The sequence below is a fragment of the Eublepharis macularius genome, chromosome 12 (assembly GCF_028583425.1).
Source record: "Eublepharis macularius isolate TG4126 chromosome 12, MPM_Emac_v1.0, whole genome shotgun sequence".
Lineage (NCBI taxonomy): Eukaryota > Metazoa > Chordata > Lepidosauria > Squamata > Eublepharidae > Eublepharis > Eublepharis macularius.
This window is the reverse complement of record NC_072801.1, coordinates 77,438,217-77,714,644: the sequence shown is the minus strand read 5'-3', so window position 1 is coordinate 77,714,644 and position 276,428 is coordinate 77,438,217. Positions and strand designations below refer to the sequence as shown.

At 48.3% G+C, this 276,428-nt stretch overlaps 13 protein-coding genes and 1 long non-coding RNA gene across 25 annotated transcripts; 10 read left to right on the top strand and 4 right to left on the bottom strand.

Moving 5' to 3' along the window:
* The first annotated feature begins 35,894 nt into the window (after positions 1-35,894).
* LOC129339995 (cell surface glycoprotein MUC18-like) lies at positions 35,895-49,576 on the top strand. Its single transcript, XM_054994540.1, has 8 exons — positions 35,895-35,949; positions 38,470-38,508; positions 40,124-40,444; positions 41,822-42,118; positions 43,859-44,155; positions 46,931-47,305; positions 48,761-48,856; positions 49,539-49,576. The coding sequence occupies exons 1-8, from the start codon at positions 35,916-35,918 to the stop codon at positions 49,562-49,564; spliced, it is 1,485 nt and encodes a 494-aa protein (XP_054850515.1). The 5' UTR covers positions 35,895-35,915; the 3' UTR covers positions 49,565-49,576.
* Positions 49,577-50,516: 940 nt separating this feature from the next.
* Positions 50,517-53,247, top strand: LOC129340494 (uncharacterized). Its single transcript, XR_008598019.1, has 3 exons — positions 50,517-50,597; positions 52,534-52,691; positions 52,983-53,247. It is a non-coding gene; the product is annotated as an uncharacterized LOC129340494 (long non-coding RNA).
* Positions 53,248-56,372: 3,125 nt separating this feature from the next.
* On the top strand, positions 56,373-61,644 carry CIDEB (cell death inducing DFFA like effector b). The gene is made up of 5 exons (XM_054992649.1): positions 56,373-56,527; positions 56,965-57,109; positions 58,915-59,064; positions 60,622-60,812; positions 61,212-61,644. Exons 1-5 carry the CDS (start codon positions 56,487-56,489, stop codon positions 61,348-61,350), a joined length of 666 nt encoding a protein of 221 aa, XP_054848624.1. The 5' UTR covers positions 56,373-56,486; the 3' UTR covers positions 61,351-61,644.
* Positions 61,645-62,374: 730 nt separating this feature from the next.
* On the bottom strand, positions 62,375-72,472 carry NOP9 (NOP9 nucleolar protein). Of its 5 annotated transcripts, XM_054992648.1 has the most exons (11): positions 72,261-72,389; positions 70,349-70,585; positions 69,065-69,472; positions 68,193-68,318; positions 67,029-67,170; positions 66,074-66,263; positions 65,082-65,222; positions 64,850-64,978; positions 63,621-63,851; positions 63,178-63,283; positions 62,375-62,762 (listed from the first exon to the last, which is right to left on the bottom strand). In XM_054992648.1, exons 2-11 carry the CDS (start codon positions 70,551-70,553, stop codon positions 62,605-62,607), a joined length of 1,836 nt encoding a protein of 611 aa, XP_054848623.1. In that variant the 5' UTR covers positions 70,554-70,585; positions 72,261-72,389; the 3' UTR covers positions 62,375-62,604. The 5 variants fall into 5 exon arrangements, with proteins under 5 accessions (XP_054848623.1, XP_054848619.1, XP_054848618.1 ...); XM_054992644.1 differs by lacking the exon at positions 72,261-72,389 and adding an exon at positions 72,397-72,472 and having other exon boundaries at positions 62,670-63,283; XM_054992643.1 differs by having other exon boundaries at positions 62,670-63,283.
* Positions 72,473-78,724: 6,252 nt separating this feature from the next.
* Positions 78,725-101,032, top strand: RABGGTA (Rab geranylgeranyltransferase subunit alpha). Its single transcript, XM_054995490.1, has 17 exons — positions 78,725-78,832; positions 80,622-80,679; positions 80,863-80,973; positions 81,513-81,634; positions 81,760-81,947; positions 83,900-84,097; positions 90,458-90,541; positions 91,591-91,673; positions 91,757-91,858; positions 93,163-93,268; positions 93,356-93,407; positions 97,485-97,573; positions 99,002-99,090; positions 99,404-99,520; positions 100,212-100,325; positions 100,545-100,632; positions 100,785-101,032. Exons 2-17 carry the CDS (start codon positions 80,677-80,679, stop codon positions 100,931-100,933), a joined length of 1,695 nt encoding a protein of 564 aa, XP_054851465.1. The 5' UTR covers positions 78,725-78,832; positions 80,622-80,676; the 3' UTR covers positions 100,934-101,032.
* A 14,171-nt stretch (positions 101,033-115,203) lies between these two features.
* TGM1 (transglutaminase 1) lies at positions 115,204-161,107 on the top strand. Its single transcript, XM_054995001.1, has 15 exons — positions 115,204-115,286; positions 129,275-129,496; positions 130,650-130,841; positions 141,691-141,942; positions 144,241-144,359; positions 146,863-146,970; positions 149,790-149,964; positions 151,077-151,215; positions 151,335-151,438; positions 154,855-154,943; positions 155,514-155,667; positions 155,864-156,145; positions 157,957-158,117; positions 158,649-158,785; positions 159,512-161,107. Exons 2-15 carry the CDS (start codon positions 129,280-129,282, stop codon positions 159,912-159,914), a joined length of 2,532 nt encoding a protein of 843 aa, XP_054850976.1. The 5' UTR covers positions 115,204-115,286; positions 129,275-129,279; the 3' UTR covers positions 159,915-161,107.
* Positions 161,108-164,295: 3,188 nt separating this feature from the next.
* TINF2 (TERF1 interacting nuclear factor 2) lies at positions 164,296-169,997 on the top strand. Of its 3 annotated transcripts, none has more exons than XM_054994897.1 (11): positions 164,296-164,508; positions 164,987-165,202; positions 165,337-165,438; positions 165,809-165,910; positions 166,129-166,239; positions 167,548-167,644; positions 167,729-167,885; positions 167,968-168,020; positions 169,311-169,372; positions 169,689-169,765; positions 169,861-169,997. In XM_054994897.1, the coding sequence occupies exons 2-11, from the start codon at positions 164,990-164,992 to the stop codon at positions 169,871-169,873; spliced, it is 987 nt and encodes a 328-aa protein (XP_054850872.1). In that variant the 5' UTR covers positions 164,296-164,508; positions 164,987-164,989; the 3' UTR covers positions 169,874-169,997. The 3 variants fall into 3 exon arrangements, with proteins under 3 accessions (XP_054850872.1, XP_054850873.1, XP_054850871.1); XM_054994898.1 differs by having other exon boundaries at positions 164,296-164,512; positions 169,692-169,765; XM_054994896.1 differs by having other exon boundaries at positions 164,296-164,512.
* Positions 169,998-170,079: 82 nt separating this feature from the next.
* On the bottom strand, positions 170,080-177,151 carry GMPR2 (guanosine monophosphate reductase 2). 3 transcript variants are annotated; one of them, XM_054994900.1, is made up of 12 exons: positions 177,029-177,118; positions 175,627-175,707; positions 175,241-175,336; positions 174,969-175,136; positions 174,361-174,744; positions 173,763-173,846; positions 173,426-173,599; positions 172,974-173,055; positions 172,427-172,533; positions 171,865-171,907; positions 171,578-171,737; positions 170,080-170,572 (listed from the first exon to the last, which is right to left on the bottom strand). In XM_054994900.1, exons 5-12 carry the CDS (start codon positions 174,403-174,405, stop codon positions 170,377-170,379), a joined length of 891 nt encoding a protein of 296 aa, XP_054850875.1. In that variant the 5' UTR covers positions 174,406-174,744; positions 174,969-175,136; positions 175,241-175,336; positions 175,627-175,707; positions 177,029-177,118; the 3' UTR covers positions 170,080-170,376. The 3 variants fall into 3 exon arrangements, with proteins under 3 accessions (XP_054850875.1, XP_054850874.1, XP_054850876.1); XM_054994899.1 differs by lacking the exon at positions 174,969-175,136; XM_054994901.1 differs by lacking the exons at positions 174,969-175,136; positions 175,627-175,707 and having other exon boundaries at positions 177,029-177,151.
* Positions 177,152-177,695: 544 nt separating this feature from the next.
* NEDD8 (NEDD8 ubiquitin like modifier) lies at positions 177,696-185,005 on the top strand. Its single transcript, XM_054993281.1, has 4 exons — positions 177,696-177,901; positions 182,050-182,097; positions 182,385-182,467; positions 184,552-185,005. Exons 1-4 carry the CDS (start codon positions 177,884-177,886, stop codon positions 184,640-184,642), a joined length of 240 nt encoding a protein of 79 aa, XP_054849256.1. The 5' UTR covers positions 177,696-177,883; the 3' UTR covers positions 184,643-185,005.
* Positions 185,006-186,425: 1,420 nt separating this feature from the next.
* Positions 186,426-190,939, top strand: MDP1 (magnesium dependent phosphatase 1). Its single transcript, XM_054993280.1, has 6 exons — positions 186,426-186,509; positions 187,779-187,839; positions 188,136-188,246; positions 189,291-189,398; positions 190,298-190,383; positions 190,822-190,939. The coding sequence occupies exons 1-6, from the start codon at positions 186,473-186,475 to the stop codon at positions 190,899-190,901; spliced, it is 483 nt and encodes a 160-aa protein (XP_054849255.1). The 5' UTR covers positions 186,426-186,472; the 3' UTR covers positions 190,902-190,939.
* Positions 190,940-193,135: 2,196 nt separating this feature from the next.
* On the top strand, positions 193,136-225,116 carry TM9SF1 (transmembrane 9 superfamily member 1). The gene is made up of 12 exons (XM_054994539.1): positions 193,136-193,253; positions 194,003-194,152; positions 196,830-197,007; positions 197,460-197,574; positions 197,702-197,825; positions 198,964-199,030; positions 203,018-203,072; positions 204,668-204,879; positions 218,779-219,106; positions 219,473-220,286; positions 223,125-223,398; positions 224,330-225,116. The coding sequence occupies exons 1-12, from the start codon at positions 193,223-193,225 to the stop codon at positions 224,721-224,723; spliced, it is 2,742 nt and encodes a 913-aa protein (XP_054850514.1). The 5' UTR covers positions 193,136-193,222; the 3' UTR covers positions 224,724-225,116.
* TSSK4 (testis specific serine kinase 4) lies at positions 204,673-214,059 on the bottom strand. The gene is made up of 4 exons (XM_054992821.1): positions 213,853-214,059; positions 210,266-210,480; positions 207,691-208,054; positions 204,673-204,963 (listed from the first exon to the last, which is right to left on the bottom strand). Exons 1-4 carry the CDS (start codon positions 214,057-214,059, stop codon positions 204,673-204,675), a joined length of 1,077 nt encoding a protein of 358 aa, XP_054848796.1.
* Positions 225,117-232,467: 7,351 nt separating the features above from the next.
* On the top strand, positions 232,468-260,848 carry IPO4 (importin 4). Of its 4 annotated transcripts, none has more exons than XR_008598004.1 (31): positions 232,468-232,758; positions 234,364-234,450; positions 237,000-237,079; positions 237,546-237,587; positions 238,803-238,932; positions 239,052-239,231; positions 239,878-239,943; positions 240,614-240,715; positions 241,668-241,751; positions 241,847-242,008; positions 242,247-242,300; positions 242,396-242,505; positions 242,994-243,102; positions 243,981-244,110; positions 244,880-244,993; positions 246,132-246,245; positions 246,747-246,870; positions 248,028-248,139; positions 249,006-249,124; positions 250,417-250,494; positions 251,039-251,096; positions 251,734-251,839; positions 252,011-252,204; positions 252,712-252,768; positions 254,034-254,159; positions 255,095-255,303; positions 256,099-256,231; positions 257,680-257,784; positions 258,399-258,468; positions 259,084-259,907; positions 259,939-260,848. XR_008598004.1 is itself a non-coding variant. In XM_054994887.1 (30 exons), exons 1-30 carry the CDS (start codon positions 232,690-232,692, stop codon positions 259,212-259,214), a joined length of 3,255 nt encoding a protein of 1,084 aa, XP_054850862.1. In that variant the 5' UTR covers positions 232,468-232,689; the 3' UTR covers positions 259,215-260,848. The 4 variants fall into 4 exon arrangements, 2 of the variants coding, with proteins under 2 accessions (XP_054850862.1, XP_054850863.1); XR_008598005.1 differs by lacking the exon at positions 232,468-232,758 and adding an exon at positions 234,639-234,721 and having other exon boundaries at positions 234,416-234,450; XM_054994887.1 differs by having other exon boundaries at positions 259,084-260,848.
* A 1,139-nt stretch (positions 260,849-261,987) lies between these two features.
* REC8 (REC8 meiotic recombination protein) lies at positions 261,988-269,131 on the bottom strand. Its single transcript, XM_054994538.1, has 10 exons — positions 269,113-269,131; positions 268,330-268,421; positions 268,047-268,196; positions 267,159-267,225; positions 266,174-266,322; positions 264,176-264,224; positions 263,810-263,870; positions 263,604-263,714; positions 262,727-262,833; positions 261,988-262,079 (listed from the first exon to the last, which is right to left on the bottom strand). Exons 1-10 carry the CDS (start codon positions 269,129-269,131, stop codon positions 261,988-261,990), a joined length of 897 nt encoding a protein of 298 aa, XP_054850513.1.
* Positions 269,132-276,428: the final 7,297 nt, after the last annotated feature.

The window sequence follows — 276,428 nt, the reverse complement described above, 5'->3', positions numbered from 1 at the left end:
TCATTTCTGTAACTTGGATTGCATTAAGGATTTTGTTATGGTTGCTGAGAATGATTAAACTTCAGGTTAATCTTAGCTTGATAGTAAAAAGGCTATGTATGCAAACCTCAATGCGTTCTTCACCGGTCTCTGCATGCAGTTAAACTTATACAGAAATCTAATTCATTTATTTGATAGCCACCCTGGTATGTTCTGGATGGGGAGAACATACCATTCTCTGCTCATATTCATAGAGCAGATATTCCAGAATCCATACTTTGGCCCCATAATTTACTATCAATCAGGCACGCAATTAGTATAGTAATACTTCCTATGACACTGCGGATATATTCCTGGAAGCAGAGCGTTATGTGAAATGGTGCTATCGTGGTTTAATTAGAACATGAGTCATTTCATGTCTAATGGGCTCTCCTTTTGTGGGATCCTCTAGATCCGCCTCCTCGCCCAGTACTGAAAGTGGATCCTCCCTCTGGAGAGGTGAAAGAAGGGAATCACCTGGTCATCACGTGCTTGACCAACAGGAGCAACACTGAGAAAAAGTTCCACTTCTCTAAGGACAGCATAGAGATCATCTCCACCCATGATGGGTTTGTTTGGAGCGCCAAAGAATCTGGAGACGCTTCCATGGATGGCTTTGTGACCATCCCACAGGCCACGCTCTACCATACTGGGGGATTTGCTTGCAAGTATGAGGAAAAAATGAGCAGCCGCTGGGTCAGCTCCCCCTGGAGCCAGAAGGTGAACATCACAGGTGGGTGATATTTGGGTGGTGGGATGGTTAAAGCCCCAACAGTGAAGGGGGCAGGGGAATAAGAGAACCCAACAGATCAGTAACCCTCTTTTCTTCCTCAACATATAACAGCTCCTTTCTTTCCAAAGGGGAAGAAAAATCCTCTATGGTAAACCGGACACAGTTGCAAGAGGTGCATTTCCCACCGGGGGGGGGGTGTCTGATGGTTGTTCCCCAGCTCTCGTCTTCCCAAATTTGTCCAGAAAGGTCTTCTGTCCTGGCCTCCTTTCCAGAGGTAATGCAAATACTGATTAGCTGAGAATATGCCTTTGAATGGTTATTCAAAGAGCAGTCAAGGATTTTTACAGCTTATTGTTTGGCTTTAAAAGCTAAGCTTTCTTTTCAAAATGGCAAGTTAAAAATACCCAAATGATCCAACGCCCTGCTTCTTCTTCTCTCTTCAGTTGGGGCACAAGATCCATCTACACCTCTGGGTTATTATGCAGCCTGGGCTATTCCACTTCTGATTCTCATAGCCCCATTCATTTACTACTGCTGGAGATGGGAAAAAGGTAGGTTGAGGAGGAGACTTGAGGCATTTCCGTCCATTAAACAGGAAGAGGTTAGCTTTCTTTATATGAGTGACAAGAGAGTGCTAGTGAGCAAAACAGAATGCATTTTCACACAGATCTCTCTTTATATTTCTTTCCACTTGGAAGCATCAAAAGGTCAGCGAGAATTGGAGCCCACAGAAACCAACGAGGAAATAGATTCCAGCCACCTGGGAACACTGGAGCCCCAGGCAGCAGCCTTGCAGGGGGGACAGGTAACTGTCAATACCATCAGCTGAAGATTTCAGCCTGTAGCTGTTTGAGCTTGAAGAATGCCACTTTTACTACATATTTAAATTAACCATCTTGGGCTTCCACCAAGGTACCTCAGAGATTGAAGTATGAAATCCATCCCCCCCACACACAAAAACCCTGTAATTATGGAATTAAAATAAGTTTATAACTTGTTACTATAATATCAGATGATGGCAACTTGTTTGGATGGCTTTAAATAAGCAGATTAGACATATTTGTGGAAATAATAATAACAACAACAACAACATTCAGTTTATATACTGCCCTTCAGGATGACTTAACACCCACTCAGAGCAGTTTACAAAGTATGCTATTATTATCCCCACAACAAAACATCCTGTGAGGTGGGTGGGGCTGAGAGAGCTGTGACTGACCCAAGGACTGACCCAAGGCTTCAAGTGGAAGACGAGGGAATCAAACCCGGTTCTCCAGATTAGAGTCCTGCTGCTCTTAACCACGACACCAAACTGGCTCTCAGAAAGGTGTTCTGAGCTGGAGATCAACAAAACGGACATCTTCCTCCATCATGGGACCTTCTCTGAGACCACTGGCTGGCCGCCCTTACAAAGCAGATGCTGAACTGGATGAACTTTTGATTGGATCCAGCAGGGCTTCTGAGAGTTCCGGTCCTTATAATTTTGAGGGTTCACTATGGAAGTTCAACCAGTTGATGCTTGTAAATGTGCTCTTACCTGAGGAGGAAAGACCTCCTCAAGGGTCTCCTGCCTTAATGCCTGAGCCACTTCACCCTCCCTCTTCCTCTGATTTTCCCAGGGCTCAGGAATCACCTACGCAGCCGTCAGATTCTGCTCTGTTGAGACCTCCTGGAAACCAATGATGGCGAATGGACTCGAGCCAGAGGAAGATGAAGGGATGCTGTACAGCAAAGTCCGCTTTCAACCCACCAATAGAGCAGCAAATAAAATAGTAAAATAGAAAATTGCCCACCACCAGCAGGCACCTGGGATCCCGATGACTAGAAGTCAATTTTATTCATGACACAGAAGGAGCTGAACCGGCATCTTCTCTAGAACCTGCAGCCTGAAGGGAATGTTTTATGTTGTTTCATACTAAGACCAGCCCTGGCTGTCTGAAGTGCAAACGACAGTGGGCATGCTGGAAGTAATTTGGCATATTCTGTAATCCTAATTGCACTGTTCATTGGATGTCTTACGCTGGCTGATTAGATTGTTTTACATTCTGTATTCTATCTGGAGCCTCTGCAAGAAATACAAGATAAAAATAAAGTAAATAAGTCTGAAAATGTAGCAGAAATTGCACCTCCATTACTATGGGCCCCTGTTTAGTACCAAGAAACGCTCCCCCTTTCTGTATCCTCTTCCAACAGACCTATTCCCAAAGAGATGATGAAGAAGACCTCGACTACCTCCTTTAATACTGATGAAATTACATTATGTCCTAGAGAAACAGGAGCCTTGACTTCTGCGGGGGGGGGGGAGACCAAACCAATTAACGTGGTTTAAAACCGATACACATTGAAATAAATAAATAAAATATCGGCATCCAGCATTTGAGCTGTGGTCTTACGAGGCAACTTCTAGATATTTAGATATTTACATTCCGCTTTCCCCCCCAAAGGGGACCCAAGACACAACATTGATCTCCCTCCTCTATTTTAGCCTCACAATAGTCAAAACCCTGTAGTGCAAACTGAGCTGATAAAATTCTCAACATCATGTATCCATAAATATTCATCCATGCAGCAGTACAACATGAAATGGTGGCCTTCATTGGGCCCAAAGGCAGATCACAAACTTTGCAGAATAAATTAATTAAATTAATAAACACTGCCTTAAACCAAAATACCGTACTTTTACCTAACTAGCAATTCTCACTGCAGTACATAAGATCAAAATCCCAGTAGCACCCATAAGACTAACAGAATTTGTGAGAGAGTATGAGCTTTCATGAGTCACAGCTCGCTTCTTCAGATACAGCTAGAATGTGAGTCCGTCTGTCCTTATACCTTGGAGAGTGGCGTGATTTCAGATGCCGAATGACAATAGCAGGTAAATGACAAAAGCTGGTGAATGACAATAGCAGGTGTGATTGGATTTGGTGTGGCGAAATCAGCACTGGTAATGAGACAGGAAGCCTCGGTCTCAATTCAATCCAGGCGGATGCATTGTCTTGAGCTTCGTTATCAGTTGCAATTCAGCAGTCTGCAATACAAATTCATCCAAAGGTCTGTGTCAACACTGGTCCTTATCCTGGCACCTGAAGCGCTCTGTGATCACCTTTCGGAAAGGTGATTCACAGGAAGGAACTACCCACAAAAGAAAAGGGCTGTCTAGAATGGGCCCAATAATGCTGCCAAGAACAACTTCCCAAGCTCTGTCCAAATAACAGACATTCTCATATTGATACTGCAAACCTTTACTTTGAAAGTCCCCCCCACACACACACACAACTTCTGGGAAGGACCGTGGCTCATCGGCAGAGCACTTGGTATACTTGCAGAAGGTCCGAAGATCTAAGAACATAAGAGAAGCCATGTTGGATCAGGCCAATGGCCCATCCAGCCCAACACTCTGTGTCACACAATCAGGTGTCCTCAGGAGGTCTGCCAGTGGGGAAGGGACACTAGGAGCCCTCCCACTAATTGCTCCCCCAAACACCAAGAATACAGCGCATCACTGCCCTAGACAGAGAATTCCATCTATACCTTGTGGCTAATAACCACTGGTGGACCTCTGCTCCATATGTTTATCCAGTCCCCTCTTGAAGCTGTCTGTGCTTGAAGCTGCCACCACCTCCTGTGGCAGTGAATTCCATGAGTTAATCACTCTTTGGGTGAAGAAGTACTTCCTTTTATCTGTTCTAACCCAACTGCTCAGCAATTTCATTGAGTGCCCACGAGTTCTTGTATCTGTTCCTCTTTCTGCAGTTAAAGGATCTCACATTACAACACTCAGGAAAGATCCTTTTCTACCAGAGGGCCCCTGCCAATCACAGCAGACCGTTCAAGGTTGAGTTGGTATAAGGAAGCTTGGTATATTCACCAGAGTATTAAGGATACACCTTTATTCTCTTAGAGAAACAGTCCAACCTCCATATCCCCATTGGAGCAAACCAGGATACATCACATGAGCCTGCCATGATTGGATGTTTGAAAGAAGGACACAGAACTACATGTTGGAAGAGGAGGACTCAGCACTGTCCCTTTCCTCAGGTTTCAGAGGGGGACAAACCAAAGAGTTAGAGAGAGAGAGAGGTCAGGGCATTCTGTTTGCTGTTTACTGTTCTAACTGTCTTTTGATATGTAGATTGCTATTCTCAGGATTTCCTCATCCTTCTCTTCCTGGCATTGTTCCAGGCAACACCTCTCTCCTTCTCTCCAGATGGAACTGGACAGATTTTCAGATTCTAACTCAATAAAAGGTTGTCCTGTGACAGATCATGCCTTGGGCAACGTGGCGCTTATTGGCATCGGTGATGGGTGGCACCACTTACCTCTTCCAGCCCCGTGAAAAACGTTCCAGCCGTGCAAGATCAGAATAATGGCTTAGGTTGCAATGGGCTTTGGAAACTTGACTTGTTTACCAACTCGGGGGCACCTGATTTCTTTCTGGCTCTGCGTTCTCACCTCCAGGCCCACGTTGCTGCTCTTTGGTTTTGCAAATAGGCTTTGGTTACTGACAGGACGGGAGCAGGCACAGCTAAGCCGGATGGGGTTAGCTGCCCTTTGCAGCTTCAAATAAGGCATCTGGTTTCGCCAAGGCCCAAGAGGTGCACTGTGTGCTTGGTCGGTGGGGAGGCTGATGTTGTACTTCCTGGATTGCTGTTGTGAGATGACAAAGCTTGGTAGGTCCACTTCTTCACCCCACTCAGGCACAAAAGCAGGACGGCTGTGCAGCCGAGAACCCAGCTGGGACCTTCAAGGATCCAGCATGGATCTCATGACTTTGTTCCTAGGTAAGGAACCTGTGCCCATTCCAGGAAATGAACTCCCCACCCGTCTTTTGCAACCACATCTGCTCCTAATTCTCATGGTCTTTCTCGTCTGGTCTTTTCTTCCAGTCTCCTTCCAGATCTTCCAGTTGCGTGCTTCCATTGAAGGTAAAGTGGACTTCTCTTTTGCTGAAATGCTATAGATTTGGATTGGGTTTCTAGAGGGGGCAGCTAGGCATGGCACCGTAAAACAACTCCTGTGCATTTAAAAGGTATGTAAGAGGCAGTGATGGAACCAATGAAGATTTCCTTTGCGTGGAGATGCAGAGACAGGAAAATCTTCACTGGCAGGATTCTTGCTTATTATTTGGTGGCTGAAGGGGAAGGAGCCTGGCCTCAAAGAAGCCAGCAATCCTAGAAGCCGCAGGCACATTGCTTCCTGATTCCCTCTGTGGATCAAGCTTTTAGGCAAGATCTGTTCCGTTTCTTGGATGTGCTTATTTTTTGTCCCAACACATCTCAGGTTTGAACTTTAAAGAGATTTTGTGATCATGTTATGACTGTACGTTGTACGAAAAACTGCTAGACTGGACTAGATAATCTGCCTGCTGTTCAGGGTTTGTGGGTGATATTCTATCAGAAACGCTTTTTTCCAATGCGCTTTTCTACCTGAAACTCATTTCTGATCATGGCCAGACCAGCAACAGTTTGTATTCCTCTATCCTTCCCTCCCAGCTCCAAAGCTGATGGTGTCACCCAAAAGTCCGTATTACATGACTGGACAGTCTGCTACTCTGACATGCTCAGTGTCTAAACCTGGCAGAGGAAAGACATTCACCTTCTTCAAGGACAAAATACAGCTGAGCTCTTCACAGCAGCCGACATGGGCCCCCAGTGAAAGTTACCACATGTCGCAGCTAAATTTCTCCAACACTGGGGAGTACAGCTGTAAATATCGGACGTCCACTCATTCCGGGGAGAGCAATCCTGTGCTGATCACCGTGCTGGGTGAGTCCATGTGCTTCAACGCCATCTTAAGTAATTCTTTCCCTTTCTTGCTAGCTGCCAGTTTTGTTTTCAGAATGTTTTTTCCACGTGTGGAAATGTGGCAGAAGAATGGCTCAAGACAAGAGCCCTGCTGGATTGGAACAACAATCCATCCAATTCATCATTTTTTTCTTTGATTGCTTTCACACACGTTGGATAATGCACTTACCATGCACTTTTGATGCACTTTAACAAGCGTTGCAAGTGGATTTTCCTGTTTCACATTGCCGCTCCTGCAGCCTATTTTTACTTTCTTGAATCCAGTAACTCCAGAAGGGCATTTACTTTAGCTAGAAGTTCGACTCTACCCTCTGCCATTCTGGAAGGAGAGTTTAAAGCTGTCCCTTACTCTCTTAGGCTTTGCTCCTGTCCCCTAAGAGAAATTGACTCAATGGAGCACATCTTCTTTAACTGCCCAAGTCATAGTAAAATTAGAGCGGAAACCATCAGTCCATTAGTAGAAAGATTTGCTGGAAGTTCAAACAAAATCAAACTTGATTATCTTTTGTCTAATCGGAAACATCAGACAACACGTCAAGTAGCAAGATTATGTGCCCAGGTCTACAAGCAACACAAATCACGTAAGGCAGACTAAATGTATTTTAACCTTTTAAACGACTAATTTATGATGATCTAATTTTTTACTCTTATATTTATTCATTGTTCTTCCCCTGTATCCAGTCTCAACTGTTTTTAAACTGATTTGCAAATGGTTTTATACAGGGTTTTTTTCTGGGAAAAGAGGTGGTGGAACTCAGTGGGTTGCCCACAGAGAAAATGGTCACATGGCTGGTGGCCCCGCCCCCTGATCTCCAGACAGAGGGAAGTCTAGATTTCCCTCTGTCTGGAGATCAGGGGGCGGGCCCACCGGCCATGTGACCATTTTCAAGAGGTTCCGGAGCTCCGTTCCCCCGCGTTCCAGCTGAAAAAAGCCCTGGTTTTATATGTACTGGTCGCAGACTGTAATAATAAACTTGACTTGACTTGACATTATCCATTGTATGTGAAAGCAGCCTTTGTTGGCCAAGCCTGATGAAATTGGGAAGAACCCAAGCACTTCTAGCCACTTCCCGTCCCCCCTCCAGCCTTAAGATCTGTGGTCCCAAGACTGGTGCTTTCAGATGTGTTTCCTGGTTCCCACTTGCTTCTTCCAAAAAGCAAAGAGTCTGCCCTGGCTCTTCTCCTCTTCCCTGGAGTAGGAAGTATTTTAGGAGAACATGGGAGGCCTCATCATTGTTACTATGGGCAGCACATTCCTCAAAGGAGGTTGCTTGCTTGGTCTGAAAACTCCTAATATTTTGTAGAACCCTCTCCTCCCCCCAATGTTTTCTGATTGAAACCAACCCCATGGCAGCCATTTTCTCATCTTTCCCCCTGTGGCAGCCATTTTGTTTTGTTCTCAAAAAGTGCTTCCAGGTTCAGGAAAGTCGCTGACCCTTATTTAGAAGAAACCTGCTAAAGGACCCCGTGAGCAGCAATTTCAAGGGACTTGTGGAGGCCAGCAAAGCATTGACCAAGACCGTCTAGATCTAGTCCTTCTACTGTAACCCAGGCGTCTGGCCCAGGGAAGCACCTTAACAGCCTGGCAGAAAATAATTTCAGTTTTGTAGAGTCGGAGACAGGTGCTTTTAAAATGTTTAGACAGCACCACAATTTGATTTCCTGCCAAGACCCAGAAATGACGTCAAGGGCTGGCATTTTTTCTACCTCAAGGGCCTCTTACAAGAAAAGCACTGCCGGTAGAATATCTGAAGCAGGGAAGGCCATTGGCCAAACTTTTTGCAAATGTCACACACATGGACTGCTTGGAGATAGTAAAGATTGTATGCACATTCCTCTGAAATACCTATTTAAATGAGCCTTATACAGATATATGTTACTACAGACAGAAAAGGAAGAAGAGGTATCCTTTCAATGGAACCAGAAGTGGTTTCCTCAGCCCTGTCCAAAAACTTGTATCAGTCTGAATCAATATAACTGTTGTTGTGGCCTTCCTCCAGAACATGGGGCCATGTTGTCCGGTGAGGTGCTGAGGGTTCTTCGTCTGAGGGTTCTGAACCCCATTCAGAACTTTGGATGTAAGGATTATGGGGAAAGAGCACATGTGGGTATTCTTGTCCAAATCTATGGCATAGAGCTGCTGTAGCACAGTGGTTAAGTGATTTGGTTGTGAATCAGCACTCTACTGGTTCGAATCCCACTACTGCCATGAGCTTAGGAGGTGGCCTTGGGTAAGCCATTCAGCCCCAGCTCCCCAGCTGTTTTGTGGGGATAATAACAGTAACTTGTCCACGCTCTGGGTGAGGTACCAATCTGTCTAGAAGAGTGGTATATAAGTGCAGTTGTTGTTGTTGTTGTTGTTATATACCATAGGCATCTTTGAGGTGGAGAGATAGTCAACAAAGACTTCCCTTCCCTGACCCCATCTCTTCTACTACTACTCTTTGCTTCTCAGAACGACCTCGCCTTCCGTTTTTCTCCATGTCCCCAAAGCAAGAGGTTTATTCAAGTGGGGAATTTGTAAACCTCACATGCTCGTTTTCTGACAGACGGCATGTGTCAAAAATCCTGTTGCATCAGAACAACAAAACGAAGAAGGAAAAAAAAACCAACAGCACACCAGAGAACAAAGGAAACCTGGAATTCCTTAAGCCCTCATCCTCTCCCTTCACACACTGCCTGCGCCTGTTTCCACAAGATGGCGGAAATTATTCCTGCAGATACTGGATTGTGGAATCTAGGTGGGAGATCCCATCTCCACTCAGCAACACCATCAGTATTTCTGTGACAGGTAAGGCCTTCTCTTTCCATGTTGTTTCTTAGAGTCATCTCCTGTCAAATGTAATTCTGGGAACATTTTGCAATTGGACAAGTGTTCTATTGACTCCTGCCACTACACGAAATTAGGTACAGCTTCCATACTTTATTTGTTTGGCATGTTGCAGATTCTCAGTAAGTGCAGCTGTTGCTTTGCTTTACTGTGTTGTATTTTCTTGTTCTATATGTTAACCGTGCTCTTGGAGAGGTGGTGTTTTGGAGACAATTTATCTCATTATTTTTGCAGGTAAGATAATACTTAATGCATTGTATTATTGTTTTATAACATTGCTTGCTACCTTCAACATGTTTCATGGAAAGGTGGGAAAAATATTTTAATATTTTAAATGAACAGAGAATAATAAATAATGTAGTTCTGCTGGAAAGAAAAGTGAGCCTGGGAGGTTGAGCCGAGTTTAAGGACTTTAACCTAACTCGGGAGCGAATACCTAAGCCAAATGAAAAATACGGTCAGATATTTAGGATGCTCGGACTCCTTCTTTCTTTCATTATTTACCTGTACATTTCAAAGTGAGAGGAAAGGGAAAGAAAACAAGGAATGGTGGGAACAGATACACTCCCAGCCTGATTTTATATTTATTATGCTTTTGGATAGGCTGTGTTTCGGTGACAATCTCTTTGTTTTCGTAGGTAAGATTATATTTAGTGTTCTGCATTATTCTTTAACAACATTGTTTGAGACCTCGAGCAGGTTTCATGGAAAAGTGGGATAGAAAGAATTTAAATAAACTGATGATAGTAATTAACATACCTTGACTTGGATAGCCCAGGTGAGCCCAATCTCGCCAGCTCTTGGAAGTTAGGTAAGGTCTGCCTTAGTTAATAATTGGATGGGAGACCTCCAACGAAGATCAGGGCTGCAGAGGGAGACAATGGCAAACCAACTCTGTTAGTCTCTTGCCATGAAAAATCCACCAGGGGTCACCATAAGTCAGCTGTGACTTGACGGCAATCTCAACCACACCACAATAATTAATGTAGGACCGTCAGAAGGGAAAATGGGACAGGAAGGCTGAGCTTTGTTTCAGGCAACTGGCCTGACTCAGGGGCAAATATCCTAGCCCAATGAAAAAGATGAAAAGGATGCTCAGACTCCTCCGTTCATTTGTTATGAACTAATCTATTTCAAAGGCAGAGGAGAGGGAAACATAACAAGGAATGGTAGGAAGACAAATACTCCTAACCTGGTTTTAGGAGGAAATTATGAGACATGGTATTATAAATTGAAAGAGGATAAGTAAGAAGGAGGATGCTAAAAATTGAGAACAAAGCTCTTCATCCTACAAGTCTCCACGTTGCCTAAAACAACCGTTGAATTTCAGACGCTGAACCATTTAGGCATTCCATGTGCCCCATGTAACCGCCTTTTCGTTGTGTGTGATCCTCCAGATCCGCTTCCTCACCCGGTACTGAAAGTGGATCCTCCCTCTGGAGAGGTGAACGAAGGGAATCGCCTGCACATCACTTGCTTGACCACCAGGAACAACACTCAGAAAAGGTTCCATTTCTCCAGGGATGGTGTGGAGATGACCTCCATCCAGGAAGGGTTGCTTTGGAGCTCCAGAGAACCTGGGGATGCCTCGCCAGAGGCCTCTGTGACCCTCCTCCAGGCCAAGCCCAGCCAGACTGGGGGATTTGCTTGCAGATATGAGGAAAAGAGAAGCAGCCGCTGGATCACCTCTCCCTGGAGCCAGGAGGTGAACATCACAGGTGAGCAATGTTGGATGGGGGCAGAACCTAGTAGTTGGAAAGTCCCTTTAGTAAAGAGAGAACCTTGGCGGGGGGGGGGGGAGGTACGCCTTATGCTGAGTCAGTCTCCAGTCTGCTCCAGCTGAAGAGCGCATAAGAAATTGCTGCAGAGGGGAGATTAGTCTTTTGGAAACAAGGGGGATTTTCTCCTCTCTAAGCCTTTGTGGGGAAGGCAACATGATATATAGCCCGATATCAGATCTCAGAAGCTTTGCAGGGTCAGTGCTTGGATGGGTGACCGTCATGGAAGACTCTGCAGAAGGAGGCACTGACACACTCCCTCCGCTTCTCCCTTGCCTTGAAAACTGCAGTGGGGGCCGCCAAAAGTCAGTTGTGACTTGATGGCACTTTACACACATGCAAGCTTTTCTGTATGTTGTTTGAACTCTAAGAAGGTACGGTCGGGTGTGCCACAGGAGGAAGCTGGTAAAATCATCTATTTTTCCTCCACAAGTCTGGCCTTGATAAAATTCTGGAGATGATACAAGATGTCTTTTATTCCAGAATTTAGGCTGTGCATTCAGATCATTATACGAATGTCCATTATTCACTTCAAGAACCTTTAGAACATTATTTGCGTCAGGTGTGCCTGCCTGCGTACATGCCATGTATATGTTATGTGCTACCTGTTAATGCTCTGAGACTAGGGCTTTTTTTCAGCTGGAATGTGGTGGAACAGAGTTCCGGAACCTCTTGACAATGGTCACATGCCTGGTGGCCCCGCCCCCTGATCACCACACAGAGGGGAGGGGAGGGGCCATCAGCCATGTGACCATTTTCTCCAAGGGCAACCCACTGAGTTCCACCACCTCTTTTTCCAGAAAAAAAAATGCCCTGTCTGAGACGATGGAGAATCCTGAGTACCGTTCAATGCCTGTTATTTGAGAGCTCAGAGTGTTCTCTATGCTTTGAAGTTAAACCCTTCACTTTTATAGCAAACGCCCTTAGGGCCAGCTGCACCTCACCTGAATGATGTCTCCCCTGGGAACAGGGATGGTTTCATACTCTGTAGATGTCGTCTAAACTGTGGTACTTTTTGTCTCTGGTCTTCGCGCCAGAATTCTAACGGGTCCCTAACCTGAGGGTGGGACATTACACTGTATCTGACTATACTTTCCCTTAACACGTCACTTCTGCCAATTCCGCTGTCTGAGCACCTTGAACCTGATGGATCCCTAATAAAAGTTACTTCACCCAAATCACCTGTGTGTGTGCTGTGGAGAACTTGGGGATCTATTTGCCAAGGACTGACATTTTCCTTTGTTTTCCAGTGTTGCTAACTGGGCAGTATTTCTTTAAAAAAAATCAAATCAGTAATAAAAAGTGCCACCTTTCAAAATGCTGTTTTATATTTTAGTTTATAAGCTTCTACCCCCTTCCCTCCCTCAACCCTCCTTGGCTCATGAAGTGTTTCTGTCATGAAATGTACGTGTGGGATTAATACATTTCAAAAAAATAAAAACATGGACCTGGGAAAAAGTCATAAATCCAGAGGAGTTAGCCATGTTAGTCTGTAGTAGCAAAACAGTAAAAAGTCCAGTAGTACCTTTAAGACTAACCAACTATTGTAGCATAAACTTTCGAGAACCACAGCTCTCTTCATCAGATGCGTGACTCGAAAGCTGACAATGCATCTGACAAAGAGAGCTGTGGTTCTCGAAAGCTTATGCTATAATAAAGTTGGTTAGTCTTAAAGGTGCTACTGGACTCTACTATTTTGAAAAAAAACGCTACCTTAAGTAGAGATATTCCTTTCTTATTTCATAGAACCCAATGGGTCTAAGAGGACAACGTATCTCTGTTTAGGGTGACGCTGGAAGTCTCTGTTTTCACACACCCCGTTGTCTTTTCTCTCCTCAGTCTTGGCACAATCTCCAAAGGCACCCCTGGAATTGGCTGCCTTGGCTGTTCTCCTTCCAGTCCTCATCTCCCTGCTTCTTCTCTACTGCAGGAGGAAAAAGAAGGGTAGGTGAGAGTGCTTGGGAGCCCTGCTAACAGGATACAGGAAAGTTCGTTTTCTTCTTAAAATAGTGAGTGTTGCCAAATAGTAACATAACAATTTTGTCTCCTTGCCGCCTTCCTTTATTCATGTTCTTTTCCACTATGGAAGCAACAAAATGTCAGCAAAAATTGGAGCCAACTGAAAGGAAGGAAGAAACAGATTTGGACTACTTTGGAATAATAGATCCCCAAGTACAGGAGGAAAAGGTAACTGCAAGTAAGATTCATATGCAATTTTCAGCCTGTAGCTGTCTGAACTTGGAGGATCCCATTTTTACTATGTATTTAAACCCATTTAACCATTTTGGCTTCCTCCAAGAAACTTTGGAGATTTTAGTATGGATTCCCCCCCTCAAAAAGAAAAACCCTGTAAGAATGGATTTGGAAGTGATCAAGTGGCGCGCAGGTGAATGGCAGGTGAACAGGGAGGAATACACGTGAGTCTGTTCACTTGCCATTCAAGTGTTATTCGTCACTTGTAGCTTGGCTTTAAGACTAACCAACTTTATTGTATTGTAAGCTTTCAAGAGCTGGCAAAGAGAGCTGTTAAAGCAGCATATGTTAGGCAAGTTAGTGGTGAAGTCTCTGGTCCCTAACTCGTTAGTGAAGAATCTCTTTGAGATCATCTCCCTACAATACAGCCCTCCTATCTGAGTAAAAAGCCCTCGTCAGTAATACAGTTTTGCATCCTTTGCAGAAAGGCAGGAGGGTGGGGGCTCCCTGTGACTTCCTCAGACAGCCCATTCTGTATGGCAAGAGCCACCCCAGAGAATGCACGTGTACGGGCTGCTGTTGATTTCGCCCTTGTGCATGATGGCACCTGCAGGAGACCCTGTTCCGATGAGCGAAGCTGCCTGCTCAGAGACAATTGGCTGGCTGCCATTACAAACCAAATGTTAAGCTGGATGCACTCTAGGTGGGACCCAGCAGGGCCTTCTGAGAATGCCAGCCGTTATAATTTTGAGAATTCACCATGGGAGCTAAACCCATTGATGCTTGTAAATGTGCTGTCGGCTGAGGGGGAAAGGCCTGGTTAAGGGTTTCATGCTTCAATGCCTGAGGCACTTCACCCTCCCTATTCCTCTGATTTTCCCAGGGCTCAGGACTCACCTATGCAGCTGTCAGATTCTGCTCTGCTGGGACTCCTCGGAAACCAGTGACAGCGAATGGACTCGAGCCGGCAGAAGAGGCAGGGGTGCTGTACAGCAAAGTCCGCTTTCAACCCACCAACAGAGCAGCAAAATAAAGAGAGACCGGAGCAAAATTCCTTTGAGGGTAGGGTTACGTGGAGTAAAGGATGCAGTATCCCAAGACTGAAATGGACACACACACCTTTGGCTGGCGGCGAATTAAGCCTATTGGTTTGTTTAGCTTGTAATTCTGAACAGATTGTGCTGGAATCAATAGAGGTTGTTTTCAATAGATATGACTTTAAAGTAATTTCAATGTGATGGCTGATTTAGAATGAAAATTTCAAACTTTCCAGTGGGGAGAACACAGCATATCCCTCTGCAAGAGTGGGGGAAACATTTTTAAATGTGTTGAAAGTTGTTTTATAAAACACGCTGGTACCATCTTTTTGGTCATTGCACTCGTGTGGAAAAATGCCCAGAAATTTAAGAACAAAAAGCAACTTTGGTATTGCTTTCTGATTCTTACATCCATGTCCTTATAGGGGAAAACTAGCATGCAAACAAAATACATTGAAATTGCTGATTAATCGGTCACAAAATGCCAGCGAAGTCTGTGTAGCTTCTAATGAAAATATCCAAAGTGAGGGCATAAAAATGGCACAATATATTTTTACAGGTTTGATTCACGCATTTGGGGAAGGCAGCTCAAGACACAGGCATTCCTGTTGTACTGATACAGCTGAAAATTCAATAGCATCTGAAATTGTTTCCTTTTATAAATCCTCTGCATTGTTTAATAGTAATAACAGCAATCCCCAGGATTGGCAAGCACTGCAAATTTATGCTCACAACCTGAGTTCGATCCTGGCGGAAGTCAGGTTCAGGTAGCTGGCTCAAGGTTGACTCAGCCTTCCATCCTTACGAGGTCGGTAAAATGAGTACCCAGTTGACTGGGGAAGGCAATGGCAAACCATCCCGTAAAAAGTCTGAAAAGAAAACATCGTGATGCAACGCCCCCCCATGGGTCAGTGATGACTCGGTGCTTGCACAGGGGACTACCTTTACCTTTTTATATCTATTTATTTGCTAATGGACCATTTCCAAACAAACTGGGAAGAAACCAATGTTGAGAATCTGGGTTTGCAACAAAGCCCACTGTTGTTCAGTTCAGATAATGGTTTAACACAAAAGTGAAAATAAATTATCTCACCATGCATGAAGGGTGGGAGGAAGGAACATGAAATCCTAAAGTTTCCCCCCTCCCTTCATGCTTGGAAAGAAGGGAAGCATAGTTTTCTTGCTGAGCAAAACAACCGTGAAAATGGCTAGTTCCACCTTAGGAATGAATAATAATAACTGAACTTACATAACGCTCTTCTAGACAGATTAGTGCCCCACTCAGAGTTGTGACCAAGGAATGAAATAGAAAATAAAATGGCTGATTATCAGCATGCCTCCGTATTAGTTTATGGAATGGCCGCATTTGGGATTTAGCTCTGGTCACCGCATCGCAAAAAGGACAGTGTAGAACTGGAAAAGATATAGAAGAGGGCTGTGAGAACACTATGACTTTAAACGGGCAGTGCCACACATTCCAGAGGGCTTTACAAGAAGGAGCGGCGAGATCTGGCTGGGATAACAAGTTACTTGTTCTCTAATATTGCATGCTAAATTATGTAAATAGTTTAATAAAAGTTCATCTTAATGTGGTACTGCATTCTGAATCCAGAAAGTTAATCATAAAGAATGTTACAGGGGCATCCAAGATGATCTGGGGACTGGAGCTCCTTTCTGATTAGGAATGGCTGAAGCATCTGGGGCTTTTCACTTTAGAGAAAAGACAGGACCGATTGATGAGAGTGTGTGTGTGGAGGAGAAAATGGAGAGGAACTTTGGCCAAATCCACACGTCTCAAGTTTTCGGCTTTTCCCCCGCCCATTATTCGCTTCTCAGAGGGCTGTTCACATACTCTTACCTCAATCCCGCCATTCTCTTGCATCTTTCGTGTTGCGCCTCAGACGAATTTGTCATGCGTTCAAACGCTTCTCTTGCGTGGTTCTCACCGTGAATGTGGACAAATAGAAGCGTTCGCCCCCTTCAAACCACCCCACTTCCGTGTTCGCAGCCTTTCCGGAACACCATCCCTCTTTGCTGTGCAATTATCAAGCTTTTCCACTCTCTCCGCAGCATGCCTGCCTGCCCAACCTTTCCCTTTTTTTTTTTTTTAAAAAGGGGACTTTCCCAGCATTGTTGCACAATCCCAGCCATAAATCTTAATCGGGGTGCTCCAAAATCCCCGCAGAGACATCAAGGGGTGGCGTCATTTCCATTTCCATGTCATTTTTAGGATGCCAAACAGTCGGAAATATTGGTGGCTGTTAAAAATTTTTAAAAATTAACTGTTGAAATTACCATTATAGCAGAAATCTAACATTCTAACATTACATTCAAGCATCAAATAATTAGTTTGGATCACCCCCACTTTAAATGTCAGTTCAAATTAGCCCACCAGAATAATGGTCCAATGGATTTCAAAGAAGAAGGCATAGAATAACATTAACCAATCACAGGCATCATAGAGGTGTGGCCTCAACATAGCAATTTAGCAAAAGAACGCTATAGCGGAAATCTGATGAAAAAATGGGCGGGGGGGAATGAACGTGATGTCGTCATCGGCGATGTCAGATCTAAACCCGCCCCGTATTGCGCTATTCTACCAGGGATGTGGACGAAATGTAGCGCGAGGCAGCGGCAGTAAGAGAAGGGATGTGAACACAGACTGGGACATTGCGGGATAGAATCCAGCGCAATTAATGCACATGGAAAGCGGAAGGTAGGGAAGTGTGGATTCGGCCTTTTTCTCCCCCTCCCATTATACTAGAACTCAGGGGCAGACCTTGGAGCTGAATGGTAGTGGGTTTCGGAGAGATAAAAGCACTATTTCACACAAAACAGAATTAGCTTGTGAAATTTACTGATGTAAGATTTAGTAATAAGAGTCAAAGTCCTGTAGAATGGAGTTCAGGAATGGAGTTATCAGCGACTAGCTTGTTTCACACCAGCCTCTCTTTGTCACACTCCCTGTCCCCCCTCCTTTCGCAAAGTATTTAAAAAGGCGTAATAGATTTACACTGCTCTGCATCAAAGGAAGTGAGTTCTGACTCATGAAACCCCAAGCTGATATAAATTTTGTTAAACTGTTGGCCTTCCATGGGACTAGCAGAATTGGTTTAATTTGCATAATCAATTCAGGCCCTTCAATCAAGCCAGAATTTTCTGCGCTAAAATGAGCTCTTATGGTGGCAAAGACAAAGTGTACAGCTTGCACGCATTTCGCCGCCTTCTAGATTTGCACTGGCCAGCCCAGCTTCAGAAGAATCTGCATGTTGCTGCAAAGTTCCCTCTGAACTCTTCACACCTTCCCTGGGGCTTCCATGATGCGCAACACAGCAGCAACACATAGATGTTCTTCCTCCCTGTGTGGCTGGCAAGGAGGAAGAGGTCTGGCCTTCATAAAACCACAGTGTCGTGGCTGCTGCTGCTTCTCATCTCAGCACGGAGCAAACTGGCCACGTCTCTTTCTGCTTCGGGCGGAAGGCGCCTTCTGCCCTCCTCTTTGGTTATATTTAGATTTGTACATCTTTGAGGGCGTTTATGATGTGCTTCTATGAGCTTTTTTGTGTCTGGATTTTTGTGTGTCTTTCACTAGCTGGTTTTTAATAGTTATTAATTTTAAGGATTTCATGTTTTTATGATTTTATCTTGTTTTATTTTGTGAGCCTGGCATTGTATTGTTCATATTTTGTGAGCTGTCTCAAGCCAGTTATCAGGAGACATATTATATCAGTTCTCTAAATAACTGTTTTAAATAAAACCCATCATGGCTTCCTCCAAGAAATCCATAGGAATGGTATATGGGCATGTACAGTTCAAAACATGTGGTGGCCACCCCTTTCAATGGCTTTAAACCAAAAGATTATCTATACAGTTGTCAAATGCCGCTCTGCTGGGACATTTTCAGTACCAGTGAGGGAGAGAATGGAGTAGAGCCAATGGAAGAGAAGACAGCGTGTCATAAAGTGCCATTCAGTTTCATCCCAGCTAAAGAGCAGCCAAAATAAATAAACAGCAGAGATGAAGCAGAAAGAAACTGCAGGGCTGTGTGTAGCAGATCTCTGTATGTATTTGGGCTGAGATCCCAAGCAAGTTCCATAAAAGTCAATAGGACATGGTTATAATAAAAGAGACTGCATTTTTAACATTTTACTTTAATGCTAAGCAGAAGACGAAGCAAATGCATCCTTAAAACGGCTGTTCATTCCTAAAAGAAAAAAAACCTTTTCTCCCCCAACATGCGGCTGGATTCACTTGCTCAAGTCATCCACAGCTATTTGCTTGCAACAAATCCAAACTACACCTGTCTGTTTCTGGCACATGGCAGACTGGATTGCAGAACTTGAGCCATTAGATAGGCAGATGGTCCGTCCTTTGGGCAGATGGTTAGGCTAGCATAGAGATTGCCTTTAAGCCCCTTCCTGCTCTGTGATTCTGTATGCCATGATATTTTTTGCTTATTTATGTCAGTTTGGTGTAGTGGTTAAGAGCGCAGGACTCTAATCTGGGGAGCCAGGTTTGATTCCCCACTCCTCCACTTGAAGCCAGCTGGGTGACCTTGGGCTAGTCACGGCTCTCTGGGAGCTTTCTCAGCCCCACCCACCTCACAGGGTGTTTTGTTGTGGGGATAATAATAGCACACTTTGTAAACCACTCTGAGTGGGCATTAAGTTGTCCTGAAGGGTGGTATATAAATCGAATGTTGTTGTTGTTAGAAATATGCTTTCCTTGGGAGAAACTGCACCTTTGCAGAAGGGCAAATAGTAACATTCCACAGCATGCAAACCAGCGTGATTTCCTTCTGAGTTCCAAGTTCCCTGAGAGCTAGATCATAAATATACATTAAATATGACCAGATTTTTACTCTCTGTCCAACTATTTTCAACATTCATTCATTCCCTCGCTAATCTCTTGCTTTGTGGTTTTCTCTTCTCCACTTATTCATTTCTCTACAGCTCAAAGTCCAAACGATGCCCCTGCTATGGCCTAGAATATTTTGCAAATGACTGGAGGCAGGAAAAGGGAACCTGCTGCTCAAGGCGACTGCTTCATATTAAGGCTGGCTATTGCCCTTTGAGATACAAATGACACTGGAGCGAAAGAAACATTAATAACAATGTCTGCATTGCCCTCTGTTCTTGGTATCTGACGAAAGGAGCTTTGACTCTCGAAAGCTTGTACCCCAAACATCTTGTTGGTCTTTAAGGTGCCGCTGGACTCATACCTTGCGCTGTTCTTCTGCTTCTTTCTCTCTTCCATCCATGTCCACAAATGCTTCCAGAGCATGACCTCCAAAAGAAGCAGAAAAGAACCACCTCCTAGAAAGGACTCGTTTTCTCCTTTTCTACTGGTACTTTTCTACTGATGAGAAAGACTGCGCTATTGATAGCAAAGAAACATCCAACCACTGCCAGGTGCCACATAGAGGCAGAAGCACATTCTGAAAGAAAAACCAAGAAAAATTCCTCAGAAAGTGTTGGGGTTTCCATACATACAGTGGCGTAGCATGGGGGGGCAAGGGGGGCAGCCGCCCCAGGCACAAAATTCTGAGGGGGCGCCACAACCACAGCCCCCCCACCGGGAGCGCTCTTCGCCCCCTCTCGCTTCCCTTACCTCTTTGCCGCTACCACCCACACCGCTGCTGTCAGCTTGGTGCCCAGCAGCAGCGTGGACTGCTGGCTGCAGTGAAGTGATAAGGGGTGGTGAGCAGGGTGTGCCCTGCGCAATGACATCACTTCCCAGAAGTGACATCATTGTGCAGGGCGGGAGTGCACACGCACAGAGCCAGGGGTGCTACCTCCTGCCCCGGGTGCCCCTAGCCCACACTAAACCGCTGCATACATACCCACTGCCTGCGCCAGGGTTTCTGGCGCCTGCAGCTACGCACACACCCTCGGACTGTGTGATGCAGTAAAGCTGGGGCTATTGGCCAGTGCGTGGTTGGGGCGGCATGAGGAGGCTGCCCACGCTCTGCACGCCACCCCAGGCTGCCTGCCGTCCCTGGCCCATGGCTGCTGCGGCCGCCCAGGGGCCTGTGGTGGCAGCGGCGGCAGGGGGCTGGCCAGCAGCAGCAGCGCGGGCCAAGCACGCCAGCTCCGTGGCGCGTGCCTCTGCCCCTGGCCCCCCTCTGGCCCCGCAGGCCCTGCCTCAATGGTGGCGCCGGGCCTGTACATACCACTACTTCTGCATGGAATTTGGGGTGCTATTCTTCCGAATTGTACTCTGGCAGTCAGCAATGAATCGGTTCAACTGATGAGCTGGGCTAGGGACATTAATTTCACAGCAGCAAGTGAAGCCCTAGCGGCCCTTAGTGGCTCCTACCCCCGAAGAGCTGGTAGCTCCGCTGTGGGGGAGAGGAAACTGGAATTTGAATAGATGATATATGCTGCCTACAGCTTCCAGTTAACTGTGGGACATTTATTCATCCTTGAAGTAAAGTATTATTTTGAAACATAGACAAGTCTTGCCAGGCTGGGAGAATCTTGGTGTTTCAGCATTTTGCTGTATTCAGACCAGGGCCGATTCCAGATGACTAACCTTAAGGCGCTTCATGCTGTCCTCTTCCGGATCGCGACGGGGAAAATGCGAAAAATCGCGTTTCATCGCGCGAGTTTTGCGCGATGACGCGCAAAACTCGTGCGAGGAAACGCGATTTTTCGCATTTTCCCCGTCGCGATTCGGAAGAGGATGGCATGAAGCGCCTTAAGGTTAGTCATCTGGAATCGGCCCAGGTGTGAGGAGTTAGCTGTTGGACAGTGAGAGTTTCTTCTTTTATTATCTCAATTCTTCATTATGGTATGCAAAAAGCGGAGCTGTACCAGTTTTGGGTTGCCTCCTCCAACAAAAGCTGTTAAACAGCTAAAGACTGATGAATTCGACTTTCTGACAGAGGATGTGAGAAAGCTTGTTGCGGCCATTTTAAGGAAAATACGCTGCGCTGGAAACAGAAGCATCTTTCTGGTCTTCAGATAGCCCTGTATCGCTGGGTGAAGCCTCCCTGTTTGATCAGGAGTCCGTTCAGGACAGTTTGGGGGAAATGAAAAAGCTGAAGAGGGGATTTTTAATTGGAGAAATAAGGGGAAATGAGGCAAACTCGAATCTCCAGTGCTGTGGCCCTGATCCATAGCACACCTCCTTTCTGTAGGCGTACGTTACATTCAATGATGTCCCATTTTCCAAGTAGTGTGCAGTTTGGCCCTGATTTTCACTTATTCAGTATCACTTTGGGCATGAACCCCGGAGAACCAAAGCACAAGATTATGCTTTGCATGAGCACTGAAACTTTAAGGTCTAGAAACTTGCTTTCATGCAAAAACGGAGTAAGAAATCCCACATTTTATGCTGTTCTAGAGTTTAAATTCTGCATGGAATTCAGAATACTAGCCTAAGGTTACATCACCCAGTTACTGTCCTAACCTCAGGGTGCAAGCAGGGTGGGCCTTATGCTTAGGTTAAGATGAAGTAGACTGTAACAACACACTGCTACAAATAGTTGTTGTGGTTATACCCATAGGTAGTGTGCCATTTCTGTTTTCTGCCTCGGATACTGTCCTTGTTGGAGGTCCGGGAGAATCAGTAGTACTTGTTAGGGTTTCATTGGTGTGAGCAGCCAGGACAGCAGTGGAGGGCACTGGCATCGTGACAACTGGGAGAACTGCAGAGAGAACCACAGAATGCCAAGGTTGGAAAGGATCGCTGAGTGGATCTCCCTCCTACTTCACAATCTCTCTCTCTAATCATCACATTCAGCTGGACTGTCTTGAAGAAACCTCTGATACCATGGGCCTTTTCACACTGCTTACCTTGACTCGCAATGATGCGGAACATCGCGCTAAAAACGCGGAACATCCTCAGTCATTCACTTGCATTTTTCTCCTAAACGGAATAACTGCAGAGTCCCCCTCAGTGTGGCTGAAGAACATTCTGTGTAGGGGTGTGCACCCCAAAAAAAAATCTGGTTCTGGATTTCAGGGATGCCAAAAATATCAGGGATCCCTGAAATCTGGGAAAGATTCTCAAATCCAGCTTGGACATACTAGAGAATCCAAGATTTATTCAGTCATTATTCCTTGTGGGGAAAAATATCCTGCGGCTATCTTGGGGCTGGGGGGGAATTTTTCAAGCAAACTTTTCTGGATATCCTACTCCTGACTGTTCTCTAAAGACCACCCAAGTTTCGGGAAGATTGGACCCAGGGGTCCAATCTATGGGGCCCTGAAGAAGGTGCCACTTTCCATTGTTTCCTATGGTGGAAACATTCCCAAACAGGCTCTCAGGCCTGTTTGGGAGACACAAATTACTCACATTCTTTTCATTTGCCCTTCCAATAAGCCAGTATCAATAAAGAAGGCCTCACCTGCCACAGCAATGTTGATGACTCTGCTTTTCGGGGATGAGATCTCCCGCCCAGATTCCAGAGCTTGGTGCATGCAGGAGTACTTTCCACCATCTTGTGGCGACAGCCTCAAGACATATGTGATGCTTTCCGGAGAGGAGGGGAGCTGGATAACTTGCAGTTGTTGGAGGTCCTTGAAAAACATGATCTTTGACACATGATGAACGTCACGAGCCAAGCATGTGAAGTTGATGAATTCTCCACTTGTGTAGACCTCTCGCTTTGGGGACACAAAGAAGAGAGGAGGACGAGGACGCTCTGAGAAACAAAGCAAAAGAACATGGAGAAAGATTGGGGGGGGGGGTCAGGGAAAGCAAATCGCTGTCCACTCAACCGTTGAGCATCTCTGTCTGCCAGGACCTCAGATCATACCCAGAGGGATCTTCCCTCTCCCCAGGTGGCTCTAGGACAGCAGGACTGGAGTCCCTTTATGCATTGTATGTTGTTTTTTAAATTAATAAAAAGTTTAAAAAATAAAAATAATAATAAAAAAAGGATTGGAGTCCTGACACCTGAAGAAGGGGGCTTTGATTCTTGAAAACTTACACCCTGAAAATCTTCTTGGTCTCTAAGGTGCCGCTGGACTCAAATGCTGCTGTTCTACTGCAGATCAACACGGGCTACGCACCTAAAACTTAGTTCTTAGGGAATCTCATCACCTCTCCAAACTACAATTCCCAGAATTCAATCAGTGTATAACTGCTAGATGCTTACAGTGCAGTTATAGTCAAATAATCCTAAACAAGGGTAAGTGTTCATGCTCTGTCTGAGGGCCAAGCTACAAGTGATTTCCCCCAAACCCTCCGAATCTGTTCAGGCAAGAGCGCCATTTGGGAGCGAGTTTGATAAGACCAAGCAGTGCAGTGAAAGCCGGAAGCTGCTGCAGACCCGAAACAGCCGCTCAGTGCGAGATACTTGTTGGTGACAGACAGGAACACGTGCCACCGCAGCCACATGCATGCAGGCACAGCACTGGCAGGACACGTGCGCAACTCCGGGAAGGGACACAAGCGGGCAGAAATAGACATGATTCCTGGCACTCCCCCAGATTCCCCCCAACCCCCCGAGAACTAAAATCTGTATGATTTCTTATGAAGAAGCTACCACCATCAAAGTGGTTTTGGTTTACATTTCTAGGGAACCACATGCTTCATGGAACTGGGCACTGAACCCCAAAAATCCCAACTCCCAGCTTCGCTTATGGCAGCACACTCCCCTGGGTAAGGAAGGCCTTGTGAGAGCAGGACCACAAGTGACGCCTGACACAGATTGGACACTAGTCAGCTTCCCTCAAGTTTTGATGGGAAATGTAGGCATCCTGGTCTTGCAGCTTGGCTCTCCGACTGCTGTCCAATGGACTTTTCAACTGTCACTTGTCCAACATTCTGCCAAGCTGCCTACATTTCCCATCAAAACTTGAGGGAAGCTGGCAAGTGTCCAACCTGTGCCTTTTGTCACTTGTAGTTCTGAGTATGTCTGTATGTGGGTAAATACAAGCTGAACATTTTGTGTTTCAAGTTTCCTACTAATAGCAGGAGATCTCCTGTCCTCAGCTCTCATTGCCTGCCGCAGCTCAGCTGTGGGGCGGGAGGAAATTTCCTGAAGAAATGAGCGGGGGCTCAATTGGTGTTCCCAAATCGACGACGTTCCTTCTGGCACTACCTGGAACTGATATCATCATACCAGGTGACTGATGTATTGTTAATTTGGTTTGTTTGTTAGATGATTTTTGTTTTTATTTTTTATGTATTCTTTATTGTTTATTGCTCACATAAATAAAAACAATTAAACAGCATTTGCACAGACCTCTATGAATAAACCATAGAGTTTGGGGCAAATGCTAGAGCACCATCCTCAACTTGTTGTCAGTTCCAGGTCACAACAGGCAAGGTCATTATCCCAGTGACGTTGAGCCCCTGCCCCCCAACAGTAAGTCCCAACTTCTCCCATCTCCCACTGGTTGCCAAGCAGTGCCTACCATTCCTCACCAATGATGGAGATCATTACATGATTGTTACTTGGTGCAGACTGAAGCCGTTCTCTTGAACTGTTTTCATCAGAGTAAATGCAGAGAAATGTATTCGTTGGTTCCAGATGTGCCGTGGACACCTCCCAGGTGTCTTTCTTCTGTTGTATCTGCAGGGCCCATTGGCCATCTGGCTTCATTTTATAGAACAGAAACTCTGCTGCCCTCTGCCTTTCCGGTGGGGAGCAGGTCAATCGAATGCTCTCTCCTCGGACAAAGATGCTGGATGGAGGGAACAAGGACAGCCTTGGGGCTGGCGGAACTGCAGTCACGGGTGCTGCCTGGGTCCCTGAGGAAGGAAAGGAGATGCCAGCTCAGCTTGCCCTTCAATAGCCTGTTTCTTATTGTCTGCTCCCAGAACTAAGTCTTTGCAGCAGCCAGTGGTATACCTTGCGCTTGACACTATTTCCTATAATGTTGGGCTTCGCTTGGTGGCTGCTGGACTCTCTTTGGAACTAAGGATGTGCCTTTGGGTATTAATGAGTCAAATGATGAAACAAAAAGGACACTTTGTTAAGGATATAAGTGTACTGAAAAACAAAGAAAATTTAACACTCTGAAATCTTTGCATCTATCCCTTTCTCTGTCATGGGGCCGTCTGGCTTAGAGATCTTGGAGATCAGAGGGTGCAAAAAAGGGTAACTGCAGTTTCGCAACCAGCAGAGTTCACAGATCTTGCCACTGGAAAGGAGTCTTGTTTTCAAGGTGTTTCCTTCAATTGCTTTGCTGATTTATGGGCTGGGGGACTGAAAACAATTAGCCATGTTAGGCTGTTGTAGCAAAATAAAAAAAGAAGTCCAGTGACAACTTAAAATCAGAAAGAGTCCAGTAGCACCTTTAAGACTAACCAATTTTATTGTAGCATAAGCTTTCGAGAATCAAGTTCTCTTCGTCAGATGCATGATACAGTTTTGTATCATGCATCTGATACAGTTTTGTATCATGCATCTGACGAAGAGAACTTGATTCTCGAAAGCTTATGCTACAATAAAATTGGTTAGTCTTAAAGGTGCTACTGGACTCTTTCTGATTTTGCTACTACAGACTAACACGGCTAACTCCTCTGGAACTTAAAATCAGTTATTTCAATGTGAGCTTTCATGAGTCACCATTCACCTTGTCCAATAAACTGGGAAATCAAACTCAGAATCTTTCATATGTGGCAGCTTACAATGGGGAGGGAGAGGTTTAAATCAGAGGGTTAATTCTATCATGAATCTTTCAAGTGTAGATGAACCACGTAGGGGGAAAGGAGGTAGATTTGTGGACTAGGGAAGGGCATTCATGTTGTGTAAGCCATGACTTCAGTTTGCTTGAAATATCCTGTTCTCTCGCGTTGTGCCTGCTAGGTAGTAGAGCAAAACTTTTGCCTACACACCCTGGACACTATGCAAGGCAGCATAACTGTCAGCAGTAGGAAAAGACACAAGTGCATCCGCAAAAGACAGCACTTCAGGTAGTAGGCCAGCCAGAAGCAAACATTTTGCTTGCCTGCCTCTTTAGATGCCAGATAGGCACCATAAACATGTGCTGTTGTGCTGCAGTCAGTAGCACTGAAAAAGTACCCAGCAGCGATAAACCGGATGGGCCACAAAAAAATCATGTTGATTAAACTGATTGATAATGGAGATGGGTATGAACCGGGAAAATGCCGAACCGTGTGGTTCGTGGTTCATCACGTTTTCATGAACCACGAATTTTCACGAACTTGCCCCGGTTCATGAACCGGTTCGTTTGGTTCGTGGCAGCAGAAGGTCTGCAGAAAGCCCACCCCCCCCCCCCCCGTTGCTTAGGAAATTGCTTTTCTTTTTGGGTGTGTGTGTGTGTGTGTGTGGAGATTGTCTGTCTCTTTCAAAGTGCATCTGCAAGAGAAATACGCTCCAGGCTAGGCAGGAGAAGAGTTTGTGGACAAAAAGGTAGAACTCTCATTCTTCTCAAGCTTTCTTCTTGTATTCATTTCCAGTGGCTTTCCAGCAGTAATCCTGGAAAGAATGAGAGAGGGTGATCATGAATATACCTAAGATGAATGATTTTTTAAAAAAATTTAAATGGACAATTTTGTTGCATGCCCCGTTCCACATCAATCTCCTTTCCAGTTCTACCTTTTTGTCCCCAAACTCTTCTCCTGCCTAGCCTGGAGTGTATTTCTCTAGCAGATGCACTTTGAAAGAGGCAGACAATTCCCCCACCCCCACCCCACCCCACCCCAAAGAAAAGCATATCCTGGCACTTATATGGCATTTCCTAACAGATCCCATTGTTTATATGCATACCTTCAGTCATTTCCCACCTAATGTTGGGGGTGGAAGTTGCATTAATGTTCTTATTACCTGCAACAAGCACCATCCTGGAAAGAACTGAGAATGAGGCTGAAAGAGAACAGAAGATGCTTAAGGAAAAAGAATAAGAAAAAGAACGAAAATCTACCCCAGGACAGTTTCGCTTTTCATAATCTGGCTCCCTAAATTTACAGAAAGAAGGAAGGAGAAAGTCTTGCTCACAAATTATGCAGTGCTACGAAAACCAGCAAAGCCTCTTTGGATGAAATAAAAATGGGGGGGGGGGGATGTGTAAAAAAAGAGGGGCACAATTAGGCCAAACTCTCAAAAGCTCATGCCCCAGAAATCCAGTTGATCTTTAAAGTTCTACCAGACCTGAATCTTGTTCTTCTACTACAGACCAACACGGCTTCTCACCTGAAACTATCTTCCTGGAAAACGTTGTGGTTTGTGTGCAAGTCCGGAAGTGAATGCAAAGGGCAAATAGTTTGTGGGAAGGCCTACCACTAAAATGCTCAATCACAAAATTTAGGGGCCAGTTGGGAAGGAAAGGGTGTCTTAGGAAGCTCCAGGAAAAGGAGAAGCAGCCTTACCCCACAGCAGAGAGAGACGGTCAAATTGCTCCATGCTTCGCAGGCTGACTCTAGAAGTGGCCCCAGCCGTGTGGTGATGCTGTGAGGCTGACTCTCTGACCACACTGGGAGGAAGTGCACATCTAGAGGTGTGTCGGGTGCCATGGTGGAGCCATTGGGGTTGGGAAAGACAAAGCCCACCCTCTAGAGCTGCCATTTCCTCCAGCAGAATTATCTCTGTAATATGGAGATCAGTTGCAATTCTGGGAGATCTCCAGGCTCAACCTTGAGGTTGGCAACCCTACCCCCAATCCAACCCAAATGTCACAGGAAAGCAAATCAAGTGTGTGGCTTACCTCAGCTCAGCTCCCCTAATTTTGCCCCCCAATTTTGCCCCCATCCGCAGAACCTGGCTCTACTTTTCCTCACTTCCTCACTAACGCTCCAGTTGCCTTCCCCTCGAGGAGGCCTGCAGCTTCTGCCAATTTTACTGGGGCCTGACATCTGCCATAATTTGGGAGTGGGAGAGTCCTTTCTTTCAGGCTTCAAAGAAAAAGGGTGCACAAATAAACTGTTCTGCTTGAAAACAAATTTCCTTGTATTTTTTCCCTAATCTGCCTTCCTGCCTGGCAACGTGCTTTGATTTTTCCTGTCAATTTCCATTTTAGAACAAAATGTCTGTACTGGGTGCAGGGGGGGGCGTTCCTTTCCCCCTGCATTCATCAGAGGAGGTGTTCTGTTTTTATTTCCTTTATTGTGATCTCTTTTAGCTGCTTTCCCTATTTTTAGCTTCAGGATCAAGGGAAGGAGAGAAAGAAAAAGAAAATTTTCACTGTGTTCTGTGTGCTTAGGACACATTGTACAAATCCTCCTTCACCGGGAACATAACGCTCTGCTCTTCCTCTGTCATTCCCATTTCAGAAAACAGTGCAGGTGGAAGAGGTGGGGGGAGTCTTATTTTCATTTTGAGCGCATCTTATAAAACTCATACAGAATGGGTGTGGGTGGGATGGGGTGTAGTGACTAACATTCTGATTTCTATGTATGAAATACATAATACAGAATTAAGTCCCTCTGAATTCAGTACGGCTTACCTCCAAGCAGGGCTGCCAACCTTCAAGTGGTGGTTGGAAATCTCCCAAAATTACAACTGATCTCCAGGCCTTAGAGATCAGTTCCCTTGGAGAAAAATGGCTGCTTTGCAGAATGGACTGTATGGCATTATGCCTTGCTGATGTCCTGTCCCTCCAGAAACCCTGCTTTTTCCAGGCTCCACCCCTAAAATCTCCAGAAATTTCCCAACCTGGAGCTGGCAAGCCTACCTCCAAGTGACAGCCAACACTTGTGCTGTGGTATTGTGGTATTGGCAGGAAATGAGATTCAGCAGCATACCTTATTATCTCACAGCTAAGCTACAAGTGACGCCTGACACAGGTTGGACACTTGTCAGCCTCCCTCAAGTTTTGATGGGAAATGTAGGCGTCCTGGTCTTGCAGCTGTAATGGAGAGCCAAGCTGTAAAACCAGGACGCCTACATTTCCCATCAAAACTTGAGGGAAGCTGACAAGTGTCCAACCTGTGTAAGGCGTCACTTGTAGCTTGGCTCTCACAACACAGCCACCGCAGACTCTCAAATCCACCCACTTGAGCTGCACTCCCCAAATCACAGGGGCTAAACAAGTCCAAACAACCTCAACTCATATACAGGCAAAATACCCTCAGGCATACACCAGAGCTTGCTGGCAACTGGGTAAAAGCCTAAATTCAAATCTAAAAGCTTACGATGGACCATTAGCTTGTGTGGGTTGCCTGGACTGTTCTGTCAGCTTAGTACTTGGGAGGCAACCAATCCTGGGTATGCAGCGCCCTCCTCTGGTAGGAAAGAATCCCTGCAGGGCAGGGTGAGAACGCTCTGCAAGGACTTTTAGGCAGACATCATCTATTCGTCTCCAGGGCATCCCCTTTGCAGAACTGAATCCAGCATATTTGGGTGGGGGGAAGCCTCTCAGCTGTGGCTGCCTGACTAAGAGGAGCTGGCCTGCATCTGATGAAGAGAGCTGTGGTTCTCAAAAGCTGACAATGCATCTGATGAAGAGAGCTGTGGTTCTCAAAAGCTGACAATACATCTGATGAAGAGAGCTGTGGTTCTCAAAAGCTGACAATGCATCTGATGAAGAAAGCTGTGGTTCTCAAAAGCTGATGCTACAAGAAAGTTGGTTAGTCTTAAAGGTGCTACTGGACTCTTTACTATTTTGCAACAACAGACTAACACAGCTAACTCCTCTGCACCTATGGACATGGCATCTTTCTTCTTAATCTGTCACAGATAGCTAATAAATAAATACATTCATTTTATTTATGAATTTTTAAGCATTGACCCCACCACCCCTCTTCTCTGGGCAGCTTGTTTCCTGTCCAAGAACATGCTTCCTGGCCATTAGCTTGTGTTTTGTCATCTTTTTTTCTCTTCCATATATTTCAGTTTCAGAAAATGCATGTCCTGAAGAAAAATCTAACAATATAGAAAGGTGTGAATTCATTCCCTGCTCTGTCTATGAAAAGAGCATCCAGGTGATTTTTTTTCCCCTTCAAGAAGCAGATTTAGCTACAGGCCCAGTTCCCAAGCCTTAACTAGACAGAACAATCATGCTATAAGTGTAAACTTGTTTGACGCAGCCTCACTCAAAGAACTATGGGAATCGCACCAGATGCTGAGAAACCTTGCCTAGCATTTCCCAGACCCTTGGCAGAATTAAAATGGTGAAAGAAAGGGCTTTGTGTTTTCTTGTAATTTTAAAGTCTATTGAAACTGTTGTAACCTGCCCTGAGCTTCCCTGCGGGGAGGGCGAACTAGAAGTTTAATAAATGTATGAATGAAATAAATGACATGTAGAGGAGGCTGAGCAGTTCGTCTGCTTCCGTGTACAAAAGATTCTTTTTGACCATCATTGCTAGTCTGTAATAGGCCAAATTCTACGTTGTTCAGAGTAATCAAACAGGACGTCTTTGGGGTTCAAAAATCAGTCTTAGGGACCAGATTAACACCATTTACCCCCAAGTAAAAATGTGGGGAAGGGGCTCAGTGGGCTGCAATAGGAAGCAGAAGCAAAAAAAAGTCCTGCTCTGTGAATTCCATGGATGGTTGGATACACACCAATGACCCGGACATGTCCTAAGGCACAAGTATGCAGAAGGTTACAGGACAAACTATTCGGTGGAAATAATTGTGGGAAATGCAGAGAAGATTTTCTGAACCACAATTGATCTTTGCTTCCACTTTAAAGTTGTTTCCAGCTATGGGATCAGAAAAGTAAAATATACATGATTTACAAACACCACCCTGAGTTCTTGGAAGGAGAAAACCGGTACACTGGCGACCTAAGGAAATGAATGTACAAAAATGGAACTGGGGGTTACCACAGTGGACAAAAACATACATCGAAGATCTGCAGAATTAAAAACAGAAACCGCTGCAACTACGTCTGACAGAGCCGTTTAGAAGAGTTCCTGGAGTTCAAGAACTGCACATTGCTATAAAAAGTGAAGAAGCCGTAACAGGCCCACTAAACATATGCATCGGAGGGACAGTCTAAAAGAGAAGGTGATGATGAACTTCTTAGTATAATAGGGCAATACTATGCAGAGTTAGGAGGAGTAACTTCGCTGTTGCCATTTATAAAAAGTGTGCAATTGAGCAACAGGATTTTGTTTAAACCAGAAAGCCTAGGCCTTAATGCCAGAAGTCAGTTCTGTGCCCACATATTCGTAACTTCTCTCTACTGTTGGCTAACTATAGCTGTCTCTTTCTCCACACCTAAGATGAGAGGTCCCAGGTGAAAGAGAGCAATTTTCAGACGGATTCAGTTCTCGTTCATGCCCCTCTCATTTCAAAAGCAAGGTTACCAGCTCCCTTAGATCAAGATGGGTAGCTATGTTAGTCTGTCTGTAGCAGTAAAAATGAGCAAGAATCCAGTGGCACCTCTTAAGACTAACAAAATTTGTGGTAGGGTAGGAGCTTTCATGAGTCACAGCTCACTTCTTCAGATACAGCTAGAATGTGAGTCCGTCTGTCCTTATATCTTGGAGAGTGGAGTGATTTCAGATGTCAAATGACAATAGCTGGTGAATGACAATAGCAGGTGTGATTGGATATGGTGGGGTATGCAAAAGGGTAGTGGGTGTGGAGAAATCAGCATTGGTCAAGACAATGCATGCACCTGGATTGAATCAAGACCCAGGCTTCCTGTCTCATTACCAATGCTGATTTCTCCATACCCACACTACCCCCCTGTCATTCGCCAGCTAACTTGCAGAGAGAGTCTTTTGCAAGGCCTGAAAGAGAGAGCTTGCTCTTTAACTAGCAGTGCAATCCTAAACAGAGTTAACAGCATGTGCTTAGACTGGAGAAACTCTGTTTAGGATTGCACCATGCATTACTCAAGTTTGAGTATTTAAGCATGCTCGTCCTTTGACTGCCCAGCCCATCCCTCTTTGTTGAGCAAGCTCTGTTTGTACTTTAAAGTTCTATTTGTGACAGCTAAACGGTTCTCAGAGGGTCTGTAGTTTTGTTTTGAAGACAGTTTGTATTTTCTGTCGGGCTGTTGGTAATCCACCACCACCCCTGGTTTGGGAGCTGAAGAAACTGGAGGAGGGGAGGCTGGAGGCGTTGCTGCCTCCTCCTTTTTACCCCCCCCCCTCCCCATTACCAACTAGTATAATGTCTTCCTTCAGCTGGGGTTAATAGGAGTTACACATGGAATTCAGAAAACAATGTCTGGTACATTTTTATGCAGGACATTGGAACAGGCAGGCACAAGGCGTGCAGTTCCAAAAGAACATTTGTGCAGTTAAAAAATTTAGCACATGCAAAAGTTGTACTCTGTAGCCACCCCCATATCTGAAGTGTCAGCCGACTCCATGCCTTTCTTTCTCTCTTTCTCCAGCCTGCAAAGTCCTGTTCCCACCCCCCACCCCCACCCCCGCCCACACACACACACTTCCTTCCCCTAGCTGGAACGACAACACCTTCATACTCTGATGCCATCCAGTTTAAAAAACATGGAAACTCTTTAACTCTCAGGAGACCCGACTCTTAATCATCTCTGGCTCCTCTAGGTGGAATATCAACCACCCAACCTGGGCAGCTAATAGGGCTGCCAGCCTCTAAGTGGTGGCTGGAGATCTCCCGGAATTACAACTGATCTCCAGGTGACAAAAATCAGTTCCCCTGGAGAAAATGGCTGCTTCGGAGGGTGCACTCTATGGCATTATACCCCAATGTGAGGCCCCTCACCTCCCCAAACTCCACCCTCTCCAGGTTCCACCCCCAAAGTCTCCAGGAATTTCCTAACCTGGACCTGGCAACCCTAGCAACTAACTAGCATGTTACAAATTTCAACTTAACACTAACAGAACTGAGTACACCTCCTAAAGATAAAAATTAAAAAGCTCTAAGACCTTTCAAAAAGGTGAAGCAATTTTATCACCAGCGCATCTCTGTGTTAACCAAAGGAGGGAAATGCAAAGAGAAACCAGAACGGAAAACAAGAGGAAGAATCAAGATCTGCAAAAGACATGACTTTGCCACTGTGCCCACAGAAGCAGCCTTGGGACCAGGTCGGTCAGCCCTTTCCATCCATTCTGCCTTGGCTTCCGGCCGCCCTCTTCACTGCCGCCCTCTGCTTTGGACAACGCGACACGAAGTCCAAAAGAGCAGCTTGAGAAACAAACTTGAATGAGCAAGTGGAACCCACAAACCAGACTGAAGAGGCCTCGTCCTGTATGAAGTCACACAGAAGTGTCTTGAGGTTTGAGAGGACATGTGCGTGCGTCTGTGCATCCGTGTGTGCGTGTGTGCGAGAGATGTTTGTCTAAAGGCTCTCCACTGTCTCGCTTTAGCTTTACAAAACCCCACTTGATCAGACCTCTGGGAATTTTGCCATGCAAGGGCACTGCTGCTTGTTGTCCAAGTCCTGCACCACAACCTGTTGCGTTGTTTATGGAGTTGTCCTGGCTGTTGATCATATTGACTCTCACTGTGTGATCCACCTACAAACAACATTAATAAATGAATAAAGTTAATGAAACCGTGGACATTTGAATAAGATGGAGTCCGTTATATTCCACAGGTGTATCCCACAGATGAAGGCACTGGGGTAGCATCCTGAGAAGGTCTGTTTGTGGTTTTGCCTCTTCAGGCAAATCTCTAGTCTTTATAAATTTGCAAATTAGATGGGCAATGCTTGGTAAAATTTCAGTTGTTATCCTGACTGGAGGGGGACTGGTTAGCAGAGTAATAGCCCAATCCTAAGGCAGTGTTTGGTGTCAGCACCCACACGCCAGCATAACAGCAGTGCCATTTGTCAGGGCTTGCCATGGCCACCACTGGGCAGGGCACCAGCATGCCTGGCCCTGACATCAAGGGGGTGTCAGGGATGCTGCAGGACCCTGCTCTGTGGAAGGAGGGGCAGTATACCTCATCCAGACTCCCTCTCAGTCCACTCACTGGCCTGCTCAACCAGCTCCAGTCCTCCGCCTTGCTCTTCTTCATCCACTTTCCTCCTCCCCCATCACTCCTACTCAACCCACCACACCCTGTGGGTGGACTTTCCTTATATCCTAGCCCTCGTCCCAGGCTCCACCTGCCAGGCCACACCCCTCTCTTGCCCTCCAGCATTGTCCTGGGCTGCCTCAAACAGTTGCAGCTGGGGCAACTAAATGGGCTGTGTTGGCCAGCTACAGCTGTGTCTCATTGGCTGGCTGTCAAGCCTCTCTGGCTAAGCTGATTGCTGAAGGCAGGCCCAGTTGTGGCCCCTTGGCTGGCTGCCCAGCTTCTCCAACAGAATGCCTCAGGCAGCTCCACCTGGAGTGGCTTTGCTCCTGGCATCCCCTGGGCCAGGTTATTGCCTTCTAGCTGGGCTGTAGGCTGGGGCATAGCTCTGAGCTGCTGTGGCAGCTTTTCCTCCTTGGCTGGTAAGGTTTCTGTTTGGTCAGCTGCTGTCTGTTTGTCCTCACTGCCTTTGCCCTCTCCCTCTGCTCTGGCCCCCTCTGGGTTGACCCCACTCTCCCTGACTGGCCTCCTAGACTCCCACTGGAGGGTGGGACTAGCTGGCCCCCACCTGCTCCTTCTAACCCTCTGAGGCTTGGGTGCTTCTTCTCCTCCCTCCTGTGTAGGTAAGTTCTGGCCCTGGGAGCCTGCTGGGGTGACTGGGTGGCTGTCACCTGGAGGAGGGGGACAGGAAACAGCCAGGAAAGTCCAGGGGCTGGGCTGTGGACCCCAGACACCATCCATTCACTCTCTAAGGACATTGGTGGGCAAGTTACATCCGTGCCCAAGCCCAGGAAGGTGTGGCCAAGAGCTCCCAACCCTGCCATTCCCCTGATGACCCCGCCAGCACCCACCAATGGCTGCACCACCCCCATGTCGGGCACCATCATGATGTGGGGGGTTGCATTGTCGTAAGTCTGGGATACACCAGTCTACCCCTTAGTCCACTCCCAGTGCGCTGTCCACCCCTGCCCCCCAGGAGAGGATTGCCCAGTCCCCACTGACCAAAGAGAGGCCTGCGTTGACGACTGTTTGTTTTCCGATTTCTGCCACCTGTATCCTATTGAATTATTTATCAAATGTCCCAGAAGTTGATTGTATTGAATTATTCTGTGCAATCTGTCTTGAGCGTCGTTGAGAAGGGCAGAAGACGACAGATAGACAGACAGGCTTTCATCCTTCTGCATGACTAGTGGAACTGAGGCCATGACTTATTGCGGCTGCACTTAAATTGAGAAGATTGCTGCTTGGACACTGGCTCTGCACTAACATCTCCTTGTCTTCTGTGCCTGCAAATAAAGAACGATCAGCCTCAGTGCTGCAAGACGAGCTGGGAACTCCAGAGGCCTGGGAACTCTTGCACCTCCTCAGAGCCAAGCTACAAGTGACGCCTGACACAGGTTGGACACTTGTCAGCCTCCCTCAAGTTTTGATGGGAACTGTAGGCATCCTGGTCTTGCAGCTGTAATGGAGAGCCAAGCTGTAAAACCAGGACACCTACATTTCGCATCAAAACTTGAGGGAAGCTGCCAAGTGTCCAACCTGCATAAGGCGTCACTTGTAGCTTGGCTCTCAGCCCCAATGGCTCCCCCATGGCATCTGACGACACCACCCGATGTGCACTTCCTCCCAGTGTGGTCAGAGAGTCAGCCTCACAGCATCACCACACGGCTGGGGCCACTTCTCCTAGAGTCAGCCTGCGAAGCATGGAGCTCTTTGGCCGTCTCTGTTTGCTGTGGGGTAAGGCTGCTTCTCCCTCTTCTCCTGAACACCCTTTTCTTCCCAATTGGCCCCTTTCGTAATCACGCCGATGGGTTGGATCCAGCCAGCTTTTGCAATCCATTCCCTCCTTGCTGCAGCTTCCATTCTCCACAGCTTTTTTCCATGTAGATCCCCCATCATCCTGTCGGTCTGTCGGTCGGTTGGTCAGTGGTGGTCAAAAGAGATCCATTCTTCCTTTCCCACCAGCAGAAAAGCTAGCTGGATTCAACCCATTATTTAACATTTATATAGCCCTATTTGTGTTCAACACATACATCATGATGTTGTAATTCTCCCAATAGCCCATCAGGGTAGACCAGAATTATAACCTCATGTTGCAGACAAGGGGGCCTGGAGGGGGGCTTGGTTTGCCCTTTTTTGCAGGAGGGGGGGCTGCAGAGGGGTTGTGGGCTGTAAGAGGGAGACGGGGAAACCTCCCAGATAAGAGTTTCTTCTTCGAACCAGTGTGTGGCATCATCTCATAAAACTAACTATTCTAAGTGCAAAACTTGGCTTTTCGCACATGCTCTATGGTTGTTCACAAAGGATTGCCTTTTAGAGACTTGATAATAGCATTATACAACTCTTCTTGTCTGTGGTGTGCATACTCACTTAATTGTCTTTTTAAAAGTTCTTCTGTGCTCAGAGGTCAAACAGTCTTTTGGAACAAGGTTCTGCTTTGGTAGCCAAAAACTGGCTTGTGGTGCATATACTTGATAGTCCTGAATTGTCCTGGTTACCGATGTGTTGGATCTTGGTATGAAGGGAAAGAATCACTTGTCATGGGTGGGCTGTCCTTCACACATGCGTGTGGCACAATTGACTTTATCTTTTGAACTTCTCTGTGCTCTCTGGGTTCAACTATTACCTGTCTCTCCTTTACCCAATTCTCCCTGCTTCAGCTTATACCAGGAACTAGTCTCCCATCTTAGAAAAATATTATTATATTTTGTAGAAAACTTGCAGACATGGTGGCTGGGGACGGAAAAGAATAAGTAGCAAGGTGATAGTTCAAAGAATTATATGGGCAAGAACAGAGCACCGAAACAATCTGTACAGATCTGCTAAAGTAAAACATGCTTGGAGGAAATATTTATTTGGTAGCCCAATTTTTTTCTTTTAAAGATGCTATAAATGCATGATGTCCAGGTTTTGCATAATGATGAAACACGGGTGAGAGAAGAGAGATCGTATAAAATCCCCATCTCATAAAAATCAACTAGGTAGGTTGCTTCTTTTGGTTAACTGAGTCAATAAAGAGCTACGCATTTTTAGTGGTGCTCTTTCACTTCTGTCTTCCTTTACAAAGGGAAGTGAGATACACGAAGGCCTGGAAACTAGATTTAGGGAAAGGAAACTGATACATAAAAATGAACAAGCTAGAAATCATCAACTCCTTAATATTAGAGAGAAAATGTTTAAATGATTTGTAAGTGGCCTGTTATGTCTGATAAACAGTGTACAAAGTCAAACTCTGGCCTGTATTGGAAGAAATATGGACCAGAAGGCAGGTTTTACCACACCAAATGGAGTATCCACGCCTAACTGTTCACTTATCAGGTTCTCTGCTGCTTTGTTCCAATCTTTCCCAAAGCTGGCTTGGGAACTTCTGGAATACTCCTGGTTTTGGATACAATCTTCTGGGAAAGATTGCAGTCAAAGCTTGCTTGTGCGTTTTTACAGGTATCATCCACATCAGCTCCATTTTCCTTGACTCAGATGCTGACACTATCAGGTAGCTTTTTCAGGGTTTTTTAAAAAATGGTAATTGATGACACAGCAAATGCAGATATTTTCAGAAGTCCACTAGTGGCATGGGGCAGGGAGGGAGGGAAGCCATGGAGAGCTGAGTCAAGAAAAGTGTGGGGGAAACTGCTATGAGGATGTCCTGCTGCCACGGCATGAGCTTTTGCGTTTCCGGCAGCAATGGGAACTCCGTGGGGAACCGTTGTTGTGTGGAAGAGCACGTGGCATTCAGGGTCTCTCTACACAAGGCATCTTACACAGGGACGCTCAAGTGACTTACTTTCTGTGTAGTCTTATATTCAGGTGTACTCTGTCTCCCTAGCCAGTGCACGTGTATCCACAGTGGGAGAACAAGCATTAAGATCTTTCACTTGATCCTACTCATGTAAGATGTCTTGTGTAGAGAAACTCTCAGAAAAGGGATCGGCATGAGACAGACACAGTAACTCAAAAGAAATGGCTGATGGATCCCCAAACTGGCTTCCTAGTGACACAGTAGTGTGCTAAAAGGAATGTTGTTCCAATTTTTTTCAGAACAATAACCATCTGTTTCCCTGCCACATCCCCCCTAAATATCGTGGTCTTCATATTTAGCTTGCCGGGCTCCCATTACACACCTTCTTCAGTTTTCGTTCGTTCTCCTTCTCAAACACATTCTATTTGTATGTTTAATGTAGCATCCTCCCTTTCTTCCACTACTCTTCCCAGATTTGATTTTTTTTTCATAAGTACCCTCTTCTGTTCCTTTTCCAGCCGCAATCACAGTCGATTCCTGGACGATAGCTTCCACAGGTAAGAAGACAACTCTGAATTAAAAGCAATGGATAGAGACACACCAGCCATGTTCATACAATCAGGGACGTCTGGGAGAAATGGCAAAGTACAATGGTGGTCCTCTTCAGAGATTTACATCTCCCTATTTCTCTTTGTCTGTCTGTGTCTGGGTGAGTGGTGAAGCACTTTCTCTGGTGCAATTTCTCTCCCTTGTTTTGACCCTGAGGAGTATGGTGAGCAGGGCTTTTTTTCAGCTGGAACGCGGTGGAACGGAGTTCCGGCACCTCTTGAAAATGGTCACATGGCTGGTGGCCCCGCCCCCTGATCTCCAGATAGAGGGGAGTTGAGATTGCCCTCCACACTGCCAAGCGGCGCAGAGGGCAATCTAAACTCCGCTCTGTCTGGAGATCAGGGGGCGGGGCCACCAGCCATGTGACCCTTTTCTCCGAGGGCAACCCACTGAGTTCACCTCTTTTCCCAGGAAAAAAAGACCTGATGGTGAGTATGAGGTGTATGGCAAGCAACTCTGGCAATGAGGCAGGATGCCATGGTTGGGGGAAGAGCAACGTTGCAGGAGAAGTTCCAGAAAGGAAGAAAAGAATGAAGACACCAAGAGGTTTTTTAAAAATAGGACAGATGGGCAAGAGAATAGTTTAAAGTGTATGCACGAAAGGAAGATAGTTTCTGGGCCTCCGGAAAAAAGTCTGGCTGCCAGCAAGCAAAGTCCAATGTCACAGAACCTCCTCAGCAAAGTGAGAATATGTTGCTTCCATACATTAACTATCTAGTCCAGAACAGGCATAAGTTGTGCATTCCATTTTTATGGAGAATCCAGATGTCATTGTCACTTGCCATTGCATCCCAGTGTGGGAGGTGGAGGGTTATTGTTTTTCAGACCTGGTTGATGGAGGATTTTTTTATTATTCAAAATGCAACTGCAGTGCCAGCCGGTCCAGTGTGGAGTAGCGAAGTGTTATTCAGGCTTTCCTTTCTTTCCCCCTCTACCCCCCCAGTCTCAACCCATTTTTTCTTCTTGGCTTAATAAATTGCTTCCTGTTAACTAGGAAAGCCCAGGCGTTCCTAAAGTCATTTCCTGCACCTAGGGAGTGAGGGGAGGGTCTTTAATGGTTACTCTTTGCCTCCAGAGCAATTTCTCCTTTTCATGAAACATAAAAGCAAAAAGAGAGCAAACTGGCTTTCACTGCAAAAAGCAACAATCCCACTTGCCCAAACAGAACATTTCTAACGAGGGCTAATTTAGGAATGCCGTGGCCATGAGCTGACAAAAATAATAATAATAAAGCTTTAACCACTTGACCTAAAGAGGAAAATGTAAAAGAACAGAGGAAAAGCTTTGCTGAATGGGACTTAGGTTCAAATCAGCATATAATAGGATGTTCACCGTGGGACTGGATATTGACAGGGGACATAGGACTTACTAAGTGTCATGTGGAACTACCATTTTCATTTGACTTCCACCTGATAAAGGAAGAGGAGTGCTACAACAGCAGCAAAAATAGGCTCTTGTATAGAAGTAGTCATGCCCGTTGAGAAATGTTAGTTCCAGAAACAGATCACAAAAAAATAGGCTATTCAAGGGCAAGCTGATCTGGCATCTCCTTTCCTTCCTCAGGGACCCAGGCAGCACCCGTGACTGCAGTTCCACCAGCCCCAAGGCTGTCCTTGTTCCCTCCATTCAGCATCTTTGTCCGAGGAGAGGGCGTTCGATTGACCTGCTCCCCACCAGGAAGGCAGAGGGCAGCGGAGTTTCTGTTCTATAAAAGGAAGCCAGAGGGACAATGGGACCTGCAGGTACAACAGAAGAAAGACACCTGGGAGGTGTCCACGGCACAACTGGAGCCAAATAATACATTTGTCTGCGCTTACAGTGTCAAAAACAGAGAACCACTTCAGTCTGCACCAAGTAACAATCATGTAACGATCTCCATCATTGGTGAGGAATGGTAGGCACTGCTTGGCAACCAGTGGGAGATGGGGGAAGTTGGGACTTACTGTTGGGGGGGGGATCAGTGTCCCTTGGGTAATGATGACACTTCCGGTGCAACCTGGAAGTGATGTCATCATGCTGGGGGTAGTGCCCTAGCATTTGCCCAAAACTCTATGGTTTGATCATAGAATTTTCTGAAAATACTACAGCATCATCTGGTGTGATGATGTCACTTCCAGGTCATGCCAGAAGCAAAGTCATCATTCAGAGGACACTGATCAAGCCGGTTAAGCCGAAGTTGGCTCCTCTATGCTTTTTCCAGCTAGACACAGAGGTGAGAGTAAGGAGAATGGTCCACAAAACTTTTATTGCAATGAAAGGAGAGGAGAACCCGAGGCAAGTTGATGCCAAAAAATTGTTTCTTCTGTTCCTCTCCTAAGCAGAACAACTTTTATAGCAATTATGGCATCAGGACATTGGTGTAATTAATTATAATATGATTGGTTCACAGTATATCACAGTTTGAAATTTTAGTACGCATGTCTGTCACCTTCTTTAGTGCAAAGTCAGCTCATATCACATTTGTGCATGTGTAACACTACAGAATAAGCCATTGTCTGAGCATGTTACCTTTTAAACATTCTTTTTGCCTGTATGTATCTGGCACACAGATATGTATCTTGCTTATACCATTATCTCTGAGACAGCTCTGAATTCTTGCTGTCCACACTTAATGTAACTAACCACAGCTTCTCAGAGTAACTAAGGAATTGTGAATTGCTTTTATCAAACATGTAGCCAAAAGTACTGATTGCTTTATTAGTAAACATATAGCTTGTTTGGCTGAGCCAAAATACTGCTTTACTGGGGTATCAAAGTTTCTCAGCATTGTCACAAAATGAACTAGGAATGTCACAATGGTGCCTAGTATTTTCAGCAATGATTTTATTGTAGCATCTCTCAGTAATTCTCGTTGAAAATACAAAGGGTTGGATTTTCCACTGGTGAAAAAGAGAGAAAGGGGTCCCACTAGAAAGGCCATGTTTAGTGAATCTCTGCACGAAGTCAGAAGATATCAAATAAGTTCTTCTACAAAAAAACATTTTTTGTTTTTAATTTCGATAATTCTGTGCTCCTGCTCTAGAGAGAGAAAAAATCCATAATGCCTGGATTTTCTACAAGAAAATTGCTTTCTTTTCTGAAACTGAAACACATGAAAAATAAAGAGGGAAATTTGGGGTTTTCTTTTCTTTGGTCTGCTGTTCTTAATCATTCAGAATGTTTTATATCTCACATTCTTTTGCTGAGTCCTAGTCTCTGCCTTTTGAAACTTTATTTAATAAAATTAATTCCAGGCTCTCTGGATTTTCCTTGTAACCCCAGAGTTGCCACCTGCTGCAACCCTTTCCCTGGATCCGAAGCATCCTGTATACCTCCAAGGAGAAAGAGTCACCCTGACCTGTTCCGCTCCAGACGGGCAGGAGGTGGCAGGATACAGATTCTACAAGGAACAGCCAGATCAGACACTCAGGGAGCTGCCCCATAAAGGCCAAGGGCCTTATGAAGCATTTAACGTGGACCGAAGCTCTGCTGGGAAGTACAGCTGCGTGTATTGGATGCTGGTCAAGGAACGGGGGATCCAGTCCCCCTACAGCAGCCTCGTGTCTGTAGCCCTGACAGGTGAGCCAGTCCTTGTTTGGCAATGGAAGAGGCCCATTGATGGACTCATTGACCCCCAGATCACAGGAGATGAGAACCTTTTTTTGCGTGTTTGAAGGAGAGAAAAAGAACATCTTTTAAAAATAGGACATGTTGGGTAGGGTTGCCAGCTCCTGGCTGTGAAATTCCTGGAGATTTGGGGGGTGGAGCCTGGAAAGGGTGGAGTTTGGGGTAAGGAAGAGAGCAGGGTTTAATGCCATAGAGTTCATCCTCTAAAGCAGCCATTTTCTTCAGGGGAACTGATCTCTGTGGCCTGGAGATCAGTTGTAATTCCAGGAGATCTCCAGCTATCACCTGGAGATTGGCAGCCCTAGTGTTGGGAGGGGCTGGTTTGCAGGTTCCTGGAAATTTGCACTCTCTGCTCTGGGACTTCTGACCTCAGCTGTGCTCCTCTGCAGCTCCTAGCACTGAGCCATCTTCCAGTACTGAGGCCTGCCTGGTTTAGTTTCAGTCCTGCCCCTCTGCTGCAACAGGAATATTAATGAAGAAGCAAATTTAACTGGTTATATGTGCCGAACAAGCTCAAAGAGGTTTCCCCCGAATATTATAAAAAGGAGTCTTGTTTTTCCTTTCCGAACAGACTTATTGTGTGAATACAAAGCAAATGCGCTATTTTAAAACTGTGTCCAACTGCACACTCAATCTTCCAAAAAGTTCTAAAAACATAAAATTACAACGTGCTCCAAACTTCACAAGTTACTATATCATATAGCAAAGGTCCCTAATGTGGCCTTGTGGGCAATGAGGCACCAAGTATTTTTAGAAAATTTAGAAAAAAATAGAAAAAAAAACAGTAGCTAGAGAACTAGGGAATAAAAGCAGCTAGAGAATTTGTCCAGCTTTCTCATCCATGCATAGTAATGGGGAATACCATAGTTCGGATTATCTTGATCTTGGTTCCCAGAGGGACATCTTTATCTTCTATGTATGGATATGAAAGTTGGACAGTGACGAAAGCTGACAGGAAGAAAATTGATTCATTTGAAATGTGGTGCTGGAGGAGTTTTGCGGATACCACGGACAGCCAAAAAGACAAATAAGTGGGTACTGGATCAAATCAAGCCTGAATTCTCCCTAGAAGCAAAAATGGCAAAACTGAGGCTATCCTACTTTGGTCACATCATGAGAAGACAAGATTCTTTGGAAAAATCAAATGCTAGGGAAATTGGAAGGCAGCAGGAAAAGAGGAAGACCTAAAACGGAATGGCTGGACTCAATAAAAGAAGCCACATCCTCCCGTTTGCAAGATCTGAGCAAGTCAGTTAATGATAAGATGTTTTGGAGGTCTTTCATTCATAGGGTCGCCATATGTTGGAGATGACTTGACGGCACATAACACATAGAGAATTTGTAGTGTCCAACCAATCTTTGAGGGAAGCCCTGGTAGCTAACTGATAGAGAACAGCTATAACTTTGTAGTGTTGAGATGAGCTGGGGAGAACGTATCACTCAGATCATTTGCATTCGATTAGGATTATTGGGCTGTAGCTACACAGCTCCCTTCTTCAGATGTCAGCAATCCTGCTATCCTAAGAACTAAAGATCTCCGAGCCACCTGGGAAGAGGGAATATCCCGTGGAAGTAAAGTCTGGGTATGGTCTCAGGTCCTAGCAGATGGAGGTGTTCAGTGGCTGAGTGGACAGCGATTTGCTTTCCCCAAGCCCCCAGTCTTTCTCCATGCTCTTTCACTTTGCTTTTCAGAGCGTCCTCGAGCTCCTCTCTTCTCTGTGTCCCCAAAGCGAGAGGTCTACACAAGTGGGGAATTCATCAACTTCACATGCTCGGCTCGTGACGTTCATCATGTGTCAAAGATCACGTTTTTCAAGGACCTCCAACAACTGCAAGTTATCCAGCTCCCCTCCTCTCCGGAAAGCACCACACACGTCTTGAGGCTGTTGCCACAAGATGGTGGAAAGTACTCCTGCATGTACCAGGCCCTGGAATCTGGGCGGGAGATCTCATCCCGGAAAAGCAGAGCCATCAACATTGCTGTGGCAGGTGAGGCCTTCTTTGTTGATACTGGCTTATTGGAAGGGCAAAGGCAAAGATGAGTTTAGTTAAGTTGACTGGAGTGGGAACAGAGAACCGTATCAGTGGCATGACCTGTGCTTCGGGCAAAGGACTTTACTGTGTCCTCCATTACCACTCAACATCCACCCAAAACTTTCAGTGAATACAAAACGAATGTGTAGTTTTAAACCTGTGTGTCTGAAATCAATGAGCTTAGACTGGAGTAAACTCTGCTTAGGATTTCACTATTAGTCTTCCAAAAACTTCTAAAAACATAAAATTACAATGTCTTCTAAACACAGTTTACTATCTCATATAGCAGAGATCCCTAATATACACTCTATGGGCACTGAGGCACCTGCTGGCACTTTTCCTGGCACCCACCAAGTATTTTAAGAAAATTGCTGGGGCCAGGTGGGGCTTTGGCCTAGCTGGGCTTCTGATCAGCCATCGGAGGTCTGAGTGGCTGTGCAGATTTTTTAAAAAGTTGCTTTGGCAGCAGCTACCACTGCAGTACAAGGATCTTCACCATTTGAACGAAGGTAAGTTGTGTGTATGCAATAACATATTTTAAAACAATGTATTCATTTTAAAAGGCACAGCAAATCCTTATTCCATGGGAGGAGAACCTGAAAGTTAGTTATCATGTAACTTAACAACTGCCAAAAATTTCACCACACACAGAGTAGTTTGTTTATCAGTTCAGTCATCCGTTCGTTACAGAGTCATTGCCAGGAATGAAAATCTATGCCAAGACCACGACAGCATGGCAATCGAAGAAAATGTGACCTATAGAGTCAATTTTGTAGCTGCCACAATTGCAGAGTCTTATCTGAGTATGGAATTCCACTGAATCTTCCTAGCGTCTGTGCTGAAGGTAGGGCATTCACGTGTGCTAGCATAAAAGCCCTTCTATACATTGGAATAGTTAACTCAGATAGATAATTTGGCATTTTTGTTGGAAGGATGATGCCAACCAGGGCTTTTTTTCAGCTGGAATTCGGTGGAACGGAGTTCCGGAACCTCTTGAAAATGGTCACGTGGCTGGTGGCCCCACCCCCTGATCTCCAGACAGGGGGGAGTTTAGATTGACCTCTGCACCGCGGAGGGCAATCTAAACTCCCCTCTGTCTGGAGATCAGGGGGCGGGGCCACCAGCCATGTGATCATTTCTGCCAAGGGCAACCCACTGAGTTCCACCACCTCTTCCCCCCCCCAAAAAAAGCCCTGAAGCCAACTGAAAAACATGAGCACCCTCTGTGGACTCTAAGCAGCATGCTCTCATAATCAAGGTCCCTAAGACATCGTCTAGTGAGCAGGGTCAATTCTTGACTACTCATTGTTTCTAGCACAGCCTGGGTAATGCCTAGGCATGCCAATTTATGATCCAGTAGTCTATCCCAGTTGCTCATATGATGGTCTGACTTAACTAGTCCAAAGAAGCTCGATTCTGAATTTTTAAAAGGCATATATAGTGGTATAAAGTGTGGAGAACAAATCACACTTTGTAAAATGTAGACAGAACCAGGCCTCTGGTTGCCTGGAGCATGATCTTATATTTGTGAACCAAATGCAGCAGCAGAGAACCCTCCCATCAGGATAGGTGCCTGGGTCCTTACGCCCTTGGATACCCACCTTATCTTGCCCCGGGTTTAAACAAGAAATAGTGCAGAAAATTTCACTCACCAACTCACTGAAGCTAGGCTTCAGACTTCGGTCGTATCTTCTCCAGGACAAAAAAAAAAGTTACGCTACAGACTTAATGCTCTCATGCCTTTTGAAGATGGGGCTCAGGTGTAGTAACGACACGAGACCGAGATCTGGATGCAAAGTCTCTTCCCCTAAAGATGGAGGCGAGAGTTTTATTAGCTTGTATTCAGGAAGTCCCGGATGCCCAAATATGGTTATAGCAACAGTTACAAGTTACACATTCCATTCTCAGCCAACTAAGCAAAATATGCTGTGATCAGACTTTTGTCTAATCTAGGTAGCATAACGGAAAGAAAGGTACATCATGAGCTTCTGAGCATAGAAGAATATTACTTAGAGTGTATGGGAATGTTGTGCTCTGTGAATGATGAGAGAACAAGATGAAACATGTTACAACTACTCCCTGATTCCTGTTGTGGTGTGCCAACTGACCAGAAATCAGGGATGTAAAGAGTTGCCAAGGCAAACTGGGTGGTGTGCCAACTCCAGCTAACCTACACTCGGGGGATAAGAGGCTGCAAGGCCTTTGAGGACAGGGATACTGGTTGCTGAGCAGGAGCAGTTAGAGAAGAGCGAGCGGAGGCGGGGAGGGGGTGCAGGTCTGGGAACAGTTTTCAAAGGCACCATTTGGAATAGGATGAGATGGAACATTCTCTATCCCCAGGGAGGCTGACCCTTTGCAGTTCTTTAGTTTAAGAGAAAAATGCAGGCAAATGGCTAGGATGGACTAAGGCTATTGTACTTTGGTCACATCATGAGAAGACAGGATTCTGTAACAGTAATGCTAGGAAAAGTGGAAGGCAGCAGGAGAAGAGGAAGGCCTAATAAAGGAAGCCACGTCCTCCAGTTTGCAGGATCTGAGCAAGTCTGTTAATGAGAGGACGTTTTGGAGGTCTTTCATTCATAGGGTCGCTATAGGTCGGAGGCGACTTGACGGCACATAACACACACAGACTAAATGGCTAAATGTAATGATTTAAGGAGACTGTGTAGGGGGAGGGATACCCACACAGGGAACCTTTCCAACCTTGGCATTCTGTGGTTCTCTTTGCAGTTCTTCCAGCTGTCACAATTCCAGAGGCCTCCACTGCTGTCGTGGTTGCTCACACCTATGAAACCTATGTAACAAGCAGTACTGATTCTCTTGGAGTCCCAACACCAGCAGTTTTACAACTCACATCGTCTCAGCTGGCTACTGAGGAGAACTTACACAGGGCTGCGCCTGACGGACCAGCCACCTCAGCACCCAGCTCTTCCCAGTCTACGTGGCGTGACAGCGTCTCCAGCAGCGCCGATCCTCACGGCTCCAGAAAACCATCTGGTTCTCAGGGCTCCCCAAAACCATTCACAAGCAGCAGTGACCCCAGATCAACCTCTCAGACAAGGACGGTATCCAAGGCAGAAAATGGAAATGCCACACTATCTACTGGTATAACAATAACAAAAATAACTATCTGTAGCTGTTTCTTGTTCTCTTAAATTTTCTGCCTATTGCAGCCTACTTAACTCAGCCGAACTATAAGGCTCACCCGGCGGTTAAGAGAGTCACATTATTATGTTCTGAGCAACTGGATTTTGTAGCCTTAGGACAGCATTCTGAATTCCACACAGAATCTGAACTTCCGAACAGCATAAAATGTGGGATTTCTTACTGTTTTTGCATGAAAGCAAGTTTCTAGACCTTAAGGTTTCAGCGCTCATGCAAAGTCTAATCTCACGCTGTGGTTCTCCAGGGTTCACACCCAGAGTGATATAAATGAAAATCAGGGCCAAACTGCACATTATGTGGAAAATGGGAGGTCATTAGATGTCCCGATGTTTCATGTAACATGCACCTATAGAAAGGGAGTCCAATATGGATGAGGGCCATAGTACTGGAGACAGGAGCTAGCCTTATTTTCCCTTGTTATTGCTCCAATTTAAAAACCGTGTTCAGTTGCTTTATAATGTTAATGGCAATTTCAAAAGTTCTACTCTCCAATTTCCCATGTAGTATATATCCCTCAACGCAGGGGTCATTTCATAGAAAAAGGAGGACCTCATTAGCATAACAAAAGGGAGGACCTCATTAGCACGACTTGTTAGCATATGCCATGCCTCTTGCCATCACCGGAAGTGTGTCATTAGTATAACTGATTTGCATATGCCACACCCCCTGGCATCACCCATCCTGGCCGTTTTGGACCCAATCCTGGCCATTCAGGGCCAAAATTGGTCCCAAAATGGTAAAAAAGGGCTCAAAAAGGCTGAAAAGGGGCCCAAAATGGTTGGGATTGGGCCGCTGATGAGCGGGAGAGTGATCCACCACCCGTCAGTGGCCCGATCCAGGCCGTTTTGGCCCCAATCCAGGCAGCGACAGGCCCAAAATGGCCGAGAGTCAGGTGGGCGGGGCCACCTGCCATGTCACCTCTTTGGGGAACAGCCAGAACTGCATTCCTGTGCGTTCCCCCTCGAAATGAGCCCTGCCTCAACAAAGGCAGACTTTACTTCTCAATATTAAAGAAAAGGGCATCTCTGAGCATGCAAGAAGTTCCTTTTACTCACTGTCGTATTAACCATGCAACCAAATTTGGAACCAAGTATGGATTTAGAAGGCTAGATATTTAATCTGCAAGTAGAAAAGGAAAAGTTAACACTGGGCCAAGAGAGAAGACGGGAGAAGCTTTGTGTTTTCAGCAGCAAGGAATCCAGCCACCGAGGGAGCTTTGGAGCCTGGAGAACTGATGGCCAGGGAAGGAAGAAAGGCTGACCAGAAAGTAATACGTATGGTTTTGTGTGTGTGTGTACTTGTGTGCATGGGCATGCATGTGTGCGTACACCACCAAACCATCCTAAGTCTTTGTATCGATTATGCCATTCACTGTTTAATCGTTTTCTTGTGCAGATGGATCTCTACATCTCCCCCTGGTGGCAGGTTGCAGTGGGGCAGGAGCCCTTTTTCTACTGTTTCTTGTCTGCATTTTCAGCAAGAAACTGAAAGGTATTTGGGGGGCTGGAGGAGCAGGGGTGAGTTGGGTGCCAGGAGACGTACATTTCAGATCTCTTGAAACTCCGTTGCAGAGCTGGGAGAAAACCCTGCTGCAAACAACATATTTTTAAGTAACCACTTTTCATTCCAGCCCTCGGCCCCTTGCTTTTCCATAACTGGTGAAACTTTTCCTACATCTTGACCCCTCTAGCTGGGAAAAGCTTCCCTTTAGCCATCTGTGTATGTTTCTAAAGGCATAGGAGAAACAGCCAGTTTGAAAAAGATAGCAACCTTATGATAGCAATTTCTGTATCTCAGCTCCCCTCTTCCCTTGTGCCACAGTCAGAAATGCAACAGGTAAAGCATTTCCTGCCATTTCAGGTCCCTTTCACTGCCTGCCTTGCAGCTTCAGGTGACTCAAGAGGAAGCCTGCAAGGGGGTGGGGTGGGGGAAGTTCTCTTCCCGTTGGAAGCGGCATGACAGGCAGTGAAAGGAGCTGCAAAGGCAGAAAATGCTTTACCTGTTGCATTGCCGCCTGCGGCACAAGGGGGAGGGGGCTGAAATAGAAACTGCTATCAGAATGAATGAATGACTGATTTTATGGCAATGCATAAGAAGAGGGAAAATCTGGGACCGAAAGGGTGAAGAGACAAAACCCTCTGTTATGAAATGCCTTTTCCTCTTCTGATTCCAGGTACCAGCAGGACATCATCCAGGTGAGGAAGAACGGAGGCACAGGTTGGAAAAAATCCTTGTAAAGCATTTGGGGTGTTGGACTTAACCCAAGACAGGATTCCTCCTGGGCAATTAAGCAGAGGAGTAAAGAGTCTCTTCGCTATCATGTCAGAGAGTTGCAGCGGTGAGAAGAGACTTAGGGTTACCAGTCTCCAGGTGGTGGCTGGAGGTCTCCCAGAATTACAACTGCTCTCCAGGCCATAGAGGTCAATCCCCCTGGAGAAAATGGCTGCTTTGATGGGGGCGCTATTTGGCATTATATCCTGCTGAGGTCCCCCCTCCCCCAACCCCGCCCACTCCAGGCCCTCTCTAAGCTCCACCCACAAAATCACCAGGATTTTCCCACCCTGGAGCTGGTGAACCTATTGCCCTATCCCACTAACCTTGTTATTGCCCTATCCCATGGGGCAAACAGCTATCACTTGACTGGGCCTACCAGTCAGGATCCCAAAGGGGCCACATACATGCCTCAGGCTTGCCAGTCCATCCCTTTATTCAGTGGTACCTTCAACTCTATATTGGATCCTTACTAATGCTACGTCTTCGTAAAATCCTATGATGTTGTTTTGGAAATGTCCTTAACACTGTATAGGAATGTCCTTGATGCTGTATGGAAATGTTCCTGATACTGACTGTACTAATCTCACACCATGTAATCCGCCTTGAGTCTCAGTGAGAAAGGCAGACTATAAATAACAGCGGCAACAACAACAATACCAGGATTGTTGCTCCAGTGGCTTTTAGTACAGAGGCAAAAACAAAGCAGATGAAGATTTTTCCTGTGACTTTATTGCCATGCAGAGGTAAAGCATTACCTGCTTTTGGCTGGTGTTGAAATACACATTTGAAGCCAATAACGGCAAGAAGGTGGCAATCCCAGCAGCCCACGTACCCCTGCCCAATTGTCCTCAGCTCCAATTCATCCCGAATTCCCCCCCGCTTGCACCCACCCTCTGCCAATCCCCAGTTATTGTTATTTTTCTTTTCAGAATCAACCACTCCAGCAGAACTCATCTAGGTAAGTAGGACGCTGGCCTCTTTTTCCCCTTTCTTGGTTCCCATGAGATTCCAGATCAAGGTAGTCACTTTTTCCCTTGCAAGTCACCTGCGTCTTTGAGAGTCACGGGGCGGGCAGACATTCAAGGGGGGAAGCTTTTCCTGATGTGGACAAATGAGCAGGTTGGACTTCTGCCTCTCCTGCATGCGTTGGTCATAGCAGCCGTCCCAGAAAGAATGGGTGGCCACTGGAGCGCCACAGCTGCCACCAAAATGCTCCAGGAGCCGAACTGGCAGCAGATCAGTGCTGATGGTAGAGGGGAGAGCATCTGTCCAAGGGCACCAATTCATAAAAAAACAGCTTGTGCCAGATTTTCAGCATCGTTGCAGGGAACCTGCTATGCCGCAATGCATCTAAAGACTGGCTAGCGCAAAGCCTTTTCCTAAGTAGCAAGGGCTTCTGCCCTTTTAAAAACTTCTGGAGCACAGCAACACTAGAGTGAGAGCCATATTTTCAGAACTAGGAACCCCTTGAAACAGAGCTCTCAAAAGGACACCAGTTCATACCCCCATAGGGTCACTTTGGGAGTGAAACCCAATCCAGTACCCTCCACCTTTGCTGCAGTTTTCCAATTTATTTGGAAATTTGGAACAATGGATCCTTCCAGATTGAATCGGAATATTGGATTTTTCTCACACTACAAATGCTAATTTTATGCACCTCACACCCATGCTCTATCAAGCTAATTACAACATGTATTGCAGCTAGCTTCCTGACACTCTAATTTGCAATACCCCTCCTACCCTCCATGTATCTGACAAAGGGAGTTTTGATTCTTGACAGGCTCATACCCTGGAAATCTAGCTGGTCTTAAGATGCTACTGGACCTGAATCTTGCTCTTCTCTTAAATTAAAGACAGAGGAGGAGCTAGCCTAGGTCTCAAACTGGGAGAAATTAGAAATAGAAATGTCATTTATTTGCATAGGTCAAGTTTTCACTTGGATCTTCCCCTTTTGAAAATAAATTTTATTAAAAGCTGTTTGTTTTTAATTATCTTATTCTGTTTCTGTGGACTTGCAACACAATGACTTTACTGTGTTTTTAAAAGACCACCGCCGCAGTTAGGGTTACCATTACCATCCACAAGATGGAGCCTCCAATTCTCCTGAAATTACAACTGATCTCCAGGCTGTAAGTTCCTCTGAAGGACATGGCACCTTCTGAGGGCAGACTATGGCATATCCCCCCCCCCCCGCTGAGCTGCCTCCTGTGATTGGACATGAGGTCTATGAAGGATAGGGAGGGACATAATGTCATAGAGCCCACCTTCCAAAACAGCCATTTTCACCTGGGAAACTGATCTCTCTAGCCTAGAGATCAGTTGCAGTTCCAGGAGAGCTTCAGGCCTTCCAGGAAGTTGGCAACCTTGCTCCCTCTCCTTCCTACACACTGCTGCCAAATCTCCTGGAATTTCCCAAGCCAGATTTGGCAACCCTATGGCCCAAGTGCTTGAGAAATACTCCAGGGAACCTGCCCTTTAAGAAGAGAGTATCTGCCCTCCCCATAAATATTTCACCCCTTTTCTGTGCAATTGCACCCCCTAGAGGCCAACCAAAGATGTCTAGAGAAAGGAGAATGATAACTTACAGAAAATGTAGGGGGAAAAGGAAGAGTCCAGTAGCACCTAGACTAACAAAATTAGTGGTGGGGTTATGAGCATTTGTGAGTCACAGCTCAGTGCTTCAGACACTACCTTCAGCTATCTGAAGAAGTGAGGTGTGACTCACGAAAGCTCATACCCTACCACAAATTTTGTTAAGTCTTATAGGTGCTACCGGACTCTTGCTCTTTTCTGCTGCTACAGACAAACAAACACGGCTACCCACCTTGATCTTACAGTAAATATGCGTTTTTGGAAGATGCTTCTTGTGACCCAAGATGATATTCTGTGGTTAGCTTTGCAGGAAAAGGCTGCACCAATGTGGTCACAGCAAGTGAGCCAAGACTGGGGGATCCTGCCAAAATCTAAAGCGGTGCCGTCCAAACGTGGGAACCCAGAAAAGCAGGAGGCGGTGGACGCTGACGCTGACTCCGGAGCAGAAGTTGAATTTCCAGTAAGTGGCAGATTTACTATATGCACAATAGTAAAGAGCCCAGTAGCACCTTTAAGACTAACCAACTTTATTGTAGCATTAGCTTTCGTCAGATGTGACAGATGTGGTTCTCGAAAGCGTATGCTACAATAAAGTTGGTTAGTCTTAAAGGTGCTACTGGATTCTTTACTATTTTGCTACTACAGACTAACACGGCTAACTCCTCTGACTGTATGCACAAGTTTCCTATCTTGATGATTAATTTTTTACCCCGCTCTCTACCGGGTATTTCCATTCTCTTTTCTCTTCCAGGAAATAGAGCCAACCTACACCCTTCTCGGCTACCCTTGCTCCACGTTCTTCCAAGCAGAAAGCAACTCCCCTACCAGTGACACTCACATAGAACAGGAATCTTTGTGATAACCCGGCACCACTGGGACCAGAGCATATCACATTATCCTCCTGGAACCCCTTTTCTTTAGAGATGGATTCTGACAAACCAAATGCAAACATCAAGTTTTAGATGCCAATTGGTTGCTTGCTGTTTGTACATTCTGTCTCCTGATCCTGGTAGTAATCTTTCCTCCAAGTAACACCCTTTACAGAAAGAAGGTTATAAAACTTTTTAAAAATTAACTAAATATAACCATTTTAAAAAGAATGTGGATTCCCCTTTCCCCAATTTGCTAAAGGTTTTTCTACAAGTACCTCTGAAAACACAGTAATCGGGGGATGAATTTTTAAATGAACTCTGAAGAGATGAGGGATGTTTAGGCCAGTTTAGTTGTCATGTGCGGCGGAGGACTGCCCTCTTTTCTTTTCTACAAGGCAAACCTCCTTGGTCTCGAAAAGAGATCCAGAGATTCATTCCACCGGGGAGCTTTCTCATACGGTTGCCAGCCTCCAGGTGGGGCCAGGAGACCTCCTGGAATCATAACTGACGTTCAGACCACAGAGATCAGTTCCCCTGGAGAAAATGGATCCTTTGGACCGTGGACTGTATGGCATTATACCCTGGCTGAGGTCCCTCCCACCCCCAAACCCTGCACACTCCATCCCCAAATCTCCAGGAATTTTCCAACCTGGAGCTGGCAACCATGGGCCACTATATCACCCTGGCGAGAGAAACGACATCTCCGACAGCTTTTAAATGAATTTATTTTAATTTGTGTTTTGTTTGATTCCACCCTGTTTTTCAGTAGACCACCAAGCCGTTTGACAATAAAATCCAGCCTTTTAATTACAACAAAACCCCAAACCCAAATCAACAGCAGATAAAAGAGCAAATAGTTTATTTATCACTGGCAGCTGAAAGAACAAATAGTTGAGAGATAGAGACCAAAAATCAGCCGAACCCTTAAAAACGAATCTGCAGAATATCTTCACCACAATCATCCATTAACTCGAACCAAAAGTTCATCAGCAAAAGAGGGTCTTCTGAAGGGTAAAAGGGGCAGGAAAAAACTTGCCCTGGTGGAGGGGGGCTCAGAGTCTCAGGGCCAAGCTACACATGACGAATGACACTTGAACGGCAAGTGTATTTCTCCCTGTTCACTTGCCCTCCGCTCAATCCACTTGCCGTTCAAGTGTCTTTCGTCATGTGTAGCTTGGCCCTCAGTGGCGCCACTGAAAAGGCCCCACCTCACAGAATCGTCCAGTGGGCCTCTAATGGCAGGAAAACACAGAGAAAACCTGTGTCCGTTCCTGGCAGGTAGACCCCTCAGCCCCTCTCCAGTGAACACACATTGGCTCCAGTAGAAAAGCTGTATTTAGGATTTGACAGTTCAGGTCTGCACTCCATCACGGAGCTTGGTAGAAGTGATAAGGCAAGGCAAGCAGTTCTACGTTATACTTGATTTTCCCGAGCTCAAATAACTGTTAAGGTTTTGGCGCGCAGTCTACACGGATCCTGTGAGAACCCTTTTTAGTTATGGCTAGACACTCAGTATACAATCATACCTTCCCAGCATCTGGGCGAAGGAGCAAGAGCTGGCATCTGAAGGCTCCAAGGTCAGTGCTAGCTTAGAGGAGCATATTTCTATAAGATAACGGGAGAGGCCCCCTCTGGGTCTCAAAAGTAACACTTGCATTAAGGAGAGAATACATCAGGTTAATAATGAGCATTGTGGTTACAACACACAGACAATCATGGCATGACTGAACACAGACATGACACCGTCGCCCCCATCCCAGTGCCCTGATTATACAGCTAAGTTTATGCTGGAAAAGAGGGGCTTCCTTCAGGATCTCTGCTCCCAAACCATTTCAGGCTTTCAAAGTAACAACCAGGAGCCTACCTGAAAGCAAAATAAAAGACGGCAACACAGTTGTGCAAGGAGCAGGAAGTGAAATCTGTAGCCAGAATTAATGGGCACCATCAGCTACCTCCCTGTTTATCCTTCCTGTGCTCCAGGCGCTGAAAGTCCAACTCTTATTTATTCATTTTACTTTGTTTCTACCCCACCTTTCTCCTCAATGGGAACCCAAAGCGGCTTACATCGTTCTCCTGTCCTCCATTTTTCCTCACAACAATCCTGTGAGGTAGGATAGGTTGAGAGTTTGTCATCCAGCAAGTTTCCATGGCGGAGTGGGGAATCGATCCTAGTCTGTTACTCTAGCCTCTACACCACACTGGCTCTACTTGTGCAACTGTAAACTGGGGAGAATGGGTAATATTCTCTTTAAAACAAACTGCATTCTGGAAGGCCTGGTGTCTTTGGTGGGCAAAGAGTGCTGAGCAGTAAAAGAGTCTTCTCCTTTAAGATTCTTTTCCCTTCTTTACATAATATCTGCCATACTGTGCCCAAGTTTATATACGTGCATTGTTTTATTTTTATTTGGAAGAGAAATATTCAGAATAAATACGGTTCTAGCCCCCCGTATATATTGTTGCGATGATAAAAGTTGAGTCTTGCAATAGTCGGCCACCTGTGTTTTCAAAGCAGCAGGTTTGGGGTCTTTTCCAGATGGCCTGAAGCTTTTCCCTTTGACTTAGAAAACTGCGGGGCTCTAGAAGCCCTGGGAGAAATTGATCCCTCAGCTTCCGAGCCCTAGAACTTGGGGGTCACCCAAAGAAGCCGATCAACAGCAGACTGTGGGGACAGCCAGCAACATTTCTTCACACAGTGTAGAATCCCCTTAAGGAATTTGCTGCTCCAAAATGCTACGGCATGCTAACTTAGGGGGCTTTTTCAAAAGGAATAGATATTTACAGGAGTCTGTCAACTGCTTTCCTAAAGCAGTTTCTCATTACTCAGTGAGAGCCAATGAGGGCAGTTATTAAATATGGACTTCCCAGAATCCTGCCCAGGACACATGGTCTGAGCCTGTAGGGATTTCCTTATGGCTCGCTGCACCAAGTCAACGAGGAGGAAAAGATTCTTTCCACATGCGCTGAGGCTGCCCTCTGCAACAAGGCTCTCGGAGACACTGGTTGGCAGAGAGGAGTCCAGTTAACATAGGCTATGAGCCCCAATGCCCACTTCCCAAAGCAGTCCAGATATTGTGTCTACTCCATCTTTGCTTCCCCCCCATGGGTGCCTTTTTCTCTTCCAACACATCTTGAGGTTTTGCAACATACAAGTACGTCAGTTGATGAAATCAATCAACTGTAAGCCAGACCGTCCAGCTGATTCTCCCCCCACCGGCCTTATCTGGCCCTGCCTTCAATTGCTCACCTTGGAGTTTGCCCCCTTCTCCTCCACTCCTGGTGTAGAAGCCGACTGGTCCAGAGTCCAGGCAGACCAAACAGGTTGCTTCGCAGAAGCCAAAGGAACAGAGGCGGGGGAGAGCCTCCACCGCCCACCGCTCAGCCCCATGGAGTACGTCAGCTCCTTGGCCCCATCTGCTCTGTTAAGGTGAGTAGTTGTGTGGGGGGGGGGGAAGGGACACAGGTGTTGGTGGGTGGGACAGGCAAAAAAGGTCAGTTGGAGCCTTCTGTACACACTACCTGGGTGTGTGGCATCCCCTGCCCCCCCTCCCTGGCAATTCTCTACTAGAACTTATATTCCACTTTTTGCCCCCAAGAATATTTGTTTAAATTAGTATGAAGACACTATGAGTAAATCGGGTCTCTGTTTGAGTTCACAACCCTCACCGTGGCAAGTGGGAAGACTGGGGTGGGAGGAGAAGAGTTCACAAAACATGGACCACAACTGGAAGGCGTGGAGCACCACCTTAGTGGAGAAAACTGGGGTTGTATAGGCGAAATGGTCACCATGTGCCATTCTGCAAACTCTGGAGCACACTTCAGTACCCAACTTGGGATCAGCGAAGTAATTTCTGCCTCCTGCAGGTCAGTATCAAACGCAGGATCAGGCCTCACCCGACGCGTCTGGGCCCCAAGTCCCCCACCCCAAAGGCCTTTCCGGGTTTGCGACCACAAGCGCAGCATCCGCAAGGGGCTGACGGCGGGGACGTTGAATGAACTGCTAACCAAGGTCAGTGCTCAGTTCCCCCAAACCCTCTCCTGTCTGGCCACAGAGCTTCACCAGGTTCCATCCCAACCACACTTGCTCACTTATTTCGCTATTGGTGGTTTTGTCTTATTGTTTACGTTTACGTGTTTTTAATGGACCTTGCATAAATCCTTCGCCGTCCATTTTTTATCCCTCGGGTTGTCTACGTAAGAGGAAGCACAGTCAAGGCCCTCCATGCAAATCATAAGGCTGTGTGCATTGCACAATTACACTGAAGAGCTGGAAACCGACGGAATGCAGCCCTTCTAGGATTAAGCTTGCTTGTCAGCTCAACTTTTTTATTAAAAAGCAAATATCCAGCCCTCAAAAGGCTGCAATCTTAGAACGCAAATGTCTCACTGTTAGCTTTCAAAGAGCTACGCACACGGTATCTCGAGGGGATTCTTATCAACAGTCCCAAGGTAGGCCTACATCATACCTGTGTTGTAGATGGGGTGGGGAAGATGAGAAACATTGCATTTCTTCCTGCCTTCCAAAACAATTATACAAAATGGTAAATGTGCCAGAATAAATTGCTGATTTAAGCGGAAAGTGTTTTCTGCTGCTATTAATTTTTTTTCTTTTCTTTTTTTTAAATATTTTTATTTCAATTATTAACAAAACTGTTTACAATATGAAATACAGCATGGGTAAATTGTTAAAAACTACATAACAGAGAAAGGTAAAACATGGAAAGACAAATTCAAGTTGAATGATCTGATATATTTTGGATTATAGACTCAGGATTGTTTGGTATATTTTATTGGGAGGATATAGATTTTCTTTAGAAATGTATTCAAAAAAAGGGGAACCATTTTTCCATAAAATTTGTTGTTTGGGGGAAATTTTCAGCTTGATAGATTCCATCATTGATTTTTTCAAATAAAAAATGGTCCCATATTTTAGAATACCAACTGGTAATTGTCGGTACAGTATGTGATTTCCATTTTAAAGCAACTAAATTTTTTGCTGCCATTAAGAAGACATTGATGAGGTCTCGTCGAATTGGTGGGATCTCTTTATCATCCCATTGATTCAGAAATATCAGCTCAGGTTTCTTTGGTATTTTGTAGCCAGTTAACAAAAAGATTTGGTGCAAGATTGTATTCCAGAATTCTTCTATGTAATGACATTTCCACCAGCAATGTATATATGGTCCTGTATCCCCACATCCTTTCCAACATAAAAGATGAACTGTGAGAGTAAATAGCTGCTAATTTTTTGGGTGTAAGATACCACCTTGTTAGTATCTTATAGGACTGTAGTTTAATATTAATTGTTGATGAATTAAATATTTTAGAGGACCATAATATTTCCCATTGTTCTTTTGATAATATTTTGTCACAGTCTTGGTGCCATTTTGACTGCTGCTATTAATTGACCATTCTGTGCTATCTCATTCTTGGCATATACATATATATTAAAGAGAATACAGATTATGGTTGGTAAAATGTGTTAAGCTTGCATACTTCTGTTACTGTCCCCTCGTTGGGGGCAGTGCAGTCAGAGCTGAAATCTTGTGGCTTTTGCCTGTTATTTGGGGGCACAACCTTGCAGATGTTCCACTATTAGCCTTTTGAAGAGCTCCAAAGGGTGCAATGTAGGTATTCTTGATTTAAAAATATAGTTTATTTGAGACTTTTAAGGAGCATCAAGTGTGGATTACCCAGAGGATTTCAGTTTTTTGTTTTAGTTTAGAACATCAAGAGCCCTGTTCATAAAACAAAAATAGCAACACCCTTGGCCTGGAAATCTCGACCTGCCTGTTCTCTTCTCCCCCTGCTCAGGCCACGGAGACATTGCTGATCTCTGGAATAGTTTCTTTGGTGCTGGAGGAAGATGGCACAGTGGTGGAGAGTGAAGAGTTCTTTCAAGCTCTGGATGATAACAGCGCCCTGATGCTGCTGAGGAAGGATCAGAAGTGGAGCCCTGGAAAGGTGAGCGGGTGAAGCAGATCAAAGAAAGCAGGGGGGTTTCCTTAATGGAGGGGGGGGGAATCAGGTGTTTGGATGCAAGGAGGGCAATCCACAAGCTAAAGGAAGTGAAATTTAGGCCATGATCCCCAAAAGCAGGGGCTTGGATGATGCCGTCCTCCAGCCTCAAGAAACCTCCCCGTACTGCAAGAAGCCCAAAGGTTCTGGTGTCAAGAGAAGTATCTTTGCCCCAGAGACCACCACCGCTAGCCAAAAATGATCCATGGAATCCAACCCCCCAGCTGGAGGAAACCCTGAGCTGTTTGGGATATGAAATGATGATCCAAATTTTTACTCAGTACTCAATAGCACTTGTTAGCTACTGCCTGCTTTGTGGAAGGGGGAGGAGGGAGAGTGTGCTACTGCATTTGTGAGCCACGGCCCTGCAGTTCTGCCTTGCAGTCCTGTCCCAATGGCACCCCTTCATCCCGCCGCTTTCCTCTGCACCTGGAGTTCTCATACAGTGGTGAGGGCATCACTGGTGGGATGCAGGGTTTTCATAACAATCACTAAGCATTCTGCATTTGTTTGTCCTTAAAATTCACTGTAAATGATCCTAACAGAAGGCCTATTAACCTAGAAACAACCCGAATTTATATCACGGGTGGGCCCAGGTTGTTTCATAGAGTGATTGGTGAAACGAAAGATTATGACAGGACATTGCCCGTCATAAATCTTACTTTCACTGCCAACAGGGGGAAAGCAATACGGGTATGCTCTTCAAAAAAAATTACACTGTAAATAAATATGCCAAATGAGGGGAGGGGTTGATACTGTTTACGGAAATCGTTTCAGAGAGTTTTCGGGTTTGGAAAAACCATGTCCTTACCTTTTAAAAAATTGCAATTAAAACATTTTGAGTGTCTGCATCCCCACCACCAAGGCAGCAGGAGGGAGAGAGCCAGTGAAACTTGGCTGCTCTGGGATGCAGTGGTCCTGTGAAATTGAAAGGGGCATCCTTTTCAACGGGTGGTATTTGGAGGACAGGCCTGCAACCCAGTGAAAATTACAGTCCTTCAAAGTTTACAGGGCCAATGCACCACAGAGCAGCCGGGTTTCTCCGACTCCTCCTTTGGTTCTTCAGAACACGAAACACTCCCTAAATTCCAGATAAGATTTGTCTCCCCCAGCCAAACCAAAACCAGGAATTTCTGGTTTGACTTGACTCAAGAATATCAGCATGCACACCCTTCGGTAGTATTATCATCCCCATATTGCAGATTCATGTCCAAAACATCGAGGCGAGTTCAGAACAGAGGTAAGATCTGAACCCAGTGCTTCATTGCACTGGCCAGCCCACATCAGCTCTTGCCTGAACCCCTGCAGCCTCAACTCTCCATCTCCTTCATCCCACACTGATTTTAAAGCCATCCAGGCAAATCGTCGGCAGTCCATACAGGCCCCTCCTGTGCGTGGCTGGCACTTCACAGTAACAAGCACTGCTGCGTGAGCATGGGGGAAGCCTCCCCCTGCCCAGCTCGATTCGATCCACACAACCTGTTCCCTCTTTCTCCACTCCAGGGTGGCAGCTGGTCACATGCACTGAGCCGAGAGAAGCCCCGGAACAGCCGGGACATTGCCCGCATTACTTTTGACATTTACAAACTCAACCCCCGCGACCTCTTTGGCAGCCTCAATATTTCAGCAACGTTCTACGGGCTCTACTCCATGAGCTGCGACTTCAAGTGCCTGGGGCCCAAGAAAGTGCTCAGGTGAGCCCCCAACCCTGAGATGAGGCATAGTTCAGGAAGGGGGGGGGGAGAGATGGCCAACAACATCATGTGTCAGAAGCACACAAGCACTAGCTGTCCCATAGCTATGAAGGGGCCGTGTTGACTATCCCTCATTCTGTCCTGCCCTTCCTTCGAGAACAAGGCACCATATGCAGTTCTCCTTTCGATCCTCAAAACCAACATGTGAGGTAGGTTAAGCTGGAGAGGTGTGACCAGCTCAAGGTCACCCGGCGAGCTTCATGGCAGAGTGAGGATTTCAACCGGAGCTTCCCAGATCCTAGTACAATCCTCTGATTTCTCCTTCGCGCGGGTGTCTATTCCCCTTCTACTAGCCCCCCCCCCTTACTTACAGCTGTTCTCTTTTCTCTCCTACCCCAGGGAGATACTGCGCGTGGCCTCCAGCATCATGCAAGGGGTCGGGCACATCCTCTTGGGAGCCTCTCACTACATCCGTCGCCTCCTAGAGGGTGGCGAAAGCTGGCACTCGCCCACCCGGCTGCGTGCCTATGAAGACTGAGGTCTCCCTCCCGCTTCCTTCCCTGAGACACCAAGGCAGAACTTCCTTACTGCAACCCCACCAGAATCACAGGGCTGCGATTTGAACAGGGACGACGATTAAATGGAGCCAGTCTGGCGTAGCGGTTAAGAGCGGCAGGACTCTCATTTGGAGAGCCAGGTTTGATTCCCCGCTCCTCCACGTGAAGCCAGCTGGGTGACCTTGGGTCAGTCACAGCTTCTCAGAGCTCTCTAAGGCCCACCCACCTCGCAGGGTGATTGTTGTGAGGATAATAACAACTCACTTTGTAAACCACACTGAGTAAGCATTAAGTTGTCCTAAAGGGTGGTATATAAATATTATTATTATTATTAAAAGGTTATTTTAAAAAGAGAGAGGAAGGAGGTCCTTGAACTCCACATTGATCTTCTCTCAGGGACCAACAGGGTGAGCCAGAGAGTTTGGCATGTAATGTGGGAAAGGCCAGCTCCCCGGTTTAGACAGTCCAATGCTCCATTGTATCAATGTAAACAGAGGCAATCTTACATTCTGCCAGACCCTGGCTCTTCTAGGCCAGTCGTGGCTGCTCCAATTGGCAGAAGCTCTCCTACATTTCGCAGGGAAGTCTTTCCAAAACGTGCTACACAAGATCCTTGTCCAAATGGAGTCACCAGAGCTGGATCCTGGGATCTTGTATTTGCAAAGCATGGACTCCAGCTCCAAGCTTTGGCTCGTGCCCCACACTAGGCAGGGTTCATGAACCCTGCTGGGCTTCTCCAACTACCCCCCCCCCACATGGGTCGTGCTATTTGATACAACATAAAATAACTCCCAACAGTCTGGCTCTGCCGCCATGTTTCCCTGCAATATTGCACACATATGCCAAGGCACATCTCCTTAAGGAAATAGGACATTCAGATATTGAGGGGTCAGGCTTCAGTATGCGCATTTGGTGCAAGGATAGGCAAAATTAGCTCCCACAGGCCACCCTCACCCTTGAATCAAGTAACCCTGTTCCACTAAAGGAAGTTCACAACCAAACAAGTAAAGAAATAAGCCTCTTAATAACTGCAGGGGAAAATATCCACAGTTGGGAGTAGACAAGAGACTCCAAGGGTGCCTGCAGCACCTTCCGGTCGACAGTCCTCCAACGCCTTCGTGGTGAGAAGAAGCAGGAGCACCAGCATATAGCGCCCCCACCCCCCCAGGAGGCCAGCCCTCCTCTGCCAAAGGCAGCTGCCAACATTTTCACCCAAGCGGGCACTCTCTTCCAAGTCAGTCCTCCAAGATCTCAGCAAAAAGGTCCCTTCGCTTCTTCTCTGCCTCCTGGAGCCGGTCCCAGTCTTGGCGGCGTTTGAGAAAGTGCGTCAAGGCGAAATTGCGGACCAGGTGGTGGCCAAAGGTGTCGTTCCGCAGCTTCTGTTCATGTTCCGCTATAAGAGGGAGAGAGAGAGAGAGAGAGACGTGCACTACGGGAACCAAGGACAAGCTCGGCTAAGGTGGCTGTGTTTGGGACCTCGGGTGGCAGGTGGCAAAGTCCCTGGATGCCACTCGGAGCAGACAGCACTGGGCCTGGCGGAGAAGGCTGCTTCTTATGTCCATAAGGGCAGGGCATCTCAGTACCTTTACTCACAGCCACTGCGTACAAAAACACCCGGCAGATGTATCCCATCCTTTTGGACTTGCTTGCAAGGCAGCTGTCAGAGTTCAGCCATGTGGTGCTCACTCTGCACAACAGAATAAACTGCAGATTTCCCCCCACTCCCCAATTAGCAACTGGCAGTTTGTTTTTATGGGTTCTTCTGCCAGAAGAACATTCCCCCTGGCTGAAGGGAAAGACAGCCTCACCCAGTTCCTGGGCCAGCTCTTGCTTGGCTGGCAGCGTGGCCCGGCTCCAGATGGCATCCAAGACACGGCTCCCGTGCTTGCTGCAGGCCAGAGATACACAGTGACCCTGGGAATGGGAGAGGGAGAGAAGGGTCAAGCGGGCACCCTCTCGCGTGGGGCACCTCTCTTACTCTGCGGTGCACAGCAATGACGCCCTGCCCTCCCAGCCAAAAAACACACAAAAGCAACCCCTTCTCCAGCTTCTGAGATTGCTCACACACTTTCAAGCGGATTTTATCCAAAATGGCACAGAATACCAACGGCCTTGAGTAGAAGATAACTTCCCCCGATCCTGCAACATGAATCCCACTCCTTCTTTTCTTGCTCTGCCACTCTAGCTGGGAGTTCTACTGCATCCTATGAACCCACCCTTGAGCATCCCGGCCGCAGGGCGCTGCCCTTACCTTAAGCAGGCGCAACACTTTGCGCCTCTGCTTCTTGGGTACGGAGGGGCTGGCCAGGAGGGCATCAAAGACATGGCTGCCTGCTGCGTCACAGGCCAGTGTGACCAGATCCTCAGGGGTCAGGGCAGCCAAGCTGCGCAGCACAACAGAGGGGTCAGCAAAATGCAAGCAATGCTGGAGAATCAAGGATCCGTGGTAGGAGACCGAGCTCAGAGGACGGGACGGGGCAGCCTGAAGGAGAAAGATGCACAGATGGGAGGAGGCACAGTAGATGACAGCAAGTCAGGCATTCAGCCCTTAGGCCAAACCAAACCAAATCCTATCACCTTTAGGCTTGTTTCCTGTAAACACTTTAGGAAACTGAGAAATGCCTGTTTTGTTTTAAATTAAATCACTAGCCCTTATGGTAGGAGAGAACGTTTGAGGGGTGGGAGAGATGGTTTATTACAGAGGGTTGTGTGTGGGGAGCTCATGTTAAGGAACATGGAACTGGGGCTCAGCCCTGCTGCTTCAAAGCCTTGCCTCCCACCCTGAGATTTATCCAGCATCAACAGAGAACCTGTGAGTCCACTGAGATTCTGGCAAATTGTTTGGGTGGCAAGGATGAAGGAGACTAGGCGTCCATACCGCTGCAGGCACAAGGCTCTGTTGATCAAATAACGGATGACTTTTAAGTTTCCATCCCAAAAGAACTGGCTGAGAAAGGCTTTATTTTCAAATGGAGATTATTTACAAGTCTCCACACTAATAATTCTCCTCCTTAATCATTTTCAATCACACCATTTCTCCAAAGAGCTGGAGGCCAGTACGCAATACTCACAACAACCCTATGGAGCAGGCCAGGTAGGAAGAGTAAGTGGCTCAGGGTCACCTCGTGAGCTACACAGCTGAGTGGGGATTCGAACCAGTCCCTCAACACTTGACCCAGTACACACCATGCAGGCTCCCACAAGCTGAACTCCCACAATCCTTTTAAGGTGGCAGGAAATTAAACACTCATGAATGTGTGAACGTGTGCTGAGAAGAGGGCTGCCAGTTTCAACAACATTGGAGGGGGGGCACGATCCAGCAAAAGTCCGCTCCCAACTCAGCTTGCAGGCCGCTGGCACTGGGTTCCCCGTACTTGCACAGCTCTTGACGGCTTCCGTTCCATCCCTGCCTTTCGTTGCCCTTTAATGCCCTCCGGCTTCCACTCCCAACACCATCACTGCCCCAAGTGCGCTGCTTACTTGGTCCTGTGACATCATCTCTTCCTCCTCCTCCTCCTCCTCGCCATAATACACCTCATAAGCCAGCAAAGAGGCAATGAGGGGAACGCACAGCAGCTGGCGGGGAGGGGGCTCCCAGCAGTGGAAAGCCTGGGGAGGGGGCAATACAAGAGACAGCAGTGAGACCAGAGTGAGCAAGAAGGTGCCAAGTTAGAGATGTCGGGCAGGGAGGGAGAGAAGGAGAATCGCTTACCTCCATGAGTGTCTGCAGCACCTCCTGCTGGTGAGCCCCGTGCTTTCGGCAGGCCCCCAGGAGGGCCGTGACCACACCCAGGTGCTCATGTGCCAGGATCTCTTCCAGGCCGGGGCTCAGCTCCTCAAACAGTTTTCCTAGCTAGGGGGGGAATATGTGAGACATGAGGGTAAAACATCCATTCACTTGGTTCTATTTCCAGGTTCCCTCAGACAGAAGTTTTATTGGCCCCATCTTCACAGCAACATATTACGCCAATTTTTGTAGCTGGGCCAGAGGGTTAGGCTGACTTCTCTTCCTGCCTCAGTCTAGTCAGTTTCACCCCCAAAATGGTTTCCCAAGCAGCTCCAGCAAGCATTTGAAGAACTAGGCTTGCACCCTCAAAGTGAAAACACTTTGCCATATACAGCTCAGCTCCCCTGCATATTTCTGAGCTCGCAGCCTATTTGCAAGCTAGTCCAATACATTTCTAGTTGTGGAGATAGAGCAGAGTTCAGATCTACTTGCAAACCCTTGGGTCTCAGCTATCTGGAAACAAAGGCATGCAATACCTGCATGCAACACTGGATGGGGCTGTAGCTCAGCTGTAGAGCATCTGCTTGGCATGCAAATTGTTCCAGGTTCAATCCTCATCATCTCCAGTTAAAAGGATCAGGCCACAGTTGATGTGCAAGACCTCTAAGCTGAGACCCTCCAGTTGCCAGTCTGAGTAGACAGGACTGACCATGAGGAACTGATGGTCTGATTTATACAGCAGCTTCATGTGGAGTCACTGCCCTCCTTAATGTAATATTTATGGGCCTGAAGTCAGCATGTCTGTTCTGCACTGCACAGCTGTAATATGGATGCCGCTTTAAACGGCTCCATTTCACAGCCGCAAACATGGTCTGAACCATTTCCCCAATACCACCCCTGGCAGTCAACAAGAACTGCAGGCAGCCTCCGGGTAGCCACCTCAAGGTATGAGCCAGATATCAAGGGCTCTCACTCACCAGCTTGGGCGGAGCTGCCTGGATGAGCCGCTGCAAAGTGAAGTTGGCCACCTGATGGGTTGCCAAGACCTGCAGCTGCCCTTTCACGTGAACCTTATAGAAGGAGCGCAAGGCCTTTGCGTCTGACACTTCCAGAACCTTGTCCAGCACCCGGCTGCACGTAGCATCCTTCAGGAACACCAGGAGCGTGCTTCGGAGAAGAAATCCCAATCAGAAGAGATCACACACACACACAAACCCTTCAAGGCTATAAAGCATCTGCCCTACCACCCTCTTGAAAGCTATCAAAGCCCACCATCGGAGCCCCAGAACCAATCTAAAGTCAGCCACAGCATCCCTAAGCAACAAAGGGAGGAGCAGCTAGGTAAACAGACGAGTTGTTGTCAGGCAGCCAATCACAATTCACACCTATTCCGTCCAATGAATCCATCACATTTTTACCCTGCCCTTCCCCAGGGTGACCTGCATGGCTCTCCCCTCTATTTTAGCTTCACAAGAACCCTGTGAGGTAGGTGAGGCTTAAAGAAAGATTGGCCCAAGGCTACCCAGTGTGTGTTCATGTGGAGTCACCGCCCTCCTTAATGTAGCAGGGCAGGGATGTGAACTTGGGTTTCCCCAGTCTTAGCATCCCTCTCCAATCTCTATATATAATGGCTCTCAGATCTGAAAAACATACCAGATCTCTTCGCTTCTCCATCTTTTTTTCCCCATATTTCTCTTAGGGGGAAAAAATAATAAACCCTGCAAGAAGCACCGGAGTCCGGAAGTAATACAACTCAATGGAAATCAGAATGGGCAGACAGCTCCACCCCACAACTCTCCCCTTCCTCCACGGAGCGATTGGCTCTGTCCTCGGAGGAGGTAGAGCAGTCAAATCTGAGCTCCTCTAAAAAAGAACAGTGGCAGCAACTCTAAGTCTCTGCCCCCCCCCCACCCGGCCAATCACCTGCTTTACCTCTGCCCAGCTGCCGGGTTGCACGAGCTCAGGTAGCCAATCACTGAGCAGCACAACTGGGAACAAGCTTCCGGCAACTTCCTGTGCAAGACCTCCAGAGCCACCTGGAGGCAGAGGCTGAAGAATTTGTTGGTGATGAAATCTGGAAAACGAGATGGGTTTGAGAGTTCAGTAAGGCACAGGGAAGGGGTTTCCATAGCCACCACGGGCCTAATCCCATCGTGACTGGAAGGTACATTTTTAAGCCATGCCATCTTACAGGTGCTATTGCTCCAGCTTTCATATATGATGGCTGGTGGAAGCTGCTGCGGGTGCCAATTAAGCTAACACAGATGGGGCCTACGCTCAGCTGCTTTCTTTACCCAGATCCAACGGACGAAAGCAGTAAGAGCCAATTCAAATTCTCGCTGCAGAAGACAGTACGAGGGGTTCAACCCTCACTAAGCCCTGGCCTAAATGGCACAGGCCAGCCCGATCTCATCAGATCTCAGAAGCTACACGAGGTCAGCTCTGGTTAGTACTTAGATGGGAGACCGACCACCAAGGAAGTCCAGGGTTCCTGTTCAGAGGCAGGCAATGGCAAACCACCTCTGTTTTGTCTCTTGCCTTGAAAATCCCAGCAGAGGTAACCATAAGTTGGTTGCAACTTGATGGCACTTTACATAAAAGCACTATGTACCCTCAGCTCCCGTCCTTCTTTCTTTCTGGAAAACATCCCTTATCTCCAGAGACTTTTATTCCATAGGTGAGACATCCCTCTCTGTTTCTCACTAGGCAGCCCCCGTCAACCCTGTGGGGCGTCTGGCTGCGATCCCATCAAAATTCAGCCTCTCGCCTCCATTGTCTCAGCATCCAACCCACCTGCTCTGTTTCTTTCCGATACCCCACACAGTATGTTCAAAGCCACCAGCTGAGGACTGGGCCACCAGCAGGCATCACAAGCAGCAGGAAGTCAGAGCAGGAGGCTGGGCACCATTTCACGCTGCAAATGAATAATGCAGCTATATCTCCCCACAGAGCACAGATCTCTCTAATGCATCAATCTGCTCAGGCAGAAGGGCACAGCCTCTCCCCTTACAAGACGTTTCATCCCCAAGCGTCCCCCATTTTAAGGAGGCCATGGATGAGAAAACTCCAGATTCCCAGTAGGTGGCGCCATCACACCTGAAATAAGCTCCTGGAAGCTTTCGCCAAATCCCTGCAGAAGCGACAAGAAGGAGTTTGGGACCTCAAAGTCCGTGGGCCCCTCGCTTCCCACTTTGGCTTTCTTGCTTCGGGAATGTGATGTCCCTGTAGGATTGAGGGGGAGAGAACAGACATGTGAGAGAGATGAGACCAGCTGAATTAAAATGCACAGATGAACCCTCCCCACACCGCCAGGCAGCTATTTCAAGTATGCGTGTGTCATAATATGGTTACATCACTTAAATAGAATGATGTCTTTGCATGAATCATATCGATACTTTCTGTTCCCCAAAATATTTCTAGAAGTCCATAAACACTGATGGAGTTTAAATTGGCCACAGGCATCCAGGAAAAATAATTGGGGGAGGCATGTATCAATGGGGAAAACCCCGAAAGAAATTGTACTGAGCAGGAAGAGCTACAAGGGACGCAAGGGGGGACAGGGGGTTAAAAGACCCAGGACCACATTTAGGGAAAGCACACGGTATAACCCTCCCAGGACTATTCCACTTCAGGATGCAAACAGGGGGACGACATGTCTGAACGGTCCCCCATCTCAAATATTCCCTGAAGGGAATTTATTTTTTACAGTATTTATATTCCACCTTTTGCAAGAAAACTGAAGGTGGCTTTAACATAGCCAAAGACTTTCTCATCCAGCACAATTTGGAAGTGACACAGTGTGAGGAGGCTGAACTACGCAAATCCTCTGCACATACAGACCTATTCCCAGTCAGGGCAGAGAACTTAGGAAGTAAAATGTGATTTTAAAGCAGTTCCTCTTCATTCCCAAAGCTCCTCATTGCCCCGTATCTGAGGGGGGTGGGTACTGCATTACCATGCGCACTTACCTAATACCAGGAGCCCTCGACCCCCATCTGAGCCGACTCGGGCCCCTCCAAGTGTCTGCAGCAGTGTCCGCACTACAAAGCTGGCATGGGCGTCCAAAGCGAAAGCTGACAGTTCCCCCTGCACGGCTCTGCCCAGTTCCAAAACTAGGTCCTCCAGGGTCCCAGAATCATCCGCTCCATCCTTTATCAACAAGGGGGCTCTCAGCACAGCGGCTTCCAGAATGTGGGCCCCACAAGAGTGGCAGGCCACTATGCGCAGGGAGGGGATCAAGGCCTGCAGCAAGCGGCACAAGCTGCCAGGCGGAGCAGATGCAACCAGGGCTTGAAGGAGCAGAGAACCAGCAGAGTCCAGGGATAGAGGCACGGCCACTGCCTCTGCTTCCTCCAAAACATTGCTAACAAACAGACCTGTGGAGAATGTCACACAGAAGCATTACCTCTGGGTCGTATCTGTCCCAGCAGCCAAATTTAAAGTTGGCCAAATGGAGGGGCAGCTAAGTTGGTACAACTTGGACTGAGAAAGGAGAGCTTGGCACTCTATATTACACAAACAAAATTTAACATAAATCAAAGCAGTGAGAATGCAAGTGCACAAATGGTTCATTTGGGATTCTACTTTCAAGGCTGGCTGACCAAGGCAGCCCCTAAGGACCAATGTCCCTGTTCTACAACCACCACCCAACTTCCAAGATTTTATTATGTACTCTCTCCAACTTCTCTGAGGACTAGAAATTGGAGGCTTCATAGATAAAAGTTGAGAACCTTAATATGCACCCCCCTGTGCTGCATAAGGGGACAGAACTACGGAATACACAGACCTCCAGACACATGGCTTCACTTGAGCCAGAGCTGAACCTCAGAACCTATTTCCCTCTGATACTAAGGTCCAGTTCTAAGGCATGAAAAAAGAGCAGTGAAGAAACATACTCCTAAGCATATTCAGACTGCATTTTCTTCACGGGACAGCACCCAAACACCACTCATGTTTATTGATCTGAGGGTGAAGACATGGAACCGCGACTCCCAGGAACAGCTTAGCCCCAGCACATTTCAGATTACAATTTAACCTCTGCTAGGTTAACCAACCATCTTTTGCTCCCCCTCATACCGGTGCTAGCCACATTCCCCCTATGACAATACTTCTTACTAGCCCACATTCTTAAGGTACACATATAGTCAGAAGTACAAACCTCCTGGTCCTTTATCTTTTTAATGCAACACTTGCCACATACAAAGGCAGCCAAGAAGACAACCTCATTTTTCCTCAGCCCCAAAGAGTCTTACCCTTCTCTTCATCAGAGGCAAACCCAGATTTCAGGGTCTCGTGGGCCCTTTGGAAATACTCAGCTGCTGCAGGCTCCAGTCTGGGGAGCGACACGCTCTGGCTTGCCTTAGAACCTTCCTTCTGGGCTGAAGGGACTGCTGAGCCCTCTTTTCTTGGCCTCTTCCTGCTTCTGGCTCCTTTCTCGTGTTGGGGAGGCACCCCCATGGCTCCAACCGGGTCTCACTACACAAGTCAGCCTGTGGTTAAGAAATCAGCAGTTAGAAGGGGCCGAGGGAGGGGGAAAAGCAAAAAGGAGCAGAAAGGGGATAACCTTGCTGGGAGACCCTGGGCCAGTCACGATCTCTCTAATCAACCTCACAAGGCTGCAATAATGACAAGGCGGGAAGGGAGAAGAATTAATTTGGCAGGAAAAAAGATAACAACAATAAAAAGATTGCCAGCACAAAGATAGGGTAAGAGAAAGAAAAAGCACAACTGCACTCTCTTTCCTCACAAGGACCTGAGCCTTTGAGTTTGTGTCCATTGACAGTTACATTTTATCCATTGCTTTTATGCTGGCCTGTATTCTTGATTACCAATGGTTTTTTGATCTGCTTTATGCTGCTGATCAGCTCATTTAGTTGGCCAGTCACCTTCGAAATCGTTTGGGTAAAAGAGCTGGTTGGTTGAGGGCAGGAGAGAGTTGTGAGACACAAAGCTGTCTCACGAAGTCAATAAATAAAATGCATGTGAAGTTTTTGCCTTTGTCACTTCATTACTATGCTAGGAAGATGCCTCACCCATTGAATCTATGGTTGTGGTTGAGGTTTGGGCCATGCTGTTACCATGCCTCATAATCCACCAGCCCTACCCCACGATATGTGGAGTGTTGGGGTGTGTTGTCTGTGAATACTGAAAGCCACATCTTGGATAATTTGGTTTTAACATTTGCATTGTGATTATCAATGCAAATTGATAATCAAATTGTATTATTATTATACTGCTGTGACCAGCCCTAAGTCCGCTTGTGGGCAGGGCAGGCAAAAATATAATAAATTAATATAATAAAATATAATAAATAACAACAACAACAACAACATTCAATATATATACCGTCCTTCAGGATGACTTAACACCCACTCAGAGCGGTTTACAAAGTATGTCGTTATTATCCTCACGACAATCACCCTGTGAGATGGGTGGGACTGGGAGAGTTCCTAGAAGCTGTGACTGACCCAGGGTCACCCAGCTGGCTTCAAGCAGAGGAGTGGGGAATCAAACCTGGCTCTCCATATTAGAGTCCCGCACTCTTAACCACTACACCAAACCAGCTTTAATTTTTAATTTTAATTTAATTTAAATTAATTTAAATTAAATGAATTCAATCCATTTGCCTGTGCAAGGCAACTGTTGCTGACAGAGATTCCCTACCCCTAAAAACGTATGCTCAGAAAGACAGTGTCATCCTAAAATCTGGAAGCCCCAAGTTCAAATCCCTACTCTGCCATGGAAATTCACTGGGTGCCTCGGGTCAGTTACACACACTCAGTCTAACCTACCTCAAAGGGCTGTTGTGAGGATAAAATGTGGGAGACCAGGATGGAAGCCTCTTTGAGTCCCCACAGAAAGAGGGAAGGTAGTAGTACCCATGTAGCCTTTAAACCCAGGCATGTTTGCTCTTAGAGACAGTGCAATGTAGTGAGTGATTAGGGTACCAGTCTAGAATCTGGAAGACCCGAGTTCGAATCCACCCCCCTTGGCATGGAAGTTCACTGGGTGATCTTGGGCCAGTCACACACTCTCAGCCTAGCCTACCTCACAGGGTTGTTGTGAAGATAAACTGGAGAGAGGAGAAGGAGGTAAGTCCCTTTGGGTCCCCACGGACAGCGAAAAGGAGAGCAGGAAAGCACCAGGGAGGGCTCAAGGACTCACCCAGGGGGCTCCCCCCGAACTGGAACCGACCACCCTTCGGCCTCCTCTTTCCGCCGCTGCCGCCTCCCGCGATTCCCCTCAGCTACATTCCCACCATGCACCGCGCGCCCCGCAGGCCACACGGGCCGCTACCCACCATGCATTGCGCGCAACGAAAGCGGTCGGCCGGGCCGCATCCCGACACGCACCGCGCGAGGCCGGCCTCCTTCTGGACCACAATGCATTGCGGCTGGCATTGGTTTAACCCCACGTGTGCCTCGGCCCTTTAGGTTGCTGTTGCCTCTCTGGTTATTTAAAACAGGACAATTTGGGCCATTCACAAAGCGGCTCATGAATTGTGCAGAGCAAAATAAATTAATAACAGCAACAATAATAATTTATGACAACACCTACAGAACTGCAAAAGACGGCGCTTCTTAGAACAGCGAACATATTACACCGATATCTGGTTGCTACTTACGTCTCCGGTGGAAACTTGTATCAGCTTAGCAAGGCTAATCAATAATAACATGTAACGTCTGCTTATTGTTGATTGTGTTTCGGATAATTCCAATAATAATAATAATAGAAAAGAACAAAAATAATTAAATATAAAGATCTGGCAATAGAAACCACCCAACTATGGATGAAGAATACAACAGTAGTCCCCATTGTCATCAGGGCACTGGGAAGTATTTCGAAAAATTTTGCAGCATTTATGGAAAACCTGCAGCTTTCTGACATAACACCTACAGAACTGCAAAAGACAGCGTTACTTGGCACAGCATACATATTACACCAATAACTAGCTGATACTTAGATCTATGGTGGAAACGTATCAGCTCGGCAAGGCCAATCAATGATAACATGCAATCTTTATTTATTACTGATTGTATTGCATGTAATTCAAATAATAATAATAACAATGCAAGATGAGTAGCCCTGTTGGTCCGTCTGAGACAGCTGAATTGCAACTGTTAAGAAATCTCAAGACAATGCATCCACCTGGACTGAATGGAGACAAAGGCTTCCTGTCTCATTATCAATGCTGATTTCTCCACACCCACTACCCCTCTGCATACCCCACCCTATTCAATCACGTCTGCCAGTGTCATTCACCACTGATTATCATTCAGCTTCTGCAGTCACTCTACTCTCCAAGAAAGAAGGACAGATGGATTCACATTCTAGCTGTACCTGAAGAAGTGAGCTGTGACTCACGAAAGCTCATACCCTACCACTAATTTTGTTAGTCTTATAGGTGCTACAGGACTCTTGCTCTTTTCCAATAATAATGAATATTGGGTAATTAAGTAACTTGGAACCGGGAGCTGAGCCCTAGGGTTGCTAACCACCAGTGGATGGCTGGAGATCTCCTGGAATTACAACTGATCTTCAGGCTACAGGGCTCAATTCCCTTAGAGAAAAGGTCTGGTGTGTGTGTGTTTGGTATTTGGGGGAATGAATTCTTAGGGATAGCTATTAGGAAGATAAAATCCATGGAGCACGGGGGGGGGGGGGGAGAGACACTGTTTTTTGAGATGCGAAAACACAGGGATGGATTGATAGATGCTTTCTCTCTCTCTCAAAGGTACAGTTTTCTCAACCAGAGGAGCTCTGTGATGGGGAAAAGCTCCCTGTGGCAACAATTTAGCTCTGAAAGGTTTGCAAAGCTTCACCAGGTCTGACTGTAGCAATGTGATGGATTTAAGACAAGTCCTTGGCCATTCAAGAGGTGCCCACATCTGGAGCATTGAAGACTGCTTTATTTACAGAAAGCATCCCATTTTTTACTTTGGAAAGGCATAGTTTTTGCTGCCGCCTAGGGAGATTATTATAATTTGGGATCCTCTCTGAAGATGCTTTGCCTTCCAACACCTGTACAGTCAGGCCCAGAACACGATGGAGGGCCTTTCTAATTTCTGCTTCACCTTACCAAGAAAATGTCACCTATAGAATTCCTGCCTGCCAGGCAGCTCCTATCAGCATGAAAGTTTGATCAGGAATTAATGGTGGCCAGGGCTTTTTTTCAGCTGGAACTTGGTGAAATGGAGTTCCAGCACCTCTTGAAAATGGTCACATGGCTGGTGGCCCTGCCCCCTGATCTCCAGACAGAGGGGAGTTGAGATTGCCCTCTGCACTAGCGGCTTGGCAGGCAATCTCAACTCCCCTCTGTCTGGAGATCACGGGGCGGGGCCACCGGCCGTGGGGAGTTTTAAAAACTCCCCTCTTGTTCCAGCTGACCCAAAGTGACATCATTGGCCCTGGGAGTGTGAGCGCACTTTGCGCATGCACATGTGGTACCAGGGGCACTACCTCCCGCCAAGAGTTGCCCCCTGTGCTGGCAATCCACTGAGTTCCACCACCTCTTTTCCCAGAAAAAAAGCCCTGATGGTGGCCATCCTAATGTTTCTGTAAGAACAACATGTTTTATGGCTCAGAGAGGAAGTCCCGCAGAAGGGGGTTTGATATATAGCCCCCTCCCCTTCACCCTGCCTCTGTGCCTGGCACCAGGTCTCCGGATATTGCTGTAGAGGAGGCATACCTATCATCTTCCCAGGGCCAAAAGGCTTCTAGGAAAGGCTAAATCCAGATGTGCTGCATTCCCTTCCTGAAATAGTCCTGAGCCTTGAGTCCCAGGTGAGTAATACTCTTAATTATATGATAAAATATGCTTGAGAAAAAAACATTGGGTAGACCTGGTCAACCAGGCATTCCCAGGCTAAGGAATATAATTCATATCCAACTGTCACCTTCTTTATTTCTCTTTCCTCTTGGCATTGACTTGACCATATCTCTTCAGGGTGGGAAATTCTGAGTACCTGAAGGGTGTGACCGATTCCTTGGCAACGCCAGGTATGTTCCATCTTTGATTCACAACAGGACAGAAGCACTCTTTCTGAGAAGGCAGATCTCCCACACTGGGGTGGAGAAGGGGCATTTTTCCTTCTTTTTAATAATTCTGTACTGGTTAGGGTTGCCAGATCTGGGTTGGGAAATTCCTGTAGATTTCAGGGGTGGAGCCTGGAGAGGGTGGGGTTTGGGGATGGGAGGGGCCTCAGTGGGGTATAATGCCATAGACTGCACCCCCCAAAGCACCCATTTTCTCCAGGGGAACCGATATCTATCACCTGGAGATCAGTTGTAATTCCGGGAGATCTCCAGCCACCACCTGGAGGCTGGCAACTGGTTGTAAATTTCAGCTACAAGGTGATTCAAATGACAGGTGTCGTAGGATCCATCATGACCTTCAAGTTTACAAATGAGCAAGGCACCTCAAAAGACCAACACAGAGTTTCCAGTGTTGAGAGTTAAGCTCCCTTCATCAGGTATGAGTAAGAATGGAGACTGCGAGGGTTTTTTTTATCATCCCAGTCAGAAGGTGGGACAGATGTTGCAAAGAAGTAAAATAGAATGTGGAGGTACAATGTGAAATTTAATTAGCTTGGTGTAAATCATTGGGCAGAGCACCAGGTCATGAACCCTGCTATTTTTGCAACACCAACACAGAGTTTCCAGTGTATAAGCTTTCAAGAGTCAAGCTCCCTTCGTCAGATACAAGTAGGAATGAAGATCTGAGTCTTTTTATCCCACTCAGGCTGTTGCAAAGAAGTAAAATAGAATGCGGAGGTACAGTGTGAAATGTAATTAGCCTGATGAGGGCAGAAGAGGAAATGCAGAAAATTAGTATCTGCAGTGAGAAAAGAATGCTACGTCCCTGTTCAGCCCTGGGGAGTCCATTGTTGTGAATTTGTGAATGAACTCAATTTCAGCAGTCTTGCTGCCCATCTACTGCAGACCAACGCAGCTACCCCCCTGAAACTATCTTTATGGAAGGTTTCCAGATGCCACAGATCTCTTCTTCAGACAGGAGGAAGAGCCTCTTAAGAGGAATTGCATGCTACCTGAAAGCCTGATACTATCTGTCCCTCCCGAAACTGGGTATTCCAAAGCATAGATACTCATAGTGTTCTGTAGCACTTTTGACACCTCACAGTTTCCTCTCTGAAGATGTCACGGGCAGAGCTGAAAGAGGAGAATTTTTTTTTAATGCCCAGATTCTTCTTCTCTTGAGTCACATTTTTACTGTTAGTAAAACAGTAGCACCCGCCCATGAAAAGCTACAATTAGGAACAATTGTTCACTCACAACAGTGTCACATGCATGTGCTGTCAGTTCAGGCCTTTTGATGGATGTGTTCGATTTGGTGGGAAAAGACACACCGCATCCTATTTCCTCCTTCTCCCTTTTATTTGAAAAGTGAATCACTGCTGCTTAATCCCACTACGTTCTTTCAGAGTTAGGATTCAGTTCTGGGACACATACAGTATCAACTTTATCAGAGTTACACCCTTTTGGGGGCTACAGTACCCACCAAATGACGTGAGGAAACAAATCGACAGGGCCAGACTAGTACCCAGAAACAGCCTGCTCCAGGACAAACCTAAAGGAACTAACAACAGAACACCACTGGTTGTCACCTATAGTTCCCAGCTCAAACCCATCCAACGTATCATCAGTGATCTACAACCCATCCTGGAAAATGATGCCTCTCTCTCAGAAGCCCTGGGTGGAAGACCTCTCCTTGCCTACAGACAGCCCCCCAACCTTAAACGACTTCTCACTCACAACCATGAATCAGCTAGCAGAGTCACCAGCACAGGTACCAGGCCCTGCAACAGACCCAGATGCCAGCTCTGCCCCTATATCTACCCAGGGAATACAATTACAGGACCCAATGGCATCAACTACACTATCTCTGGCTCTTACAGCTGCTCATCCTCCAACGTGAGACATGCCCTCATGTGCCAACAATGTCCTTCTGCTCTGTACATTGGACAAACCAGCCAACCTCTGCGCAAAAGAATAAATGGACACAAATCTGACATTAGAAATGGAAACATCCAGAAACCAGTGGGAGAACACTTCAATCTACCAGGACATTCCATCAAGGACTTAAAGGTCGCTGTAGTTCAGCAGAAACCTTTCAAAAACAGAATCCAACGGGAAGCTGCTGAATTGGAATTCATATGTAAATTTGACTCAGTCAGACTTGGATTGAATAGAGACTATGAATGGTTATCTCATTATCAGAAGTAACTGACTTCCTTAACAGAAGCTACTGATTGCATCTGCTCCCCCCTCACCACCTATATATATCTGACCAGTTTCTTCTTACCCTATATGCATCTGACAAAAAGAATTGTGGTTCTCGAACGTTTATGCTACAGTAAAGTTGGTTAGTCTTAAAAGTGCTACTGGACTCTTTTCTGTTTTGCTTCTACAGACTAACACGGCTAACTCCTCTGGATCTATGACCCTTCTCCTTGAAATGGTTAGAAGGGTGTAGTATCTCTGCTTAGAGTGGCACTGATAAATGTACTAACAAAATGCCTCTGAACACATGCGGAGAAGATTTAGGCTGCAATCCTAAAGGCACTTTCCTGGGAGTAAATCCCATTGCATAAAAGGGACTTACTTCTAAGTAGACCTGCTTAGGATCCCCGTCTTAGAGAATCAAAAACAGAGTTTTGGAACTGTGGATTGGCTGGAGCTGAAACACCTTGGGGGTGTGAGACTCTTTGATGCAGGGTTAGTTAGTGACTGTTTTCTTCCTAAACTGTGTTCTGCTTATATATCTCTAGATAAAACAAACAGAACAAAGATACTACAAATCTTTTATGCTTTCTTATCCAAAGGAACAAAACTCTTAGTGGTGTTGTCCCTGAAAGCCTGGTGGCTGTTAAAACACTGAATAATTGCATTCAGTCTTATTTGTAACCTGAGAGCATACATAGGAGGTTTTCTTGTTCTGAAATTTCTCCCAAGCAATTTCTCCTGTCTCCCCCTCATCCTCCGTTCTTCACAATAGGAGGATTTGAGCCCAGAGGCACCTTAGAGACCAGCAAGATTTCCAGGGTGTAAGCTTTCAAGAGTCAACGCCTGTATCTGAAGAAGGGAGCTTTGACTTTCGAAAGCTCACACCCTGAAAATCTTGTCGAGCTTTAAGGTGCCACTGGACTCAAATCCTGCTGTTCTACTGCAAACCAACACAGCTATCCACCTAATATTCCGTTCTTCAGCCAGCTCTCAAAAACTGTTTTGAGTGTTAGGTCAGTCCCCAAGTAGGAAGATTTTAAAAATCTAAAATAAAAGGTCAATTTATTGAGCCCTGGATCGAGGGTTGCCAACTCCAGCTTGGGACATTCCTGGAGATTTGGGAATGGAGCCTACAGAGGACCTCAGTGAGGTATAATGCTATGGAGTCCACCCTCCAAAGCAGACATTTTCTCCAGGGGAAATGATCTCTGTAGTCTCAAACTCCGATCAGTTCTATTTCCACCAATCTCATGTTTTCACGACCATATTAAAAATTCAGCCTTTTAAGAAAAGCTAACGCGGCCCCTTTAAGAATGGGGACGCTCTGCCCTTACTGGAGGGCTCGACTCTCTGATCCCCTGCTCCAGTCAGTGGTAGGCTCCATCTCCGTTCCGCAACGTCCCATCCGCCCCCTCGCTGCGCCCCAGGTGGAATCGCCCACAGGCTCCCAGCATCGTCCGCGGAGCCGCTGCGGACGAGACCACTCGGCTACGGTCAGTTCCATTATCTTCTCATCTCCCCCTCCAGGCTGGTTGGTATCGCCCCCTACGGCCCAGCTGCTCCCTTCTGTGATCCCCTCCCGATCCCCCTCCGCTTGCTTTTAGAATGGTCCCTTCCTGTGGGAGTGTAGGCAGATTTCCGTGGAAGAGACCATTTCCTCTGTGCAAAAGGGGGTGGGGACAAGAAAGGGGGAAGCTCCTGCGGAGCTGGAGTAACCGGGGTGGCAGGGACGGGTGCCGAGTTGAGCGGGGAGGGGCTGTGGCTCAGAGGCAGAGCGCCTGCTTTGCATGCAAAAAGGTCGCGGGTTCAATCCCCGGCCCATCCAGTCAAATGCATTCGGGCGCTGAGGAGATGAGATTGGCCGCAATAGATCCAAGGGGCGGGCTTAGCATCAGGCACTTCTTGCACGCACAGCGCCAAAAGTCCCTCCTAGAGGACCACTTCTGCTCAATGGCAACGTGGTCTGTAGAGTTGCTACTTCGGTTTATAATAATAATAACAAAAGCAACAACAACATTCGACAACTTCAGGGCAATTTACAAAGTGTGTTATTATCCTTATAGGAGAGAGCAGGGGCTGGGGAGAGACCTCAGTGGGGTATAATGCATACCAAAGCAGCCCGGATCTCTGTGGCCTGGAGATCAGTTGTAGTTCCAGGAGATCTTGCAGGATGGCAATTCTGTATGTCGCTTGGCCCATCAAAAGGGAGCTGGATGCCTAAATGGCATGAAAAGAAAAAGCCCCCCCCCTGCAGTTTATCACCCGCAGGGATAATAATAGTGGCCCATCTTACAGAGATGCAGAGATTGCAAGTTATTGTGTGTGCGGTGCACTTTCAACTCTGAAAGTGTTGTATAAGTCCTTAATATGATGATTCAGTTACCTTCAAAATTGCTTTACAGTTCCCGTTAGAAGAGAGACAGCTTTTGCTTCCGAGCCTTTGCTTTTGTCCTGGGCTTGTGAGCAGGCAAAGGGAGGCAGGCGTAACAATGTGGGGACATAGAAGGCTTCCGATGGGAACCCTCCCCCCCCATGGCCCTGGGACCTGTCAATCAAATGGTGCATGGGAGGGGAACCCACATGAGCCTTTCTCAGCATGTGAAGCTCAAAAGGAGGCAAGGCACTTCACAGGGTTGTTGTGTAAGGGCATGGTGAGGGAAGGTGGTGGTTCCAGGGGTGAGCCCCTCTTTGTGCTCTGCGAGAGCCTCTGTGATGTGGCAGATAAAATGCAGGACTTGGGTGATGGAGATGCTTTGTCTTCTAATATCTGTACAAGCAGGCCTGGAACACAATGAAGGGTCTTTCTAATTTCTGCCTCACCATATCAAGAAAATGTCACCTGCAGAACTTCTGCCTGCCAGGGAGCTATTAACAGCACAAAACCCTGGTCAGGAATTAATTGCCCTTCTAATGTTTGTATGTCATGTTTTATGGCTCAGAGAGGGAGGGCTGCAGAAGGGGGTTTGATATATAGCCCCCTCCCCTTCACCCTGCCTCTGTGCCTGGCACCAGGTCTCCGGATATTGCTGTAGAGGAGGCATACCTATCATCTTCCCAGGGCCAAAGGGCTTCTAGGAAAGGCCAGATCCAGATGTGCTGCATTCCCTTCCTTGGAAGATCTTAGGCCAGTCCCTTCTCTCACCCAGCCAGCCCTGCAGGGTTGTTTTGAGGATAAAGTGGCTGGAGAGAGACCATGCCCACTGTTGCATCACATTGCCTGCAGGAAGATTAAATGAAAATGAGAAATGTTCCCACAATGTTCCTTTCCTTTTTATTTTCTAGGAGACGTGATTAATTCATTTCCCCCCTTTGGAGTCATTTTTGCTGTGCTTTCGATATGGTAAGTTGGGAGGGGGCTTGCTCTCTCTCCCCCACCCCACACACACAGCCCTTGGCTAATAACCCCTCCCAGCTGTTCTCTGTTGGGGTATTATTTTTTCTCCCCTGTGGTCATCCACACAGCTCCCAGAGAGTACTTTGTTTGCCCTCCATGGTGTTTTTTGGGTCCCATTTCCCATCATAGCACGGCAGGCTGAAGGTAAAGACAACAGAGGAGCAGGCGGAAGCCAAACGCCTGGAGCGGGAGAAGAAGCTGCACCTTTATGTGACGGCCACCAAAGCCATCTTTGAGAAGGTGAGATTTTGGGGGGGGGGGGAGACGGAGCACAGCCAGGTGCAAAATGTGGCATCGCCGCCATGGAGCCCTTTGCTGGGGTTTCTGGGCTTGGCCCCTGCCCCTCGTTTAGGGGAGAAGGGAGAGAACAAGTGGGGAAGGAGGGAGCCACTGCACCTTGAGACTCAGTGAGGAAGGCAGAGTGTAAAGGAAGGGAGTAAATGGTGGACCTTCTGTCACTCTAGAAGTGACCTGTGAACTCCTGATGGCTGGCTCCAGCCCCCCTGCGGTGCATGCAACAGACCCATTTGATCCACCACCCTTTTCCTACTAGGCAGAGCCAAAACTCAGTAACTAGACTGTATGGAGACCCATTGCCCCTTGTGCTGTATGGCAAGGGCTATCCACGCACACCCGTGGCTGTCTCCTCTGCTAAAGTCCTGGCTCTGCTGTGATAATCCTTACGGGAGAAGGCAGCAAACTCCTCTCACGCTGGGAATTAGAGAGGATGGAGCTGAACAAGTACAAAATGGGCCATTCAGCCTCCCTTTCTCATGCAGAGGAAAATGGAGCAACTGGACAAGGAAGCCTTGGAGCTGACCAGCCAGATCTTGGGCGCTAACCCGGACTTTGCCACCCTCTGGAACTTCCGGCGGGAGATCTTCCTTCACCTGGAGGAGGAGTGAGTGGGGAGGTGGGAGCAGAATGCAAGGGGAGAAGGGGGGGTGACGCAGACCCAAGATGTGGTTCTGTCCGTCCCGTCCCCCCCCCCCCCTTGCCCTCCGCTCATGCTGTTTTCCATGGCAGGACCCCCAAAGAGATGCAAGCCCTCTGCAAAGCAGAGCTGTCTTTCTTGGAGTCCTGCTTGCGTGTCAACCCCAAATCTTACGGAACTTGGCACCATCGCTGCTGGGTGATGGAGCACATCCCGGAGCCCGACTGGGACCGAGAGCTGGAGCTGTGCAACAAGTTTCTGGAGATCGACGAACGCAACTGTAAGCCTCTCATCCCTCCCTGTTCTTCTGCTCTTTCTAGCCCTGCGTCTCTGCTGTTGAGAGCTTCCATGACAATACACCCAGCCCGGCCCCTGGTCTTCTGGAGACAAAAATACCCTTAGAAGATTGTCCCAGGAAAGCCTTTTTTTGTCCCATAAAGCAAACTTTTGTTGACCTATTGTGCATTCTTCTATCCAGTGGTTGGCATAGCTGAGAGAGACCCCCCACCCCACCCCACACACACACACCCTCCATACCCGGATGCCTATTTCCACACATTAAGCCCCTGTTAAAGGGACAGGATGTTTCTGTCCAGGCCTGTTGGCCTTAAGCTTCTAGCCACCTCTCTCCAGAACTATTTCCTGATTTACACATGCCACAGAACTAGATGGCCATTTGGATTGGTCTGTTTCATATTGTGGATGAGAGAAGAGGTGTTTTTGTAAGCGGTTCTCCGTTTAAAACAAAAATCCCATAAACTGAAAACTAGCACATCAGGAAAGAAGGAAAGTTTCATGGGATTATTTCCTTAGGGGAGCATTCAAAAGTCACACTCCCCCCTCCCCAATCATCTGTCTGAAGCAAGACAATACGTTCTAGCTGGCTGATGAAGATCTAGCCGAATCTCCTGCCTCCTTTTCAATCCCTTCTTGCTCTCTTTCCATTTTATATAAATTCCAAAATAAGTTGACGGTTGAGAATGTGAGAGAAAAGTCCACCTTGCCCAGCATCTTGTTTCCCGTAGTGGCCTGCCAAAGACCCTGGTGAGCTCAGAAGTGGAGCCATGGAGACCAAAGCATTTCCCCCGGGTTGCTGCCGCAGCAACTGGAATTCAGAGGTACATTGCCTCTGAACCATGAGTTTGCAGTGAGCCATTATGGCTAAGGGGCATTCATAGCTATGAATGGCCATTAATAACAGCGCACTGTTATAATAATAGACCTGTCCTCTCTGAATTTGTTTCGCCTCCTTTAACTTCATCCGTGCTGGAGGCCATCAATGCATTGATGTGGCGGTGTGCAAGGTGTGATTAACTTGCGGTACTTCTTTTTGTCTGTTCTCAAGTTGCTGCCTAGCAACTTCATTAGGTGACTCCAAATTCGAGCATTACAAAAGGGGGAGACAAATCTGTCTTTGTCCATTTTTCCCCCATTGGTAATTGTATACGTTTTATTGTGTATTCTCTTAGTCACCTTTTCTCTAAACTAAAAAGTCCAGAGACTCTTCACCCTTCCCTCCTTGGGAAGGTTTTCCAACCCCTTGATCTTTTGAGTTGCCCTTTCCTACCCTTTGAGAAAAGCGCAGAAAGCAGAAGTCCAAATGATCTGTTGATTCTGTTGGTAACAGAACTGGCCTTCAATCGGACGGCAGGAAGTTTCGGCCTTTTGCCTTTTCCTACCCTTTTCCCAGCTCTTAAGACCTCTTGAGAAAGGTGCAGAAAGCAGAAGTCCAAATGATCTGTTGATTCTCCTTCAATTGGACAGAAGGAAGTTTCAGCCTCTCGCTGCTTCCCGTCGCCTCCCTCCCAGAGCCCTGCTTCTTTGTCACCCCCTTCCCGTCTTCACCACTGCCGGACTGATCCTTCCTTGCCTTATCCCTGTGGTTCTTGTGTAAATCCTTGACCCAAGCTGTCCTCCCATCCTGGCCTCATCTTTCTGGAGTGGACCTCAAAGCTTTGGGGCAAGCTTTGTCCCTCTTCTGCCTTCCGTATAGCATCGAGCACGCACTGTTGATGCTAATTAAATGGTTGCAAGTTTGCTTGCATCCATAAATGAACAGAGCTCTCGAGGCCACCAAGAAAGAACGCTAAGCCACCAAGAAAGAACGGGGCTGCTCTGCAGAGGAAGGCCACCTCGGGTTATCTCTTGCCGTGAACTTCATGAGATTGCCGTATCACCTTGATAGCACACTTTACCTTTTACCTCCCCCCCCCCCCGTGCTGTCCTCTGCAGTTCACTGCTGGGATTACCGCCGCTTCGTGGTGCAGCAGTCGCAGGTCCCCCCGCAGGAGGAGCTGGCGTTCAGCGATAGCCTGATCACCCGGAACTTCTCCAACTACTCTTCCTGGCACTACCGCAGCCGCCTCCTGCCACAGCTTCACCCGGATCCCCACCAACAAGGCCGCATCACAGAGGAAGTCCTTCTCAAAGGTTGCTCTTCTGGGGGCGGAGGTTGGAAAGAGGGAACAACGCCCAGTGTAGCTCCACTGGCCTGTGTCCTCACATGATGCAGTATTTCTCAGGGCGGGGTTGGAGGACACAACACTCCCCCATTTGTGATGCAAATGTGCCGTGCTGGCAACAGGCCAATCAGCATGCGAAGCTGCCCTCTGCCAAGTCAAACCCAACCTCCGCCTCTCGAGGTTAGTCTTGTCTAGTCCGATGGGCAGCAGCTTTCTAGGGTCTTGAATGGAGATCTTCCATCTCCGCAGCTGCCTTATCCTGCTGGGGAATCGAACCTGGGACCTTCTCACATGCCAAGCGGATGCTCAGCCACCGAGCCACAGCCTTCACCCCAAGTCAGTCAGGTCTCTGGCTCAACCAAAGCAGTGGGATATGACCCTGCTGGGGTCTCCGAATGGGAAGGAGTGGGTGTGAGAATGCATGAGCCCTGCAGCCCAATTACTTGGCAGGGAGGGAAGAGGGAGGTACTGGTGGAAATGGGTAGATGTAGCAGAGGAGGTTTCCAGATCTGGGGAGCAGGATGCAAGATCTAGACTGGAGGGGGGGCGTACAGCTTCATATGGAAAAGTATTACAGTGACAAGTAAAGTCTCATTGGCATGGCAGTTTCTGCAAGGAAGATGCAAGAGACTGGATTCAGACATCCCACAAGAGTGTGGTTTAGGAAGCTTAACTGTGGTTTAGTGTGAGATCACAACTTGAAAAACCATTGGCTGGCATTGGAGCCAGGGACCCTGGTTCAAAGTGGGATTGCAAGTCATGGTTGCTGCTAACCATGGTTTGGTATGAATTGACAAGCCCTGGTTATGATGCTACTCCCCTTCTGCAGGCTCTTACCCCTGGGGATGGGAGTTCACCAAGCAGAAGGAAAACAAAGCAGATAAGCTTCTGCAATTGCGGTCTTGCTTGTGTGTTCGGAAAAGCAAGCCATGGTTTGGGTTCTTAACCAGGGTTAGCACAAACTGGCTTGGAAGGATGTTCAACCACTGTCTCTCCAAGGCTGCCACTCTAAGCGTGCTTTCTCCCAAATAAATTCCATTGGACCAAGTAGGACTTCCTTCCAGGTGCCTGGGGTTGGACTACAAGGTCCTCTTTCCATTTTGGCAGAACCAAATCCACAAAGTTGCCTCCTGCCACCCAGATCTCACCACCCAGGTCAGGCTGTGCAGATCAGGACTGGTTAAGGGAGAATGCCCTGGAGAGGATTAGAAGAGAGACTGCTTGTCTCTCTCCGGTGTCTTGGGAGGAAGCAGCTGCCTATAGGTTTCGAAGTGGATTTTAGGCAAGTTGGATGACAAAGATTCCTGCCTGGGCAGACCATAGTCCCCTCAGTTCCTCGTGTTACCTTCTCAGCTTGGGAGCAGCTCTCCTGATTCTCGGGCACGGTGCCTTTGCCAGACCTGCTGATTTTTTTTAAGTGGAGATGAATCTTCAGTAGTCAGAGCGACGGCTGTACCTGCACCCAGGCCCCTCCCTTCAGCGTGTCAAATAGAGGGCAGCCAGGCGGCTGGGCTCTGTTCCCAGCTCCAGCAGAGGCGACGCTGACAGCGGGTCTCCGGAAGGCTCTCTTCCCAGCTCTGCAATGGGTGTGTGGGGTCATGAGTCAGAGGGCAGCACTCTCTCAGCTTCTGGGCGCGGAGGTCCGGGCATGAAGGGGAATGGTTGTGCAATGAGTAAAAGTGTACATAGAGATTCTTTGCCAGTGCCCATCCCCTCTCACCTGGGCGGGTTGCAGCTCAAGGGGGATTAGCCATTGCCACTTAAAGGGGTGTTGCTTCTGGCTCTTGGTCTGTTTTGTTTGGCGTGCCACTTGACCGATGCTGGGCCTCAGGTGTCCTAAGGAGAGAAGAAGTGTGGGAACGGATCCCAGAGCTTGAAGGGCAGCGCCCTGCGACTGGCAGAGAAGGATCAGGAGTGGGCGAAGTCATCAGCAGGCAGGACCCAGTTCCTTCTGCTCAGTCGCCGTCTTCTCTCCTAGATCCGTCTTCTGTCTGGTCTGCTCTTCATCCAGACCTCAAGGAGAGGGCATGTGCAAGACACACACTTTGCCTGGGGCAGGCTGCTGCTGCTCCATCCCCCCCACACCGGTCTGAACATTTTGCTCCTTTCTGCATCTCCCAAATGCAGACATTATAGGCCATTAGGCTCCGCATTCAGCACCTCTAGCGTCTCCACTCTTTTTATTACTCTTATGTTTCTAGTCCTTAGGGCTGCTAAGTGGTGAACTCTCACAAACCGGTGGGGTGCATGCATGAAGCTGTGTGATGCCTACTGAGGACGTCAGTCCCCCTGGAACTGACAGGGAAGGGCCAGAAGGGAAAAGTCATGAATGGGGCACCTTGAGCGACTCAGTTTGTTGTGCTGAGCCACATTCTCCTCTCCTGGACCCCTTCTGCCATTGTTCACACTTGCTGGCAATCAGAAGGGCAAACGACCCTGTTTGCTTGGCACAGACTGTGGAGGTTACCCTCTTGGGTACCACTCTATCTCATCCTTCACAGCCATTCCTCCCATTTCTTTTGACTGGCAGCTGTTCTTCTAGGCTGGGAGGGGGCTTACCCAACACCCGCTCCTTGAGAGCCTTTAATTAGAAATGGAGGCTGTCTAGGGCACCCCTTCTATGCAAGCAGGTACCACCAGGCTATAGCCTGTCCCAATTGAAGTTGGATTAGCAGGTCGTTCCCTCTTTCCAGGGGATCCCAGGGAATGGTAGTTGGTGAGGACGGGGAGAGAAGGTATAGTTAGGTTATTTTTAAGACTAACCAACTTTATCATAGAATAAGCTTTTGAGAACCACAGCTTTCTTTGTCAGATGCATCATCAGATTTCGAGAACCACCACTCTTTTTGTCAGATGCATCATCAGCTTTAGAGAACCACAGCTCCCTTTGTCAGATGCATCATCAGCTTTCGAGAACCACAGCTCTCTTCATCAGATGCATCTGACGAAGAGCGCTGTGGTTCTCGAAAGCTGACAATGCATCTGACAAAGAGAGCTGTCAATGCTTCTGACGAAGAGCGCTGTGGTTCTCGAAAGCTGGTGCTACGATAATGTTGGTTAATCTTCAAGGTACTACTGGAGTCTACTATTTTGCAACTACAGACTAACACGGCTAACTCCTCTGGATCTGTAGTTAGGTTAGGGGTCGCTAACCAAAGTCTTGCCACTGTACCATAACGCCCACCCCAAACTGACAGGAGAAAGAAATACATTTGCAAAGGAGGTCCATCTCTGCAAAGTTGAGTCATGAGAATAATTTGTGCAAACTCTTGCCTTCCTTGCTGGCGACTTTGGGGAGCTGTCGTTTTAAGCTTGACGCATGCAACATTCTGCCGGCAGTAAGTTCCACACATCATCCCAGGCCGTGGAAGGTCAGAACCAGCTCTGTACCTTAATATGGCACTCCTTGAGCACTTTACTTGCGGCACTCCTTAAAGCCTGGGTGAGGGGATCCAACTGTGCAAATGTGTCTTGCTGACTTTCCCCTTCCGAGCCCTTTGACTCTACACACCTCCTTCCCCCAAACAGGTTCCTGCATATTTTAAATGAGCCCTGAGGCCTTTGATACTTCACGGAATGGCGAGGCTGAAAGCTAACACACACACACACCCCACGCGCCTGCACCAGGGCTGCACAGCCCCTCAAACTTTCTTAAAAGAACTCAGCCCTCAGAACAGGCACGTGACTAACCAAACCCCTGTGGGCTTGTGTCTTCCCAGGCTGGAGGGTCCTATAGAGGAAGGGGGAAGGCTCAGTCTGGTGCCCCAGAACTGCTGAGGGCTGCACAAAAGCCATGTTGCATGCAGAAAGAGACTCCCTTGTGGAGTTACTGTCAGCCGTGTTTCTGCTGAGCCCCAGATGTAGCCGTGGGTGGGTCTCTGGCGTGTGGAAACTGGCCTGCCGTGCCTTTCTGCCTCAGTCTGCTGATTTGCTCCTGCTGCTCCATCACCCTCCACAGCCCGAAATACCCCCAACGCACACTTGTGCTACTGACACTTATTCCTGGGACTCGCGCAGTGGCGGGGTGCTTCCTTCCTTCAAAGTTTCCCTTCTCCTAGAAGTCGTTGGCTCCAAACCGGAGCATGGCTTGCTTTGTCATTTCCTGTCCTTCTCTTCTTCTGCCTTCAGGACAGGGGCTGGTTTCTTTTGTTCACAAGCTTTTGTAAAGAACCACAGGCATTTGTGGCACGGTACAAGAGTGATTGATGGATGCTTAAAGATTCCCGAGGGAGGGGGTCATCTCACTTTTAGTGTGGGGTCCGGCTTTTTTATCTCCCACGTTTCGGCTGTGAAGGAGAGCAGCGGCTCAGTGACGGAGCCGCCGTCTGGCATGCACAGGGTCTGGTCTTGGGTACCCCCAATGAAAGTATCTCAGGAGGTGCTGAGAAAGGCCCCTCCCTGACAGCTGCTTCCAGTCTAAGCAGGCAACACCAAAGCCTTCCGGTCTGACTTGCTGTACAGCCACCACAAGTGCTCCCTAGCAGAGAGGTGGGGAAATTTCCCTGTTGGTCTGGTTCCGTTCCAAACTCCCTTGTCTTCAGCTCTTCATCTTTGGGGCCGATTATTTTCCCACGCTGTCCACAGCACTCACTCCAGGAAGAATCAGAAAAGGAATGAAAGCCATGTACCATTTTGGGTTTGCCGGGAGATGACTTGAAGGGCTGTCGTACAGAGGATGCCGCGGAGTTGTTTTCCGCTGCCCCAGAAGGTCGCACCGGAGCCAACGGGTTGAAATAAAATCAAAAGAGTTTTCAGCTAAACATTAGGAAGAACTTCCTGATAGAGCGGTCCTTCAGTGGAACAGGCTTCCTCGGGAGGTGGTGGGCTTTCCTTCTTAGAAGAATTTTAAGCAGAGGCCCGAAGGCCATCTGACAGCAATGCTGATTCTGTGAACCTGGGCAGATCATGAGGGGGAGGGCAGGAAGGGTTACATCAGTGCTTAGTTCTTGTGGCCCCTTCTTACACGCCCAGGGAGGTATTTGTGAATTTCCTGCCGTGTACAGGGGGTTGGACTAGATGACCCTAGAGGTCCCTTCCAAGCCTATGATTCTATAACAAAATGCAGGGACTTTCTCTTCTTTTTTAAAAAACATGTTTTATTGGTTTTTCCATGAAAGTAGAAACAGGAGAGGAAAAGGTTAAGAGAGAGAGAAGTAGGTTCTGCTGCTTTTGTTTTTGATGCTGTTATGCTCTTGTCAACTGGGGAAGAGAAATAAATGGGGGAGAGGGTGGGAAGAGAAGAGAGAGGCAACATCAACGTCCAAAGCCAGCACACGATGCTGAACCTCAAAAGGTGCAAATAACTCCTTGATCAGGCTGGGAAGAGGCTGTGGCTCAGTGGCAGGGCATCTGTTTGGCACGCAGAAGGTCCCAAGTTCAATTCCCTGAATCTCCAGTTAAAAAGGAGTCAGGTGGTGGGTAAAGTGAGATCCTAGAAAACCATTGCCAGAGGCAAGAGGTACATGGAGGGGCCATGGGTCTGTTTCAGGAGAAGGCAACATCATGTGCTCAGGTGTGTTCCAGAAAAGTTGTAATACCCAGCATGTTCAGAGAGTAGCACAGCTTTTCACCCGGGCCCTTACATGATTTTGTCCTTGAAGAGCTCGCCAAGATTTGTCCAAGGAATGAACGTTATAGTCAAAACAAGCCAGGCATTACAAATGGGACATTTTTTAAAAGCATCCTTAGAAGTTTGCCTTTGGGAAAGGCACCGAATGCAAGGGAGTAGCCGGCCTCCTGCATAGTCGGGCGCACCCCGCATGTACACCTGCTCTGGTTCCTCTTGATTTTAAAAACACCCCCTGAATTCTGCACCGCGTGAAATCGGCTTCTGCAAGCCTGGATGAAATGTTGCCAATTAATCTGGTACGGGTGTCGTTGCTGAGCTCACACAGGATTGTTCTTCCAAGGGGCTTCTGCAAAACACAGCAGTTCCGACCCCACCCCCTCGCCATTATGAGTCCTGCTTTGTCTCTCTCCAGCTTCCAAGATTTTATCCCACCTTGTCCGGTGTGCACTAACGTTTAACTTCCGAGGGGCTAGGAATTTTTTTTCCCTGTCTCTTCACAAGACAACTCATGTCCTTGGATATCTGTACCCTGTGCTTAATAACCAATTCTACATGCAGGTTTGCCCATTTCTGTATTTGTGATGATTTTCCCTCTGCCTTCTCAGTCCGTTTCTGTGCAACTGAGAAAGGAGGCTGTAACCTGCAGAAGCACATGCCACAATATGCTGGTTAGGAGAACTCTTCCCCTATGGTGCCTGCATCATAATTCCTGCCTCTTGCTTTTCCATTTACTCAGCTGACCCTGTTTTCTCTTTCCAGAGCTGGAGCTGGTGCAGAACGCCTTCTTTACCGACCCCAATGACCAGAGTGCCTGGTTCTATCACCGGTGGCTCCTGGGCCGAGGTAGGAGCTAAGCATGCCATCTGGCAAAGGGGCAGGGGGAGAGGAATGCTTTGTGGCACCCAGACTTCACTGCCCTGGTCATGGGCACAGTTGTGGCTGAAACCGAAGGGGGCACTGGCTTATAAGAATAGCCCTGCCGGATCAGGCCATCTAGGCCGGTCTGCTGGCCAGATGCCCCAGGAAGCCCACAAACGGGGCACGAAGGCAGTGGCTGCCCATCACAAGCAGTAGACCTTTTCAGCAACTCGTATTCAGAGGTATACTGCCTCTGACCATGGAGGTTTCATTTAGCTGTCATACTTAATTGCTGCTAACAGGCCTCTCCTCCTCCCCGATTGTGTCAAATCTCTTTTTGAAGCCTGCTGAGCCTGTAGCCGTTGCCACGTCTCGTGACAGCAAATTCCACACCTTAATTACACGTTGGGTGCAGAATTACTTTCTTTTGTCTGTGGTATTACTTGCAGCAGATGGGTTTTGCTGGAAGTCCCCGAGTGCTCATGTTCTGGCGGGGAGAGAGAGGTTGTGGGAAGAGAGCTTGCAGAATTCCCATTTGTGCTTTATTCATTGTTGTTCTTAATTGTTCGTACATGGGTATGTATTTTTGAAGCTTGTTTTAATGTGGGATCCTGAAGTTGTGTGGGAAAGAAAGCATTAAAATGTTTTAAATAAAATGAATAAATAAATAAAATTCTGGGGGAAAGCTGATCTCCGTTTCTATAACCAGCTGGGAAGTGGGACCCGTTGGGACAACAGTCACCAGTCTGCCCCAAGCGATCTTGAGTGTGTTCCTCTGTGGAGGTGTGGCTCCTGCTTTGGAAGCCACAGGCCTCATTCCTTCCAGAAGTGTCTCTGCACCATTGTTGCAGACCCATTTCAAACCCGGCTTCCCTTTTGTAGTTATGTTATAAGGGGATCTCTTTCCAAGAGATCTTGGCATCCCGGGATTTCCAGAGATCTTGAGAGAGGTGGGATCAATGCAGCGAAATTGGTTTTGAATGCTTTTTCTGTTTTTCCTGTGTGGACACTTTTCCCTTCTCCCTCCTCCACAGCTGACCCAGAGCCATCGATTCGCTGTATCTACGTGAACAGGGAAGATGCCTCTTTAGCAGTGGCATTCTCCCACCCCGTAGCGGTAAGGCCCCCGTAAGGTGGGGGGGGCATCTGAGGGAAACCAACCTTGCGACGTGCCTAGAGAGCTCCTTCTCTTGTTTCCAGGTGGCTCCAGCATCTCACGACCTGATTGTGTTCGGAGATGAGTCCCCGCTGGTGGTCCGGTGGCACACCCCGGATGGCCGTAACAAGCCTGGGCTTATGTGGGTATCCACACAGAGTAGAGAAGGGCCAGAAACATCCTGAATGCCGCCCTCCGGTTTAAGCTGGGAAAAACTCAAGAAATGTGTGGAGAAAAAGTGGGACGTGAAGGGAAAATTTTGGTCTTTGGATAGTTGTTAAGGGGGAGATAGAAACTTACTTAAGGTTAAAAGGGGGTATATTTTACTATATTTTATTGGATTAGTATAGAGGTATAGTATTATAGTACTATAAAGTTAAGAGTAAGATAGCATATTTATATGGGAAGTAGTAAGGTTGAATAATAAGGTTCTATAGGTAATAGGGAGTATATACGATATCTTAGTGATGTAACAGAAGTAGGAGAAGTCTTTTAGTTAGTATATATACCTATTATATACTTATATATTTTTTTATACTTTTAATTTAGATAAGTATTATATTAAGATAGTTAATACTATTAAATAGATTAAATAGATTAGATTAGTATATATTATATAGTCATATATTATATATACTATTATAGACTTTAAGAATTTATAGTATATATTCTTTAGGTTAAGTTGGGTATGGAAAACTGTTGGGAGTCATTAGAAAAGGGAGGGGGGAAAGGATGGGGAAAATGCAATGGGGTGGAAAATGATAATGATTATTATGTTTATGTTTGTAAACCCATCCAATAAAAATTCTTTAAAAAATAAAACCCTGGGCTTATGTGGGTATCCACACAGAGTAGAGAAGGGCCAGAAACATCCTTTTTTTTTTAGAGAAACACGTGAGATGCGATGAGAGAGACGTGAAGTCTATTGCAACCCGGGATGGCTGGTTTCAGTTCCCAGTTTGGGGAAGGGAGATTATGTGTTGAACGTCAGAGGGCAGGGGCGGGGGGGAACAAATGGCTTCTGGTCTCTGCTAGTTTGCTAAGATGGAAAAAGGGAATTGGAATGGGAGGGATTGAGTAGGCCGAGACTCATTTATGAAATGTTGAGGGTGTGTTGCACAAAGAAGTCGACCTGGATGCCTTTTCCCTACACACTGGATGTGTGTAAACCCGCTGGCGGGTGCTCGGTATTGAGCCGGAAGCGGTCTGCACCTGCTTAGAAGTTATCAGTTCCTCAGTCGGCCCTGGCCCTTCTGGGACAAAGCGCTAACTCAGAATTGGGTCCGGGGGGGGGGGCAGGAGGAAGAGAGCAGGCATTCTGGGTTCTCGTCCCGGGTTTGATAAGGCTGCTTGGCATAAATGAGAGGAGGGAGCCATGAGCCATTGATCCTATGGGAAAATGTTTTCCTAGAGGTTTTGCTTTCTCCTTAACTCTCGGATGCTTCCCAAGCTGTGCGACTTGCCCACCTCAGCCCTGAACGACCACTGGCCCCAGCACACCTTCCGGGTCCTGTGGGCAGAGGGCCAGTCCCAGAAGGAGTGCGTCCTTTTCAAAGGTAAAGCCGAGGCGACCCGTTTAGCCCACCCCAGCCCCCGTATCCTCCTCAGGCTTCCTCACGCCTTCTTTCTTTTCTCTCCCACAGGACACAAGGATTGTTGGAGCCAAGATTCAGTCACAGAGGAGCAGATCTTCAGGTGAGGAGAGGGAGGGAAGGACGGGCCGAAGCCCATTTGTTCTCTGCACGAAGCCTATCGAGGCGGGGCTCCCTCTTGCATGTCGAGATCTCTGCGCCCTCCAAGGGCTGCTTCGCTGGTCCCTCGCACTTCTGCAGACCGGGCCAGTTCAGGGTCTCTTGCTGCTGGCCTAGAGTGGTCTACCACTGATCGTTGAGCAAACAGAGTTCTTCTGGTACCACCAGCATGGGCAGGGGTTCGCGACAGCGCTGTGGGTTCAGGAGAGAGGACTGGAATTGGCTGTTCCTATCATCTCCCCCCCCCACACTGCCAGCAGCTGGAAGCCAGCCAAGCCCCAGTGGTGCGGCCATTGCCTGGGGCTCGCCTGGAGTGAAGGCTGCAGGGGCCCAAGGCTGTGCCTGCCGTCTCCTCCTGTTCTACCCTTGGGCTGTGCCTCAGCTATTCTTCCCATGCACCTTTAAGGTGCCCCTGAAGCCCTGGTTGAGATTTTTATGGTAGACAAAGGCTGTAGATAGTTCTTACGACCTTTCGAACGATCCCCTTTCCCTCCAAAACCTCCCGAACTCAGTAGTGTAATACCTTTTAATTAGGGCCAGGCAAAATGTCACAAAGTATTTTTATAACCCTTATATGAAAAACACAGTTTTGAAGCAGAGGAGAAATTAAATTTAGTAAACAGTGAATAAAGCACTGTCGAAGAAGGCCTTCCGCCCTGTGGCATCCAGGGAATTCTTTGCCAACAGATGCCGTGGCAGCCACAGGTTAGCATGGCATTTTAAAAAAAAGAAAGTCCAGTAGCACCTTTAAGACTAACCAACTTTACTGTAGCATACGCTTTTGAAAACCACAGCTCTCTTCGTCAGATGCTCCGTCAGCTTTCCAGAACCACAGCTCTATTCATCAGATGCATTGTCAGCTTTCGAGGACCACAGCTCTCTTCGTCGGATGCATCGTCAGCTTTCAAGAACCACAGCTCTCTTCATCAGATGCATTTGTGGTCCTCGGAAGCTGACGATGCATCTGATGAAGAGAGCTGTGGTCCTCGAAAGCTGACGATGCATCTGACGTAGAGAACTGTGGTCCTTGAAAGCTTATGCTCCAAAAAAGTTGGTTGGTCTTAAAAGTGCTACTGGACTCTTTACTATTTTGCAACTACAGACTAACATGGCTAACTCCTTGGGCGGGGGTGCGGGGGGAGAATTAGTCAGATGCAAAGAGGACAGGCCTGTGAATGGCTTCTAATCTAGGAATGAAACCTCCCTGCAGACCAGAAACAGCTGTCTCCATCCTGCCTCATTAGGAGCTTCCTTGCTATCAAGGCTTCTTGCTATCAAGAAGGGGCCCTCTCAGGTTGGCTTGCTGGTCTGTTTCAACGTGGCAATTCCTTATATTCTTTTCTCACAACGTGGTCCTAATCAGACCCAGTGTATCTATCTTGGTGGCTAGAGAGCTTGACTCGAGTTTTGCAGTCTTGAGTACAAGTCCCACATCAACTCTGGACTCACAGAGCGGCCTGGGTCATGTCACAGACTCTCACCCTCAGTTTCCCATCTGTAAAATGGGAATAATTGTGAACCTCTCTACACAAGACATTTGACATGAGAAGAACACGTGTCAGGAGATGCAACGTTAGCTGGGAATGGTAGTTTAAAAAGACAGAGCTGGTGGCAGGGCAAAGGCTTTGCTATACACTGGAGCTGTGTGAAGGGGCTGTGAAATGCCAGAAGGGAAACTTCAGCCCATTATAACCTCTCCAGGTCCAAGCCCGGCTCTGGAAGGCAGCTCCAGCCTATTTCCATTCCTCACTGCCCTCTGGTTGCCATCCCACACAGTTTTAGTCTGGAGAGGTGAAATTGACAGAGCCTCTGGGGAGGCAAAGATGAAATTAACAAACCCTCTGAGGAGCAATCTCCGCCAGCTCTTTCTTTTTAAACTACGCTTCCCGGCTCTCATTGCATCTCCCTGCACTTGATGAACACGCGCCCAGGCGTCTCGTGTAGAGAGACTCTGTGACTTGCATGGCCGAGTTGTGAGGAGAAACAGCATGGCAACCTCAGGGTGCTTTGTGGATTAAAAGTACGCCTCAAACAGTAACCAGTAATGCTAACGTGGCTGAAATCCTGCCAGGCTCTGGAGAGCATTGCTTCTGCGTGAAGATCCCGTTCGTCGTTTGGCTTCTGTGGCAAAGGGCCATTGCATGATTCTTGGCTGTTCAGACGTCTTGCCTTCTGGTTGCCCAATCTGGGTCAGGAAGATCCTGGTGGCGGAAGAAAACAATCCGGGCATGCTCACCGTGATGCAAGACTGCTCTTTGAAATTTGGTTTCCGAGTCACTTGGCCGGGTGCCATTTGAGTTGTCAAAAGGCTATAATAAGCAACGTGCTTTCCTAAGCAGTTCATGGGGAGGGGAAGGGGAAGCTAGCTAGAACCATGAGATGTGATTTCTGTAGAGATGCTTCCTCTGGGGGTGGGGGGGGGAGATATTTCCTAAGTGCAAGGGCAGGAAGCGGTGAGAGGTTTCCGTTTGCTTGAATCAGAGGTGAAAGGGGGCACTGGGATTCTCCGATCTGCACACAGCAAGCCGATGTTCTTATGATGTCAAAGATTTGAAAAACGAGTTGTATGCGCAGCCCAGTAAACTGCTGCAGAGTTGCTAGAGCTAAATGGCGGGGTAGGAGAAGAAGAGGAAATGTGGAGAATCCCCATGTAAGAGAGGAAGAGATACGTGGATAAAAAGAGGAGAATTCTCTGCTGGTAGACAAATCCCAAGAGTTGGAAGGGGCCTTATAGGCCATCCGGTCCCATCCCCTGCTTAAGGCAGATCCAAAGGTGAAGTATTCCCTGATGGCTGTACAGCCTCCGTTTGAAGAACGCCAGGAAGAGAGAGCCCACGTCTCCATCCTGAAGTCACTGCTTCTGTTGTTAAACCATAGTTAGTGGGGTCCTCTTAACAGTCAATCAAAATCTGCCCTCCTTTCTCTCTCTCTTACACGCACGAACACACAGGTATACAGAGTTTATGCTTCCCAGTTCTTGATCACCGCCCCCCTTCTTCATCAGGATCTCCAGACTATGAGCGGAACCACAAGTGACAAAAGGCACAGGTTGGACACTTGTCGGCTTCCCTCAAGTTTTGATGGGAAATGTAGGCATCCTGGTCTCGCAGCTTCGCTCTCCGACTGCTGTCCAATGGACTTTTCAACTGTCACGTCCAACATTCCGCCAAGCTGCCTACATTTCCCATCAAAACTTGAGGGAAGCTGACAAGTGTCCAACCTGTGCCTTTCGTCACTTGTGGTTCCGCTCTATAAAGCGTTCTGTTGTAGGCTATAGATCGAGGTAGTCGACGTGTGTGGTCTGGCCAGCACCACTCCATGTGGATGAATGCTTTGCTGGATGACAATTCCCCTACATGCAGAGAAGGAGCAGGCCACGGCCAACCACACCTTCTCCCCAGGATGCTCAAAGAATCATAGGGTTGGAAGGGAACTGCAGGGTCATCTAGTCCAACCTCCTGCACTATGCAGGAAATTCACAACTACCCCCCCCCATACACCCCCAGTAACCCCTGCTCTGTGCCCAGAAGGTGGCAAAACACCATCAGGATCCCTAGCCAAACTGGCCTGGGGAAAATTACTTCCTGACCCCAAAGTGGTGATCGGCATTACCCTGGATGTGTAAGAAGGGGCCACGAGAACTGAGCACTGATGCAACTCCCTGCCCTCCTCCTCATGCTCTGCCCAGGTTCTCAGAATCAGCATTGCTGTCAGATGGCCATGCAGCCTCTGCTTAAACACCTCCAAAGAAGGACAGCCCACCATCTCCCGAGGGAGCCTGTTCCGCTCATTCTGCATCTCGCATACCGAGAGCGAAACTGCAGAGTCTTTTACCCTGTTTGATTGTCCAAGGAACTCTATTCTGACGAGAGTTCAGCTGTCCTGACTCTCTCTGTCTCTTCTGGGTCTTCACTTGCATATTGGCACCTGGGCAGAAGTTTGTTCACACACATACACACAAGACCACCCTTTCAAGATCACCCTGATTATCCTGCGGCTGTTGTCTCTCTTTCTGCTCCAGGTGTGAGCTGTCAGTTGAAAAATCAACCGTGCTCCAGTCCGAACTGGAGTCTTGCAAAGAACTGCAGGCCCTGGAACCCGAGAACAAGTGTAAGTATCTGGGCAGGCCACTCGAGTGGCGTCCCTGACTCCCAGGAGGAAGGGTGGTTGCGCACTGCCAATTGTTCTTTGCCTCTGCAATGGTACTGCACAAACAATCCTGCAATGTATCATGACAGACTAACAAAAGATAATACATAATTCAACAGCTCTAGTGTCTATTGCTTATTATTAAGTCTTTCTTACATGTACAGATTGCCTTCAATATACTCTGTTACACGCAATCTTCCCTCCTCAAGACCTGTACATAAAGTGCTAGCGCAGCCATTAACAAGTGCCTATGAACAGTCAGTAAACATCATTTAAAGTGCTACACAAGGCAAGACGCAGCATATTCAGCGACGAACCAAAATACTAAGTTCATAGGATATAACTTTCCAGTCCAGATCGAAGAGGGTGGGGTGGAAAAACATTTAAAGTGCATAGCACTTTAAATGATGTTTACCGATTGTTCATAGCTACTTGTTAATGGTTGCGCTAGCACTTTATGTACAGGTCTTGAGGGAAGATTGCATGTAATAGAGTATATTGAAGACAATCTGTACATGTAAGAAAGACTTAATAATAGGCAATAGACACTAGAGCTGTTGAATTATTTATTATCTTTAGTTAGTCTGTCATGATACATTGCGGGGTTGTTGACTTCCGTGTTTCTCTCTGTATTGCTATGGTACTGTGCAAAGGCAGAATTCCCCTGATCTTTGCTACCCCACAGTGGAGAAAAAGTAAATGCTAGGACTTCAAGGGTGCTACTTTGGAGGATTATTCTCATCGCTTACTCTGCATGCAGGGCCCGTAATTCAGAAGCCTAAAAATCTTGCTTCATTTCATTGCAACCTCAAGGACTAGCAACTTGCTCTTATATATTTAAACAGTTTTCAAGTATCTGAAGAAGTGAGCTCATACCCTACCACAAATTTTGTTACTCTTATAGGTGCTACTGGACTCTTGCTCTTTTCTCCTGCTACAGACAGACTAATACTGCTACCCATCTTGATCTTGCCAGTTCCCAAGGTTGCAGTGTTGGGCTTAAGAGCGTGTGGGCAACGTCTGGTGAAACCCCAGAAGCTAGACTGGGGATGGGGAAGCGGATGGAGTATCTGGCCCCTCTCTGTGACTAGCAAAGGTCGTTTTCACCCATCTTGGCATAGCGCTAAACTAGTGGAACAAGGGCGTCTTCATGGCGCGATTTCTGATGTCATCACGCCATGAAGACACCCTTGGCAGAGCACTAGATGGGTGAAAATGACCAAAAGCATGGAATGCTATGCAAAATAAGCAAATACACGCAGATTGGTTTGTTTATAGGCCACATAATTCAGCTCCTTCTCATCCTGCAGTCCTCAGATATGTGAAGGGTGTGAGTGGACTCTACCTCACTGCTCTGTTCCGTGTCCTCTCTTCTTTCTCTCTCTCTAGGGTGTCTCCTGACCATCGTCCTCCTCATGAGAGCCTTAGACCCCTTGGTTTACGAGCGCGAGACCCTCAGCTACTTTGAGACCCTGAAGGTGAAGCAGGGAGATCATCAAGTCATTTCAGTTTTGAATCCTGAGCTACTCAGGCAGTATGACCATTATCCTGTTAAAGCCTGCCTGGCAAGAATACATAGTGCCTCTGAGCATATGAAGAGTATCCCTGTGCCCTTATCATTCTCTTCTACCCCAAAACACTCCCTGGAGGTTAGGAAAACAAGGTGCCAGATTCAAGAGGCCACATTTCCAGGCAGGATTGGACCCCCCCCCCCCGCCCCCAGAACCTTTCATTTTTTCAGCCGAGGGAATGCCTGCTGATCTCTTTTCTTCCTCCCCTCTGCCAACGCAGGCTGCTGATCCCATGCGCTCGGCTTACCTGGACGACCTACGTAGCAAATTCTTAATAGAAAACAGCATCCTCAAGATGGAATATGCCGAATCACGAGTGGTGGATCTGTCACAGAAGGTAGGGAAAAGGAGCCTAGATGGGAGAGGGGTGGGGGGAAAGGCTGGGGAGACCAAAGCAGGCTGCAGCAGCCATTTGGGTAAACTCAGACAGCTGTGGACCAGAAAGCTTGGAGGCAATTAATCTAAAAAATAATGCAAATTCTGTACAGATATTTTTAAAAGTAAACCTTTAGCTTGGCTGATGTAACATCAGAGGCACCCTTTTTCATAACAACAACCTGTGCTGTCCAAGAGCAAATTTATTCCTCTTGGTAAACACAAATGCCCTCTTTCTCTGAGATAATTGGTGGCTCCCTCTGTACTGCCACTGATTTCTCACGGATTTCTCCTACCAAAGGAGCTCAGAGCAGCTTGCGTGGCAGGTTAGCTGAAAGAGAGCAGCTGCTCCAGAGTAACCCCGTGAGCTTCCATGACTGAAGGAGGATTAGAACTCGGGTCTCCCAAATCTTCATACTACATTGTAACCTCTACTTCATACGGCAGTCGGCAGTTTTGAACTCGGTGACCTTGTGTCTGGGACACAGTAACAAGAAGTGTTTTAAATGCTCCACTGAACTTCCACACCATAATTTTGATACGTTTCTGGTTCAGATAAATAAACTGATTCTTGCGGGTGAGGGAGCGGACAGGGGAAACAAGCCAGGAGGCCTCAGGGGACCCCCTGAGTGCCTCCCTTTCTCTCTTCCCAGGGCCTCACCGTCCTTTGCCATCTGGAGCACCTCTTGGTGGTCACCCACATGAACCTGTCGGACAACCGCCTCCACTGCTTGCCCCCATCGCTGGCCATGATGCGCTGCCTCGAGGTGAGCCCCTCTCCCCTCTCTTCCCTACCTGCTCCCATCGCTTAGCTCTTCAAAATGACCTAACGGATTGGTTTCTGACAGTGCATTCTGAAGCATGCTTACTCAGAAGTCAGCTCCACAAAGCTCAATGTACTCTATCTAGGATTGCAGGTGGAACCTAGTTCTCTGATTCCTACAAGGATTGGACTTGTTTTTCTGGTTCTCCGGTTTCTGCCGTAGGTGCTGGAAGCGGATGAGAACCAGATCGAGACCCTCGAGGGGCTGCCTGCGCTCCCTTGCCTGGAGGAACTCTCCCTCTGCAACAACCGTATCCTTGATGCTTGGCTTCTGAAGCCTCTTGCGTACCCTGATGAGGTGGTGAGGTTAAACCAGGGCAGGGAGACCCCTCGGTTGGAGCGCGGGTACAGACGGTCTGCTCTAGGAATCGCTGTACTCCTTAACTCCATTGCCTTCCCGCAGGCATCCGGCAACCCTCGGCCCTCCAACCTCTGGCGTCTTTCCCAAAGCTCGCCCATCTCAACTTGCAGGGCAACCCTCTCTGCCAACTCCCGGGCGTCCAATCGGAGCTTGCCGCGCTACTTCCAGACGTGGCAACTATCCTCACCTGATGGGCTGGGGGGCGACCCCCTTCAAACTCATCCCTTTCCCAGCAGTGCGCTGACACCTTTAATTTATCGGAATGAAGAAATAAAAATGAATCGAAAGGAGTTCTGGGATGCGTATCAGTGTCTGACTTGCAAAGCACCGTCCACAGAGCCAGGCCGTGGTAACCCACCAGGCTCCACCCACATTCTGCTTCGGCTGCTTGACCTCCCCCCCCCATCTCTTATCCATGTGGAATAATTGGGGAGGGTGTTAATTTTACTTGCTCCGCCCCTCTCAGCTGCACAGCCGCTAAGAGCCAAGCAACAAGTGACGCCTGACACAGGTTGGACACTTGTCAGCTTCCCTCAAGGTTTGACGGGAAATGTAGGCGTCCTGGTCTTACAGCTTGGCTCTCCATTTAATTGAAGTTTACAGAGCGGCAGTCTGTGGGAGGGAGAACATGCGGTCAGGAGGGGAGTGCAAGTGTCGGCCTCTCCGCGGGTGCCCCCCTTCCCCTCTGCTGGGTGTGTCGGGGAGGGTTCTGTAAACGTTCTGGACAGATTAGTGCCACACTCAGAATGGTGAACAAGGTCAGTTCAAGATGGATAGCCATGTTATTCTGTCTGTAGCAGTAGAAAAGAGCAGGAGTCCAGTAGCATTCATAAGACTAACAAAAATTGTGGTAGGATAGGAGCTTTCATGAGTCACAGCTCACTTCTAAGACCGATGGACTCACATTCTAACTGTATCTGAAGAAGTGCTCTGTGACTCACGAAAACTCATACCCTGCCACAAATTTTGTTAGTCTTATAGGTGTGCTATTGAACCAAGTCAGTGTTGTTATTTCCACTCACGTTTTTGAAGCTCAGAAATAACACATGAAAACCTGAAGTGTAGTCCTGGTATTATTGCGAACGTTCAAAAAAAACACTCGTTGGGTTTTTTTTAAAAAAGCCAATTTTCCCGTTCGGTTCTTCATTGGGGAAAGAAAATCTTTCATGTTACCTTTTACCTTTTTTCCATTCATGAAAACACCGCTATTTGTACACCTGGCGCTTTTCAGAATCACTGAAGCAAAAGAGGGGGCCTTGCCTTAAGGAGAATACAGTCTGAATTTCAACAGCGGGCCAAGACATACAGTGCAATCCCGTGCAGTTACACCAGTCTAAACCTATTGATTTAAATTGACTTAGACTGCAGTAACTCTGCATAAGATTGCACTGATAGAGTGGGAAGGAATAGGCGCGGCCATAGTAAGAGAGGATGCCTTTCTCTCGGTGCAAGGTGTAGGTGGGGACAATTCTTCTTTCCATAAAATGAACTGCTGTTTTTCCTCCCCACGCTCATATCCTATCACAGTACCCAAACCTGATTTCTGTTACCCTTGAACCCTAAACTTCAGCCCCACCCGCCCAGTTCCCAGTCCTTTTGAAACTTCACTGTACTGAAATCATCTCTTCGAGAGGGAGGAGCTGGTCTTAAGTTTGGAGGGACACAGATCAAAATAGGAGGGGTGGCAGTACAAGGACCTCTGCGAGATGGCCGTCTTCCCTTTGACCCATCGCATTAGGACCTGTGTCCCCTCCCCTCTGCAAGGTCGGCTTTGCACCGTCCAGTCTAAACTGGGGGCTGTAGGGAGGTGGCCTGCAAAAAATCCCACTCAAGACCCTTTTAAACCTGGCTTACACTGATAATAATGCCATCCTAAACACAGTCTATTTGGATCCCATGGGCTTAGAAGGGTGTAACTCTTGAGGATGGCACAGTTTGGGGCCACAAGTTATTGGGCTATCTTTTCTTGGTGGGTGGTTTTGTTTCCTTTAAAGAACTTGCCTCCGCTACTTGACAGCCTCCATGTAGTAGCTGGAGATCTCCCAGAATTACAACTGATCTCCAAGCAACAGAGATCAGTTTCCCTGGAGAAAACAGCTGCTATGAAGGGTGAACTCTATGGCATTATACCCCACTGAGTCCCCTCCCCAAACCCCACCCTCTCCAGGCTCCACACCCAAAAATCTCCAGGAATTCCCCAACCTATGCAGTCCAATGGGCCTCTAGAGCAGAGAGCAGGCTAAAGAATCAAAATGCTTAAACTCGGGTGGCCATAAAGCCCCCCGCTACCGCCGCCTTGATTCACTCACTCCACACTTCCAGTAACGGGGGCCGTCCTCACTCCCTGAGCCAAAGGAATCTGCTTTGACTTGTCAATTCCTGGGAGGGTGCTGCCACCGTTGGACATGACATCTTGGCTCCAGTCGCACATTCCTGGTGTGCAGAGGCCTGAGTCGCCCTACCAGTGGCGCCCAGATATCCCTGCAGATTACTTTCCTTATTTATCTCTTGCTTCACCATCCTGCCATGGGAACGCTAAGCCAGGCACGCATAGCAGCAGCAGCCGGGCTTGGTGTTTGCCTCATCCCCTCCGTGAAGGTGTTTCCTAAGAAGCTGTTGCGGCATCGTGTCCTGGTGCATCACACAGATGCACTCCTCTGACGTCAGCCGAGGCCTTCCCCTCCCTCCCCAAATGTTTCAGACTCTGCCCAGTTTCTCCAAGCTGGTTCACCGCTAGTGTTTGTTTTCTTGCAAAACGGATAACCTTCTGAAAAGAAAAAAAAATGTTTGTCGTACTGGCACGAGACCGTTGTAGCATAAACATGTTTTTAATAAGAATTAAAAATATAAAATATGACAAAGGAAAAAAAATGAACAGGCATGGGGAATGAATCAGAGAAAGAACACAGAAGCTAACCTCCAAAAAATTACTGAAGCAAGAAGAACAAAATTCAAGTCCAGTAGCAAAGACGAACAAGCAGTCCAGCATATAAGCTTTCAAGGCAAACTCCCTTCGTCCGATATCCCTGATAACTTTGCTAGCTCATACCTTGGAAATCTCGTTGGTCTTTCTTTCTTTCTTTCTTTCTTTCTTTCTTTCTTTCTTTCTTTCTTTCTTTCTTTCTTTCTTTCTTTCTTTCTTTCTTTCTTTCTAAATTGATTGATTGATTGATTGATTGATTGATTGATTGATTGATTGATTGATTGATTGATTGATTGATTGATTGATTGATTGTCCCCCTGTCTCGCTGAGACTCAAGGCAGATTACATAGAGTGAGATTAGCAGAGTCAATATCAAGGACATTTCAATAAATAATCCGATCCGATCCAAGCCACACAGTCGCGTCCGACCCTCGGCGACTCCGCAGATCGTCCCCCTCCAGGCCTTTCTGTCCTATAGCGTGTCGAAAGAGATCCGCAGAGTTTCGCAGTGAAGTTTTTACAGGGTAGTTCACCGTTGCTTTCCCCAACCCAACACACTTAGCCGTACGACAGCCACGAATGGTAAGTCATACGTCGCCACCCCCTTGGCACGTTGAGCCGGTGTGGGATAAGGGGGTCAATAAATAATGCCATAGGATAAATAAATGCAAGGTTACAAAGACATAGCATTAGCAAAAATTAGCAAAGTTGAAGAAAGGCGGAAACTGAGCATAAGCAATTCTAGCACTGACTTCAGACAACAGCCGTTTTCACACATCTTACCGGCTGCAGAACATCGCGCAAAGCTCCTGGAACTACAACATCTTCCTGGCGCAATTTCATGCGAGAACTGGAGTTATGATGGGAAATTGTGCCAGGAAGACACTGTCGTTCCTGGAGCTTTGTGCGATGTTCCGCGGCCGGTAAGACGTGTGAAAACGGCCAGCATAGAACTACCCAGTAGGTTCATACTTAAAGCAACAGATGTTCCTGGACTGGGATCTTGCTCTTTTACTGCAGACCATCACGGCTACACACCTGAAACTGAAACAAGATGGGTAGCCATGTTAGTCTGTCTATAGCAGCGGAAAAGAGCAAGAGTCCAGTAGCACCTATAAGACTAACAAAATTGGTGGTAGGGTAGGAGCTTTCATGAGTCACACAGCTCACTTCTTCGGATACTCGCGAAAGCTGACACCTTGAAAATCTTGCTGGTCTCTAAGGTGCCACTGGACTCAAATCCGGCCATTCCACTGCAGACCAACTGGGCTAACTACCTGAAACTCTGTGCAGTCACTAAGGCTCCGCATCACGTGCCCAAAGAAAACAGTCGGTTGCCACGTGCAGCCCTGCCAATTAAAACTGCCTTCTTCCCAACCTCCACAAGAGGAATCAGTTTAGCAATCTGAAACAGATTGCCCTACTTCCTGTGTCTCTTCAAGCATCCTTCTCCCTCTCTCTGTGTTCTCTTGCATGGACACAAGAAGGGCCTGTAAATAGCCTTTTGCCTGGCTGTTTGGCACAGATCGGCCTTTCAGTTACCGGGACATCTCCTGGCGGGTCAGCATCCCTCTGCCATCAGGCCCTCCAAACTTGGAAGCTGCTTATCCCTCAGCAGATGCTGCCTCCTGTTCACTAAGGGGGCAGCCCAGGCAGGTTCTCTCTAGGACAGAGATCCAGAAGCAGCCCATTCCCACAGCCACTTGCATCTTTGGAAGAAGTGGGTAGAAGTCTAGAAGGCAGCAGACTGCACTTGCCCCTGAAATGCCTTTTCATGAGGAGAATAGGAAAGAGTTCAGTAGTACCTTTAAGACTAGCCAACTTTATTGTAGCATAAGCTTTCAAGAACCACAGCTCTCTTTGTCAGATGCATTGACAGCTTTTGAGAACCACAGTGCTCTTCGTCAGATGCATCTGACAAAGAGAGCTGTGGTTCTCGAAAGCTGACGATGCATCTGACAAAGAGAGCTGTGGTTCTCGAAAGCTTATGCTACAATAAAGTTGGTTAGTCTTAAAGGTGCTACTGGACTCTTTCCTATTTTGCAACTACAGACTAACACGGCTAACTCCTCTGGATTTGTGAGGAGACAGTGCCATGGCAGTCCCTGGGTGTTTGGGCATAGTGGCCATTGCCTCATCTTTATGGTGTGTTCCATGCTAGTGCGTGGATCTCCTTTTTCACAATGAAGAGATGGGCACAAAGAGGCCACAGGAACGGCTATCCCTCCTTCCTGCAGTGTCCCCTTGCGAAGCTGGAACCAAAAGTCACATGACATGGGCTAGAAGAGGTGTGGGGTTCCAGTGCTATTTTAACTTAACAGCTTGGTCACTTCCAGCAAGTGAACTGCTTCCAGGAGTCCGACTGGAAAGGGTTACCAAAGGCAATTATTTTTTTTTCTTGCTGACCACAGGCAGCCTAGCAGTGATTTTTGTGGGCCAGTCAACTTTCACGCCAAGGCTTGTTGGTGGTAAACTTTCATTACAGACTAGCTCGCCATGTGGTGTGTTCTCCATTACACCCTAGAACCATTTCTCCTGTGTGTGTGATGTGCCGTCAAGTTGCCTCCAACCTACGGCGACCCTATGAAAGGCCTCCCAAATGTCCTCTCATTAACAGACTTGCTCAGATCCTGCAGATTGGAGGACGTGGCTTCTTTTATTGAGTCAAGCCATCTTGATTTTAGGTCTTCCTCTTTTCCTACCGCCTTCCACTTTTCCCAGCATTATTGACTTTTCCAGAGAGTCTTGTCTTCTTATTATGTGACCAAAGTACAAAGTGGACCAGTTTGCTGGCTGGATACCCAAGTTTATGGAGACCATTGAAGGTGCTTTAAAAGAGAAAATGTGCCTTTTGGCTTGTCTACTCTTCCCACTTTTTATAGTGATTTGAGAGTGGCTTCACTTGTTGTGGGGTATGAGTTATTCTTCTGCCCTGCTCACTGGCTTTGGAAAGTGGGAAGAGTAGACAAGCCAAAAGGAACATCTTGTAAACAATGGTCAGTCTTTTTTCTGTCTGGCCCTCTTTCTAGTGGGTTGATGTGGGGACAGGATGCAAATTTTTTTCCCCATCAATGATCAAGTGACAAACTATTTTCCGATCCTTTCAGAGGAGAAGCAGCCTTCTTTGTCTGTTACAGCAAAACCAACCCTAAAAGACTTACAAATTGGGAGCAGCAGGACCGTTCCTGATGTTTAAAGGAGTTACCTGTTTCGGCAAGGATTTGCACAGACCAAAACGGGAGGGAAAGCTTCGCAAAAAGCAGGGCGAAAAGGATGAGCAATGCAAGGGAGTTCGCTACAAGGTGTGCCAATGTATACATAATAATTCAGCCATCCTGCCTTTAGCCCCTGAACTGGAACCTCTCCTTGTCCCATCTATTGTTGGCAACTCTGTGGTCCTCGAAAGCCCACGCCAGGACTGAATAGGGACTATGAATGGTTATCTCATTATCACAGGTAACTGATTTCCTTTACAGAGGCGGGGTCAGGGGGAGTCCAGTGGCACCTGGCGTGGGCTTTTGGGGATCACAGTTCTCTTTGTCAGATGCATCTGGCGGGGAGGACTGTGGTTGTCGAAGGCTTGTGCTGCAGTGGAATTGTGGTGCTGCTGAACTCTTTTTGATTTTGCTACTACAGACTAACACGTCAAACTCCTTTGAACCTTTACACAAGCAAACTGATCCCCACACCAAAAGGAGCTGTCTGCATCTCCATATCAAAGGAGTTGTTTACATCCCCCCTCTCCTCCTCCTCCCCTCCCCTCCCCTCCCCTCTCCTCCTCTATATTTGACCAGTTTCCTTCTGCCCTCCATGCATCTGACGAAGAGAACGTGATTCTCGAAAGCTTATGCTACAATAAAATGGGTTAGTCTTAAAGGTGCTACTGGACTCTTTTTTATTTTGCTATTACAGACTAACACGGCTAACTCCTCTGGATCTAGAACCCTAATCCCAAACTCCCTGCTCTCTTGACCTGCTCAGGACCCAAATTCCCAACCCTTGGCCTCCTCTGTTTTCCCTGCCCCGAATTCCCTGATTGGTGGCTGTCCTCCATCCCGATCAGCTTCCCTTCCTCCTGCTACCCTACCAGTCCAGCCAGCTGATTAAGTCCTCCGTCAGTTCAGCGCAGCCTGGGTGGAGCTGCCTGGGGTGTATTTTGCAGAAGAGCCATGGAAGAGCGTGTGACTTTAATTTCCTTTCAGTCTTCCTTCTTCCTTTTCTTCTTCCTCCCGTTCTTAGGAATCAATTCTAATGTCTGTCGTGCTCTGGCCGTGTGGGACCTGTTGCAAGCGATGCGCTACTTTTCTAGGAATTCTCCGTTTTGCTTCCCCTTTCGGTTTGACTAAGAACGCCTGGAATGTGACAGAGGACAGTCAAAGTCTGGAATTTACAAGCGGCTCGTCCTTCTTTTATTTGCCCCACCCACCTGCAGGTTTGGAGCCCCCCTTTTTTCTCAAGACTACAGGTCATAGATCTCCCCAAAGGGATGAGCAGTTCACCCAAAATTGAGACAGCAACGGGGTGGGGGGCACACCTATGGTGCTTCACACAAGGGGGCTGCATCTCTGTACCTCCTGCCTATTGAGAGCCAAGCTACAAGTGACGCCTGACCCAGGTTGGACACGTGTCAGCTTCCCTCAAGTTTTGATGGGAAATGTAGGTGTCCTGGTTTTACAGCTTGGCTCTCCATTACAGCTGCAAGACCCGGATGCCTACATTTCCCATCAAAACTTGAGGGAAGCTGCCAAGTGTCCAACCTGTGTCAGGCATCACTTGTAGCTTGGCTCTGATTACCAGCACGGGCACAGGGCGCCTTTTCCTTGGGAGCAGATCAAGAGGGCAGGGGGCCCAGAGTGTTGCGTTGCAGTCCTTTCGTGTCCAGAACGTCCCAGGGTCATCTCCAGGGAACGAAGATGCTGGGAAAGGCCTTTCTTGGCAGCTGCCAATCAAAAGGGGGCCATGCTGAGCTAGACAGCTTGAAGGTCAGACTCCATCCTCTGAGTCCATATGGCAGCTTCCCAAGGACATGGATAACACCTTGCCAAGCAACCTTGGCCCATCACACATTCTCCTCCTAACCTACCTCACAGGGTTGTTGTGAGGACAAAACGGGGGCAAGGAGAATAACAAGTTGCTTTGGGTTGAGGAGAAAGCCAGTGTATAAAAGAGGTAAATGAAATAAATATATAAATACATGAAAAGCATTACCAGGAGGGTCAATGCTTTGGAACCTATTAGTGATACCGAAGAAAAAGGAATCTGAGCATGTGCAGACAGCCTTCCTTTTGCCAATGAATAATAACAATCATCCCCTAGATATATAAGTTCCAGATCAGGGGGCTAATTCCAGGCTGAGCCTCCAGCACATTTTTATTTTTAAAACGTAAGTTTGAGAGGGCTGGAGGGAGATCTGAAAGGAGAGTGAAGAGGGACTATTGCCTTGACTGCCTCTCAGAATCGAGGGATCCCAAGCAGGGAACAGGAGAGAGAAGGCCTGAGGCCTCCTCTCTCCTTCCTGCTCACGGCTTCTATGCCTTTTGGAACTGGCCAGCAGGTAGAAATTCAGCAGGTGCAGCTGTCCCTATCGACTTGCTGCCTGTTGCACAGATCTGGCACGAATGAGCAGATGACCTTACAGGTGGTCTTGGTCTAAGCCTGGCTCAGCATGGAAGAGGGCAAGGCAGAACAGCAGAAGGCGGTGGGTTCAATCCCCAGCAGTTAAAGGGTTTCAAGGTGTCAAGGTTTGGGGAAGTCGTCTCTCTGCCTGAGGCCCCGGGAAGCAGCTGCCAACCGGAGTGAATGATGCTGAACCTGATGGATAGAAGATCTCCTTCACGTGACTCTTCAATATGGGGATTGGCTCCTGAACGCAGCCCTCGAGGCCGCACCTCTCTCCATCCCTTTCCTCCTGTGGTGCTCCCTCCCTATAACCTGTTCTGACATGCACCTTTGCATAAAGAGCGTTCCCTGAATACAGCTCAGCCCTGTTCACAGCCAGGACTTCTTCCGGGGTACTGATGCCAGCTCTTGAGGAATCTTGAGTGGCTCTGATGCCTGCTTTGAAGCAGAGCTCCAAGAAACGATTCCGGATGGGGACTGGAGGAAAGGATGCAAGCCGGGAACCAAGAAGGGAGAGGGGGTCACAGGACACCTGGGTTCCATCTTCTAGTTCCTGCCCCATAATTTAGTGGCATCTCCATCTCTGTGGGATTCCAGGACAAGAAGGCAATGTGGATGCCTTACTGACTCACCCCAGGAGTAAAAGTCCCTAGAAAGAACCAGGAGCAGCCTGGGAAAGAACCGGCAAGCTGGTTATTTTATTCAACAGGTATTAATGGGATTAAGCGAACAATCACGGCTCAAGGGGAGCAAACAGATCTGCCTGTGGTTTCATAAAGGTGTTGCAAATTGGTTACAGGGCAGGGAATGCACACGGTCACTTTGTATGTCTTCTAAGCTTTTCCCCATTGTTACACATCCATGCTGGGTGAAAGGGAGCTACATCTGTTGAATTTTTGCCTATCACAGGGAGCCTTGCCCAGGAGGAGGGCAGGAAAGGTGCAACCCTGTTCAAAGCGCAGTCCTCATTTCAAAAATGTGCCACATGTGCTACAAGCAGTAAGGAATTGCCACAGGCCTGTGGCCAGAGGGCTCATAGGCCTGGCTGGGGTAGAAAAGCAGCTGCATTCTCCTGCCTGTTGCCCACCTCAGTGGACAAGAAGCCACATGCCCCCTGCAAAGATCCAGGAGAAATGGCACAGCACCAGAGAGGTGTTGCCTCATGGAAGACTTGGCTGAAAGGGTGGCTGCCTTTCGAGTACCTGGAGCCTACGGAGGGGCGAGTCACTACTGAACCCTGAGCCAAACCCAGCCAAATCTGAGGGTGCCTCACTGATGTTTCTGATGCAGGAGTTCCTTCTGAGAAAGTGGGCCTCCCTCACATGGCACCGCAACCAAGTCATGTACATCTATCTTGCCACATGTACATGCAGGGTTTTTTTTCTGGGAAATGAGGTGGTGGAACTCAGTGGGTTGCCAGCACAGGGGGCAACTCTTGGTGGGAGGTGGTGCCCCTGGTACCACATGCGTGTGCACAAAGTGCACGCATGCTCCCAGGACTGCACAATGATGTCACTTTGGGTCAGCTGGAACAAGGGAGGAGTTTTTAAATGTTTAAATCGTGCTCGTTGAACATGGTCACATGGCCGGTGGCCCCACCCCCTGATCTCCAGACGGAGGGGAGTTTAGATTGCCCTCTGCGCTGCTCCAGCGGTGCAGAGGGCAATCTAAACGCCCCTCTGTCTGGAGATCGGGGCGGGGCCACCGGCCTGCCGAGGGCAATTTAAACTTTTAAAAACTGCCCCCTTGTTCTAGCTGACCCAAAGTAATGTCATTGTGCGGTCCTGAGTTCCACCACTGAGTTCCACCACCTCTTTCCCCAGAAAAAAAAGCCCTGGATATCAGTAAGTCATGATTTTCATAGACTGCATTTTGATGTTGATATTAATATATGTGATTGCCAGATTTCCTTCCATTAGTCATTGCTGAGCTCAATACGGCAATCCTTGTGCCACGATTTTTGATAATGGAAGCATTTTAGACTTTATACAGTGTAAAAGAATGCTGTAAATTGTTGATATGGTACCTTTGCTGTGCCCTGTTTCTTGCTTTATTAGGTCTTCAGAGGCAGTGTTGGGTTTTTCTATAGCTTCCCTCATTTTGGGATCTCTCTCTTCAAGCCAATGGTCTGTCTCCAGCTATAGGTACATGTAGCTACATTTATGGATTGGATGTGTTAGACTCAGGGCTTTTTTTCTAGGGAAAGAGGTGGTGGATCCCTTGGAGAAAAAGGTCACATGGCTGGTGGCCCCGCCCCCTGATCTCCAGACAGAGGGGAGTTGAGATTGCCCTCTGCGCCGCTTGGCGGCGCAGAGGGCAATCTAAACTCCCCTCTGTCTGGAGATCAGGGGGCAGAGCCACCAGCCATGTGACCTTTTTCAAGATGTTCCGGAACTCCATTTCATCGTGTTCCAGCTGAAAAAAAGCCCTATGTAGATGTGCATAGGGCCTGATGCTAACAGTGGCAAAATAGCAATGTCCTTGTGCATACCACAGCCCGATGGTTGTTGAGCATTGAATGCATGCTCCTCAGGGCATGGTGTTGTCTTCTTTGTTTTGAGCTATAAAGGACACTCATGTACAGTCCCGTGTACTTGGGAACAATAAATAAATTAAAATGGCACTGTGGCTAAAGAAGGGTGTACAACATGTGCCTCAAGGGCCAGATGCGGCCCAGCTGAGATTTTCAGCACACACAAAAAAACGTGGAGCTGTTGAAGTTCATTTCCATTAAAATTACATCATGGATTGGGGGCATCGTGGGCTGAGATGACAGCAGCTGGAAAAGATCAATGAAGTCACAGATTTTGAAGATTTTGGTGGGAACAAAGTCACAATTTCAGGAGCGATTCGCAGAGTTCGACGAGCAGTCATGCTCTACGCTTCTTTTCCCGGCCTTGCAAAGCTTGGGATATATCTGAATTATCAAGCACTTGTTGCCCTATCAATGTAGCTGAGGGCCAAGCTACACATGACGAATGACACTTGAACAGCAAGTGTATTTCTCCCTGTTCACTTGCCCTCCACTCAATCCGCTTGCCGTTCAAGTGTCATTCGTCATGTGTAGCTTGGCCCTCAGTTTCAAGAGGGACTGATCGATGCCCATACGGAAGGCATGGGACCTCTGGAATTTGGGAAATGATTATAGGAAGCTGAGAACCACCCTGAATTTATTTATTTATTTATTTATTTATTTATTTATTTATTTATTTATTTATAGTCAGCCTTTCTCACGGAGACTCAAGGCGGATTACACAGTATGAGCTTAGTACAATCAGTATCAAGTACATTTCCATACAGTGTCAAGGAAATTTCCATAAAACAATGCCACAGGGTAAATAGGTACAAGTTTTAAAAGACATAGCGTTAGCAAGAATCCAATACAAAGTAGAAGAAAATACTGGAACAGAACATAATCACTTCTAGGACTGACATTAGACAACATAAAGCACAGGTAGTACATAGGAGTACATATTAAAAGCAACAGATAATATGTAAGGCAACATAGTGGTGAAGTCTATGGTCCCTAACTCGTTAGCGGATCATCTGAGACCCCCTCCCTACAATACAGCCCTCCCATTCAAGTAAAAAGCCTTTTTGAATAATTCAGTTTTGCATCGTTTGCGGAAAGCCGGGAGAGTGGGGGCTGTCCTGACCTCCTTCGGCTGGCCGTTCCACAGGATCGGGGCCACCACAGAGAAAGCCCTTGTACGGGCTGCTGTTGATTTCACCCATGTGCAGGCTGGCACCTGCAGGAGACCCTGTTCAGATGAGCAAAGCTTCCGTGGAGGAACATAGGGAGGGAGGCGGTCCCATAGGTATGCTGGGCCAAGGCCATGAAGAGCTTTGTACGTAATAACCAATACCTTGAACTGAGCACAGTAACTGATAGGTAGCCAATGGAGTGACTGTAATTTCTGGCTCTGTGGCCAAATTCCGGGCAACGTTGGGTCCGGCCGTTCTGCGAAAGTACATTGTTTTTCATGAAACTGCTGGAATGAGAGCCACGAACCAGTGGTGGTATAAACCTGGAATCAGATGTGTCCGGACTGAATGCACTCCACAGTTCCGGAGAACAGTTTGATCTGTCCATCACCAGTATTCTCATTGACTTGATCACAATGGGCCAGTAACTAGCAGTAGGCCTTTAACCGTGTCCTCTTGTGTGAATAAAGTTGATTTTGTGGTTTTTTGTTTACTGCTTAAAAATCTGTATTTTTGTTTAATAGTTGGCAGGCTCTGTGTGTTATGTGCCATCAAGCTGCTTCCGCTTTATGACGACCCCATGAACTAATGAACTCCCAAACCATCCTGTCCTTGACAAATTTGCAGATTGAAGGCTGAGGCTTCCTTTATTTAGTCAAGCCATCTCATTTTGGGTCTTCCTCTTTTGCTACTGCTCCACCATTTCCTGGTAATATTGTCTTTCCAGAGACTCTTGTCTACCCTGATGCAACCAATGTACAATAACCTCAGTTTCATCATTTTAGATTTGAACTAGAACCCACTTATTTTTCTTTTTGGCGGTCAACGGTATCTGCAAAACCCTCCGCCAACACCACATTTTCAATTAATCAACTTTCTTCCTGTCCGCTTGCTTCACCGCCCAACTTTCACATCCATAAATAGTAATGGGGAATACCGTAGTATGAATTATCTTGGTCTTCGTCCCCAGCGACACAGCCTTATCCTGAAAGATGGTTTCTAGTTCCTTCATGGCTGCCTTTCCAACTCTCAGTCTCCTCCACTGCTATCAATAACAAAATTCACACAGCCAGCAGACATGTCGATTTTTGATCATGTGGCCCTCTATTACAAAGTTTGGGATTTGAGTGTCAGACTAGGGCTAAGGGGTCTTGGGTTCGAATCACCACTCAGTCATGAAGGTAGTTTCCTGCAGGTAGCTGTGTTGGTCTATAGCAGAAGAGTAAGATTTGAATCCAGTATCAACTTCAAGACCAATTAGATTTCCAGGGCATGAGCTTTCGAGAGTCAGAGCTGCTTTTATCCAGATTTCTGACGAAGGGAGCTTTGACTCTCAAAAGCTCATACTCTGGATTTCTAGATAGATCAAGATGGGTAGCCATGTTAGCCTGTCTGGAGCAGTAGAAAAGAGCAAGAGTCCAGTAGCACCTAGAAGCCTAACATAGACCCAGAGGAGTTAGCCGTGTTAGTCTGTAGTAGCAAAATAGTAAAGAGTCCAGTAGTACCTTTAAGACTAACCAACTTTATTGTATCATCGGCTTTTGAGAACCACAGCTTTTTTCATCTGACGATGCATCTGAGAAAGAGAGCTGTGGCTCTCGAAAGCTTATGCTACAATAAAGTTGGTAAGTCTTAATGGTGCTACTGGACTCTTTACTGTATAGGACTAACAAAATTTGTCGTAGAATTTTTGTGAGTCCCTCAAAAGTTCATGTATCTGAAGAAGGGAGCTGCGACTCACGAAAGTTCATACCCTACCGCAAATGTTAGTCTTAGAGGAGCTACTGGACTCTGGATTTCTAGTTGGTCTCTAAGGTACAACTGGACCCAAATCTTGCTCATGCACTCATGGGTGACCTTTGGCCAGAACTCAGTCTGTCCCACTTCGCAGGGTTGTTGTGAGGATGAACCAAGCAGAGCCCTGTGGTGCCTGGAGGAAAGATGGACTCCGAAGAGAGGGGTGTGCATTAGACGGGGTCTGGTGTGGAGCCTGGCTGGAGTCTCCCGCCCCCTTCCTATGTCAGCGGGGCCGCGGCCGGGCTGCCCCCTTGACTCAGGCGCTGCCACCCCACCCGCCCCATGCCAGGCGAGTGCGTCAGCCTCGCGCCCCGTCCGGGGAAGTGGTGCAAGAGGCGCTTCCCTTGGCCAGCCTGCCCTCCCCGGATGCCTCTCATATTTGGGCCGGCTCCACCCCGCACTTTAGAGAGGCGCCTCCGACGGCTCCAGAGCGCAGTCGGAGAAGGGAAGAAGGCGAAGCCGGGAGTGCTGCTGCTGCCGCCGCCGCCGCCGCCTGCCAGGTGGGTGCCAAGGGGGCGCGGGCACGGCGAGGGGCGGAAAGTTTGCAAGGCAGGCAGGGTCCCTCCCGGGGCACCGACGGCAGAGGGCAGGCGGGGCTGGATCCCCCGAGGGATCCGGCAGAGGACTCGAGCCAGGGAGATATGGGGAGGTGCCTGGAAATGGGGCGAGGAGAAGAAGGGTTAAGGGACCCAGGCTGGGGCAATTGGGGGGCAAGGGGGCTCGCCCGAGGGGGCGGACAGGCAAAGAGCTGCGGCCAGCCTGGAGGACGCAGGGAAGGGCTTGGAGAGGGAGGCGAAAAAGGGGCCCGGGGGCCCGGGGATTGAGGGACCCGGGGGCCGCTGGCACAGGACGCGGGGGTGGGCACCGAGGAGGGCATGAGAGGCAGGTTCTTCCGACGGTTTCAAGTTGGTGCCGGTAGAAGAGCAGGGTTAGAGTTCGGTGGCACCTTGGAGACCAACAAAAGTTTCAGTGGATGGATGGATGGATGGATGGATGGATCTTCTACCCTGAAAATATTTTTTTATTAAAAACAATTTATTAAAAAGAGTTTTCCATATAAACAAAAAGAAAACATGGGGGGGGGGAGAAAAGGAGAAAGAAAAAGGATATTTACCAAAGAAGAAATTAAAAGCAATTAGGAGGACCAATTGCCAATTTTCTCTGTGAAAAGATCCACGATAGCCCCTCCCTACAAATCTGCCCTTGTCGCCAATGTTATATTTTAACTCCAAATTAGTCCTGGATGATAATCTGTGCCCTGGAAATCTGGTTGGTCTCGAAGGTGCCACCGCACCCAAATCTTCCTGTTCTCCCAACTGGTGGGTCTCCGGGGCAGAGACCAGCCTCCGGTTGGACGGCGGGACTCGGACAATGAAATCCTAAGCAGAATCCTTCAGTCTGAGCCCATTGAAATCATTGAGCTTCGACGGGAGAAACTCTGTTTAGGATTTCACTGGGAAAGCCGGATCTTTTGGAGGGGGGGGAGTGCGTTTGGCAGCGAGGGCAGTGGGCAGGGGCCGGGAGAAGGGTGCGCGCATGGCTGGGTGGCGAAGGGATCACCCGGGTGGAGCTTGAAGGGCTGCGCGAGCTGCGAGCGCACGTCTGAACCGACACGCGTGGGCTCTGCGGAGAGCGCCGGTGCGCTGCGATGCCCGGCAGCGAGGGCAGCGATGCCCAAGGAAGTCGGACAGGTTGCTGGAAGTGGGCCATGCGGCAGGAAGGACAGGGCCGGGCGAGCGTGCCAAGGGCACAGGGCGTGCGTGGGAACTCTGCCTCTCGTGGCCAAGGGACAGGAATGGGGTGCCCGGGGAGGAGCCTGCACATCGGGGGGGGGGGGGCAATTTTGTGTTCATGGGGGAAAGAGAGCTGCCTGCTTGAGGGAGGGGGGACAGAAAGAGTCCCCCACCCCAGCTGTAATATATTTCTTAAAGAATTCTTCCTCCCCCTTTGCCTGTGATTTAAGGCAAGTTACAACATAAGTGAGTACTAGATCAAATCAAGCCTGAATTCTCCCTAGAAGCTAAAATGACAAAACTGAAGCTATCGTACTTTGGTCACACCTTGAGAAGACAAGATTCTCTGGAAATGCTAGGAAAAGTGGAAGGCAGTAGGAAAAAAGGAAGACCTAAAGACCTAAAAGAGGAAAAAAGGAAGACCTAAAGACCTAAAAGAGGAAGACCTAAAATGAGATGGCACATAACACACAATATTTACAGTGCAATCCTACTGAGAGTTCTTCCAGTCTAAGCCCATTGGCTTCAATGGACTTAGACTGGTGTAACCCTTCTTGGGATTGCACTGTTCATTTTGCATCAACCCCTATCAGGCAGGTCAGGTAGAGACAGAAAGTCAGAGAGGCGAGGAGAAAGGCCTGCCCCAGACCTCCCAAAGTGCCACTCAACAGAGGAAAGATTTTAAAATTGCCTGGGAAAGAAGGAGTGGCTTGGGAAATGGTTAGCATTTGTTTACTGTAAATAGTTATGGGCCGATTGAAGCAAGTGTGAAAAGGGAAGTCTCTGGAGCCTTCGATGTGATCAGATCCCAAAGAGGGTCTGAAATGAAGGAGATCCAGCAACATTCGGGTGTGGCATGAAGGCCCCCAAACTTGATGCAAAGGCAGTAAACAGTTATAAGATAAAGATACTGAATTGGGGGGGGGAGGTGATATTTGCCTGGGAAAACTAAGGAAACCCACTGTCTTCTTGGAACGTATTGTGTGGGGTTTGGGGCAGCATCCAATTTTGAAATCTTTCTAGTGGCGGACTTCTGAAAAGAGTGGGCTTCAAGCCCCAGGGACTGGCCTGGAATGCCTGTATAACTTCTCTTTACATGGGTTCTATGGGGCTTAGAAAGCAACTTTCACAAAATTTTAAGAAACTTTTTTCTTTTTAAACTTTTTAACAATTAATAAAATACAACTTTAACAAAAAAAATTAACTTTTAAGTACAACCATACAAAAAAAAACCCCAAATCAACAATGTCCTTGAGAAGGCATCCAAGACGTGATGAGGTGTCCTCTCTCATCCATTTGAAGCAGCTGTACCCCAGGTTTCAGGCTTCTGGTTGGGAATTATAGCCCTGCAAAAATAATACAACCCCAGTAACACCAGCTACACACAATACACAAACACCACTTAAATCATATTTTACATACAATATTTGATTACCTTATTCAAGGTGATAAGAGCTTATAATGTATTAAGCTCCCCTGCAAACAGCCTCTCCTCAGCAGCCAGCCTCTAGCTTCTGACTCCACCCCACTGGGCTAAACCAATGAACCTCACAGGGGTTACACCTGCTCCATCCCCCATGAAGCTACCTTCCCCTGAATCAAGTTCCTGGTCTACAAGAGTCAGTATTGTCTACTCAACGGGCAGCTGCTGCTCTCCCAGGTCTTAGTTGGAGGACTTTCATACTGGATCTTCTTTTAACTGCAGCGGCTGGGGACAGAACCTGGGGCCTTCTCTGTCCAAACCAGATGTTCGTGTTCTGGGCCGCTTCCTATATTCTAGGACTTAAGCCCTGAAATCTGAAGGTTTAGATGGGAAAATCTTGCTCCCTTGCTGTGTGGAGTTACTAAGGTTATGAGCTACCACCTTACGTGCATTTCCTGGACTCTGTTCCAGTTTCTGCTGTTGGATCTCAGAGGGAGGGGAGACAGTTGTTGTCTTGCTTGGGGGTGTGTGTGTGTGTGTGTCCCACACGGTTTCTGTGCTTTTAACAACTTCTTAATAGACAGAAGCTCAGAAGGTGCGGCTTTTCTCAGCATAGGAAAAAGAAAGCTTCCCTCTGTTGAACGGTTGCGCTCTTTTTGTGCAAGAAAAGGAAAGGTGGTTTTTCTAGAAGCAGGACTTTTGTGTTCCAGCTAGAGAACCAGGATTCCTGAGTGTCTGGTTTCGGCTCCAGGGCTTGCATCGCTCTTGCCTCATTGCCATTCATGGCTCAACCAGAAACTCGATTTCACCTGCACCAGCAAGACGAACCGGCAAGACCCACAGGTCTTCTCCTGCTGCGGAGGCTCACACACTTTGGCATTAGTTCACTGGGGCCAGTCCCCATTAGGTACCTGGCAGGGACAAAGGTGTGACACAGTGAGGAAGATGACTAACTTTTTCCTAACCGAGGGATGCTTCCAAAGATGTGCTCCATACCACCACTACCACACACGCTCACACTCATTTCTTCATTTCCACGCCTCAGTTGATTCCTGAAGACTTCCAGCTTTTCCTCAGCCTAGGTTTAAGATGAGCAAAAATCCACTTTCAGGTCTTGACCCTAGAACTGATCCAGAATGTTAAAGGGCCTCTGACCATGTGCAGAGTGCATTTGCTTCAGCACTGAATAAACACAACCTCTAGGAGCCCACCCCTCAACACTTCAGAGATGAGCAGGAAGGATGCTGTGGCCAGAGGAGGTGATGCCGAAACCCTTCTCTTTCCCCAAATAGAAGAATCGAGCCCTTCAGATCTTGACACTTCCCATGAAAGGGTTTCAGGACTGGGATGAGCCTAAGTTGAAGGCAGCCCCTTTAAGATGATGCTGAACTTTGGGACAGTAGTGAATCTCAGTGGTTAGAGCACGTGCTTTGCCTGTGGAAGATCACAGGATGACTGGTTGCCTTCTTCGTTTAAAGGGTTTCAGGTGGTGGGAAAGACTCTCCTCTGTCGGACAGCTGCTGCCAGTTCGAGGAGAGAATACTGAGCTACATGGACCAACGGTCTGACTGGGTAGAGGGCAGTTTTGTGTGTGCGTCAACATAAAAAGCACACATGCAATGTCTGGACTGGGCATCAGAGGGATGCTTTTTAGATGTTTGCTCTGATATCCTGCAGAACATGAGCCCAGGAGTAACTTACCACAGTAGAACATACAAAACAAAACAACAATTACAACTGGTCATAGACCCAGAGGAGTTAGCCGTGTAAGTCTGCAGTAGTAGTAAAGTAGTAGTAAAGTAGTAGTAAAGTAGTAAATAGTAAAGAGTCCAGTAGCACCTTTAAGACTAACCAACTTTATTGTAGCATAAGCTTTTGAGAACCACAGCTGTCTTCGTCAGATGCATCTGATGAAGAGAGCTGTGGTTCTTGAAAGCTTATGCTACAATAAAGTTGCATCTGACAAAGAAAGCTGTGGTTCTCGAAAGCTTATGTGACAATAAAGTTGCATCTGATGAAGAGAGCTGTGGTTCTCGAAAGCTTACGCCACAATAAAGTTGCATCTGACAAAGAGAGCTGTGGTTCTCGAAAGCTTACGATACAGTAAAGTTGCATCTGACGAAGAGAGCTGTGGTTCTCGAAAGCTTATGCGACAATAAAGTTGCATCTCATGAAGAGAGCTGTGGTTCTCGAAAGCTTGTGCTACAATGAAGTTGGTTAATTACAACTGAAAAACACCAGACATGACCACGCAAAATTTAAGCAGCAATATAGGTCTCAAAGGCCTCCAGCGTTTAAAATAGCCCTTTTAAAAGCAGTGTGATACCAGCAGATACCATTGAGGTGGGCGGAGTGGGGGAGCTGTCCTAAAGAAACCACCTTCCAAACAAACAAAGGGACGGTTTTATGATATCTATTCCAGGCTTAACCTGAGCAAGGATTCCTTAAACACTTGGACTAAGATGAAAGGAGAGAGTGGTTTTGAATATGTGAAGAATTCTTTCTCTTTCCCCTACCTATTGAACAATTGATGTTGGCCACTTGAACATCTGGGTTCTTTAGGGAAGTTTTCTGAAACCCCAGACAGGCTCAAGCCCTATCAGAGAATCTAGCAGCGGACATGGCCCTTTCTGCACCATCCCCTGTCTTTGCAGTTCTCTTTGCTAGACAGCCGATCGCCTAGCGTGATCTTGCTTAGCTTTAGGAGCCAAGCGAAAAGTTCCTCCTGACCTCCCTTGTTTTTCTTGGATGAAAAGGCTTTTTTTATTCGTGTTTAATTGGTTGCTACTGACTTGTGAAGAAAATGTTTGACATCGCTTTGTTGGGATTTATTTTATGATTGCCTTCTAATTGTTTTTACCGCCAGTCCATTTGTGGGATGATGGATTTACTCTGTGTGTGTTTACTTGGAGGTTAATATGAGTCTAGGAGGTTATTACAGGTCTGGGAGCCTTGTTTGTGTTGAGACGCAGAGGACAAATGTTTTAAATGATGGGGAAACTGCACAGAATGTATTTCCCACCTCGGAACATGATGGTACAGCTTTGCCTATGTGGATTTGACCTTTGGAACTCCATGCAACCTTGCCTCACAGCCTCTGCCTAGACATCTGATAATAATTTCCATATCTTGTTGTCTTCCTTCCTTTCTTAAATAGATTTCTTTCCTAACCCTCTCCCAAGAGCTTAGCGTGGATTTGCCCATTCCAGCCGTCCCTACGTGGCCAGTTTGGTTAGGAATCCTGATGGTGTTTTGCCATCTTCTGGGCATGGAGCAAGGGTCACTGGGGGTGTGGGGAGGGGTAATTGTGAATTTCCTGCATTGTGCAGGGGGTTGGACTAGATGAACCTGGAGGTCCCAACCCTATGATTCTATGATCACCACCACCCCATTTGGCACACTAGGAAACCTCTCCAACACTCAAAAGGCACCAAAAATGATAGGAAGGAGAGTTGTGTGGCTCTTTGGAAGCCCATCAACTGATTTCGGCATAAACCTGTGTAGCTCAGAGTTTCATACGCCTCGCCTGTGAGAGATCATGCAACAATGAATTGTTTTTAATATTACTTTCATTTACATTTATATTAAAATATGCAGCATAAACGAACGTTTATATTAAAATATGCAGCCACAGCAAAGCACAACGGCAGAGCCTAACTGATCCAGAACTAATAAGAGATACGGGAAGATCGGCACCACGTCTTCATTGCCAGACAATGAGAAATAGCCACTAACTTTTTGCAAATGTTTCCTGCAGGGCTTTTTTTTTCTGAGAAAAGAGGTGGTGGAACTCAGTGGTGGAACTCAGGACCACAAAATGGCGTCATGTTGTTTCAGCTGGAACAAGGGCGGAGTTTTTTAAAGTTTAAATTGCCCTCGGCGAAAATGGTCACATGGCTGGTGGCCCCGTCCTTTGATTTCCAGACAGAGGGGAGTTTAGATTGCCCTCCACGCCGCTGGCATGGAGGGCAATCTAAACTCTCCTCTGTCTAGAGATTAAGGGGCGGGGCTGCTGGCCATGTGACCATTTTCAAGAGGTGCCGGAACTCCGTTCCACCGCGTTCCAGCTGAAAAAAAAGCCCTGGTTTCCTGTCTTTTAACCTCAAAGGTCTAAAATATGTTATACTAGGGTGAAGGGCACCAGCTTTATGAGTTTTTAAAATTCACTTTCAGCTTTGTATTCCTTGTAGCATGACTTGGTCTTTAATTTTCAGTGAAAATAAGCCGGTAGGATGCACGAGTTGGAAGGTCAACATGTAGAGGGACCTCAGCGTTGCACGCATAAGAATCACATTCCCTCTATGGCATCTAAAGAATCAGATCATGGGTGATGAAAAAGGCCTTATCATGAGACCCTCAAGACTCAGATAGACAAGACTGAACTAGTAAAGAGTCCAGTAGCACCTTTAAGCCTAACCAACTTTACAGTAGCATAAGCTTTTGAGAACCACAGCTCTCTTCATCAGATGCATCGTCAGCTTTCGAGAACCACAGCTCTCTTCATCAGATGCAATGGTCCTTACCTCCCCAAGCTCCACCCTTCTCAGGCTCCTCCCCCAAACTTTCCAGGAATTACTCAACCTGGAGTTGGCAGCCCTACCAGGGGTGCTCAAACAGGAGTATGTTACAAACAGTCTCCTTCCTTCATTGCTGCGTTGTCAAGGCTACCTTGCCCAAGGTCTCCCAGCAGGCTGAGCCAAAATTGGAAGCAGGGTCTCCCACCCCAAGACCCCTCGCTGAAAACCCCACTGAAGAGCCCCTCACTTGTGATTTCCCTTGATTGTCTGTTGCTTTAGATTTTAAGCCGTGGGGTGAAGTTTGGTATTGTGGCTAAAGATAATTTATTTATTGGATAGTTCAGGAGAGTCTGATTTTGTCAGTTCTCAGAAGCTAAGCAGGATCGGCCTTGGTTAGTAATTGGATGGGAGACCTCCAATGAAGACCAGGGTTGCAGAGGCAGGCAGCGGAAAACCACCTGTTAGTTCCCTGCCACGAAAACCCCATAGGGTTGCTATAAGGCAGCTATGACTTGAAGGCACAATTTCATTTCCCTGTTCAAAAGAGCCCTACATCAAGTGAACTTGGCTTGTCGTAGAATGTCTGCTTGGCTGATGGACCCAAAGTCAGTCCAGCATCTCTACTTAAAAGCATCAGACGATGCAAAAGACCTCGGCCGGAGACCCAGGACAGCCACGGCCAGGCAATGTTGGCTCCAGGCTTTTTTTCAGCTGGAACGTGGTGGAATGGAGTTCCGGCACCACTTGAAAATGGTCACATGGCCGGTGGCCCCGCCCCCTGATCTCCAGACAGAGAGGAGTTTAGAGGACAATCTAAACTCCCCTCTGTCTGGTGATCAGAAGGCGGGGCTACTGGCCATGTGACCATTTTCGCCGAGGGTGATTTAAACTTTAAAAAACTCCCCCTTTGTTCCAGCTGACCCAAAGTGATGTCATTGTGCGGTCCTGAGTTCCCCCACTGAGTTCCACCACCTCTTTTCCCAGGAAAAAAGCCCCGGGCAGCATCATGTGTTCAATGCAGCCTTTGGAGAGTTTTTGGCCCACATAAGACAGACATGCTTGAAAGAGGGAAATTATTCTGCTGAAGCATTTTCTCCCCTTATCTTTTTGGTTTGGTTTTTTTTTTTTAAGGATGTGGTTTTAGAAAAAGAACAGCATTAAAATGCCGTTGAAAAAAGTCGATTCACATGACAAGACCCTGTTGTGCATTTTAATCTCATCGTGCATGTGGGAGGTGGTCACATGTGAGCATCATGTATACGCCGTGGTCACAGGCTAGCACCCAGTTCATGGCTTCTACAAATAGCACTGCCAGGGGAGTGGATTACCCTGGGAAAAGGCCACGAGGAGGAAAGGTTAACCCACACACCCCTCGCCTAGAGCTAGAAAAAGTTTTATGATTAAAGATCTCCAGTATCATGTTTGGCCCAGAGAGACACTAGGCCAGAGTAGCCTGTTGGGAAGTAATGCCACTTTTGAGTACTCTCCCACGTAATCAACTCAATGCAATTGTTTTTTAATCCCTAGTGGTTTAGGGAGGAAGGCTTTATCCCAGTCCACTCCCTGCAGGGCCAGCTATCTAGTTCCAAGGGTACATTCAACATAGGGTTGCCGAGTTTGGCTTGGGAAATTCCTGGAGATTTAGAGGGGGTGGAGCCTGGAGAGGGCGGGGCTTGAGGAAGTAGGGGCATCCTCTAAAGCTGCCCTTTTTCCAGGGGAGCTGACCTCTGCTGTCTGGAGATCAGTTGAAATTAGAGTTGCCAGCCTCCAGGTGGTGCCTGGAGATCTCCTGGAATGACAAGTGATCTCCAGGCCACAGAGATCAGTTCAATATGTTTCTACTGCTGTTTCTACTGGTGTAGCTTGCCCTGCTCTGTTTCCCATGTCACATTTAATACCTATGCTTTGTTCAAACAACAGCCATTTCAAATTTTTGCAATTCTGTTATTTTGCTTATTACGTGTATCATTCTGTTGATTGCATTGATGTATACTACGTAATCACCCCGAGTCTTTGAGAGAAAGGTGGTCTGCAACGCAATGCAATGCAAAAGTCTGTTTATTGGCTGGGAAATACAGGCTTTTGCTTTGATCCTGGAAGAAATTGAACAGCCTCTTCCTTAGAGACTGAGAACTGGGCCCTGCAATGCAGTGACTGAATGTCGCAAGGAAGCATTCAGTTATCAAGCAGCGTTGTGATTTAGTGGCTCAGGTGTTGCTTTAACTCAGACAAAGAGGTTTTAATCTCCATGTGGTTGTTGAAAGGCATGCCCTTTCCCAAGTGGCCCTGCCCAAGATCAGTCTTAGGTTTGTTCAAAAGCCAAAAGGGACCAAGGCAGCAGAGAACCCCCAAACACCACCTGAGCCCTCCACCAGGTCACCATTTGAACTCGGGCTTCCTAAATATTCCAAAATAGCAAACAGTAGCACCTTTAAGACTAACCAACTTTCTTGTAACATAAGCTTTCGTGAACCACAGCTCTCTTCGTCAGATGCATCTGAGCTGTGGTGTTCGAAAGCTGACGATGCATCTGAGGTTTTTGAAAGCTGACGATGCATCTGACGAAGAGAGCTGTGGTTCTCGAAAGCTTATGCTCCAAGAAAGTTGGTTCGTCTTAAAGGTGCTACTGGAGCCTACTATTTTGCAACTACAGATGGCTAACTCCTCTGGATCTAAATACTCCAGGGATTAATTTATCTGAATAGGCTGCAAGGCCAGTTTTGAACGTGTCAAAGTACATTTGTCCCATCCTGTCCCTTCCCTCACTGCAACTCCCTCCCTTCCGTTGGTATGTGCTGCCTTCAGTCCCGCTTTTCCCCTGGTTTTCCCCAGCCTCTGTCAGCATCTCGACCACCGTCATCCAGGGCAAAGAGCAGAGATTTGGTGTGCTTGGAGATCCCCTCGTTCCTCAACCCTTGCACCTCTTCCTAGCAAAACTCACACGGTGTTCTTCCTCACTCCCTGGGCTAGGAATCTTCAGCCCCAGGAAGGGGATAAGAGGAGGCCTGAGCCCCTCGAGGGGATTAGGCAGTTCAAGCTTTAAAGCAAAATAGCTGGCAGCGTCAGCCTTGGATTTATCTGGCCTGGAAAGGAAAAGAGAGAGGGCTGGGGACCAGCCAAGGATTCTTGCGCTATGTGGTGAGAAGGCTTTCAGTCAGACAGGGGTGGCTGTATGCCAGAAAACCCGGCTTCTTTGACAGGATATTTGCACTTTAGGGAGAATAAGAAGCCAGGATGGTCTAGTGGTTAGAGTGCTGGGCTAGATCTGGGGGGACCAGCGTTCAGACCCCCACTCTGCCACCTCAGGCCAGTCACGCTCTCTCACAGGACAAACTGGGGACGTGGGAGCCATGTAAACTGGCCAGAGCTCCTTAGAGGAAGGGTGGGATGAGAATGTGACAAACTGATAGATAGAGCCAGGGTTCCTGGGTTTGCTTTTAGCAGCCAGATCAGACTTCCAGAAACGCTTTACAGCTGTGGGGCAAAACAAGGTCATCTGGTGAATATGGGAAATCTTTGAGATGGGGATTATTCCAAGCCTGTAGCTAATGGGGGCAGCACCCCCCCCCCAAAAATACCATTCCCTACCTCTGAATTCCCAGCATTTGTTTTAATAAAAAAGAAAGTGTCTAGCCTTTTTCATTATGGAGAGAGGAGGAGCAAGGGGCAAGCACTATTTGTCCTGATTTCCAGGGGAGGAACAACTAAAAGACAGCGGGACTGATGCAGTTAACCCCTTCCTGGTCTAATTCATTCTTTACTGCTCTGCCACATCACCTTTTCTCCCTGGGTCCTTTGTGCTTCTTGTTTGTTTTTCTCCTCTTTGTCCATAGCAATAAGTAGGCAGAACACTCTAGGGATATTTATACTAATCCGAGTTTGCCTTGTCTGTTCGGAGGGGGGCGTGTTTCAGCAGTCCTTGGGGCCTTGGGGAGGAGGAGCTTAAAAACTAATACTCAGCCTGGCATCTGGTGGGAATCACTAACTGTAAACCACCTAGCTGTAATTGCCTTTGCAAAGGAGTGCATGCCTCTGAGCATGTGCAGAATTCTTTTCACTCACCAATGAATAACCACTGTCAAGCTTCTCTACTTCACTCCTTTCCCCCTCAAAAAAAACCTGGAATGTGGCCTAAAAGACTTAATAATGCCCAGGCAAATGTGAACTCCAGAACCTTTCACAACAGAAAAAGAAGTACTTTCCGGCAGAACTCCTGAGCAGGCAAAATATCCAGGCTGTCCAAAATATCCAGGCTAAGCCCACTGTCTCTCCCTGTAGAACAAGATCTTTGAGAGAATCTAAATACATCTGTGCCCAGAATAATAAATTTTCTGAATAATGAAACTGCAAACAACACACACATGCAAAGTGCTTGTACTTTTCCAACGCTATACAATAATTACATATGTACCAGATATTAGAGAATAATTCCTAGACTGGAAGAAGGGATTTGGAGGTGCAATTTGGAAAACTCCCCTTTTATCAAGAGTCCAGTAGCACCTTTAAGATTAACCAACTTTATTGTAGCATAAGCTTTCGAGAACCACAGCTCTCTTCGTCAGATGCATGGCCATCTGATAAAGAGAGCTGTGGTTCTCGCTACAATAAAGTTGGTTAGTCTTAAAGGTGCTACTGGACTCTTGACTATTTTACTACTACAGACTAACACAGCTAACTCATTTTTATCAATTAAGGCACTGATTCATTGCAATCTCCCCCACCCTCAGCTTCCCTGAAGCAGTTTTGAACCCTGCCCCAAAGTCTTATTGCCCTGTAACATCTCTTATGATCAGAATACGGATACAATAATTAAATCAATGAAGGACTATATGCAGGGGTCATTTCGTAGAAAAAGAGCTACAGGAACTCATAACTCATTAGCACAACTCATTAGCATATGCCACTCCCCTTGACATCTCCGAAAGTGTGTCATTAGCATAACTGATCTGCATATGCCCCACCCCCTGACATCACCTACCTTGGCTGTTTTGGACCCAATCCTGGACATTCAGGGCCCAAATTGGGCCCAAAATGACAAAAAGGGGCTGAAAATGGCCGAAAAGGGGCTCAAAATGGTCAGAAGTGGGACACTGCTGAGCGAGAGAGTGATCCACCACCTGTCAGAGGCCCAATCCTGGCCATTTTGAGACCAATCCTGGCTGTTTTAGGCCCGATTCTGGACATTTTGGGCCAAATCCAGGCCGAAACGGGCCCCAAATGGCCAAAAATCAGGTGGGCAGGGCCACCTGACATGTGACCTCTTTGGAGAACTACCGGAACTGCGTTCCGGCACGTTCCCCCTCGAAATGAGCCCTGACTATATGCAAATCCGTTTTTCCTTGATCGCTGATGACGTGCCAAACTGCAAATGTACAGTGTCTGCCAAGACTTCTACACAAACTTGCTTGTGACAACTACTAAGCACGGAAATTGGAGGTAGGGGGCAGTAATTGGCACTAAAAGCCAAACTGCATTTTACAGTTAGTTTATTTCCATGCCATTTTTACTTTTTAGCCTGGTAAGGAGGCCGTTTTTCAAAGCCACATCTTTAAGACTTTGTATCTTTGATACAACTATTTAGTCTGACATCCCTGGCTCTGCTCCATTACATCATTAGGTCTTATCTAGTGAGTCTCAGAATTTAAGGGGACTTAACACACACGTTCTGTATAGTCATGCTCCATCACTATAAAATATCTGGCTGCATCCCTTTAAATACGAAGGCTTCCCAAAAGCCATATTCACTGGGCAAGCCTCAACTGGAGAAGTAAAACTGGAAATCCGGATTCCTGAGCAAGAGGGGAGTAGGTAATTTACAGGAAACAGGCTCAGAAATTAGAATCTCAGTGCCTGTGGGTTTAAAATATTGCCCCCTATGCCTGGTTATGAATATGGGAGGGTGGCAATGGGTTCTTGCAAAGGTTGGGGGCCTGGGGCAGAGCAGGCTTTGGATTAAAGCTTGGTTGCTGGAAAGGAAGCAAACTGGAGATTTGCAAAGAGTCCAGTAGTACCTTTAAGACTAACCAATTTTATTATAGCATAAGCTTTCGAGAACCGCAGCTCTCTTCGTCAGATGCCCAAGCTTATGCTACAAAAAAGTTAGTCTTAAAGGTGCTACTGGACTCTTTACTATTTTGCAACTACAGACTAACAAGTCTAACTCCTCTGGAAATTTGAGATTGCCTCCCTTCTTTCTGGCAGAGTTCCTGTGACTTTAATTAGGACCTGGAAGGCAGAAATTCAACCAGTAATGACTTAATAAAGATGCGCTGGTGGGGGCGGGGAGGATTCTCTTATTGAATTCTTGTCTCTTACACCAGTGTTATATACTTTAGTAGTTTAAAGTTTGGATGCTGTAGTCCAGGATCATCAGAAAGGCAGTGTGGTTTTGTGGTCCCAAGCATAGAACGTTAAGAGTGTGGCTTTTGAGGTCTGGAAGGAGAATAATTAGGTCCCAAAACAAGGCGTGCATGGGGTTTTGCAGTTGTGACAGCTGTTCCATAGACTAGATCCTGTCTCCTTCCACCCCGCCCCCCCTTCCCCAGAGCAACCAGACAGCAATGGAGATATGCCCTAAATGGAGAACAGCTGTCCCATGAACTGTGCCATCCACTCTCCTCACCGATCTGGCCGTTTGGTTCTCCCAAATGCCCAGCATCTGGTTCTTTCTGTTGTCAGTCTCCATTGAAATGCAGCCGCCTCTGGGGTATAGGCAGCAAAATGGCTGAATATACATACACATTGAATTTTGCCCTGCACCCCACTACATCCTCCAGTGCCCAGCTGTGACATTGCACTCATGTTCTCCTCCTCAGAAACGATGCCAGTGCCAGACCCGAGAGGTGATGCGGGCCGATGGGCCAACGCCAGTGCCCGTGTGCGACTGCCCAGCCAGCCAGAGCCTCCGGCCCGGAGGAAGAAACGGAATTGGTTTTATAAATGTTGTCGGTGCTGCTCGGGCCAGGCGGATGATGGCGACTGGGGACCTGCGCCAGGGGAGGTGCCCGGAGCTCGGAGGACAGATCCTGTCATCCGCGGTAAGTGAGCAACAAGGAGGGTATCAGGCGCCTGGTGAGAAGGCCAAAGCAAAGGTAGAGGGAAACGTGGTTGGACCTTTGCAGAGCAAGCCAGGTTAAACGCGCAAGGACCCTGCTGCTCCTTCTATACTGCGATGCAGCTTTGCATTGCGTACTCGAGAGTTTTTGAATCTAACCTTTTAAATGTTTTGATGTTGAAACTATTTCACAAGGCACTTTTAAAAGGCCACTAATATTTATCAATTAACACCATCAGGGCTTTTTTTCTGGGAAAAGAGGTGGCGGAACTCAGTGGGTTGCCAGCACAGGGGGCAACTCTTGGCGGGAGGTGGTGCCCCTGGTACCACATGTGTGCACGCAAAGTGCACGCATGCTCCCAGGGCCAATGACGTCACTTTGGGGCAGCTGGAACAAGGGGGGAGTTTTTAAAAGTTTAAGTCACCCTAGGCAAAAATGGTCACATGGCAGGTGGCCCCACCCCCTGATCTTCAGACAGAGAGGAGTTTAGAGCGGTGCACTGGAGCAGCGCAAAGGGCAATCTAAACTCCCCTCTGTCTGGAGCTCAGGAGGTGGGGTCACCAGCCATGTGACCATTTTCAAGAGGTTCTGGAACTCCATTCCACCGCGTTCCAGCTGAAAAAAAGCCCTGAACATGATCCTCTTAGAGATTAACTCGCTACATTCAGTATTTTATATTTTATGCCCTCCCCCCAAAAACAGTTGAAATCCAGCAGCCTTCTCCATTAAGGCCCTTTTCACACTACTTACTTGCTTCCAAAACATCGCAAGATGTAGCGCAAAAAACACAGAAGATAGCGTCTTCTCGTGAGAGTTTTGCATGACATCACGCTAAACTTGCGCGACATCACGCAAAACTCTTGCGAGAAGACACTATCTTCCGCATTTTTTTGCGCTACATCTCACGATGTTTCAGAAGCAAGTAAGTAGTGTGAAAAGGGCCAAAGACAGTTGTAAAATACAAAAGAAAACTCAGTCCTAATTTGACTGAGCTGCCTCTTATCCAACTGGCTGTCAGCCCTCCCCCTTCTTCTGTGACCCTTTCCACAAAGGGAGGCAGCCACAAGCTCCCCCAGGGGAATGTCTGGGCAGAGAGTGAAATGGCCTATGCAGTGACTGTCTTCCTTCTTTGCAGAGGGCATGTTGGTTGTCAGTGGCATCGACATGATGAGCAGCCGGTCCGGAAGCAACCGGTGTGAGCACCACACAGACGAATACGAATACGATCACCTCATTGTCCGCCGTGGGCAGCCTTTCAAGATAAAACTTCAGTTCCATCAGGAGTATGACCCAGAAGAGCACCGTGTTTGCCTCGAGTTCCTCATTGGTGAGTGCGCCTGAGTCAAAATGTGCAGATTCTGGGAAAGCCCAGCGTGTGTGTGATGTTAACCCTCTGAATTTACCACAAGGCCACTGCTCACTTGTCACACCCACTCTCTGCCATTTTAGAACACCCCTTTGCCTCTGGAATTTCTTGTTTAACATAGTGATCGAGTGGAGTGCAAGTGGAGCGCAAGTGAACGGGGAGGAATACACGTGAGTCTGTTCACTTGCCATTCAAGTGTAATTCGTCACGTCTAGCTTGGCCCTAAAACCTTCCTTATGGCAACACTGAGTATAGCAGCAATTCCCACCAGTTAAAAGGAAAAGCCAGGCAATGCACTTCAAGCTACCCGAGCAATGTTCAGTTAACTCTACGGTATGTGTTAGAGGAGGAGAACAACCCTGTGGTGTGCTGCTTATCTCAATACTGATGGCTGTGGTCAGAGATACAAATAAGCCGTGAAGTGGCTTTATTGGTTACAGAATATCTCTGGTGCAAGATGTAGCTGTTGTTGTTATTAACAAAACATATATTATTATTTTCTTTATGCATAATGGATAGCTCCTTTCCAGGGTAGATATGAGCCCGAACTCACTAGGGGATTTGGAATTTGTTTTCAGTGCTGAGGCTAGGCCACTTGTAGTAACAACAGAGTGCTTTGGAGTATGCAAAGAGTGCCCTTCCAACCTCTGAAAAGCCAAACCAATCCCCATACATCTAAGAGGAGTTTTGATTCCCACTCCCCTTGCATTTTCAAAGTCTTAGCACTCCTGGGTTGCCACCCTCCAGGTGGTGGCTGGAAATCTTCTGGAATTACAACTGATCTCCAGGCCACAGAGATCAGTTCACCTGGAGAAAACGGTGCTTTGTAGGGTGGACTCGGTGGAATTATACCATGCTGAGGTTCTTTCCTTCCCCAAACTCTGTCTTCTATAGGCTTCAGCCCACCCCCTGCCCCAAGTCTCCAAGAATTTCCCAACTTACCAGGTTGTTCCCAATGAAGGCCACCATTTCCCCCCTGTCAGCGCTCCTGAGTTTGCACAGCCAAAACACAGGCAGGCATTCCTCAGGGGAGACGTCTTTCTGCATCTCTGTCCAGGGAAATGCCTAGCCTGTTGTCACTGCACCTGTCACACAGCCTTTTTAGGCAAGGGAGCCAGGTGTGGAAAACTGGGTGGTGTCTCTGCCCTTGAATTGCACGTCCTGTTGGATGGCGCTGCTAAGGCAAGTGTTACTCAGAGAGAACATTTACTTTCCGGTGGAACTGGTCTATGCCTGTGAGTCTTTCTTATCAGCCTCCCTCCTTTCAAGCGGGAACGGAATTCAGAACTTTGCAAACCCCAAGAAGCGTTGCCAGCTTTGTTCAGGGGCCGCCTTTGGAAATGGTTCGCCTGGCCAAGAATTCCAACTGGACCTCTCCTGTAATTAAGCCTGGGGTTGGTCACCCACCCCTTTTCTGCTCCTCCTGGCCTTAGGCCATGATCCCACCCTCTGATTAGCTCTCAGGGGTGAGCTGGCTCTCTAATTTCTTCATCTGCTGACCGGGATGTGGTCTGTCTGTGGCGGGAGGCCAAAGCCACCTCCTTCCGAGATGGCCACCCAGCATCTTCCCTTAGGAATGCTGATGTGGCATTTTGGAAGCCGGGGACAGAAAGCAAAGCAACAATTTCCCACCCTGGAGAGGGGGACTCTTTAGAGAAGGGACTTGCATTGCACAAGCGCAGGCCTCTCTGTGCCGGTAGTGGTGTTATCCCTACATTTGTGAGGCTGCATTCACACAAACCTAGTGGAGGCCGAGGAACAGAGGAAGCAGCTAGATCTCCTTCCTTCCATTGTGCCTGGATCTCTTGACCCATGCACAAAGAGCATTTTGCCGTTGCTTGTGTTTTAAACTTTTGGATGCCCACTGCTTTAAGACAGCACAGGAAAAGGTTAGGACAACTTTTCTCACAATGAACATGTCCCTCTAAAAGGTGCCACAAGGCTCTTTGTTGTTAGCATTGTCTGTCGCTCTGGATTTTGTCTGTTGCAAGAGAGTGAGATCTTTTAGAGTCTCTCTACACAAGATATCTTACGCTGGGGCACTCAAGTGACTTACATTCTGTGGGGTCTTATATTCAAGTGTACTCTGTTCCCCCAGCAGTGCATGTGTATCCACAATGGGAGAATTTGATCCTACGCGTTTAAGATGTCTTGTGTACAGAGACTCTTGGTATTGAGGGAGGACGCATTTTTCTGAATCGCATTGACGATTAGCCTCTCGGTTGTCCAAGATATACCTTGCATCTGACAAAACAAGCTTTGACTCATGAAAGTTTATGTCCTGGAAAAATTGGTTTGGTCACTAAGGTACTACCGCACTCAAATTTTACTCTGCTTCTAGGTGGTTACCTACCTAGATTTGCCAGGCCCAAGATGGGGTATTCTTGGAGATTTGGAGGTGAAATCTAGTAAAGGTGAGGATTAGGGAGAAGTGGGACCTCCACAGGTTATAATGCCGTATAATCCATCTCCAAAGCCGCCATTTTCTCCAGAGGACCTGATCTCTGTAGTCCAGATCTCCAGGCCCCACCTGGAGGTTGGTAACCCTATGAGGCCACCTGGAGTTTTCACTATAGCTAAGAAAACGGAGTTTCCATTTACAGGCCAGGTCAGGGTGCCTGTTGGGCCAGTGTTCATCAGAGCTCCTGAGCAGATGCAGAGAGCATTTCTTTCACCACTATGCCTTTCCAGAGACATCCCGCCCAGGGCTACCAAGAATGGGGGTGACTAGAAAGGCAGAATCCTAGGCCACCCTGGGATAGTTTATGGAGTCAGGCAAATCATGGGATTTGCTTTTCTATTATATGTCTGGTTTGGGCTGGGGAGCAGACGGGGGAGTCTGTCGTGACTCTTGGCAGACCTGTCACCACACGCCCATAATTAGGGAGGGTTTGCAGACAACAATGCCCCTTCCAGGCAGATCTCAGCCCCACCAGTATCTTTTCCTAGAAATTAATTACTGGGCAGGCCACCTCTACTTGAATAATTGATCACATTAGTCTGAAGTCTTGGCTTCAAAGGGAAACCAGGGACAAAGCGTGGCCTCGCTTTGGTTCTCAGCGTTCCAAAAATATCTGGCCAGCTACCAACGAAAGAACAACTCAAGGATAGACGATGGGCCTTTGTTCCCCTCCAGCAAGGGGCATCTTGGGTCCTTGTGACTTGGATTTTTTTTAATGAACAGGGGAGCACGCTGCCCTTTTCTCCAGATGAATCCCTTTTGAAATTGAGCAATCGGCCGTGTAATTGTGTCTCTATTCTGGTTTCCACCCAGATGTGCAATCAGTAAAAAAGATTCACCCATAATCATAGGAGGGAAACTCATTAGAGGACCGGGTGGGAGGCTTCAGGGGTGCTCAAGGGAAGTGAATCGCTCTTCCTTGACTTTGTGCATCTGCCCCAGGTTTTCATGTTAATTGCCAAGCTAGAGATGCCTGGGCAAAAACCTTCATTCTTTGCCAATAACCACAGCTTGAACGGCATGATTGCTGGCTAATGTTTGCAGATTATTCATTTAAAATATTGTATATACCACTTTTGTACCATACCCTCAGTCATAGTGCATATATGCTCCTCGCCTCCAAATACCCATAACCACCCCCAACCAGCAGCCAGAAGTGGGGGCTGAGATCCATCACCTTTCTTTTTAGACATATACTCCAGTGGTGAACTTTCCAGGCTTACCAGATCAAATCCCTCTATTGTTATAGCTATACCTCTGCTTACTTCCTTCTTTCTGGCAGGTGTCTTGAGCACGACAGGCAGACATTCAACAGGGGAAGCCATTTCCCCTCTCCCTGCTGGGGAGAATGTTATTTGCTGGATCCCCTGCCTGTTTTCCCAGCTGTTAGATCCTGCCAGAAACAAGGTGACACACACCCCAAGGCGGGGCAGGGAGGTGGCAGGAGAGGACGCCGATGATGCAGCAACGAAATCCAATGCCAGCTAGAACATGCGGTGTAGGAGGGAGCAGAAAGGAGTTGCGAAGAAGACGTGGGTGCCACACCCCACTGGAGAACAGGTTTTGTGCCTTCCTTTCGTGCCTTAACCTGCCGCTCAAGGCAGCTGGGGTGGGAAAGAATCCTGAGCCCCAATTTCCCTTCTGAGGACACTCAGTCGTCTCCTTGCCGGTTGGTGGGTGTGTATCTCCATCCTTAGACAGTTCTCCCTAACTTCAGGGTTCTTTGACAAAAAGAGCTGAAGCAGCACCATCGGGTGCCAGGTGCTGTACATAATTTAAAACGTTTTGCTGCCCCCATTTTGCCCCCCAGCACAGCGCCTTCCCAATTGTCTGTCTGTCTGTCTTCTCTCTATAGCAGCAGTTCTTAACTTTTAATTGTCTGCTCCACACCACCACCGAGCATATAACATTATCATCAGAAATGTAACTGAAACGTAAAACCAGAGTCCGGACGAGACAACTCTATTTGTTTAGATGTAGTTATGATATATATGTGTATGTTATACAGATCTCAGGCAACTTGTGGAGAAACCCTTGAGCCTGGTAGTCTTAGGTGGGTAGCCATGTTGATCTGCAGTAGAACAGCAGGATTTCAATCCAGTGGCACAGTAAAACCATAGAATCATACGGTTGGAAGGGTCCTCCAGGATCATCTAGTCCAACCCCCTGCACAATGCAGGAAATTCACAAATATCTCCCCCACCCCACACACCCAGTGAACCCCTGCTCCATGACCAGAAGATGGCAAAACAGAATTCCTGGACAAACTGGCCGGGGGGGAAATTGCTTCTTGACCCCAAAGTGTGATCGGCAGTACCCTGGGAATGTAAGAAGGGGCCATGAGAACTGAGCACTGATGTAACCCTTCCTGCCCTGATCTGCCCATGTTTACAGAACTAGCATTGCTGTCCGATGGCCATCTAGCCTCTGCTTAAAAACCTCCAAAGAAGGAGGAGCCCACCACCTCCCAAGGAAGCCCGTTCCACTGAGGGACCGCTCTGTCAGGAAGTGCTTCCTAATGTTTAGCTTAAAACTCCAGAGACCGACAAGATTTCCAGAGTGCAAGCTTTCGAGGGTCAGAGCTCCCTTCTTCAGCTATCTTGAGCCTGATGTTAGGTTTGATTGGGAGGAAGAAATCTCAGATTTTATCCTCGAGATGGAACAATATAAAATCAACTCTCCTCGGCTGGCTGCCAGAAGCCACTGTGAGAAGGGTATGCCTAAAATCTCAAAGCCGTCCCATTGCCCCCTAAAATTCTGAACGCCCCTCAAGATGTGTCCGTCTCTTCCATTAAGGAGCACTGGTTACATTTGCTTCCTCTAAGGAGTTCCGCCATACACGTGTCACCCCAGTTCCATTTTAGCCTTACAAAAACCCTCTGAGGCAGGACAGAGTGTGACTGGACCAAGGCCACCCAATATGTTTCGGTATCTGAAGAAGTGAGCTGTGACTCACAAAAGCTCATACCCTACCACAAATTTTGTTAGTCTTATAGGTGCTACTGGACTCTTGCTCTTTTCTGCTAATACAGGCAGATTAACAGACAGGCTAACACGGCTACCCACCTTGATCTATCCCCAGTGTGTTTCATGACTGACCAGGGTAGGGGAGGCTTAAACCCAAGATTCCTCCCAGTCAACTAGGGCAATATGACCAGGCCCTGCAAACAAGGTGTCCCCTACATGAGCTCCTGTGGGTTCCCTTGCCCTGGGCCCCACCATAATTCTCATTTTGTTTAAACTTTTCTCGTAAAAGCAAAAAACCTAGCATATTTGAGTGCAAACAGACCCTGAATGTCAAGAAGTGGTTGTGGCAGAATACGACCTGTCACCATGTTGTACGGAGTTATGCGTGAAACAAATGCTAAGCCGAACTCAAGAGTGCTTGTTTACAGGGCTGGTGTGTGGACAGTCTGGAAGAGGGGAACTGTGTTCCCCCAGTTCCCTTTGCATGATGCAGCTAGGTTCAGACAGTTTCTCTCGTTCTGTTCTTTAGTTCGTCGCTTTGTAACTCAAGAAACTCAGCTTAAAGAGTTTCACTTGCAAATTGTTAACATCATATAACTTTAGGAACCTTAGGAATTTGTCTCTGGGGTAACCGCTATCTGCCTAGCTACGCTGGCCCCAGCAATGAGTGGGAAAAGCCCATTTGTTTCCCAGGCAAGAAGGAGCTAGATTTGAAAATTCTTGCATGTAGTCTGTATGTACAAAAACCGTCACATGTAGCTTTGTACATCTAGCTTTATACATATGCATGAGGTAGGGTTACCAACCTCCAGGTGTGTGTATATTATGTGCTGTCAAGTCACCTCCAACCTATGGCAACCCTATGAAGGCAAGACCTTCAGAACATCCTCTCATTAACAGACTTGCTCAGATCCTGCAAACTGGAGGACGTGGCTTCTTTTATTGAGTCAAGCCGTCTCGTCTTAGGTCTTCCCCTTTTCCTACTGCCTTCCACTTTTCCTAGCATTTCCAGAGATTCTTGTCTTCCCATGATGTGACCAAAGTACGAGAGCCTCAGTTTTGTCATTTTAGCTTCTAGGGAGAATTCAGGCCTGATTTGATCTAGAACCCACTTATTGGTCTTTTTGGCCATCCATGGTATCCGCAAAACTCTCCTCCAGCACCACATTTCAAACGAATCAATTTTCTTCCCGTCAGCTTTCTTCACTGTCCAGCTTTCACATCCATACATAGCAATGGGGGGAATACCATAGTTTGGATTATCTTGATCTTGGTCCCCAGAGAGACATCTTTATCTTTAAGGATCTTCTCTAGCTCCCTCACAGCTGCTCTTCCAAGTCTCGATCTCCTTCTGATTTCTTCATCGCAGTCTCCCTGTCGGTTGACGATCGAGCCAAGGAATAGAAAACCTTGAGCCATTTCAGTCTCCTCATTTTCAGCTTTAAAACTGTGCAATTCCCCAGAAGTCATTACTTTACCTCCAGGTGGGGGCTGGAATTACAACTCATTTCAGGACGACAGAGACCCGTTCCTGTAGGGGCAAAGGACCTCTTTGGAGGGCAGGCTTTACGGTTTGGCATCCCTGGTGAACTCCCTCCCCTTCCCAACCTCAGGTCTCCCCAGGCACTGCCCCCAAATCTCCAGGAACTTCCCAAGCCAGATTTGACAAACCTGGCATGGGATAGCAACAGTTACCCCAGTGTCCCAGTCCCATAACCTCCTTGGGCAGCCCTGCTCCTTGGCCCGAGCTGTGGATGCTGATTCTTTGACCTGCTTCCACTCCTAAACCTTAACAGCAGTGTAATCCCTGTTTCTTATCTCCATGCCATGAAAAGTTTTATCCGCTGATTTCCATGGATCATGACAAACGAAGGCATGGGAGTAGGGGACGGCGCTCAGCAGCGATGTAATGGAATAGAGGCCATCTCCCAAGGTTTCCTCCAGGGGAACTCCAGTAGTCTGGTGATCTAGGTTACCCTTCTGGCGAGAGATGGGGGGCCCAGTGCTTACCTTCTTCTTGCTCTCGGCATGTTCCTCACGTGTGTGCTTTGCGTGCGGTCCTGCACTGGTGCAATGAACTCACTCCTGGGAAGTGACGTCATTGCACAAGGCAGGGGAGCGTGCACGCTTTGCAGTGGGCTGATCTATCCGGAGGTGGAAGCAGGGGATCTCTTGCCCCCACCGGGGGAATGGGATCCCTAGCTGTAATTCTTGGGGATCTCCAGGCCCAAGTTCTTGTTGTTGTTATTATTTATTGTCTGCCTTTCTCATTGAGATCCAAGGCGGATTACACAGAGCAAGTGAAAGTTGGCAGTCCTAGGAATAAGCCAGGCCTGCTGGTTTGTCCTACTCACTGGGGCGACGTGGTTGCATTGTTGGTATGACCTTCTCTCTCATGTTTAAAATATCTGGGTGGAATGATGTGGGCCAGTCCTGTGAAAACAGGAGCCCGCTAGAGTCCCCACCTTCTCCACAGCAGGGCTTCGCTCCACACACCCCTGCCTCCTCCTGTCCTCTCCAGCGATCTGGGTGAAACCCAGCCGCCTCCACTGCTTCAGGCCTCACTTCAAAGGCCTGCAGGTTCTCGAAGAAGCAACATCAACAAACATGAGGCTGGTTGAACGAGAGAATCCGCCCGGCTCTCAGCCTCTCTGGAATGTTTGTGCCGGTCTCGAGGGGGTGCAGATTGGGAGTGAGCCTGTGACAGAAAGCAGGAGAGCAGTCTGTGTTTTTTGACATCTACCCTTCTGCTGCCCTTGACATGTCATGTTTAAGCGTTTTGGGGGAATGCCTCTGCACATAGGCAGATGGCAGTCCAACAAGATTTTCAGGGTGTGAGCTTTTGAGAGTCAGAGCTCCGTTCTCAGACATGGGCTGTACCAGTTAAAAAGTAAAAAGCACACAAGTAAATAATTTGGCTTTGTTCTGAATTGAATCTGGTTTTATTATGCGACCTGTTTTATACTGTGATGTAATCTGCTCTGAGTCTGCTCTGCAGGGAGAGCAGAACATGAATATAATAAATATATAAATAAATAAATAGCCCTGGTAAAGTAGCCGCCCCCCCCACACACACACACACACTGGACCCTGAATCCTGGTGAGCCCTAGTATTCGTTGAACCCTGGCTTCTCACCTAAATATTTTGTTGTGTTTGCATCTCTCTAACAGAAGTTTCAGTGCCCTCCCTCACAGGGTTGTTGTGAGGAACAAGGTCATAAGGCCTGAAAAACACTTTGCTCATGTACAGCAATAGGAATGATTAGTAGCTGCAGGGCTTTTTTTCAGCAGGAACGTGGTGGAACGGAGTTCCGGAACCTCTTGGAAATGGTCACATGGCCGGTGACCCCGCCCCCTGATCTCCAGACAGAGGGGAGTTTAAATTGCCCTCCGTGCCATGCAATGTGGAGGGCAATCTAAACTCCCCTCTGTCTGGAGATCAGGGGAGGAGCCACCAACCATGTGACCATTTTCTCCGAGGGCAACCCACTGAGTTCCACCACCTCTTTTCCCAGAAAAAAAGCCCTGAGTAGCTGTCATGTGAATTGCTAATTGGTGGTGTTAATATGGGGAAGGGGTTGTTTTCTAACTTTGTTCTGCATCATTTTGTCCCTGGATGTTCCTTATCTAGGGGATTCTGTTCCTTACTTTAAATTGCATGGGTATGGCACCCACCTACTCTAGGGTTGCCAGCTCCAAGTTGGGAAATTCCTGGAGACCTGGTGGGGGAGGGGTGAAACCTGGAGAAAGTGGGGTTTGAGGTGGGAAAGGACCTTGGCATGGCATAATTCCATAGAGCCCCCCCCCAAAGTAGCCATTTTCTCCAGGTGAACTGATCTCTGTGTCCCGGAGACCAGTTGTAATTCCGGGAGATCTCCAGCCACTTCCTGGAGGCTGGCAACCCTAACCTACCCTCTCCCAACCACCACAGCCTGATGCAGAAATAAGCAGCGTGGCGGTCACCAGAAGAGCAACCCTCCCTGAGGGTTGACCTTAGCTCTGCTTTAAGGAACCCTTCGGTTAATAGGGCGCATCTACACAATGGCAGTGATATGAGCACAGTTTCCAAGTATGTGCTCCATCCTTGACAGAAAGAGCAGTCGCCAGAAGGTGCAGGATGGAGACGGCCTGAGGGTGGAGTGGCAGGAAGGGACCTGTGTGAACGGAACGGGGCCTTTTGTAGGACGCTCAAATTCCCTGTTGCGCCCTGTGCAAATCAGTTGCTAGTTATGCAAACTGTTAATTGCTGGCTTGTGTTTATGCCTGACAATGACCTCATAAAAATCAGGACACATCTTTCACTCTGGCGTTTTGCTCCTGATGGGACTTTGTCCACGCTGCCTTCTCAAAGCTGAGCTGGGAGAAGGGCGCAATCAAAGTGGTGGCCTCCCTCATCGGCTAGAACCACGGAAGGAGGGAACAGGCTCCAAATAGCATTTTGCCACATATTTCTGGGTCCTCGTGGGCTGGAGAGTCTTCAAAAAAGAGAAGCTTGGAATCAGAGCCTGCTAATGAACTAGACAAGCGCTAGATGGCCTGCTGAGAATCCAGGCAAAATGCAGACTGCTGGGGCATTACTGGGCACGATGGCTAGATCGAACGTCGCCAAGTGGATTTGCAAGGTGTCAGGCTAACAGGTGGAAATCCCTGGCGCTGAGAATCTGTGGGATGGCCTCCTGGTAGGATCAGAGGGATGCATGCCAAGCCCAAGGGTGAGGCACATTCCACAGGCCAGGTGAGCGGAACCTGAGGTTGAATTCTGAGAAGTAGAAGGGATAAATACGGAGGACAAGCAGGGCTTTTTTTCAGCTGGAACGTGGTGGAACGGAGTTCCCGAACCTCTTGAAAATGGTCACATGGCTGGTGGCCACGCCCCCTGATCTCCAGGCAGAGGGGAGTTTAGATTGCCCTCCGCACAGCTCAGCAGCGCGGAGGGCAATCTAAACTCCCCTCTGTCTGGAGATCAGGGGGTGGGGCCACCAGCCGTATGACCATTTTCTTCGAGGGCAACCCACTGAGTTCCACCACCTCTTTTCCCAGAAAAAAAGCCCTGAGGACAAGAGTCAGATGCTAAGAAAGACTAATCTGGCTGAGTGTAGCAAGACATCCTAGCTTATTGGTGGGCATGCCACCTGCAAAAGAATGTTTGGCAGGTTGACCTGAACTGGAAGGGCTTTTATAGGGTTCCCATATAATCAGAAGGTCATGTTTGCATCCAGTTGGAATCGCAGAAAAGAATTCTAATTTGGGGGAAGCAAATACCAGACGGGACTTGTGTATGTCCATAGATGGACACAGAGAGTGGGAGAAACGGCTTATCTCTCAGCAATGCGGTTGCTTCTTGCCTCAGGTTCTCCCCTAATTTCTCCATCTCTCTGACAGGGCCCACGCCACAGACTTCCAAGGGGACGCACATTCTGGTCCCGGTGGGCAGCCGACTATCGGAGAAGGGTTGGGCAGCTGAGTTGGTTGATTTGGACTCAAACACCATGACCCTTCGGGTAACCAGTTCGCCCAAAGCTGTGATTGGCAAATACCAATTCAGCGTCAAGACACGAAGCAAAGCGGGCGAGTACCAGGCGCCCTTCGACCCCCGCTATGAGACTTACATTCTCTTCAACCCCTGGTGTCACGGTAAGATTTGGAATGGAGAAACGAACATTGCTGGGGAGGGCAGAATGGATATGGCTGCCGGGGACGGTCTTCTTAAGTTGACTGGTTAAAGGAACACTTGACAGCTTTTTGACTAATGGGAAAACATGCCATTAAGATCCGTCAAGACAATCTGTACGAGCTTTATCTTCTTATTGTAAAAATCTTGTAATTTGTACCAGTTTATGCTATTACGCCATTAAAAGTCTGATTTGGATTTGGGTTTTGGGAAAATGTGCCTCCGACTAAAAGGATTTAAATTGTGGAAGGCAAGCACCATCTTAGATGCATTGACCCTCCTAATTCACCTCTAAAGGAATAACTTTTCTCATACGGTGCACGTGCTATCTTCTAAAAACAGAGGGATAAGGGTGTTTTGTTTTATGGAATGTCTTGTATTTCTTTGTATTAAACGATACGGTCAAAGTGATGCATTCTAAAACCCCACCCAAATCAACAGGAAATATTTTATCGTGTGCTGAACTCTTCTACTGAGAATAATGATGCTTTACTTTGCTGGATCATGCCTGAAAGACTTTTTAAAAAATGAGCAGTTGGCAGCCTCTAGAAAGAGAACAACCAGAGAGCATTTCTCCAACCTCAGCCCTGTTTAGTATCCCACAGGACTTTCACAAGCCTGAGATTATATGCATCATTATTGTGACCTTATATCAGAGCTGTGGTTAGCCACTAGACTTTTCACTTTCTCGTAACATCTCCAATGGGCTGCTCTCTCGGAGTGGTGTTGGTGGCCAAGAGCCATCTGGATCAAGCGGCTCATGTGGTTCTGGGCAAGCTGACACCTGTAGACGTTGTTGCCACAGCACAAGTCTAGGTTGAATGGACTCTGCTGCCCTGCCCTGCCTGTGCTAGCAATGCAGGCGCCGCTTGGTTCAGCTCACTCTGGGGTTGCTGTAACACCCCAGTCCACCCCTGAAGTTAGCCGGGAAAAACCTCCGGAAAAAATATTGTTCCAAATTGGCCAGAATGGCCAGGGTTGTGACTCCCACAGCAAAGCTGCCAATCACCCCTGGAGGGATGGAAGCCTGTAGCTGCTCCTGTTCGTATTCTCCTGTGTGTGGCGGGGGTGATATTTTCCCAACTCTGTACTTCCTGGAAGGGGACTAGCAGGGCAGGGTTGGATGTTCCAGATGCCAAGACACCCTCCCGGTATCTTATCTCTTTCCCACACCCCCATCCCTGTTTTCTCTCTGACCTCAGAGGGATAGGAAAAGGCAGGAGCTAGGGCGGGGAAGTGGAATGTGTTATCTCCCACCAAATATGTTGGACAAGGACCCAAAGTAAACAGCCCCCCTGGCGGAGCACTGCCTTGCAGAGCCCTGAAAAAAGGCAAACAAAGTCTGGAGAGGGCTGCGAGAAAAAGAACAAACGTGCTGTGTACATTGTCCCCAGGAATGTCAAGGGCTCTTTGGGAGGGGAACCGTTTGGAAAGGTGGAGGCAGAAACAGAAAGGAATGTTGTGGCACCTTGAAGAGTTTGTGTGCCAAAGCTTTTGTGGGCTTAAAACCACTTTGTCAGAAGCACGAAGGATTATCCTCTTCTGGGTGTATGGAAAATCGAGGGAAATGTCATCCTGGGAGCAGAATGTCCACACAACACCCAAGGTCCAGCCTATGACATTTCTAAACAAAGTTTCAGTAGCAAAAATTAGCATTTACAACATAACTCGTGACAGTCCAGTCTCCCTAGGTGTGCTTTACGGCGTTAACACCGATTGTAAGGGGAGAGAACCTTGATCCAGCCTGAGTCCTACATGGAAAGTAATTTCATGCTTAAGTCTATCTTCAAGGTTCATTTGTGGAACAGGCACTTTTTCTGGATCAGCAGCAAACTGAAAATTTCTCCCACTGGCTTCGGAATATTGTCATTTTTATGGAAGATTTAAACCAGACACACCCAGGCTCGAACCAGTGTTGAGCCATGAAACTTGAGCCAACCCCCCCTCTCTCTCTGTCTCAACAAACCTACCCTGCAAGATTATTGTGAATGTTAAGGGGACACACAACACTATCATATACTGCCCCCTGAGCTCCTCCAAGGAAAAGCATCAATGTTAAAACCAAAAATATTAGATGTAATCAGCAAGGGAAGCAGCACCTGCCAAATGCCTGCATTTTAGCTGGCAATTGAAAGCACTGAGCTCTCTTATCATCTCCCTCTCCTCTCTGTCCCTGGTTGTAAATGTGCTTTCCTTTGGAAGCTGGAGAATATTCAGGTCCTCCAGAAACTGAACCTCTCTGTTCTTTCTATGTTGCTCAGATGATCCCGTTTACGTGCCGCAAACCAGTACGCTTGAGGAGTACATCTTGAATGAAACGGGGCGCATCTACTATGGGACGGAATCACAGATTGGGGAGCGGACGTGGAACTATGGGCAGGTAGGTCCTTCTCAGCCCTTGAGCAGAGCTAGATTAAGGTGCGTGTGTGGCAATCGGGGTGGGGAGGAATGCGAAGGCTCGGGACAGCATTACCCAAGATATGAGTCTTCCCACCCTTGCAGAGAAAGAGAGAGAGAAAGAGAAACCAGCATTCCAGTAAGCCAAGTCTCCCGCATAACCCCATTTGCAAAGGTATCCATCCAGGCCCTCGAATTTAATTTAATTTCTTGCATTTCTAGCTCACCCTCCCTGCAAGTAGGCTCAGGGCAGGTAACATTAATAATATTACAATGACATAAAATGCAATATAAAATTAATAATACAATACAAGATATAAAATTAAGACCAAATGCAAGCGACGACATGTGAGGTTAATTCAGGAATTCACTTGGGTGGAGTGGGCAGGTTGCAGAAGTCTTAGCTAAATGGCGAACCAGGGCCACAGCAGAGAGGCCGACCAAGCAGCCCACCCAAATCTCAACCACTACCATAGGCCTGGCGGAACGTCTCCGTTTTACAGGCTCAGCGGAGCTGTAACAAGTCCCGCAGGGTCCTAGTCTCAACAGAGAGGTTCCACCAGGCTGGTGCTAGGGCCGAAAAGGCCCTGGCCCTGGTCGAGGGTAGGGGAGTGTCTTTGGGGCCATGGACCACCAGATGTTGGTCAGCCAAACGACGGGCCCCTCTGGGGAACATATGGTGAGAGGCGGTCCCGTAAGTATGTAGGTCCCAGTCCATTTAGGGCTTTGAATGTCATAGTCAAAACTTGACCTGGAATTCAATCGGTAGCCAGTGCAGCTGGCACAGGGCAGGTTGTATGTGTGTCCGAACCGGCATCCCAGCGAGGATGTGTGCTGCTGCATTCTGGACCAGCTGTAACTTCTGGATCAGTCTCAGGGGCAGCCCTGTGTAGAGTGAGTTACAGTAGTCTAGTCTGGAGATAACTGTCGCTTGGATCGCTGTAGCCAGGTCACTGCTCGAGAGAGAGAGGGAACAGGCTGCCTGATCTGCCGAAGGTAGAAAAATGCAGATCTGGCAACTGCCGGGACCTGGGCCTCCATTGACAAGGAAGCATCCAGGACCACGCCCAGGCTCCTCACCACCAGCACAGGTGCCAGTGATGCCCCATCCAGGGCTGGGAGCCGTATTCCCAGTCCTGTCAACCCACAGCTCAGATACAGGGCCCCTGTTTTCATAGGGTTCAACTTCGGTCGTCAGAAAGGCAGGATGACACGTTCCTCCCTCTTCTGAGCCATTTGTACCTTACTCTGTGGGCCTCCCTGGCTTCTTGGAAAGCAGCAGCAAGCAGAAGTCATGGAGCTACGCCACAGTGCCTTGGTGCGCTCTGTGTGGTTGTTTCAGTATCTGCCATTTGGCGGCGCTGTCGTTGAGAATTGTCCCTGCAGTTAAAAGAAAAGCGCCCTTGGAGGGCAGCCTGACTGTGCATTTCTGCTGGAGCTCAGGGCAATCTTGGGGCTTCGTGACAGCCCGCTGCCCACATACTGGTTAAGCCCAAGTCAGCTTAGCCTCAGAGAATGCCTGATGCCTGCATGAGGGGCAGGTCTGCCTACGGTTGCCAAGTCCTCTGGAGGTCAGCCCGGGCGTTTCCCAGTTCCCTCCATTCCCCTGGCAGGAGATTGGGAGCCCTCGAGGAGGAAGTGACATCATCACGGGGGGCAAAGGGCAGCTGGGAGCGTTCTCATGCTCACCAAGGGACGGATTGGACCCTGTGGGGAATGATCCAGTCCGAAACAGACCTGTTGTGGGCACAGGAGCGCGTCACATGCAATCACCCGGGGGGGGGGGGACACCACCCAGGGGAGTGCCCAGGGGAGTGTGCCCTCCCACCAGCCAAGTCAATGGGCATGGAGGAGGGAGGGGAACCCCCGCCTCGGGCGAGGAAATGGCAACCCAAGGTGTGCCTATTGATAAGAGAGTGACCTGCAGGGCCGTATTATTCATAAGGCTGACTAGGCCGAAGCCTAGGGGCCCCGCAGGGACGAGAGGCCCATCAATTTTTTTGCTGAGGCCCACCCCCACATAAATTCCAATTAATTGATTCTCTTATATAACCTCTATTAACAAGATAATTAGCTGCTTCCTTGCTGAAGTGAAACAAATTGTCTCATATTAAAACAATGATCCATAAATTATATATATATTTTAATAAATAATAAAAAATGTATTCCCTTCAAAATATTACAGCATTGAACAATTATACCCCCAAATTGTGCTTTCCTGAAGAGTTCTACTTGCACAATAAAAATACTTTAAAAATTGGGAATACAATTCTTCAGGAGACCCTCAAAATGGATACAGGGCTATGTACTGGGGTCTAGTACCTGCCATATCAGGGTCAGGCTGTCAGCTGTAGTGGGGTGAAAGATCGAAGTGCCGGAGGGGGCCCAAAATACCTGAAAGCCTAGGGGCCCGGCCATGGATTAATACGGCCCTGGTGACCTGGAGAGCTCCCCCAACCATGATCTCCTTTCTTTTCTCCCCACAGTTTGACCAGGGCGTGCTGGATGCCTGCCTCTATATGTTGGACCGACGAGGGATGCCTCATGCGAGTCGCGGAGACCCGATCATGGTCTCCCGTGTTGTTTCTGCCATGGTGAGACGTCAACTGGAGGACAGCCCCCCCGGCCCTCCCTCAAAGTTACTCTCATCTGCAAAACCTTCTTCTTTTCTGTCTACACATTTGTAGATCACCCTTCCTTAGAGAAGTCAGGGCAAGATACAGCCGGGTTATCCCTCTTTGCTCTCACAACATCCCTGTGTGGTAGGACTGGCTAGGTAGCCAGTAGTTGGCATAAGGACGTTCAGCGGGATTCAAACTCAAGTCTCTCTTAGACCCAATCTGAGCCTTGGTCTTTGCAATCAATGTGGACCATGCTTCTGGGATATCGCTGAAGGACAGCAAAATGTCACATATTAATATAGTAAAGAGTCCAGTAGCATAAGCTTTCGAGAACCACAGCTCTCTTCATCAGATTGATGAAGAGATCTGTGGTTCTCGAAAGCTTATGCTACAATAAAGTTGGTTAGTCTTAAAGGTGCTACTGGACTCTTTACTATTTTGCAACTAAAGACTAACACAGCTAACTCCTCTGGATCTATGAACATATTAATATGATATTTTATATATTGTTGAAGGCTTTCACGGCTGGAGAACATTAGTTGTTGTAGATTTTCCGGGCCATGGTCTTGGCATTGTAGTTCCTGACGTTTCGCCAGCAGCTGTGACTGGCATCTTCAGAGGTGTAGCACCAAAAGACAGAGATCTCTCAGTGTCAATGTGAGAAGAGTTCTTGACACGTTGACACTGAGAGATCTCTGTCTTTCGGTGCTACACCTCTGAAGATGCCAGTCACAGCTGCTGGTGAAACGTCAGGAACTACAATGCCAAGACCACGGCTATACAGCCTGGAAAATCTACGACGACGAATGATATTTTATCTTTATTTTCCAGTAGGAGTGGAGGCTGCTCTCTGGCTTTTCTTCCTCAGGCTCCAAAATCCTTACGGTCTTCCACTGCTACTGTGGCCTGCCTCTTCCTCTTTTCTTTTTCTCAGGGGTTCAGGTTTTTTTCCTTTACCCTTCGTATTTGTTTTGTGAACTAAACAGTGGGAACCATTCACAAGTTCAGTGGACGCACACCAGCTACTGGGAAGCATAGTCAGCAGACTCACGCATACAGAGAGCTGTAGCTTTCTGCCTGAATCGCAGCACCCTTAGACAGAACACTCTGCACATGTTCAGAGATGCATGCTTGTATATATTGCCCTGGTGGACCACTTCCTCAAAGCAAGTGCTGACTTCAGACACTTCCCATTTACATAAGCAGGTTAATTTTTGACGAGTCTGCTGAGATTAATGTACTTTATTTATACCATGCCTTTCTCCCTAACGAGGTCAAAAAGTAGCTTACATCGGTCTCCTCTCCTTCATTTTTATCCTCACAACAACAACCCTACGAGGTAGGTTAGGCTGAGAGAATGCAACTGGCTCAAGATCACCCAGCAAGTTTCCATGGCAGACTGGTGATTCGAACCTGGGTCTCCCAGATCCTAGTCTGGCACTCTAACCACTACACCACAGTGATTATGCACAAGGAATGACAAACATAGTTGACAAGCCTGATCCTCTGCATATTTTCTCAGAAATAGGTTCAGCAGAAGTCCACGGGACTTTGTCCCAAGTAAGTTACAGCCTTGTTCATTATGTTAATGCAGATGTAAGATCTGATAGATGCAAATTTTAATATGCATCTGCCCTTGTAAGACCGGCTCCACCAGCCAGGTTGTTGCATATTTGCAAGATCATGTGGCAGGGTGTTCCACAGGTTAACCGGAAATTATGTAGGTCTCATCGCAGTTTGCTTTTCAACCAGTTGCCCCTTGTTTGCCGCTGCTTTCTGCACTGCAAAAAAAGGATGCATGTCCCCGACAGCCGTTGTCTTTGTAGGCTGTAATGGTAGGGTTGCCAGGTCCAGGTTGGGAAATTCCTGGAGATTTGGGGGGGGGGAGCCTAGAGAAGGCGGGGTTTGGGGAGGGGAGGAACCTCAGTGGGGTATAATGCCATAGAGTTCACCCTTCAGAGCAGCCATTTTCTCCAGGGCAATTGGTCTCTGTTGCCTGGAGATCAGTTGTAATTCCGGGAGATCTCCAGCTACCACCTGGAGGCTGGCAACCCTATGTAATGGCTACCCAGCACCCTTACAGCCTTGGACCATCTGTTCTTGCCTCCCCTGTTCTTCAGCCCTGTGTGGCTGGTGCCAGTCTCAGTGGGACGAGACCAACATCAGCACCAGAATGCTTCTTGGTTTCAAGAGAAAAAAAATGGGGATGGACCAAGATTGGGGAGAGCTGGGTTCAAGCCTCCATTTGGCCATAAGGCTCACTCGGTCACCCTGGGCCACCTACTCTCTTTCAGCCTATCCCACCTTGCAGGTTTGTTGTGAAGAAAAATGGAAGGGGAAATCCATGTGTGCCACTCTAGCTCCTTGGAGGAAAAATGGGATTAAAATATAACAAACTTGGCTAAAATGTATTTATTTACTTCCTTTATTGAGATTCAAGGCAGATTACAGAATTATGAGAACAGTGCAAAAAAAAAAAAAGACCAGGCCGTTTCTACACGGCTTACCTTCCCTCGGAACGACCCAGAACATCGCACAAAAACTGCAGAAGATCACGTTTTCTCGTACAAGATTTGTGCGACGTCGCACAAATCTTGCATGACAAAAGCAGTAGCAGTAGCACCTTCAAAAGGCCTTACTCAGATGAGTGAAGCTGTCGTAGCGGAACATATCAAGAGAGGCAAAGAGGGGAAATGCAAGCCTTAGCTCTGAGCATTTTCAGGGGGGGAGGGTTCTCTTTTCCCTTGAGCTAACCAGAAAGTTAATTTTTTAAATTTTTTACTCTCTCTCAGGTGAACTCTCTGGATGACAACGGAGTCCTGGTAGGAAACTGGACGGGCGACTATTCCCGCGGCACCAACCCCTCGGCCTGGGTAGGCAGCCGAGACATCCTCCTGAAGTATCACAAGACGGGCTACCCCGTGCTCTACGGACAGTGCTGGGTGTTTGCCGGAGTTGTGACTACAGGTAGCTATCGAGGGGCAAGGGGATAGCAGAATGGGAGCAGGCCATAGGAGTGAGAAGGAAGGTGGGGAAATTGAGACAGTGGAAAGGAGAAAAAGGAAGGATGGGAGGGAGGAAGAGGGAGGGGAGAGAAACCCGAAGAGATGCTGAATGGATAGGTGTGTGCGTGTTATGTGCTGTCGAGTCGCCTCTGACCTATGGCGACCCTATGAAGGAAAGACTTCCAGAACATCCTCTCATTAACAGACTTGCTCAAATCTTGCAAACTGGAGAATGTAGCTTCTTTTATTGAGTCCAGCCATCTCGTTTTAGGTCTTCCTCTTTTCCTTCTGCCTTCCGCTTTTTCCAGCATTATTGACTTTTCCAGAGAATCTTGTCTTCTCATAGTGTGACCAAAGTACGATAGCCTCAGGGCCAAGCTACACATGATGAATGACACTTGAACAGCAAGTGGATTGAGTGGAGGGCAAGTGAACAGGGAGAAATACACTTGCTGTTCAAGTGTCATTCGTCATGTGTAGCTTGGCCCTCAGTTTTGTCATTTTAGCTTCTAGGGAGAATTCAGGCTTGATTTGACCCAGTACCCACTTATTTGTCTTTGGGGCTGTCCATGGTATCCACAAAACTCTCCTCCAGCACCACATTTCAAATGAATCAATTTTCTTCCCGTCAGCTTTCTTCACTGTCCAGCTTTCACATCTATACATAGCAATGGGGGAACACCACAGTCTGGATTATCTTGATCTTGGTTCCCAGAGAGACATCTTTATCTTTAAGGATTTTCTCTAGCTCCCTCACAGCTGCTCTTCCAAGTCTCAATCTTCTTCTGATTTCTTCATTGCAGTCTCCCTTTTGGTTATGATCCTAAACACAAACACACAGTTTCCCTTAGTGGCATTTCTCAGGGAAGCGGTTTGGTTCACAGCGCACCATTAGGGTTTTGCTTTGGTTGACTACCCACCATAAGTCTATATTTTCATGCTTCGCTTCAGTGCTGAGATTGTGTGTCCCGAACTCTGATATGATACAAAACTGGTCTGTGGGTGTTGGGGAGGCCGTTGCAGTTGAAGACAAGGGTCTCTCTGCTGACACGCTCTTTCTTCCCCTCTTCCCAGTGCTGCGGTGCTTGGGCATTGCCACGCGGACAGTCACCAACTACAACTCGGCGCATGACACAGACGTCAGCCTCACCATGGACATTTACTTTGATGAGAATATGAAACCCTTGGAGCACCTTAATGCCGACTCTGTCTGGTGAGAGGGTGTTGTTTGATTCTCCCGGCAGGGGTGCCTTAGGGAAGCGGTAGGAATGGAAATCAGCATTCCTATCACTGCCGTCTAACTAAAGTCCTCCCTTCCTCGTCTCAATGCAGGAATTTCCATGTCTGGAATGATTGCTGGATGACCCGTCCTGATCTGCCTTCAGGGTTTGATGGCTGGCAAGTAGTGGATGCCACTCCTCAAGAGTCAAGCAGTGGTAAGCGAGGGAGGAATGTCCCGAACGGTATTCAAGGTTGGGGAAGGCGGAGAGATTATTTATTTATTTATTTTATTGCACTTATATTCCACTCTCCCTGTAAAACCGGTTCAGAGAAGATCACATCAAAAATATAAAACAAGGTAGCATAATAGATTTTTTAAAATCTAACGAGTAAAACACAGTGGCATTCAAATTGCACAATCCTTCGACATCCAAGCCTGTGCGGTGGGTGGTGAGCTGTTAGATGTTGTACAGACCAGGGAGAGTGTCCCCCTCCTGGGAAGAGGCCGATGGGTGTGTGTGTGTTTCACTCACTTCAACCACCATATGCTTGGCAGAACATCTCCGTCTTAGAAGCCCAGCGAAATGATAGTAAGGCTGGTAATACAGCTGTTAAGCCAACATGGGGATCAGGGGACGTGAACAGCCAGTGTGGTTTCCACCTTGCCCCTGGCCTAGAACTCAGTCTGAACAACGGAGCAGCTCCCAGCCTGCCTCTGCCTGTCTTATTTGCCATCGGCAAACTGCATTGCCAGAATTAATGTCGCTACTTCACACGAGTGGCAATCCAGCTTCAACAAGACCCTGTTTGGGTCCTTCTGCCACACCGGTATCACTTTTAGATCAAGTCTTTCTCACACTGGAGTACTTCTGCCTGGAGAGGAGCAGAAGGAGGCCATGGTGGGGTTTTCTCTACTCCACCCCAGCCATACAAACACTAAGAATTTTGATGCCCTGGATAGCAGATTCCACATTGACGATTTGACAATACTGCCCGCTTCCAGGCCCTCAGAAGGTAGCCAGGGGTCAAATTTTTGTTTTAAAAAATTCTGACACTGGAGAACAGTCCCTCAGAACTGGAGAGAATGCTTCTCCCTTTAGATCCAGAGGAGTTAGCCGTGTTAATCTGTAGTTGCAAAATAGTAAAGAGTCCATTAGCACCTTTAATACTAACCAACTTTATTGTAGCATAAGCTTTCGAGAACCACAGCTTTCTTCATCAGAAGCATCGTCAGATGCATCTGATGCAGAGAGCTGTGGTCAGGGCTTTTTTTCCGGGAAAAGAGGTGGTGGAACTCAGTGGGTCGCCCTCAGATAAAATGATCACATGGCTGGTGGCCCCGCCCCCTGATCTCCAGACAGAAGGGAGTCTAGATTGCCCTCCACGCCGCTCGGCGGTGCAGAGGGCAATCTAAACTCCCCTCTGTCTGGAGATCAGGGGGTGGGGCCACCAGCCATGTGACCATTTTCAAGAGGTTCGGGAACTCCGTTCCACCGTGTTCCAGCTGAAAAAAAGCCCTGGCTGTGGTTCTCGAAAGCTGACAGTGCATCTGACAAAGAGAGTTGTGGTTCTTGAAAGCTGACAGTGCATCTGACAAAAAGAGCTGTGGTTCTCGAAAGCTTATGCTATAAATAATTTGGTTAGTCTTAAAGGTGCTCCTGGACTCTTTACTATCCCCCATTAAGGGAATCGGCCTTTATTTAAAACACAAATACATAAGGAGAAAGTGGCTCTGAAGCTTTTTTTCTCCTTTTGAGTAATACGCATTTGGAAGACGGGACCTGCTCTCTGCAGTTATGTGCATAATGTTCACACACTGACACACACTTTAATGCAAGTTGTCAGGATATTTCCTAAAGGAGGCCAAGAATGCCTTTTAGTCTGCGATGCGGGATCTGCTACAAAAAGTAGCACTTCGCACTTAGCCGTCTCCCATGCGTAAGGGACCCAGCCTCCTTCCCCAGTCCCACCAGCCTCCATCAGCCAATCCCGAACTTACAGAGGTGGCTGGGAAGGGAAAGGGGCTATTCCAATCGCAAAGAGCTAATTCTCCCAGGTCCAGGCTCTGTGTGTGTGTGTGTGTGTGTGTGTGTGTGTGTGTGTGTACACACACACACACACACACACATCTATATCTATATCTAGGGCTCATTTTGAGGGGGAACGTGCAGGAACGCAGGTGGGTCAAAGAGGTCACATGTCAGGTGGCCCCACCCACCTGACTCTCAGCCATTTTGGGCCCGGATTGGGCCTCTGACGGGTGGTGGATCACTCTCCCACTCAGCAGCGGCCTGATCCTGACCATTTTGGGCCCCTTTTCAGCCGTTTTCAGCCCCTTTTTGCCACTTTGGGCCCAATTTCAGCCCTGAATGGCCAGGATTGGGTCCAAAACAGCCAGGATAGGTGATGTCAGGGGGTGTGGCATATGCAAATCAGTTATGCCAATGACACACTTCCAGTGATGGCTATGAGTTATGCTAATGAGTATGCTAATGAGTTCCTCCAGCTCTTTTTCTACAAAATGACCCCTGTCTATATCTATATCTATATCTATATCTATATCTATATCTATATCTATATCTATATCTATATCTATATCTATATCTATATCTCCCTGGCAAGTAATTCACAAGGCCAACTTAAATACAAAACATAACATTTATTAAAACAAAATCATATCTGAGCATGTGTCAATGCAGACATCACTCTTTCATTCAACTTCTGGCATGGGGGAAAAAAACCAATAAAAGATTAAACCGATCTAACTAGCCTTACTAACTAAGAACTGAAAGCTAGCTTCCTAATAAACTTCACATTAAATTCCCCGTATCACCGCCTCTCGCCCTGTTCCCAGCATAAGTCCATTCCTACTTGATCAGGGCAATAGTGAGGAGTAGCACAGAGCAGCCAGCCACCTCTTCTTAACAACCGAGGCTTATACTCCGTCCTGCATCCTAGCATCCTTTTCTCTCCTTCCCAAGGCAAGAAACAGGCTTTTTCAAGCCCCTCAAGCCAATCACAATTCTTTTACCTGGCTTGGCCGACTGCCAGGATGTAACCTTGACGGGATATCGATTGCAGCTTGCTTCAGCTTCTAATGCCACGCAGGTTAGGGCAACTCCCACACCAAAGGAGCCCCAGGCTGGCTTAGTCAGCAAATACAAGAAAACACTCTGACCTAAAGTCCGGTAAAGCTTGCTACCAGAGAAAGCACAACTTAATATTTTAAAGGAGCTAACAAAAGGCTATTCCTTATACCATATTCTTAATTTTCATCTTGAGATACTGGAAAACATGTGGCCAGGACAGCAGGATTTGAATCCAGTGGCACCTTAGAGACCAGCAAGATTTTCAGAGTATGAGCTTTCGAGAGACAAAGAAGAAGGGAGTTCTGACTCTCAAAAGCTTACATCCTGAAAAACTTGTTGGTGTCTAAGATGCCACTGGATTCGAATCCTGCTGTTCCACTGCAGACCGATATGGCTGCCCACCTAAACTAACCTCAGTGTTGCCAGGAGTCTACAGGAGATCTTTGTGTACTCCCAAAAGGTTGTGAGACAGGATTCCCTCTCATGGCTCTGCACCGTTTCCAGAGCTGATCTTCTCTCTGCTTTCCTTCTTTCCCCTACAGGCATCTTCTGCTGTGGACCCTGCTCCGTAGAGGCCATCAAGAACGGCTTGGTCTACATGAAATATGATGCCTCCTTCTGCTTTGCTGAGGTATTTGTTCATGGGAACGTTATCAGAATAGGGTTCTTTATGGCCCTTCCTGGAGGTGACCATTTCTGCCACAGGCAGTTTCTTCAGGACCCTGGATAGCTCCTGATGAACATAGAAGTTGTTCCAAATGAGAGCCAAGCTGCAAGAGATGAATTACACAAGGAGGAGTGCATGAAGGGAGTCGCAATGTTAGCCGGGAAGCTGAGTTTTAAAAGAGATCGGAAGGCTTTGTTAATTTCCCCTCTCTACAGAGCCAAGGAGATGCTGTTCAGAGGGTTTATTAATTTCCTCTTTACCTCCCAAAGGCTCTGTCAGTTTCCCCTCCCCTTCTAAGAGGTGAAGAGGAAATAAACAAACCTTCTGAGCAGAGTTCTGTAGAGAGGGGAAATTAACAAAGTCTTCTGATCTCTTTTAAAACTCAGCTTCCTGGCTAACATTGAGACTCCCTTCACGTGCTCCTCCTCGTGTAATTCGTCTCTTGTAGCTTAGCTCTGAATTCAACACTCATCTGGGCCTGATAGGGACAACGGTGAGCGGCATTGCTGATAGTTTCTGGGGCGCTTTTTGCAGGTAAACAGTGACAAGGTGTATTGGCAGCGCCAATCTGATGGAAGTTTCAAGATAGTCTATGTGGAAGAGAAAGCCATTGGCCACCTGATCAGCACCAAAGCCGTGGGCTCCAACAAGCGTGACGACCTCACCAGCCTCTACAAACATCCCGAGGGTATGGTGATAAGGATTCCTCAGGAAGTAGGGTCCCTGTATGCTCATACTCTCTCAAATGAGCAGCTGAAATATTATCTGGGCTTTCAGTCTGGGGGTTCTTTTTGGTCCCCATGCATGCATAGTGCCCAGCTCTGCGAACAGATGGGCAACTCCCCTTCTCTAACACTCTCTCTTTGTGTCTGGTCTCTTCCCAGGGTCTGATGAGGAACGCAAAGCAGTGGAAACGGCTGCCAAACATGGCACCAAGGCCCACATCTACATCAACAAAGACTGGGGGGACGACATCTCGATGACGGTAGACACCCAAGATGCTTACACAGGGCAAGACATCACCCTGCGGATCAACCTGAAGAACAAAAGCAACATGCCCCGCAACATCTCGCTGAACCTCTTTGTGTCAGTCATGTACTACACCGGCGTAACGGGCAGCCATTTTAAGAAGGAGCAGCGGCAAGTCCAGATTCCAGCAAATGGAGGTACAACAGGTCAAACGTCTGGGGCGTGTCTTTATGAGGTGGCCCTCTGCCGCATTCAACCCTCAGAGGTGTATCCACGTGGCAGAGTCACCACGAACCATGGTTTCATGCAGCAAAAAAGCCTACGTGCGTTCATGATACCTGGCAAACCGCACATGGGATTGATGTTGTTCTCTGCAAAGCGACTTTGGTGTAGGAAATACATTTTGTGCAAAGCTCCTGAGATTAGCACAACGTCTCTCATTCCACTGACCTTTCAGCGGGTCATTCAGTCTGTGCCTTTGAGCTCTGAAGCTGCCTGTTGCCTTTGCTTACCTCCTCTAACTGGCAGCTGCACTTTGGGGTCTTGGGCAGAGAACGATCTTTCCTCAACACCTGCTACCAGACACTCTTTCAGTAGATATATCGGGGATTACACCTGGGACATTTTGGAAGCAAAGCCAATTTCCAGCATTCCTGGAATTAAGGAATATATAAAATTTCTGTCTGTGCCCTGGAAGAAGGGGGCTCCCCTTGCTTGTACAATTAAAGATGGAACGCTTCTTCATGTACCGTTGTTGGCGGGGGAAGTTGTTTTCTGTTAGAAGCAGGATTTACAGCAGGGTGCCCGTGTTAGAAAGCTCTGCCCCGGTGAGATCTGGCCGTGGAACACGCCATTGGAATGTTTACTCTCTGTAAATACTTTTCTTTTCTCTCAAGCTTTCAGACACCTCAGTTTGTTGATTTATTACATTGCGGCTCTTTTAGTATGAGACATTTGTTGAGATTTATATCTTGCCTGATTTGTTTTATGGCAGTTTTATATGGTTTTTATGGTGAGCCGCTCGAAAGAACTTGTTGACAAAAAAGATGGGTATAGATTGAAAGGCACAAATTAAATAGGCCTTTTGCAGGGAGAGCAAAGGCCAGATTTCTGCAGGCGCAGAAAGAGGTGGAAATTTGAGCCAGTTCTTCCTTCCTGTGGCAGCCCAAAATGCTCCCTGAAATACCTCTTCTGGGGAAAGAGAGGGAACCCTCCAGGAATAGCTTGGGGGGTGGAATTGGAGATCTCCTGCACTGGAGAGTGGAACTGGCAGAAATCAACCCCACCACTGCCCCTGCACCCACGGAAATCTACAAGGCATCCAAGCCGTGGGAAGAAACCATCTCCCGGGCCTTTCTCCGTCCCCTCCAATGCTCGTTTCTCATCCAAAGATCTTGGCCAGAGGGTTGGTTTGCCTCTGACTAAGAGTCTCTCTACACGAGACGCCTGGGCGCGTGTTCATCAAGTGCAGAGAGATGCATTGAGAGCTGGGAAGCATAGTTTAAAAAGAAAGAGCTGGTGGAGATCGCTCCGCAGAGGGTTTGTTAATTTCATCTTTGCCTCCCCAGAGGCTCTGTCAATTTCACCTCTCCAGACTAAAACTGTGTGGGATGGCAACCAGAGGGCAGTGAGGAATGGAAATAGGCTGGAGCTGCCTTCCAGAGCCAGGCTTGGACTTGGAGAGGTTATAATGGGCTGAAGTTTCCCTTCTGGCATTCCACAGCCCCTTCACACAGCTCCAGTGTATGGCAAAGTATTTGCCCTGCAGCCAGCTCTGTCTTTTTGAACTACCCTTCCCAGCTAGCATTGCATCTCCTGACCTGAGTTCTTCACATGTCAGATGTCTCGTGTAGAGAGACTCTAAAAGGCCACTGTCAGCATGCCAGAGTATGGGACTGGTGCCAACCCTGCGGCCACCACCAAACAAAAAGAGTATGATGCCCTCCATCTTCTCACGGTTGCTACCTTAGGCACACATCTCTGTAACTCCAAATCTGTCTCCCTCCAGCCCAGACTGTCCCGATGCTGATCTCATACGCTGAGTACAAGCCCCACTTGGTGGACCAGGGGGCCATGAAGCTTAGCATCTCCGGAAAAGTAGCCGAGACGGGTCAAACTCTCGCTAAAGAGCACACCTTCCGCCTGCGCACTCCAGATCTCACTCTGACGGTAAGACCAGATGCCAACGTCTCAGAAATTGAGGGCAGACCCAAAGTTGTCGATGAGTGAAAGGTTGGGGACTGAGGTCACAGAAACACTTCACGAGAAAATCTCTAAAGGGCTGGATTCTCCAGTTTCCTGACTCTGGTGCAGTTACTTCAACTTCACAAATGTTTATTCCAGAAAGGGCGATGGGGGGTGGGATTAGAGCAAGCAAGAGATTTATATTTCCTTTTGCCTGTTCCTGCGAATTCTACCAGAATACAGTTTGAGTGCAGAACGATCACAGAAAGGACAACCTGCCTAGAAAGCCAAAGAAAGGATATCTTTATGTGTCTGCACTGAATGTGACTCTCCTTCTGCGAACAAAGTGGGGGTCCTCTTCCCATGTGTTAAATGTGCGGTCCAGAAAATACAGTGTGACCCCAGAAGATGGGACAGCGTTAGCCTTTGTTCATGTGAACGCAGCCCAAAGGGTGTTTGTAACCTCTTCTTGTGCTTCCCGACCTGGGTTCACAGTCCTCGAATTCTCTTTCGCAGTTACTGGCCCCAGCCATTGTTGGACAAGAGACGCAAGTCCAGATCATCTTCAAAAACCCTCTTCCAGTCACGCTGACCGGCGCCATCTTCCACATGGAGGGATCCGGGCTTTCCACCCCGAATACGATGACAGTGGGGTGAGTGGTCCTTTGGACATCTGTCCATCACAAGGCTCCAGCGAATTACACACTAAGCCCCCCGGAATCTGCTTCCCTCCCAGAACTTGGGGCAGAATCCGGAAAGGGCTGCCTTTCCTCAAGCAGTCAAACAGTATTTCCATCCAACAAATTCCCCCCTTCCCTGTGCCCCCCTCCAATTATTGTACTTTTGGATTTCATTTGCAGTGCGCAATCTAAATGTCTTGCTTCAAGGCCTCCCTTAGAGAGGGGAGCCCCTTGGGAACCTGCCTTCCATGCACACACACACATACACACTTTTGTAGTGAGACTAGTTAATGCATTTGCAAATGTTATATGCAGGGCTTTTTTTCAACAAGAACGTGGTGGAATGGAGTTCCGGAACCTCATGAAAATGGTCACATGGCTGGAGATCAGGGGGCGGGGCCACCAGCCATGTGACCATTTTCTCCGAGGGCAACCCACTGAGTTCCACCACCTCTTTTTCCAGGAAAAAAAGCCCAGGTTATATGAATATTGCAGATGTGTGATGTGTGTCTAGTCTCTGTCCAATGAATATCCCCAGCTGGACCCCTACAGATATGGGGTCAGAGGGCAGGTTTTACCATCTCCAAGCTGACTCAGAATCTCTCTGACACATTAATTTCTGCCCCTTTCCTTCCCTCTCTCCCATACCTGGCTCCACGGCTTCTGAAGACACCTGACTCTCCTCTGTTTTCTTTGCAGGGACATCGGCCCGCACCAAACGGTGAAGCTGCGCCAGTGTTTCACGCCACTGCGCCCAGGCCGTCGCCAGCTGGTGGCCAGTCTGGACAGCCCACAGCTCTCCCAGGTCCATGGAGTGCTGACGATCGATGTGGCCCCAGGGTCTGCGGTGGGCCCATCGGATCCTCCTGCCCCTTCTCGGGCCTCCCCTGCTCCCGCTCGGCATTCTCCTGCCCTTTCCCGAGACTCTCCGGGTAGGCAGCCCACCAACCGCGGCAGCCCCGCCAATGCTCGAGTATCTCCAGCTCGGGGATCCCCATCCCGGGGATCTCCATCCCGCCAGCCAGATCCCCGGGGATCTCCCAACGTTCGTGGGTCGCCTGGTGTTGTTCGCAGAGGAGAGCGGACTGGGCGCCCTGTCTGAGCCAGGCTTTAGTTGCTATGTACTGTATATCTACAATGCCAGCAGAAGTGGGGGGCAAGAGGGGGTAAAGGGGGCCCTGTCTGAGCCATGGAACCACAGCAGTAGGGGGGAGGTAGCTGGAAACTGGATCACCCAGATCCCATCCCAGAGAATCTCCCATCTGTCCACGGAGAGAGTCCGCCATACCATCTCTCGTTCCACCCTATTTACATTAGTCCTGCTGTCGCCACCCCACCCTCTTTACAATCTCCCCCCCCCATTTAGATTCCTTATCTCACTTGCTCTGTGTGTTCATCCACTCATGTCGCCCCCCTGAACTGTAATCTACCCTTTCTGTCCCCGTACAGAATCACCAGTCCTGCCCACAGTCTCCTGGCACCAATTTCACTTGTTGCACCCTTGTGCTTACTTATGACTTCACCCCTTTTGCTCACTTCCTCCCTCCCTGGTTCCTGCCATCAGCACCGTGTTCTTGCCACAAGCCCTCACCCTGTCGCTGTCCAGGATCCCCTATAAGTTTGGCCCTGATTTCCATCCAACCCCACACCGTTTCCCCACCGTTTCCCCAACACACTCCGATCTGCTCCCAGTGATGCACACAGCTCTAAAAGGCCCGCCACTTTTCATTTATAGCTTTGCTGGTTTTTAGCCTCTCCAAGGTAAACACGAGAGCTGCTCCTGAGCCCGGTCTTCCAGATCTGTCCCTACCAGATCTACTGGAATTACCTCTCCTGTGCAGAAAGCAGGACCGCAGCTTCTGTCCCCCGCCCCAACCCACTTTCGGGAGGTGAATTTGTATAGGTTGGGGTGGGAGCGTTCAGGAATCTCCGTAAAAAATGCACCTGATGGAAAGAAACGGAGAAAGGATAAGCCGCTGTAAGATATATATTGACCAGCCGTCGCTGGCTCGCCTTTGCTCACTTATTTAAATGCTTGCACCTTTTAAAGGAGCTGAGGGCCTCCCTTGCCTTGCACTGAAGCTGAGCTTTTAAAGGAACATATGAGCACTGGGGGTGGGGGTGGGTGGGAACGCACAGCAATGCATGCCAAGGCGGGTGGCAGCCCGGCATGATGATTTATGGCAAGATTTTAAAAAACCATTTTGCATTTAAACTACATGGAAATGAACAACGCCAAACAAAATGCTGTGATTTTTTTTCACACAAATATAGGTATTTATTTGAAAATAAATGGTTTTTAACTCAAAACACGTTTTGTTTCCTTGTTGTGTGGACTTTGTTGCAAGACTGTGGACAGGTTTAAGTTTAGAATCCCAACCAGAGGTGGCATGTTGGGGGCATGAAAGTCTGCGAAGTTGGTTTGTGGGCAACAGAGTTCCTCCACATCACATCTTTTCTCCAATCAGCATTCATACATGGAACTATAATTCCCATGACTTAACATGTCTCATCCACTGCCACTCCTTACGATCATTCTCACCTAAGGTTGCTAGTTCCAAATTGGGAAATTCCTGGAGATTTGGGAGGTAGAAACTGGAGAGGGCAGGGTTTGGGGAGTGGGGGGGACCTCAGTGGGATATAATTCCATAGCCACTACCCTCCAAAGCAGCCATTTTCTCCAAGAGAACTGATCTCTGTGGACTGGAGATCAGTTGTAATTCCAGGAGATTTCCAGCCACCACCTGGAGGCTGGCATCCTATGTTCACCTCATTCTGCTTGAAAGGATTTTGACTTAGCTAGACTACAAACTAAGGGCCAGTTTCAGGTAGTGGTTAAAAGCAGCAGAACTCTAATCTGGAGAACCAGGTTTGATTCCCCACTCCTCCGCTTGAAGCCAGGTGGGCGACTTTGGGTCAGTCACAGCTTCTCGGAGCTCTCTCAGCCCCACCCACCTCACAGGGTGATTGTCATGAGGATAATAATAACACACTTTGTAAAATGCTCTGAGTGGGCATTAAATTGTTCTGACAGGCAATATATAGATCCAATGGTGGTGTTATAAGAGCCAGGGGGTGCATCGCAGGGTGCCCTGTGTGCTGCCAATAAAGACAGCATGCGAGGAGAGAATATTTTTTTAAACAAGTTGTTACCTATTCTAGGTAAGGACAAGTTATAATTCTACATCAAACATCCCAATCGTGCCTGTAACGATTACTGAAACTCTACATCTCCCATGACGTACTGCACCTTAATTGTGACAGTGGTGTTGGGGGGGTCTCCCCTGCCTTGCTCCTTTCGTCTTATATCACTGCGCTGAAAGTCTGTGTTCTCATGAAGAGTTGCTTACCTTAAGCAGTAGGAAGGCCTTTCTCCCCTGGAAAACCACAGGCCGCTTCTTGGCTCTGGGTTTTATAATTATACACAATGTGTAACTCAGGAAAAGGGAGCAAGCACCAACAAAATCAATTCATGTCTACACAAAGAAAGTCGAGAGACTCTTTGAAAGCACAACGTGTCCTGAAAATATTTACCCTCCTTCCAGTTTGCTTGTTGCTCTTCTGGGACAGGACAAGACAACCAAAACAATTTCCATGTAACTCCTGGGAAGGGTAGCTTGAACCCATGCACGATTAACCTGTAGAACTCGCTGCCTTAAGGTTGCCTGATGACCATGAGTGTAGATTAATTTGAAAGGGGATTAGACACATTCATGGAACAGAGGTCCATCAATGGGCAATAGCCTCAATGAATAAATAGAGCCTCCATATTCAGAGGCAGTATATCTATGAATGCAACTGCTGGAGGGAGGACAATAATAGCTGCAAGCTTTGGTCAATGGCCTCTGCACCCCGCAGGCTTTTCTGGACATCTGTTCAGCTTCTAGGGTTGCCAGCCTCCAGGCGGAACCTGGAATTCTGGAATTACAACTTCCTTCCAGACTATAGAGATCAGTTCCCCTGGAGGAAAAGACAACTACGGAGGGCAGGCTTTGTGTTATATTATACAGCCTAGGAGAAACTGAAGCCCTAGAGTGACATCCCATGTTCACTGAACTCGACCTTCCCCAGGCATTGTTCAAAACCTCCAGGAATTTCCGAAACCAGAGTTGGCAACCTTTCTGTTGCAAAAATGCTTTGGTTCGTTTTGACCTGATTCTTTTGCCCAATAATTGCATCAAGAGTTGGAGAACTTTGAAGAGGAAAAGCTTTTATTTCATGAAATAAGGGGGCTGAGTTTCGAGCAAGTAAGCCCACCCGAGAAAGGTGGGAGGGGGCATCTTTTATACCTTGTTCTTTCCGAGCCAAAGCCTCTGTTGGGAGGAAAGCCCACCTCTTTTTGCTTCTCTACTCCAGTGGAGTTTTCCATCTCCCTTATCTAGCTAGCTTCAGCCATTTGCGTTTACTGCTTCTACTGTCTTGCTGTCTAAACTGTTTCCTGCACAGTTACACATTCAAGGCCAAGCAACCAAACTGTTTTGTGTTTCAAGCTAGCAAGAAAAATGGCTGCGCTTTTGGTCACCTTTTCAGCTACTGTGGGAAAGAAGATTCTGCCCCACATTGACTTTTGGTCTGATCTAGTTGTTATGATGTGAAATCAACACATGCTCAGAAAAACTTTTGCTGAGTAGTTCCCTAGTTGCCAAATCCTGAGCTGTATCCCTGTTGAGATTTCACCCTAGGGAATAACTGGTTAAGCAGTGGTTAAGTGATTGGGTTCCAAAGTATCCCTCTGCTGGTTTGATCTCCCACTACTGCCCTGAGCTGTGCAGGTGGCCTTGGGTCAGCCACTCCTCTCAGTCCAGCTTCCCCACTGTATTGAAGGGATAATAACAACACTGACTTCGTTCACCACTCTGAATGGGGCACTAATCTGTCTAGAAGGGGGGGGGTATATAAAATACACAGTTATTGGTGGTGGAGAGTGCCATCAAGTCATAGCTGACTTCTGGTGACCCCCGTGAGGTTTTCATGGCAAGAGACTAACAGAGGTGTTTTGCACCTCTTTTTGCCTGCCTCTGCAACCCTGGTCTTCCCATCCAGCTTCTAACCAAGGCCGACCCTGCTTAGCTTCCGAGTTCTGAGAGATCGGGATCACCTGGGCTGTAGGTCAGTGCACGCTGTTAAACTGTTAAAAACTATTAAGCAGCTATTAAAAAGTAGCAGCCCCGTTATCTTGCTCACACGGGGCGCAACTTGCAAGCGACCGGCCCTCTGCACGTGCTCTGAGACGCTCTCTGTTTTTTCCATAAATATCACCTACAACTTAGCCTTATTTTTTAACCCTTCCCTTCTAATAAAGTCCAAGAATTCGCTTTACAGTTGTTGGATGCAGTTTCCATATTTAGCCAGCAGGGGCCGCTGCGCCGCTTCGCGGGCAATGCGGAACGCGAAGCATTTCGAGGGGAAAAAAGCCTTTGAGGCTCTCGGCGGAACTGACGGAATGCGCGTCGACGTCACACGCGTCCCCATAGAAACGACCGGAAGCGCGGTTGTAAATTAAAACAAACGCCCGGGCGCAGTTAAAGGCGCCCGGCCCCGGCAGGCTGAGGACGTCCGATCGCCTCCGGAGAAACCTTCTCTACCCGACGAAACATCTAACGTGCTGGGGGGCGACCAAGAGGACACAGGGGCGAATGCCTCCTCCGGAAGTGACGTTGCAGAACTAGGGCGAGAAACGGTTGCCGGTGGCAAAGGCAGGTAGGGTTGCCAACCTCCAGGGGGTGTCTGGAGATCTCCCGGAATTTGAACTGGTCTCCAGGCCCCAGCGGTCTGGAGAAAGGGGCGGCTTTGGAGGGGAGACCCTATGGCACTATGCCCAGGTCCCTCCCCCAAGCCACGCCCTCTCCAGGCTCCACCCCCAAATCTCCAGGAATTTCCCGACCTGGAGCTGGCAAGCCTAATGATAGGTCGTTCCATGTATGACCTGAAGAAGAGGGAGGCGTGGCTCCCTCCCTTTTCTGAAAAGGGAGTTGCGGCTACATTGGGGAAAGGGGCGGGGGCTGAGCCTGGGTGGAGTCAAAGGGGCGGGGTCTTTGGGAAGCATTGAGGAGGTGGAGCTATGTGTGGAAAAGGGGAGGAGCCTGAAGCATGGGTGGGGCAGAATGTGACTGGGGTGGGGCTATACCTGGTTGAGTTTCTGACTCCCCCGCTTGCCCTTTCTTCTGCTCTCAGGTGATGGCTGCTGAGGTGGCGGGCGAGGAGGAGGTGGCCCTTGACCCCAGCACGGCTTTGCGGCTGGTGGCTGCTGCTGCATGGCACACAGTCCGGGAGCACTGGATCCAGGACTTCTCCCGTGTGCTGGCGCTGCTGGAGGCTGTGGAGGATGCGGCCCCTGACTTGGTCCACTACCGGCACCTGGCCAAGTTGCGCTTGGGCCTCCAGGCCGAGGTGAGGCAGGAGGTGGCATGCAATTTTTAACACCAGCGGTGGTGGTGGTAATGAAAATTTGGTCCAGTTTTATTGCATGAGAGCCCTCTTGGTTCAAGCATTGCTTCTCAACCCTACTTTTCTCCCTCCCACAGGTGATAATGAACATGCTGAAGGAGGAAGAGACCGATGGCAAAATCTACAGTGCTATTGATGCGTTCTTTCCAGAGCACGAGCCTGCACCCCACCCCAAAGCTGTGAGTATTTGCAGCCTTGAGAATACTGATGGAATCCCTGCTTGCCGTGCTTCTTCTCTGCTGCACATCCTTTCCATTAGGAAGTGCTCCTCCACCCTGATTTAATAATAACAACATTCAATTTATATTGTACCCTTCAGGACAAGTTAACGCCCACTCAGAGCAGTGTGTTATTATTATCCTCACGGCAATCACCCTGTGAGGTGGGTGGGGCTGAGAGAGCTCCAGAGAGCCGTGACTGAGCCAAGGTCACCCAGCTGGCTTCAGGAGGAGGAGAGGGAAATCAAACCTGGCTCTCCAGATTAGAGTCCTGCCGCTCTTAACCACTACACGAAACTAGCTTAACACTCTGCTTCTTCTTTCCCAACAGACTGCTCACGATTTGAAACTGGTGCAGGTGGCCCAGAAGAATTTCCGAGATCTGGTGTTGGGGTTACTGAGCGACCAAAGGCAGCGGGAGACGTATGTGCAGGTAAGTTGGGGCTGGAAAATGGACGGGGGGGGGGGGGGGTAAGAAATACCTTGAGAGGAAGCTCCAGGTGGGATGTCTTTCATCAGAAGGGGAGAAGCTATTTGATTCCTGTATGGTGTTAAACTATACTGCAAGATACCTATATAAATATTAGAAACAATGCAAAACTTAATAGATCTTTCAGTCTGAGCCAATAAAATCCTTCTTATATCTCATAGAAGCATCTGGAAAATGATTACGGGAAAACCTTCCAAACTGTAGTGGAAGAACTCTTCTATGATTACCTGTGGCAGCTGGAGAGTACCCTGCCCAAGCCCCGCTTTCAGCAGGTAGGTGTAGGAACGGTGCATTTCCTGGAGCCTGACTACGCGCTCGCCCGTCTGCCTACAGCAGTGCAGGGGGTGGGGCTGTAACTCAGTGGTCGAGTCCACGCTTTGCATGTGCCAGGTCCCAAGTTCATTGCTAGGGAACAGCAGGGAAGAGCTGGCAAAAATCCCAGCCATGCTAATGCTGCCAGTTGCAGTGCATGGTTCTGGGCTGGATGGACATAATGGAACACAGCACCGTATCTGAATGTGCTGAAGTGGAAGGTAAGCTAGAGGAATTTGCAACTGGAAGATGCGCTGGAGAAAGCAGAGAAGGAAAAAGGGACCTTTAAAAAAATCCTACATAAATCTGAGAGAGAACTATGAAAAGCGACCCATTATTTACTTCACTTATACCCCACCTTTGTCCCCAGTGGGGAGCCCAAAATGTTTTATTTCATTGTCCTTTTTTCCATTTCGTTTTCACAACAACCCTGAGAGGTAGCTTAAGCTATGAGTGTGTGATAGCCCAAGATCAGCCAGCCAGCTTCTAGTGGGGATCCAAAGCTGGTTCTCCCATATCCTAGTCTGCCGCTGAAACCACCACACCACAGATACCTGTATTGTGTGTATACCTTTAAAGAAATGTACAAACATATGGATACAATCCAATCAACAATACAGAGAAAGATCAAACTGCGCAATTTGCAAGAGAATGCAGAAGTTTCAGCCAGTCAGGTAGTTAAGTTGAACTTTGACAAGGTTCAAAAAGTGGAACTTAGATTTCAGCCTCTGGCTTCAGACGCTGGATCTCAGCCGGAGTAACGTGAAGGAAACTGAGCAGTGGCCGTGTCCTTGGCCAGGACTAACAGTTGAAGTCAAAGTTCAGTCTTTACCTGTCTGAGTGTAGATGAAATTCTGCTGCTCTGTTTTGCCTTCCAAATTACGCGGTTTGTGTATGATCTTGTGAAGGCCCAGAAAAAAAATCAGAAATGTTTTTCCAATAGGTCAGCTCTTCTGAAGCACCTCTTCTCCAGCGAGGGGAGGAAAGCCAGAACGAGCTGTTTGCTTCGCAGAAGGAAGTGGGCACTAGATGACACATTGGCACCATTGCTCCCATGGGCACCACATTGGGGAGAACTGTGCTAGACCCAGAAGAGGTCCTCTCTTCCTCCTCTACCCAGTGGATGCCCATTCAAGCAGGCAGTTGCGAGATGTGCAGCCTTGCCTTTCAGATTTTGTCTTGCAGAGCCTCTGGTGGTGGCTGACTTTGGGAGCCTTGCCCTGACTAAGCCTAAAACCTGGTCCTTCATTCTTTGTTTCCCTTTCCAGTTGCTGAAAGCTGCTTACATCCAGGATCCCAGGCAGTCTTCTCCAGATCCCAGCATCCTATCCAGATATCTCACGGACATGGGGTACCAGACCGCAGGTGGGCACGCAGGGGGAGCAACATGCACCACTCATCATTCTTGTCCCATTTGTCCTCATTCCTGGTCATGTTTCTTTCTCTCAGATTCCCCTGCACATCTGAGCTCTCCCAGCCGGTCCAGGCCCTTGCTCCCAAGTGAGGATGATCAACAGCAGGCAGAGACATCCGAGTCTGGCAAGCAGCAGCCAAACCCACCCAGGGGCAGAAGAAAGAGGAGCTGCCAGCCCTGTACTCAGGAACAGTAAGCGCCTCCTTGCCCTGCCTCCTTCGCCTCCTCCTGCTGCTCTAATCCGGCTCACCGCATCCTCTCCTCCCGCTTATAGGAATTCCCCCGGGTACCACCCAAGCCTCCAGTTGCCAAGCAACCAGGAAGCAGGTAGGCTGTGCGGCTTCTGCTGCTTAGAATTCTGGAGAGATTGGTCACAGCATTTTGTGGTGGGCCATTTCAGCAAGGTGTGCCAGTAGCCCTTTTCTAGCTTATAGGCAAGCCCCTATTCTTGCCCCATTTATTATGATGATTTTATTATTTTTTATTAAATTTATAGTCTGCTCTCCCCGCAGGTGGGCTCAGAGCGGATAACATCATGTAATAAAACCACATTAAAACATAAAATTTCAGTACAAGAAAATGGCAACTCTATATGGCAGCCCACGTTGCTGTACCCAACTCAGAACATCTCATGGGGTGGGAGATGGTAAACAGCAGTAGGCGAGTTGACGGAGAACCGAGGGGTGGGGCGGGGAGGTTACCTTGTTTCTCCCGTGTATGTTTCTACCTGTGTCTATGTTGTGCTCTTCTCTGTTTTTTTGGGAAAGTCTTCTGGGTCCAGCGGCACCTACTAGATTTCCAAGGGATGAGCCTTTGAGTTGAAGCTCCCTTCGTCAGGTGATAAAGGGAGCTCTGACTCTCAAAGGCTCATACCCTGCACGTCTAGTTGGTCTTTAAGGTGCTACCAGACCCAAATCTTGCTCTTCTACTACAGACCAACATGGCTGCCCTCCTGAAACTATCTTGAAAAGTCTTGTCTCTGTTAAGGAGGTGAAGGGAGATGGGTTGGGAAGCTAGTTGTTGGCCCTTAGAATAAGCCACCAAAGGGGAGGGAGGGTCAAAAAGGGGGTGGGATTTCACAGGCAGGAGGCTTAGGAAGAGCAGCAGTGGGGGAGGGAGGGGCCTGCATTCCACTGAGCCCCTGGCCCACTTCTCTTGAGGCTCCACCCAGCAGCATTTCAAGGTTTCTCTCCCAAGGAGGACAGCAAGAAGGTTCACAAGGCTGATGGATTTCTGTTCTGTACAGCTCAGTGTGGTGCCTTCCATGGAGATAGATCAAGATGGGGAGCCGTATTATTCTGTCTGTGGCAGTAGAAAAGAGCAAGAGTCCAGTAGCACCTAGAAGGCTAACAAAATTTGTGGTAGGGTAGGTGCTTCTGGGAGTCACAGCTCACTTCTTCAGAACTGGACTCTTGCTCTTTTCCACTGCTACGGACAGACTAACACGGCTACCCATCTTGATCTATCAGCAAGAAGCTTGTTAGATCGTGAGATGCCCTAAATCATTCTAGATCCCACTGATCACAAAACCACACCCAGAGGAGATGCGGCCGGGGCTGTCAGAGGGAACAGCCAATGTGGTCAGGGCAGACAAACCCCACTCTGTTCTCTTTGCAGGCGAACCTGACGACATTGTGCAGGATTCAAGTGGCGAGGGGGAGAACTCTCTTTTCCAGAAGGTGAGGTTGGCTTTGGCAGGAGGCTGCTAGGGAGAAGGGCCCCAGGAAGGCGACAGACATAAAGGACCTGGAGGTGGGGTTGGAGAACTACTGGAAGAGGAGGAGGCAACCAAGCTGAAAGGAGTGGCTGATGGGTGGAAAGGGGTGATTAAGGGTGGGGCACAGGGGGCCCTGGCTTCTCTGGAAGCATGGCAGGCTCTGCTGCTGATGGGACAAGGTCAGGCCTGGCCTGCATGAGGCTCCTCTACAGCTGAAGGGATGTCGCACAGTTGACGGGGGTGCTCCGACACCTATGCCCCTTCTCCCTTTCCTCCAGCAGGGCGAGTACCAGTGCACCCACCACGACACCCTTATCCCTACCTTCCACGATCACCTGGTGGATACCAGGAGCCAGTGAGTGACCTTCCCCTCCCTCCCCAGCCAGGGCCCCTGTGCTTGGCCACACCGTGACCCAGAGGCTCGTTTTTCTCCCCCCACCTTCCCTCCAGGTGTGATGATTGATCAGATGCAGGAGCTTCTGTGGCGACCCGACTGCCTCCTCCACTCCGTCCGCACAGCTGCTGCAGCCACCAGAAGTCACTTTAGAGTTTTATTATAACTTCAGTAAAGAGTGTAAAATCTTTTACATTCCTCTCTCCTCTTTTGCCGCCCATTATGGGGAGGGAGAATGGGGAAGTGGGGGGGACTGCCCCTGCTCATATCCCCCACGGCATGCACGGACGCACCCCTCTTCCCTCCTGAGTAACTGGAGCATGGGCCCGGGGGGTGGGGGGGTGGGGTGGATCAGAGTGTCCTGGAATGAATGGGAAGTGGCAGCTGGTCTCTCCACGGAGTGAAAGGGGCCGGAGGGAGGAGAGCCCATCTGCCTTGCTTGGGAGCTTAACTGGTCACCTCCTGGAACGCCAAGATGCTGGCCTTCTGGCTGGCCTTCAGACAGCCTCCCCTGGAAACCCGAAAGGCAGGTGGGGGTCTTGGATACCAGAGCGGCTTCCTGAGGAGCTGGGTCAGGGCTGGTCCACCTGATCAAAGATGGGGTTGGCTTGCTGGGTGACCCGGATGAAGGTGGTCCTGCGGCTCAGCTCCTTCAGCTTGGCAGCCCCCACATAGGTGCACGTGGAGCGGATGCCCCCCAGGATGTCCCGCAAGGTGTGCTCCACGTCCCCCTTGAACGGCACCTCGACCACCTTCCCCTCAGAGGCCCTGCGGGTGAGAGGCAGACATGAGACGAGGGGCCCCCTCCCTCTTGAGCCGCATTTCCTAGGAGCCAGGCCTACTCCAGGCTTTTCTCCACTGCCAGAAGTTTAGGACTCTGCTTCAGTATTCAGGCTGAGCACCAGACCCTGCTTTGCCCAGGGAATCGACAAGGCCCTGCCTTGGAAAAGGGACAGCAAAAATGCTGCCTGACAGCACCACACTGACTAGGGAGGTAGCCCAGGATTTGGGGGGGGGGTCCTTGAAATCGGCACTTAGAAGTTGATGTCATCCCTTGGCCTCTCAGCCCCCTATTCCCTGCCCACAGCCCCCCACCCCACCCCTCCATACTCTTCCTGCCCACTGCGCCTGACCCCGCCTAGCCCTAAGCCCTGTGAGTCCGTCCCCCCCCCCCCCAGCCAAACCAACCTTTCATTTCCCTCACAAAAGTGGCTCTTTCCGTGTTCTCGTGCTGAGGCCTTCTCCCGGCAGAGTCAGAAGGCCCCGGAACGTTCTGTGAACTCACCAGGAATCGAGTTCCCCTCTCCTTTTTCTTAGGGCAGGGAGGAGAGTGTTAACAGGAAGGAGGGCACAGGTAGAGAGAACCCTGAAAGTGGCTGGCAGCAGATGCAGGACAGGGAAAGTCCGTAATACGCTTAAATTAAAGGAACTTTTTGCTGTAAGATGATAGCGATGGCCCCTGAGCAGTAAATTGTTGTTAGCTGCCCTGAGCCCGTTCACAGGGAGGGCAGGGTATAAATTTGACAGATAATAAATAAATCTCTGGAGGATAAGTTAGCTGCTAGTTATGCTGACCAACTGAATCCTCTCTGGCCGTAGGCAATGTGTCTCAAAATACTAGTTTGGGGTGGGGGGGGATATGTAAGGCTGTTGCTCGCACGCCCCACTTGTAGGCATCCCAGAGGAATCTGAACGGCCACTGCAGGGCGCGGGAGTAGCCAGGACCTTTTGGTCAGATCCAGCTAGGCTCTTCTTTGTTCCCTGGACCCATACCTGTATTCAGCAACACCCCCGGCATACTTCTTCATCGACACCTCCGAGCTCATGCCGTAGAACATCTTGTATTTCTTGCCCCCCTTCTCGATCAGCTCCCCCCCCGATTCGGTGTGCCCGGCCAGCATGCCCCCCAGCATGACGAAGTCTGCACCGGCGCCTGGGCCAGAGAGGAATCGCAGCAGAGTTAGCAGCGGCCTACGGTGGAGGCAGCCGTAAGAACACGCCAGGGTTCTGCATCCTCCCCAGAGGCTGACTGGAGAAATGAAAAGGATGGGGGTTTGTACCAAAAGCCTTTGCCACGTCCCCCGGACAGCTGCAGCCTCCATCCTGCAAAAGACAGATGGGAGGACAAGTCTCGCTTATCTTCCAAACACTTATCAATTTTCATAAACCAAGGAAAATATTAGGTCCAAGTAAATGGGTCAAGAATGACTGCGCATGTTCCTACGGCCTTGCATTTGTGAACGTATCTTCTGGAAACACACCAACTGGGAGCGCACCTGTGCTTCAAACCAAGCCTCGTTTGACAGCCATGCAAGTGTTAGGCTTTTCCTCCTTGCAAATTGTAGTTGAGGAGGATCTTGAAGATGGTCAGAGCCCAGCAAACGAACAGTGGAAATGCATAATTGTTTTAAACGAGTTTATTCAGTAAACCAAACATCCCAACATCCAATTAGCATGCATATAAAAAGAGTTCACTGGGGTGTTCTCATGGGGCCTAAGCGCTTTAAGGACTTACCAAGGTTCAATTCCCATGGTGTTCTGTGACTCCCAGCATCCCCTGCTTTAGCCCAGTAGACCCTGCTCCACTCCCAGAACTCTGGCCTTGGGGCTGGAACTTCTTACCGAGATAATGTGCCCGTTGAGACCGTGGGCTGCATCGGCACATTCCATGACAGCACTGAGCTGGGGGTAACCCACGCCCGTCTTCTTCCGAGTGGTACAAACCGAGCCTGGAGTGAGCCAAGAAGCCTGCAGTTAGGGAAGTGTGTGGCAGGTGTTGAAGGATTGCCTCCTTCCACTGTAACAATACCCCACTCCCAACAAGTTATCTCTGTCCACCCTCCCTGCTAAAAAAAGGGCAAGAGCCAGTTTGGTGTAGTGGTTAAGAGCACAGGACTCTAATCTGGAATACCAGGTTTGATCCCCACTCCTCCACTAGAAACAAGCTGGGTGACCTTGGGTCAGTCACAGCTCTCTCAGAGCTCTCTCAGCTCCACCCACCTCACAGGGTGATTGTTGGGCTAATAATGACATACTTTGTAAACTCTGCGTCGGCATTAAGTTGTCCTGAAGGGCAGTATATAAACCGAATGTTGTTGTTATTAAGACTTTTCATGCCCCATGAAATGGCAGCATTCCAGTCCGCCCGCCACATCCCCAAGATAGCCACCTGGTCCAATGCCAACTTTGATGATGTCGGCTCCTGACAAGATAAGCTCTTCCACCATCTCCCCTGTCACCACGTTCCCAGCCTGTGAAAGTAAAACAGAGAGATGGAGAACAGACCCTTCAGCAGAGAGGGCTGAGAGGCCAAACTTGACTGAAAGGTACCACAATGGTAGATGGAAGCAAACGGTGGACCTGTCACTTCGCAGGTACCTTGACAGTAAAAGGTAAAGTTAGTCCCCTGTGCAAGCACGAAGTCATTACTGACCCATGGGGGGATGTCGCATGACGACATTTTCTTGGCAGACTTTTTACGGGGTGGTTTGCCATTGCCTTTCCCTTGACAGTACAGTACCCATAATGGGGGGGAAGTACCAGCCACAAAGACCAAGGAAAACAAAAAAAAACCCACCTCTCTCTAGGCCGTTGTTGGAGGAGAAGGGCAGAGGAACGTACCATGATGGTGTGGTCAGGAAAGCGTTTCCGCACATCCCTCAGGAACTGGACAAAGTGTTCCGAGTAGCCATTGGCCACGTCCAGGCAGATGTAGCGAACCTGGGGCACTGCCTCTAGGATCTGCTCCAGCAGCTCGAAGTCAGAGGGCCCGGTGCCTGAACTGGCCGCCACGTTCTGGGGAGGGGTGCAGGACAGTTAAGAAGCTGCAAAGGGGAGGACTGAAGGAGAGGAGGCAGCAACAACCTTCTTCACGGGAATTCCCAGCGTAAGGCCCAGGAGCACTGGCTGTCGTTTGCTGTGCTGGATGAAAAGTGCAGCTGCGTCAGCAATTGCTCACCTGGAGGCACTCTGGATTCTGGGCTGCAAACTCCTTCCACTCTTCCAGGCTGTAGTGTTTATGGATAGCTGTGAAGAGACAGAACTGGGAGGGGGCGGGGGAGAGAGATGAAAAGACCAGAAGCTGAGACAGTAATGGAGAGAGCCACTGCACAGGAACCAGGAAGTGTAGATCTAGTCTTATGTCTGCTCTTCCCCCTTTAGAAGAAGGGCAGAGAAGGAAATTCAGATATGGAAGCGGGCAAGAAATACAGCAGGTGTCTGTGATCAGCCCAGAGCATTTCATGGGCTTACGGTACTAAGTAAAGACTTTTTACAGGGTGGTTTGCCATTGCCTTCTCCAGTCATCTACACTTTACCCCCAGGAAACTGGGTACTCATTTTACCGACCTCAGAAGGATGGAAGGCTGAATCAACCTTGAGCCGGCTACCTGAACCCGGCTTCCACCAGGATCGAACTCAGGTCATGAGCAGAGCTTTGACCGCAGTACTGCCGCTTACCACTCTGCGCCATGGGGCACACTACGGTACCAAGTGGGACAGGCAAATTTCCCTCACACAGCACAGGGTTATCAAGAGTCCCCAAACAACCACCCTACCTTGCAAAGCACCTTGGCCATCTCAAAGGTGCCCACGGTATCCATGTTGGCAGCAATGATGGGGATCCCAGTGTACGTCTGCTTGGAATTCCGGAACACAAAAGACCTTCCACCAGGATCGAACTCAGGTCATGAGCAGAGCTTTGACTGCAGTACTGCCGCTTACCACTCTGCGCCATGGGGCACATTACGGTACCAAGTGGGACAGGCAAATTTCCCTCACACAGCACAGGGTTATCAAGAGTCCCCAAACAACCACCCTACCTTGCAAAGCACCTTGGCCATCTCAAAGGTGCCCACGGTATCCATGTTGGCAGCAATGATGGGGATCCCAGTGTACATCTGCTTGGAATTCCGGAACACAAAAGACCTCATGAGATCCACCTGGAAAATGAGGCGGCATGGGACTAGCAGAAGACACCAGATCACTCATCCTATCTTGAGGGTATCAGCCACAGTAGAGACCAGTGTCTCCCACTTCAGAGCAGAAAGCAGAACCATGGGAAAGCGGTTCCTCCTTTTCTTGGCCCTGCTGTAGATCAAATACACCATAACTCTCATCTGCAAAGGAGCAGACAGGAAGCCTGATGCTTGAGTGCATGCAGTACCTGCACAAAGTCCAGTTTGTAGTCTCTCCAATTCTCAGGGAGCAGGGCAGAGAAAAAATGCTGGCCCAATTCCAGAACCGAGATGTCTTTTAACAGGGCTGCCATGCAGGGGTCACTCGGGGAACAACAGGACTCTGCTCCGCACCTACCTCCTATCTCAAGCCTAGCCTGTAAGGAAAGGGCTGACAAACCTGAGCACCGAAACCTCCCCCTGCCATCTTGCAGGCTTCAGTCACTGGCTCTACAGGACACAGCCCAATGTTTGTTCTCACCTCACTGCGGGATTTCAGGGTGCTCCGTTTGGGTCTCAGGAGGACATCCTTGAAGTCCAACTTAATGTCTGTGTCGATGTGTGGCATTTTGGACCTCTGCATCAAAAGGGGGAAAAAAGTGAAGGGATCATATCAGAAAGCTAGAGGAAATCCCATGGGATTGCACCTAGGGCTGTGCCTGAATGGGTACATCAATGTTTGAGTTGAATGATCAATGAGGGTCAATGTTAACCAGTGGGGCAGTGAGAGTTAGTTACAGGCAAACTTGCGTTTCTTGGTTTTCTTGTGGTGTGGTGTGTTAGTCTAATAGAGAAATGAAAGATCTTTCCATCTAACACTTCTAACAGATAAGTGTTATTTTTGTTCCTTTGATTTTAAGTACTCACCTTTCACAAATGCTGTAACTTCCAGCAATTTTGACTTTCTAACAGCTTTTCACGGCATCTGTTCCTGGCTCAGCCCAAGTCCTTGAAAAGACACTACATGTCGTAACTGTGCTCTTCATTATATCTGAACCACTGCTCCAATAAAAGTCCCAGATATTCTACAACCAACCTCCATCACATGCTTTCAGTGTGCCATCCGGTGCCCCGCCTTCAGTACTGTTACCTTCAGTATCCTACTGAAGACTTGAGAAACTTATCACCTTTTGCGTCTCCTCCATCTTTAGGTTTATGTTAAACCTGAGATCCTCTGCGCAACCTCTGGCAGCGCTGGAATCTCCCGGAGTTTGCTGCGAACTCTCCTACATCATAGTTTTCTAAGACCCATCCCCACACCCAATGCCATTTTCTGCAAGCAGGGTCCACCAGTTTTACATTGGTCTTCCTTTTGGGCAAGCATGTTTACATAAAAGTTGACTCTCTCAAAACCAATTGGATATTTGCCTAGAGTTATGGAGATAGAGGCATTAGCCACCATTGTAACCCACAAGAGGAAGCCCACTGGCGACTCCAAACATTCATCTAGTCCCGCATCCACTTTGGCCAGTCTGATGTTCCTGGAAAGTTTACAAGCGGAGGCATGGAGGCCAAAGACTCCCTGCTGATTGTCTCACCAGCAACTGGCTTTGAGAAGTAGACTGCTTCTGACCATGGAAGTTCCATTTGCCCATGACTAACAGCCATTGGTAGATCTGTCCTGGACTTTGTCTAATGCCTTTTTAAAAACTGTCTTGAGTTCGTGGTTGCCACTACATCCTGTGGCAATGAGTTCCACAGCATGATTAAACAAGAAATGGTTCACAGGGAGTCTCTACGTTCTTGCATTATGGAGGAGGGAGGGAAACGTTTTCTCCACTTTCTCCAGCTTATGCATAATTTCGAAAGCTCTGTCTTGCCTCCACCCCCTACAATGAAAATTCGGTCTTTCCTCCTGAATCATTTCGGTTGCCCATTTCTACATGCCAAGCCATGTCGTGGTGGGCAGCTTTTTTTGCAACGCTGTCCTTTTGCCACACAAACCAAGACCCCTGAGCCACTCAAAGGAAGGGGATGAAGGTCTCAACAGAAGCATTGAATTCAACTGGGGAGGACAGTGGAAAGGTGGGGGGGGGGGTTCTCAATAAACTAGATTTGATCTTTCCAGGCTGATAAAATCTTGGCGATCTGGGAAGGGCAATGTATCTCAGTGGGGAATAATGCCATAGAGTCCACCCTCAAAGGTGCTATATTCTCCAGAACTGAGATATCTGTGGCCTGGAGATCAGCTGTAATTCCGGGAGACCTCCAGGGCCTGCCTGGAGGTTGGCAACCCTGCATAAACTTCCCGCCTTCTGCTTGGGGGTACCTGCTGTCAGAAGAGGAGTCCGCGCTCGCCTCCCGCTCACACTCCCGGGTTCTATCACGACTCCCATCCCCTTGTGTTTCATGTTACTATTGTCGGCGCGATGCCGTCTGGAAGATGAAGTCTCGAGGCCCGCTCTACCAATGGTAAAGGAGACTGCAGTGACTACAACTCCCGTAAACCAAAGCGGCGATAAAGCGTAAGAGAATACGAGCGTCGGCAAACCCCCGCAAGCCAATGACGTTAGAGGAAGAAAGGACTACAATTCCCAGAAACCTCGCGCGACAGAACAGCCACCAAACGTATAGAGAATTCTTTCGCGGTGCCCGTCGGTCAGTGTAGTGCAATCGACTCAAAACGAGCCGCGATATATTTAGAGGTGTACCTATAGCGGTTAAGAAGATGGGAGAATTCATGGCCACTGGAGACAGTGATCCATTAGAGAGAGTCCCCCACATCTTGCCCTGTACACACTTTTTAAAGACTTCCACCGATTTTTTTTTAATTGTATGCGCAAGGCATCAAGGGAAATCCCGTGGGTGAGAGGAAAGACTACATCTCCCATAGTGCCCTGCTTCAGAAGGGTGTTTAAAACCGTTACTGCACGGCGGTCACAGGCTAACAAAACGCGACGTTTCCGCCTAGAGTCCAGTTAATCAGCTGGCTCATCCTTATCTGGTGACAATTTATTTATTTATTTAAAACTATTTACTTTAAAAAATTTAAAAATGACAGTTCGGGCGCGGTGACGGAAGTGACGCCACACGTAGCACGCGCCGGCCGGATCCGAAGGAGCGGCCTGTGGGTACTGTTTCCGGGGTCGGAGGTGGGCGTGTGGTCGGTGAAGAGGCGGTCACGATGCTGATCAAAGTGAAGGTGAGGGACCGGCGAAGCCTGGGGGAGGGGAAATGCCGCTTTCGGGGGAGGCCTCCCCCCCCCATGTAGCGCCCACCGAATGCCGCGGGGCATGGCGGGATAGGGGCCGCTTTGCCTCGCCTCTGCGCCGCAGTGCATTGTGGGAGAGATGCCGGCATCTCTCTCGCCCCCATGGCCAGCTTCTTTTCTGCCCTTTTCTTTGCGGGGAGTGTTTAGGCACAGGATGAGTAACAGTATCTTTGCAGGCGATGCTTCTCTCGCTGAGCCTCTCCCTGCCAGGCAAGTATTCAAGCTGCAAATGCAACCAAAGGAGGAGATAGATTGCTTTACTTAGCGTGAATCACCTTAAAAATGCAGAAGCTTGTACAGTAAGGTATTTAAGTGCATATATAGATAAATGCAGGGGTGTGTGTGTGGCAGTGTTCATAGGATCATAGAGATGGCCTTACAGACCATCTAATCCGGCTTCCGCCCAATGCAGGAACTGCCCAAAGCATCCCAGACAAGTATTCGTCCAGCCGCTCCTTGAAGACTGCCAATGAGGGGGAACCCACCACATCGCTAGACAGTTGATTCCACTGCTGAATTACTCCTAACATGAACAATTTTTTCCTGATGTCCAGCTGATACCTTCCCTAACGTAGTTTCATAGAACCATAGGGACTTCTAGGGTCATCAAGTCTAACCCCCTTCACAATGCAAGAAATTCACAACTACCTCCAGTCACACCCCCAGTAACCTCTGCTCCATGCCCAGAAGATGGCAAAACACTCTCAGGATCCCTAGCCAAACTGGTTTAGACCCATTGTTTTGAGTCCTGTCCTCTGTTGCTAGCAGGAATAGCTCCCTTAAAAAGAGCAATCATGTCCTCCCTTAACCTCCTCTTTTTCAAACTGAGTACTGGCACCAAACTCATCAGTATTGAGTACTGGCACCTTTGGGGGTACTCTCCCATTTCCTGAGGGTAAGGTTGTCAGTTCCAGGATGGGAAATTCCTGGAGTTTTTGGGGGAGTCTGAAGAGGGCAGGGTTTGGAGAGGGGCAGGACCTTAGTAGGGTATAATGCTGTAGAGCCCCTCCTCCAAACCAGCCATTTTCTGCAGATGCACTGATCTTGGTGTGGAATCAGTTGTAAATCAGAGAGATCTTTAGCCATCACCTGGAGGCAGGCAGCTGTTCCTGAGGGGGGAATTGGTGGAAACCAGCGCAACCATATCCTCGAGTACCAGCACCTTAAACAAAAAAGAACTGGATATATGAAGTTGCCTTCTGCTAAGCTAAAGTGATGCATCTAATGTTTAAGTATTAGGCTGCCTAACTTGTTTTGCCTATTTTTTAATTTAGGTCTCCCCTCAAAAGTCCAGCTCAAGGCTGCTTACAATTAACATAATAAGTTGACAATGTAAAAACAGCAAGACAGGAGACATAAACTGCATATAACCTATCTGTAAAGCAGACCTGAGCAGACCATTAAAAAAATCTGGAAAGATAACTCCTAAAACCCTGTCAAAGGAGGGTATCAGTCTATTGAGAGAGTGTGTTGTCGTGCTTAGAATGTGAGGCTAGGATCTGGGAAACCTGGATTTAAATTCTTACTCTGCCACGGAACTCACTGGGCGACCTTGGGACAATTGCACTCTCTTAGCCTCATCTACCTTACAGGGTTGTTGTGAGAACAAAATGGGGAAGGGGGCTTGCAGTGGTTCATCTAGTTCAGCATACTGTATCACACAGCAGCCAGTCAGTTGCCTAGAAGGCTAAACAAACAAGATATAGAGGCTGAGGCCCTCACCTCCTGCTGCCTCCCAATACTGATACTCAGATATTTGCTGCCTCTGTATAAGGAAGTTCCCCTCAATAACATACAGCTAATAGCCATTGATGGATCGCTGTCTCCAGTGGCCATGAATTCCAGAGTTTAATTACTTGCTGAATAAAAAAAGGATTTCTTTTAGTCTGTCTTGAACTTACTTCCTTATTTCATTAGGTGCCCCTGGGTTCTAGTATTGAGGGAGGGAAACCCCTCTCTCAACCCCATGCATAATTTTATACACCTGTATCATATCTCTCCTTAGTCATCTTTTTTCTAGAAAGAAACCAGGATCTCCAGCATTTCCTCATGGGAAAGATGCCCCAACCCCCTAATCATCTCGGTTGCCCTCCGTTGCGCTTTTCCCAGCTCTGCACCACTGTAGCACACTTGTGTCCACATTTTCATCCTGTTTCACTGCAACCCCAAGCTCTCTTTCTTCGTATTGTCGAAGGCTTTCACGGCCGGAGAACGATGGTTGTTGTGGGTTTTCCGGGCTGTATTGTGACACTGAGAGATCTCTGTCTTTTGGTGCTACACCTCTGGAGATGCCAGCCACAGCTGCTGGTGAAACGTCAGGAACTACAATGCCAAGACCACGGCAATACAGCCCGGAAAACCCACAACAACCATCTCTCTTTCTTCGTTTGTTACCACCAGACCCCATCAGCATAGATGCATAATTAGGATTATAATTACACATAAAACTGGGATTTTTTTGGGTCCCACGTGTATCACTCTTTACTTACCCTGCATTGCATCTTCCATTTTATGGCCTGTTCTTCAGTTGGCAGAGATCCTTTTGGAGCTCCTTGCAATCCCCTTTTGTGTTTTCACCCTCCTGAACAGTTGGGTGTCCTCTGTAAGTTTTGCCACCTTACCACTTGCTTCCAGAAAGACGTGGCTGTCTATTTTCCATTGACTGAACTGTACCGGCTTGTGTGTGCTGATAATATTTTGGAGGGGAGACTTTCTGTGTATTGGTGCACTTGTGAAAAGCAGAGGAGCCTCATTAGAAGAAAAGGTAGCCCTCAGCTTGCTCAACTTGTACCTAATGTTGTTCCCTTTTCTCCCAGCAAGGCTCTTCCGCCTTTCCCCGATATGCTAGTAGACCAACCCTGCCCTCACAACAGGATGTAACCTCGCATGAATAAAATACTGAGGTTGCCATTCTTCAGTGCTAGCGCCTGACACAGGGGCTTCCAACCTCCCTTTCTGCTGCCTCGCCTCTGTGTTACTGCATGGACTAGCAGGCACCTCTTCTGCTCTGCCATACTGTGTGGCATAGAAGGGGCTGCCAGCTGCTTGGCATCTAGAGTGTGAATCTGGTGCTTGTCAACAAACGCCAGGAGTTCCAGGTTGGGAAAGCTGCTGACGCCAACCTTCTAGACTGACTTGACAGGACTTGCTACATCCCAGCGGTCTGCCCGGCCTCCTTGGGTGTTTGCTGAGGATGTACTGTAATAATAGCACTAAGCATTTGTGTAGCACTGCCAAGCGTTCAAAAATACATTCTCATGTTGTAAGCATTTCATCAGCCCTGCAAGGAAGCCGAGTTCTTGTTATCCCCAATATGTATTGCAAATGGGGGGTGGGCTTGCCTGAGACCCCCTATGGAAGTGGAAGTGAGGTGAAGGTCGAACTGGGTCCTTCCTGATCGTTCTGGTTTGCAGCTTCGCTTCCATTCTACTGCTGACTTTTCTACCTTGGCTGTGTGGCAGGATGGAGTGGGAAGGATGGATTAGCTTCTGCTTCCAGTGGTGGGACAGAGTTGGTGGGAGCAGACGGTGTGCAGCGAGATGTGGGGTCTCATCTTTCCAGAACCTGGAGCATGGTGGGAAAGGGCGATGGTGACATCTGAGAGGGAAGGCTTGCAATCGCCTCTCTTAGAAGAGAGCGGAGGAACTGATATTGCAATCTTGAATGGGAAGCATTGAGGGAGAGACTGGGGCCTGAGCTCCTAGATGATGATGATGATGATATTTATGTATTGCCCCTCAGGACAATTTAATGTCCCCTCAGAGTGCTTTACGCCAGTGAGTGGTGGCTCTTTTTCAGCACCTTTTCTTGGGAACAGATTGAGAAATGATTGACGTCCTCTGTAGAAGTATGCAGTGGGCTTTCTGAAGAGCGAGGCCCATTGACTGACTGGGTGTCCAGCGGGCTGCGTTGCTGAGTCAAGTTTATGGGCTGCAGCAGGGAGGGGGAGACGAGGCTCCCAGGATACCAGGCAGAGTGCTGTGTGGAAATGTCTTGGGGGGGGGCATAGGTGCTGCATAAGAAGTATTGGTGGGGGCCAGAAACTACTGCTTCTGAAGCCTTTCTCTCTTTCCTTGCAGACACTAACTGGAAAAGAGATCGAGATTGACATAGAACCCACAGACAAGGTATGGGTCTTGAATACCAGGGATGTGGTGCTGTGTCCTACCATTCTCAGCCTGTGGAAGGGGTCAGGGAGTTGGCCCCTCCTTTCCAGAGCTGTGGCCTGCTTCTCACACCTGTCATACATTGTGACCCAGCAGGAATTTAAGGGCAGGCAGTCTGCCTCGCTGTCTCATGACACACAGCTGTCTTGCAGAGGGGGGAGTTGAGTGCCATGCGCCCTTCCTGTTCTTTCTCTTCTGTGTGGACTTTGACTTTTCCCCATCTTTCCTCTCTCCCCTGATCCTCCCAGGTGGAAAGAATAAAGGAGCGGGTGGAAGAAAAAGAAGGCATCCCTCCCCAACAGCAGCGGCTGATCTACAGTGGCAAGCAGATGTGAGTCTTGGGGGATTGGGGGGCTGTCTCGTATGACAGCTAGGGAGCATGGCCTGCCTTAGTGCTTTATGGGAGAAATGCTCTAAAACTTACACTGCAACATAACATAAGAACATAAGCAAAGCCATGTTGGATCAGGCCAGTGGCCCATCCAGTCCAACATTCTGTCACACACAGTGGCTAGAAATCCAGTGCCATCTAAAGGACTGTCAGTGAGGCCAGGACACCAGAAGCCCTCCCACTGCCTTCCTTCCAGCACCAAGACAACAGAGCACCACCTCCCCACAAAGAGAATACCATCTATCTCCTGTGGCTAATAGCCACTGATGGACCTCTGCTCCATATATTTGTCCAGTCCCCTCTTGAAGCTGGCAATGCTTGTAGCTGCCACCACCTCCTGTGGCAACGAATTCCATGTGTTTATCACCCTTTGTGTAAAGTAGTATTTTCTTCTATCTGTTCTAACCCGACTGCTCAATAATTTCATAGAGTGCCCACGAGTTCTTGTATTGTGAGAAAGGGAGAAAAACACATCTTTCTCGACCTTCTCTAACCCGTGCATTATCTTGTAAACCTCTATCATGTCTCCCCTCAGTCGTCTTTTCTCCAGGCTAAAGAGCCCCAAGCGCCTCAATCTTTCCTCGTAGGGAAAGTGTTCCAACCCTTTAATCATTTTAGTTGCCCTTCTCTGTACTTTTTCCAGTGCTATGATATCTTTTTTAAGGTGTGGCGACCAGAACTGTACACAGTACTCCAAATGAGGCCTCACCATCGATTTATACAGAGGCATTATGATACCAGCTGATTTGTTTTCAATCCCTTTCCTAATAACCCCTAGCATAGCATTAGCTTTTTTTATGGCAGTCGCACACTGTGCTGACGTTTTTAGTGAGTTATCTATCATGACTCCAAGATCTCTCTCTTGGTCAGTCTCCGCCAGTTCAGACCCCATCAACTTGTATTTATATTTTGGATTTTTGGTTCCAATGTGCATTACTTTGCACTTGGCTACATTGAACCTCATTTGCCACATGGATGCCCACTCTTCTAGCCTTGACAGATCCCTTTGGAGTGCCTCACAATCCTCTCTGGCTTTCACCACCCTGAACAATTTCGTGTCATCTGCAAATTTAGCCACTTCACTGCTTAATCCCAATTCCAAATCATTAATAAACAAGTTAAAAAGCATTGGACCCAATACCGACCCCTGTGGCACCCCACTGCTCACCACCCTCCACTGTGAGAAGTGCCCGTTTATGCTCACTCTCTGTTTCCTATTAATTAGCCAGTTTTCGATCCACAAGAGGACTTGGCCCTTTATCCCATAGCTACTGAGCTTACTGCAAGAACCTCACCCTTTGCAGAGATAGTCTTGGGTTGGATCCAGAACAGGGTTTCCAGGGGTGAAAGTACCACCCCCAGCGCATGGTTTTCCTACCTCCACTCTCTCATGGCTGCCTGAAATCCTCTTTCTGGAAGAGAGGGAATCCCCGGGAACAGCATTTCTGGGGACATTCACTACTGCCACAGGAGGGAGGAAGTGGGAAAATCACACTCTATAGGTAAGTGTCCCACAGAAATCTAGTCTGGATTGATTGCCTTTGTTGAGAACCATTTTGGTATTGCGGTTAAAAGCGGCGGGACTTTAATCTGGAGAGCTGGGTTTGATTCCCCACTCCTCCGCTAAAAGGCAGCTGGGCGACCTTGGGTCAGTCACAGCTCTTGCAGAACTCTCTCAGCCCCACCTACCTCACAGGGTGATTGTTGCAGGGATGATAATAACACCGATGTATTGTCGAAGGCTTTCACGGCCGGAGAACGATGGTTGTTGTGGGTTTTCCGGGCTGTATTGCCGTGGTCTTGGCATTGACCAAGACCACGGCAATACAGCCCGGAAAACCCACAACAACCATGATAATAACACCGTTTGTAAATCACTCAGTGGGCGTTAAGTTGTCTTGAAGGGCAGCATATAAATCAAATGTTATTATTATTATTATTAATATTGCATGCCCTGAATATGCACAGCATGTCTCAAGTCATCCCGCAGTGGGAGGCGCTCACTCCTGTTTCTCTTTCCCCAGGAATGACGAGAAAACTGCCGCTGACTACAAGATCCAGGGTGGGTCTGTGCTTCATCTGGTCTTGGCGCTGCGAGGGGGAGGCCTGCGATGATGGAGCTTCTACCCCTGTGCCCCCCTCTCCCCAACCCTCCCTAAGGCCCCATGGACAGATCCCTCCATTTGAGCGTCTGAAAAGCATTTAGCGACACTCCCCCCCACACACCCCCGGTTCCAGGACGATGGCTGCTCCCTCCCTGGATGCTTCCGCAAGCCGTTTGAGGGAGGCGCTGTTGAGGAGGGGGTGCCCTTGTAGGGGGATGCAGCCACCTCTATGGCCCCACTTCGCCTCCCACGTTTCCATCCCAGCAAGTTCTCAAGAGCTGCTCGTTCCTCTGCCATTTTTGGCACCCACGATGTAACGTCCCCCTGCCCTGCATTGAAATGGCTGAATGTTAAATAAAAGTGGTTCACAACCCCCACGGTTTCCTGAGCAGTCCTGACTCTGGGGTGGGGCTGTTTTGGAGGGGCAGGGGGTGGAATTCCTCAGCTAAAATTTGGAGGCCGCTCTTTCTCTGGATTATTCAGGCAGCCACTTGGTCTTAATCCTTTTTTAAGATGTATCCCTCCTCCCCTGGGAATTTTAATTTGGGAAGTGGGACTAACACAGAATTACCCATACGCATATCTGATCACACAACACTGGAAACAAGCTAGTTTAACAGGTGGTGTGGGGTGTAGTGGTTGGAGTATCCGATTCATATACTTAGCCCCTGTACCATGGAGCTTACTGGGTCAACTGAGGACAGTTAGGACAAACCCACCTCACAGGTTTGTTGTAAGAGTAAAAGAGGGGAGAACCGGCTACGTTTCTCTGAGCCCATTGGACGGTTACACCCTTCCAGATCTGTTTTGGGGAGGAAGGCTGGGCTTTAAAAAATGGCATCAATTGGCTCGTCTCGTGAAATCTGCAGAATGCAGAGAGAGAGAGAAGTCTGAACGCTTGGCTTTTGCTTTAAGGGATTTTTTTAGGCTGGGCTTAGGAATCTGAATACCACTTCAAGGTTTGAGAAGATGATTACTTTTTATTTGGACCAAAAAGATACAATACGGTGTGCAGGCTTTTTAAGAACGCTGCCAGACTCAAAAGCTTGCACTTTGGTGGATCTTAACAGGTTTTATGGGGCTTCTTGTTTGGGGATTGTGCTCCACACTCTTGACGCGAGTCAAGTCTAACGGAAACTTACACCGAAATGTATTCAACATCTGGTCATTTTTGCTGCAGCGCCCAAACACGGCTATGCTTGAGGAATTCCTTACTTTTTCAACAGGCAGCCAGGGTTGAGAAAAGGGAGGCTGAATTGCTTCATAAAAGAGTGGCCCTTGTGGGGGTGGGGGTGGGGGGGTGAGAGAGACAAGAAAATCCTGGCCGCCTCCTGAATCAGATGGTTCCTGCCTAGGGTTGCCAACCTCCAGGTGGGGCCTGGTGATTTCCCAGATCTGATCTCCAGGTGACAGAGATTTGTTTCCCTGGAGATAACAAACCGCTATGGCGTCATATTATTAATTCATTTATAGTCTGCCTTTCTCACTGAGATCCAAGGTGGATTATGCAAGTGCAAGTGAGAGACAATATAATCAACTTTACTTCAATGGCCTTAGACTGGAGTCACTCACCATAGGATCGTCTTTCCCTTCCCAGCCCCCTCCCTGCCCACGCTTCACCACAAGTCCCCAGGAATCCCCCAGCCTGGAGGTGGCAACCCTATCCTCCCCCCCATCGCCGATCTTGGGCGGAAAAGTCCCCCCCCCCGGGGGCTGCTCCCCTCCCAAAATAAATCCCCTGCAGCGAGCGAGCTGGCGCCGAAGGAGTTAACCGGCAGTCGCGGAGCCAGTCCGGGGCCGCGAGCCGGCGGGGAAGGAAGCGGCCTCGCCTGCGGGGGAGATGGGCGAGCGGCCGTCGCTGGTGGTCTTCGACCTGGGTGCGTCCGAACGAGGCGATCCCGGGCGGGCGGGGGGCGGGGGCGGCCCTTCCTTGGCTGCGTGTCTGGCGCCGCACGTGGGAATGTTGCCTGCACGTGGACTGGCCTTGATTGACACCCGGGGCCCCGAAACGGCCTCCTCCAGGCCGGCATCGCCTCCTCGCCCAGGGTCGCCACCCCTGTTAATTCTGGGGAGGCTGCTGTGCCCCGAGTGAATGCGCGCCAGGCAGCAGTCCAACTGGTGAGGCTTTCCTGCCCTGTCGCCCTTCTTCATCGGTTGAATGTCTGCCTGTAGTTGGCAAAGGCGCAAAGTGGGAGCAGCTGGGGGAGAGTTGGGAAATTCCCCGGAAAGAAAAGCTAACTTCCTTTTGGCTTATTGCAACCTTCTCCTTGTATAATTTTACTGACTGCTCTAAAAGTGAGAGGTAAAAATCAGCCCGCTTGCTAATATTCCCTTCCCATCCCGACAGTTTCAGGCAGGTAGTCCCATCGATCTGTGGTAGAGCAGTGGGATGCGAGTCCAGTGGCGCCTCAAGAGACCAATAAGATTTTCTGAGCACAAGCTTTCCCAAGTCAGAGCTCCCTTATCTGAAGAAGGGAGCTTTGACTGTCAAAAGCTTATACCCTGAAAATCGTGTTGGTCTCTAAGGTGCCACCAGACTCAAATCCTGCTTTCCCAACATGTCATTCCATGGAGGAAATGAAGATAGCAATTGTTGCAATTTGTCCCCACTTCATAGGGTTGCCAGCTGGGAGCTGGGAATTCCCTGGAGATTTTGGTGTGGAGTGTGAGGAGGGACTTCTGTGGGGTATAATGTCATAGAGCCCCCCCCCCCCAAGCTGACATTTCTCCAGAATAATAGACTCTAGTAGCACTTTTAAGACTAACCAACTTTATTGTACCATAAGCTTTTGAGAAACACAGCTCTCTGACCATGCATCTGACGAAGAGAGCTGTGGTTCTCAAAAGCTGGTGATGCACCTGATGAAGAGAGCTGTGGTTCTCGAAAGCTTAATGCTACAATAAAGTTGATTAGTCTTAAAAGTGCTACTGGACTCTTTACTATCTTGCAACTACAGAGTAACACAGCTAACTCCTCTGGATCATTTTCTCCAGAGGAACTGATCTCTTTGGCCTGGAGATCAGTTGTATTTCTGGGAGATCTCCAGCCACCACCCTGGGGCTGGCAACTTTAGGAGGGGGAGGCATAATGACTCGTGGCGGGTGAGGACGGTGTTCAAGTTCCCTTTCCTCTCTGTTCCTGGCAGATTACACCCTCTGGCCTTTCTGGGTGGACACCCACGTGGACCCTCCCTTCCAGAAAAGCAGGTGAGAAAGAAGAGGGTGAGAAAAACATTGAAGGGAGGTGCTTTTTTCCCCATGTCCCCATGCCAGGGACTGCCTGTGTGTGGCACAGAGGAGGAAAAGACTCAATGCCCCTTGCAGGGGCCCGGCCCGAAGGAGCCTTTCTGCAGTGACCCTCCTGGAATAGGTGCTAAGGAAAGCTCTGCCTGTGGGATTTTTGCCCAGCAAGTTAAAGGGGCAGAACCCTTTTTTTCCCTTAAAAAAGGCTGCCCTTCTAAGCCCAGCCTGACCCCAGTGATTCTTGTCCATGTTCTCCCCAGCGATGGCTCAGTACGGGACCGGAACGGGCAGTCTGTGAAGCTGTACCCCGAAGTCCCGGCTGTGCTGGAGCGGCTGCATCAGGAGGGGATCCCTATTGCTGCGGCCTCCCGGTGAGTCTGCAAATCTCTCCCTCTCTGTGCATGACGCAGCTCGCCCCTATGTGTTCAGAACGGATGGATCTAGATTCAGTGTTTCGTGTTTCCCTCACTAGCAATGAAATCCGAAGCAGACTCACTCCAGTCTAAGTCCATTGAAATCAGGAGCTTAGACTGGTGTAACTCTGCTTAGGATTCACTGTAGGCCTGGTTTCCATGGCGGAAAATGTGGCGAACCCTGCTTCTGGCTTTTCAGTACGTGACCCAATATTGCGCCTACTTGCTTGAAAGCAGTATATTCAAAATGGCTTATTCCCAGGTAAACGTGCAAACTACTTACTTACTTACTTACTTACTTACTTTGTTGTCTGCCTTTCTCTCTGAGACTCAAGGCAGATTACACAATGTAAGATCCAGAGGAGTTAGCCATGTTAGTCTGTAGTAGCAGATGTATCTGCTATGTACATGCATCTGACGAAGAGAGCTGTGGTTCTCGAAAGCTGACGATGCATCTGATGAAGAGAGCTGTGGTTCTCGAAAGCGGACGATGCATCTGATGAAGAGAGCTGTGGTTCTCGAAAGCTTATGCTACTGTAAAGTTGGTTAGTCTTGAAGGTGCTACTGGACTCTTTACTATTTTACACAATGTAAGGCAATGTAATCAATAGAATAGGACATTTAATAAGCAATGAACCAGGACTCAGATTACCGAAATCTGAAGCAAGCATAGAATATTAGATGTGATTGAGAATGCAGGTACAACACAGAAAATATCTGAAGAAGTGAGCTGTGACTCATGAAAGCTGATACCCTACCACTAGTTTTGTTAGTCTTATAGGTGCTACTGAACTCTTGCTCTTTTCTACGAACACAGAAAATAGTATCATGTCCGTAGAAAATAATGCACTGATAGTAGGATAACACCTCAGCCTTGTTCCCTTTATAATCGCCTTTCTGAACAGTTGTGATACATTTTGGCCCAGTCCTTTACTAATGGATGTCACATGCTCTTTTTCCTGCACTCCTAAACCTGGCCGCTGTGTCTGCCCCTTCTCCCAGGACAAGTGAAGTCCGAGGGGCCACTCAGCTCTTGGACCTCTTTGGCCTGACTCACTTCTTCCGCTACACAGAGATCTATCCAGGCAGCAAAGTCACCCACTTCCAGAGGTGAGGAACCCTCTAACCAGTCCTTCCTTGGAACCCCAAAATATAACAGCCAGTCGTGTGGACGTTCAACATTGGTCTTCTTTCCCTCTTTTTTATTTACATACAATATTGATAATACAGTTAACTATATACACCTATCTGTAGAAGTGAGCTGTGGCTCACGAAAGCTCATACCTTACCACTAATTTTGTAAGTCATAGATGCTACTGCACTCTTTCTCTTTTCCACATATATACACTTAAGTTTTACATAATAAGAACAAGAAAGTCTAGTTTTAGTAACACATGCTTAGAGATTTAGATTGCAAGGAATTTGTGTAAAGATCTGTATTTTTTACCTTTCGTTAATTTTAGATTTGACGTGCCCTAAAGATTCTTTCTCTTGTGATTGATACTGATTTTAAGAATTTAAAATTGATTGATAGACTGAATTTGGTGGAACTGGTACGTCTTTTTAATAATATATTCAATAGCTGGCATCCATTTTTCGAGAAAACCGTTGATTTGGGGTAGACAGCTGACTGTTGAAAGCCGTCCGTAATTTTTTCAGTGATGGAATAGTCCCAGCCCTTAGAGTGCCGTTGGTCTATTGAGGGCGCTATTTGTGCTTTCCATCTTGATGCAATTGATATTTTAGCAGCGACAAGAAGATATGAGATCTCGCCTGATCGGGGAAGATTTGTAATCATTGCACTTCTGATAGCAATTGCAGTATTACCTTGTAATTTGAAATAATTGCTGTTATCTTGGTGATCGCCCCTCCCTTGCCAATTTTCTTTTTTCATCACTCTGTTTAGGATTTCACTGTAAATGTGAGAATGAAAACCCCAACTTGGAGGAGGGGGAGTGATTGAATGACACCCCCTGTTATCCCTCCTTCCTATGTCTGTTCCTCATCAGGTTATCCCAGCAGAGTCGGATTCCTCTTTCCCAGATGCTCTTCTTTGACGATGAGGCCAGGAATATCCACGATGTCAGCAAATTAGGTACCTGCCGGTTTGACCCTTCACCCCAGCTCTGCTGACCAGGCAGAACTTTGGCTGAACGGTCCTGTCACTTGCTTGTGTGTATGTGTGTTTTCTGACACAACCTGGAATGCCGTAGGAAACTCCTTCCTTGCAGGGGATGATCAGTTGATGACCTACAGAAGAGTGAATGCGGAATTGTAGTTCCTATTTACAATCTTTCAGCTGTTGTACATACTCCATAATTATACGAAATCTGAAGATCTACAATACAAGATGAACAAATTGCTTAATATGTTTATACAAACATGATAGCCATAATTCACTTTGAGTCTGGATTACCTCCGTGCAATACAGTTCCAATCCGGATTAAGCCTTCTTCCCACGTTTTTATAAAGAGTTTTTGATGTTTCTCTTTTGATCCCCAATTTCGTTTTTTCCTCTCTTGCTTGTACCTAGGAGTCACGTGTATTCTCGTCCCCAACGGCACGAACCTCGCTCTCCTCAACCATGGACTAGAAGCCTTTGCTCGTTCCTGAGTCATCACCGCCCCTTCTTCAAAGTCCAGTGTCTCCCTCTTCTCGTGTGTGGGTGTATGCAGTGGAGTTGATGGTACTGATACTGTCCAATAAACCCTTACTGATACCCTACTGCGTGGTTTTTGTGTGTAAAGGCAGCCCTTTCCTGCTCTTTGAGTTGCTTTTATCCACATCCAATCTGGAAAGCTTCAAGATTTCAAGCAGGTAGAAGATTACTGCCAAGCAGAGCTTGGGAGGGGAGGAGGCTAATCACAACTCATCCTTTATGGCTGCTTAGTACTTTGAAGCTGCCTTATAATGAATCCGACTCGAGTCCAGTAGCACCTTTAAGACTAACCAGCTTTACCGTAGCATAAGCTTTCGAGAACCACAGCTCTGTCCGTCAGATGCTACTGGACTCTTTTTTATTTTGCTACTACAGAGTAACACCGCTAACTCCTCTGGATCTTTATCCATCAAGGTCAGTATTGTTTACTCAAACTTGCAATGGCTTTCCAGGGCCTCAGGGGGAGATCTTTCACATCTCCTGCTACCTTTTAACTGGAGATTCCAGGGATTGAACCTGGGACCTTTTGCTTGCCAAGCAGAGGCTCTTCCACTGAATCATGGTCACTCCAAAACCTTGTACTTGATGGTAGGACTAAGTACAAGGGAAAGGAAGAGTTCTGTTAGCTCCTTTGTGCCAGTTATGATATGATACCAACTGTTTTCAAAATAGAAACGAGTCCAGTAGCACCTTTAAGACCACCAACTTTACTGTAGCATCAGCTTTCGAGAACCACAGCTCTCTTCATCAGATGCAACTTTATTGTAGCATCAGCTTTTGAGAACCACAACTGTCTTCATCAGATGCATCTAACCATGCATCTGACGAAGAGAGCTGTGGTTCTCGAAAGCTTTATGCTACAATAAAGTTGGTTAGTCTTAAAGATGCTACTGGACTCTTTTCTATTTTGCAACTACAGACTTAACACGGCTAACTCCTCTGGATCAACTGTTTTCAAGTGTATGATGGGAGAGCACATTCCATTTTCACTAGCCCCAGCTGGTGCCTTACGTCATCCTTTATTCATGAGCATGATCGGCACGCAGTGGTTTACTGTTTATCAAAACAAGGAGCCCAAGCTCACATCTGCCTGGATGCATTATCTTTTTGAGCTGGGAGCCTCTGAGTGTGGATATGCGTGCTAGGCTGCACATGATCAGAGGCACTCTTCTCTGTTATTTCCCACATATTCCAAAGATGTAAGCCAGTTGACTAGGGCACATCTAAACTGCAACCATGCATTAAAAATAATCCAGGTAGTTACTGGAGACCAATATTAGCTCATTTAACAATACTGGAGGTATTAATGGAATGGGCAGAAGGACCTCTATTAGTTCTCAGATTCCTAGGTGAGATTTATAGGTAAGGAGGGATGTACCAAGTGGTCTCAAAAAGATGCATCTGTAAAGGACTAGGGACTACAGACTATACTACTATGTACTGTCTGTTGCTGTAAGGGTCATCCTACTGGGTAGTTTCTCTATTGTTTAATATGCTAGTCTTAAAATTGTTTATGCTCTGCTCCAGCATTTCTTCGACTGTATTGGATTTCTGCTGGTTTTAAATCTTTGCAAATTTGTATTTATAGTCCCTTTACGTTTATTGTAATGTCTTTGTTGTTTCAGTGTTTATTAAAATTGACTCACACGTGTAATCTGCCTTGAGTCTCTATGAGAAAGGCAGACTATAAATAACATAAATAAAATACAATAAAAATAAAATATTCTTCTGCCCCTTCCACATTAATAAGGGCTTCCCCAGTTGAATGTCAGGCAGGGTGCCAGGAAAGAGGTAGTGGGGCCGCCTTTAAGACACAGGCTTAAATGAATAATTTTATAATAATATATATTTAAATATATAACTGAAATATATATATATAGTATAAAATAATATACGTATAACAAATTATTATTATTATTATAAACATAATATGTAATATAATAACATAATAAACAATATAATAAACGAATAAGATTGCTATCACTTAAAAACTCTTTCAAAGGAAGATTTGTGTCCCTGTTCAGATACCCACAAGGCACGGATCTGGACCAGGGGGAGAAATAGAGAGGCGCCCCTTTAAGGCGGAGAGGCGTGTCACATGACCCTCTGCCTTCGTTTCTGGTCACGTGTCCATGAACGGTCCAAAGAGAGAAAGCGGAAGGGCCAGCCCGCCTCTTCCCCCGCCCGGCCGCATCACATGATGGGGGCGGAGGCAGTGAGGTAGGAAGGTGGGTGAAGGCGGAAGAGGAGCGCCAGCCAATTCCCAGCAGGAGAGATGAGCGGCTTGGGGAAGCTTTTCGGGAAGGGTGAGGCTTGTTTTTTTTTTCTTCACCCCCCAGGAGGGAAATGGTATCGCCTGGTCCATCCTAAGGGGAATCGTGGATTGGGAGCAACCAAGTCTTCTGTAGGGGTGGGAGAATGGAACCTGGGTGATGGGAAGGAAACAGCCAAGAAATGGCTGCTCCAATCATTGTTCCAAATTTCTCTTTTTCCTGGACGTGAAAGTCCTACATTTCCAAAAACCTGGGGATGGTCAGTTTTATCTCTACTCTTCCCCCAGGGTTTGTTTTCTGGGGGTAGGACTGTGCCACTTCTCCCCTTTCTAGGGCAAGAGAAAGAATTTGCCCCCTGAGTGGCTGGGGAGGGGGAGAGAGTATGGATGCTGGGGGAAAGCCCACAATGCACTGGGATGTTGCTCGAGGCTCGCTGAAAGGAGAGATCTGGCGATCCCCTGGAATTGCAACTGATCTGTAGGCCACAGGCCTGTAGACCACAGGCTGCTTTGGAGGATGAACTCTATGGCACTATACTATACCATGCTGAGGTCCCTCCCCACACCTTGTCCTTTCTAGGCTCCACCCCCCAAATCTCCAGGAATTTCCCAAACAGAAGGTGGCAAGCCAAACTAGGAGATAATGTCAGAGCGGTCTTCCTTTCCGCAGCTGAGAGGTTCTTGCCGTTCTTTATAGGGCAGGATGAAGTGTCAGTGCAGCTGGAGGCTTTGAGGGTGATCTTGTCCCTTGCCCAAACCCCAATTCTGTCCGCACCTTTCTAGGTAAGAAGGCCAAAGCGCCCACCCCACAAGAAGCCATCCAGAAACTGCGAGAGACCGAGGAGGTGCTTGTCAAGAAGCAGGAGTTCTTGGAGCAAAAGATCCAACAGGAACTCCAGGCAGCCAAGAAACATGGGACCAAGAACAAGAGGGGTAACTGTGGGGAGCAGGTTGGGCTGATGACTTGGGAAGGGGAGGTGGACGGAGCAGAGGGACAAAAAGAGACGCTTGGGGAAAGCAGGCACAGGTAGGGTATAAACAGTAGCCACCGTTTATGCATACATATAAAGAAGCATGGGAGGAGGGGGGGTTGGGGAGGGCAGCTGTGGATCCAAAGGAGGCCAACTGTGTGCCGAATTGATGGGGAGGTGTGATGGGAAGCTTCACCTGTTGGGGGGAAACAAATGCAGCCTTCTGGGCAGGACTTTTTAGCTGCTGTGAAATGCCTTGAATGAGGGTAATGCCAAAAGATGGGCTTGACCAGCAAACCTCTACTGGGAGATCTTAAGAGACCACCCAAAGTGTTCAAAGCTATATAATTCTATTGAAATCAATGTGACTGTTCTATGAGAGGACTTGGTGTTATCGTTGCCGTCATTGGCCTGAATGCTAGGGGGTGGGAGCCAGTTCCTTTGGTTGCTTCCTGGTTTATTTTACAGCCGTTCCAAGGTAATGATAATATAATAAAATTGTTCTAAGTGTGCACAGAAAGGCCAGACACCAAACCTCCACCAGCTGTCGATACATTCTGTTAACTCTTGAAACGAGCGGTCAATTTGGAGCGATCAGTTTGGCAGTTAATCGCAGGGCCCAGAGCAGAGTGCTTGGCTTGAGGTACCAGCTTGCTTCTTGGAGAGCAGCCAGGTGGAAATGCCAGCCCTGGCATAGCTTCCATTTTTTAAAAAGTGAAAGCTGAATATCCACAAAGCAGCCAGGCCCCACAGCCACACTTCTCTCCCTCACTCTCCACCTCCAACTATGGACCTGGTGAGGAACATGTCAGAACTGGATTTCCTGTATTGTGTCACTTAAAACTCTTCTGCTCTCTCTTTCATTGACTAGTTTTTTTCAGTTAATCTCACGCTGTTCATAATTTTCACTACCAAATAAGTGACACTGTTTGTTTAAAAAGTAAGAGTATAAATATATTTTGTTGCATGTTTTTTCTGTTCACTGTTTTAGGAGTTCCTTTCTTTTTTTTTACATATCTCCTAATGCATTAAGAGGTTTTGTACAAATCAGGCAAATGTGCCCAACTTACATAATTCTGGTTCTAGAGGTCATGGTGGGGTTATCAAAGCACACACACACTTCCTGGGTGATCTCTCCAGCTTCTACAAGATCTCCAGACATAGACTACATAGTGTCAAGTATATCTGTACCAGGCTAAGGCCTAGAAAACCTTTTCTTTCCCCATGAAATTTGAGATTATCAGGAGGCTGATAATACCACATCCAGTTCTACACTGTGTGTTATTACTGCGCTCTCCCACATAATCATGCACAACCCTGATAACTTTTATTGTTGTTATTAAAAAAATCTGTTTTCACAGTCAGGCAACGTAGGTCCTCGCAGCAGCTGATGAACCCCAAGACAATGACGTGTAATAATATGTGCAGTACGCAAAACCTCCAGGCTTAACAGATGTTAAAAATCCTGCAGTAATCATCAGCTAAAAAACAATTAAAATCTTGACAGCGCTACCAACAGCATTCTATTATGTATCTTGTACCATCAAGTCACAACCCATTTTTGGCGACCCCAGCAAGGGGCTTTCAAGGCAAATGAGGTGGTTTGCCAGTGCCTTCCTCTGCAGAGTCTACCTTCGTGGCCCCCCATCCAAGTACCCTGCTTAGCTGCCAAGATCTGATGAGACAGGGCTATGTCGTGCACCTTCCCTCTTAACAGCAGCATTAAGATCTTCTAAAATAATTTACAGTATTTTACTGTATTTTAATAATAACAATAATAATAACCATATGCTTATATACTGCCCTTCTGGACAGATTAGTGCAACACTCAGACCGGTGAAGAGTGTTATTATCCCCATAATACAGCTGGGGCTAAGAGAAGTGGCTGACCCGAGGCTACCTGCTGAGCTCATGGCAGTAGTGAAATCGAACTAGCAGATTGCTGATTCACAACCCAACCACTTAACCACTATATTACAGCAGCTCACGTAACAATGCACTTATATACTGCTCTTCTAGACAGATTAGTGCCCCGCTCAGAATGGTGAACAATGTCAGTGTTATTATTGTCCCCACAGTATAGCTGGGACTGAGAGGAGTGTCTGACCCAAGGCTACCCGCTCAGCTCCTGGCAGGAGTGGGAATCGAACCAGCAGAGTGCTGATTCACAACCCAACCACTTAACCACTATGCTACAGCAGCTTTTAAGCCAACAAACTCATAAGATGGCAATAAAACAGCACGGCATTAAAACTAAACGAAGAGGATAAATTCAGACCAGCAACCTCCCCACACACACCTTTTTTAAGAATGGTACCAGCTCAAGAAAATACCTCTCCACTGGGTTCTGCCAACTGAAGTACCTGTGCCAGACAGGCAGTGTAATGGATCAGGGCCACAGGTGATGGTCTGGGTATATGGGCAGGTAGATACAGAACTAAGCTGCCCCTTTTGGGGACCCCAATTCCATTCTCTAGGACTTTCAGATGGGCAGCCTGCACTTTGAAATAGTCTTTAGGTAAGAAACAAAGAGTAAGTAAGATGGGGTTTGGGGGGGGGGAGACAGAGTTGAGGTGGGTCACCTCGATCAGTGGAGAGCAACAGCTGACTCTTCTGTGGTCCTTTCCCTCTCTTTGCAGCGGCCTTGCAAGCCCTCAAGCGGAAGAAACGCTACGAGCAGCAGCTGGGACAGATTGATGGCACCCTCTCCACCATTGAGTTCCAGCGGGAGGCGCTAGAGAACGCCACCACCAACACAGAAGTGCTCAAGACCATGTCAGATGCTGCTCGGGCCATGAAAGAGGCCCATCAGCACATGTGGGTACCGCTGTGGAAAGGGGAAAGGCGTTGGGAGGGCTATGAGTTCTGCAAGAGAGACCCTCCCGGCGTTAGGCCGGGCGAGAAAGGTTTAGAGGAACCCACAGAAACGCTCACGCCCAACCGGGGAGGCAGAGATGTGTTCTGGACTACCAAATCTGATTTCTGGAATCTTTTAACTAATTGAAGATAACTGAGAGTTCTGCAGTGGAGGGGTCCTGCGTCTCGTTGCAGGGCTCGGTTTCAGAAGTGAAATTCTGCCTAATCTTGAGTTTCATTTTGCTGTATACAAACCCCGCTTTGAATTCTTACGTTTTGGTTTCCAGGTTCTTTATCTTTCTGCTCTTCTTTCCAAGTAGTGCTTTATCTCTTGGACATTAACTTCTGTCTTCTTCTTTTTTTCAAAGTGAGGTGGTGTAACGAACCCTCCTTTTCTCCCAATCTTTCTCCAGGGACATTGACAAGGTAGACGACCTCATGTCCGAGATCACGGAACAGCAAGACATTGCTCAGCAGATCTCGGACGCTATCTCCAAGCCCGTCGGCTTTGGGGACGATGTAGACGAGGTGAGAGAAGAACGAGTGTTTGACTGCTGTTCAGACCCTCTGTTTTGGAGGGGTTGGCACTGAGCAGAGGGGGCTGCAGCTGGAGTGATTGTATTGTTGTGTTGACTCCCATCTCTGTTACTATCAGGATGAGCTACTGGCTGAGCTGGAAGAGATGGAACAGGAAAGCCTTGACAAGGAACTTCTGAACGTGGGGGAGCCGACCCCTGTCCTTCCCAGCGTGCCTGCCTCTCACCTTCCCAGTGTCCCAGGTATCCTTGGGGGCCTGAAAGCAGCCATCTGTACTCCCTCTAAGTCTTAAGGTCCCCTTAAATCTTCTGCAGCTCTCTGGCACTGTTCAACACTGGGGTGGCCCAAGAGTGATAAAGCCCTGGTTGCCTTTTGTAGCAGAAGAGAGCCAAAAGGGGGGCTCCGAGGGGTTGTTTTGGCCAGCCCCCTGCCATTCACAGGGAGCCCTTCCATCCTAAGCCAAGACAGAGTCCGGGATTCGTACTTCTGGTTTCCCACACTGGAGTCTTAACTGTATGTTGGGAAGAGAATTTTTAAGAGACCATCCAGCTTCTACGCGTGCTTGATGGGACAGAGGCGACGCTAAATGAATCCAGCCCAAATGCTCGCCTGGTCTTAGCTGCCCAGATGTGTCCTCTGACAGCCTCTCACGTGCCTTCCCCCCACTCCTCAAGCTGGAAATAGCCAGCCTGACTCTCATTCTTTTTCCCCTGCACCTGTTTTTGGGACAATAATCCACTTTAGTAAAAAGAGGGTGAAATTGGAAGGGAAGGGTAATGCTGCAGGTGCCCCCAGCCTGTTGATTTCAGTTCTAGCTCTCTTGGCAGCTGCAGTTTTCCTTCCATCTCAGATCCAGCCCCCCTGGCCTTCAGTCCTTCCTATCTTTCTTTTGGACTGCGCTCTCTGCAGCCTTCCTTCCATTGGCCCGTTGCCTTTTCACCCGCCTCTCTCCCAAGATCCCTTCTTCTCCCATCCCTCTTTCCCTAGACTCTTCTGCCTGGACTGGCCCTTCTCTTAAGATCACAGCCCTTTTCCGCTTTGGCTTGTGATGCGCAGAGCAGAGATTGCCTTCTCTGGAGCCCAGCCTGTTAGCCCATACAATGACTGGAAGTGGGTTCCCCGGGGCTCTGGCAGCAGCAGCCTTCCCCAGCCAAACTGCTTCATCTCCTTAGCCGGGGAAGGCAGGGTTGCAGTCCGGCCCCTTCTTTCTGCAGTCTTGAAGGTTCAGAGTTAAGGAAATGCTGAGCCAAAAGGGGGAAAGTTATTAGCGTGTGGCCCAGATAAACTTTCACTCAGATGTTGGTGGTGAATGTTGGAGGGCAGAATGGGGCTGAGAATCTGGGCCTGCCCTTTCATTCCCCTGCCCCTTTCCTCCCCCAGCCTCGAAAGTGCCAGCCGCTGTGGATGACGACGACGAAGAAATGAAGCAGCTTGCCGCATGGGTGTCGTGAGGCGTGACGGGGACTCGCACTCGTTTCTCCACCGTTTCCTCTTGGAGGGGTGGAGAAAAGACCTTTCTCCTTCAGCTTCAGATTCCGGGAGGGGTGCTGGGACAGACACCCTGCCCGAAATAACCTTATGTGCCGAATGTAAAGAGTTTTATAGACAGATTTATATATGAACAGATTCTATTATGGGGGAGGGGGGAGTGCATGGGGGTAGAATGAGGGTCTCCCCCCACAAAAAAGGACCAAATCTTGCCGTACTCCACCTTTTCCAGCCAAGCTGCAAAGAGCCTCTTTGCACTGCTACAACCGTAAGAGGCTGGGGGCACTTGGAAGACACCCCAGAATTAGGACTTGGAGAGTCCTAGCTATTGCATTGTGCCCCACGCCTGCTGGATGGGATGGGGGTGTCAGCTGGGGTGCGTGGTCCTTCTGTCCTGCAGTTATGCTTTGGAGGGGCCCTTCCCTCCCCCGGGCCTTAGCCCCCTTTCTGGCTATATTGAATGTGCGTGGATGTTTCTAACCCCCCACCCACCCCCCAGCCATCATGGTTTTTTAAAAAGAACACCTGGAGGCACCCAAGAGGCCAAATGTAGGCCATCGAGGTGGTTTCTGAGGGGCTGGGGGGGTCATGTAGTGCTGCTCGGGGGGGCACTCAATTGGTACACTTTCTCTGTTTCCTTGGCTGTGTGTTTGTCGCTTGGGGTGATGTTTACACGTTCTCTTCCTTTACACACGATTGTGCTAATCTGCTAATTTTTTCAAGCTTTCTCTCTTTTCATATCTCCCTGGGGCCAGGAGTTAAGATGGGGGAGGGAAATCCTTCCTCACCCCCACCCCCAGTTGCCTTTCTGATTCTATTTTTTCTCTGTGCCCCATCAATAAAGTTGGCTTGAAACATTTCTGCCCCTTGCTGTCTGAAGAAGTGATCTGTGACTCACGAACGCTCACACCCTATCACAAATTTTGTTAATCTTATAGGCGCTACTGGACTCTTGCTCTTTTCTACTTCTGCCCCTTTGTCGCTGAATGGAGGAGAATGTTGTCCTAGCCTCTGCTGATTCGCTAGTAGGTTTTTGGGGTGGGGGGAGTCTACCTACTGCAGCCAAGCTGTCATACACGCAAGAAGCACGTAGTTCATAGGAACCCCAGAGATGGAAGGGGTCTTACAGACCATCTAGCCCAACCCCCTGCCTAATGCAGGAACAGCCTAAAGCATCCCTGGCACGTTCTTTCCTATGAGGGCACTCACTCATACTTGCACTGGGTTATTAGTATTGAATGGGGCCTGGGGGGATTTGGGTTCAGATCTCGTGTTTTTGGGGTGAGCTTTGGCTTCTGGCTGCCTAGCCTCCCTCACAGGATTGTTGTGAAGAAAAAAAGCTGGAGGACAGAACATGTAGGCCGCCCTGATTTCTACGGAGGAAAGAGCGAAAAGTGGGCTTCGTAGTACAGAAACTGAATGTTGCTTTATCAAAAAGAGTCCAGTAGCACCTTTAAGACTAACCAATTTTATTGTAGCATAAGCTTTCGAGAATCAAGTTCTCTTCGTCAGATGCATGGTACAGAAACTGGTCAAATATAGAAGAGGAGGGGGGAGGAAGGGGGGAGAGAGAAGATGCAGTTAGGGGGGGAGAGGGAGGGTGCAACCAAAACATTCCTTTGCTAGTAAATGTAAACATCTCCTTTTGGTGTGGGGGTCAGTTGGCTTGGGTGAGGCTTCAAAGGAGTTTGCCGTGTTAGTTTGCAGCAGTAAAACAGCTAGGCCATCCAATTCCTATGTATACTACATAGTATACTACATGGGAATTGGATGGTCTAGCTGTTTTACTGCTGCAAACTAACACGGCAAGCCAGCTGACCCCCACACCAAAAGGAGATGTTTACATTTACTAGCAAAGGAATGTTTTGGTTGCACCCTCCCTCTCCCCCCCAATTGCCTCTTCTCTCTCCTCCCCTCCTGCCCCCTCCTCTTCTATATTTGACCAGTCTCTGTACCATGCATCTGACGAAGAGAACTTGATTCTCGAAAGCTTATGCTACAATAAAATTGGTTAGTCTTAAAGGTGCTACTGGACTCTTTTTGATTTTGCTACTACAGACTAACACGGCTAACTCCTCTGGATCTATGAATGTTGCTTTGTATGTTCAAATTTAGATTAATTTCTCAAAGGGGCAGAAGGGGCATCCTTTTTCCTAAAGAGGGCAAAGGAGCACACAAGTGAATCTAAAGGACATTTCACTAGAGGCCATTCCTTCTTGAAAAATGCTAAGGCAGTTGACCGTCAGCTTTTTGGTGTGAGGGCCAGGTTCTCAGCTTGGGGGTAAGAGTGTTGGGTTCAAATTCCAGGAAGTGTCGACGCAGTTTTGCAGGGACGTGAGGGAATCTCACTTCTGTAGGGAGCTCACATAGTGTGGTAGATACAAAGTGTGGACTTGTACTCTTGAAGTTCAGAGTCTCCTCTCGGTGACTTAAATACCCCCAAGGAAGTAACACACCCTTAATGAGTAAGGTAAGAATCAAAAACCATTTTGTCCTGTTCACCTGGGACAATTTTCCAGAAACTGGTTATTTATGAAATAGGAGACATTTTTTTGGTGAAAATTTGGAGAATGGTTTTTACCATGCTAATGCTGACTCCAAATACTCTGTCTACTGAAATAGTAAAAGAGTCCAGTAGCACTTTTAAGACTAACCAACTTTATTGTAGCATAAGCTTTCGAGAGCCACAGCTGACGAAGAGAGCTGTGGCTCTCGAAAGCTAATGACTCATCTGATGAAGAGAGCGGTGGCTCTCGAAAGCTTATGCTACAGTAAAGTTGGTTAGTCTTAAAGGTGCTACTTTACTCTTTTACTATTTTGCTACTACAGACTAACACGGCTAACTCCTCTGGATCTGAGCACTTAAAAGAGGGTGGCCTTATTTTTATAGATATGACGGTAGCAGTTAGACAGGAGGCAGAGCCTGAAAGCATTTCTCTGCTTCCCCAGTGGATCTCTTGCAACTAGTGGTTAAAGGGGTTGGATGGTTCAATCCGGCTGACCCTGAGCACACTCAAAGATGGCTGAACACCAAAGGAAAGAGAGAAGAGGAACCACAATAATATACTCTGCACTCAGCAGGTGGGCTCATTCATTAAATTCTGAGGCCTGCGTGGCATCCCCAAACAATGTTTGCTTTTCTACTTGGATGATCCAATAGCCTTCAACAAGAAAACAGCAATTGTGGCGAAGCATTTCAGAATTTGGAAAGATTCCGTGCCTCATCCATTACCGCTCTTCATGTCACTGCAGTGATGAATAGGGACACAGAAGTGATCCTGGCGTCTGCTTGGTGCTGAACAAGTATGGAGCAGAAAGCGGTGGTTGCTTTTGCTTGGAAAAGACTCTCGGATGGCCGCGGAGGGAACTCTGCAAAGAAAATCCCGCGCTGCCTTCAAGCAGGGAAAGTCTTTGGCATGTGCACCTCTTCACATGGGGCAGAAACAATCACTAGACAAGCCTGATGGGAACTTCTTGCGCCACTTGAGTCTAAAAAGATGGGCCGGTCACAGACATTTGGAAAAAATTGCGACACAAATTGCTGACATGCCAGTTGCACTCTCAGAACGGAATGGAAACTTTGGAGCAGGAAACAAATTAGTCCTTGTAGTCATCTTGATCAGCGTTATCTCTTGTTCTGCTCTTGTGACACAAGGAGGTACTCCATATCTTGTGACTGATGGCCAAGCCCGTGTGTGTGTGTGTGTGTGGTGAACACTTTATTTTTCACAGTGGATGCTGAGTCAACGGGGTAGCTTCTGTTGAAGAAGGAACAAGATGCAGCCCGGAAAATCTTCAACAACCAAGAGGCAAATTGTCAAAAAATCTTCAGCTGATCTGGAGAGGCATAGAAGATGAAGCTGTTCCACTCCCAAGCAGCCGTCAATCCGTCTCTCATGGACTAGAAGGCTGATATTGCTTATTTCGTACCTGAATCGTTCCTCAGGCACATGAGAGCCAAGACCATAACTGTTTCTGGAGGGTTCAAAGACGATGCGCACGTAAAGTCGACCAATCCCACTGATGATTGACAGCCAAATATTAATTGACTGATGCAAGAATCGCATTGCACTGGAAGCATGCTCCTGCCAATGTGGTGTCCAAGTCTTAGTACAGCCAGTGGCTCCTTTCAGCAGAATGACTTCATAAAAGCTGGGGCTGAAATCTGGCTCATCAGTGATGCCAAAGTAGTCTCCTAAGCATACCATGTGTGGCGGACTCCTCAAGTTGACTAGAAGACCGGACTGACGTCCCATGTCATGAAAATTGCAAGTTGTTATAAGGCCTCTCCTGCCGCTGGCCATGACGACAAAACAAATTTGTTCAGATCCTGGTGGTCTTAAAAAATGAGGAAAGGCGCTTGTCATGAAATCTGTGGTCTTAAAAAATGGGGAAAGATGCTTGTCAAGAAACCACTGAGACTGCAGAGAAATACGCTGGCAAGATGTGCAGTCTTCCTCACAAAGACAACTGGGATAATGCAGGGAGTGGATTTGTTGGACAAATGTCAGTTACCTAAATTGCTGGCTAGGACAGGTGAGGCATTAAAGAGGCAAGCTAACCAAGAAAACAGGCTAGAGAAAATGCTGTAGAAAATTAGTTTATGTAACTATCTCCATTACTTTCCGCTTGTGTCCAATTCGTCACGTAGCCGTAGACCAAAGAAAGCAAATTTGTCACGTAGCTGTAGACCAAAGCTGTAGACCAAAGAAAGCGGAAGGGCCAAGCCCCACAGGACACCACGGCATCGCATTACCTCTTCCAAAGTAAGGAGGATTTTTGCAATGAACAATCCTCGAAGCACGAGGCAGCAAACCTCAAGATGCAGCCTGCTCTTACGTTGACTCGAAAAATCTATTGATAACCTTTTATTTTGTCCCGGTGAGCCAAAGACGACAAAGTTGCAAAATTAATCTGTTGCGAAGAAACAGAAGCTTGGCTCCAGTACAGATTTCTGTGGACAGAACGGATTTCCACCTGCACAGGAGGACTCCCCACCCCCACCCCACCCCCAGAAAATTTTGTTCCTGTATGAAACAACATTGGGGGGGGGGCATTTTGCTGCCCCCCTTCCATCCACCTAAATCCTCCAGGCCATAACAGTTTCAAATTGCACTTTTTATTTTTGGGGTTTTTTTTAAATTTCACAGTAAAAAAAAATTACTTGGACAGTAGCATTTTTGACACGAGCATACATAAAATAAACAGCAAAAAGGGGTTGCCAACTTTTCACCAAAAAATGCCTCCTACATTATCCGTTCTGGGATTTTGTCACAGACTGAATGAAAAAGGCCACAGGAAAGATGGCGTGGACTTTGGTACCCTCCCAAACTTGTCTCTTTCCACCTTCAGCGTTCAAATGTCTTCTGTCAAACATGAAATGTTACCTTCCAGATCAAGTTCTCACCTTCTCTTTAAAGAGGAGGATGCGTGAACAGTGGTGCCCCTGGGAGCTCCCTGCCTTCCAGCTGGTGTTTTTCCCCTGCCACCTGCCCCCCCCCCCATAACCACAGCCATCCCATCAAGGAAGGGCTTCTGCTTAGGAGTTCGCATGGCACAGGGGGGTTTCTCTGACAGAGTCTCTCCTTTTTAATAGGCCCCTCAACTGGTTTTCTCCGGGTTCTTGGTCCCCTTCAACTGGCCGGTACTACGAGTGCGGCTGGCACCCCTCTTTTTGTCAGGGATGAAGGTCAAGGAGCGGGACTTGGTGCTGGGGGTGGCAGCCCTGGTTGCCGCTGTTGCTTCTGCTGGCCGGGGGCCACAGATGGCCTCCAGGGCTTTGAGCTCGTTGGTGGGCTTCTCGGCAAGGTACTTCAGCACCCAAGCAGTCTTTAACACATCCAGAATGTTGAGCCGCTTGGAAGCCGGGCGAAGGATGCGGTGCACCAGATCCTAGAATTGCGGAACAAAGGTGGAGGGGTGTTAAATCTCTTTCCTTCACTGTTTATCATTTGCACCCTATCTTCTTCACCATTAATAGAAGGGCAAGATTCGTGTCCAGTGACACCTTTAAAGGCCAACTAGGGTATGAGCTTTTGCATATCAGAGCTCCCTTTGTCACCTGACGAAGGGAGCTCTGTCTCTCAAAAGCTCCTAGGGGAACAAAATAGAGGGGTTAAGTAACAACCTAAAATATATTAGAAAATATTTATTATAAATGTGCACAAATGTAGATTAAAAACAAGTTTAAAACATAAGGCCTGAATGGCAGGCTACATGTATATGCTAAAACATCTCAAGGTACAGATGATGGTACAGTGCAATGACCAACACAAATAGACCAAGGTACAGTAAAAAAAAAAAAACAGACGTGTTTCGGCCCTAAGGCCATTCTGTCTTTACTGCAGATTGATGTAACACACCCTTATACATTGGAAATCAAGACTCGGAGTACAACAATAAATAAAGAGCGTTGTGTGAATGCAGTCCTGGGTCTACTGCAAGAATTGTATTTTATCACACAATATTAGAGCTCTAGATAAAACACCGGGAGCATTTTGTGATTGGTTTCTATATATGTGGGTGTGTTTGATTATAAATTGTTTACAATTGACCACTGAGGAAGGCCTTAGGGCCGAAACACATCCGGTTTTGTACTGTACCTTGGTCTATTTGTGTTGGTCATTGCACTGTACCATCATCTGTACCTTGAGATGTTTTAGCAAGTTTAGCATATACATGTAGCCTGCTATTTAGGCCTTATGTTTTAAACTTGCTTTTAATCTACATTTGTGCATATTTATAATAAATATTTTCGAATATATTTTTAGCTTGTTACTTAACCCCTCTATTTTGTTCCCCTGCTTCTTGTTCTCTAAGGCTCCAACCCTGGAAATCTCGTTGGTCTTTAAGGTGCTACCAGACCTAAGCCTTGCTCTTCTACTACAGACCGACATAGCTACCCACCTGAATCCATCAACAGAACCTACTCTAAGTCTAGGATATTCTCGGATTTCCTTTTGCTAATCCGCTCTCTACAAGTTGACTCCAGACCAACATAAAGATGTTTGAGAACATGGCTTGTGCAAATTAAGCACCCTCAAGACTAATAATTTAGCTCAATTCACACTTGGAGTGGGCAGGAAGGGGTAAGGAAAGACAGCCAAGAAGCAAAGTTAAGATTTAGAGCAGGGTTACCCAACTTTTGGGGGTGGGCTTCCAAATTTCCTCTGCCTTTGAAGTCCCCCCCAATACAAGCCATCCTCCTGGCAGGCAAATGCACAAAATCCTTCTACACAGCTGCAGCGGTATGTGACCTCCTCAACTGTGTAGAACAAGCTCTGTGGACGGGGCTCTGTGGGCAGGGGTTCAAATTCAATGCTGACATTAGAAGAGACCCTGATCTTGGGCTTCCAGACTCCCTGCAATAAGCAACCACTTGGGCGAATGCAAGGGGCTTGGGTGTGGCTGCGGTGGCTGGAAGTTCTTCAATACTCCCCCCTCCCCACCATGAAGCATCTATGCTTAGTGTAGTGCAGTGGTTAAAAGACCCCAGTTCAAATCCTCCTCTGTCCTAATGCTGGTGACCTTGAGCCATGAGTCTCTCTTTCAGCTTAGCCTACCTTGCAGGGTTATTGTTAGGACCAAATGAGGAAGGACGGGTTCTGTACATTGCTCTGAGGTCCATGGAGGAAAAGGCAGGATAAAAATATTCTAAACAGCCGTTCCAAGTGGCTGCTGGTAGAAAGTTGGGTTGTTGGCTCCCTCCAGGTCTCTGGCCCCCCCAAACCAGGGGCTTAAGGAGAAGGGAGCTTCTGAAGGAAATGCAGCACGATTCAGGCAGACCGACCGGCAGCAGAGGAATATCGCCCTTGCTGGGAGGATTCCAGAGATCAGCTGAGATGTAACTGGCATCCCTGCCACCCCCTCGATACAGCCTCAGGGCTTGATGTAGGTCGGAGCGGCTGTGGCAGGTGTGCTCAGCAGAGGGCTGGCCTAGCAAGAAGGCTGCTGCATAGGGCAGCACTTAGAAGAGGCTGGCACTCTTTTCAGTCAGAGCAGCTGGGAGGGACCTTTCCTTCTCTGGCTTCCCACTGCTGCAGATTGAGGAAGCTTGGGAAGGATGGAGACGGGGCTTAGCTAACCAGGCCAGTTAGAAAGGGACTGGGTCTTAATCCCACCAGGAACCTTTGCTGATCATTCCAGATGTAGATCAAGATAGGTATCTGAAGAAGTGAGCTGCGACTCACGAAAGCTCACACCCTACCACAAATTTTGTTAGCCTTATAGGTGCGACTGGACTCTTGCTCTTTTCTACTGCTACATCCCAGATGTGGAGGAGTGCCTGCAGCCTCTTGAATTTTGGCCTGCCATGTAAAGGAGGACAAGAAAGGGAAGGAGGAACTCACCCTTTGGACCCAAGAGTGGTACAAAGCAAGGGGTGCTAGAAAGTAGGGCAACTAGGGTTGCCAACCATGGGTTGAGAAATTCCTGGAGATTTAGGGGTGGACATGCGGAGGGTCGATTGGAGAGGGGAGAGACCTTAGCAGGGCATAATGCTATAGAGTCCACCCTCCACACCAGCCATTTTCTCCAGGGGAACTGGAGATCAGTTGTAATTCTGGGAGGACACCAGGCCCCGCCTGGAGGTTGGCAACCGTAGCAGCCACCCATCCTCACCTTGACATCGTCGGAGATCTGGAGATGGCTGGGAAAGGTCACTTCTTTCTGGGTCTCCCGCAGCAGCTTCTTAAGGTTGGTGTCGTCGAAGGGCAGGTGAGCCACCATCAGCGTGTAGAGAATGACGCCCATGCTCCAGATATCTGAGAGGAAAGGATTGTAGGGCAGCCCCAGCAAGATTTCCGGGCAGGCATAGGCAAAACTCCCGCAGTACGTCTGGCTCAGATGGGAGAAGCAGCTCATCATGCGGTAGGAAGGGGTTGGCGGCGGCTGCGTCTGGGGGGTGACCATCTTGGAGAAGCCGAAATCGGAGATTTTGATATTCTCGCGCTTGTCAAGGAGGAGGTTCTCCAGTTTGAGGTCCCTGTCAGGGACCAAGAAGAAAGGAAGAGTTGGCCTGAAGGCACGTGGTGGCACAGATCTAGGGGAAGAGGCATTGCCTCCCAGTGGAGCCTGCAAAGCTCCCAGAATTAACAACGGATCACCAAATGACAGAGATCGGTTCCCCTCGAGAAATGGCTGCTTTGGAGGGTGGATTCTACAGTCGCGTGTCCTGCTGTGACCCTTCCCATCTACAAATCCCATCCTCTCCAGGTTTCACCTCCAAATCTCCAGGTATTTCCCAGTCCAGAGTTGGCAAGCTTAGGCACACCTCATGCAGAAGGGAAAACCCTTGGTCCGAAAGCCTGGAGTGCGGGATCAATAGATGACAGCACAGTTCTGGTTTCGGAACAAGTCCGAGACCTTCCTTAGAGACAGGGTGGCCTCTGCTTTTAATAGCTGTTCGAGCAGAAGAAATCCAATAAATGCAGCTTTTCCCACCTTGGCCTTTTCACGTACTGCTCAACACACCATTAATAACGTACCGCCTGACCTGGATAGGGACTGCTCGAGAAATGGCTGCTTTGGCGGTTAGCTTTATACCCTGTTGAGGCCCTCCCTTCCCCAAACCCCACCCTCTCCAAGCTCCACCCCCAAATCTCCAGGAATTTCCCATCCAGGAGATGGCAACCCTACTCAGAAGGCCTTTTCTTGCCCACAGATAGCTAGGATTGCCAGCCGCAGATCGGGACATTCCTGGAGATTTAGGGCTGAAGCCAGAGGAAGGCAAGGTTTGGGGAGCGGAGAGAGGCCATACAGTTTACCCCCCAAAGTGGACATTTCTCCAGGGGAACTGATCAGTTGTAATTCAAAGAGACCTCCAGGCCACACCTGGATGCTGGCAACCCTACTGACAGGCCCCTAACCTAAACCAACTTTCCACTGACAGCAGCGCACCACCTAATGGGGACACAAACTCAGGAACCAGACCGAATGCCAACCTTGCCCTCGTTTATTGCACAAGCATCTCGAATCACTGGAACCGACAACATGAGCTAAACTGTCTCTGGCTTAACTGCTTTCTTGCTGTCCAACACAACAGAGATCATCATGTGACAGTATTGCCCCTTCTGCTCTCCACAGATCAGTCCTTATGCATGACAATAAATGGACACAACTCCGCCATTAAAACTGCAAAGTTCAGTAACCAGTGGGAGAACAGTTTAATCTTACCCTGTCACTGATTAAAAAGTTACAGTTCCCTTACCAAGGACCTTCACAGAAAGAATCCAAGCTAAATTGCTGGATTAGAATTCATTAACCAATTAACAGGGATTAACAGGGAATCAGGATTCTTAACTCATTATAGTTTCAGGTGGGTAGTTGTGGTGTTCGGCAGTAGAACATGGTATGAGTCCAGTAGCTCCTTAAAAACCAGCAAGATTTCCAGGGTTATAGGTTTGGGGGAGTCAAAGCTCCCTTCATCAGATACAAGTAGGGCGCTTTGACTCTCAAAAGCTTGTACGCTGGAAATCCTGCTGGTTTTAAGGGGCTACTGGACTCGAATCTTGCTCCTTAATTAATTATAGGTGCAAATATCTTGCATGTACCACCTCTCATGGTAGCTAATTATTCACCAATATTCTGTAAATTCCTATTGTATCTGCTTATCCTATTTTATCCTGCACTTGTTTTGATTATCTAGCAACAACTGGGAGTGTCTCACACCTACTCTACTCTGGATTGGATCTTGTTATGAGTTCTCTACACCCCTCCCCTGATCATGCTATTGCATATATAAACTGGCACGATGGCTTCGTACTCCTGAGCAGTGAGCTACGACTCACAAAAGCTTATGCCAAAATAAAATTTTGTTAGTCTTTAGGGTGCCACTGGCTGGAAATTTTTTTACTTGCTGAATTTCTGCAGAGCATGCATGTGTGACAAACACACAGTCTCAGCCCGGGTTTGGGAAGGGGAATAGCAAGCGGCAACTTGGAGGGTTGTTGCGTTACTTATGTACTGCTGTCTTAACGACATTTATTGTGATTTTACTATTATGCTACCATGTTTTGAATTTTATTATTGTTGTAAACCAACTCAGAGCCCACTTGCAGGGTGAGTGGACTAAAAGTTGCATGAATGAATGAATGAAATAACAAAATAACTCCAGGAAAGTTTCTGCTAATAAATGCTTAATATCCTGGCCAGTCTCTGGAAGTTTCTTCCAGTCCACCGCCCCCCGCTTACTTACCGGTGCACGATACCCTTGCTGTGCAGGTAGGCAATTCCCAGGGACAGCTGTGAGAACCATTTGCCTGCCAGAGCCTCGGAACACGCTCCCGATTTCTGGATCCACTCCAAAACGTCACCACAGGGTGCCAGTTCCATGATGATGTAGTGTCTGGATGTGGTCTCGATAGCCTGGTAGAAACTGATCAGGTATTTATGCCGCAAGCTTTTCATCACCTGGAGGAGACAGGGAATTTGCGGTTCAAAAGCTGGTTGCCAAAAACGTTCGGATCAACTTGCCCAAAGGGAAAACCAAAACTATAAATCCCACCTTCTGGAGCAATGGTCCCCAATTCTAGATTACTTAACAGAAGATGAAAATGTGACAAATGCAAGCAGGAAACATGACCTCTACTATTCCCAAGCATATTTATGATACCGGTCGGCACATTAATAGGATCACCACTAAGCAGTAACCAAACCCGGAAAAATTTTGTTTAACAGAGCATTTCCTATATATTTTTGTAACACAACAGCCACTCAGATAACTGAATATTGAGGACTGAACCATGTTAACAGGAGGTGTACTTTTCGGATTGTTGTGTGTAATATACTATGTTGTTAACTGGTTCTTGTTGTTTTAAAAAAATTATTGAAAACGTTGAACAAAATATAATTTTTTTAAAAAAGCTGGTTGCCTTCTTGCTTACACTATCACGCCCCTTTCTCCCGCTGATGCCGCCCCTAGTTTCACTCCCTGCAACTATTTAAGAGGTTAATTGAAATGCTTTTCATTTGGTCAGGCCTTGGGCACAGTTACCCATATTCTAGCCGCCTGCAGCTTAGACTCCTACAATGTACATCATGTGAGTCTGCCCCTCAAAATTATTCAGAAACCTCAACTGGTCCAGAACGCAGCAAGAAGACTGGGGCCTGGCATGACCTGTGGACTCCGCTTCTCACCAGATTCAAAAGAACCATACTGGCTGCCAGTTTATTTCCAGGCACAATTGAATCGATATGTTATCATAAGCTGTCCTGAACTTGGCTATCAGTTCAACAGAGGAAGAAATTGAATCAATAAAACCCAAAGAGCTGATCATTGCCTTTAAAGCTTGGGATCAACCTGGCATTGGAGATCCATCTTGGAGGCTATGTGCTCTCTATGCCCCCGCCTTCTGAGGTGAGTTAGGCGGTTTCAAGAGACAGGAGCTTTTCCGTGGTGGCCCCTCACCTGTAGAGCTCCTTCCCTGTTTCTGTTCATCTGGTGCCTTCTCTTCTGAATTTGAGGCACTAGATGAAAATGCTTTATTCCCTACGGCATTCGGTGGCCGATTATTTGACACCCCTCCCCCAGTTCATCCAGGGTTTGTCGCTGCTTAGTTGAGGACAGTTTTTACTTTGATGAACCAATTAAATTAGGATACCTCTCATCATTTTTGCTGGTTGACTGGGGGCAGAGAGATGTTTTAAATAAAGAAAGCATTGAGCCTCTGAATTGTTTTTCGTCAGCTCATACACTAGCCAAAGTCCTTTATAGATGGTCAAAATGCTTTTTCAGACCGTCTCTTGCACCAGAACAAGATATTTCATACGAGTAGGTTTAACTGCTGATGCGGCAGGCTGTTTTCGTCACAGCAGAAGAATCTAAAACTGTCAGTTCAATTGAAAGAAAACCTCAAACAAAATCGGTCCTGCTTAATTTGGTTTGGTGTTTGTGTTTCATTCTTGCTTTGTCGCTGGAGTATACATTGTAAGATCTTCAGGGCCAATTGGGACATCAAAGCTACCTGGGAGCAGCCTCTATGGTACTGGCAGCAGATGGGCAATCTGTCATCTGTGGTCATCACTGCTATAGCTTGGCCTGGCCACCTGTAGCCCTCCCAGCACTTTAGGGGCTGCTAAATTTGGCTGGTTCGTGTGGCCACCAGGGCAGCAGCCCAGCCTGCTTGGGACAAAGAGCTCCCCCAGTTGGGTTGAGGTTTCTAGTCTGGTTCCCTGAAGACAGTAAGGGCCACCTCCTGTGTACAGTTGCCAATTCTGGGTTGGGAAATTCTGGAGATTTGGGGGTAAAGCCTGGGGAGGGCAGAATTTAGAGACGGGGGGGGACCTCAGAGGGCAGAATGCCACAAGTTCACCTCCTCTTAAGATGCCATTTTGTCCAGGTAACTGACCTCCATAACATGATCAGCTGTAGTTCTGAGAGATCTCAAGGCAACTAAGGTGGCAGTTTTACAAAACTTGCTCTCCCTCAACCCTTTGGGGGCCACAAATAATTGTGAGTGCCACATGTGTGACAGTAAATCAGTAACAACTTTGTTTCCAAGATAGTAAAGAGTTCAGTAGCACCTTTAAGACTAACCAACTTTATTGTAGCATAAGCTTTCAAGAACCACAGCTCTCTTCATCAGATGCACCGTCAGATGCATCTGGCAAAGAGACCTGTGGTTCTCGAAAGCTTATGCTACAATAAAGTTGCATCTGATGAAGAGAGCTGTGGTTCTCGAAAGCTTATGCTACAATATGATACATCTGACGAAGAGAGCTGCAGTTCTCGAAAGCTTATGCTACAATATGATGCATCTGACGAAGAGAGCTGTGGTTCTTGAAAGCTTATGCTACAATAAAGTTGGTTCGTCTTAAAGGTGTTACCTGACACTGTACTATTTTGCAACTACAGACTAACATGGCTAACTCCTCTGGAACTTTGTTTCTGGCCTTTTGCTAACCTCTGCAAGGAGATTTATAGCATTGCTGTAAAGTGTCACGGTGGCCTTTTATAAATAAGAATCACAATGAAATGCCCTTCACAGGAGACAGGCGGGTGTACAGTTTAAAACAGAAATACAAATACACATGAATAAAACATGTTTCCCATTTGGTCACACGGGCCAAGATTTCATTGTTGTTAGCAACACAGGCATGCCAGTTGTAGCCTAACCACCCCACCCCAAGGCAGAGTTTCCAGACAAGTCCTGGCCAATAAGCAATTTTAAATTCTCCAACAGATTTAAATACATTAGTCAAGGGAAGGCCTACATTGATTTCTTTGGACTTTCCCATGGGTGATGTTTATGGGAAGATGTTCTGGGGAAGAATTCGAAGATTAGCCACATAACAGCCCTGGAACATTCAAACATTTCTTACATCTTTGTCCTTCCCATTTTCCAAGGAGCAAAAGGTGGTACACATGGCGTATTTCCCCTCATAACAATCATATAAGTTAGAGAGAGCATGACCCACTCAAGGTCGCCCAGTCAGCTTCATAGCTGAATGGAGATTTGAGCCTAGGCCTCCCATCTCCTAGCCCAGCCCTGTAACCATCATACTACACTGCCTTTGTGAATGTTTAAAAATGTGAAGCAACAGTTCAGGCCAAGGCACCTCTGAGCGCACACAGAGTTCCTTTCCACAACCATTAATTACTACCCCAGTCCCTCACGTTTCAGATTATGAGAGAAAGGCTTCCTGGCTGGAACTCCAGTATCTTTTTAGTGAATGAGCACTGGGAAATTCCAGATCACCCAGCCAGCTTCCCGCAGTACTGTGAGTTGTTAAACCAGACCTCTTGCCTAGGCATCAGCCGTCCACTGACGCAAAGGCAATGACCTGTATTTCCCTTGGCAAGAATTTGGTGAGGTAATCCTCGGACGCTTTCTTCTTGGAGATAATCTTGATAGCCACCATGGTCTTCTGCTTGGCGAAATAGGCCTCGTAGACTGTGCCGTAGGACCCGTGCCCGATCACTTTGCCGATTTGGTAGCCATACTGATCCATCACCGAGATGTACGGCGTGGACGTCGTGTGCTCCACCATGATTAAAGTCTAGTCGAGTCCTTCAAACCTTCTTTAATTTGTTGATGGCTCTGGCTCCGGCTCCTGGAGTTCTCGATGGGATGTGCCACGAGGATGGGTGGACAGCCTGTTACCTAATGGGAAGCCAGTCGGAATGCCAAGCCCAGTATGGTAAAGAAAAGGTGGTCAAGTTCTTCAACTGTATGTCCCTGTTCACACCGGGGATGATTTTGATCCATCGGATTGGTCTTTCTTTCAGCTGATTGAAATTGTAGACATCTACTTAGGGTCCAGCTCTCATATTTTACTTGTGCCCAGGACGGGGGAATCCAGCTATCCTTCCCTGCAATATCTTTTGGAAGGAAATACGAGGCTACGACTATATCCACTACTACCCTGTTCTACTCCCCCATCCCTAATGCTCCAGGATTCCAGGGATACCATAGCAGCGTCCCAACATTCTACCTCAGTCCATTGGCCAGTAGAGTTCTGGTTACCTGGGAGGAAATTCCTGTGGATAATAATGGGGGGGCTGCTAGCAGACCGAGAAAGTAGGTAGATGCTGTCACATGAAGGACGGCCAGAATTGTAGGAGGCTCAGCAGTTCTTGTAGAGCGTGCTCCCATTTTCATTCGTTGTTTAAAAGTTCTCCGAATCCAGGAGGAAAAACAGGTACATGTGTAAACTGGATTAAGGAGGAGAACTTTGGACACAGCTCCTGATGAATAATACAGAAGTGTCCTATGCCCAGCCAGACCCACAGTCCATAATCTACTCTGATAGGCAGCAGTTGCCCAGGGTCTCTGTCGGAGAAAGGTCTTTCCTCCTGAGCTTCTTTAACCGAACATGCCAAGAGCTGAATCCCTGACTTTCACTCTACCGCCCAGCTAGTCTTTCCCCCAAGTTTGTTTCTACATCAGTATTGCCTCCTTTAACTGGAAGGGGATTCCAGTCTCAGGCACAGAACGGTCTCTTCCCATAACTTAGATGCTTAAACTGGACATGGAAACTTTTGGCATTTATGGGACTTCTCTGGTATTTGTGCCCAGTTTGCAACCCACAGTAATAAACACAGTCTATCAGTTATGTATCAAGTCATCCCTGGATTTTAGCTGTCCAAGGATGGGTGCAAAACTATGCAATGTTCATTGGCTATGATCAGCTTGTGGAGGAGGTAAATCACAATTACTGGCCACCTGATCAATGGCAGGGGGGGGGGGGACAGGTTTGTTGCTGGTAGTCACCCTAGTTTTCCTTTTCAGTGTGGTTGAAGTTTGTGGTAACTTACCCTGGTGCAGTGCCCTCCTATTATTTGGGGATTAGAAGCCTTACTTTCTACTGTACACATGATTAAACCAAAAGAGCAGCTTTACAGAGATGGTATCTCTGAAATCTGTGTCATGCTTCCTCTTCCTTCTTTTTGAACTACGGCCAGAAAAAGCTTCACCTGTTTGAATTCATGCTAGATCTTTGCTTAGCGTATTTTTTATCCAGTCCTTCCTTCAAGGAACTCAAGGAAACGTACAGAGTTCTTTTTTTCAGCCATTTTCTCCTCACAAGAGCTCTGTAAAATAGATTAGGCTGAAGAAGAACTGATGCAAGATCAGCAAGCAAGCTTCATAGAGCCTGAACCTGTTTCTCCTCAATCACAGGCGACCACAATTCAGAATGATGGACCCTGCAGGGCTGAATAGGACCATAAGATTCTTATCTGACTATGGTTGTGTAGGGTTGCCAACTCACGTTTGGGAAATACCTGGAGATTTGGGGGTGGCATTGCATAGGCAATTCTAGGACTGACATTAGACAACATGAAGCACAGGTAGCTCATAGGAGCACCTATTTAAAGCAACAGATAGTATGTAAGGCAATATAGTGGTGACGTCTATGGTCCCTAACTCATTAGCAAAGCATCTGAGACCCCCTCCCTACAATACAGCCCTCTGAGTAAAAAAGGCTTTTTGAATAATTCAGTTTTGCATTGTTTGCGGAAAACCAGGCGAGCGAGGGGGTCTCTGAGTCCAGATCTCCTCAGACAGGCCATTCCATAGGATAGGGGCCACCACATTCATCATGTGATCGACCGTTGATCTCAGTGAGAAAGGCAAATTTTTATTATTGTTGTTGTTAATATTCTCCTCCATTTGTGTAATTTATTTACGACTACTACGACTACTATTGCAGGAGATCTCCAGGCTCCACCTGGAGATTGGCAACCCTTGCCAGGTGCTCCTGCCCTTTATTAATCCTTTGCCTATCAACCGCCCCAGACTCCACTGTCCTCCCAAGGTTAAGGAGTGGACCCAGGAGTTCCACAGTCCCCTCTCCCAATTCCCTTCCTCCCTATTTTTCTCCTGCAAACTGAGCTCTGGCTCAACATTCGAGAGGGGCTGTCTCTTTAAGAGAAAGGCGGGGCTTAGGTGGAGGGGAGGGAAGGCTTCCGTTCCGTCTCCATGGAGGCGCATCCCCGCCGACTAGGAATTGCGTCACTGTACGGGCAATGAGGCCCCGCGCTGGCAGCTGAGGGCGGAAGCAGCTGAGGGACGTGGCTGGAGCTGCCCGCAGAGAACGCCTGAAGGACCCCCCCTAGCGTTGCCTCTGCTTCCTCCCGTGACTCATCCTCGACGTCGGGAGTCGCGTCACGGTGTTGACAGAAAGTCAGAGCGAGGCGGTTCGGGCGAGGAAGCGGGCTGGGAGGGGGCGGAAGGAGGCAGTGGGGTCAGGCACTGCCGCAGGAAGCCCCGGGACTGAGAGCCTCTCTCCTCTGCCCCTCCTGGCAGCCCGGGATGCCGCCGGTTATCTGCCTCTGCTGACTCTCCCCCTCCCTCCCCTGTTCCTTCCTTCCTTCCTGGTTTTGCTGGGGAGGGGTGGAGGAGTTGCAGGGCCTGCAGGCAGCCGAGGTAGCCTGGTAAGTGGGGAGGGGGCTTATGCCCTGGGGGGATTTGGAGGCGGAGAGGCAGCCTGTGGGCAGCTGCCCTGCTTGGGTCGGAAGGGGATGAGCGCCCATAACGTGCTGCCCAGGGCACTCGCCACGCATCACTTGCAAGCATGCCCAGAATTTAAGGTTGCCAACTGCAGGTTGGAACATACCTGGAGATTTGGAGGGTGGAGCTTGGGGAGGTTATTGTTATTATTGTTATTTATAGATCCAGAGGAGGTAGCCGTGTTAGTCTGTAGTTGCAAAATAGTAAAGAGTCCAGTAGCACCTTTAAGACTAGCCAACTTTACTGTAGCATAAGCTTTCGAGAGCCACAGTTCTCTTTGTCAGATGCATCTGACGAAGAGAGCTGTGGTTCTTGAAAGCTTAGGTAAAGGGAGTCCCCTGTGCAAGCGCCGAGTCATTACTGATCCATGGGGGGACATCACATCACGGGGGGACGTTTTCTTGGCAGACTTTGTTATGGGGTGGTTTGCCATTGCCTTCCCCAGTCATCTACACTTCCCCAGTCATCTTGAAAGCTTATGCTACAATAAAATTGGTTAGTCTTAAAGGTGCTACTGGACTCTTTATTATTATTTATGTCATTTATAGTCCACTTTTCTCACTGAGACTCAAGGCAGATTACACAGTGTGAGATTAGCACACTCTATATCAAGGACATTACCATAAACAATGCCATAGGGTTGATGAATACAAGTTTACAAAGACATAGTATTAGCAGGAATCCAATACGGAGCTGAAGAAATGCTGAAAGAGAACATAAGCAATTCTAGAACTGACATTAGACAACATGAAGCACAGGTAGCTAATAGAAACACACAATAATAATAATAATTGCACTTATATACTGTTCTTCTAGACAGATTAGTGCCCCACTCGGAGCAGTGAACAAAGTTATTATTATCCCCACAATATGGTTGGAGAGCTGGGCTGAGAGGCTTATTCAAGGCAACCTGCTGAAAAGGTGGCAGTAGTGGGATTCACTATGCTACAGGGGCGGAAGCTCAGCAGGGGTGTGGTGCTGCAGAGTCCACCCTGCAAAGCAGCCGTTTTCTCTAGGGGAACTCCTCGCTGTAGACCAGAGAGCAGTTGTAATTCAGGAATCTCTAGGCCCCACCAGGCAACCCATACAAAACTGCACATATGACAAGGGACAGCCAAGCATGAAATTTATTCCCTTCAATACTTGGCCTTGCTCAACATGATGACCCCCAACCCACCCACAAGGTCCCCACAATATTCCCATTGTGGCTCTTGAAGTGAGGTGGGCAAGGAACCCCTAGTTGGCATTGTGGAAATGGTGTTGGCCGGTGCTGGTGGAATCTGGGGGGAGAGTGTGGATTTTGAGAAAATATCCCCAATAGTACTTCCGATTCACAGATACAGGATGGATTTGGTTTCGATGCTCTTAGCCTCAGCTAGCAGAACCCTGGGCTGATGGGTGTTGGAACAGTGGCCGGCAGGGTGACGTAAACAGAACTGCATGGGAGAGGACTGACCGGCCTAGCTGTGTGTTTTTTAAATTAAGCTCAAGCAATAAATGTGGGAATGGGCCCCCTGTTTCTGAGTATGGAATTAAGAGAGTGGAACGGCAACTGTGTTGTTACTGGAGTCATGGGTGAAAGAGCTTTAGACTTGCTTCATGCCCTGAGGAAGGCGGCTTGGCTGAAGAGTTTTGGAATCTCCAACAAGCTTGGGTGGAAATGCTGATTAAGATTGTAGATGTGTGGTGAGCGAGGACATTCACTAAAAAGTCTCTTTTCTTCCCAGCCCATCTGCCACCCCACCCCTCTGCCCTGATACCTCCCCATAATGGCCTCCCACCCCTTCCTCCTTCCTCTCTTCTCCCTGCTTTACCTCATCTCTGTGGCCTACTCAGAGCTTCGCTATCGTCAGGGGGACCAGGTGATGCTTTACGTCAACAAAGTTGGACCTTACCATAATCCACAAGAGACCTACCATTACTACCAGCTCCCGGTGTGCTCTCCAAACAATATCCGCCACAAAAGCCTCACTTTGGGGGAGGTGCTGGATGGAGACCGCATGGCCGAGTCCATGTACGAGATCCGGTTCCGCGAAAACGTCGACAAGAAGGTTCTCTGCCAGATGAACCTCTCACCTCAGCAGGTATGCTCAGTCGGGAAGTCTGGATTCAGTAATCGTTTCCCAGAAGGTAGAGGGAAGACTATAGAAGAGGCATGACTTCGGAAGTATTCCGGACCTTAACGTGACCTTTGTTTTTTATAGCTAGTTCTTACTGTCTTTTTGTAGTCAAATTTCTCACCGTGTATTCCATTCTAGTGAGTTACAGTTTGTTGGGGTAGAATGCAGGAGATACGGAAGAGAAGTAGGTTAGATCTTGGGGGATAAAAGCCAGACGTGCTGTACCCTCTTCCTTGGGGCTGATGGAGCTGGCGCATTTGGTGGGCCGAGCAGATGGATTCTAAGTTTCTCTCCTTGGGACTGCTGTGACTGCGTCTTTCTCTCTGGCAGGTGGAGCGCCTCCGCCAGGCCATCGAGGAGCTGTATTACTTTGAATTCGTGGTGGACGACTTGCCGCTTCGTGGCTTTGTGGGCTACATGGAAGAGAGCGGGTTCTTGCCCCACAGCCACAAGATCGGGCTGTGGACCCACTTGGACTTCCACCTGGAATGGAACGGGGACCGCATCATCTACGCTAACGTCAGCGTGCGTGACGTCAAGCCGACCAGCTTGGATGATGTCCGGGGTCCTGGCCCACTCTCTGTCACCCACACCTACAGCGCCCGCTGGTCCGAGACCACCTCAGAGCAGCGAGGTGAGCGGCGAGGGAGCCGCAGTGGAGATGATGGTTTCTTCCCTCGCACCTTGGAGATCCATTGGCTGTCCATTATCAATTCCATGGTGCTCGTATTCCTCCTGGTGGGCTTCGTGGTGGTTATACTCATGCGGGTCCTGAAGAATGACCTGGCCCGTTATAATCTGGATGAAGAGGCCTCTTCTTCATCTTCAGGGGATGACTTTGACCAAGGGGACAACGGGTGGAAGATCATCCATACGGACGTCTTTCGCTTCCCACCTTGCCGTACCCTCCTCTGTGCGGTGCTTGGCGTGGGCAGCCAGTTCCTGGCCTTGGGCACCGGCATTATTATTATGGCCCTCTTGGGCATGTTCAACGTCCACCGGCACGGCGCTATCAACTCCGCCGCCATCCTCCTCTATGCTCTCACCTGCTGCATCTCCGGTTATGTGTCCAGCAACTTTTACCGCCAGATTGGTGGTGAGCGCTGGGTCTGGAACATCCTGCTAACCACCAGCCTTTTCTCCGGTAAGGCCCCTATCTAGCTGAGCTCTCTGGGAGTACGGCCAACAGGAAGCAAAGGGAGCCATCTTTCTTAGCGAAGGACCTTCTGAGGCCCTGACGGCCTGGGGCACTCTCTGTCTCCTCTTGAATAGCGTCTGCGTGCCAGAGCCTTTCTTCTGAGCTGCTGAAATGTATTTTTCTCCTTGCTTGCTTGCTTACAACATTGATAAGTCTCTTAACTGTGCATGCTGTTTGGAATATTTTTAAAAATACAAGATAGAATGAAACTCTGCAAGCGCTTCACCTGTTCATGTGACAGGGTTAGGGGGCTGCTTTCCTGTTGCCTGAATATGTTATTATCTGAGTAATTTTTCGGCCAGTCTGGTGTTTGAGTTCTAAAATTCTTGCCTTTACAACGAGGCATTCTTGCTTGCTGATTTCAGTAACTCAGAATTTTGACTCTCGTGGCACCCCCACCCAGCCCCCCACTGGAGAAGGAGGGGCTGGATTTTGTCAGCCACGCTGTGGTTCTCTTTGGGAGAGGTGTGGTGGTGGTTGGTGTGCGTAGATGTTGGTGTCCAATGGAAGCAAGGCGTTTCTGCCCACATCTGTGTGGCTGCTGTGTGTGAGATAGGCTGGAATCCCCTGGATGTTCTCAGTAGCCTCTAGAAAGGTAAAGGAAGGGCATCTATAAGTGCCCTGTGGGAACAAGATCTCAATGAAGTGGAGCGATTATCCAGTCTCTCTTGTGTTCTGGAATCTCTATGATAACACAAGAAAGAATAATTTAATATCTGAGGAGTTAGCCATGTTAGTCTGTGGTGCAAAATCAAAAAGAGTCCAGTAGCACCTTTAAGACTAACCAATTTTATTGTAGCATAAGCTTTCGAGAATCAAGTTCTCTTCGTCAGATGCCTGATACAGAGACTGGTCAAATACAGAAGAGGAGGGAAAGAAGGGGAGGAGAGAGAAGAGACAATTAGGGGGGGAGGGGGAGGGTGCAACCAAAACATTCCTTTGCTAGTATATGTAAACATCTCCTTTTGGTGTGTGTATCAGTTGGCTTCAAAGGAGTTTGCCCTGTTAGTTTGTAGAGGCCAAACAGCTAGACCATCCAATTCCAATGCAGTATGGGCCTTCGGTAACCACAGCTCTCCCTGCCAGATGCATCTGACAAAGAGATCTGTGGTTCCCGAAAGCCCACGCCAGGTACCACTGAGCTCCCCCAGACCCCGCCTCTGTAAAGTAAATCTGTTACCTGTGATAATGTGATAACCATTCATAGTCCCTATTCAGTCCCAGCTTGACAGAGTCAAATTTGCATATGAATTCCAGTTCAGCAGCCTCCCGTTGGATTTTGTTTTTGAAAGGTTTCTGTTGAACTACAGCGACCTTTAAGTCTTTGATGGAATGTCCTGGTAGATTGAAATGTTCTCCCACTGGTTTCTGGACGTTTCCATTTCTAATGTTAGATTTGTGTCCATTTATTCTTTTGCGTAGAGGTTGGCTGGTTTGTCCAATGTACAGAGCAGAAGGACATTGTTGGCACATGAGGGCATATATCACATTGGAGGATGAGCAGCTGTAAGAGCCAGAGACAGTGTAGTTGATGCCATTGGGTCCTGTAATTGTATTCCCTGGGTAGATATAGGGGCAGAGCTGGCATCTGGGTCTGTTGCAGGGCCTGGTACCTGTGCTGGTGACTCTGCTGGCCGATTCATGGCTGTTAGTGAGAAGTCGTTTAAGGTTGGGGGGCTGTCTGTAGGCAAGGAAAGGTCTTCCACCCAGGGCTTCTGAGAGAGAGGTATCATTTTCCAGGATGGGTTGTAGCTCACTGATGATACGTTGGATGGGTTTGAGCTGGGAGCTATAGGTGACAACCAGTGGTGGTCTGTTGTTAGTTCCTTTAGTTCCCTCCTCTTCTGTATTTGACCAGTCTCCGTATCAGGCATCTGACGAAGAGAACTTGATTCTCGAAAGCTTATGCTACAATAAAATTGGTTAGTCTTAAAGGTGCTACTGGACTCTTTTTGATTTTAATATCTGAGTAAGAGAAGCAATTTGGGACACCTGAAATCTTTAGAAATGAGAGAGACTGTAAGCCTCTTCGGTCATAATAATGCTTATCCTTATCCTTTCTGGAACGTGATAGATTAGGGGCTCTTCGGCTTCCTTTGCTACAGTTTGGAAGGGAGGAGGAGTGGGTCTCTCTGGTTCCCTTTGGGAAGTCCCTCTGGCACTGCTTGTCAGCTGCTTGTCACAGGAAAGTGTTGAAAAAGTGAGCGCATGATGGCAGTCACAACAGTAACAACATTCAATTTATATACCTCCCTTCAGGACAACTTAACGCCCACTCAGAGCGGTTTACAAAGTGTGTTATTATTATCCTCACAACAATCAGCCTGTGAGGTGGGTGGGGCTGAGAGAGCACTGAGAAGCTGATCCAGAAACTGGCTCTCATAAGCACTAGAACTATGCATGTGTTGCTGGTATAGCATAGCAGTTACGTGGTTGGGCTGCGAGTCAGCACTCTGCTGGTTCAAATCCCACTACTGCCACCTGCTCAGCAGGAGGCGTTGGGTAAGCCATTCCTCTCAGCCACAGCTGCATTGTGGGGATAACAGCACAGACTTTGTTCGCTGCACCAAGTGAGGCACTAATCTGTTTAGAAGAGCGGTATATAAGCACTGTTGTTGTTATTGTTATGAATTTCTCAAGGGCTTAGTTTGACCCTGTGTGCTCATCCCTGAAGTTTGCTCATCCCTGAAGCTGAACCCTTGCGCTCTCCAGTGGGAACGGTATTTCCTCCACGGCTCTGCTGCTGACCCTGGCACTTGTCGGTCTCTCTTTCTCTCTGTTCAGCGCCGTTCTTCCTGACGTGGAGTGTCGTCAACTCAGTGCACTGGGCCAATGGCTCGACCCAGGCGCTGCCGGCTACCACCATCTTGCTGCTGCTGACCGTTTGGCTCCTGGTTGGCTTCCCCCTCACAGTTATCGGGGGCATCTTCGGAAAGAACCGGGCAGGCCCCTTTGACGCACCGTGTCGCACCAAGAACATTGCCCGGGAGATCCCAGCCCAGCCCTGGTATAAGTCTACCCTAGTGCACATGACCATTGGGGGCTTCCTGCCCTTCAGGTGAGACCCCACACCAAGGAGAGGGAGCCCTTCCTGGGTTGCTGGCTGCCTCACTTCCCCTCCTGTACCCTCCACAGGACTTACCTGCCCTCTTGTAATGGAAGAATAGGCGTTTCTTGTATAGTGTTCTCCATGTCCTGTAGCTCTTGGAACCTGCCTGTCCCCATCTGCTTCTTCCAGAGGAGTTAGCCGTGTTAGTCTGCAGTCACAAAATAGTAGAGTCCAGTAGCACCTTTAAGACTAACCAACTTTATTGTATCTGACGAAGAGAGCTGTGGTTCTCGAAAGCTGATGATGCATCTGACGAAAAGAGCTGTGGTTCTCAAAAGCTGACGATGCATCTGACGAAGAGAGCTGTGGTTCTCGAAAGCTGACGATGCATCTGACGAAGAGAGCTGTGGTTCTCAAAAGCTCATGCTACAATAAAGTTGGTTAGTCTTAAAGGTGCTACTGGACTCTACTATTTTGCATCTACTTCTTGTTGTCTAGGAGAAGCAATTTCCTGCCTTCCTGAGCCGCCAACTTCCTGTCTCCAAGCTGCCCATGTTGCCCCGTTTTTTTAAAATAAAGTCTGGCCCAGTGGAAAGGGGAGAGCTGAAAATGGGCGTGGAACAGCTAGGTTTATTATACTTTTTTAATTCGTTCATTTTGTGTCCTGCCTATCTCCCCAATGGGGGACTCGGTGTAGCTCGCATCATTTTCTCCTCCATTTTCTCTTCACAACAACCATATGAGGTAGGTTAGGCTGAGTACGTCTCTCAGGAAGCTTCCGTCGCAGCATAGGGGATTGGAACCTGGGTACACATCTGCCAGAGGCTTCCATATAATTCAATTACCAGTCTGTTTTCAAAGGGGGCCCCATGTGGGTGGGTGGGTGGGTGGGGATGGGAGAGGGTGGCAGCTCTTGACATGTCCCCCCCTCTCTTGGCAGTGCCATCTCAGTGGAACTCTACTACATCTTCGCCACGGTGTGGGGCCGGGAGCAATACACCCTCTACGGGATCCTCTTCTTCGTCTTTGCCATCCTACTCAGCGTCGGGGCCTGCATCTCCATCGCCCTCACCTACTTCCAGCTCTCGGGAGAGGACTACCGCTGGTGGTGGCGATCGGTGTTGAGCGCCGGCTCCACCGGCCTCTTCATCTTCCTCTACTCCGTCTTCTACTACTCCCGGCGCTCCAACATGTCCGGCGTGGTGCAGACTGTGGAGTTCTTTGGCTATTCGCTCCTCACGGGCTACGTCTTCTTCCTCATGCTTGGGACCATCTCCTTCTTTGCCTCCCTCAAGTTCATCCGCTACATCTACGTGAACCTCAAGATGGACTAAGCGATTTCTCCGCTCCACTTGACTGGGTCTGCAATAAAGCTCGGCTTTCCTGTTGGCTGAGATGGGCGTGGCTCAAAGTGGTACCTCCCCACCGATTGGCTAGCCTAGGCATAGCGCCAGAAACAGCCTTCACCTTGGCCAGGAGCTCTCTGAAAACATGGCTCTTTGTGATCTACCTTTCTGCTGGGTGGGTTTGTTTGAGAACTGTCCTGCTGGTGTTGGCAATCATTCATCAGGAAGTGGGGGAAATTGTGTCCTTTAGCTCACCTCTCCTCTTGATCAGGACAGCTAGCCAATCAGGGAGCCTTGTAAATCCCAGCCATTTAGGCACTGCTACAAATTTCTTCCTCCCCTCTCTCATCACTCTTACTGGTCAAGATCTCAGGTGCTGGGGATAAAAGCTTGTTACTCTGCTCTCACTGGTTGAATTGTGACCAACTCGCTAGGCACCGTTATGTCCTGGTTCTCTTTCTATTGGCTAGGATATCTGGCCAGTTGAGGAGACACCAGGCTCTGTCCCTCAGGCACCCCTTCCTCCCAACAGAAAATCTTTGCTGAACCAATGTTGCTCCTTTTCCTGACCAAGTAGAAACTGTGAAGCCCTGCTCCCCACGCCTTAGTTATTTCCTTCAGAGTCCTTACGCAGTAGCTGGGGTTGGTCACCCAACCTAGGTAACCAGGAAAAAACTCCCTAACTGACGAAAGGTCCAGCAGAGCTGGCCTCACAGACACCAAGTGGCCCAACAGCTAACACCACGCTGTTCCTTGGGGCTTCCCTCTAAAGGGTTCCAGGTTTGGGGGAGACTTTGCCAGCTCTGGGCTACACTCCCTGAATCCTTCCTTGACCCAATGCCTTCCTTGGGACAGAGAGTGAAAACGATCCTTGTCTAAGGACGTGGTGGGAGAGAGAAGTGTCCAGAAAAGGTTTTCTCTACGGGGCCGAGACAAGTTTCCCTGCACCAGTAGGTGTCCTCTTAATGCAAGTCGGAGGTAGGAGAGTTACCGTGAAATCCTAAGCAGAGTTACTCCAGTCTAAGCCCATTGAAATCAATGGGCTTAGACTGGAGTAACTCTGCTTAGCATTTCACTGTTAGCTGTGGTTGGCCAGCTGCCTTCAAAGGTTGGATCTCTCCGGTAGATCTCTGAAGTGGATTTGCTAGCTGGCCCACAATGGCCTGGTGAAGGGAGTGGGGAACGGTGTCCCTGGAATTCCGGCGTTGCTGACACGCTCTCTCCTCTGTGCCTGGTGCCTAACACTGGAAGGAGATAAGCTGACTCCTCCGTTCCCATGTGGATGGAGAAAATGCCTAGAATTATCTATGGAAAAATATATATATAATGAATTCTGTATATTAGCAAGAAATGAAGTTGGGTCTTTTTTTTTTAATTTGATTTTTGTTTTTGTTGTTCCAATGGTTTCTTTTTTTTTTTACAGATCTTGAAATGCAACTTTTATTAATAAAACCCCCCTAAATTCAGTCTGAGTGTATCTCAAAGATAATTGCTTCCTGCCTCCCTTTTTGCCCCTCAACTATTTTTTACTGGGGGAGGGGGAAGTGTTGTGTGTCACAGGAATTCAGTGGGTGTAGAATCCCACCTCCTGCTCATCTCAGCTTTTGCTTACACCGAAGAAGACGTTTCTGGCCGTTAAGTAGTTGCTTCCTAATGGACCAGCCAGCTTCCTCCAAGCGGCTGCAAATCTGAACTTGGTTCCGTGATGCAAACAGCTTCTCCACTTCCCAGCTCTGTTACAAAGAAGGCCAAGCTGTTGCTTCTGAGCCTCTTGGCACCCTGCCTTCTGCTTCCTGTCCAAACCGCCACCCCCCCCCCTTCAGAGGTATTTTGAGTATCTCTCAGAAAAGCTCCGTGCAGCCTCGCCGGTTGTGGGATGCGTTCTTTGCATTTCTATTCTCTTTACAGCTGCAGTCCTGCAGGCACCTTGAATAAATAACTCTTATTGACCTCTTTGTGTCTTATGGTCTGAGTAAATAGGCTCAGGGTGGGGCTGCCACCTTGTTCGCAACTTTCCATAATGCTTTCAGAGTGATCGAAACAGGTTGGTCACATACGAAGCTGCCTTCTGCTGAATGAAATTCTTGGGCCATCACGGTCAGCTTTCTTTACTCAGACGCAGGGGCTTCCCGGGGTCTCAGGAAGGGGTCTTTCACATCACCTGCCGCCTTATTTTTATAGCTGGAGGTGCCATGGCGTGAATCCGGGACCTTCGGCATTCCGAGCCATATCCCCTCGCCAAATGTTGCCCGCATTCTGGCAGTAATGCTTACAGCATTCCTGTAAAGTAGGCCAAAAGTAATGTCTCCATATTGCAGATGGTCAGATCCATGTTAGCCATGTTAGTCTGTAGTTGCAAAATAGTAAAGAGTCTAGTAGCACCTGTAAGACTAACCAGGGCTTTTTTTCTGGGAAAAGAGGTGGTAGAACTCAGGACCGCACAATGACGTCACTTTGGGTCAGCTGGAACAAGGGGGGAGTTTTTTAAAGTTTAAATTGCCCTCAGCGAAAATGGTCACATGGCCGGTGGCCCCGCCCCCTGATCTCCAGACAGAGGGGAGTTTAGATTGCCCTCCACGCTGCTCCAGCGGCGTGGAGGGCAATCTAAACTCCCCTCTGTCTGGAGATCAGGGGGCAGGGCCACCGACCATGTAACCATTTTCAAGAGGTGCCGGAACTCTGTTCCACTGCGTTCCAGCTGAAAAAAAGCCCCGAGACTAACCAACTTTATTGTAGCATAAGCTTTCGAGAACCATAGCTCTCTTCATCAGATGCATGATGAAGAGAGCTGTGGTTCTCAAAAGCTTACGCTACAATAAAATCGGTTAGTGTTAAAGGTGCTCCTGGACTCTTTACCATATTAAAGATGGAGGCTGAAGCCGGGGGTGGGGCAACCCCGGGATCGCCTGCCAGAAGAACAGAAGCCCTGTTTCAAAACCTCACTGGGGCCTTGGAGGCAGCCTTAGGGGTTTGCTGGCAGCCTGGAACACAAAGTGTTTATAAAAACAAGGTCGCCTTTGGCCATGCACAAAATGCCTCCATCACTTAAAGCAACCAAACGGGGAGAAGGAAGAGGGGCTGGAGCGCCAAGCCCTGGCAGTTTAGAAATCAAACACTGGCCCAGAGGTAGCCTGGATGGTGCGGGCAAGTCTGAACACAAAGGGCTTGATAGTAACCATATCTGTATCCCAGAGATTATTTTTTAAATTAGTTTAAAAAAGAAAAGAAAATAGTGATACAACAGGAAAAAAGGGAAGGGGGACAAAAATCCAGAAAAAAACATTTGCAAAAGTCAATAATGCTAGGAAAAGTGGAAGGCAGTAGGAAAATATGCCCTGAGCCTGCTGGTGCAGGGAGGGCGGAATACAAATCGAATAAAATAAAAAGAGGAAGACCTAAAACGAGAGGGCTGGACTCAATAAAAGAAGCCAGGCCCTCCAGTTTGCAGGATCTGAGCAAGTCTATTAATGATAAGATGTTCTGGAGGTCTTTCATTCACAGGGTCGCCAGAGGTCGGAGGCGACTTGACGGCACATAACACACAACACATTACGAGGACCATCTGAAATGTGATAAACGTAACATTTAAGATGTGAATTTCAGGTATACAAAATATTTATAATAGGAACATTTTATCTCTCAATCCTAATGAAACTTGCCATTAAATCAACATGGATTTAATAAACTGTATAAACAAGTTGACTTGAAATCAAAAGATTATTTTCACTTTCCTCCAGAACTTGTTTTGATGCTCAGGCCTGAATTTATGAAGGAATAGAGACAGTGCCTCTGAGCATATGCAGAGCTGTTTGCAACTGAGTAGCTGCAGTAGCCCTTATCCACCCCATCATACCTCACTGAGGTCCCTCGTCTCCCCAAACCCACCCTCTTCATGCTCCCCCCTCCCCCAAATCTCCAGGGGAGCTGGCAACCCTACCAGGATCTAGGTAGGTTGGAATCAATATAATACAAAGCTGTTACAGCGTTTTGTAGCCAAGCACACGGCACAGCTTGCTGAGCCCCGTAGGGTTGCCAACTCTGGGTTGTGAAATTCCTGGAGATTTGGGGGTGGAGCCCTGGGGAGGACATGGTATAATACCACAGAGTCTACCATCCCCCCCCCCCTGCAAGCACCGAGCCGTTACTGACCCATGGGTCAAGTCGCATCATGACATTTTTTTGGCAGACTTTTTATGGGGTGGTTTGCCATTGCCTTCCCGAGTCATCTACACTTTACCCCCAGGAAACTGGGTACTCATTTTACCGACCTCCGGAAGGATGGAAGGCTGAGTCAACCTTGAGACAGCTACCTGAACCCGGCTTCTGGCAGGATCGAACTCAGGTCGTGAGCAGAGCTTGGGATGCAGTACTGCAGCTTACCACTCTGCGCCACGGGGCTCAGTGGTCCACCATCCAAAGCAGTCATTTTTCTCCAGGGGAACTGAGCTCTGTACTCTGGAGATCAGTTGTAATTCTGGGAGGTCTCCAGCCACCACCTAGAGGTTAACAGAACAACTAAATACAACTGTGGATCCTTAAGTATAAATCTAGCTAGTGTTCATATATTGCATGTGAAATAACAAACATTTATAACCCACAAACAATTTTATTTTTAAATGACAATTTTATGTCATTTACAGTCCGCCTTTCTCACTGAGACTCAAGGGAGATTACAAGGTGTGAGATTTGAACATTTAAGTATCAAGGACATGTCCATAAACAATGCCATAGGGTAAAGAACTGCAAGTTTAGAAAGATATAACATCAGCAAGAATCCAATACAGAGTTGAAGAGATGCTGAAGCAGAGCATAAACAGTTCTAGGACTGACATTAGGCAATGTGAAGTACAAGTAGTTCATAGGAGCACATATTTAAAGCAACAGATAGTATGTAAGGCAACATAGCGGTGAGGTCTATGGTTCCTAACTCATTAGTGAAGCATCTGAGACCCCCTCCCTATAATACAGCCCTTGTATCTGAGTAAAAAGCCTTTTTGAATAATTTGGTTTTGCATCGTTTGTGGGAAGCCAGGAGAGTGGGGGCTCTCCTGACCTCCTCAAGTAGGCCGTTCCACAGGGTAGGGGCCACCACAGAGAAAGCCCATGTACAGGCTGCTGTCGGTTTTGCCCTGGTGCCTGTTCAGATGAGCGAAGCTGCTGTGGAGGAGCATAGGGAGGGAGGCGGTCCCGTAGGTATGCCCGACCAAGGCTGTGAAGAGCTTTGTAAGTGATAACCAATACCTTGAACTGAGCACAGTAACTAATGGGTAGTCAGTGGAGTGACTGCAGGATGGGAGTGATATTCGTGCTCCTGCGTGCTCCTGATGACAGCCGAGCGGCAGTGTTTTGTACCAACCGGAGTCTCCTAGTTAACTTAGATGGGAGACCTATGTATAGTATATTACAATAGTCAAGTCTTGATGTTACTGTAGCATGGATCCAAGCAGCCAGGTCAGACATGCTTGTCCCCCCCCCGCCCCATATATATGTGTCAATATCAACCTTAATTGTTAAAACTCTTGTTAAAAGAAGGTAAATGACACACTATAGTAAGGGACCATAGACTTCACCACTATGTTGCCTTACATATTATCTTTTGCTTTAAATATGTACTCCTATATACGACCTGTGCTTCATATCTAATGTCATTCCTAGAACTGATTATGTTCTGTTTCAGCATTTCTTCAACTCTGTTTTGGATCCTTGCTAATGCTATGTTTTTGTAAACTTGTATCTATTTACCCTACGGCATTGTTTATGGAAAAGTCCTCGATACAGTATGGAAATGTCCTTGATACTGACTGTACTAATCTCATGCTGTGTAATCCGCCTTAAGTCTCACTGCGAAAGGCGGACTATAAATGATGTAAATAAAATAAATAAGAAATATAAACTGACCAATTACAAAAGTACAGTAAATATCTTCAGTTATCTCCTCGAAAACAATAAACACATCCTCTGGAAGGTTTGCTGGCAAAAATCCACAGACACTATTCTCAGTCGTTTGTTAAAGATCCCCTTGCAACTCTGTCACCTGGAGGTTTGGCAACCCAGAGTCGGGTTGCCAGCCTCCAGGTGGTGGCTGGAGATCTTCCGGAATGACAACTGATCTCCAGGTGACAGAGATCACTTCCCCTGGAGAAAATGGCTGCTTTGGAGGACGGACTCTATGGCATTATACCTTGCTGAGGCCCCTCCCCAAAGTCTGCCCTCTCCAGACTCCATCCTCCAAATAATAATAATAATAACATTCAATTTATATACTGCCCTTCAGGATGACTTAACACCCACTCAGAGCGGTTTACAAAGTATGTTATTATTATCCCCACAACAAAACACCCTGTGAGGTAGGTGGGGCTGAGAGAGCTCTGAGAAGCTGTGACTGGCCCAAGGTCACCCAGCTGGCTTCAAGTGGGAGTGGGGAATCAAACTCGGCTCTCCAGATTAGAGTCCTGCGCCCTTAACCACTACACCAAACTGCACAATGCAGGAAATTCACAAATACCCCCCCAACTGCCCCAGTGACCCCTCCTCTGTGCCCAGAAGATGGTGAAACACCTCCAGGATCCCTTGCCAAACCAGCCTATGACCTTTACTTTCTTTGAGTAGATATTTCTTTTAATCTTTCCCTTAACACCCTCTGGATAGTTAGCTGCCACCAGGAATATTATATTCCAATATATTTTATTTAAGTTTTCCCTTTGGTAACGTTCCTAAGCGTCAGGCTCCTTCGTGGTTCTATGTGGCCCTGAGGATAGGAATAGGATATAGCAATGACAGCTACACTGGGATATAACAAAACAAAAATAAACTTTTATTTAGTCATGAAGTGTATCGGTTTCATAAATGTAGTTCTCGGTTCTTAAAGTTACTTCATTTACTCTCATTCACACAGATCTCTTCTAAGGCTTACAGTTAGCCTCTTTCTTTAACTCAGTATTTCTCACAGATGTGCTTAAAGTTACTCAGGCTGCGCACAACTTGCCTGTTTTCTTCTGACTCTCATTCACAGAAATATGAAACCTGCTCAGGCAGCACACAGCTGGCCTCTCTTTCCCTGACTGAGTGTCCTTTCACAAACGGGCTCAGTTCAGGTTCCACACAGGTTATATTTCTTTCATGAATATTTCAATATACTCAGGCAGCACACAGCCAGCCTGCTTTCTTCTGACTGAAACCTTTCTCCCTGCACTGTCAGAGCCAAACTACAGGTGACGTCTTACACAGGTTGGACACTAGTCGGCTTCCCTCAAGTTTTGATGGGAAATGTAGGCATCCTGGTCTTGCAGCTGTAATGGAGAACCAAGCTGTAAAACCAGGACTCCTACATTTCCCATCAAAACTTGAGGGAAGCCAACTAGTGTCCAACCTGTGTAAGACGTCACTTGTAGTTTGGCTCAGTCTCAAACTGCATTCACTCCGCCTGCACTCTCAGTCATCAACCAATCGTATCACTCACTCATCCCTCTCTTTCACCCCCACTCTTCACCTAGCTCAAACCAAGCATTTAAAGACACACCCAGCCATTTACTTGGAATCATTACACAGCCTGTGGAGAATCTCCAGGAATTTCCCAATCTGGATCTGGCAACCCTAACCCAGAGCCACGGGGCGGGGGAATCCTCTTGGCTGCAATGAGTCCCTCTGAGCAGCAGGTGGCGCGCGAGGCCGGAGACGCACGCCGCTCTAGCCCCAGGAAGCGGCGCCTCGTCTGCTCCACACGTGCTGGGAGTTGACACGGTTCTAAGCAACTGCTGCTCCCCTCCCTGGCCGCTCCGCAGGGGCTGAGCCGCCCCGTCTGCCCCACTCTTTGGGGCGCTGGCCCAGGCCTCCTCCCCTCCCCTCAGGCCCTGCTGGAACCTTCTCTCCCCCCCTTCAGAGGGGCGCTTCTCCCCTTATTCCTTTCTCCTTATTTCTCGTGTCAGATACTTCCCCCCCCCTCTTTTTTTGCACAATGGCAACTGAGGAGTTAGAAAAAACGCTTTCAGACTTACTGCAGCCTGACAATGCCATCATCCAACAGGTAGAGGGGCAGGAGGTTTGGGGGGCGGGGGAGGCCCTAGCAATTCATGGGTGGGGGGAGGAGAACTGAAGGGGGAAGAGATGCAGAGGAGTTAGCCGTGTTAGTCTCTCTCCTGCTCTTCTGTATTTGACCAGTCTCTGTATCAGGCATCTGACGAAGAGAACTTGATTCTCGAAAGCTTATGCTACAATAAAATTGGTTAGTCTTAAAGGTGCTACTGGACTCTTTTTGAAGGGGGAAGAGAAGCTGTGGAGGGCAGGGAAGGAAGGGGGAGTTGTAGACTGGGGATTCTTAGGGGGTGGCATTTTAGAGAGTTGTGGGGAACGGGTAAGGCAGGGGGGTACAGATTTTACTGCCTTGCTTTTTAAAAAAAATTGCATTGTTTTAGACCAGATTGGGTTCTGTTGATGCAGATATGCTCCTACTGGGTAGTAGAGAAGAGCAAGAGTCCAGTAGCACCTATAAGACTAACAAAATTTGTGACAGGGTATTAGCTGAAGAAGTGAGCTTTGACTCACAAAAGCTCATACCCTACCACAGATTTCATTAGTCTTATAGGTGTTCCTGGACTCCTACTCTTCTCTACTGGTACAGTCAAAAACATGGCTACACATCTTGATCTGTCTCCTACTGAGTAGTTCAGCATTGCTAAAGATGGCATATTAATTAAGCTTTAATTCAGGAAGGTTTCATCTATGTGCTCAGCTTTATGCTAGTTTTCAAATTTGTGTGTGGACCGTACCCTATTGTATCTGTTTTCATTTAATGTCCCACCTGTTAGTTATATTTTATATTTGCTGTGAACGTCCCAGCTACTGATTATATTGTATTCACTTGCCATATGCAATCCACCTTAGAGCTCAGTGAGAAAGGCAGACTATAAATAAACAGTGACAATAATCATTCCAGTCCTACTGTGTTGTTTATTGGTGGTGTCTGCTGTTCATTTTTTTAAAAAAAATTGTAATTGGCCCTCAGTCTCAGCAACGAAGACACACTATAACTGCTGTAAATAAAATAAATAATAAATGCAGAAGTGTCTTGTCCAGATGTTCTCCCCCTCTGATAAAATATTGTGCCACAATTCTGGCCTTGGTTGCCCCATCTGTAAAATGGCAACTCCTAAGGGGGCTGACTTCAAAGGGTGGTTGTGAGGGCAAATTCAGTCAACTGCATATGTGCCGCAGGGCTTCTAGTCTGGGAGCTGTGGCAGTTTTAAAAAATGTGTTGGTAACTGGCTTCCATTTGTCATGGACCTGTTACATTCACATGTCGTGAATGCTGGTAACTTATGAGTAGGTGCACTGAACGTGTATGCTGTAGGAGGGCTAAAGCCAGTAGTTTCTACGGAGGGATCCAGAGGAGTCAGCCATGTTAGTCTGTAGTTGCAAAATAGTAAAGAGTCCAGTAGCACCTTTAAGACTAACTAACTTATTTGTAGCATAAGCTTTTGAGAATCACAGCTCTCTTCGTCAGATGCATCTTAGTTTTAAAGGTGCTACTGGACTCCGTGCAGGGAGGCTTTGAAAATAAAAGTGAGTTCTGCTGGGAGAGGCTTCATCCCCACCCCCACCCCCCATCTCATTTTGGGTTTCTCTCTCCTAGGCTACAATTCAGCTGAAAGAGGCCCTCAAACAGCCCTCCGCCCTGTCCCACCTCTGCCAGGTGATGTCCAACTCTCGGAACCCCCAGGTAAGACCCTGCAGCCCTTAATTTCTCAACAAATAGGTTCTAGGGCTCAAGCAGTGGTGGCAACCTCCCCACATGCAACCCCCTGCCCTTTAGTCACAGGAAGGTATAGTTGGGCAATGACCAAGATAAAAGGCACTCTGCACATGTTCAAAGGCTCCATCGCTGGTTTCTAAGTTTGTGTCTTCTAGGTTTGAATTCAGGACTGAGCCCACATCAGCCTAATCTCAGAGGACTGACTGCTTCTGCTGATTCCCACCCCCTCGCCCCGACTGTAGGTTCATAGACTTATAGGGTTGGAAGGGACATCTAGGGTCATCTAGTCCAACCCCCTGCACAATGCAGGAAATTCACAAATACCCCCCACACCTCCATCATCCGTAGCCAAATCAGCCAGTGGAGAACCACAACCTGACCCCAAGGTGGTGATCGGCACCACCTTGGGCATGTAAGAAGGGCCACGAAACCAAGCACTGATGCAACCCCTTCTGCCGCCTCCTTCATTGGAGCCATTTCTGCTTAGGGGGGGGGGTGCTTCCCTTTGGCTGACACCCTGACACAAGGGTAGGGTTCTGCCAATCTGCTCTACTCTGCCTTCCTATGCACAGAGTTGAGCAAGGATATTTATTCTATTGCCCTCTCCCACTTCTGTTCTTGCTGTGTGGTTTGCTTTATTCTGGTGGCTCTTTACACTGGCTTTAAGCAACAAGCCCTGTTGAGGGCCACAAAACTGAATGGATGAATAAGAATAAAAAATGAGCAGAGACCCTCCACTACCCCATGGGCCAAGCCTCACACCACCTGTGAACCCCTAACCCCATTCACGGTCATCCTGCCAAGTGGTTCATTAGCCTCCTTGGTTTCTGCCCTCCCAGTAAACCCAGGGGGCTAAACAAGTTCCTGGTGGGCAGTCATTCAGTGGCAGGTGGACTGCGGTTATCTTGGTGGGTCAGAAGCACCCTGTGTCTGCAGGACTGCCACCCCTGCGTCCGAAGGTTGGACAGTGTCACAAAAGTGTGTGTGTGTGTGTAGGTTGTTTAGTTGATTACCTTGACCAGGGTTTTTTTTTTCAGCAGGAACACAGTGGAATGGAGTTCCGGAACCTCTTGAAAATGGTCACATGGGTGGTGGCCCCGCCCCCTGATCTCCAGACAGAGGGGAGTTTAGGCACAGAGGGCAATCTAAACTCCCCTCTGTCTGGAGATCAGGGGGCGGGGCCACCACCCACGTAACCATTTTCTCCGAGGGCAACCCACTGAGTTCCATCACCTCTTTTCCCAGAAAAAAAGCCCTGACCTTGACTGATTAAAAAGTTGCCTTCATTTAATCAAGCAGCACGTTTTCAAAGGGCAGGGTTTTTTTAAATCTGAGAGCTTAGAATAACTGCCAGTGGCCATTGCTGTCTACTAGTGGAAGCATGCCTGACACTAGAGAGAATGCTTCTTCTAAGATCGTACCTGCTGGACACAAGCGTGTCTTGGCCACAAAGAAATTAATGCCTTTTTCCTGCAGAATTCATACAAATCTAATTGGATTCCATTGCTAAACAGCTAAACCTTGTTGGGCTGAGATTGTTTTCTAATGGGTGTGTCCAGGGCTCTTTTTCTGGGAAAAGAGGGGGTGGAACTCTCAAAAGGGAAATGAGGGAGAAACACATCCGATGTGCGGGGAGATGTTTGAAAGCCCTCCTTCTCCTGCCGCTCACGAGTGGTAGAAGAAGGGGCACTTTCAGTTTCAAACACCCTGCTATTGGCTTCACCTGATGCATCTTGCAGAGAACAGGTCCCCTGGAGGAAACGGCCATTTTGGAAGGGGGATTTGGAAGAGTGTATGCAAGTTTAAAAGTTAAAGCGCCCCTTTCTGCGTGGCTTGCAAGCTGCGGGGAAAGGGGTGCTTTAACTTTTAAACCCCTACACTTGCTTCAGCTGACCAGTGGGGAGCCTCCTGTCAGCTGAAGCAAGCCATGAGGGTTTAATGCGCTCCTTTCCATCTGGCTTCCAAGCCACTCAGAAAGGGGCGCTTTAACTTTTAAACTTGCACCCCCCCCCTTCCTAATCCCCCTTCCAAAATGCCCATTTCCTCCAGGGGAACTGATCTCTGTCTGGAGATTGGGGGTGGGGCCACCGGACACATGACTGCTTTCAAGAGGTGCCAGAACTCCGTTCCACCGCGTTCCTGCTGAAAAAAAGCCCTGGGTGTGTCTGTGTGCAGGCGTACGTTGTTGACAATCTCATTTACAACGTATCCAGGTAGACTTACATTGTGTCACTTTCCTCGATTCCTCACTTCTCCAGGAACGTGAATATGGGTCTTTTTAAAAAAAAACGTGTCTACTTAAAATGTATATCCTGCCGATCCCTCCTACCGTAAGCCGTGCACCCTCTGAATGCAAGAGGTGCCGCTGGCAGTGGGTCGGACCCCTGGGATTCCTCTCAGTATCTTTGCAAGAATTTCTGCTTTGGCCTTCTCTCGTTTCTCGCAGCGCCTCTTTTTGCCTTTCCCCAAATGATGTTTGCGTCTCCCCCTCTTCTCTCCCTACCCCCGCTCGCCAGATCCGGCAGTTTGCAGCTGTACTGGTAAGAAGGCGGCTAACCAAACACTGGCGGAAACTCCATGCAACTGAGCAGGACATGTAAGTTGAGGGGGGGGGGGACACAGAGGCTGTGCAGAAGGGTGAATTGCCCTGCTTTCTTCCCGTCCCCGGCGGAGTTCTTACTGGACCTCCAAATTCCTGGGCAAAAGAGATTGTTTTTTTAAAAAAAATTAAGTTAGCATTACTATCGCCTGTCGGAGTGTCTTAGTAATCCTCACAACAACCTTATGAGGTAGGCCATTGTGATGATTATTATAATCACTCTGTCGTTGACTATTAGCTGTGATGACTTAATGAAGCCTCCATGTCCGCAGACCGTGTACCTCAGAATCCCAGTTCTTGCATGGTGGGCAGCAGCGTGGAAGGGCTGCCGCTGTTACGCCTCGGGTTTCTCAGAAGCCCCTCGCCGGCCACTGTGGGCAGTGGACGAACGGAATGGTCCGATCCGGCGGGGGCCTTTTTCTGTCCCGGCCAAACCCAGCGCCTAAACTCTTGTCTCTTTCAGGCTGAAGAAGTTAGTGCTTTCCACACTGCAGCAGGAAGCAGAGTGAGTGAGGGATTTCTTTTTCAGTCGACTGAGCACCTAAGTCTGTTTTACTTGGGGGGATGGAATAGGAAACCACCAAAGATCGGGTGAGAGCAGAGGGGCCTGCTCCGGAGTTTTTTCTCTTAATGGTCGAAGCTGAAGGACTGGATGGCACAGATCTGTTCAGCTAAGAGGGGTTTCCCTTGGCACAGTCCTCTTGATGCACAAGTCTCTCTTGTATGGGGTGGAAGCCCCTTGTGTTGGGGGCGAGGGGATGCAATACGATTGTCAACGCAACAGGCTCTAGGAAAGCAGTGAAACAAAGCACCTTTCCAAAACTTCAGCGGCAGATCCTGAATTATCTGGGCCAAAACTGGAGAAAAGACAGCACAGGACTGTCTTAGAATTGCAAATATTTCACTGCCTCTGTCCAAAGTGGTAGTTTTAGCATGTCTGGTCTGGGGAGGCATGGGCTGCTTGCATTAATTATCTTTGTAAAATATTATAAACTTGTGGTTTGCAAAAACAGAAGTAGATGGGCAGTTTTAATTGGATTCGGATGTGTTCGGAGGGGGGCCACAAATGTCTCAACGGAACCGCCTCCCTGCATCGTCGGTTCTGTCGATAGTTTCCAGTGGGTAGCCGTGTTGGTCTGCCCTAAAAGGGCAAGTTTTGAGTCCAGGAACACCTTAAAGACCAACAAGGGTAGAAGCTTTCAAGAGTCACTTTTGTAAAGTATCCAGTAGCACCTTTAAGACTAACCAACTTTATTGTCGCGTAAGCTTTCGAGAACCACAGCTCTTTTCGTCAGATGCATCAATGCATCTGACAAAGAGAGCTGTGGTTCTCGAAAACTTACATGACAATAAAGTTGGTTAGTCTTAAAGGTGCTACTGGACTCTATTATTTTGCAACTACAGACTAACAGAGCTGACTCCTCTGGATCTTTGTCAGATGAAGGGAGCTTTGAGTCTTGACGGCTTATACCCTGGAAATCTTGTTGATCTTTAAGATGCTACTGGATTAGAATCTTGCAGTTCTGTTGGGGGTCTGATGTAGTTTTGCTCATCTCATTGGAGTAATGCTGCAGCCGGCCTGGGGCTGTCATCAGAAGCAGAGTTTGGATTGGGCCCTTTTCTACTCAGTTGTGAGGGGGTGGCATGTCAGGTTGGAGAGGCTGAATTGTGGAGCTGGGATGAAAGGTTCAGGCTGTCTTCATTCCCCCGTCTCCTTCAGCCACAAGGTCTGCCTCGGCTTAGCCCAGTTGGCTGCTGTTATCCTGAAGAACGAGACGCTGGAGAAATGGCCGCAGCTGCTTCAGCTTATTCAGCATGGAGCCCGTTCTCGGGACCCCACCCAATGTCAGGTACGTTCAAGCAAGCACCCCAGGGGAATTCAGCGCCCTGAGAAGTTCAGGTTTTCTCCAAGAGGAAAAATACAATCCCATCACTAACAAAGCACGCTTGCGCCCCCTTCTGCTTCCAGGTGGGATTGCTGCTGCTGAATTCCGCTTTGGAGCTGGACCCCGAGGTCTTTGCGCCTCACTACAAGGACCTCTTGCGCCTCTTCCACCAGACGCTGAGCGACCGCAGCCAACCAGCCACCCTCTACTACTCGCTGCGTAGCCTGAGCACCATGGCAGCAGGGCTGGGCTCTGATGAAATGGTGGGTAAACCCATGCCCATGGGCGCACACGTGGCTCTGCCCAGCCCTGGCCTCTCTCTGTCCAGCATTTTCATCCTGGGATCAAAAAGCCCCTTGCTGGCAGAAGACGATGGCTCTTAAGGCTGAATGGAGTCCTTTGCAACTCAACTGTACGTTCTTTCGGGCCATAGGAAGAGAAAGGGGTCTTGCTTGGATTTGGGACGCACGTCTGATGCATCTACCAAGCAAAAGACTCGTTCCAGGCTTGAGGCCTGAGGGAGAAATGTTCCAAGCCTCAAATGCTCAGAGCCGACAGCTCTGCTGTTCTTTTTGGGTCTCTGGCCCTGGTTATTTTCGGTTTCTCGATCTTGGCCGTTTTCACACGTCTTTACCCTCGCACAAAATTGCGCAAAACTCATGGAATGATGGCGTCTTCTTGGCGGAATTTCTGACATCATCGCACCATGAAACGGAATCCTGATGGGAAATTGCGCCATGAAGATGCCGTAGATTCGTGAGTTTTGCGTGATTTTGCATGAGGGTAAAGACGTGCGGAAACGGCCCTTGTCTCTGTATGCAACATATTGCTTACCATTTTCTTTTTTTCTCTTCCTCCCCTTCCCTCTCTCCTATAACCCCTGCCTGGGGTTTCCTTGCCACCCTCTAGAATCTCATGTCTTCGATGGTGCCCAAACTGATATTGGCCATCCGAGAACTGATCCGTGTCAATGAGGTGGGGGCTGCGTGCGTGTAACGTCAGCATGAGCCTTACTTGTTTGGGTGTTTGGGACTGGGGGGGGGAGCGGGGATGCTGGAGAAATGGGCCACACACACCCTTCTTAGTAGCTGATGTACACTTGCTCTGATGTACAGACTTCCCCTGGATATTTGGGCCTCTGTTTTCCACAACTTTAAGCACGTGTTGCGTGCCTTTTGCCTTCTCTGTCTTGGGCATGTCCTGGGCCCTATAAGCTTTCTGCCTGTCAGTCTGGACAGGGGGTGTACTTTTTTATGGATAAACGTCTCTTACTCAAGTATGTGTATCGAAAGGGAGGGCGGGAGAGAGGAAGTCCATCTGCATCTCACCCGTGCCTGTGGCTGCATGTGGAATATATCATGAAGGGCCTGTTACACGGCTTCGTCCACCCCCATTGGCTGTTGCGCAGTTGTAGCACTCATTCACAAATGTGTTTCACTGCTTGGGCAAGCCCCCCCCCTGTTCTGAAAGATGATTGCTATTGCATGATGTCCGGTGATGGGCAGATGCAGGCTCTCTCAGCCAAGACGTTGGGTTCTGCTTAGGGGGGGTGGGGTGCACCTAAGGCCGTGACCTTGTGCGTGTCCGTTTGGCACTCTGCAGGCGAGAGGCCTGTGGCAGCCAAGTCGTTCTTTCTCCCGCTCAGGCCCAAGCCAGTGAAGTGATGGAGGTGTTCGATGAACTCATGGAGACCGAAGTGTCCATCATTGTTCAGCATCTCTCTGAGGTCGTTGGTTTTTGTCTGGAGGTGAGTATCGTGGCCCTGGGGCAGCTCCTTCACTTGTTTTCTTTTCTCCCCATTACTCTGTTATCACTAAGAAGGGCTTCTTCTAACAAGATAACCAAGAAGGAAGAAAGTACCACGAGAGGGACTGGGTTTGAGAACCTGAGAACTTGAGCACATGTTTCAGTCTTAGAACCAATAATATTTATATTCATTTTTTCAGCGTTTACATGTGCTGCCTGTTAATCCTGACAACAGCCTTGTATAGTAGGTTGAGGCCTAAAGAGAAAGAGAGAGGCTTGCCAAGATGTGGCTGAGAGAAGGGGACTTCCCAGAACTCGGACCTTTCATCTTCTATAGTTTTCATGTATTAAGATAGTAAAGAGTCCAGTAGCACCTTTAAGACTAACCAACTTTATTGTAGCATAAGCTTTCGAGAGCCACAGCTCTCTTCAACAGATGCATCTGATGAAGAGAGCTGTGGTTCTCAAAAGCTTATGCTACAATAAAGTTGCATCTGACGAAGAGAGCTGTGGTTCTTGAAAGTTTGTGCTACAATAAAGTTGCATCTGACAAAGAGCGCTGTGGTTCTCGAAAGCTTATGCTACAATAAAGTTGGTTAGTCTTAAAGATGCTACTGGACTCTTCACTGTTTTGCAACTACAGACTAACACAGCTAATTCCTCTGGATCTATGTTTTAAGGTGTGGCACCAGCCCCCCGAATGCCAGCTGCGGAGGGACAAACAGGGCTGGGCTCATAAACTGCTGGGGGGGCTTCACAGAAATATCTGACCAGACACTTGGACGCCAGATGCTGATCAAGGGCTGAATCAGGAACGGGTTTCTGTGTGTTGCATGCAGTACCTATGACACTGGGTCTCCCGAGAGCCGTTTCCCCGCTGCATTCTGTCCCCTCCTCCTGATTCGGATGCACAGCCAGGGGCCACTTTGTCTCTCAAACCTGCTTTTCCTCAGGTGGCTTCTAATCCGGCCTTGGGCGACAACCTGCGGGTGAAAGCCTTGTCCTGTATCAGCTTCCTCATCAAACTCAAGGGCAAGGTAAGAGGCGGCCGGGCCCGCCTGTGCCTTTGGCCGGCCCTGCTCCCAGGGCCGGCTGCCCCCTTCAGAGCGCCTTTCTCCTCCCCGCTTTCCAGGCCATCCTGAAGCACAAGCTTCTGCCGCCCATCCTGAACGCCCTCTTCCCCATCATGAGCGCAGAGCCGCCCCCGGGACAGATGGATGCCGAGGATGAGCTGACGGAGGTGGACATCGAGGATCGGGCCGAAGTCCAGACGCCCAAGCACTTTGCAGCCCAGGTCCTGCCGAGGGGGGGGGGGGCACCCCACCCCGCCTGTTTGGCCCCTGGGTGTTCTCTGGCCCAGCGTTACCCCCTCCTCCTCTCGCAATCCCAGCATGCCCCGCTGTCTCTACCTGTTCTTCCTTCAGTCCCCCACTTCTCCCTCCTGCCATTTCTCGTTGCACCCCAGCGTGCCGTTCTCCCGTGCCCTTTCCCAGTGGCCCGGTCGGTCAGACCCTTTTTGGTCTCCTCGGCAGGTGGTGGATATGCTGGCCCTGCACCTCCCCCCGGAGAAGCTCTTCCCCCAGCTGGTGAGCACGGAGAGCACGGAGGGAGGGGCTCGAAAGAGTAAGGGGGGAGGGGGGGTGCAGGAGCTGGATTCAGGCCCGGCCCGCTCTTTCCCCAGACGCCGCTGATGGAGCCCGCGCTCTTGAGCCCAAACCCATACCATCGCAAGGCTGGACTCATGTGCTTAGCGGTGCTGGCCGAAGGCTGCGGGGATCACATTCGGACCAAGTACGTGCCCTTTGGGTGGGGGGCTGCCAGTCCCCAGAATTGCTGACCGCTGCAACTGAGTCTCAGCTGAATCCTGTCTTAACAGTGGGGTGGCCTGCTTGGTTACAGATCCAGAGGAGTTAGCGGTGTTAGTCTGTAGTTGCAAAAGAGTAGGGAGTCCAGTAGCACATTTTATTGTAGCATAAGCTTCTGAGAACCACAGTTCTCTTCATCAGATGCATCGTCAGCTTTCGAGAACCACAGCTCTCTTCGGTAGAAGTTGGTTCGTCTTAAAGGTGCTCCTGGACTCTTTACTATTTTGCGACTGCAGACTAACGTCTCTAACTCCTCTGGATCTGTTTTTATTGTATTGTTAAGTACTTAACTGGCCAGAGATATATAGGTGGTGAGGGGAGAGCGGGGAGAGGGTGCAGGGAGTGAGGGCCACGTAAATGTAAAAACCTTCCGTGACTCCTGCAGCTGATTTACACCCTCTCACCCCATCCCAGGCACCTCCAAGCCATGCTGCAAGTAGTGTGCCGGGCACTGTCGGACGACAGCCAGGTGGTGCGCAACGCGGCCCTCTTTGCTCTGGGGCAGTTTTCTGAGAACCTGCAGGTGAGCAAGCTGGGGGTCAGGTGGGGGGAACCGCTGAGACCAGGTCTGTGGGTTCAGTCCGCTTGGTCAGTTCCTGGCGAGAGGAAGGAACGTGCTTAGGTAATGGTGGAAGGGCCGAATGGCTCCTGGTCAATTCCAGCCTTGGGTCTGATTTGACGTCCAAGTAAATCGATCAGCTGCTTGGGGGGCCCAACTGGCAGGGGAGGAGGTACCCCCCCTCCCACTGCCTGGCTCGGGGGCTCGGCGGCTGCTTTTTCAGGGAGGAGAGGCCTTTGGATGGCAAATCGTCTTCAGCCGCCCCTGCTTGATCCCCAGCCTGCTTAACACAAAGAGTAAAATCTTTTTTGGAACTCCTTTGCAAAGCTCAAAGTTTTTCTGCTGATAATTAATTTTTTTGTTTGCTGCTGCTTATGTCCTTGTGCCGTTAGAACCCTGGAAACGCCGTCGCGGTTGTGAGGCACACCCTTTTAACTTGCAAATCTTTTGGCGGAAGCCCAAAAATAAATAATGGCTATTGGTAGAAACGTTTGTCAAAACGGAGACAGTGAATTTGCCAGAAATTATAAAATCATCGACAGTTAATGCATTTATATAATGATACCTCTCATTGTTTCCCCCTCCTCCGTTTTATCTCACAACGACAACCCTATGAGGTCAGTCAGACCAAGAGCGACGGGCCCAAGGTCCACCAGCGAGCTTCTGTGGTTGAGTGGAGGATTCGAATCTGGATATCCCATTTCCTTCTCTCTCTCTCTCTCTCTCTCTCGCTAACCACTATTCCACCAATACGATGAAAAGCCGCAGACCGAGGTCACGGGGGTCCAGCAGAGTCGCTAACCTGCCATTCTCTCTCTCTCGCCTCCCCCCCACCCCGCCAGCCTGACATTGCCCGCTACTCCGACGACATCATGCCGTTGCTCTTGCGCTACTTGGAGGGGGTGCAGCTGGCACATACCAGCCACCTGGCCAAAGCCTACTACGCCCTGGAGAACTTTGTGGAGAACCTCGGTGAGGAGCCCGGCCCGTCCAGCCACCCCCAGCCCCTCCGGTTCCTCCTCTAGGATCAATAGATGCCCTCCCCTTCCTCTGAGGAGGGGGTCGAAATGGCAGTATCCCAATTATTTATTTACCTGTAGGGACACTTTGTTATTATGTTTTCCCATCTGCCCCAGAGGGTGCTAGAGAATGAAATGCTTAAGGCCGCCCATGGCAGGATTTGAACCCATGTCTCCCTGGTCTTTGACAATTTGACCTCCTCCAGCTCACTGCCAGGCTTTCTGTCTTTCTCTGTCAGGGGTAGGGACACAAAACAGCTTGCACCCTGGCAGCCTCCTTTGTCCATTTTTTTCAGGGGGGAGTGAATGTGAATCGTGGGTGACCTCACCCGCCAACAGGGTTTAGCCACCACATCCTCCTCCGAGCTGTCTCGGTTAGAGCCCTGAGAGTTAACCATTACATTTCTCCAGAGGAGTTAGCTGTGTTAGGTACAAAATAGTAAGGAGTCCAGTAGCACCTTTAAGACTAACCAACTTTATTGTTGAATAAGCTTTTGAGAATCACAGCTCTCTTCGTCAGATGCAGAGAGCTGTGGTTCTCGAAAGCTGATGATGCATCTGATGAAGAGAGCTGTGGTTCTCAAAAGCTTACGCTACAATAAAGTTGGTTAGTCTTAAAGGTGCTACTGGACTCCTTACTACATTACATTTCTGACTGTGTATGTTGTGTGTGCTCCCCTCACCTCATGCGCCAATCCTTCTGTTTTTCTTCCTCTTCTCAGGAGACAAGATCTCACCCTACCTCCCAGCCCTGATGGAGCGGATGCTCACCACCTTGAGCTGTCCTGGCAGCCCCCGCACCAAGGAGCTGGTGGTTAGCGCCATTGGAGCCATCGGTAAACATCCCTTCCCACACTGCCTTGGCCAGTTTATGCCTTTAAAAATGCGGAGCAGCCTCTGCGCACCTGGAGGGAATTCCTGGGAGCACGAGGGACGGCCCAGGCAAGGGCATGTTTGGGAGTTCAAATCCAAGTTTTTCAGGCCTCTCGGGCTCAATTCAGAAATGCTTCTAGAAGCGTGTCTGATGCAGGAAGCTGCGTTGGTAGGCTGGAGGTGCAAGGAGTTCGCCATGTCCCTTTGCCTCTTGTGCTAGAAAGCCCCGCAGCAGGAGGGCATCTCCTGGGTCTCCTTCGGTTCCGTGTTTTTGTTTTTTGGTCCCCAGATTGCTCCTAAAAACCAAGGAGGGAAGGCCCCTTCTTACATGCCCAGGGTAATGCCAGTTGCCACCTTGGGGTCAGGAAGCGATTTTTCCCTAGGCCAGTTCTGCTAGGGATCTTGACAGTGGTTTGCTGTCTTCTGGGCATGGAGCAAGGGTCACTGGGTGTGTGTGGAGGGGAAGGGGAGGTAGTTGTGAATTTCCTGCATTGTGCAAGGGGTTGGACTAGATGACCCTGGGGGTACCTCCCAACCCTGTGATTCTATGATTCCTGGGTTCTCTTTCGGGAGATGAGGAGTGGGTCAGATGAAGTGGCTCATTTCCCCCTCTGTGGCGCTGAGACAGGGCCGGATCTAGGGTTGCCGGCGCCCAGGGCAACCCTAGTCTGACCCCTTGTGCGTGTAGCGTGCGCTTGCGCGCTCCCAGCGATGCGTGGTGTCATCATTTCTGTGACATCATCACGTAGGGCGGAGCGTGCCACCTGCGCTGTGCACTGGCGAGGCAGTGTGCGGGGCTGGGAAGCTGCAGGACAGGGGCAGGCGAATGGCGCGGGTGGCCTTGCAGCTCCCCGCGCTACCTTTTCCCTGTCCTGTGGGGCAGGCGAAAGGCAGCGTGGGGGGCTGCCTGCACTGCCGCCCATGTGCTCCCGACAGCTGGCAGCTGCTCCCGGCGCCCCTTCCCTGGCAGCGCCGGGGGCAGACTACCCCCCCTGCCCCCTCCTCGATCCTGCCCTGCTCTGAGAGTCTGGGGACTGATAACCGGAATCTCCTAGGTCCATTCCAGCCCAAACCTCACCTTCTCCCCCTGCCTCTCTCTAGCCCAGGCTGCCCAGGGGGCACTCCTGCCATACTTCCAAGTCATCATGGACCACCTAACAGGTTACCTCCTAACCACACGGGAAGACCTCCGGCCAGTTCAGATTCAGTCTGTGGGTAAGCCAAGGACTTCCTATCATGTCTTTTTTTATCTTGCTGTTCCTCAAAACAACCCTGTGAGGTAGGTGAGGCAGAGAGAGCAGACAGCCTAGGTTACGCGGGGATCTGCACGATCAAGAGGGGATTTAAACCTGAGTCTCCGAATCTGATACTCTAACCACTACACCTCCCTGGATTACAACCTTTTACTCTTTATATTTTGAGCTCTTTCAGGCAGGGGACTCCCCCTGGCTTATGGTACCCTTGCAAAGCACCCAAAACTCTCCTGCTATGATGTTAAACATTTTTTGCTTTTGATACATTTTACTCGTACCTTGTTTTGCCAGATGCCTTGACGGGCTACAGCAGAAAGTCAGGGCATAACTGCTTTTATAATTAAGGTGCGGATGTGGTAGAAAGAGACGGGGAATGGACGGGCAATAAGCTCTCCTGTATCCTGCCTGCCCCATCCATCCCTTGCCTCTGTGGCTGACCCTTCTCACTCGGTTCCCTCTCCAGAGACGCTGGCCATCCTGGCCAGCTCCATGGACAAGGAAGTCTTCCTGCCGCTGGCTGAGAAATGCTGTCAGCTTGGCCTGGACCTCTGTGACCAAGTGGACGACCCAGACTTGCGGAGATGCACGTAAGCCAGCTGGGCCTCCATTCCGGGCTGGTAGGAGGGAATTCCTCTTCCCGCAGGCATTCAAGGTAGTGCTTCAGAGGTTGTGGGGTTCCCTGGGAACTGCAAGATTTAGGAACGGCTATGGTTTAAGTGTTGAGACACCTTCTGTACACCCCCTGACATCTTGGGAGAAAACCCAAAGAGGGCTCAGAAGTGATCTATCATATATGCCTCCTGCATATCTGCCATGAATGTATGTGGGTTCTGCCTCTGGCTTCTGAGAGTGCGGGAAGTTCTTTATTGCTCCACGTCAGGGGGTTATCATGCAAATGTTTACTTTCTTGCTCCGCTGAGCCAGTGTCCTTGACAGCCAGCCAAAGCTGGCTCATGGTGTGCTCTTCCTGAGAACCAAAGATAAGTCCATCTTTCTCCCTGCCTGCTCTAAATAATATCTCACTCCAAAACCACCCCCCGTTAACAGTCCGTGTCCCAAAGACAGGAATATTCCCTATAACTAACATTGCTAGCCCCACCTATTTATTTATTTATTTAATCACATTTCTAGACCGCCCTCCCTGTCAGACGGGCTCAGGGCGGTTTAACAACAGTTTAAAACCTATGTCACTTCTGCCAATTTTCCACTGTCTATGCACCTTGTAACGAATGGATCTCAAAGAAAGTTACTTCAACTGGAACACCTGTTTGTTAACTGTGGAGAACTTGGGGGACCTAACTGCCAGGGACCGACATGATCTTTAGGAGACAGCCTGCCACCAGCTTACCAGGCAAATTTAGCCCAGTCATTAGAAGACAGATTCCTGTTTTCTTATCTCGGCTTTGGAATCAGTACCGTGTCACCCTGATGATGAATGCCCTCGCTGCCTCCCAAGACATTTCTGGCAGGATGCATGCCAGTGGCGTCTCGCTGTCCAGGCCCTCCTAAATGACTCCACGAAGCTGCCTTTGTTCAGTTTTTGATTCCGTCTGCAGCAAGAAGGATCACCGGGGCTGGCAAGGCGGGCACACGCAGCGTATGAGACGAAATGGATTTTTAGCATTTTTATTTAATCTCAATTGGGCTGATCATCTTCCATGTTATCATGTGAACTCCTCACTTGAAAAGAGGGGCCAGTTTCAAAATATGGATGCTTAGAAGGGGTCTCTGTTCCCCTCCTTAGGTACAGCCTCTTTGCCTCGCTCTCTACCGTGCTGGAGGAGTCCATTGCACCGTACCTGCCTCGAATCACCACTCTTATGATCTATTCTCTCAAGTCTACCGAGGGTATTGAGGTAAGAGCAACGTGGCCGTTTTGAAAGCTGGTCTCTGCAGTCAGGAGGGCTACAGACTTTGCCTGTGTGAGCGCATGTTAAAGAAAGCTGAACACTGGGTTAAGCATAAGCATAAGCAAAGCCATGTTGGATCAGGCCAGTGGCCCATCCAGTCCAACATTCTGTCACACACAGTGGCTAGAAATCCAGTGCCATCTAAAGGACTGTCAGTGAGGCCAGGACACCAGAAGCCCTCCCACTGCCTTCCTTCCAGCACCAAGACAACAGAGCACCACCTCCCCACAAAGAGAATACCATCTATCTCCTGTGGCTAATAGCCACTGATGGACCTCTGCTCCATATATTTGTCCAGTCCCCTCTTGAAGCTGGCAATGCTTGTGCTTGGGCACGGAGTTCTGTGCTTGGGCACGGAGTTGTGAGCTTTGTGAAAGCAGCAGAGAGGTACTGCCTGAATTCTGAGTTTGCATGGAAAGGTCTGTCTGTTTTCCCCCGACGTGGGACGAAGCAGCGAGGGATGGAGTGGCCACGTTAAAGCCGGGCTGCAGAATGCAGTCCTCTCTAGAAGCCTAGTCAGATGCCCACAGCTTCTTTCAAGGTCTTTGTGGGCATTATTGTTTGGTCCGAACTGCCTTGAATTGTTGGGGGTCGATTAATTACTAGTCTCTTCTGGGTGAATATTTAGGCTGCCTCTTAGGGCCGTGAGCGTTGATCGGTAGAGGAATGAAACTTGAGCTTCAACTGTGTTTTAATCATCGGAACTACAAGCCAAGCCATGCGCCTAGATAAAGCCACCCAATCATAAATCCTTTCCAATAAGAACACCCTTTCCTGCGCCCGACGTGCTCGTTTCTTTTTGTTTCGTGTAGCCTCACCTTGGCACTGGGAGTTCTTTTCTCTTGTTCGACGACGAGGAAGAGGAGGCCGAAGTGGAAGGAGATGAAAGCCTTACTGATGAGGAAGAGGACGATGATTCAGAGCTCACGGGGTGCTTAATGATTTTTTGGGGGGGGGGTCATTGGGAAATTTAGCTCTATGCTCTGCTGAATGTCCAAGATGGAGAGAGGTTTTATTTTTAATTAGCCCTTGGAGCCTAGGTAGAGCTTAGCCTGTGGCACTTAATGGGTTGGGGGAGAGACGGAGAAGAACTTCTCAGGCCAGGAACCGGGCTGTCTTGGATTTGGAGGACCCGGGATATCATGGTCTAGAGAGGATATTTTGATAGCATTGAAAAGCAGAACAGGAAGTTAGGGGGCACAGACTCCACAATGGACAAAGAGGAGCAGCAGCTGAGACTTCAAGAATTAAGATTTAGGTTAAATGTTGAGGGGAAGCGGGACTTTGAGAGTGTATCAGTAGCGGATTAAATGCTGTCCTAAGTCAAGTTGCACCCTTCTGTGTGTGTTATGTGCCATCAAGTTGCCTCTGACCTATAGTGACCCTATGAAGGAAATAACAACAACAACAATAATAATATTCGATTTATATGCCACCCTTCAGGACAAATTAATGCCCACTCAGAGCAGTTTACAAAGCATGTTATTATTATCCCCACAACAAAACACCCTGTGAGGTGGGTGGGGCTGAGAGACCTCCCAAATGTCCTATCATTAACAGATCCTGCAAACTGGAGGATGTGGCTTCTTTTATTTCCAACCGTCTCGTTTTAAGTCTTCCTCTTTTCCTGCTGCCTTCCACTTTTCCTAGCATTATTGACTTTTCCAGGGAATCTTGTCTTCTCATGATGTGACCAAAGTATGATAGCCTCAGTTTTGTCATTTTGGCTTCTAGGGAGAATTCAGACTTGATTTGATCTAGTACCCACTTATCCTTCTAAGCCCATTGATTTCATGGGGCTTAGACTGCAGTAACTCTAGATGGGGTTGCTCTGTAAGTTGCACAGGGATACTAATGAATCTTGCCCCTTAGGCCTTCGAGCCTCAGTCCAGATTAGACCCATTTGGACTGCAGGTGAGGGCTCACCTGGGTGAATGCACCTCCATGCCGAAGTGGAACAGTAGAAAACTAGCAGGGGAAAGGATGGTAGGCCAGCATTCTCGCCACCATGCTCGTTTTCTAGGGGCAGAGATTTTTATTTTGTGGTTTGGGGGAGCATTCAGGCCTGTGAGTCCTGAAGCGATACAGCCTCGCCACAGTTTGTGGCTAGTTCAGAAAGAACCCGATCTTAACAGGTTTTCTCGGTATAAGATTTGGCCTAAGGGTGTTGCTTGCAAGGAGGCAGGGCCTGACTCTCTCACTCTTGCTGCCCGTTCTTCATAGGCTGAGTGTGGGAAACGCCTTTATGGATGAAAAAGAAGACGCCTGCGTGGCCTTGGGAGAGATCGCCATCAATGCCAGGTCTGTCCATTAATGTTGTATTCTAGCCTCCCACCCAGGCTCTCAGCGCAGCTTATGTGGGATCTCTGCAACAACTGGTGAGGTGGAGAGGGAATCTGCCCGTAAGATTCACAGCCAGGTGGAGATTTGAACTCACATCTGAGACTCCGTGTCATTTTCCTATTTTGGTTTGGTAGTTTTGAGAGGCTATAGCCTGCTCTCATCAGCTCTCAGAAGCTAAGCAAGGTCTGTCCTGGTTATCGCTTGGATGGGAGGTCACCAAGGAAGTCAAGGGTTGCAGAGCAGAGGCAGGCAGTGGCAAACCTCCGTTTGTCTCCTGCCTGGAAAACCCCATGAATCGAAGATCTTTTCCTCACCAAAGATGCTTATGGCACATCTCATACCCCCCCTTCTTTTTTCTTTATTGCCTTTTACTGGGGAAAATGGATTACACATGTGACAAGGTATGGGGGGGGCGGGGGGGGGCACAACCAAGCACAATGAGCGAAGTTGCTGGAGGAGGACGTTGTAGCCTTTCCGACTAACTCCTTTCCCCCTGTCTCAGTGTGGCCTTCCTGCCTTTTATGGAGAATTGCTTCCAGGAAGTCTTCAAGCTGTTGGAGGTAATGGGGGGGCCAGAAACAGACGTCCAAATGTCGCAGTCAGACAGGCAGAAGGTAGTGGGTGGGGGAGGGCTTGGAATGGAGCAGAGAAAGGAATCCTGGAGGAAGTTGAGGGAAAAGCCCCTCGTCATGTATGGGAAAGCGGATAATTGTTTAAGGCCAATGAGGGGGCCTGAAAATGGCGATCTTAGCTGCCGCTAACTCGGGGGGGGGGGCTGCAGGGGAAATCAAGGAGGAGATAGAAGGGGGGGAAATAAGGGGGGGTTGGATTAGAAGAGGGATGGTGTGCTAGGACAAGTGTAACACAGAGAATGGTCCATGGAGTGTAAAACGATCTTTGGAGCACTTGGAACAGGGAGATTGGACAGGGGTTATATTTGGGGCACCCTGCCCTGGATAGCCCAGGTGAGCCTGATCTTGTCAGATCTCAGAAGCTAAGCAGGGTCGGCTTTGGTTAGTTGGACGAGAGACCTGCAAAGAAGACCCGGGTTGCAGAGGCAGGCAATGGCAAGCCACCTCTGTTAGTCTCTTGCCTTTAAAACCCCGCCAGCGGTCGCCATAAGTCAACTCTGACTTGAGGACAGGGTTTCATTTCGTTTATATTTGGGGCACCTAATCGCCATGTTTCCCTTTCCAGTGCTTCCACATCAATGTGAGGAAATCTGCTTTTGATGCTCTGGGGCATTTCTGCATCTCGTTGCATCGGGTCTGCGAGCATGACCCATCCGAGCCCCACAGTGCTGGTGAGCAGGCGCCGGAGCAGGGGGAGGGCAGCCCAGCAGCCTAACAGAGGAGAGAGGAGGAGGGGGCGGGCAGGCGGGCAGGGTCGGCAGGGGCTGTTCCCTGTCCTAAAGGGCCTGCCGTGCAGAAGGTCTGGTCTTTCCTTAAACCGGACCCTTTTCTCTGCCCCGCAGCTCAGCAGAAGATGCTCTCTGTGGTGCTGCCGGCCTACATTAAAGGGATCCGGGAGGACAAGGAGCGCCAGGTGGTGATGGCCATTCTGGAGACCCTGGTCAAGCTGGTGAAGGCGTGCCAACAAGAGGCCTTCTGGGAACCCGGGCGACTGGCCGAACTGTGTCGGGTGATCCGGGAGGTGCTGGAGAAAAAAGTGAGTGCGGCAGAAGCCTTTTCCCAAGCGGAGGTGGGTGGGCCTCTTTCCCAAGCGGAGGTGGGTGGGACTTGCTGGGTGCTGGAGGAAGAGGAGGAGCAGAGAGGAGGTTTCTCGTCCCTTTTTTGGCAGAGTTCTTCTCTCCTAGCCAAGGCTCAGGCTCTGGGCCAGGCCATTGTCTGGACCAGAAAAAAAAGGGTTACATTTAGGTTAAAAAAATTAAATCTTTCCAGCGGTGCACAGTTGTTTAAATAGCATGCTTTCGCTTGCTTCCAAACATCTCATGGGGAGCAGCCTTCTCTCCATCTTCCATAGCTTCAACATCAGAAGCTTTGTGATCTTGAGAACTATAAACTTTTTTTAAAAAAGTGAGATAATCCCAAGCGTGGTGCAGTGCAATTGGAGGAGCCTGGGGTACGCACGCACCTCTTGCATTACTCCCACATCTTTTAAAATGCATGGCGGCATTAGTTTTGATGCATTTTTTTTAAAAAAAACCTTTTCCAGACAGCCTGTCAAGACACTGATATGGACGATGATGACGAAGAGGAGGAGGAGGAAGAGGTGAGTGTGGGGCTGTGCATTCTCCGTCACCGCCTGGTGTTTGCTTTCAGAAACTGAAGCTCTTGGGAACAGAAAAGGCAGCTGGGGTGGGGAGATTCTCGAATCTGGTTTTGCATAATTTGTAAGTGTGGGAAAGCATTTTAAAGTGCAGTGAAATGCCAGCGTTTTTTTCAACAAGTTTTTGCTCAGGTAGTTAATCCCTGTAGTGGGTGTATAACTTTATTTTTTTTATTTGCAATCATAACATACTGACTACTGAATATCCTCAAAAAAGGAACAGGATCCGTTTTGCAAAGATTTTTTGCTGCCTTATAAAGATGGAAAGCGAGACAATACAATAAAACCATCTGTTTTTCTTGTTAGTGTATATATAGACCGCCCTACATGCCAACCACCTCTGTTAGTCTGTTGCCTTGAAAACTCCTCCCGGGGTCGTTGTAAATCAGCTATGACTTGACGGCACTCTCCACCACCACACATGTAAATAGTCTTAATAACAATAACAACATTCAGTTTATATACCGCCCTTCAGGACAACTTAACGCCCACTCAGCGGTTTACAAAGTATATCATTATTGATGTATTGTCGAAGGCTTTCACGGCAGGAGAACGATGGTTGTTGTGGGTTTTCCGGGCTGTATTGCCGTGGTCTTGGCATTGTAGTTCCTGACGTTTCGCCAGCAGCTGTGGCTGGCATCTTCAGAGGTGTAGCACCAAAAGACAGAGATCTCTCAGTGTCACAGTGTCATTATTATCCCCACAACAATCATCCTGTGAGGTGGGTGGGGCTGAGAGAGCTCCAGAGAGCCATGACTAGCCCAAGGTCACCCAGCTGGCTTCAAGCAGAGGAGTGGGAAATCAAACCCGGCTCTCCAGATTAGAGTCCCGCGCTCTTCACCACTACACCAAACTGGCTCTCAAATGCAGCTTATGCCACGTTATTTCCCTGATTCTGTAAATAATATCAAGGGCAACAAAAATGAGGCGGTTCCGTTGCTTGAACGGGATGGGGTGGGGCTTGGCTTCCAAGGTGGGGGGGGGATAACATGACCCCGCATTCCTTGGTCCTTACCCAGCAGTTTCCCTTGAGAAGCAGTGTTGGGCGGGGGCCGCAATCCTGAAAATGTCGCGTTGGGCTGCAGAGGACGGTGGGTAGATCTTGCGGCAGGGAGTAATCTGAGTGGTAAGAAGAAAATGGGGAGAGTTTGCTTTTCTCCTCACGGCTCTCTTCTCTCCGGTTCTTCCACGTCGGCTCCCCCAAACAGGCTGAATACGACGCAATGTTGGTTGAGTATGCTGGGGAGGCAATCCCTGCCCTTGCCGAAGCGGTCGGCGGAGAGACCTTCGCTCCGTATTTTGCTGGCTTCCTGCACTTGCTCCTCAACAAGATGGTGAGTCCCGGGACAACGTCCCCTCCTCTTCCCCCGCCCTTCCTGTCCTTAATAGGATCGCTGGTGTGCCCTTCTTTCCTGCCCCCTTTCTGTTACTTTCTTCCTCATGGCTGAAGCTTCTTTGCCACCTTCTGCCAAGATGTTGTTCTGCCCTCTGTAGGGCGGGTGGCTGCTTTAGGTTAGGGGCTGTGGAGCCCAAACATTTTGCCTTCATTTTTACATCCCACTCTTTTCTCCAAGTAGCTCAGGTGTTATCCATTGTTAGGTTGGGGGGGGTGGCAGGGGAGGGAAATAGTAAAGAGTCCAGTAGCCCCTTTAAGACTAACCGACTTGATTGTAGCATAAGCTTTCGAGAACCACAGCTCTCTTTGTCAGGTGCATCTAATGATGCTTTCGAGAACCACAGCTCTCTTTGTCAGATGCATCTGACGATGCATCTGACAAAGAGAATTGTGGCTCTCGAGAGCTTATGCTACAATAAAGTTGGTTAGTCTTAATGGTGCTACTGGACTCTTTACTGTTTTGCAACTACAGGCTAACATGGCTAATTCCTCTGGATCTATGCCCAGAGGAGGGAAAGTATCCCATTTCATTAATTAGTTTACCTAAGCCAAGTCCACGCAACAAGATTCCCAACTGAGTGGATAAGAATTGAACGTAGGCCTCTCTTCCCGCACAGGGAGTTCAGACAGGACTGATGTTTCCCCTGTCATTATGTCCAACATGAGAGGTTTTCTGAAGAGGCAGCTAAGAAATAATCTGGCTGAATTTTTGAACTTGGGTGGCCCCAGTGCAATATTCTAATCATTCCACCATGTGGGTGATGGTAATTTTGTCTCTGTCCCTTAAAGGCGCTCAGACAGCCCTCCTGGGTTTCCTACCACCACCCCAGGTGGGGTGCTTTCTCTCTAGTCTGAGCATTTCTCCTTCCCCAGAAACCCAGCTGTTCTGCATCAGACAAGTCCTTTGCGGTGGGCACAGTAGCAGAAGCAGTCCAGGGCTTAGGCCGGGCAACCAGCCCCTTCGTGCCACGCTTGCTGCCATTGTTGATGGGGGCCGCCCGCGATGCAGACAAGGAGGTGCGCAGCAATGCCGTCTTCGGGCTGGGTGTGCTGGCGGAACACGGTGGAGAAGCCATGTATGAGTATCCTTCTTACCAAGGCTGGGGTGGATGGGAGTAGGAGCTAAGACCTGGTGGTGTGTGTGTGCTAGCTTCACCACAAGCCCTGGCACCGTCCAGGTATAGTCGTGATGAAGGAATTATACGGGGAGTAGTTGGCACTGTGTTAGACATTATCTCTTTTTAGGTTGGGAGGGAGCAGTGTGGGGACAGCTGACATCGGGGTTGCTTAGCTGGGTCTTCGGGGAGGGGCAAGGATTGGGCTTCTCGCCAATTTCAAGTGAGGGCTTTATAACCTTTGGGTTTGCCTGTAGCGATTCCTTCTTTTTAACATGGAAATGAGAACGGGCAGAAGGGGATTTGGACTTCCGCTCTCTTACCTACATACTCACAAGGCACTGGTTTTGACCGTCAGAGCCGACAACGTCTGGAGTCGTGATTACTTCCAAGAATGGTCTCTGCCCATAGAGTCCCACCCGGCATGTGAGATCCACGGAAGGGGCCTTCCTTAAAGAGGTCGGCCTTAAGGAAAGTTTGGCTTTCTGGGACCCAAGGCAGAAGATCCTTTCTCCTGCCCTGGGATCAGGCTGTGTATGGCGGTGACTGTAACTTGCCCCACCCAAAAAGATCAAAGTAGCCATCACTGTCTATTCTTACAAGAAGAAGCCGGTCAGGTTTCTGCAAGCCCGCAAAGTCCTGGAGTCTGTGGCCACTCTCAGCCACAGCACTTTCCCCATGTTTTGTGACTCCAGACCCACCCCTTGGCCCGCTCCCTGCCAGCGGCTGTTTCCCCCTTAACCTCTTCCTCGTCTCGTGCAGACATTACCCCAAACTGCTGGGGCTTTTGTCCAATCTCATTGCGCAGGAGCAGAACAATCGGGTGGCTGACAACGTCTGTGGGGCCGTCGCACGGATGGTGATGGCCAACCCAGGAGGGGTCCCCATTGGGCAGGTGAGGTGGGGGGGAGTCACCTGGGACAAAAGGGTGCAAACGCAGGGGGGGCAGGGCAGTTGACAACTCTGGACGAAGCTACCTGGCTCTCTGTTCGTCGTCTTTTTAAACATGAAGCTGCTTTCTCTTGAGTCGGCCCCTCTAGGCCAGACTTCTGGCTTGTGGCTGGGAACGGCTCGGGCGGAAGGAGGCCTTTCTGACCACTTGCTGTTAAGCAGACACGCCGGGTGTCCTGCCTATCCAAGATCTACTCTCCCGCTGAGCTGCAGCCCCCTCCTTTACAGAACAGTATTTGTTTTACTTGCCTATTTATAAAAGTTTCACCCGTCCACCATATGCAGCTTACCTGAAAAAAAACCTGATACAGCAGGTGACACACACCTGAGTTCTGAGTTCTGAGTCTGCCTGCTTCTGCTGGGGGTGTGCCGCCCCTTGCAGCAGCCTTTGGAAATAAAGCCTCCCCTTCCAGGAAATGTATTCCTGAACACTGTTGACCAGCTGGACATTCTCAGATTCGGGCCCGGTTCGCACATGCAGGAGGGGCCTGAGTTGGCTGAGTGTGGGACAGACTGCAGGGGGTGGGGAGTCCAGCTTGGAGTGTTGCTTTCCATTAAAAAAAACCTCCCTGCGAATAGAAAGTGAGCATATTGGGGAGTACAGTTCTGCTCTTTTCTTTTGCCTGATCTGCTGGCTTCCTGCTTGCTGGGAGTTGATAACATGGCAGGTAGCTTCCCAAAGAGCGAGTCTCCAGCTCTGGAATGGGGCGTTCTGTTCTGGCGTCTGGTTGTTTTGCAAGCGGAACCAGGCCTCAGGTGACGAAAGGGTGGACTTTTCCTATCCATGCTTACGAATCAGGTCAGGATTCACATTACCGATTTGCCGAGCACGCAACGGGGGTGGCTGGGTTTGTCATTCTTTGATCGGAGAGGCTGTGGCTCAGTGGAAGAACATCTACGTTGCATGCAGAAGATCTGAGGTTCAATCTCTGATATTCTCAGTCAAAACGGTCCAGTACTGGGTGGCATGAAAGACCTCCAGCTGAGACCCTGGCAAGCTGCTGCCACACAGAGGAGACCAGGCCCGTCATGAGCAGAAGGCAGCTTCCTGCATTCAGATAACACCAAGTGCGGTGCAGGGTGGCAGAATCCTCCTTTCTACCCATAAGCTTCTTTGTGGTCACTCACTCGTCCAGGGTAAAGAACAATTGTTTGGGGGCAAATGCCTGCTAAGTCAGTTGTTTGTGCTGCCCTGTACCTCTCGAGGCAGCGAGTGAGTGGTCGCGGGTGGGGGGCCTTGTTTTTTCTTACACGGTTACAATTTTGACTTTTAAAAGCAGAAAAATCCACCTTAGTTGCAAGCCCAAAAAGAAGGCTCATAGCTTGTAAAACTTGGTTCAACCTGCATTAAGTGATATTCCGTATCCCACCCACCCCCAACTCCTCCTACAGGTTTTCCCGGTGTTGCTCCGTGCTCTCCCGTTGAAGGAGGATTTTGAAGAATACAAGACTGTTTTCCGTTGCATCAGCTTTATATATGAACACGACCCTCAGCAGGTACCTAAGCTGCCACCATGAGGAGTGGCCTGCTTTCCTGTGACCCGTAGAGCATCCCAAGGCCTATCTAATTAGGTGAAAACCTCTCTTGACAGCCAGCTGGGCCACTGCCGCTCTTTCATCTCCCACCCCATAGAATGTTTGGTTGGGGTTGGAAATATGGGCCGCCATCTAGAGCTGTTTTTATTACTGAACTGTGTGTTTGTTTATGGTTTTTAAAGCAAATTTTATTGTAAATTTTAATACTGACGTTATCCACTCTGAGCTCGTTCACGGGGAGAGTGGATTATAAATCCAATCAATCAGTTAAGGGATAGGAACCTGCTTTCCGAAACATGGTCAGAGGAGGTTCCCAACTCAGCCCCTTGGCATATTTGTAGTAGAAACAGAGCTTCGGTGTTCGCTAGAGCTCCAGAAGTTTCCATGTCTGGCTGACGCAGAATAATCCAGAGCTGGAAGCAACACGGCACGGTTGTTCCTTCCCATAATGGCTCTGATTTGCAGGATGGGGAATGGCAGGGCTTGAGAGGGTTTGGGCTTTTCATTCTCCAAAAAAGAGGTTTCCGCAGCTCTGATGGGAGAAACTGTTTTTTTCTGGCACCTTCGTTTTCCAGGTGTTGCAGCAGATTGAGGATATTATGCAGGCCAGCAGCTCTGTCCTGAAAACAAAGAACCTCCCAGCAGGTACCTGTCTCAGTAGGCCAGGCGGCTTCCCCTTCTCCTCTCCATTTTTTAAGCATCCAAGTAATGAATATCATACACATCTCCTTTAATCCATTTGTTAAGGTAGATCAGACTTAGGTAAGACCAAGTCAAGTAAGCTTCATAGTAAAATGGGGATTTGAACCCTGTTTTTGCTGCTCCTTGTCCATCCAGTATTCCAGATCTCAACAAAAATGTATGCATAGAGGAAGAGGTTTGTTTGCTTGTGTCACTCTTTGGTGCTCTCTGGGCAGTCAGGGAGAATGTGGCCCCAATAGAGAGGGGCCACAAATTGGCAAATGCTAACTTTCATGAGGTCCTGAGAGAAATAAACCTAGACATGGGCCGCTTCCACTTCATCTGGAACACTGCGGAACGTCGCGAAAGATAGCATCTTCTCGCGCAAGTTTTGTGCGATGTCGCAAAAACTATCTTCCGATGCTCCGCAGCGTTCTGGATGAAGGTAAGTAGTGTGGAAACAGCCTTTGTAAAACCTGGTTTTACAAAGTCATCAGGCTCCTCCATTGACTTTGTAATCTGAGCCACATAATTGTTGCCATCGTGGCCCCCAGCCATAACCGCTCTTCTTCTCTCCAGATGGCCACAACACCCTGGTAATGCTTCTCCGCAACCTTGCCAGCCACTGGCCAGCCAAATTCCAGTCGGCCATGCTCTCGCTGCCTTCAGAAGCCCAAGCCCTGCTCAGTGCTGCTGTCGGCACCAGTTGAGGATGAGGAGGAAGGGGCAAGGGGGCCCTGCTTCCCTGGGCTCCATACAGTTGAAGATTTCTCCTAGACACCGGAATCTTTCTCCCAGACACAGTGCTGTATGGACTTTGGGGACTCACCGACCCTTGACAAGAACGCCACTTCCTCCTGTTTTGTGCTTTTGGGTTCCTGTTGCCAGCGGGAGGCTTCTGACTCGCTCCGCAGCAGGTGTTCTTGTATCCCTTGGTGGCTGAGGTCCTCTCCATGTTTGCCATACTCTTTCGGTGCTGTTTTTTGGTTGGTAAGCTGGTTCCAGGAGAGAACTTTTTCACACACACACACACACACGCAGGTGCCTCCGAGCTGAAATGGTCACGGGCAGGCATGCCCTGGTCTCCACCTGTTGTATTGTCAGTCTTTCCTGCCTGTTAGAGTTGCTGTCTGGGCAGCAATCTTGGCAGGTTTGCCTGTCGCAGTTTCTTGATTTGGCTGGCAGCGCCACGACAGACCTCTCTCACAAGTCCCTGTGTGTTCCAGCCTTTGTTTTCCACTACAGACCATCCCAACCGGTTTGCCTGAATTACTTAGGGAAATCTTCGTTGCCAAATTGAAGTGTAGCTAGCCAAAATGAGTGGACCCACAGGCGACAGTTGCCCACATTTGGCTTTGGTGAGCAAACCCAGCTTGGCAGTTGGTCTTCTGTTTATTGACAAGGTCTCCAATAAACAGGAGACCAATTGACAAGGTCTCCTATTTATTGACTCCCAGCAGTGGTGGGGACAAGGGAGGCCATTACATTGTTGAGCCGAAGCAGGTTTTGTTTATGGGAGCCCGTTCACCTGTCCATGTCCTGAACGTGCTCCTTTGTGACTGATGGTGTTTCTAATGGAAGGAGGGGAAGGGAGTCAAATGAATTTTCTCCTGTTGGGCCGCTGCCCCTAAAAAGGGCGTGAGCTGGTTTTCAGGCCATCCAGCCCAATATTTCCTCCTTTCGCAAACAAGAAGTGTGTGGGTGTGCGTGTCAGACTTTTATCAGCCCTTCTGAAGCAGACCAAAACAGAGAGGGGGGGTAGAGTGACTCAGAGCGTGAGCCATTTCCCCTCCGACTGCCAGGCCAAAGAGTTCAGTCAGTTGCACGTGACAATTTACCAGTCTTGGTGTTCTCCCCTTCACTTGCCATGGTGTGTGTGTAAATAGTTCAGTTCTGTTCGAATGGAAATGCCGCCTGTACACTTTCTGGTCACCAAAACAGCCAGTCAGCTATTTTCAGGGTGTCCTACCAACCCCTTCTGACTCATAGTTCACACAATCGACTGGTTCCGCTGCCGTGATGATTTGCCTCCCTCCTCCTTGTCGGTGGGCAGTTGAGCCCAACTGTTGGAGCTTTCCTCTTATTTTCCTTGCCCTGTTGGGAACCATTTCCAGAACTGCTACCCTCCTTGCTCTGCGGTCATTTGCAGGGTGATTGCCAAAACGTTTATTCTTTAGCAAGTATTGGATTGTTCTTGTGTTAAGCTGGAGGCCTGGGTTGAAACAGGGCTCAGTTATGACCTCTTGTTTGTATTTAACATTTTACGTTCTAGTTTGGTACTTTTTGAAAGAGTGAGAGAGAGAAAATATATATTGTGTACCTTGCAATAAAAAAAAATAACTTAGCTGAATCTGTTGGGGGTCTTGTGTTTATAATAGAGCTAGATTAATTGAAGAAAACTGAGTCATTTGAAATGAGGTGCTGGAGGAGAGTTTTGCAGATACCATGGACAGCCCAAAAGTGGGTTCTAGATCAAATCAAGCCTGAATTCTCCCTAGAAGCTAAAATGACGAGACTAAGGCTTATTGTACTTTGGTCACATCATGAGAAGACAAGATTCTCTGGAAAAGTGGAAGGCAGCAGCAGAACAGGAAGACCTAAAATGAGATGGCTGGACTCGATCAAAGAAGCCACGTCCTCCGTTTGCAGGATCTGAGCAAGTCTGTTAATGATAGGACATTTGGGAGGTCTTTCATTCATAGGGTCGCTAGAGGTCGGAGGCGACTTGACGGCACATAACACACAGACTAGTTGAAATACTGGAGGAAGCCATGGAGGGATTGCCGTTTTGAATTGATAAATAGCTGGGGCAGGGACTTTGTATTAAATCCCTAGTGGGGTAGGAGTGGGGTAAGCTCTTCTAGGGTGAAGCCTTACTTGATGGCTCTTCACACACACAAATATTCTTAGACCTGTCCTACAGCAGTGGACTGGTGATTACCAATTCCTGGGGAACCAACAAATGGGAATGATTGTTGAGCTTAACTGGAAACTGGGATGGAGTTTTAGATGGATCCAGAAGGTTCTCCTAAGAGAAATCTAAGCATACTGGCAGAGAAAAGAGCAAGAGTCCAGTAGCACCTATAAGCCTAACAAAATTTGCAGTAGGGTAGGAGCTTTCGCGAGTGACAGCTCATTTCTTCGGAGTATCTGAAGAAGTGAGCTGTGACCCATGAAAGCGCCTACCCTACTATACATTTTGTTGGTCTTTTAGGTGCTACTGGACTCTTGCTCTTTTCTACTGCTACAGACAGGCTAACACGGCTACCCATCTTCATCTTGACAGTTCAAAGGTATTTTGAAGAATTTTATTCTTTATTTAAAAAAAACAAGCAACTTCAATTACAAAACAGGGTTTGTATAACCAATTCATATTTTTTAAAATCTCCAACCACTTGAATCTGTAGAAACAATTATAAAATTATAAACCCTTCTCTGTCTTAAGTGTGGGCCCACAGCTGGGGCAGCAGCAGGCAGGAGCCTCTAGCTTGGATGGAACTGCGCACCGGGCTTGATCACAATCGGGCCAAAGGGCTCTGCTTGCTCCAGGCACAGGTATTGGTCTCCTGCGAGAACTGCAGTGGAGCAGAAAAGATGCTCTTGAGGAGGAAGCCAGCTAGTGCCTCTCCCCCTCCCAGTACACAAGGGAAAGGATGGGGGGTGTTCAATAAGGGGGTGTTCAGTATTCTCTTCCAGCTTCCACACTTCCCCTCATGCCGGAGGTTTTTTGCATGGCTTCAGATAGCTTCTAGGCCACATGCGGCCAAAGGGGGGACTAGGGTAGCAAGCCTCCAGGTGGTAGCTGGAGATCTCCCAGAATTAGAACTGATCTCCAGGCAACAGAGATCAGTTCACCGGGAGAAAATGGCTGCTCTAAAGGTGAACTCTGGCATTATACCCCATTGAGGCCCCTCCCCAAACCCCACCCTCTCCAGGCTCCTCCTTCCCCAAATCTCCAGGAATTTTCCAGCCTGGACCTGGCAACCCTAGGGAATCCTCACCCCCTTCCAACTCTCTGAGACATTTGGGTCTTGTCTCCAGTTCCACAAGCTAGCTTCCAAGCCTATACGGCCACAGGGCTGACCCTGGTGGGAGTGGGGTTGAAAACAGAAGGTGGGACCACCTCCACGTGGCTGGATGATTTCAAATGACCCCCTTTCCACCTACAGGAGGAGGGCAAGCAAAAGGACAGCAAGCATGTCCCACCCCACCCCGCACCTACCCAAGCACATGTAGAAGAATCGGCTGGCGACAGCCTGGGAAACGGTGAAAGGCACCAGCTGGCTGAACTCTATCTCCTCGAACTGCTGTAGTTTGGCAGCTACCAGCCTGGAAAAAATAGGGTGTGAGCCCCATCTGCATAAATAGCTGCTTTACAACAACCCTACCCACCTACACTAAATCTTATGGGGGGGGGGAATTCAACCTCACAAATTTTAGGCTTGCCAACCTTCTGGTGGTGCCTGGAGTTCCCCCAGAATTACAACTGATCCCCAGACGAAAGAGATCAGTTCCCCTGGAGGAAACGGTTGCATTGGCGGGTGGGGTCTATGGCATCATACCCTGCTGAGGTCCCTCCCCAGGCTCCACCCCCGAACCTCCAAGAATTTCTGATCCTTGAGTTGGCAACCATATTATGGGTTGCCAGCCTCCAGGAAGGGAATCATAGCTGCTCTCCAGACAACAGAGATCAGTTCCCCTGGAGAAAACGGCAGCTTTGGAGGGTGGACCTTAGGGCATTATACCATGCTGAACCCCCGGCTCCACCCCCAAAATCTCCAGGAATTTCCCAACCTGGAGTTGGCAACCTTAGGTGGAGGGCATCCTTGCAAGAAGTGGAACTGGGCATGCTCCAGAACTAAGGCCCTCTTCTGGCAAAGCGGACTGTGCTGTTGCAAAGCTAATGAAAGGATCTGAAACGACGAGTAGGTTTGAACCCGGGAATGCTTCTTGCAAGCCGAAGCCACGGGGAAGTCATTTTTGTCTCCCAGCAGACCTTGTTGCTAAACACGCCAGGCCTTGGATGCTTTGAACAGTCAAGTTGCCCTCCCCCTCCCCTGCTCAGCCGGCCTGGGTCGGTCAACCCCTTGATCGCACACCTGCGCACATCAGTTAGGGTGAGCATCTCCTTGTCCGGCGGCAGCTCAAAACTTATTTCAGGGAGTTCAGGCACCACAGGCAGTACTGCTTCCTCTGGCTCAGCAAAGGCTCTGCGGGAGAGAAAGGCCGGAGGCTGACACCAGACTGGCATCCCCCTGGAGGGGCAGAATTCTTCCCCATCGAGAGCAGAAGGGATTGGGCTCACCTCTCCTCGGCTGCCACCAAACTAGGGCGGAGCTCTTCCTCGGTGGTCTCCAGGGAAATTTCTGCCACACAGACCAAAAAAAAAAAAGAGAGATAACATTTGTATACTACAAGGAGTGTCCAGAGCAGGAGAACTGGGAGGAGGGTCAAGGTCTGAAACGGGACTAAGGGGCGTGAAGGGCACCTGTGCAGCTGTAATTCTCACCGAAGAAGTATCTGAACAAGTGAGCTGTGACTCGTGAAAGCTCATACCCTGCCACAAATTTTGTTCGTCTTACAGGTGCTACAGGGCTCTTGCTCTTTTCTAATTCTCACTGTGAGAGAGAGGCCAACCCCCCTCACTTGGGAGGCAGACCCATCAACCCACCTGAGGAACCCACAAGAGGCACACTTGGTTCTTCTGCACCTCGAAGCTCCTGCGAAAAAGAAAAAGGCCCACCAGAAATCAGGGCTAAGAGACAGAAGTGGAATAATGTTGCTGTTATGATTCAAAAGGTCACATCTATTAGATAACAACAGATTTTTTAAAAATCCCTGGATGTTTCCTCTGAGCTGCCCCACCATCTCCCACTCCATTGGTTGAACTGCTATGATGTCACAGAATGTTCACATGCCTTTCTGCCTGCTCAAGGACAATATGTCAGCAACAGAGTGTTGGCCCACTTTGCTGGAGGAAGCACTGGTTGGCAGAGACGCGGAGGTGCTGCTGGTAGGAAGCAGACTGGCAAGGTAACCTCAGAGACGGAGGAGGAGATTATGGGTAAGGGAGGTAGGGAAATGCACACATGAACCCAATTACGATTCCAATTTACAGACGTACCAGCAAGTTACATGACAATGGCTTGGCCAGTGAGTACGAGCAGTCTGCAGCACAGCTGAAACATGGCCCCAGGCTTTCCAGCTCTCTATCTGAGCTCCTCAGCCCTGGAGTGCTCCTCCTGGAGCATCAGAAAAGCCCAAAGCAAGTTTCACAGACGGATTGTGCCCACGGTTTGTCCTGCCCAGCATCCTCTTTCCACCGGGTTCCTGGGGGAGTTCCCAAGCAGGACATAAAGGCAACAGCCCTCCTCTGCTGTCTGTCCCCAGCACCTGCCATTCCGGGCTCCACGGCCTCTGAACATGGAGGTTTGACGGAATGTTCCTGGTTAATAGCCACTCACTGACCTACATGCCATGAATTTTGTTGAGCCCTTTTAGAAATCTTCTGAGGTATGGGCTCTCACCCCAACTTGTCAACAGGGGCATTTTCACATGTCAACAAGAGCCGTTCACGTGTAATGCCAAATCTTCAGGACACCATCCTTGGCTGATGCATTCTCCCCTCTGTACACTCCAATTTGTTACTGTCATTCATTCAGCTTTAGTGCAATCCTCAGGTAGCTGCTGTCCGGGGTCTACAGCCCAGCCCCCGAACTTACCTGGAGAAGAGGAACGGAGACCCCTGGGAGACAGGGGCCCAGCTGCCTCAGCAGACAGCCAGACCCAGCACCAGCCGGCCACAGGGGGAAGGGAAGAGAAACCCAAGCCTCAGAGGGTTAGAAGGGGCAGGTGGAGGCCAGCTAGCCCCACCCTCCAGTGGGAGTCCAGGGGGCCAGGTAGGGAGAATGGGGGCATCCCGGAGGGGGCTAGAGCAGACGGGGAGGGCCAAGACAGTGGGGACAGGCCGCCAGCAGCGGGCCAAGCCGAAGCCTTACCAGCCAGGGAGAAAAAGCAGCCTCAGCAGCTCAGAGCCACACCCCAGCCTGTGGCCCAGCGGGAAAGCAATCACCTAGCCCAAGGGATGCCTGGAGCTGCCTGAGGTATTCTGTGGGAGAAGAGAGACAGCCAGCCAGGGAGGCTCAGCTGGGCCTGCCTTCAGTCGTCAGCTCAGCCAGGGAGGCTGGACAGCCAGCCAACGAGGCGCTGGTGGACCGGCCCAGTGCTTCCAGCCAAACGAGCACAGGTGCAGCTGCCTAGGCCAGCCAGGGCCATGGTTAGAAGGCGGCAGGAGGGCGTGGTTGGCAGGTGGAGCATGGCTAGGCTGAAGGGATAAAAGGGAAGCCCACCCACAGGGCGGGGTGGGTTGAGTAGGAGTGATGGAGTGGAGCTGGGAGCGAAGCGCGATAGGAGGCGAGGAGGAAAGTTGATGGAGGAGATGGCGGAGATCAAAGGGGATGAGAGGAGCAGGTTGAGCAGGCCAGCGAGTGGACTGAGAGGGAGTCTGGGTGAGGTATACCGCCCCTCCTTCCACAGAGCAGGGTCGTGCAGCATCCCTGCCACCCCCTTGATGTCAGGGCTGGACAGACCGGCGCCCTGCCCAGCGGCTGCCGCCACAAGCCCTGACAGCTGCTACAGGTGCAGGGGTGCGTGTGTGGATTTTTCTCACCTCAAGCTCACTGGGAACCTCTGCTGGCCGCTGCTGTTCTTCCTCCCTCCTCTCCACTTCTTCCTCCCTCGCTCTCTGCCTGGCATAATCCACACGCTGGAGGTTGGCACATCGTGTCCAGAGGCCACGGAGGGTGGGATGCATCCATCCTGTGAGGACGGCCAAATAGTTGTAAGGACTGGCCTTATTCTAAGACATAAGGTGGCAGGGTTTGACCCTGCCTCTCAAGCCGGAATCCCCTCCCCCTCTCCCCCCAAAGGATGGGGATGGCAACAGCTGGAAACAAAAACCATCCTCAAGCCTGAGACATTTAGCATGGCACACACTTTACACAATTTAGGGGGCAGAGCACAGGTCCTCAGAGGCCACAGTGGGCTCTGGCCCTTGGAAGCTGGTGTCACGAGACATTCTCTGTCTTTCAAGGTGTCACGTGCCTCTGGGGTGCATCTGTTGTGACAAACCCGCAGGCCTCCCCCTCGGGAATTGGTGGGCAGTGTTGCTGTTGATTGCAGGCCAGCCCCCCCCCCGCCTTAGGTCTGGCTGCACATGACCCATGAGGTAAACAAACCTCCATGCATAAGCCAGGCCCAAACTGTTGCCTGGAAGGCATCCACAGAGACCGCCAAAGAAAGCTGGTAGGGCTCAGAGAGTTCCTTGCAAAAGGGTAGAGCAAAATTTTTTAAAAGTCCAGTGGCATCTTATTCAATATGGGCTTTTATAAGTCACAGCTCACTTCTTTAAATATGAAACGGGAATACTGGAAATTCTTTGTATGGGGAAGATTACAAAGAGGGGAGGAGCTGAGGCTGAAAGGCTCTGGAATTCCACCACCTTTTGAGCATAAATTCTGTGTATGGAGGGGGGGGGGAAGGGTTCAAAGAACACAAACTGCTTTGCTTTCCTCCAGCCATGGGGGGCAGTAAAGAGGAACAGCGAGGGCACTTGGAACACCCTGGGAATGACAAAGCCTGGGAGAATCCCTCACCATATGTCGGAGTGCCCAAGAGTTCTGCTGGGGTCCTCGGCCTCTTAGCTGGTAACAGCACCGTCTCCTATCAGGAGGGAAATACCCGGTGTTAGATCAAGCGGGACGGGGAGAGAGGACTCCCTGCTTCGCTTTGTCACTTCTGATCTTGGATTGTCCTCTTTTGGATGCAAGGGTGGGAACGCTTAAAAAGAGCAGTAATCCAGTAGCCCACCTGGAAATAAAATCTAAGGCGGTATGGTTCTTGAGGATGGGTTTCGGAGATTTCCCAGCCAATACAGTGCAGCCACGATGGGTCTGCCACAAGGTTGGTTCCCCAGTTTTTTCCTGCACCACTCCCCACCACCACACCCTGTGCCCATTCTCCCCCTCCACACCACCAGGGGGCGTTTTCAGGTTGTTGTTTTTTTAAATCGGCAATTGCCATATCATTGTAACATTCTCCATATCTATCACGTTCTCTGAATTCCCAACTTTCGTGTTTTAAAAAATCTTCTAGCCCCTTTCCTTGCAAATACAGAAAGCGAAAGGCATATCTCCAAAATGAAAAGGCCAAAAGACTAACCTCCTTGTTTTCAACACCAAAATGATATGTCAGCTGCCAGCCACCCTTTCCTTTGAGATTTCATCATACTGCCCCCACACTTTACAGCCCTATGGGTTGCTTTAAAAAATGGGATAAGACACACATGAAATTTTCAGGATACTCCATTTTCTGATCAGTATCGAATTCTAGCTTTTTATTGTTACTGACTGTCCAATCAGGCTACTCACAGCGAACAGATTTGCTCTTTCTGCATCACAGAAGATGTACATATCCTGACACAAATTAATCCAGGAGGCAAGCAGACAACTACAACCCAACAATTCCACAACCCTAACACTTGCCAGGGGCTGACATTGTGTTTGCACGTCTGAGATCTGCTTCTGGAATTCTTCCCGGGGTATCTGTGTCACCTCATCCACAAAGCGCAACTGCCTCCGTCGCCGCCGCCGGCTGGGCTGGGCTGGGGATGGCTCATACTCAGGCAGGTGGAGCTGGAGAGGAAGGGAGAACTTGCCGGAAGCTCCGCAGGAGGTTGGTTTCCAAACTCCCGAGCGCCTTTCCCGCTCATCGGAATGAGGCTTCGGCAGGAGATCTACCCATCTTCCTCCCTGCCTCCTCTCTTACCTCAGGGCTCAGAGGAGGCTGTCGCTTGGGCGAGACAAGGGGCAAATGGGGAGAAGGCACCAATCCAGGCTTCAACGGGATGGGTGTAACCTCTGTGGGGAACAAGAAAAACTTTGGGTAAACCACACCAGCATGAGAAACGGCTTTTGCTTGCGGAGTCCAACTGCTTTTGTGATTTTTAGGCCTTCTGATTTCCAAGGAGCAGCTTGATTCTCAGACATTTCCGTGTGGGCCTGCTTCCTTTCACACCATGAAAAGCCTTGCCTGATGGCTGTGGATTGAGCTGCTGTTAAAAGGCCCAAAGGTAGGTCAGATCAGTTGGCAACCCCAACAAAGGCTGCCATCTCCAAGAACTTACGAGCCGCTTTAGACCGACTCAATCACTGGCCTGGCTGGCTCAGTGTCACCTCCTCCAGGGTCTCAGGCAGAGAAAAGGCTTTCCCAGCAGTTCCTTTAACGGGAAATGCCAGGGGCTGAGCCCAGGACCTCTGGCATTCAAGGATGCCTTTGAACTTCCCAGCTTCCGAGGCAAAGGGAGCCGAGCAATGCCTGCCTTGGACAGATTTAGCTGAGTCCTGAGCCAGGTGGTCCACTCCTTTTCCCAGCTCCAATCCCCACCCCTCTCCTCTTATCCTCACAACTTACCCAAATGCAATAGAGGGGCTTCTCCCAAAGGCCGGGTCTCCTCTCCCAACAGAATCCCTGTCTCCCCTGCAGCCGACGGCTCCTTCTCGATTCTATGGAGAGAAGCAGGCTAAGAAGCAGGGTGGGAGAGAACCTGACCTAGGCTGCTTCCGCACATGTCGGATAATGCACTTTCAATGCTCTTTAGTGATCTTTCGGAACTGGGTTTTCGTGTATGAAACAAAAACCCGCTTCCAAAGAATTGCTAAAGTGCATTATTCAACGTGTGTGGAAACGGCCCTGCACTTTTGGTGGCGCAACCTCTGCTCACGCTGCATCTGCTGCCAACTAAGTAGAAGCTCGTGGCACAATAATCATTCTGTTCTTCAAGAGCTGCAGGTTATTGTGCGGATGTTGCTTTTGCAGCATCTTCAACATTCGTGGACTTCATAGAGGAGGAGAAGTAGAAATCCAAAAGTGGGGTCCCTGCTCCAAGGAGCTTACAATCTGACTTTTGACAGTGGGAAAGACAAAGCAGAGGATCAGCCCCAGCAAGGAGACCTTCACCTTCCTATTGCAACTGAGAAGTACCAGAACGATGGGAGGCGGCAGCCTACACCCAAGGAAAGGGGATAAGGAGAGCTCACGCTTGCCTGTGGGCCCACAGAAATCTGCCCCTGCTTGAGACAAATTATAACTTTTAAGAAAGTAAAGTTTGGTGTGATAGAAGCTTGCCTGCATGGGATGCATGCACGCAATCTCCCTGCAGCCCCTTGTCCAACAGGTTTAGCAGGTTTTCAAAGGATACAAAAACCTGCAAAACCTATTTGAGCAGAAGCAAAAAAAATGGGCAGAGCTTACATACTGGGAAAGCGGACGGCAACTTCTCTCTCTCAAAACACTATCAACTTTCTGGCTTAAATTATCCTGTAGCTCTTATTTCTCCCTTAAAATCTAGACTGGCAGCCTCTAGGGAATCAAAGGCCTTCAAACGTCCACCCACACACACCCCAACCCTTTACCTAGTTGGAGGCGACAGTCCCAAAGATACTGATGGCTCTTGCTTCCTGATTTCTTCCACAGACTCTGAAAGAGAAAAAGCAGGACCTGGAAGGTGCCAAAGATAGGCAAGCAGAGACCGTTGAAGGCTTCCGGGTGGCAGGAGCACACCAGCTGAGTCCAATGGTATCTGGAAGCACTTCTTAGAAAATCTACAATGAGCACTTCTCTCTCATTATTTGCTTAGGCTTTTATTTTGATGAGTTTGCAGTGGGAAGGAGTGCCATAACTGGGGAGGGTCATTCTGCTTGCGCCTTGCTGTCTGAGTCTGATACACAGAGGGTATCAGAAAGGACTGTAATGGGTCACAGGAGAGGAGGCTGTTTTTAAAGTCAGGTCGAGGCATTCAGGGACTGGAGGGGATAACCAGCACCTTGAATTGTGCCACAAAGAGAATAGGGAAGCAGGTTGACAGAGTAGCTTCTCACCTTCTTCCGCACGCCTTTTCCTGGGAGAAACGGAGGGCAACTGTGGTGGTCTCTCTTCACCAGACACCACAAACCCCTCCTGTTCAAACAGCATATCGATCTCCCGGGCTGTGATCTCAGGCAGGTCTTGCTCGCCCTGTGACAGGCAAAAAACAGTGCTGGTCAGATCGTCACCAGGCAATTGCTACCCACCAAGAAGATCTTGCACACAAAGTCTATAAGCACACTTTCCGAATGCAGACTTCAAGAGATCTTCCCGAAGAATCCTTAAATTAGATGACGTCACAATACAATCGGAAGCTGTGGCCTGAAGAGACTTGGCTATGACTCTGTGCCATTGTTGTGTTCTGCATCTTATACTGAGAATGATATAAGCATCCATGCTATTATTGTGTTCTGCATCTTACACTGCATCTTAAACTCATACTGATATAATGCCAAAGTTATACACTGTATTGTGTGCATTTTATATAAGTCACTTGAGGGTGTCTAGACTGCTAATACTAATTTCCAGAGGAGCCAGTGGCCTCTTTTATCGCTAAGAAATATGCGTTTTCACTTCTGAGTGTCCTTGGACCGGAGCTGCACCTGTGTACTGAAATGTACCTTTTCACAGGAGGGAATGATTCCACTCTGTACTTTGTCTAGACTAAACTACTTTGTTCCCATGTAACTTTTTGGGGTTTTGCGCCTGAATGCAAATGGGCCAGTGGGCAGGAGAACGTCCCCTATAATTAGTAGTCCTATTGTTTGAATAATCACTTCTGCCAACTTCTACCTATGAGTGCATACCTGAACTGAATAGATCTCTGAATCAAGTGTCTTCAACCAATGCACCTGCCTGCTTGCTGTGAGGGACTCGGGGATCTAACTGCCAGGGACTGCCACCCTAGGACTAACACTCTTTCAGGCTGCTGCAGTAAAAGTGCCATTCTGTATGCAACATGCCGGAGATACTGAAGGAATCCCGTTCTTCTCTTCCCTGCTGGCTCTTGGTCCTGAGTTGTGTGGGACCCACTGGCCAGTTCATCAGCTGCAGCTTGGGACTGAAAAGAAATCCCACACGCTACCAGCCGTGAACCATTGCTGAAGACCCCGCTAACCAGGTAACACCTGCTGCCATTTTGGATTCCTCCAAAGTTTCTGCACAGGCCGACATTGTTGTTTGGGGGGCATTTATTAAAAATAAAAATGTTTTTGTGAGCCCCAGGTGCCCCTTCCCTTGAGGATGCTGTGGTCCACACAGTTGGGTCACCCATCACTATTAGATACAGGGTGATAATAGCTGTGTCTGAGAGTGCAGCACCATTAAATTTATTTATTAATTTAGGTTATTTAGGCTTTTCTCACTGAGACTCAAGGCAGATCACATAAATGTAAGTCAGTGCAATCAACAGAATAAGACATTTGATAAACAAAGTAATAGGACTAGGACTGCAGAAACCTGGAAAGAAAGCATACATATTAAACATGGTGTGTTAAGAATGCCAAACAGGGGAATTACATAGATAGAAAACAATGTATCGAGAGCAAGATCATACATACAGCAAATAGATAATATACAAAATACACAGTAGAATAGCCCACAGATCTGTTCCCTTTATTATATCACCTCCTTGGACAATCACATCATAACATAGTTCTATAGCCTTTCTAAACCATTCTCTTTTACGTAATTTACATACAGAGCAGTATTGCAGAAGCCCCCGTTCAGAAGAGCAAAGCTGATGTGGTAGAGAAAGGGAGAGAGGCAGTCCTGCAAATACAACAGTCCAAGGACATGAAAGGCTTTATATGTGATAACCAGTACCTTGAACTGAGGTTTTCGGCATCATCTTTACCAAAAACCAATGGTCAAAGAAGTTTTCAGAGTTAGTCTTTGCATATTCTGCAAAAATGCAGGATTTCCAGTTGACAGTAGTAATTGTCTCTCTGTGTCTCATCCAATATTCTTCACAATACCTGGTCTTTCATTCATAAGGTCGCCGTAGGTCAGAGGTGACTTGATGGCACATAACACACAGACACCTGATAGTTACCTAGTATAGTGGTGGCCATTCCATGGATTAAAGTGTCACATCTGTGATTCTCATGTACCAAAAGAGCCACACTGCATACCATCCCAGATATGCACAAATCATGATATATAACTGTAATATAACACTTTTAATTACCAAAGTATCTTTTAGCATGTAGGCTTATCTGCCCCTACTATAGGGAGTTTTGTTTTATGGGCTAGCATTCCACAGTGGAATGCTCCATTCCACCACCTCATTCAGCTGCATATGTTGACCACCTGTAATCGTCATGGACAGATTGTGTTGCATTTTAAAAATAAAACAGTTCTATCTTGAGGCCATAATAATGATGAAATCACCCCAATTTCTAAAGAAATTGCCCACTATCATGTATTATGGGGTAGGTGCCATGAGAACGGTGCTCAGAAAAGCCACCCGTGGCTCCTAAGCCACTAATTATCGCTAGTCTAGTAGAATGCTGGTATAGCTAACATCAGGGGTCATTTCGTAGAAAAAGAGTTGGAGGAACTCATTAGCATAACTCATTAGCATATGCCATACCCCTTGACAGCACTGGAAATGTGTCATTAGCATAACTGATTTGCATATACTGCACCCCCTGACATCACCTATCCTGGCTGTTTTGGACCCAATCCTGGCCATTCAGGACCGAAATTGGGCCCGAAATGGCAAAAAGGGGTTAAAAATGGCCGAAAAGGGACTCAAAGTGGTCAGGATCAAGCCGCTGCTGAACAGGAGAGTGATCCACCACCCGTCAAGAGGCCCAATCCAGGCCATTTTGGCCCCAATCCAGGACGAAATGGGCCCAAAATGGCCGAGAGTCAGGTGGGTGGGGCCACCTGACATGTGACTTCTTTGGGGAACTGCCAGAACTGCGTTCCTGCACGTTCCCTCTCGAAATGAGCCCTGGCTAACATCAACTTGCACAGATGGAACTTTATGCTTCCAAACAGAGGGGTGGAAAATTGAAGTCAAGAAGTTGCTCCCCAGCCCTGAAGATAGCACAGCCCTCATCCCCCTGCCTGCAGCCCCACACACCCCAGTTTGGCCCAAGACATACTTCAATCTGCAGCAGTGTGATGGGCTCAGCTTCCTTGAGGGTAATGTCCGCAGGTGAGACGGTGAGAGGTGGCTCTCCTTTGGGTGGGGAACAGAAATTGATTAGTTCGCTCATCAATTTATAACTCACCTAAAATAAGGTGTCAAATACGGTGATATTATTAAAAGAAAAACAGGACAGAAGATGTGAATGTAATTTAAAATATTAGCATGGAAAGAACAGTGGAGGCAGATTTTTGGTTTTAATTTATGACCCATTCTTACTCCATACAGGGATAGCAACAGGACTTTTTTTCAGCTGGAATGCGGTGGAATGGAGTTCCAGAACCTCTTGAAAATGGTCACATGGCTGGTGGCCCCGCCCCCTGATCTCCAGACAGAGGGGAGTTGAGATGGCCCTCCGCGCGGAGGGCAATCTAAACTCCCCTCTGTCTGGAGATTAGGGGGTGGAGCCACCAGCCATGTGACCATTTTCTCCTAGGGCAACCCACTGAATTCCACCACCTCTTTTCCCAGAAAAAAAGCCCTGGATAGCAAAAAGAAAAAAAAGGAGTAAAACTCCTAAACAAGCCTGAGTGTATTCTCATCTCAAACCATCGTCAAAATTCTGCATCAAGGGAAGTTGCATTCTGAAGAATAGATAGCTCCTGCAAGCAAATTGGTGCAGATTTCTTTCATTAAGTGTTTCAGGTAGGTAGCCACGTTGGTCTGCAGTAGAAGAACTTTGGGTCCAGTGGCATCTGAAAGACCAACTAGATTTCCAGGTTATGAGCCTCTGAGAGTCAGAGCTCCCTTCATCAGATTCCTTTGTCAGGTAAAAAGAGATTGCCAAGAGACTTACACACCAAACTTTGCATTTTTGCAGAATGCACAAAACTTCACACTTAAAATCAATATGCTCAGATTTCTGCACACCTGATATTAGAACTTTTTCTGAGGCAGTGAAGTGGTCTGACCTCGGAAGGATACATGAGCTTCTTGTTAAAGTAACAGATGCCATCTCTGGTCCAGGAAGCAGTAATCTTTTTGCAAACTGTATCCTTCTTGTCTGACTGCCTTACAATTCAGGGAAGCAGCCAGGCAGCTGAGTGCTTTCTAACCCTATCAACTGGGGAGGGATCCAACCGCCCACATTCTGCCTGTCTCAACCTCCTAGCAAGTTCTGTCCAATTTCTGACTCACCTGCCCTCCTACTCTGGGGAGGTAGAGGCGATCGTTTCAGTGGGCTTTTCTCAGGTGTAGGGGCTTCCAGGATGTGTTGTATCTGGGAGAGACAGAGCAAGAGGCCGAACTTAAACTCTCCCCAATCTAGCACAGGGAAACAGGTTCCAGCTGAGGACCGCCGCTCCCCCCCTCCCCATACACACCGAGGACATTTATATTGAGCTACTTCCAGAGCCAAACGGGATTTTAAAAATAATGAATAAATACCAGGAAAAGGACTGAGGAGGAGGAAAGAGCATCTTACATGTGGGATGCAGGCAGGGCTGGGCAGCGCCGAGACCATCACTCCAAAGAAGGGGTCGGGGGCTTCCTCCAGGGCTTCCATCAGGGCCAGCTGGTCAGGAAGCAACAGGACTGGCCTATTGGGAGGAGGAGAAGAAAGACAGAGAGCCAAGCTATAAGTGAGGAATGACACTTGAATGGCAAGTGAACAGACTCACATGTATTCCTCCCTGTTCACTTGCCATTCACTTGCACTCCACTTGACCACATTGCATTGCATAGTGGTCAAGTGGAGCGCAAGTGAATGGCAAGTGAACAGGGAGGAATACACGTGAGTCTGTTCACTTGCCATTCAAGTGTCATTCCTCACTTGTAGCTTGGCTCAGAGCTAAAACTGTACTAGTTTTCCCCAAGTGCTCCAAATACATTATCTCAGCAATCCTTCCAACACACGAGAAGCTGGGTTCACTAGCCGTTTGTGATCGGGAAAAGTTTTCTTTCGATTAGGCTTCTGTCTCCTTTCAATTACAAAACTGATGTCAATCTACCTCAATCAAAGTTTTACCTTTTTTTCAATATGCTTGCTTCAAGTGTGTTCATTGTGCATGATTCCATGTTTTCCTGATCATGTAACTTTATGATGCTAAGTAACAGACAGCCCCAATAGAGGAACAGTAGCTCACATTGAAATAAATGTTAATCTTTAAGATGTCTCTATATTTTTGTTTTATTTTGCCCAAACCACCGAGGGAACGGAGGGAAGGTGGCAGGGTGTACTCAAATCTCATCATATCTTGGATGCTAAGAAGAGTTGGCTCTTCCACGGGGGACCACTGAGGAAGACTCTGCAGAGGCAGGCAACGGCAAACCACCTCTGTTTCTCACTTGCCTTGAAAGCCCCTTGCTGGGGCCACCATAAATAGGTTGCAACTTGACAGCACGTACGTACTCAGGGAATAAGCGGCAAAGAAAGATGGTCACCTACTGTTCAACATCTGTCAGGTCAATGCGGATCTGCTGTTGGACCCGGTTGAGCCGTTCCAAGGTCTGCAGAATTTCGTCTGAAAGGGAAGGAGGCAGTACGGGGTTGGGGGCAAAATCTAGAAAAACTTCTCTCTTTGGTACCCTAAAGACAGCTGTCAATGAGCCAGTATTTGGAGACAATGCAGAACATGCAAGAAGGGTGGGGAGCAAGATGTAGGAGAATATGTATGTGGGGAGGACCATTATATCCTGGGTGATAATTTAAATAGAAATCAAGAGAGCTGTGCTGAGTCATAAGGAAAGGGCAGACAGCAAGCGGGTTACTTAGAGGATCATACCTGTAAGGTACTGGCATTGGCGGCTGTATACACGGACTACCCCGTATTGCAGCTGGGCAGACAGGTAGAGTGAGAATCGGGGCCGGGGAGCACCAGGAATAATGGGCGGGACTTGGACAAGT

Excerpts from the sequence above, each read along its gene's own strand:
- RABGGTA (XM_054995490.1), top strand. Across the intron at positions 93,408-97,484 it reads ACAGAGGAGCAGATCTTCAG|GTGTGAGCTGTCAGTTGAAA; the intron begins GTGAGGAGAGGG and ends TTTCTGCTCCAG. Across the intron at positions 97,574-99,001 it reads CCTGGAACCCGAGAACAAGT|GGTGTCTCCTGACCATCGTC; the intron begins GTAAGTATCTGG and ends CTCTCTCTCTAG.
- TINF2 (XM_054994897.1), top strand. The coding sequence starts at position 164,990 with ATGGCTGCTGAGGTGGCGGGCGAGGAGGAGGTGGCCCTTGACCCCAGC. Across the intron at positions 167,645-167,728 it reads CATGGGGTACCAGACCGCAG|ATTCCCCTGCACATCTGAGC; the intron begins GTGGGCACGCAG and ends TCTTTCTCTCAG. Across the intron at positions 167,886-167,967 it reads CAGCCCTGTACTCAGGAACA|GAATTCCCCCGGGTACCACC; the intron begins GTAAGCGCCTCC and ends TCCCGCTTATAG.
- CIDEB (XM_054992649.1), top strand. The coding sequence starts at position 56,487 with ATGGAGTACGTCAGCTCCTTGGCCCCATCTGCTCTGTTAAG. Across the intron at positions 56,528-56,964 it reads GCCCCATCTGCTCTGTTAAG|GTCAGTATCAAACGCAGGAT; the intron begins GTGAGTAGTTGT and ends TGCCTCCTGCAG. Across the intron at positions 57,110-58,914 it reads TGAATGAACTGCTAACCAAG|GCCACGGAGACATTGCTGAT; the intron begins GTCAGTGCTCAG and ends CCCCCTGCTCAG.
- TGM1 (XM_054995001.1), top strand. The coding sequence starts at position 129,280 with ATGCCAGTGCCAGACCCGAGAGGTGATGCGGGCCGATGGGCCAACGCC. Across the intron at positions 151,216-151,334 it reads CTTAATGCCGACTCTGTCTG|GAATTTCCATGTCTGGAATG; the intron begins GTGAGAGGGTGT and ends GTCTCAATGCAG. Across the intron at positions 155,668-155,863 it reads CCTCTACAAACATCCCGAGG|GGTCTGATGAGGAACGCAAA; the intron begins GTATGGTGATAA and ends GTCTCTTCCCAG.
- NEDD8 (XM_054993281.1), top strand. Across the intron at positions 182,098-182,384 it reads ACATAGAACCCACAGACAAG|GTGGAAAGAATAAAGGAGCG; the intron begins GTATGGGTCTTG and ends TGATCCTCCCAG. Across the intron at positions 182,468-184,551 it reads ATCTACAGTGGCAAGCAGAT|GAATGACGAGAAAACTGCCG; the intron begins GTGAGTCTTGGG and ends CTCTTTCCCCAG.
- REC8 (XM_054994538.1), bottom strand. Across the intron at positions 263,871-264,175 it reads GCCTCTTGTGGGTTCCTCAG|AAATTTCCCTGGAGACCACC; the intron begins GTGGGTTGATGG and ends TCTGTGTGGCAG. Across the intron at positions 262,834-263,603 it reads ACCCTAACTGATGTGCGCAG|GCTGGTAGCTGCCAAACTAC; the intron begins GTGTGCGATCAA and ends TATTTTTTCCAG.
- LOC129339995 (XM_054994540.1), top strand. The coding sequence starts at position 35,916 with ATGGAGCTCTTTGGCCGTCTCTGTTTGCTGTGGG. Across the intron at positions 42,119-43,858 it reads CGTGTCTGTAGCCCTGACAG|AGCGTCCTCGAGCTCCTCTC; the intron begins GTGAGCCAGTCC and ends TTTGCTTTTCAG. Across the intron at positions 48,857-49,538 it reads TTTCAGCAAGAAACTGAAAG|GTACCAGCAGGACATCATCC; the intron begins GTATTTGGGGGG and ends TTCTGATTCCAG.
- TSSK4 (XM_054992821.1), bottom strand. The coding sequence starts at position 214,059 with ATGGTGGAGCACACGACGTCCACGCCGTACATCTCGGTGATGGATCAG. Across the intron at positions 208,055-210,265 it reads AGCAAGGGTATCGTGCACCG|GGACCTCAAACTGGAGAACC; the intron begins GTAAGTAAGCGG and ends GGTCCCTGACAG. Across the intron at positions 204,964-207,690 it reads AGATCTCCGACGATGTCAAG|GATCTGGTGCACCGCATCCT; the intron begins GTGAGGATGGGT and ends CCGCAATTCTAG.
- NOP9 (XM_054992644.1), bottom strand. The coding sequence starts at position 70,553 with ATGGGGGTGCCTCCCCAACACGAGAAAGGAGCCAGAAGCAGGAAGAGG. Across the intron at positions 67,171-68,192 it reads CTTCCAGGAGCTTATTTCAG|ATTTCATCACCAACAAATTC; the intron begins GTGTGATGGCGC and ends CTCGTTTTCCAG. Across the intron at positions 63,852-64,849 it reads AGATGATGTCACAGGACCAA|GCTGCCCCGTCCCGTCCTCT; the intron begins GTAAGCAGCGCA and ends TTTCTCCTTCAG.
- TM9SF1 (XM_054994539.1), top strand. The coding sequence starts at position 193,223 with ATGAGCGGCTTGGGGAAGCTTTTCGGGAAGG. Across the intron at positions 197,008-197,459 it reads AAAGAGGCCCATCAGCACAT|GGACATTGACAAGGTAGACG; the intron begins GTGGGTACCGCT and ends ATCTTTCTCCAG. Across the intron at positions 199,031-203,017 it reads CAGCTTGCCGCATGGGTGTC|GCACATGAGAGCCAAGACCA; the intron begins GTGAGGCGTGAC and ends ATCGTTCCTCAG.
- MDP1 (XM_054993280.1), top strand. The coding sequence starts at position 186,473 with ATGGGCGAGCGGCCGTCGCTGGTGGTCTTCGACCTGG. Across the intron at positions 188,247-189,290 it reads CCTATTGCTGCGGCCTCCCG|GACAAGTGAAGTCCGAGGGG; the intron begins GTGAGTCTGCAA and ends CCCTTCTCCCAG. Across the intron at positions 190,384-190,821 it reads CCACGATGTCAGCAAATTAG|GAGTCACGTGTATTCTCGTC; the intron begins GTACCTGCCGGT and ends GCTTGTACCTAG.
- GMPR2 (XM_054994901.1), bottom strand. The coding sequence starts at position 174,405 with ATGGATACCGTGGGCACCTTTGAGATGGCCAAGGTGCTTTGCAAG. Across the intron at positions 172,534-172,973 it reads CAAAGTTGGCATTGGACCAG|GCTCGGTTTGTACCACTCGG; the intron begins GTGGCTATCTTG and ends GGCTCACTCCAG. Across the intron at positions 171,908-172,426 it reads TCAACGGGCACATTATCTCG|GATGGAGGCTGCAGCTGTCC; the intron begins GTAAGAAGTTCC and ends TGTCTTTTGCAG.
- IPO4 (XM_054994887.1), top strand. The coding sequence starts at position 232,690 with ATGGCAACTGAGGAGTTAGAAAAAACGCTTTCAGACTTACTGCAGCCT. Across the intron at positions 251,840-252,010 it reads ATCCGAGCCCCACAGTGCTG|CTCAGCAGAAGATGCTCTCT; the intron begins GTGAGCAGGCGC and ends TCTGCCCCGCAG. Across the intron at positions 252,769-254,033 it reads AAGAGGAGGAGGAGGAAGAG|GCTGAATACGACGCAATGTT; the intron begins GTGAGTGTGGGG and ends TCCCCCAAACAG.